Source organism: Excalfactoria chinensis, chromosome 5 (assembly GCF_039878825.1).
Source record: "Excalfactoria chinensis isolate bCotChi1 chromosome 5, bCotChi1.hap2, whole genome shotgun sequence".
In the NCBI taxonomy this organism is placed as follows: Eukaryota; Metazoa; Chordata; class Aves; order Galliformes; family Phasianidae; genus Excalfactoria; species Excalfactoria chinensis.
The window spans coordinates 20,259,555-20,531,855 of record NC_092829.1 but is presented as its reverse complement, the minus strand read 5'-3'; the positions used below and the strand labels follow the sequence as shown (position 1 = coordinate 20,531,855).

Genomic DNA, 272,301 nt, shown 5'->3' with positions numbered 1-272,301 from the left:
AGGCAGCAAAGCACTGCTGGCAAGCAGCTGCCTTCATGCCTTCTTGCCATGTTCTTTTGCAGCAAGATACCTGTAGGACTGTGGATGTAGCATATTGGTCTCTTAGCTGCTTCTGGCTGGTTTCCTAAGGTGACAAAGCCTACATCATCGTGCTGTTTATCACGGGGTCCCTCTGACTACTTCTGAAGACGCTGAACAGTTTCGATCAAATTTGAGAGAAGATTAGAGATTTCCAGGATTGCTGTATTCCTACAAGTTTTATGGTGCTCTTCAGGTGGGAGGAGAATGAGGCTCAAATCAGCACCTTGCCACAGTAGAGGCACTGCTGATGTGGAGCCAATATGTACAGGGTGTGTGTGGTGGTACAACAGCCAGCATGTATACATCAGGGCTAGCCAGAGCATGAGATAGAAAGAAGTGTGAAGGGAAAGCCTGGATTAATGCAATGCCAGAAGGCAAAGATACAAATGTGAAATATGGCCCATCAGCTGTTTTATTCTGCTCCGAGATCCTTACCCATACCAGGTTGTGCCTCTTAATTCTTCAAAGAATTCTACATGGTCTGGTCACGAGCAGAGGCTTGGGTATTCCTTCATGTTTTAAGTGTGAGACTTGCTTGGTTGGATGCATCCTAAGCTTCTCTTTAGCAGGACCAGAAGCTTGTAAACAGTGCCTCTATCCAGATGAGCTTCAGGGGATTTAGGTGCAGCCCACAGATGTCTGTCAGGTTTCCAGGGTGGCACAGCTTCTTTTCTGGGGACATTCTCACTACCTGGCCTATATATGCTGCACCTCCCACATGTATGAGATGACAAAGGCTAAGGAGATGCCACCTTACAGGTGAAGTTGCAGTGAAGTGTTTCTTAGGTACTCCCATGGTTCATGGGACCACAGCCATATATTTTCTTGGCACAAACAGCCCCATCCTGAAACAGGAATCATGTTTTTTTGCCTTGTGGTATGTCTTGCCACATTACTTTGGATGGGTTTTAGCTTTGTTTTGCAAGACGATCTCCTTCTGTACAACTGATGCCAGGAGATCCTCATGATAAACTGCGTGCCCCAGGCAGCCCTACTTCATCTCTGCTACACTGCAGTGCTTCCCTTCTTCTGGGTCATCCTCATGCTCTGTGGCTCTGAGGTCACCTCTGGCACGCTTCTTCCACTTGGTTTGAATTGGGAGCACACAGCCTCTTGTCTCTGAGTAGGGGTGCAGCCAGCTCCCTCTGGTTGCTGTGCTCCTGCTTCTACAGGGTTATATGAGGAAATCTGAAACTTTCTTGCCAGAGGCTGGGGAGCAGATTCGGTCTCCGACAGACCTGGAACAACGAACAGCTCGGAGAAGGTGTGCTTTCAGGACACGTGCCAGCATTGAACCAGCACCAAGAAACTGCGGCAGGTTTACAGAAATGCCACAGGCAAAACGAGAGCTCTGGTAATTCACAGGCTCCCTGGGTTTGACAGGCAATCATCCAGCCTCACCTCTTGTATAAGACTGGACCCTTCATTTCGTGTAGTTACCCCTGTCCCACACCCAATAATATGTGCTTGCCAGCAGTGCTTTTGGGAGGTTAGCCAGACTTGGTACAGAACTGAACTGAGGCGGGGAATCTGCCACTTCCACTGGTTGAACAGCCCCACTCTAAAAAAAAAAGTGTTTTATTTCTAATCAGAAATTGCCTGGTTATGGCATCCGGCTGTGGTCACCATTCTTCCTTTCTACAGGAGATGAAAAGCTTTCTGAGTGCCCTGTGTTTACACCATGGGATTACAGCGGTACAAAGGCATTTTTTTTCCATCTGGGAGGCTGAGCAGGTTGAGCTTACTGTGGGGCAGGTGGGGCAGCTGTCAGCCATTGGAGCCTCTTGCCACTCCTTTCCCCAGGGCTCAGCATCCCTTGTAAAGCAAGGAAGTGGTGCTTTTCCTGAAGCTGTATATTGGCATCAAGTAGATCCCACTGATCTGCCTACCATGTCCCTCTCTGAGTGTCTGTTGTATGGATTTGGGCTGGATTTTAGACTGTGTTCCTGAAGGGGGGTGCTTGGAGCCACTGTGTATGGTGCTGGGTTCGCACCAAGTTAGAGAAGGACAGAATCAGCTGTAAAAGAAAATCTTATTCTGGGGTACAAGTGCTTTAAGGGGCCAGAAGTAATTAATCTCTGCAAGGAAATAGGCTTTATCATCTACCTAGAGGCTGAGAGAGAGAAGAGAAAGTGCTCTAGAAGAGAAGGAAAAGGTCTTTGTAATGTCACTGTCACTACCAATATAAATCTCCGAGGAAAGAGGGAAAACATTAGCAGCAGAAAGCTTCCAGAGCGAAGGCAGATCTCCTCCTGACTGAGGGCTGCCAGCTCTGGACCTTGATGGTTAGTTAGCTTTGGTGAACCTCGTAACCACTGGCACATGGTTGTCTTTCTCATCAGTGGCTGCTCCATAAGCAGGCCAAGTGGCGATATCCTAACGGGAATGTAGTTGAGCCGTCGGATCAAATTCTGGATTTGAAGCAAACCAGTTCTGTTTTGGAGCAACTAAGCTGTCCGGTGGGCTGGAAAAAGCTCTGAGAAGCCTTGACCAAGTTTGCTAGAGACTGAAGCAGCAGAGAGAGTTTCCATCCAAAAAGGATCCAGGCAACATCTCCTTACAGTAAACAGAAGAAAGCTCTGCAGTTCTGTGATCCTTAAGCATAAAGGGGAGTGGAAGAGGCTGTTGGGAACAGGCTGAGAGCCCTGGGAGGTTTCATACTGACATAGTACATCTGTAGGGGAGCGCAGCAGCGGTGGAAACGCACAGGGGGACCGTCTCACGTTCAGAGCGTGTGCTGTCTGCATCTCCAGGGGTTCCTCTCACCTTCCTGGACATGACTGCAGGGGAGGAAGCAGGTTATATCCTTTGGCATTATTAGCAGCAAATCTGACATCTGGGCCGGTCAGTGGAACGACCCAGGCATTCGGTTTGTTTATTTTTCTCCTGCCTTTGGCACTTTAGCTCCTTCCAGAAGAAGGCCTGAATGCATTGCTAACACACCACTCAGGGTAAGCGCTAAACGAAACTCCCACTATTTTGAGGAACTGAGCTCAGGCATTTTTTAAATAATTGCTGCTTCATTGTGATTCTTGGACAAATTGAAACTAAAACTTCTTCCCCTCTGCGTCGTTTTTGCCTGTTGTGTTGATAGGCTGCTCTGTGGTTGCAAATCTCCAACGCTTCGAAGTACCCTCATTCTGTTCTCATTTGGCCTAACTTGACACTGGAGTAATTTCACTAACATCAATGGCGATACTTCCTCTTCATGTTGGCACAGAGCTGGCTTGGCTGAGAGGAACCGTGCATAGAGAAGAACTTCTCTTCCCTGCTGTATCCAGCAATAGCTGCACAAAGAGGTGGACTTGTTAGGGTGCATAACAGAGCTACATGATTGCTGGGACCAGAGAGTGGCTGTCCCTTCTCCAGTGCATAAATGGCTTCTCCAAGAGCACACTCTCAACTGGGGACCATAGATTTCCTCAGTATGTGGCCTACAGCACTAGGGAAACTGACCTTCCAAGACAGCTGCTCTTCTCCATTTTCCCACTCTCCACTTCCAAATGCCCTCTTTGGCATCCCGGTGCCTAGCATCATAAGCCACTTGCTCTCTTGTCCTTAAAAGCAATGGGGCTCAGAGTGTTGGACTCTTTGAAGAAGCTAGGGTCTATTTTTAGCTGAGCTCCCTTGGAGAACTGTTGGGTAGGTGCAGGTGCAGTGTTGGAGGATGAGTCTGGAGCTTATGGCTGCTGAGATCTGAGCAGAGCTCGGGTGAGTCTGGGAGGTTCGCTGTTCCCCTGGGGGTGTTGCAGGGAGGGGGCTGGAGTGGGTGTAGCTGGCGATATGTACAGGCAGCCAAAACCTGGTGTTGTAATGTCTGAGACGGTCTGAGTTTGGAAAAAGCCCCGATGATATCACCCTGCAGAACTGTTAACGGCAGAGCGCAGGAAAGGAAACATTCACAACTCCTTTCCAAATCTGCAAAGGAGAGGAATTAATACTCCTTCTTCCCATACGCACCAGTCTGCTTGGACATGGCCTTCATTCATGACCAGGCATCAGAAAATACAGTTATTTCTCTTTTTTCTCCTCGCTGCTGTGACCTTCCTGCCACATGTAGCAGTGCTGAGGGCAGAGTGTGAGAGCTCATCTGTACCAGCTCCCTGCAGGGACACTGACCTCTGCAGCCCATGCTGCCATTTTGCTTAGTCCACTTCCAGAAGAGGTAAACAAGCCACTGTGCTTCCATTGTTATCTCAGAGTATCCACAAATCAATTTAAGTTCTGCAGGAGCCCTCCCATGCTCTTTTCTTGGCTCTCTTTGCAGCTCGCCGTGTCCCCTCACTGTCCTACACCACCACTAGCACTGTCTGAGCCAGGTACAAGTCCTGAACTAAAGATCTCCCCTCCATGTTTCAGCTGTGGCCAGCACAGCGCAGCCCTCCTGCTTAGGAAAGCATCTCTGGAGGGGGTGGGAGTGAGACCAGGCAGAGAATGCTTAGCTGATTTCAAATCTGCTTTTTAGTGTGGTCCACCCACTGTCACAGTATCCTTGGGAGGATGGGAAGGAGGAGCTCAGAACTGGAGCCAGTTCATGTGGATTGAGTGAGCAATATCCTGCACTGCACGAGGAGTGTGAAGTATGATGTCAACCAGTGACTGAGTGCACTAGGCAATTAACTTTGTGATTTTTCTCCAACCAAGATGTGGAGAACAAATGTGAAACATTTCCCTCTAGACTTCCATGCAGCATGACTTTCAGATTGACAGGGCTGCTGTGTCATACTGAGAACAAGTGAATGCAGGGCCTGTTGAGCTGCTTTGACAGGGAGAGTGTTCTCTTTTAGCCAGCTGCTCACTGCCAATGCACAGCCTTGCTTTCCCTCTTCTCCAGCACTCAGTAGTATGGGCTGGTCTTCCTCCACCATCTGTGATGGATGAGATCAGTATGCAGCTCCCACCCTCCTGCTCACACTAGAGCCAACTTCATGGGCAATTTGAGGAAGGGATAAAGCAGATAACAATATTTGTCTGTGGCTTTCATACAACTTAAAGTCCTGGGCTCAGGCTTGGTTGCAGTCTGGCTGAAAAAGGGCTGTGATTTATGCATGTGAGCATCAGCTTGGTAGCAAATGTGATGCTACCCATAGAGAACCAGAAAGATAAAGGCTGGAACTGACTTCAAGTATCTATCGATGCTTTTTTTTCTTTCTTTCTTTCTTTCCTTTATTTTTTTGAGTGAACCACAGAGGACAGCAGTGGGGAGCAAGCAAGACAGGGAGCCTGCGCTGTGTTATGGCTGCAGGCTAGGCTGGTGTTTTCCCTCTCCTGTGAGGAGAGAGAGAGTCTTTCTCCCAACAGTTCACCAAATATTGTAACCTGAACTGGGGGTAGTTGGAGCTGTTGACAGAGTGGGGAGATAGACTGAGCATAATGCTAACCGGTTTAGCCAAAAGATGACTAAGGTGGGGAAAGGATTGTTGACTCCAAACATCTGTGAGGAGATGGGAATTGCATTAACAAAGGAGAAAATTTAGATGGGAAAGTACTTCCTAGAAGTGAACTGTGCCTCCCCAGGGAGGGGGCGGGGGTCCTGTATCTAGCAGGATGGGAATAGCAGTAAGTAACAACAAATCTGATTGCTTGCCGTTTACTGATAACAAATAATGTAAAATAAGTCTTGATAAAGAGCCAGATAGCAACCTGATAAGAACCAAATGCAGAAGCCAGGGGCATAAGCAGGGTGGGACCTTGGGAGTTCTGATGCTGGCAGCGTGTGTCTGAGAGTTCTTGCCTTACTTGAGCCATGAAGTTCTGTATTTAATCTTTTCTTCACTCAGTACTTTGAATCAGAAGTAAGTTCAATTCCTGGGCTCCTTCTCTGAGATTTTTTAATTGAATGAGGAGTGTGGTACAGCAACCATCAATTTGCGCTTTATTTGCTGGCAGTGAAATCCCAGAGATGACCACACGGCTTTCTGTCACTCCTCTGCTGTTTGAAGAGAAAGATCTCCTAGCAAAGAAAGCAGAAAAGCAGATTTATGACTGCGGGGGGTTTTCTGTGATACAAGACAGGGGCTGGAGTAGGGATTGAGTGGACAACCAATCCAGGAGTACATGGAAGCAATTCCTCTGAGACGTGCCCAAGCACCTAGATAGATACCCTGTAGTGCTAAAGGGTGCCCTGAATACAGGGCAAGCAGAGCTGTGGGTGAGAGAAGGAACTGCATCTGTGGGCCCAAGTGAACCCCAACATCCAAACTGGAGAAGAGGTAAGGTTCCTCTGTGGTAACTAACAGCGTCCTACTGATGTGCCATTCAAAAAAAGGGGGGTGAGGCCAGCACTCTTCAGTATTTTGGGGCTTTAGCTCAGCTAGTGATGATTCTTTTATTTAGTTTGCTAACACTGGAGCAAGGTAGCAGCATTTTGTCCCCTTTGCAATCCTGAAGCCTTGGTTTTATTTAGCATGGGCGTTAGTGCCAGCTCCAGAGGGTTAAAATGTGAAGGGGGAACACCCTTTGCTTGTGCCCTTGACCAGCTGGTCTGTTGATGATTATCTCCTAGGCGGCAATCATAAGATATGAGGGAAAACGTGACTGAGAGGGTGCTGGGAGAACTGAGGCAGTACTGTCCGTCACCTGCCTCAGCAGTGAAATAGGAAGTGGGTGACTCAGGGCCTAGGGACACAGCAGGGGCAGGAGGGAGGTGACAGCTGCCTGGCAGGACTCAGTCTGAGACTGGTTGGATGCTGCCCATGGGATTCAGCCTCTGTCACCCAAGAAGCTTTGTGGGGGAGAGGTATTCCCAGCCTTGCCTTGCAGGAATCCCACCTCATGGAAAGGTCAGGCTGTTGAGCACTTGATCATGAAGAAGTATAATTGACAAACATGGAGAAAACAGGCGAGGAAAGGGGCTGGTGGTTGAAATTGCTGTTTATCGTGGAGGAGGTCATTGGAGTGCAGCCACAGCTGCATAAGATGTCTCTCTTAAGCTAAGGGAAGTAAGTGCAAAATGAAAATAGACAGTAAGAAGCAGGCACTTTAACAGCCGGATGGGCCAGATCATTCAGGTTGGATTTAAGGAAAGATTTCTTCTTGGAAAGAGCAGTAATGTGTTGGAACAGGCTGCCCAGGGAGGTGGTGGTGTCACTGTGCCTGGAGGTGTTCGAGAAATGTGTGGATGTGGCACTGAAGGACACGGTTAGTGGGCATGGTGGTGATGGGTTGATGGTTGGACTAAATGATCTCAAAGCTTTTTTCCAACCTTCATGATTCTATGATTGTCCACAATGAGCCCGACCGAGGTTGCATCAATTTCAGAGATACTTATCTCCCCTAATCATGCTGGGTAACAATCACCCTCTAGCCACTGCTTGATCCTGGCCCAGCTTGGAGGCCAGGTGCTGAAATGTCCAAAGAAGGAATGGAGATTCCCATGGGGCTGTTGCTGGGAATGATCTGAAGTGCACATTTCCTCTTGTCCCTGCCTAAAGCAGACCTGCTCTGGGTGCCATGATCATGGGCGGCAGAGGAATTAACTGCAGCTGAGGACACATCTGCAGTTTAGTGTAGATAGGTTCTTTCCACAGAGGCTCAATTTCTGCATGATCTAATCTGGGTTTGCTGATTCTCTGTGCTGTGAGTCACAGTGTGCATGGTCCTTTGGTCACTGCTGCAGGGCTTCGCAGTGTCTTTTTGCTCTTCCTAGGGAGAACAGCTCTGACTTGGGTGCCATGTGCTCTTTGACACTTCTTCTTTTATGCACGATAAGATCATCACAATCTGCAGCAACAGTAGGTTGTCATCCTAAGACTTTTGGAACAGCAAGCAATATGTTAAGCTAGCTGGGATCCACACTGGTCCAAAATGATGCCTGTATGAAGAATTTCCCCAAATGAGCCATTGGCTGCTCCCAGGAATTAAAAACCTTGGAGAGAATCAGTCCCTGGTGTGAGGCAGCCTGTCTGGTCAAGGGAAAGCTCTGCAGAGCTGGAAAGGGGAAAAAAATCTCAGTATGAAAATAAAGCAGAAACTGGCCATTCATGGGAAGGCAACCTCTGGCTTCCTCAACAGCCCGCCCAGCACCCATGGGAAAACTTTTGCCATAGGTAAGGCCGGCCTCTCAGCCTAAGGGCTTTCTACCCTACCCTGTACCTAATGGGCTGACTGAACCCTGAGCTTTTGCAGATTCCCAAGCTGCAAGCATTGGGCCACGGGTACCAGATTAGCTCTTTTTATTTCCTTTCATTTAGCGGGATCCTGCAGAGCTGGGCAGCTGCCAGTCAGTCTGTCAAGACACAAACTATTTTGGGAATTTTTATGATGGAACAATATTTTTTCGGTAAACAAACGGAAAGCTGTTAAACAGGGACCTTCACCTCGCAGCTCCCGGTTCAGCTCCCTCATTGCTGCGATGCCACAGTGCCTGTACTGTCCACTCTGCACAGCTCCCTTCACGGCTCCTGCAGGGGCAAAACAAATAGCAGCTTTTTCCCCCCCTTTTCATGAACTCCTCAACAAAATAAAAAAAAATAAAAAAAAAAAAAAAAAAAAAAAAAGAAAGAGAGAGAAAAAAAAGAGTCATTCTGGTTTATTCAGCAGAAGCATTTTCTTGGTAGGCTTAACCCCTCACACACCTGAGGGCAAGCTTCGTGTTGGCTTGACAGTGGTGCTGAGGCTCTGCTGTGTTATCTGGCTGTGCAGCATCTAACCACATCTCAGGCTGGATTTCCTTGGGATTGCTGGGGTACGAATCCAGCCAGCAGTGACACGGGGCTGATGATGCTCAAAAGGAAGACTTCCTTCTTCACAACGCCTGTCAGTGGGAAGCCCTGATGGAGTTACAGAGTGCAGAGGAAGGTGCTTGTGCAGAACTAAGCAGTGGAAGGAAGGATGGATACCTGTCCCACTCTAAAATGGAGGTACAACTTCTCTTCAGAAAAGCCCATGAGGGGCCCATTTGTCCTTTTGCTACCACAAGCGAAAACTGGTTTTGTGATTCCTGCCCAGGGAGGTGGTGGAGTCTCCTTCTCTGGAGATATTCAAGACCCGCCTGGACACCTACCTGTGCGATGTGGTGTAGGGAATCTGCTTTGGCAGGGGGGTTGGGCTCGATGATCTCTGGAGGTCCCTTCCAACCCCCACAATTCTGTGATTCTGTGATTTCTCATGTTTTCACATCAGTGAAGAGTCTAGTTTTACATGGAGCACATCTGCCCCAGAGTTCAGGAGAATCAATTGGTGCCAATCAGCTGGAACAAGCTGAGACATTTGCATGTACTAGTCTGCTCCACGCACACTTTGTCAACGTCACAAAGGCGTCTTGTGGTTTTCTCCAGTTCCTGGAATGTCCAGTCCAGCTTGTACAACAGCTCTGGCTCACAGGCCTTCCTGGCAGCCCACTAACCGCAGAGCATGCTGAACACAGGAGGGTCTCGAGGGATGCCACTCTGCTCCTCTCGTCTGCCCCTTGTTCCACTGTCAGACTCATCGGGGAGTTGTAGGTTACCCCACTGAAACCTCACACAGTGGGATCTTTGTTTGCTCTATCCTGATTCTGCCTTGAGGTCTCTCCTGTAACTTATTAACTGTTCTCACTCCAAGGCTCTGCTGCTAATGACTTTCAGAGAATCCTTCAGCACGGTCCCACCTTCTCCTTGGGTAGCTGTCTTCCTTTTTACACAGCAAGCCCTGCACTTCCCTCTCTTATCTCCCAGTTTCTTGTTTATACAAAGTCAGCTCCGGAGCCTTTGCACCTCACCCTTCTCCCTCACATTCTGACGCTACTAGGATCTCCCATGCCCATCCATATGTGTGTCCTTCTTCCCACTAACAGGTTTTGAATGCTAGTCCTCTCACCCCACTGTTCCTTCTCTCAGTGCTGTCTGCACAGTGCCGTTCCTTGGCTCTGTGTTCCGAGGCCTGCTCTGCTGTGTAGGAACAGAACTCATCCCCACCATGGGCACAGCACTCCAGCTGAGTCCCAGGAGTGCTGGAAGGGCATGGGGTGAACTTCTCAGGAACTGCTGCTGTGCCACCGTGTGAGAGATGCACACCCATGCTCAGCTCCCCTGGTACTTAGAGCATTCCTGTTCTGCAGATGGAGCTACATGGACCAGTTTACTCAACTTTTTTGGATACCATGTCTGCATTTTTAAACAGACACCTAAGCTCTCCAAATCCATGCAGCTATTATTTCTTGTGATTGCAGCTTCTACTATCTACTAATGGAGTCCCACTCCTACTTCCTCTTCCTATTTTGTCTTCCCTGACTTTACCCACTCACTTCTCCCTCTCTTTATTGCACCCCACATCTTAGTTCCACGCAATGAACTCATGCATGTTTTACTGGCCCACTTGGTTCCCAGCAAATAGTCCCACTCTATTCTTTATCTTTCTCCCAAACTGATTGCGCTCCTCTGCAGGACATTCCCTCTGTAGCACTCAGTGGCTTACATAAATTAGTGTCTCTTGTGCCTATCGCTTGCTCCTGTTTCTCCTGCTCAGCTTCATTCCTCTCCTGAAGAGGGATTCTCTTTCTGTTGTAATTTTATGCCTCCAGCTTTGATCCAGCTTGGTATCCTCCAGGTCCAGCTGCGCTTTATCTTCTGTAAGAGCTCCAGAAGCATGGCCACGATGGATGATTGTACAGTAGGTCATGCTGACGTGAATTTTTCTGCCTTGCTTAGTGCCTCTCTGGGCCTTAGTCTTAGCTTTCCAGCTCTGTTTTTTCCCTGACAGGCCCTCAGGGCCAGCTTTATGATCCTCTCTTTGAGTGTGAGTGTTTACCTCATGCAGGCACAACAGAACACGTTTTTTGCCCTTGTAGATGCCTTGTAAATGGGAGGAGCGGGGAAAAGGTCTTGAATAGATAGACAGTGGCAAAATGTTGCCCTGACCTGGAGCATGGGGGCCCACCTTGTCTTTACTCTGCCCTGCTTCTGGGGAAAACGTTCTTTCAGCTTCCAACCTGCAGGCAGCTCCTGGACCTCGGTTGTTTGTGACACTGCCATTTGTTGCCTTGGAAATAAGTGCTGTTTTATCCCAAACAGAGCCCACAGATTCACAGCGCAATCCAGAGAGAGGAGCAGCTGGTTTCTCCCATCTCTGTCTTCTTTCCCATTATCCTGCCCCGTTACATGACAGGAACCTATGATTCAGTGTTGTGTTCGTGTCCCAGCTCTATCTACCAGCATAAGTTGGGGAGCCATATTTCTGCTGGATATGGCGTGCCTTTGGGTTTAGCATCATCATTCTGGCTTCTCGTAAATGGAACTTGACTAAAAGCCTAATACAAACAACTTTTCTTGCTGACTTCAGTGGTGACCACAAGTGATAGGCGGAAGGATTTGACACCCGTGTTTTCAGTTTCCTGGGACTTCCTAGTATTGTTTCTTATGCTCTCAGCCCCCTGCAGGCTCATTTTGCTATTCTGTATGTTGCACTTTGGACACTCCTGTGCTCTCTGCAGATCTGCACTCACCTTCCTTACCTGCAGCTCTCCAGAGGTTTGGCTGCAGTTTGGCTGCGGCTGTGTGAGGACACTGGGTGGAGGATGAGTCTTCATGAAAAGTCTTTTTCTGGAAGCAGTTTTCAGAAGAGAAGTTGGTACTGGGCTACAGTGGGATCGTGACTCTAACAAGAACTTGTGGAACCAAAGAGACGTGGGTGCTCTAGAGAGCTGAGAAGCCCACAGGATCTGAAATGATCCAGGGAGTGAATATCTCCAAATCTAAGATCAATCACTTTGCAGACAGTTCACTTTTCGTTCTTCGTCTTTATTCGTTGTGATTCAGTTTGATTTGTTTGAATTCTGTTCTAAGGTTTATGTCTTATCCTTTATCCGCTTTGCTGCCTGGGTGCTGTTTTTCATTGCCAGAGCAAACAGGAATGGGTAAATTTAGGCTGGAGATTAACAAAATGTTTCTTCCTTTCTTAGCAGTATGCTCTTTGAGCAGCTTTCTAGTGGGAACAGTGAGAGCAAAATCCAAATTGGTTTCAAGACTGAGCTTGGTTTGTTTATGATAGGGATTATATAAGTGATGGCATTAGAGCTTGTGGCTGAGTTCAGCGATCTTTCAGTTCTGCCTTCCTGGGGGCCAGCAAGGTTTAAAAATCAATTGAAGATGGGGAGATTGTTTTCAAGTGCAGTACTGGGGTCAGGGGTAGAGGGAAACGGGACTGTGAGGTAGGGTCATCAGGAGGAGAAAGGAAAAGGGCTGCCTCTCCTGTCCTTGCTGTATTGAGCTCGTTTGTTTATCACCAATTTTATCCTTTCTGCAGTGAGTAACTGACTGAGGCTCCTTGTGCTGCACCATTAATCTGTGGCTTTCCATTAACAGGCAGGTGCTTGTACCCGGGGGACCACCGTGCTGACTGCCAGCGATTCCTGGCATTGGGTACTACGGGAGTTAAGCAGCCAGGCTGGAGTGTGCAAACAAACAGTCAGGCCTGTGCTAACAGCCCTGCTTTGTGCTGGTGGGAAGCACAGGCTCCAACTTCTTCCGATTTCTCACCTGTCCAGACTGGTACAGAGAGAAAATGCCTCTTGGAACTGCACAGAAAACCACACCTATTTACAGTGGATTCCCCAGGGCCCTCCTGTGGGGTATTAACCCTTTAGCCTCAGGTCCAGAGCCTCCAAACTCTTCCTTTGGCAAAGCAAATCTCCCTGCTGTCCCTGGGGAAGGCGGCCCTCCTCTGCTGCAGACACATCCAGTGCCCCTCCGCTCCCTGCAGCAAGGCACTGCTTTTCTTCCCTCCTTATCTGCGCACTTCTCTCTGTCCTTCGGGTAGCTGTGTGTGGGGCTCTGTCGGTGGGCGCCAGGCTTTCCAAAGCAGCTTCCTCCCCCAGAACACAGAACTTCTCTGCAGTGTTTGGGTTGGAGCTGTGATCACCCTCTGTGTTGTTCTCAGACCCCACCGCGTTTCCCTGAGATACCGGCTCATCCCTCCCCCTCGAAATCCCCTCGCTCTTCTTCCTGCTCTCTCTGTTTGCTTTCCCTCTTTTCCCTGGTTTCTGAGTTCTCTCGGAAGGAATCCCGTGCTCCGGCCTCCTTGGGCTGCAGTGTTGTGTTGTTGTTTTTCCTTTCGTCGCTATGGGCAGGGATTTCAGATACGAGCCAAGGAGAGGAGGGAAGAAGGGAGGCAAAGGAGGAAGGAGGGAGCGTGGGGGGAGGGACAGAGAAAGTCAGGAAAGTGAGAAAGTGAAGTATGCAGGGAGCGGGTAAAAAAGCCACGGTGAAGGAATGAAGTGGGGAAGGAGGAGAGAGAGAGTTGTGGAAGGGAAAGCGTTGGGGTAAATATAAAGGAGAGCTTTTCCACTGTCGCTTTAATTAATAACACCACCGTAGCAGACAGCAGTCTCCAGAGGAAGACAGGGAACCTAACCGTCTGCTTAGGGTGCAAGGTCGGAGAAATTATGCAAGGCAAAGAGGTTCCCTTCAGACAATGAGCATCCAACCCCAGAGCAGTCAGTCTGGAAAGATGGCAGCAGGGAACATGGGAGGTGAAAACTTGGTGGGTAAGGAGATAATGAAAAGCACCAAAACATACTAAAACTGATAGGACCTTCTTTAAATGTGATGGAAGTAGGAAGCCGGGAGAGGGCTGACAGATTGCCTGAGAATATGGAGGAAAGTAGGGCAGCTAAGGAAGGTAAGGTGCTGCAAAGAATCCAAATAGTTCCTAAACCAAAAACCAAGATAACTCCCTACCAGTGCAGCTCTGGGTACAGATGAGGCACCCTTAGGCCATGGAAGTTATTAAAGGAAACGTGGATGTGTCAGAGAACAGCATTCCCCTGATCAGGCAGCAGCGCGTCAGGAACAGTGGCTGACAGAGACCAGCAGCTGTGTGCAAAAATAGAGGAGGGCAGAGCTGCAGCGAGCTGCAGATACACGTCTTATTTCAGTCCCAGGTACATTGCTGGAATGACCATTCAGGCTCTGCACGTCCCCTCTGCACACCCACCTGCTCAGCTGCATAGCAGAGAGATCTGCAGCTCGCTTTCCTCTGCAAAGAGAATCGTGCTCCTGGAGCTGCTAGGAGTTATGCAGTGCTTCCTGCTGTAGGATCTGTGGCAAAGTATGGGACTGAAACAAGTTGTGAGTGGGCTATTCCAAAGCCGTTTCTTGTTGAGGGAGCTGTGCTGGCACCACCAAAACGTGATGAGGAAGTGGAGACCAAAGGCCCCAAAGGCTCCAAGTGGTTCGTGTCTGGGAACCGTGCAGGAGTGGTTTTATAGCAGGATGAGAGCTGACCCAGATGGTATTGTATTGCCACTCAGTGAGCCTGGGATGCACCTTTATTGGGAATACTCTGTGTGCTTCTCATCACCCCTGCTGGGAAAAACAGGGGAGATAAAGGCAAACGCATCCTATATACTTTAAAGTCTAAGCCAGTGCCTAACCAACAAAGATAAGAAGGAAATTCCTCTCTGATAACTTATCCCACAGCTGTCCAACATAAAGACTACTTAGCCAAAAGGCTTCAGCACTGTCGGGGACAAGCTCATAGGTGGCAGTTGCCAGACCTGGTATCTGCTCAGTGCTCTATATAGGTAAGCAGCCGGAGATCAGTCAGCCCAGTCTGCAGCCCAGACCCAGCTGCTTTCCCCCACACTTCCCTGCTCTGACAACACTCCATCCTCTCCTACAGCCCGTGAAGTTTGTCCTTTTCTCCCCATGCACAGTGACTGGAAGTTACTTAAAAAGATATACATAAAATCAGCTAGAAATTAGGTAGGGTTAGATGATGGGAACAGCTAAACTAGAGCTGAGGCCAGTGGGGATGGTGCAGCGTGCAGGCAGAGGTGGCTGAAGGGCAGTGGCTGCCTAACTCAGGTCACTGCCACCCTCCACTGTGGCATTTGTCCTGTTTGTGCTGTAGGTGGGTGCTGTTCCCCAGCTGAAAGGAGTGTGAAGGCTGAAACTTGGTTGTGTCCTTCAGTGGATGGTTCCCCCACTGCCCATCAGGTTTGCGTATGATCCCCGAGCTGGAGGCAAAGGAAAGGATTGGGAACAAGGGGCGCAGAGCTACGAGGATGTGGGGGATTTAGGTCAGTGGGTGACGTGAGGAACTCTGTTCCTTCTCCAATGTTACATGCTAACTGGGGGAGCAAGGAGCCAGCCTTAGGCATGGGATCAGGCAGAGCTCCTGCACAGCTCTCCCAAGGGCTGAGAGCAGCTCTCTTGCAGTGAAACCCCTGAGCTTGTACAGCTCTGTTTTGCCATAGAGTTCGCTGTGTCCCTGATAACTTCTTGATCCCCTTGTAGCGCTGCTGGGCTGTGTTCCCACATCCTGGAGCCTTCACCTTCCACACATTTTATCTGGGACAAAACCATGCGGATTGTCCCTTTGCTCTGAGGAGGCCATCCTGCAGGCAGAGGGTACTGACAGCTTTTTGCACTCTGTGCCATGGACCCTTTCCCCAGCTCTCGTGGCTCCCTTGCAGGTGCTGCTGTTCCCATGTGCTTCATTTATCTCTGTGGCAGTGGTGGAGCTGAGCAGCCCCAGCCGGGCGGCTATGCTTGCACAGAGCTCCATATCCCTCAGCAAGCACTCTGCTTGTCTGGGGCTCTTCTGTTCACTTTTACCCACTGAAACCGCAAATTCTCAATGAATTCCTATGCCCAAATGAAACTATATCTGGAAAGCAAACATATTTTGTGTTTACATGAGGCAAAACCCATAAGCGGCAGTGAGAGCAAGGAGAATTCCCGTGTGAGATGAGAGCTGGACCTTCTGCTCCCTGCAGTGCCCTGAAGGCAGCTGTGCATGGAGTGCTGGGGAGTTCTGTCTGTCAGCCATGCCACAGTCCTTCCATCTTGAGGTGCTACCAAATCTGTCCTATCTGATGCAGGGAGAGGAAGGAATACATATGGGAAAACACTGCAGCCTGCATTGCTCCCTGATTTGAGGTGTCCAAATCGGTGAAACACTGGAGTTGTGTGCAGAGGTGTATATAGAAAGTGTTCTGCCTTTCCCAAAGCAGAAACTGATGGTATGAGGAAAGCGGGAATGAAGACACGGGTACTGTCTCCTGCACAGATGGGTTACTGTCTCCTGCAGTAGGACAGCACGGCCGAGGATGTCCTGTGCTGAGCAGTTCTGTCCCCTGCTCAGTCCCAACTGCGCTGCCCAGTCTGCCGTTCCCGGGGCACAGATGGAGGGACTGGGATGTGCTGATGGATGGGGAACTATCAGTGATGGGCAGCGTGACCGTGCCCAGAAACGAACTCTGTGGGAACTGAATGGGAGCGATGATCGATGAGCCTGGAGCAGGAAGATGGAGCTGCTCCGGGAGAGCATCGATGCGGGTGCATTCAGTTCCTGCAGCGGGTCCGCACGGCTCTGTGTTAGCCGTGCTTCCCCAGCAGCCTGGCAGGTGCAGGTGAGAGAGGGCCAGCGGTGAGAGAAAGAGGAAGGAAGCGATTGGCATCCATGCAAATCAGTTATCGGGAAGGCCCCGGTCCCACGGCTGCTGCCCCGTCCCCACCTGACATCCGCCTGCAGCGCCGGCGGCCCCCGGGATGTGCCGGTGCCGGGGGCCCGAAGCAGCGGGGCCGGGGAGCCGTGCGCCCTTCTGCTTCTTCCCGGCTCGCCTCCATCCCGGCGGAGGCGCGGGGCGGTCGGCTGGGCGCAGAGCAGCACGCGCCGGGCCGGGGCACAGCGCGGGGCTGGGGGCAGCGGTGCGGCGGGGCCGGGGGTGCCGGTACCGCCGGCTGGTCCCACCCTTGCGCGCCGCTCCCCGCCCCGCGGCCCCGCTCCCCCGCCCGCCCTCCCTGACGTGTGGCGCTGGCAGCCCAGCCGGTTCCGCATTCCCGACCCCTCCCCGCAGCCCGGGGCCGCTATATAACCGGGGCTGATGCAACCCACCCCGCCGCCCGCCACAGCCTGCGGGAGGCGCGCACCGGGGCGGCGGGGGGCGGCGGCGGGACGAGGCGCCCCGGCTGCGGCGGCCGGCACCGGGACCGACACCGGCGGCGGGCGGGGCCCGGGGGTCGGGGCAGCGCCGGGCGGCGGCGGGGCTGAGCCTGCAGCCCGCGCCCGTCCCCTGCGGCCGGGCCCCTCGGGCACCCCGGCGGCCCGTTCCCCGTGCACGGTGGGTGCGGGCGCGGCGCGGGCGGAGGGGCACCGGGCGGGCCGGGGTGGCGGCGGGGGGCGGCGGAGCCCGGGGGCGGCCCGCGGTGGAGGCACGGCCGCGGCTGGGCCGGCGGCGCTGCGGGGATCCACCCTCCCCCCGGGTGCGGGTCGGAGCGGAGCCGCCGCCCCCCTCCCCCGTCAGCCCGGCCGGGTCGTGCGTGGGGACCGGCTTCGGGGAAGGAGCAGAGCTCCCGCGGGGGCGGCGAGGAGCAGCACCCGGGGGCGGTGGGCGCCGGTCCGCGCTGCGCTCCACCTGCCGCAGGTGGGGGTCTGCGCTCCCCCGGTGCCGTGCGGACAGCGCGTCCGTCTCGGGCCCGGGGATGGAGTGGGGCCCTGCGCGCCCCTGCGCTCGGTGCCGTCTGCTGTAGTGCTCAGGCGTGGAGTTGAATGGAAGTCGCTTTCTTTCGCTCCAGGAGGCATTTCTCTTTTTCCATACTGAGGAAATAGGTTTGAGAGCAAATCGGGGAAAAGGAGAAATACCAAGAGAGCAAGAGCCCCATTATGTTTCCATTTTCCTTTAATGAAGGCCCTGTGGAGGTGTATTTGAAAACACAGGGTCTCCTATGCCTTCAAGGAGGGTGAGAACACAGTGCTGGCTGCTTGCAGGGCCATATGCAGCGTATGGTGGCCAATGAAATGGGGCCTGGCTCGTTCTGTTGCTTGTCTTGGCAGCCAGCTTCATGGCTTGTGTTACCAGCCCTGGAACACAACCACTGCCAAACCGTGTGTGTGTGTGTGTGTGTGTTTGGACTCGGAGCTCAGCAGAAACAAATGCTCTAGCAGCTCAGACAGATTTTTTTAGCTAGTTTTGAGGCGACTTGTGTGAAGAACTCTATGTGGAAGCCATTGCCGGAGCTGCAGTGCGATCTGGCTGGTTAGTGCTTTAGGGGGACACCTGGGAGTGCTGGTTGTTGGAGTTCACATCCTCAGTATGACTCTCGGTGATTCAAAAATGAGGAAAGCTGTCTGTGTGGGGGTGAGTGTGTGCGTGGGAGCTGCTGTCCAAGCCATCCCTGTGTCAGGCAGTGGCTGGCTGTCAGTTCCTTGGGTCCCTGGGATTTAATGAGGTCAGCCGGGAGCTAACTGCAGGTTGATGTTCTGCTCCTCACCGTGGATGCTTCTCCCTCCTTTGTACAGCTGAGCATGACCTCCCCTACAGGATGCAGCAGTCCCTGCGCTGTGCTCCTGTCTGTGGTGGAGCAGACCTTCCCTCCTGCTGCCTGTGCCCTCCATTGCTGCATTGTGCCCTGTTTCGCTGTTCTGAGTGGTGCTGAGCATCTGCTGTGTGCTTTTTCACTATGGTGACATTTGCTGCTTCAGCTGTGTGGCCTGGGCCAGGTATTTGGCAGCATGCAGCACTGTGAGTGTGTGAAGCTCTTAGAAGCTCTTCTCCCTAAGGAGGCTGTGCACCAGGGCAGGGAAAGCTGTGGTTTGTAGCAAGTGTCCCGAAGTGTGAGCCCAGTGTGGGACAGGCACTGCAGGCCTGGTGCTGTCTGTCTGGGCTGCTTGCATGGATTGCTGTGTTGCACTAACTGCCCAGAAACCAGCCCAGTACTGCAGGCTGTTTGTTGTGCAGTGGGAGCTGCAGATCTGTGTGATCCTCTCACTGAGCAGGGCTACTGCATCTAGCTGTAGCTGAGTGACCAGCATACAGCTGGCCATGTCAGCATTCAGAACATAGCTTTTTGGAGTTTGTAGCCCTCCTTGTCCCCTGAGGTTGGAGCTCTGTGCATGAGGAGAGTCGTCTCTTCTGGAAGATTCCAATCCTGCCCATATGCGGCTGTGGAATGCCTTGGGGGTTGTCAACACATCTGCTGTTCACCTCTGTCTGAGCTGCAGCCTGGCTCAGGTCAGTGTGTTCCCTCATCCCTAATTCCATTTCAACTGCTCTAAGCAGGAACAGGACCGCTTTTACCCTCCTGCTCTGTACTGCCCACCAGTGTGCAGTGTGCTGCTGTGAATGTTGGCCACAAATGTATGCTTCAAAGACAGATAATTAATTGCAGTAGCTGCAAGGAGCCTTGCTGCCATAGGTGCTGTGCAACCCCCTGCTGCTACAGGTTGCTCCAAGTCAATCACTGCATTGCAGTGGTGGGGGTATAGCATCCTGCTAATCCATAGCTTTTTACTGCCCTGAGAAGGGATGAAGTAAAGTGCTGGGAAAGGAGAAGATTGACTGATTTCTCCACTCATAATGGGAATAAGTCACTGCATCAGACAGGTGTGGGACCCGGTGGTGCGATGCAGCTGGGGGGGCTGCAGCGTGGCAGGAGGCTGTGTGTACCAGGCTGCCCCTGGGCATGGTGCAAGGAGATGGGTGCCCCCCTGATGGAGGAGAGCAGGGAGGCAGCAAGGTCTGTGCTGCTGTCAGAAAGCTCTTCACAGCCTTCTGACTGGGAATGACTCGGGTGTTCACACTGCCATCTCAGTGCAGCTCTGTGTTCAGAGCTGAGCCAGGCCATTCCCACTCAAGAAATGGGTTTAGAATTCCGCCTCCTGAGGATCTGCCCTTCAAAGCTCCTTCCTCTCCTTAGCATTGAGGCCCTGCAGTCTGCTTGCAGCAGCTCAGTAGTTTTGGATGAGGTGTTATGCAGTAGGGTGTTCACAGACCCTGCAGTACTCTGACTGCTCCGCAGGGTTAGCCACGGGAGGGAACAGTGGGCTGGGCAGCTGGAGGTGTCTGAAAGGGGCATAAGTGCTGCTTTGGCCTTGCATACCCAGGGCTGGGTTGCAGGAGCTGTCTGTCACTTGGAGATGGAAGTGAAGCATGGTGTCACGGCGTTGCAGTGCCTGGCTCACAGAAGTGGCGTGCTGAGCTGGTAAGCCATACTGTTGCCGTGCCTCAAACTGGTGCTCAGGAAAGGGGGAAATTCTTTGGATGCTGTGTAACACTCATTAATCCTGTAGCCTTGCTAGAGAGGGGGCAGGCACAGTTCAACCCAATGGGTGTCTGTGCAGTGCTTTTGGGACACTGCAAGTGTTGGGTACCTCTGCATTGCTGGGTTCAGCAGATGAGTGAATAAATGCACAGTGATGGTTAAGGCCATGTTTGCAAGCAGTAGTACATGGGCAGCTGAGAGGACAGGTTATAAAGAAAGGGCTTTGCTGCTGTTGTTTTGATGGCTGGCGAACAACCTTGATACTGATCACTGTGGCCTTTGACACTGGAAGTTATTGCTCTTAAAAAGTACAGACGAGGAGAAGCCAGGCAGTGCTGTACCACAGGTCACCCCACAGCCTACGTCAAACCAGGCATGCTGTGCAGATCCCAGTCCCCAAGGGAAGGGAGCACTTTGCATTCTAGACAACAGAAGAAAAAAGTGGCTGCATACTCCTGGCACTGGGAATGTGAGATAGTGGTTTTCTGCTTTCGGCTCCGTGGTGTTTCACGCTGGGTGCTGAACCTTGAAGTGAAAGTGTTTCTGGGCTCCAGTGACCCTCAGCCCCCTTCAGCCTCCCCTGCCAGATGTGCCTAGATGAGAAGAAGCAAGTGAGCATGCTTCAGAGCAAGCGATAGCACATTGCTCTGCCTTTGTTTAGAAAGTTGCATTCTTGAGGCATGAGAAGTTGGGCATGTCAGGAAAGGGCTTTCATATAAATCATCCTCCTGCCAATGAGAAGGAACTGGAAGGATGCAACGTACATACAGACCGAGCAAACTTTATGGCCTGGAGCAGAAATGGTAAAAACTGACACTGAAGCCATAATACATTCTGCAGGCCAAATGTTGCTTCTCATGGATGGCAGTATTGCCTTGGATCTCCAGAGCACAGTTCTTGCCTGTTGGCCATGAGCAGGTGAAGGGATGATTGCTTTGACGTAGATGCTCCAAGGCTGTACGTACAAGCAGTAATAGTATGGGAAGTGCTGATGTACTGATGAAGAGATCAAAGATGCTTGTGTGGTGGCTGGCAGACTTTGGCAGGTCTCCTGTGCATGGCAGCTGCTGGGCAGTGGCAGACACCCAGGTGGAGCCTGGCTAGAAGCAGTGGGCAGGCAGCGGGGAGGGCTGGCAGGGCAGGCTTGGCCTTATCGCTGAGCTTTTTGCTGTGGGCAGGAGAGGAACCATGCTGGTATTTGCCGAGGGCAAATGCCCAGGTTGGCAGTGTTATGTGCTGGACTGGGCATAGGAAGGGTTCCTGGTACAACCACTGCAGATGTCAGAGTGCAGTACAGCTTGTGTTGGAAGAAACTGTGACTTATAGCCAGCATCTTAACAAGAGGCTGAAAATCAGATTGTAAATAGCTCCCACCGTTACTGAGGAAGCTGTCAGCGCTGATAAGACAGCAATAGCAATCAAAATTGAAGCGTGGCTGTCAGGACCTGCTTTGTGATGTTGTGGTCCTTTCTGCACAATGACGCAACAGTCACAGTGGGTTTGTAAAAGAGCAAACAGCACACTTGGGTGAGTGAGGGTGCATAGAGTGGACCTGGGGAACAGTGGGTACAAATAAAGGCTGCTTCTGTACAGGGAAATGAATGTATGACTTTTGCACAGGTGGCCATTCCTGTGCCAGGTTTAGTCTGTGGGTAAGAATAGCACTGAGGAGGTGGCAGAGGAGCACGAATGTAGGCCAGCACACGGAGTACAGCCCTTGGGGAACTGGGTTTGCGTGGATTGTGCCTACGCTCATCAGGTTTATGCTGTAACTGCTGTGCTAATATCAGCTCCTTTAAAAAAAAGCAACATCAAAAAATTATTATTATTATTTTTACCTTCAGAGTTACTAAAGAAAAAAAAAAAGCAGCAAAGTCAGCATAGAGGAAAAAGAACACAAAACCCTCAAGTAAATGCAGACTTGAAAAGAACAGGAGTGGATGCAGGGACAGTGTCACTGAAGTGCTGAGCAAAGGTGTGGGACAGCAGCAGCTCAGTGAAGCGCCTTCCCAGGAGGCAGCTGGTCCCAGGAAAGGCCAGACTCGGTCTATAGGAGGAATACAGGGAGCTCTGTGTGCTGCCTTGAGCAACGTGCTGAATCGGCTGGTGTCAAACTGCTGACCAGAAAGGCATGGCCGGGGAGAAAGGACAGAACCATGCATCACTGATGTTGAAAGATGCAGCAAGAAAGGTGAGGAAAGGAAACTGTACTGCTGTCAGCTTTTTAGAGAGATGAGTGCAGCTGAAATAACTGAACCTACCAATAGAGTGTGGGTCTGAGATTAGAGAGAGCGATTCCAAAGCAGAGATGCAGAAATGACTGTGATAATTAAGAGCATTCACAGACAATTTGGCCAAAGGTCAGACCCTGTTACCACACTTGCTGTGACACGGAGCATAGGAGCAGAGCTGAAGTAGTACAAGCTGAATGTTGAGCCATGGAATCATGTGCTGCCCAGATCTGTGCTGTAAGATTAGTTGCTGAAGCGAGCACTGAATGACACAAGCTGCTCATCATTAGGCTGGAATTCTAAGAAAGCCTTCTCTGCCTCATTATTGACTGTGGAGCATCTTGAGATGTTATGGCACAATAAAAAATAGCACTGGTGCAGAACGTGCAACTCCAGTGAATGTGAACTTGAGCAGCTGGCATCATGCGGATAGCAGTGTCAGATGTAAGACTACACGCATTCTCTTTCCCCTTGCTTCTCTGCTGTGGGCTTTATCATGTGCAAGTGCATAGCTGATGCAATGCAGGAATTATGTGGTTCAGCAGTGGGACACCAGCAAGCTTGGTGTCACTGATGGCACAACTTCTCTCTCGTGTGAGGACACGCTGAAGGGTTGCTTGGTATGGAGAATAACGTTGGTGTCAACAATAATTCATGAGAAGAACAGATCTAGTAAGAATCCCAGCTAAAGCACAGTGTTAAAAAGTGGAGGAATACAGAAGTGAGTTGGTTCTTGTTCCTTAGAAATAACAAACACTGCAAGGAAATATCCAGAGAGGAATTATAGACTGGCAGTGTACCAGCTGTGTTCCTCACGTTCAGCAAAGTCTGGGGATTGAAAAACTACAGCTTGAGGGTCAAACTCAGATCCTGAACTGTTCTTTCTGCTCTAACTTGGGAATGGGGTAGAAATATGCTGGAGCTATAGGCAGGCTTGTCAGCATCTTCCAGAGCAATGCCTCAGTTACCAAGTGTTAAATAAAATGATGTACTTTAGCGTTCTTAACATGATTGAAGTATAACTCCTTACCTCCAGTGTTACCCAGAAAAGGTAAACATATCTGAGACTTGGTGTATGGGAGATTGGTAATCACAGCCTGAATCTCTGGTTAACCAGCTGAGGCAAGTGTGGGGTCAGCTGTGGGAGCACAGGTGAGAGTAATGTAGCTGTGCACCCAGAAGGGTGGAGCTCAACTCCATCCCCTCTGAGACCTCATTTAAGGGCTGACCACCACTGAGGCAGCATCTTTTGGAGATTGCTCTCCAGTGAGGACTGCCCCAGCTTCTCTGCCTAAGGCACCACCACTGGTGAGTTTCCCTTTGCTTATTCCTTCTGTACATTTGTTACCGTCTTTGCTACCATCTGTATGTTAACAACCAATGCACTTGGGTTGGAATAAAGTAGTTGATGGAGAGAATCCCTTCAGTCAGCAGTGAGTGGCAGTGCCTGGGTTTGGGAGCATCAAGGGCTGGGCTGGTTTAGTTCTCGCTGCCCCCTGCTCTGCAGAGAGATGGCATCTCTCCCCATTCCTGTATTCTGTGGTTGCAGCCCTGCTGGGAATGATTTACATTCCTCTCCGAGGTCTAACTTGACTCTTGGCACTTCTCAGCATGCTCCTGAGCTTCCTGACTCTTAAGCAGAATCTCACTTGGAGGAGTCATTTTCTTCTTTCTCACTTAGTTCTCAGCTCATTCTGATACGCAGGTTTGTGTTCTTCCAGGTGGCTACTAGTGCTTTGGTTTGAACAACTTCAGGCTTGCTTTATACAGATGTGCATGTTTTGCCAATGCAGTAACTGGGTCTGGGATAAGTTTTTAGTGTCAGGTAGGTACTGGGCCAGCTCCTTCGCTCAGACTGTCTCAAGGCACGTTAAGATACCAGATCAGAGGCTGAGGGAAAATATGGTGGGTGAGATAAAGTGAAATATTTTCCACAATCATTATCCAACCCATAAGTTATAGGCACAATGGATTCTGTGTAGCAGAGGACCTACACAGTCCAGTCCAGCATGTAGGTGTAGTTGGCTGTGTGTTGTGATGCAAAGCAATGAATTAAATCCGGTCCCCCAAGACCAGATTGAATTTAAGCATCCAGCTCTGGACTCAAGCCAGGTCTCAGCCTGAAACATATGAAAAGGCAGACCAAGGCCTCAGATTAATGTGAGCTAGAGCAGCTCATGCAGTATTTACAGGAGGCGAGCTTTGAAATTCATATACTTCTGCCACTGATTTCTTTTGGATTTGTTGTGCCCAAACTGTTCAAGTCGGGGATGGATGAGAGGGACAGATGACAGAGGTTTAGGCACATATCTCCTTGCCTTTGGTTGCCTGGCACACAGCCTAGTGCAGGATGATGCCTTCATTCTGGATGCCTTTAGCTACACATGGGCCTGAAAGGCAGGCAGGGAGGTGGCTGCAGCTTGTAGCACTGTGAGCAGTTGTGTCCTGCACTGTGCAATGCAGCCACTGCAAACGTGGAATTGCAGCTGTCTGATTGAGAGGCTGTTGCAGAAGAATGAATGCTTTGGATTGTTTTAGGGCACTGCAATCTCAGTGAGCTGACATGTGGGTCTTTTCTGAGGTCAAGTGTCACAACCAGGTATTTTCTCTTTTGCTTTTATGACCAGATGGGCAGGAATCTTTTTCTCAGGTGGTATCGCTTTCCTCCAGAAGTTACTCATCTCCTGTCTCTCCCACCTGCTCCTTGTCAGGCTGACATGTCCCTGTGCAGATGACTTCCCCAGCCCATCATTCTCCTGCATACCAGCACTGCCCTTTCTCATTGCTCCTGAAGGATGACCAGGGCAGCAGAGGGCTTGCTTCCCACTCACTGCATGCCACTGCTTCTGTATGGTAACCACGTTGCTGCATTTGCTTACTACGCTGATTATCAAGTCCCGTTGATTCTCACTGCTGCCTGTTGAGCACACTTTTCAAGACAGCTTGCACTGACACCTGGATCTCCTTGGTGGCAGGTTAGAACATATGACAGCTCACAGCACATAGCAGAGGCACTCTCTGATGTAAATCCCTTCCTCTGTCACACCAGGATGGCTTGTATGGCACCCATGCTAGGAGCTGTGAAGCTTTCATTTGCTTCTGTACTCTGGACTAACCTGTACAATTGGCTTTCCTTCCCATTCATTCCTCATCTCCTGTTCCTTGACATTAACAAACACATCAAATAAACTCCTGGGCAGGAAGATGTGCCAGTGCCAAGAAATCTGTAACATCTCTGTTTCTGGTGATTAATACTTCTGCTTGTTCCTGCTGACCCTGCTCTAGCAGGGGTTAGACTAGGTGACCCCAGAGGCCCCTTCTTCCTCAGCTGTTCTGTGCTCAGTGATCCATCACTCATGTCTCACATGCAGCTTTGCAAGGGATTGTGGCCTGGTGGCAGTACAGATCTGTCACCCAGAATGGCCAGTGTGGAGCAGCTGTGGTAGCTAGCCTGACACAGTGTGTGCCTGCTTAACACAGCTGTGGTGCCTGGACCAAACATCTGCATTGCCCCTTGCCTGCTCTCCTAGTGGCTGAAAGCAGATGTTTCAGAAAGAGCTAGTTGAGTGCGCGCTACTCTGTGACTTAATGCATCTCCTGACTCTGGCAGTCTGTGCTGTCAGAGCTTCCTTCACTTTCCATAGATGCTTGTTGAATCCTGTGTTGTGGCTGGCCCCAAGTGGTGGCTCTGTGGGTCTTAGTTCCACTTGTTAGCCAGTTCCTCTGTCTTCACAGCTCGTTGGGAGCTGAGTCTGCAATCCCTCTGTTTCCTGGTGCAGGCAGGATAATGTTGCTGCCCCAAGGCTCCCCGTGTGTGTTGGGATCGGTTTGGCTGGACAGAGCAGCACAGGAACACATTGATGTGTGGTTGTGTTGAGGGCTTGGGAGAAGAATGCTTGCTGAGTGGACAGAAGTGACTCTGCATGTTGTAAGTGGGTCACTTGAGAGTGTCCCACGCCTGTTACGCAAGCAGAGATGTACTTATGCTGTAGCTGACAGCCACCTGCTCCCTTTGCTTTTTGGCTGGTACTGCAGCTCCAGCTCTGCAGGCTTCTCATTTTAGGTCTAATTTTATTTCTTCATCTCTTAGCAGTCATTCTTCACATTTCCTGGTAACCCGCTTTCTTCTGCCTATAAATGACTTGCCAAAGCTTGTCCCAGTCCTATTCTCACCCAAGCTGTACGTTTTTTATTTTCTGATAGAAGAAGCTTTTTGCACGTTGCTCCATTTCCCCTCCCTTCCAGCCTTTGTTTCCTTGTGTTTGTGCTGGGAGATGTTTGCTCAGTAGCAGGCTTTTCTCTCAGCAGCTTTTCATTGTTCTGTCCTTGATCGCAGTGTGCCGTGCCCCTAGTCAGCAGGCTCAGCCTGTCCAAGGCACACTGCGGTCCTCATAGTGCCATTTGCTTCTTGTCTACTACCTGCTCATTCACCAGCACTCAGTAAAGGACAAACCACAATCTTCTCTAGAGAAAGTTTTGGCAAAACCAATAGTCTGTGAGGCCACATCACTGTTTATCCTGTAAGTCACTGCAGCCAGCTCATGTTTCTCTGGTGCTTTGCCTTGCAGGCCTCTTCTCTTAATCTTGCAGGTCAGTCAGGTTCTGCTCACTCCTTGCCTTAGTTATCCCCAGGGAAGAGTAGCTACTTCCCATATGGATAAGAATCACAGAAAGGCTTGGGTTGGAAGGAGACTTGAAGTCCCCCTGAGCCTTAACCTGTGCCATGTGTGGGGCTGCCCCCCACCAGCTCAGGCTGCCCAGGGCCCCATCCAGCCTGGCCTTCAGCACCTCCAGGAGTGGGGCACCCACAGCTCCTCTGGGCACCCTGCACCAGAGCCTCACTGCCCTTTGAGTGAAAAAAATTCTCCTCAACATTTAACCTAAATCTCCCCTCTTCTAGTTTAAAGCCATTCCTCCTTATCCTATTGCTATCAGACCATGTAAAAAGTTGGTCTTCCTTCTGCTTTTAAGCTCCCTGTTCTTCTCCAGGCTGAATAAGTGCAGATCCCTGAACCTTTCCTCACAAGGGAGGTGCTCCAGCCTTCTGAGCATTCTCATGGCCTCCTCTGGACCACTCCAACAGGTCCACCTCTTTCTTGTGCAGGGGCCCCAGACCTGGATGCAGTATTCCAAATGGGGCCTCACGAGGGCAGAACAGAGGGGGACAATCATCCTCTTAGCCCTGCTGCCACCCCTCTGTTGATGGAATTCTGTGCCATGCTGTGAGCCAGCGGTAACGGGCCATGTCCTGCTCTCTCTCCAGCCTGCGGAGCTGCTGCCCCTGCTATGATGCCCGGGCAGATTCCCGACCCGTCCCTGACGGCCGGTGCACTGCCAGGGCTCGGCCCCTTGACAGGACTGCCTGGCACCACCCTGACAGCCGAGGAGCTGAAATACGCCGACATCCGCAACATTGGGGCCATGATCTCACCACTCCACTTCCTGGAGGTGAAGCTCGGGAAGAGACCCCAGCCTGTGAAAAGCGAGGTGAGTCCAAAGGCTCCTATCAGAAGGCTTGTGTGGTGCTTTCCTCCCATCTCTGCTGGACGTGAGCCCTTGGTGCTGCACAGCATTTTCCTTGTGTTCTTGGCTCGTGTTTTAGGTGGCTCCTTGATCCTCACTGCTGTTGAGTGTTTGCATCTCCCACTGCCTACAAACAGAAATCCCTCGGTTTGAGGCCCCAGTTTGCTACTCCTTTTGCAGCTTTTGATCTGCAATAGCTAGAGAAGCTCTGCAGCTGGCTGGGAACGTGCTAGCACTGGAAAATGATGTGGTCAGGATGCAGCTGCAGGTCTGATACCTATAGTAAAGCAGCACTTGTAGTAAAGCTCTGCCAGCATGGATGTTGTGCACCAAACAGTGAGTGCAATATTCACATGGCTGTATGTTCTGTGAAACAGAGGAAGTCTTTAGGCTGTGTGCTGCCCTCCCAGGGCACAGCTCCTTTCCTCTGGGGCACCTCAGACCTGGCCCCGCAGCAGCTGCTTGCTCTCAGTGCCTGTGGGGGTAGGTATGCAGTCCCACCAGCTCTGCCTAACAGGAGCAGGGTAGCTCTGCCCCACTGTAAGCACTTAATGTGCTCTAAGCTGCTTGCTCAGACACTGTGTGGAGGAAAGACAAGGCAAAATCCACTGACAGCCCCTGGACTGCCACCTTTCCCTGCAGCCTTCTCCTCCCCTACATGGCCTGTGGAGCCAAGGAATTGAGAATGGCGAATGGAGTGTCCCTGGCATGGGCTTTGCAGCAATAAGCCTGGAAGAGCTCAAGCAGTGGCTGCTTATTCCATGAGTAGCCAAGAAGCAACCCACGCATAGTTTTGCAATGAAGCCTGCAGCTGCTTTCCTATTGCAGGGAGTGGGAGCCCAAGTAGCCTGGGCACCAGCATGCCCTGCTCTGTGCAGGAAGGACAAGCAGAAGCTCCATCATCTTTCCTTGTGCTTCTAACTGAGCTGAGTACTAGAACCGGGGTCACATCACCATTTTGAGCTGAAACAGAGGTAGAAAAGAAGAAGGCTGCTTTCTTGAAGTCACAGGACTGGACCTGTGGGCAACAAAAAGGGGAGCCAAGAGCTGAAGTTCTGCTATCTGAATGGAGCTCACCTCCTTGTAGGCCCTAAGGGACATGGCCCTTTGCTGTGCTTTGTGAGGTAATGGGTAAGCTGAAGGGGACAGAGGGGTCAGCAGACCGCTATTGAACAGAGCAACTGGGTATGGAGACACGATAAGCATTTCCAGGGAGACAGTAAGGGCTGCACTGTTACTGTTCCCCCAGGGCATGGAGTTAGGGCCTTCCTGGTCATTTCTTCAGTGCTAGCACTGGCCTTTGGGGCATCAGTGCAGATCTCTCCCTGGTTTTCCCAAGTGTAGTGCACAATACCCCATGCACTGCTGTGGCAGTGGAGTGATTGCAGCCTGATGCTGTGGGAAATCTGTGGTTTGTGCTGACTTTGCATGTTATTTTTCTCTGTCTAACATTGCAGATTTGAGATAATGTTTGGGAAGTAAGTTACAGCAGATGCAAAAGCTGTTAGTGCTATAAAACTTGGGCATTATCTTCTAAACATTAGACATGCAGCTTACTTAGTTCTGCCCAGGCAGTGTTTCATCCCATCCTTTCATGTCATGTTGAGATATTCTGATTAGTGGGAGTAGGACTACAGGAATGTTAGCAGCTTGTCTGGATTGGATGATGGCCCTGGCAGCCTTCATTTCCTGCAGGCACCACCAGTGTGTCTTTGTCTGGGACACTTTGGTGGCCCTCACTTTCACCACCACTTTGTGGCCTCTTTACTGGAGATCTACAGCTCCATTTGAGGTCCCTAAGCCCAAAAGTGAGCAATCAGGCTGCTCAAATGGTGTGTGCTGTGAAAGGCTCCTCTGGGAGATACCTTCTAATCACACTCACCTGGGGAGCGCTAAAGCAAGGAGGAGGCTGCCTTGTCAAACAGGAGTTGCCCTTAAAGAACATGCAAATAGGCTGTGGACGTGATTGTAAAATAAATGTTTCTACTGCTATATCTGAAGAGAGTATGCTGTGGGATGTCAATTGTTAGGAACAAGGCAGTGCAGTCTGAAATCTCAAATTTCAGAGTCCCAGGCCAAATGTGCGTGATTATTGTTTGTAGGTCTTAATGACAAGTGGGTCTTTTCTCCTGTATCTGTGTCCCAAAGCACCACGGGATGCGGAATTTGCAGGACTTTTTGGCACTCCGAGTTTTCTTGAAGGAGCTGATTTGAGTCCTTAAGTGTAAGCATGCCATAGGCCACTTTCGCAGGCTTTTTAGTAAAAATCCATCATTCTTTTGATTATGGGTTTTCAACTCATAGGGTTTATTAGTGTGGTCTGTGTGGCTTGAATCAGATAACACTGAGCAACTGAGTTGTGGCAGGCAGTGCTGCTTTGTCCTGCTTCCTTAGCAGGGATACAGCACCTTCCCTATCTTGCTGTAGTGGCTCGGTGACTTGGCCAGCACTGAGGATGCAGCACTGGAAGTGCAATGAAAGTGGGCAACAAACAGGCTCAGCTGGGAAGCTCTTCCAGGTGTCCCTGCATCCTGCCTATAACTGTGTTTGATGCTTTGAGTACTCAGAATGGTACCTCTAGATGTCTATATGTGACAAGCTATGCTGTTCTGGCAGCAACGTGCTCGATTCCTGGTGAGGATGGGGTCTTTTCCAACCTTGGTGATTCTATGTTGCTGGTGGGAGTAGTATCAGGGCTGCTAGAGGCTCCCAGCCTCCTTCCATTCTCCCTCCTTGATGATCTGACCTGGACTTCTGCATCTCATTGCAGCTTGATGAGGAAGAGGAAAGGAGGAAAAGGCGCCGGGAGAAAAACAAAGTGGCAGCAGCGCGATGTCGTAACAAGAAGAAGGAGAGGACGGAGTTCCTGCAGCGGGTGGGTGCCTTGACCTGGCGGTGGGCTTTGGGCGGAGGGCTCTGATATCTCCCTGTATCTGTGCTGGAGCAAGAGCACCGTGTGAGCGTGGCACAGGACGGGCTGGATGCCCGCTGGCCCCCTGCCCGAATTCCAGGAGGTTTCCTCATTCAGAGGCCAGGTGCCCTCTGGTGGTGGCCTCGAGACAAAAGCCACTTCTAGCGCCTTGCTGTTCGGTAAGGCCTGGCGGGATACAGGCAGATGGCACGGCTGTATCATTTCACAAGGGCAGGTCCTTGCAGACAGAGAGGAGAACCTTTTAACGTTTGAAAATGCAGGTTCGTTTCCCAACATCCTCCCAGCATGTGGAAAGCAGCCAGGCACGGGACTGCTGTAGTGCAGCAGAGCCCTGTCTGAGGATATAGCTGTATTTCCTTAACCTGACACAAGTAATGGACTGGATAGGAGCTGCCTGAAGAAGCTTGATGTCTTGGCATGTCTTCAGGCTGCTCCTTTGCCACAAGGGCCAAGTAGGAGTGGTCTGTTGGCCAAGTATTTCTCTTTGCACCTTGTCCTCGTGGAGCAGTCACATGTGATTGTGTTTCTGCCATGTTAGGAGTCTGAGCGCCTGGAGCTCATGAACGCTGAACTGAAGGCCCAGATAGAAGAGCTGAAACAAGAGAGGCAGCAGCTGATCCTGATGCTGAACCGGCACCGTCCCACCTGCATCGTACGGACAGACAGCGTCAAGACGCCCGAGAGTGAAGCCAACCCGCTGCTGGAGCAGCTGGAGAAGAAGTGAAGGTGTGGCACTGGAGGAGGAGACCGGTGTGGGGTCTTCCAGGGTCTCTAATGTATGTACCGTATGAAGAACTGTGCACCGAGGCCTGGTGCATCCAGGACCCAGCGGGCTTCCTTGGGAACTATGGACCAAAAACATTTGGGGACAGAGAATATTGGGAATCTGTCAACCGTCTTACTCCGTGGCTGAACCCGGGAGCAGGGCTGGTGGCGTGGGTGAGGGCAACCTCCGTGTGATACCTCATCACGGCCCTTCAGCCTGTTTGTTCAGTTTGAGGCCCTGGGGACCCACGGCGCACAGAGAAGGAGGAGGCGGGAGAAGCCCTCCCACTCGGCCCTCTTCCCCACAGCCCTCAGCGTGCCCATGGGGCGCAGGGACCGTGGCCTGCCGGAGCCATCCCCACAGGCTGCCGCCGCTCCCGGCGCACACCCGGCACGGAACCCAGCCGCAGAACCGCAGACACTTGACGCGCCCCGTTTGGTGGCAGGCCCGTCGGGGCCCGGTGGCGCAGGCGCCCCCCACAAGCACACTCTCAGTATAATGTTTACAGCCCAGCTGTCCGTGTCGGCCGTGCTTTTGAATGCACATTTTTACACTTTTTTTTAAAAGATATTTTTTACAAAGTTTTTATACAGCGATCTCTATATGGATTTATATAATCACTAGATGTGATCCCATAGAAATGTATGTTACGATGGTCTGTTTGTTACAAACGCATATGCCGCAGTTATCTCCATTGCGTTACCTGTCTGGCAGTGGGCTCCTTCTTCCCAGCCCAGCAGCCCTCCGCAGTGCTGCCGCTGCCACCTCCATCCATGTATGTCCTTCATAATACTCAGTTCTGTATCTCCCAGTAAATGTTACCTTTATGTACTTCGCGCTCCTGTGCTCTGTCTGGGTCAGGCCGTGGTGGGCTCTGGATGGAGCTCAGCCCCAGGACGGCAGCCATGGGGTTTCTGACTGTGCCGGCCTTGTGGGAGGCTGATCCCAGAGCTGTTTTGTTGTTAGCTGTATTGACAGCAGTCATCTGGGGAAGCCAGGAACATCACAGGTGGGTCTGGCAGCTGTTAGTCGAGCAGTAGCTCAGTGCTGTACCTTAACGGGCAGGCAGGAGGGAGATGTGGGAGGTGATCTCATCCTTGCCTCTTCCTGGGTTCAGCACGAGTGCCGCAGCTTGAGCCCCTTTAGGGAAGACAAAGAGGAAGAGGAGCTGTTGCAGCATCGGAGTGGTGGTGATCCCTTCATGGAAGGAGGCAGAACACGGGACCTGCTGGATCCCAGCTTTCTGAGAAGGCTGAACCCTGCCAGTGCCGAGCATGGGGATGTGCAGGATAGAAGGTAATCAGCAAGGTGGCACTCCGGTGCTAGGATAAAAAGGCTCACTGGGACTGCAGGAATTGGTATCCTCAGGTGTACAACCAGTACCTGTCACTTTATAGGTGTGTTTCTGAATCTTAGTAACAAAGGCAGTGGGAAGGCACCTTGCTGTGGGCAGGGCAGGCTTCATCTCTTGTGTGGAACACCACCAAGCGGTGGCGTCCTGCATGGTGCCTCAGAGGAGCAACAGTGAACCCTATCTTCTCCCAGTTGCTTTACCAGTGTGGATGAGGAGTCTTTGATGCAAACTGTGAGCTCTGGTACAGGTGCACATTCCAGTCAGTAATGCTGAAGTACTGTTGGGGAGAGGATAAGTTTGTTCTGAATGTGGTAAGAGCACAGGAGGTGGCCTTTTCTGAGCATAAATTCTTCTCTGGTGCACATTTATTTCTCTGCAGTCTCCTTTTCCACCTCCAACAATGTCTGATATTAGTCCCTTCCCTGTTTCTCCCTGGATTTCCCCTCCCTTCCTATAACTGCTGTCTCTGGGACCTCCCAGAATGCTGTCAGCTGCCTTATTTGGTGTAAGGTATGTTGGATCTGGTACAGGCAGTTTTTGCCACAGGAGGATTTGCTGGCTGAGGTGTGCTTAGAAGGACGTGCAAGGCAGAGATCTGGAACAAAGCTGGTGAAGAAAGGCAGTGTGTGGCCTGGCTCCCACCACAGCTGGATGGCTCTGCTCTGTGCTTTGTTCTGCCCTGCAGCAGTGGCTGAGGCCTGACCCTATTCTTGCAATGAGCCAATGTTGGCACTTCTAAGGAATGCGATGGCTCTCACTGAGCTGTTCTGAAAGAGGCTGCAGAGCATTTTCTATGCCTGCTTCTCTCTTCAGGACTTTATTTTCCCCTGCAGAGCATTAAAGGTAATGAATTTCCAGGCTCCTCCATGTATCAGTTTCCTCTTTCCTGGTGAGAGCAAGCTGCTTGTGGGACATCAGATGGCCCAACCACAGCCATTGCACTCTTCTTGCTCACCTGGACACCCTGCATGCTCATCCTTATGTTCAGGGGCCGTGTGACTCCCACACACCGTCAGCCTGGGCACTGCTGTGAGTGCAGGTGATGGATGGCCCTTCTCTGGCCAACAGCCACGCTGCACTGAAACTTCCTGCTAAGAAAACAGCTGGCTTGAAAGAGGAATATAAGACTTTCTTGAAACCAAGCACGCTGGCAGCAGACAGCAAAGGCAGCAGCAGCAGAGTGGTGGATCTGTGCTGGTTTAACGTGCAGCGCCTCCTCCCAAGGCTCAGGCAGAAGCATTCTGAGCCCCAGCAGTGCCAAGACAGGATGTGCCTGTTTCCTGCATGTCTTCAGAACAGCCTTTTGCTGCGCTCTGGTCAGTGCCAAGGAGATTACCCCTCTGTTTAGGGCATTGTTTTTCCAGGGCACTTGGTTGGACTGCAGCCCAGTGGGGTGTTACAGTGCGATCTCTTGGGCATGTGCAGAAGCAGGAGCGTGTTTCAGGCGTGAGCCCACCACACCTGTAGTGTTACATCTGAGTACTGCCCTCATTCAGCTTCCAGTGCTGGGCCAGGCTGCTCCTTGCTCTGAGCCAGTGTGGAGCTCCTAAACCGAAAGCACAGCGGTGGTGTCATCCTTCCATCGGAGTCCCACGTGAAGGCTGATGATGGGAGAGTTCACTTTAAAAAGATGAGGCTGCTTCCCAAAGGTCAGCCGGACCCGCCGGTGGTAACCCCGAGCCCGGTGCTGCCAAGGGCCGCCAGCAGGAGGGGCTGCGCGGCCGTGAGAGACCAGAGACCCGTGGGGGACCCACGGGCTTCTGTCTGTTTCAGTCCCTGGGGAGCGCCTCATTGAGCCGTTACTTTTCTCGGGGTGACTCCATGACGCTGCGGTGAGTGGTGTCAGCTAACCTTTGCCAATGAGCCGCTCTTGTTTCCTTTTGAGCTGAGACCGGCAGGTATTCACTTATCTTTGTCTTTATTGGTTCTTCTGCTCATCTGGCTGGAAAACAACCCCTAGAAATCCCCAGCCTTGGTATTTACCAAGAGACACGGAAACTGGTTCACGTGGTGCTGGCTGAACGATGGCAGTGCAGCCCACAGCTGAAGCGGGGCCACCAGCATGGCACGGCTGCAAAGAGCCAGAGAACCCACCCGCTGCTTCCTCCAGCCTGGGGACAGCACCTGGAAGCAAGGCTACGGGCCCAGCGCTGCAAGAAGCAGACAGTGTGTGCTCGTTGCTGCTTCCAAAGCCCCGTGTGGCTCGAAGCAAGAGCAGAGTTTGGGTATGTGTGACAGCGAGGTTTCGCTGCCGCCTGTCACGTCTCAGATGAAGCTTCAGGAACAGGATCCTTTGCCAGTAACCACCACCTTGAGCTGATGTTATCTGGTTTCTGCAGAATGAACTTGCTGAGCTGTCATCTGTATCGCTGTTGGGGGAAGTCCTGACTCCTGACGCTGCAGTTCCTGTGGCGGCTCCGCCGGTGCCCCGATTCCAACAGCACCGCCGGCTGAGGAGGATCTGCTGGAAACCCACGGCAGCAAGGCTGGGTCTGCCGGGAGGGGGTGGGCGGTGAGGCTTTGTGCCCGCCCCGGTGCTGGTGGGGCCTCCAGGCAGGCCGGCGTGCTCCTTCTGGTCTCTGCTGGCAGCGCGCAGTGCAGTGCTGCTGGGTGCCGGAGCCTTGCGAGCTGGCCAGGGCAGTGTGCTGGAGTGGGGATGTGGGCATCAGCAGGTGCCTCTCAGCGAGTGGCTGCTGGGATCTGCCACACAGGCACACCCTGTAGGTGCCAGGAAGAGTCACTGCTGCACCTCTGTAGGTATCTGCTAGAGGAGGCGTCTCTCCTTTTTGGTGGAGATCTTCCCCCTTAGCAATGTGACCTGATGTGCTTGTCGCTTCCAGGCTGCAGGTGTTGGCTGTGTAGCAAGCTGCGGTACCAGCGAGGTGTTGGCTGGGCCTCTCACAGCAGGGCAGCTGAAATAAGACCTCCTGCAGCCACTCTGCTGCCAGTCGATGCCATCACGTCGCTGGCTGATGTGCTCAAGGTTTGAGGAGCAGCACAGAGTGCAGATTGCCCTGCTGGATCTCACTGCCTGAAGAGCCAAGTGCATGGGCATCTCCCTGCCTGATGGCCGCCACATGCCAGGGCTGCCGCACCTCGGTGTTGCTCCTCACCATATTCCAGAGCATGACCAAGCACTGTCTGCCAACCACGCAGCATGATGAGGGTGCAAATGGGTTCAAAGCCATGCTCAAACTGGGGGTGCCCACCTGGTGTATCCAGCCTCTGTACAGCAGTGGGGAAAGAGGGAAGGAGCCTAGGGAATGGGGATGGGAGAGCATGTCCATCCTATTGCAATAGGCTGTGGGGCATCTTGCCTTGTGTTTTGCATCACTTCTATTTGCCCTGCTGTGAAAATGGGAGACATCCAGAGATGGGCACCGGCCTCAATCCGTGGCACTGGAAAATTTCCCTGTGTGAAGATTAAAAGTCCCAGTAGTTTAGAGTGGAAACTAATGAAATGCTGCATGATAGAGATATGTAGAGCAATGCCTGGCTTAGAGATAAGTGTGTTCCTCTGCTCACCCCCTCACAAGATGTTCAAAGAAATGGAAAGACAACTCATTTCGAACTGGTAAACTGACACACTTTTCAGAGAGCAGCTAATTGCTTTGTGCAGGTGGACAAGGTGCCTGCTGGCATCGCAGAGCATTGAAGATAAGGTACTCATGAAAGTGGGGATGCCCAAAATCAGGTCCAAGAGTTTGGATTTAAAAAAGAAAATAGGAAATTGCACAGCTCTTGGACACGTGCTTTGGGATTCAGGGGAAGATCTACAGTGGGAGCTGCCAGCAGCAGCAGGATCTCCTCACACTGGGGCTGAGGCTGTGGCCCCTCTTCCTTGTCTCACCTCCCAGGCACTGCATGAGACGCTGAGAAATGAGGAGGAAAGGGAGAAACGGTGAAGAAAAAAGGGAGAAAATGAAGAAGCTGCTGTTGGGATGGGAGTGTGCTTGGAACAGTCCTGCTGTTCAGCCATTCCCTGCTGAGAAGGGCATCTTGGAGCCTGCTAGCTGCAAGAACATGTCCCAGACATACTGTGCCCTGTCCTTGGGATGGCTGGATGGTGAGTCTGATGAACATCTCTCTCTGAAAGGAGTCATGCTTTAATTTAGGAGATGAGTGATGTGTTTGTGCCTGTGCCCCATATCCCAGGGCATGGCAGCAGTGCCCAGGGAGGATCAGATCCTGTCAAGCTGCAGTCAACCCTAGGAGCAAAACTGTTGCTGCTCAGTTGGACCCACTGTGACATCAGCATGGGCCTGAGGTGTGTGGGGCTGCACAGCCATGGTCTGGAAATACATAAAGGAAGCTGGGGCTGCAGCCCCCTGCAAGCACCGGTAACCTGCCCTGGGTGGATCAGCCACTCTGGTTAAACGGGTCGCTGCCCTTCCTCTTCGGGCCTTCCCCACCATTGCTGAATGATACTGCCATTGAGGTGAGTCAAACCGTCAGACAGCAGCTGTGCTCCTGCACACACTGTGTCCATGCACTTGGATAGGTCAGATGGTGGGCTCTGTCTTGTCAGTGGAAGAAGCCCTGATCTACCGGTGATGGGTGGAGAAGTGGCCCTCTGGAGCCCCAGGCACGTGCTCTTCCAGTTGGCTGGGTGGTCAGGTCTGCTCCTGGTGAGAAAGGGACTGGGTGCTATGAAGAAAGCAACTGGTGTCAGGGGAGAAATAACTGCAAGCATCAGCTAGAGAGGAGCTCTGCAGAGGAGGACCTGGATGTCCTGGTGGACAAGAGGTTGGCCATGAACCAGCATGTGCCCTTGTGACCAAGAAAGCCAATGGTATCTCAGGGTGCATTAAAAAGAGCGTGGCCAAGCAGGTCAAGGGAGATGATCCTCCCCCCCTACTCTGCCCTGGTGAGGCCACATTCAGATGGCTGTGTCTAGTTCTGGGCTCCCCAGTACAAAAAGGACAGGGATCTCCTAGAAGCTGTTGCACAGAGGACCATAAAGATGATAAATGGCCTAGAGCATCTCCCATATGAGGAAGGGCTGAGAGACCTGGGTCTGTTCGACCTAGAGAAGAGGGAACAGAGAGGGGATCGGATCTAAAGCATGGGAGGCAATTGAGTGAGGCCGGATTCATTTCAGTGGTGTGGTGACTGGACAAGGAGCAAAACCAGAACGTAGGAAGTTCCATACAAACATGAGGGAGAATTTATTTACAGTAAGGGTGACAGAGGACTGGCACAGGTTGCCCATAGAGGCTGTGGAGTGAGTGTCCTATGGAGATATTCAAGACTCATCTAGATGCCTACCTGTGCAACTTGGTGTAGGGAACCTGCTTTGGCAGGGGATTGGCCTCGATGATCTCTAGAGGTCCCTTCCAACTCCTGCAATTCTGAGATTCTCAGTACAACACCAGGTTTTGTAATCTGATGACCTAGAGAGGCATGTAAGCACACACCTGAGTGCTGTGCTTGCTCATGAGGTGCTAAGTCCTGTAGCTGATCCCTTCAGCAACCTGCTGTGAGCACACTATTTGTGCCCTGAGACTGAAGCTCTGGGGTGTGCTGGAGGCCAGACCCTGCTGGGACAGCCTGTCCTGGAGAGCAAACATGTGGAGATTAGTTTCTGTAGCTTGCTTCTTGTGATGCATAGACAGGGGCACACAGCGAGCACACCAAAGACATTAAAAAAAATTCATAGAAGTGGTAAAGTCAGGTACAGAAGAACTATATGCTGCCAGAAATGGCTTTGCCTGGGCAACTGAGTGGTAGTCTCATACATGTGATCACCTCTGCTTTTTACCCTAGATGACCACACCTAGGTGATCAGCCAGGCTGGACCGCTGCTGGAGAGGACCGAGAGCTGGCCTACTGGGCTGCCTGCTTTCTTACCAGGGCTGGCACTTCTACCAGGCAAGGAAATGAGGGACTGCAGAAAGAAAGGAGGTTTCCTGAGCAGACCTTTGGTGCCTTCTGAGAGAGCTCAATCTGCCCCCAAAACAACCTGGTGAGCTGCATAAGTAAGTCCTTCCCAGGAGCAGCCATGTGTTCCTCATTTGTCAGGTCTGCTTTGTGGAAGATCTAAAAGGTTGCAGCTGCAGCTACAGACATCAGGAGCTGGGATCTGGTTAAATGAACTACTACTACATTGAGCCAGAAACATTGAAAATTCAGCTCAAATAGTGGCTAAAATGTCCAAAAATTAATGAGTGCTTATGAGCTAAATCCCTCTTTATCTCTCATTTTGCAATTGTAAAACAGGAATAGTGCTACCCCTTCATGTGGAAAGGTGGATGAGGAAACAGTTTCCTTAACAGTCCCGGAGCACTCATCTGGGAGTGCTGAAGAGATTAGCACTAGGAGAAGCCTGTGAAGAAATGAAAAAGCAGGACATCGAAGTGGGATCAGACCACATGGATAAAGGTAAGGCAGCAATGCCAGGGAAGGAACCTCCGTGAGTGCTGCAAGTGTAAAGCCCAGCCCAGAACAGTACACTGCACATGGACGCAAATGCAGTGTGCATAAGGGAGATAATTCTGAGTTTTCTGCTCTTTTGGGTGCTTGATTTTACAGCTCTTGTTGTTTATAACTCATTTGGGATGTATGTGTCTCCTGTAGATGGTGAGGTTATGCTCATTGTGGATTGAAAGCGCTTGTGGGATGGGTGATGGGTGGAAAATATGAGGTGGGATAGAGCCCTCGCTCCCCTGCTGTACCCTGGCTCTCCAGCTCCCCCTTACCTTAATGCAGGTGATATAATCCTAGGATAAAGACAAGCTGTCCTGTGCAGACAGGACTAGCCTGTGCTGCTGGGGTGTTGTGCTGCAGAAACTTGCCAGGTAGTGTGAGGCCTTCATTCACCACCACCACCACTCACTCATCATCAGCACTGAATCCCACACAAGAGTCTTTGAACTCGAATGGGGAATGATATGCAAATTGTTGTGATTGTATTGTGAGAAAGCGTTTGCATAAAATGTTACATGTGGAACAGAAGCAACCCCCACGGTTTGCAGGAGGCTGAAGTTGATAACTTCTCTACGCTGCCTTTTTAAATAGCACTATTCACTGAGTGCTCATGCAAAGAAGATGAGTGAGAGGGATGTGGGGGGTTTATGGAGAAGCTGCAGTGGTCTCCAGAGAAAGCAGTGTGTATGGACAGGTGTGGGGGCCGGCTGCAGTTAAAGCCTAGCAAATGCACAGTGTGCTCTCTTAGTAGTTACTCTGTAAACAAGTCACCCTATTTAAGCCCTGGGAGCATCTCTCTCCAACCTGTCCTACAGAAGCAGGATGAAACCCAGATCATTTGTGACAAAGGTTTGTCCCTCACCGCTTCATGTGAAGGGGACAGCGTTGCCTTCCTAACCTTGACCTCTTTTCAGCCTCTGACTTGAATCTCTCTTACTGCCATTTAAGCCCAGTGCCGGCTGCACAGAAAACAGCTGACCACTCTTTCCATTACAGCATATCAAAGACTGCTCCTTCCTCCCCCGCCCTCTGCTCGCCCCCAGGAGTTCTCTTTTCTAAGCCAAGTGGACCCATCATCTTCTCTCCTTCCTCTTCACACAGGATTTTGGTGTGTTCACCCCATGGATTATTTTCTTCTGGGCTTTTCCACACCTCGGGAGGGGCAGCCATCCCCTTGCCTCCCTCACTCACCTGCTGTTTGCCTGCTTGCACAGCTCTGTGCCAACGCTTCACTTTGAGATGGCTCTGTAACCCTCAGATTTTTCCCTGCCCTTCTGCTGCCTATCTGGTTATTCCCCGCTTCTTCTCTATGCACCTCACGTTGCCTTACATTTGCATTTGTTCTTGCTGAGTTGCACCTTGTTGCTCGCAGACCATTTCTCTGGTAGTTGAGGTCATGCAAACCCCCAGCCTCCTGTCCCTGCCACCTCTCTGCTCTCACATTGCCCGCATGATGCCGATAATGGGACTGCCCTCAGCAGGGCCCACCCCTGTTCAGCAGGGACTGAAGCAGAACCAGAGGGCTCCATCTTTCCCCTATGCTCCTCTAAGAAATATCCCTGCTCTGTAAGTCCGCTGGTATGGCAGTGACCTAACGCTTGTTGCAAGCTCATCCAGTGCTGCTGATAGTGATTTTGCAGCTGCTGTGATTTATGTCAAGAAGCTTGAATGATTCCAGAGTGAAAATCAGGGGATGCTATTCACAATGTGCGTTTAAGTCACCGATATGAGGCATGGCTCCTAGATAGGCTGCCAGCTGGGATTTCTCTATCAGCCCTGGGCTGCTAAGAAGAGCCCAGCTAAGGTGTAGCTCCAGGCTTTCCATTTGAGGATCAAATGAGTTACTGTAGAAATGATTGCCCAACTTGTTCCTGAATTCCCAGCTTTCAGAACTGCATTCTGCCAACTACTTGCCCTTGGCTGAATCACTTCTCAGCTGCTGGGCTTGCTGGCTGCCATAGGAGGGCAACTGGCTGTTTGCCCAAGCATGAGGCAAGTGAGGAAGGAGCTCTCTGCATCCTGCCTTGGGCAACAGCAACTTATAGAAGTTGCTCGTAAGGAAGGCTTGAAGGAACTACTGATGTGGTGGATGGAAGCCCAGGTAATCCATGAAATGTGCTTAATGCCAGAGGAGTGTGGGTTTGCTCTGGATAGCGGGAATTCAACAGTATGCTTCCTCCAAAAGAAGCACTGTGCGGGGTTGCAGTGTTCAGAGGAAGTGTAGTGAGGCAGTGAGTGAAGTGATGGTTCATTGCTTTGGCTGCCAGCAGCAGCTTGGCAGCACTAAATCTGCCCCTCTTTTCACCAGCACCTTGTGGGTGCCCCGTTGCTGGGGCTCTGAGAAGCTCTGGGTGTTGGGAGAGGTGGCACAAGGAGCAGGCTCTTGCTGAGCAAGCAAACCCTTGCGCTCACAGGTAGGGACTGCGCACCCCCACTTGGAGAGAAGGCTGAGGGGAGGCCACATGGCAGCCTGCAGCTCCTCGCAGGGAGCTCTGCTCTCTGGTGGCAGCCACAGGGCCCAAGGGAACGCCATGGAGCTGTGTCAGGGGAGGGTCAGGTGGGGGGTTAAGAAAAGGTCCTTCACCAGAGGGAGGTGGGCATGGTACAGGTTGCCCAGGGCACTGGGCACGGACCCGAGCTGCTGGAGCTTAAGGGGCATTTGTCCTGTTTCAAGCACCCACTCGCCATGCCTGGCACAGGGCACTCGTGGGTTTGAGGCTGTGAAAGCACAGGCGGCTGGGGCTGGGGTACGGCACTGCACTGCACTGGGCTTTGATATTCCTGTGCAGAAAGCAGAAGGAATTGAAACACCAGTAAGCGGGAACTACGAACCGCTGCTTTCCACAGCAGTGCGTTACCGTGGGTGGGCTCATGCTTCGCTCTCTATCTGCCCCACTCAGCACGTGTGCGCACACAGTCGCTCTGAGGATGTGTGTGCGCTTCTGTCTGTGATGGACACCCTCTGGCACCCAGCCCCGCTCATCCTTCTGGCTCTGATGCTGTGAGCTGTTTGGGAAGGAAATGGTCTTGCTTTTCTCCCTGCTCCCACACCATCGTCTGCAGAGCTGCAGGTGGGGCAAATTGAAGCACAGCAGCTGTGGGGCCATGCCCGAAGCAGAGTGCTCTCACAGGGCAAATAGCAAGGAAACAAGCCCAGTATACTGTGATGTTCCCATCTCCACATCTTCTGATGCTGGCTATGGTGAGAGAGGACAAGAAGGGAGCAGGCAGGGAGCCAGGACCTGTGCACAACAGCTGCGTGTACCCAAGGTGGACAAGCTGTGGCATGGAATGATAATAAGGTCTCGGCTGTAGCTCCTGGGTCTATAGGACCCCCCCGCTTCCTCTAACAACTCCAAATGTTCTTCCATCTCAGCTCTTTGTTTTCATCTGGGCCTGGCTCATCCCACACACGTGAGCCGTAGTGCCAGCAAGCAGCATCTAGGTGACACCGGCTGAGGATGAAGATCTCCACTGATACTTGTGCAGGCAGTGCTGGGGGTGGAAGGACAGGAGAGTGGGCTGTAGGGTTGAGGGAGGCTGCCCTGGAACTTCCCAGCAGGGTTGGGGTGATGGAGGGCACCAGCTCTGGACCTCCTCCTGCCCTCATAAGGCTATGGGTGCGCGGCTCCTCCTGCCCTGGAGTTTCTGGGGCTCCCGACATCACCTCCTCCGCACTGCCCTCCTTTGAGGGTCCTGGTTTCACAGCCAGGGCTGGGGCTTTTCTTCCCTTTACATCTCTGCTGTTTGTCTCGGAGAAAACCCATCTTGCTGTTTTTCTACTGCTTGAAGGTGTTTTTCGGGGTTTTTTCAGGCTATTTTGAAGCTCGTTTTTCCCAGATGTGCCTTTTTTTTTTTTTTTTTCTTTTTTTTTTCTTCTTCTGTAACTTTTCTTCTTCGTCTTAAAGTTTCCGGCCACGTGACTTTCAGCTTACATCCCCTAGGTTCTGAGAAACCACAGGAGGCTGAGACCTAAAGGAAGGTGCAGAGCTCGGAGCAGAGAGGCAGAGGAAGCAGCAGAGCACGGGGCTGGAGGGCAGCGTGCATCTGGGCTGGGGAGTGCTAGAGCCCGGTGAGCACCCCAGGGCAGAGGAGGAATCAAGGGTGAAAGACGGAAGCCAGGCACACCGCAGGTGCAAAGGAAGCCAAGAAGATCCTGGGAGCCAGACACAGGAGCCATGCCCCACAGCTCCGACAGCAGTGACTCCAGCATCTCCAGCCAGTCTCCCCCTCCTAGCAAGCAGGTAAAGGGGGACCCTTCCCTGTCTCTCCCCAGCTCTCCTTCAGGTTGATAGGTGGCTCTGAGCAGCCAGGATGAAGCCTGGCATCTCTTGCTGCTGCCTGTAAGACATGCTGTGGTGGGGCTTTCTAGGAACTGCTTTGGAGAGAGTGGGATGTGGGGCTGAGCTGGGAGCAGTGCCCACTGACCGGGGTATAGGGGAGAGGAAGCCCAGAGAGCTGGAGCTGTGCTGAGGACAAGGGGGGACCCCTGGGCATGGCGAGCCCCATGCTAACTGCCACACAGGAGGATGTCTGCAGAGTCCAGTGTGACTGAGAGGATGCTCAGTGGGACCTGCCTGCTTCCTACTATCCTGCAGAGCACTCAGGGCCCTGGGGATACCCTGCTGCTTTGGGTCTGCTCTTCTCTCATTCATTCTCCAGGGGTTTTCATCTCAGTGATGCTTGACTGAGGGAATTTTTGTTATTTCACAGAGTGTGTTAATGGTAGGTCTTTGGCTGGCAAAAACTAACACAAGCCCAAGTTATTTCCATCACCTTCATTAGAGCTACCATTTGCCACCTGCCTGGTGCTGATAGCACCAGCACCTACCCAAGAGTCTAATCAGAAATCTCTGGGTTGATTAGAGCTGGTGATTTCAGGCTTTCAGCCAGGAATGAGCAAGCATCCGGGTGGAGAAGAGGATGAAGCACAGAGACTGTTAAGGGACTGGGCTTGGTGCAGTACCTGGGATCTACCACGTATGAAGTTGGTAGGGTAATGAAGGCAAGGACAAAACGGTTAAGTTCAAAGAAGAGAAAAGATCTTGGGCGGGGTGGAGGGGGGAGAGGATGTGGACAGACTGATGGGCTGGGAAGATAACTTTTGTGGCTGAGTTTCATAGTCCTGTGGGGGAGCAGCAGTGAGAATGCTAGAGTCCACAAAAGAGGCAGCACCATATGAAAACAGAAGATGAAAGAACCTGTATGACAGTTTTAACTGTCAGAAGGCAGCAGAAGGACCAGATCTGAGCAGAGAAGGGCTGCTGCACAAAGCTCTTGACCTGGCACTGCAAGACTGAGGTCCCCTCTGCCAAGGGGCTCAGGAGCACCACAGGCAGCACTGTGGATGTTGCTGCCAAGGGACTGCAGAAAGGAGCAAACACAGGGATGGGAGAGCTGGAGTGAAGGAGATTTGGGGATAAGGATAAAAGTCAGAGTCCGCCTAGTTAAGCATGTGGTGTCATAGTGAGGTGCACCATGCTATAAGGGTCTGCAACATTCCAAGGCTGATGGAGAAGGGTGGTGGGGCTTCGGACCTACGGGGATGGAAGGAGAAAGCACAGGATGCATCTCTGGAAAGACAAATTAGCCAAGGAGCTGGAATAATGGAGTGCCATATCTCTCCATAGGGGTGGAGAAGGGAAAGGTTTCCTGAGCAAGGAACTCAAATTGTCTCTCTTCTGGAGAGGTCCTTGCCCATGTTCCTCAAGCCATATCCTCGGCCGGTGTCTTGGTGAAGCAGTCATCTCCCAGCTGTACCAGGATGGTCAGGGGATCAGATCTGCCTCTCCTGGCATCTGAGATGTCAAATGCATCACGTGTCCCTGAGGCAGAACTTTACTTTTGTGCTGAGGAGGATTTGTTCCATGGCCTGTGTTTCAAGGCTGTTACCTGCTGTGTCCCATTTCCCATCTCCAGCCCAGCAGAAGCAGGGTGCAGGATGGTTGCTGTAGTCATTTTCATGCCTCATGTTTCCCTAGGACTCTTCTGATGACATGAGGAAAGTTCAGAGGAGGGAGAAGAACCGCATTGCTGCCCAGAAGAGTCGCCTGCGGCAGACCCAGAAAGCAGATACACTGCACTTGGTGAGCACATCCAGCCTTCTCCATTCCCTGCACTGTTCACACTGGGGACAGCATGCTCACTCCTGGGGGACTTGGAGCAGAGGTACTTTGTTGACCTGGGACTGGAAAAGCGGAGCCAAGGCAGGGTGTTGGAGGCAGTGCTAAGAGCATGGGCAGCTTTCCTCTACCTAGATGCCCAGGGACACTCTTCCTTCAGCAGGTCCAGAGTGAAATCCTCTGGTTCATCTACCAGATATTGCAGGGTTCCTCTCTAGGCTCAATCAAGATGACTCATTCTGTGTCACTGGCACCATGTCTGCCTTTCCCATGGGGTCTTTGCTGCCAGGATTCATGCCTGGCAGATCCTGTTGTCACTACCCATCAGAAAGGGGGTGACGGCCACCAAGGCCTTTAGTTTAGCATGCAGTTCAATATCGATAACAAGATTTTATCTCTCAGTTTGGCACAACCAGTTTCCTCCCTTATCTTCTTCTGAATGCCTGAGCCAGGAGCTCTTTGAAAGCACGGCTTCATTAGGGTTGGTGATCCCAGGTTTGTGCTTCGTGTTGTTACTTGCTTGGTGATGCAACAGTGTACAAGGAAGCTTTTCTAACATGCTGCATAATGCAGATGAAAAGCTATTAACCATTTTCCAATATTTTAAGACATTCCTATGGCAGGGCATGCATACCTTCTTACATCTGTACACCATACGGTACCTGGAGGCATTTCCTCTCACACATCGTGGCTTTTCCCTGCCTTGGTTTCACCCCTGTTGTCCCATTCTTACCCTGTGGCACCACAGGCATTCTGCATCTCTTCCCAGCGTGGTGAATCAGGAACATACATTTCAGGAGGCACGGCCACTTCTCGCTGTGTGCATTTGGCCAGGAGCATGTGATCAGTGTTGGAACACAGGGGCAAGCTCCTTTGCATTTTGCATTGATAGATGCAGTCCTGTGTGTTTTGGGCTGCTGGTGAACAGTGTGCAGAGTGTGTAGCTTGCAGCGTGCAGAGCCATCTCTGTCCCTGAAGTATGCTGTCCCTTTGAAGTGTGACAGTCAAGTTCACGTTCAAAACAACATCCTTTGATTTTAGCAGTCTTCATATTTCCCCAAATCCCCATTTTTGGATGAATTGAGATGTTGTTCCTGAGCCTTACCTCTCACACTGTGTTCTCAGCCCATGCTTGCAGCTGGTTTTGCAGCAGAGATCTCACTCTTTCCTATGTAGTGCATGATCCTGGTAGAAGTGCCATGGCCCCAGGCTGCCTGCATTTGTTAGTCCTGCCAGAAGCAATGGCTCTGGGAGCTGCATCTTCAAGGGGTGGAGACAGTTGCTTTCTTGGGCCTGCTTTTCTGTCCTAGGCAATTCTGGAGATGCACAGGGGCTTTCACCTGCCCTCAGGAAAATCATGACTTGCACCAGGAAATGAGTTGCTCTTATGGCAGACAACAAACAACTTTCTTAGCAGATAAATGTTCAGATGGCATCAGTAACACAGGCTCATTCCTCCCCCATGAGCTGGGATCTGGGACAGCTGCAGAAGCACTTGGAGGCAAGTAGAGGGTGGATGGTGAATTTTTGCTAATGCTTTTCCAGTTCATCCCTACTCCCCTCTGTCTGTGGTGCGCTCTGCACGAGGAATGGTGCCTCTGCACAGTTCTGCCCAGAAAAGTTGGGGTTAAGGTGCTTTCAAGGAGCCAGCAGCTCCACCTGCCCTCAGGCATCCTAGCTGGTGTTGAGGGGAACACGTCACAGTGAGGTTGGAGCTCCTGGCCACAAGGTGATTTCTGTCAGCTCGCGGCCTGACGTCAGTGACAAAACGTTCTGTCACGTCCCAGAGACGATGCCCATTTCGTGCCGTTAGTGCTGTGTGCTGAGAGCACAGTGCCTCCAGCAGCCTCCAGCAGCCAGCAGGGTGGTGGAGGTCTGTCAGGTTCACTTCGCCGGGGATCTGGTGCAGCTCTCCGAGGTCTGCTGAGTTCCCGGAGCTCTCCCTGCTTCCTTCCGTCTTGCTGCTGGGATGCACCGCTTGGAGCTGCCCACCTCTCACTAGCAAAGGGCATGCTTTGCTCCGGATCACTAAGGCAAGGCCGAGCATAGCCCCTTTGTTGTTATTCTCATTAATATCAGTAATAATTCATCTCTGAGGCCCGGGTTTCTCTTTTCTTCTGACTCAAGCGTCTCCCCCCTCCTCCCCGCCGTGCCGCTGGTTTCCCCGGCTGCTAGCAGGAAGCAGTGAGTCTTTTCTTTCCAGGGCAATGACAGGTTTCCTGTGGCAGGTGGTTTTCTGGTTAAAGACGGCGGTTATTCGGCGCACCCTCCCCCCGGCCGCACGGCCCGGGAAGCGGCCAGCAGCGTGCATGTGCGTGAGAGGGAGCGAGAAAGCCTGGGCGGGCGCACTTCTCGTAAGCCCGGGCCGCCAGCATCGCACCCGCACCCAGCCTGCTGCAGGGGGTGTTGCCCTGCTGCGGCTCCGTGCTGAATTTGCCGGAAACGTGTTGTTCTGGAAGGTGCTGGGCTGAGAGGCGCGAGCAGCAGACCCCAGCCCTGCTCCTGGCCAGCACCTCCTGGAAGGGGCTGGGAGGTGGCACTGAGGGACGTGGCTTAGTGGGCATGGTGGGAGCGGTTTGAGGGTTGGTCTAGTTATCTTACTGCTCTTCTCCGACCTTTTGTGATTCTATGATCAGAAGGAGTCCCGAGGCGTGATGCTGCACCGTGCCCTAATGCAGGGCAGCTCCCACAGCTCCAATTGTAATCGCACCCCGCTCCCCGCCCCCTTCCCCATTCGCACCTGCAGCTGAGGAAGCCCCCGTGGTTTTGTTTCCCCAGGAGAGCGAAGACCTGGAGAGGCAGAACGCAGCCCTGCGCCGGGAGATCAAGCAGTTGACAGAGGAGATGAAGCACTTCACCTCAGTGCTGAGCTCCCACGAACCGCTCTGCTCCATCCTGGCATCGCCTCCACCGCCGCCCCCGGAGGTGCTTTACGCTGCGCACTCCTTCCACCAGCCCCACATCAGCTCCCCACGCTTCCAGCACTGAGCCCGCTGGGGCAGCCGAGAGCCAACTCGTGAGGCTCACTGTTCCATCTGGAGAGGGGCAGACGGACAGGTGCCCCTTCTCAAAGTGCGTACTCTGAGTGACTTTGTCTAAGACTTGTTCCCTGTGCAGAAACGGCAGAGCCACCAGCAGGCATCTTCAGGCAGTTTCCAGCTTGGATCCTGGAAAAAGAGGAGGAATTAGCAAAAGAGCATCAGTTGTTCCCTGGTTCTCGCCTGGGGACGTTGCAGGCTGCCCCTGTGCCGGTGGCTGGCTGCAGCATGCAGCATCAGGAGCTCCAGGCACAGGAATGAGAGCAGGGGTAGAGGGGGAGGTTGGGGGCACAGAGTACCAGGGTGAAACTGGTTTATTTTTGTAAAATAAAGAATGAAAATGCTTTGTGCTTTGTCTTTCAAAACAGGGTCAGCCACTCTGAAGGTCCTGCATGACACGGAGAAGCTGGAGTGGCAGTGGGGGAAAACTCACCTCCTTCATATCATTGCTAGAGCAGTGATCTGTGGGGACAGGGTCTGGGGGGGAGATGGGCTGTTCCCTGCCGTAGGGCTGGATCTGGTTTATGCTATCAGACATGCTCTGTGGAGCAGCACAGTCCCGCTGGGGATGAGAAGTGGAGGCACTGGTGGTGGTACAGGCAGTCTCTGCACCACAGGTTCTTCAGCCTGGTTATCAGCACAAGCACAAAGCTAAAGTCCACCTGCCAGTGCAGGTCCTGATGCTAATACTGGCTCACAACTGTTGCCCTCCCTGAGAAACACCAGCTGCTATTTTTTTCAGCACAGGATATCTCAAGCAGTGTTACTGATGTAAGCTTCACGTCATCCCTTTATACCATGGCCAGAGCTGCTGCTCCTAGCATAGGCCTTGCCTGGAGCTACCCAGGCTGCATTTCACAGGTATTTGGTTTTTTAGACCATGCAGCAACAACCTGAGCTCTTTCAGGAGCTTGGGTTTGCAAGACTCAGTTTCTGCTCCTCCAACATCTGTGGGTTTGGCCTTGGGCTTTTCACTCGCTGTTGCTTAGGGCTCTGATACCCTTGTGCTCACTGGGTTATGCCAGGTCAGGGGATGGAGAATGCAATAGTCTCAGCAAAGTTTGCACTAACTTACAGCAGTATCACCACCAATAATGGGAAACTGCCATTTGTCCCAGCTGCACTCATGTGTGCCATAAGCTATGAAGGCAATATTTTTGTTGCAGAGCTGTCAAGGATCTTGCAGCCTGGGTGGGGTTCTGTGAGATGCCCACAGCATTGCTAGACTACTGGTAACGTCTCTGATTTACTACTGCGACTCAGAATGAAAATAAGTGGTAAGTGCTGAGACTGGGAGATGGGTATGCAACAACATCCTCTCAGGAACATAAACAGTAGTCCTGGCAGCACCAGTCAGGGTGCCCTGCCTCTACAGGGTTGCACGCTGGATGCCCTTCAAGCAATGCTGCGCTCACCCAGCATTGGCCCAACACCAGACATGGGCACTAAGGGAAGCATCTCCCAATCTGACTTGTCTTTGCCCCAATCCCACCCACAAAAACCTGATCACAGAGGATGCTTTTCAAGGCTTGAGTAGGTTTTGACCTCTCCATTGTTTTGGGTGTCTAAGATGCTGAATTTCTTTTTTATGAGGAATGGTTCCCTGGGAGACAGATATCTGCACCCAAACATCATCTCTTCTCAGGTCCACCAGCCCTTCAGCCAGCTTCTGAGCAGTGTGTGAGCAGAGCACTGCTGCTCTTGGCACACAGGCAGACACGGGACTGGCTGGGCCTGGTGCTACCTGGCCAACCTGTGTCCGTGTCAGTGCCCTTCTACTGCACAAAGCAGTTCTTTGCTGAAGAGCTCTTCCAAATCAGCAGTGAGGGCTGCAGTGAGACACTTGAGTGGAGGAGTTCCAGGCAGGAAGGTTGCTCTTCCTTGCAAAGAATGAGGAAATGCTGTGATTGTGCTGGCCTCTGCTGGGCAAAGGCCGAGCTCTGCTGGCTCTGAAACCTTTCTGATTAGCTCTGATATTGCACAGCTGACTCCAGGTTCAGGAAGGATCCTTCCCAGAAGAGCATCTCTAGAGATGCTGGGGCTCTGCTGTGGGCAGCTCCTGGGCACGGCCAGCAGAAAGTTTGATGTGTCAGGACTGAGGGTGGTGAGGGAAGGGGGAAGGTGGCACCAGGTGGCAGCTGCTACGGATGATGCTCTTCTAGCCCTAGTGACAGCTGTCTCCAAATAGATGTCTTTGCAGCATGGCAGCAGGGAGGTTATGAGGTAAATGCTGTGTGGTCAGAGGTGGAGAGGGGAGCAAGGGGACAAGAGGGTCATGCTGTCCTTTACGTCCTTCACTGATCTTAGCACCTCCTATGGATCAAGGCATTCAGGCAACACTGCAGAAGGGCAGCAAGTGTCAGACTATAGAGAGTGCAGTAATTTCCTTCATTTACATCCCCTCAAAAAGCACAGACTCAGCACTGTACTAGCACTTGGTCTCAGCATTTCAGGGCTGCTTCTGTGGTTAGACAAATAAAAACACGACACCCGGTGCTGATGTAAGCTACATGTATCTCACAGATGGGAAGCCCAAGGCAATCTTTTATGCCTGGCATTCCTTTCCTGCTCCATCTTCCTCAACTCGGCTGCAGGTTCCCAACAAGTAGGTGCTGAGGTGAAGAGGAACAGAGCCAGCCCAAGGCTGGTGCATCCATCCTGCTGCACCAGACTGCTCTGTTCCCATCTGTCGTCACTGCGATGTCCTCCCTCAGAACTGATTATCTTGGGGCAGGAGGCGTAATACCCAAGACCCCTTTGCAAGGAGTCAGAAGTGAAGGAGGGGCTTATGCTTTCAGACCAAGGACAGGCTCAGCATCTGCGTTGCCCACTTTACAGTGACTCCAGAGTATTTATAAGCTCCTTTTGCAAAGCCTCTCTCCAAAGTACTGGTGCTGCCAGCCTGCATCAGCAGGAGAAACATCTCCTGCATATTGAACCCGCAACAGCCCATGGAAGGAATGAGTATATTTTCCAAAGCAGCACTTGTCACACAGGGGTGCAGAATGGATGCTAATATTTCAGTACCCAGAGGTCAAAGAAGATCAGGAATCACTGCTGAGAGACAAAGTATTTTTATGAATCAAGAACTGTGGAGAAGAGAAAAAGCAAAGTGTAGAGTGAAATGGTGAGACTTTTTCCTGGAAAACAGGACAGTGCTGGCATGCCCCATGTCCCTGCTCTGCTGTGGTGTTGCCAATTCATTTATTAATGCTTTAGAGGTGATCTGAGCACATTCATAGACCTAACCTAGCACTCTTAAGACCCAGCCAAGTTTCCTCTCCCCGCAACAGTGATGGTGTGGGACCCTGGTTCCTTGTCCTTTCTTTTTTGCTGAAGTGGAGGAAGAAGAAGAGCTGGAGCATGCCAGAGTTTGGCACTGGGCTGTGCGTGTTTCCAGCACTCTTCAAACCTCATCTAACTAATGCCAGTTGTAAGCATTAGGAGATGAAAATCTTTTTTTCTGTCATTGGTATGACTCACTGCAACGAGGCAGGAGGATATTGAGTAAGAAGGGCTTCTATACTTTGAGTATTTGATATTTGGGGTTAATCTGTGACCCTGATCTGGACTGGGGATGTAAATCTAGACTGTGGCTGAGTTTTGAGTCTTGCTGTCTTTTGTTTCTTCTATTCTGCACAGGCTGAAGTGATGCTCAGGCTGCACGGGCATGCCTGGTGCACAGCAGAGGAGACAAGCAGTGGCTCCAGTGACAGAGCCACAGAGGCTCTGCCTGGCTGTCCTCAAAACTACATCTGTCCCCGCAGCCTTTGCAAACAAAGGCTGAGAGTTGGCCTTAGAAGCCAAAGCAGTGCAGCATGGTAACTACAGCTCTTGGATTAGAGCTGGTTCTCATCCAGACAGATCAGAAAGTGGGCAGAGCAAGCTGATAGCTGTTGCAGAAGGCTGTGCAGAGGTACCATAACGCCCTGTGTCCCAAGGTGTGGGCTAAGCAGCAGTCAGCACATCTGAGGAACCAGGGCTCTCTGAGGGTTGAAGTTATTCCCTGAACAGCTTTGATCATTCTGAGCTCTGCGTTCTTCTCTGAATGAGATACTGGATTGTACAGCCAAGACATTGTGCTTTGTGTAGAGGAAAATGTTGCAGTTTTGCATGCTGCAGGGCCTGCACGCTGCAGTTGTGTAAATATAGCTATCCATCGCCGTGTCCCCAGATCTTTACACATGAAATCTAACAGGAAAGATTCATAAAGCTTTAGGGAATCAAAATAATGAACGGCATTTGTAAACTGCGCCCTGGGCCCTGCTTTCTGGAGGCTGCTGGGATGCAGGCAGCTGCCGGTGCCAGCAGAGGGCTCTCAGCCTGCCCTGCTCCATCGGGGAACAAGGATGCCTTTGTCCCGCACGGCCACCCCGGCATCCCGCTGAGCATCCCGGGCTGCCAGCTGTCCTGTGCCGCAGCGCTGGGACGCCATGGCGCGTGTGAGCGTTGCCGCTTGCTGATACAAGACTACCGCTGAAGCACTGCGCGTGGAACCCAGCACAAAACGATGCCCCACTGTGTGCTGTTCTGGAAGGGATTGCTGCAACATACTGCTGAATCCATACTGCTCTGTCTGCAGTTACCAGGCTGAAATGCCTTATGACATATCCCTTAGCCACTGCCATCAGCCCAAACTGATGTGCCACCCAGCTTTCTCTCTTTCCTTTCTTCTGAGAAGTTTAATGCCTAACTTACCTGTAGCAGCCTCCAGCAACAGTGATCTTGTCATCTTCCTTTCTGTGAAAGGCAGTGTGAGATAGGCTGGGAGATCTTCTGATATCGTTTCTAGACGGTAACCCCATCAGTCAGAGTGCAATAAGGCCACCTGAGAACTGTGCTAATCCAACCTTTTAAGTGCAGTGATAAGATTTAAGAGGCATAAATTATTGCTGGGAGTTTAAGAAAAAGAGACTCCTACATGAATGTGCTTGCTTCCTGTTTAAAAGGAGCCTGAGTTTCTTCTGAACTCTCTACAGGATCTTCCTGTCTGGGAGGTCCAGTGGATCTTGGGGGTTGGAACTAGATAATATTTAAGGTCCCTTCCAACCTAAGCCATTCTATGGTTCTGTCCCTAAGCACTCACTTTGCCCCTCGCAAGCCTTCACCTTTCAGCCACCTCTTCCCTGGGCCTCTGATTCAATGCAGAAGGGAAAAGACATCAAGGAATTAGTCTTCAGAAGGATTGTCACTCCCACCACTGTCCCTAGTTACATTTATTGAGAAAAATAAACTTGTTCCAAAGCATATTCCTTGGTCCTTACAGAGTATAAGCTCCACATACTCACTGGTCAGCAAGGCAGAGTATATTCTAAGCATGTCAGGAGTTCTTTTCTTGAGGTCAGTAGAGAACCCAGAGATGCCAGGCTCTATCCAATGGCCTGCATTGTTACCTTTAATTTGGGACCTGACTGCCTTTGGCTTAGTGTCTTCCAACCTTCACAGATATTTTTGGCTACAGAATATTGCAACCTCTCTTAATACTTGTGTCAGCTTCCCTATGGAGGAGATTTCCCTCTAAATCCATTTCCCTTTCAAATCCTCTTCAAGGGGTTGTCCTGAAATATAAATAATTTTTCATGGCTAAGAAGTTTTTACATAAAGATGCTATGATTAGGGAAATCCAAAGGCAGCTGCTGTGCTGCTTCAAGAAGAAAAGGAGGTTTATCTGAGTAGAAACAGATGCGACAGTGAAGAGGGGAAGAAATGCAAAGCACAGGAGTTTTATTTTTGTCCAGAAATTGGCTAATGATATAAAGGGGTGATTGAAGAGTTCACAGAACCAGAAACAAAACCAAGCAGCCCCGACAACAGAGGAGTTCTGGGAAGTGTGGGCCTGTACTGGTGAGAAATATGGACTAAATCATCTGTGGGGGATTCAGGGCTGCCTGGCTTGACAGACCCCACTATCCAGGCTCCGAGTGCTGTCTTCATTCTTCTGCCTTCAGCTATTATTTTCATTACAGTCTGTGTTTCAGTCATTCTTGATTTACTGTTTGCCTCTTGTGATGGGACAAAGACAGTGCTTTGCTGTGAGTAAGAGGCTCCCTGGTTGGCAAGCTCTGCTCTGAACATTCTGTTGGTGATGGATTGGTGAAACTGAGGAATTCAGGGAGAAAATCAGGAGCTGAAAGGGAACTAGAAGGGAACAGGAGATGACAGACTGTTTCTGATGGTGCTTTGGAATAGGGTTGGCAGGAGGAAGAGGACCAAAGTTATTTCTTATTCCCTTCAGATATCTACAGATTTTTCTGCGTGTGCCCTTTTTCTTCCTTAGCCATGTGAAGGAATATGCCTGTCCTCAGTGTGTTCCTAATATGTGCCAATGTCTCAACTCATTTCTCTCATTACACTCCTTCCACCTTTTCCCTCTCATTTCTATGACCCAAGCCTGAAAACAATGTTCAGCCCCAGATGGTCACTGATTTCCTCCTTTCTGCTGCCAAGAGCTTTTTGTCTGCAGCAGATTTCCATATGGAACATAATCCATTATTCTGGATTTATTCTGGTTTACATATGAAACATGTAACACAGTCATGGGCAGCTAAAGCTGCAGTCCTAAAGTTGTATGACCTAAATAAAGAAAAGTAGGTGACATTTACATTAGTCTTGAGTAACACAAAAATCATGTCTCACCATCTGCGGATTTTGCTCCTCCCCCTGCTTCTGGGGTTATTAACAAATGACGCTCCTCTGGGCAAACCCAGCATGTCGTGATAGAAACTGCCCATTTATTTCTGTTCTTGCTCTTTTTTTCTTCCCCACCACTCTTTAACTGATATAAGCCATTACCCCTGGGTAACTTTGATTCCTTTATAGTATTATCAGGAATCTTGTAGAGACTGGATGAACATACAAGTTAATTTTCTGTAGTATTTTACTGTTATATTCTAAGAGTTCTCAGACTAAGGAGCTATTGGGCCACAACGTTCCTCTTTTCCATTTCACCTCTGTGCTCTCTGCATCACCATAGCTCATTGCACTCCTGACAAATTTATGTTGTACACATTTACAGGAACAAATTTATCTGTCCTTTCTTTTGTCTTAGTTCAGAGCTTGGTGTGACTTTGGAAGTTTAACCTCACAGTAAATGGATCTAAACGCTTGAGTGATCCACAAAGTAAATACAAAGCCAAAGAAACATCACCTTCTCACCTATGACCTAAGCCTTTGTTTCAGGGATAGTGTCCTAAAGACATCGCTCACCTGTTTTCAAGTGAACTTGGAGCTGCTTGTTTAACGCTGGAGAGTTGAACACTAGCACACGACCAAGTTCACGCTTGTAAAGCTTATGCTGAGTAACGTTCATATGATTCAGATAACGCAGTGTTAACTAAATGAACTATAGATCGTAAGTGATCTGTGGGCAGCAATCTGCCAGAGTGACATGTTGATGAAGTAACTGGGAAACAGGTCTGACTCACCGAGCGCCTGGTGAAGATGAAAACAAACACCACTTCGGGCTGTTTTGCTTCAGTCCGATTGGCATGTTTCAATTCTGACCTCACTGCGTGTTTTCATCTCATAGCGTGCCACCTCATGAAGACACGCAGAAAGCCACCCCACGTGTAAAATAAAAGGGCTTCATTCCCCAAGTGCCCTACGAGAAGTGACTGAAGGAACTGGGGCTGTTTAGTCTGGGGAAGAGGAGTCTGAGTGGAGACATTATTGCTGTCTTCTAATATCTGAAAGGTGATTGCAGCAAGTGTGGGGCTGGTCTCTTCTCACTGGTGACAGGTGACAGGACAAAGAGAAATGGCCTCAAGTTGCACCAGAGAAGGTTTAGGTTGGATATCAAGAAAAACTTCTTTACAGAACGGGTTGTTAATCGCTGGAAGAGGCTTCACAGGGAGGTGGTTGAGTCACCATCCCTGAATGTGTTCAAGAACCGTTTGGATGTGGTGCTCAGGGACATGATTTAGCAGAGGGTTGTTAGGGTAGTATGGTCAGTTTGTGGTCGGATTTTTCCAACCTGAGCAATTCTATTATTCTGCGATTCTACCCCATTCACAATTCCTGGTTATCTGTCTCCGGCACCAGGCACTAAGGCACGCCCCACGGTCTCCTTCCCCGCCCACAGAAGTTTATCACACCACAGCTCTCGGCTCAGCCCTCGAGGTCTTCGCCTCGCACGGGCGCCTGAACTTTCGGACGGGGTCTGCCAGCACAGACGGCAGCGCTGAGCTGTCACGCACGCTCGTCCCGCTGGGGCTGCTTGCCGTTGGGACACGGCCGGGAAAGGCGTCCCGCACGGCCGCCGCCGACGCGCCACCAGCACCCGGCGGCCCCGGCCTCCACGCCGCTTCCACTTGCCCAGGGCCGCCCCGCGGAGGGGCGGTGCGCAGGGCGGTGGAGGGGAGGGCCGCGCCGGGCCGGGCCGGGCCGAGGGGCGTTGGCAGCCAGTCAGCGCGGCGGGGCGGCCGGGCGGGGTTTCCCGGCCAGGTGCTCGGCCGCTGGGCCGAGGGTGCTGGCGGCGCTGGCGGGGAGGGTGAGCGGGGCCGGCATGGTGCGGCCGGAGGGCGGCGGGGCGCCGAAGCTCTGCGGGGACGGGCGTGGGGCGGAGGTTGCCGCCGAGGTGCGGGTGTCCCGGCGGCGCTGGGCCGTGCTGCTGCTCTTCAGCAGCTACTCCTTGTGCAACGCCTTCCAGTGGATCGAGTACGGCAGCATCAGCAACGTCTTCGTGCGCTTCTACGGCGTGAGCGGCTTTGCCATCGACTGGCTGTCCATGAGCTACATGCTCGCCTACATCCCGCTGCTCTTCCCCGTGGCCTGGCTGCTGGACAAGAAGGGGCTGCGCCTCATTGCCCTGCTGGGCTCGGCGCTCAACGCGCTGGGCGCCTGGCTGAAGCTGGGCAGCCTGCGGCCGCACCTCTTTGCCGTCACCGTGCTGGGGCAGGTGGTCTGCTCCGTGGCGCAGGTCTTCATCCTGGGCATGCCTTCGCGCGTCGCCTCTGTCTGGTTCAGCTCCCGCGAGGTGTCCGTCGCCTGCTCCATCGCTGTCTTCGGGAACCAGGTAACTGGTGGCTGCCACCTGGAGGGGACGGGAGGTCACTTGTCTGGCCGCAGAGACCTGGGGGTGCTAAGGGGAGGGGATATGCAGGGCCTCTTCCTCCTGGAGAGAGGGGCCAGGTAAGAGCCATCCGCGTGAGGGGAGGGCTCCGGACAGGCCTCATTGCGGCCTTCTAGTGCTTGGAGGGAGCTTATAAGCAGAAGTGGAACTGACTTTTTACACTGACAGATAGTGATTGGATAAGGAGTAATGGCTTTAAACTGAGATAGGAGATTAGGTTAGATGTTGGGGTGAAATTTTTTACTCAGAAGGCAGTAGGCCCTGGCATGGGCTGCCCAGAGAAGCTGTGGTGCCCCATCCCGGGAGGTGCCGAAGGCCTGGTTGGATGGGACCCCGGGCAGCCTGAGTTGGTGGGAGGCAGCCCTGCCCACAGCACAGGTTGGGACTGAGTGGGCTTTGAGGTCCCTCCAGCCCAAGCCTTTCTGTGGTTTTATAAACTGTGGTTGTGTTGGGATTTGGTGCAGCAGCATCCCTCTCCTGCTGGCTGCTAGATGAGATGAAGGAGGTGAGCTGAATTTATAGCTGGGCCCTGAGGAAAAGGTGTCTGACAAACTTTCCTGATTCTTAAAAATGAGACGTAGAGTTTCCACAAACAGTTGCTTTGAGGCGAAGCAAACTTTCCTCCAGGTCAGGAGAACGTAAGGTCCCCCAGCTCTCCTCTATGAAGATGGATCAGGGAGGTCAATGAGCCGCTCTGGCTCAGGCTGTACCACATTTTTCTCAACGTCAGCTGACGCTCAGAGGAGGTAATTTGTTCACAGTTTTGAAAGGATTAGTGAAATGACATGCTGACCCTTGCACTGGAACACCCACTGATCCCTGTTGCATGAGGCAGATGAGCTGATATTGATGTAGTGTGGCACCAGGGAAGTGGCTCCAGCTCTGTCGTGTTGACACAAGGGAGAGGGAAGAACAGTCTGGCATTTAATGCCATGGCCGGACCTGTTCCCCTAACTTCAAAATGCAGCACTCCTCTCTGTGTGACTGCCTTCAGCTGACAGGCTCAAGCTGTGGGTGGGCACCACTCTGATTGGACCTGCTCTCCCCGTTCAGGTGGTTTCTAAAGCATGGTTCTTCCTTCTGCCTGCCGAATTATCAGCCAGACTTGAAGTCTTGTTTCCATACAGACAGATAATGCTGTGGCAAAGAGTGAGTGTTGGGGGGTGACAGTTGAGGAGCTGCAGTTTGTGCAGCAGCATTAGGCAGACTGGCTTACAGCTTTAGGAAAGAGAAAGCACGCTTTCTCTGAGTGGATCTAAGCTTTTCTGTTCACTCTTATCGCAGTCTTGTGGGCTCCTTTTTATGTGTTTTAATAAATCTTTGGAGTTGAAGGCATCTATTTTGGCATGAATGCTGCTGATTTAGGAGTAAATAAGTAACCGAACATTTTACTGTCAGACTTTTATTCAGGTGGAATTACTCAACAATGTGCACAAGAAATCCAAACAACGCGGCAGTCAGCCTGTGCTAAATGTGTATGCAGAGTCCACATCATCCTAAAAGCAGCATGTTGGTCTGGTGGTTGTGAAAAGCAAACTTTGGCTGGACGCTTTGGTCCTCTTCTGGGGGTTAACCTGACATCAGTGAGACCACAGGCCAGTAATTAGCTCTTGCTTGATAAACCCAGGCTTTCCTTTTAGAGAATCAGGGGAACAGGAACTGGCAATGACTAAAGGCAAGGCATACTCCATAGGGAACACCTATTCATTTTGTTCTCTCAGATCAAAGATCCAGTGTATGAAAAGTAGCTATTTCGTTAGGTGGTGATGTTGGACGGGGGAAGAACTAGAAGCTTTCTTTTTCCTTAATCTGCAGTTTGTGTGTGTTTTAGGGAGTGCCAGTGAAGAGCATAATATGGTGGGTTTGTAATTGCAGTATAGCAGATGATTCCCTGCGCTCTTCTGAGATGGTAGTGTTTGCAGCATGCTGGAGCAGCAGGCTTTGCCCCTTCCCTTAAAATACTTGCTTTGCTGTCTTTTGGGCATGAGGAGGCATGGTGCTGTGGCATGATGGCACTAATCCCCACCACAGTGAGGATGTTTAAGCAATGAGTTTAATTCCTGTGTCTTTTTAAGGTGTACCAGCTGGAGCCAGCTGGGCAGGTACTGGAATTCCTCAGCTCTTTGTGATGATTCGCATGGCATGCGTTGGACCACTGTGCTGTGCTTGCTTGGGCCTGTTGGCTGTAGGAGCGCCTCTCATTGTCCTGTCTCCCTGATGAGCAATGGGCATCAGCAGCACATAGAAACATTTCTATTGCTCTGCTACCAGTGCTGATACTTTTTAATTGAAATAAATCATCTTCCTGGCTCTTGCTGTTCTGCCTAAGGGAAGCAAACAGCTGTTGGACTTGGGGTAAGGGCTGGATGATCTTTCTGCTGTAATTTTGACTCTTCATTTTTTTTTTAGCAGGGAAGAAAGAAACCTGTTTCATATTCATCCTCTGCCTGTGGGAATAATGATGCAGCAGCATCTTCAGGTGGGGTCTGACCTTATACAGTTGCCACTGGGATTCCTCTGTGGCTTAAGTGATTTAGGACTTCCATAAAGAAAATGTCTTGAGGCAGAATTTGTAGATGCTACATGTGGACTGCTTCTCTGGGTGGGTCATTCACAGCTTCTCAGTCTTGAAAGCACCTTTGCCATGTTTACCAGGAAAGAAATGCACTGCAACCAAACAACAGCAGATAAGAGACTAGCATTCTCTTATCTCTTGTCTAGCAGTGATGAGGTGAGGCCTTTTCATTTGCACAAAATGCCTGATAAGCCATGAATGAAATTCAAGGAGTTGCTCTTTCTTGGCAGGTCCTTTCCTCTTGTTTTGAAACCAGAGGAAGAATCTTCAGGGGTTGGGCTGCAGTGGGCTTTTGGGAATAATCAGGTCTGCAACATCTGAATAGCCATTGCTTTTTTGGTCTGGGATCTGCAGTGCCTTGTGTGCTGAGTGTGTCCTGCTGTTTGCCTCACTGCTAACCCTGTTCTGTACTGTTTGCCCTTCAGGTAAGGCAGCATCTGAAATTCCAGGAAGTGTGAGAATGAAGCATGTCCAGTGGGATTCCTTTCTTCAGGCAGACTTCTAGATCTCTTTGATTCTTCCCTGCCTTCTGGGGAGCTTCCCATTTTTTCAGATGAGGTCTGATTCCTGTTAGAAATAGAAACAGGTGGTGATCTAGCTCACATCTCTCTATAGTCTGGCCCCGCATTTTCTGGGATTTTTAGCTATTAACATAGAGAAATTTTACTGAGGAGCTGGTAGCAGCAGCAATTAGAGGTGGCATTTTCCAGCCCTGGCTCCTTTTGCCTCTTGCAAGGATGACAGGGTGCGTCAGGGCACTCGGATCACAAGGAGTGCTGTGTGGCCAGCTCTCTGAGAGCCTGGCCGTGGCTCTGTGTGGGAGGGTGTGCTGACCGAGTAGTGGCGTGGCTTTCCCAGGAATGCTTAAGCTTCTATAAATGAGCACTGGAATCTGAAATGAACTTTTCCTACTCATTTAACCTGGTGCTCCCTTCCCAGCCAGGCACCAAAAGCAGCTCTCTCTTTTCTCTCACAGAAGCAGATGGCTTTTAGGTTTTGCTCTGAGGAGGTTGCATGGGAGTTGAATGAATGACAGCAGTGTTTCTGCTGGGAGAGGCTGCCCTATGGCACCCTTAGCACTTGCCTTGCAGGATCCTCAGAGATGTCTCTGTTATGTGACTGTAACATGTCCTTGACCCATGTATTATATTCTGATGGAGAATTCCAGCAGCTGCTGAGGTGGCTATTGGAGCTGAAACCCCTCTTCTCCTTTACTGTTTCTTATCTGCTGCTGTTTTGCTGCATTGCATTTTTTCCCCCAGTAAACTGGGCGAAGGTGCATTCGGGGCTGAGAAGCCTGAGGAACTTGTCCAGAAGCAGCTGTTCTCATGATCCGGTGTTGCATCATGTCGAACAGTGTGAGATGGTGCCACGGAAGAAGTATGATGAGGAAGGGAATTTACTTTCAGAAGAGCTTTGGTTGTGCAAGTGCAAAGTGAAGAAATACATTATCTCGTATCAGTGGAAGTGTATATTTAAAAAAAAAAAAAAGGCTGAGCCTTATCTTATCTCTTCATGAGACATGGATTACAGTTTTTCCTCTCACTGTGAGTCCTTTCTGCTTCTTAAAACACTGTAAAAATGGTAACTAAGCTGTGCTACGTTTATACACTGACTTCCTCGCTCTTTGGATTTTAAAAGGCCCTTAGGGATTTTAGTCAGTGGTATGGAAGAAGCATATCTGGATAGCAAGGCAAATAAAAATATACAGTAGGAACTAGCAGCTTCTGCTTTCCACAGCTCTTTGGCTGTGTGTCTTCAGTTGAAGGCACCTACAGTTGAAACAGTAGGAAATGCTTCACTGTGGAGCTGTGAGACACAGACAAGAGTGGCATAAGGGGCTGTGGTGCCCAGGGCTTTGGAATACGTGTGTGCCTCCTCCACAGCACTCCCAGGGCGAGCGGTTCAGGTCTGATGCGTTTCATTGCCTTGGCAGAACTGAGAGGCACTGGAATGGGTTCGGTGTGTACTGAGAGTAGGTTCAAAGTCCCCCACTCCCATATGTACTAGAGTGCAGCATGAAAAGGAGAGCCCTGCTGAAGGGAGCAGATGTTGCTGCACTTGGCTTGTGTGTTTGATCTGCAAGCTTTTTGGAGAACAGAGTTTACATGGTAAGCTGTGGTGGCTGTCTGAAATACAGAGGTTTCCAGAATAGCACTTGCAGCACACAGGCTTGTCTGAAGACTTTTCACAAAGGAACTTTGCTTCCATCTTGGTGATGTTGTTGGATCAATTCTATTCATTCAGGTGGAAAATCACACAGCATTTGTTTTAAGGTCTTCTATCTGAAACCACTTGTAGTAAAATCAATACATCTAAAAAGCACTTGTGCTGTTGTGTCTGGAGAGGAACATCTTGAAAATCTGAGGCTCTCTGTGCTTAGAAGGTATCTGTTAGAAAACAAGTAAATTGCTGAGAGCTGCAGGACTGACTCGTTAAAACAATTCAAATACCAGCTGCTTCTTTCAAAGCATGATGGGCCTTCCAGTTTTCTAGAGGGTTCCTCATCTCCGTGTTCTGTAGTTGTTATGGATGTTGAGGATTAGTAGTGCTGTTCATTGTAGGTGAATGGCTCCAGACCGGTGCTGCCTCTCCCAGTGGTTATACAGCTGTTTCCTGCTCTGCTGTTTGCTGGAGGCTGCATTAGGAATTGCGCAGTGCGATGGCTGGGGGTGGCCTGGGGTATGAATGGGGTTTTGTGACTCCCAGAGGACTCTTGTGTGGGTAGTTTGGCGTGGGGCTGCTAGGAGGTAAGTCCTTTGCATAGGTTTTATTCTTGCTTTAGAACACTGAATTTGGTAGGAATTAATGAGTATCCTTCCAAGAGAGTCCTACAGCCAGCATTTAGACTCCTGTTTCCTCGTTCTCTGAGAAAGGTGCATGAGAACACAGGAGCACCTGGCTAGGGCAGGCAGCCCTCCCAACTCCAAAGTCTCCATTTAGAAACTGGCAGAGATCGAGTTGAAATCACAGCCTCTGCCAAGCTGTTGTATTGGCTTTTATATGCATGCAGGCTTCATTTTTTCAGTTGTTACAATTCTGACACTTGGACTGAACTGACAGCCTGCTGTCCTTGGGGTTCCCTGGGACTCCTGCCCACGCAGGGCCTTTTAAAAATTCACCTCGTGTTTGCCTTCCCACATTCCAGATCATGTATTTGGTAACAGACTAGTTAACAGTTTGGTACACTGTGTGCAAGTGATGTGACTTTTCTGTTGTTCTGTTCTTTCAAACTCTTGAATGAATCCTTTCTGGTCCCGACACATTGTAGAACAAATTAATTACAGTAAATTGATTAAAATCTTCCGTGATAAAACTGTATTTGCCACATGAAGAGATTCTTTTGAGATGGAAACACCCCGTAAAGAGCACATAGTGAATGCTGATGCAAGAGTTCATTTAATTCTGCCTCTGTCTCGAATATTGTCCTTCCATGGTGATCATCTTTTGGCCTCGCAGCCTTTCTGGCAGCCTTCCTGACTGTGCTGCGTTTGAAGAGTTTTGACTCGGTTTGTCAGGCTGCTCCTCAGCCCTTTTTTGGTCTAATTATGGTTTTACTTTAGTTTGGTCCAGCTTGCTGCCTCCTTTTTTCATTCTTGGAGAAATGAAGTTCAGCTTTTGAGGGGTGTGCTGATGTATTATTTTTTTCCCTTCTTTGCTTTTTAACTGTGATTGCTTTTATCCCGTTATAAAATTTTGGATGATATTCCCTACACCTACACTGAGCCCCCAGATGCAGTTTGTGCAGCCTTAATACAAGCAAGCAGTAAGTTTCTCTGGATTTTCCTTTCTGTTTCCTTTTAACGAGCTTCTTTCCTTTTAGGTAGATCCCTCCTGTGACTTAAATATTGCCATAGTGATCTGAAGGGATTTTTTTGCTGCTGTTTGTATTTGTTTTATTCCTACTGAATTTGAGTGCAGTGCAGAACTATTCACTAATATTGGTTGTGGGGTGTGCTGCCTTAGGCCTAAACAAGGAGTTGTGCTGCATCTTATGGGTTCTCCTGAGAAAAAGGTATTTGTGGGATCTGAAAATACAGTCCTTCGCATCAACCCTGTCATAACCCTTAGCATTTAAGGCTTCAGCAGGCTGCTAGTATACAAACAGCTAAACTTAAACTAGACATCCTGTTGACCACTGTGATATATTTACACCATCTTACTAGCTATTTGCTGTCTGCTTTATCATCTGTTCTTAATTACAATTGAATCTTGAATATGATGTCACTGTTGGCACTGCACCTTGACAAAATTCAGGTAGGAAATACATTCTTTCTACTTTATCAACTCTTCTTTATCATCTCTTAGAGAATAACTGATCTGAACAGCACGCTCTGCTGTTGTTGACTTTCTGGGTGTTCTGCTTAAGAATTATCCTGAAGCCTTCTGAAGAGCCAGCAGCCTGGTTTCTGCAAGGAGATTCTAGGAGGTCATGATGTGGTTGTGCATTTCAGGTGTGGGGATGCTCTCATGTTGCAAATCTAGCAATGTGCTGAAAACAAAATCCCTCCTTCTGAAAGCTGAACTGTGTGCTGTGTAATACTTACCATGTTGTGGGAAGCTTGCCTCTGTTGCTAAAAGTGATATGAATATGCAGGGTTTGTGAGAATCCCTCAGGGTGTCAAAGGGGCCCCATCATCATGGGTTTGGTAATGTCAGTGACCCTGAGATATAAAATGTGTTTCCTGTTGCTATGCTGGGATTTTCTTTCCATCTACCACCTAATTTTTCTCAGGACTAATAAACTCTCAATGGAGAAAGTGTTACCTTTTTTTTGGAAGAGAAGGAGGGAGGATGAACATCCTTTTGTGTTTGGTGCTTCTGAGAAGACAGCAGCGGCATCTGAGAGAGCTGTGTTAGTCCTGTTGGAGTGTTAATGGCCATAGGACTCTCAGAAAAGGATTTCTGAACAATTTGCAAAATGGATTCTCAGTATCCTTTTCAGATAGGAAAAGCTGGACAGAAGAGGGAGTCTGGAATGTGGTCCCAGAGAAACCTTCCTATTTTTTGTGTGTGTTCTGCTGCAGTACAGCAGCTCATGTAACAGCATGGGATTGCAGAGAGTGAGCTCAGGAGCAGCTAGCATAGGAGTCCAGCCTCATTCTTCCAGGAATGAAGGGGTGATGGGGCAAAGGAGCAGTTTCCGGGAAGCAGTTTATAGACCTCATTCAAAGGGTGGAGGGGTCCACGTGGAACCCTGTGAATAAGGGCTAGGAGGATCCCAGCCTTAGATGGAAAGGAACAATGTTGAGTCTCGTCCTTGAAACCTGAACTTCTAGGTGTGCTGAGAAGCCGTACTGGAGCCTGATGTGGCTGTGTCCTGGCTGAGCAGCAGGACTACACTCTGGCCAAAATGAATGCGCTGCAGAGTTGAACAGGCTTCTGCCCTGTAAGCGCCTCTTGGTTTGGTGTCCATCTTCACTGTGCTTCATCATGCTTATTGAACCTCTGAGTGCTCTCATTCCCCAAAGTGGCCTGGTCTGGCATGGGACATCCATAACCACTTGATGACTCTTCCCAAAAAGTCCTGTGATGTCCTGAGAGTGAACGAGTGAACTCAGCACAGGTTTCTGCTGCTGATCCAGATGTGTGCTATCATGGTATCCCAGGGAGGACACTTTGACACAGGAGGAGTTTGGCTAGATACAGTTTAAAGTTCCTTGTCTGTAAGTTAAACATGCTCTCTGAGTCTAGCAGACAGCTGCCAGCCACTAGCAGTGTCCTTGCCTTGAAGATCCACCAGCTGGGTGGAATAGAAGGGTTTGTGAAGAGCTTGCTACACAGCTCTAACTGACTTTTGTTACAACCAGCAGATGTAGCACCTGGAGTGTATTTGTTCTGTGATCTTTATCCTGGCCAGTGAGTGGGTCTTCTAAAACAAGTCTCTTGTGCTTCAGTGTGGAGGTATGTTTGCAAAAGCATGCAGGTGAGAGGAGTTCTTGCTAGAAGGCAAGCCAGGAGGTGTTTGAGCTTGTCAGAGACACAGAGCTCCTGAATTGTTCTGCTTTGTGTTCTGCCATGATTGTATGTGGTTAGTGGGCAGCAGAGTGCTTGATCTTCTTTGTCCTTGCTTTCTTTGCCTGTGGAGTAAGGCTGCTGACACTAATACGCCCTTTCCAGGGACTATGAAAGTACTGAGCACTGAATCTTTCTGTTGTGCAGCGCTCCTGTTCTGCTGCATAATCATGGGGCAGCTGGTCTTGATTTTGCTAATGGGTTCATATCTATCTGATGTTTCCATAATGAAATGGTACATGCAATGGGCTTAATTTGAATACATCCTTATCTTCATGTTTTGCATACTCCTGTCGCCTTTCAGCATGAGAATGAGGGCAGTGGCTCTTAGGCTGATGACATAGCGTGAGTAACCAGCGTGGGGGGGATTTTTAAAATCTTTCCAGTCTGTCTCAGTTCAGTTAGCACTGTACCAGCACTGTGAGTGCTTTTCCAATGCCCAGCAAAGGGTCCAGCCTGCAAAAGAGACTGGAATGCTATGTTTGAAACAGAGATGAGAATGGATGCGTGGCCATCTCTTTCTTGGGTGCCTTCTCAGTCTTTCCATCTATTTGAAGCTCTTTTGTGAGTCTTGCTACTGCTCACAAATGTAGACTCAAACCAGGAAAAAATAAATTAGGGTGTTGCTAAACAGAAAATTGCTTTTGCCCTGTACAGGGCTGAATGGGCAGAACGTCTCTGAGAGCAAACAAGAGTTGAGCTGATCTGTGGCTCTTTTTTCTGATGTCTGAGAGGGCTTCAAGTGCTGAAAGGGGCAGAGGAGCAGGTAAATACACTCCTTGGGAACCAAGCACAAGTGAAAAGTGAAATACTGGAGAGGGAACAAAAAGTGGCTTTGTTAGGCCTCCTCTTTAGAGTACTCAGAAATGTGATAAGTGCTCTTCGACTTCAGCCTTTATGAAATGCATGCTCCCAAGCATCAAAGCAGTTGTTTGTCTCCTTTCTCCTTTGAGGGGTGGCACTGAAGGCCTGTGACATTTAGTCCTGCCTGTCAACATGGCAAAGCCTGTGCTGCTATGGCTCCTTATTGCTTCCTGGAGGAACATCTACCCAGCAAAGAGCCCAAATGTCCTCATAGAAGCTTGTGCTGTCACTGCAGGAGCTCCTCAGCTGGACATGTGGGGCTCTTGGCACAGCGGAGGACAGACCTGCAGGGATTTCTTCGTGCTGCCCTTTGGGGCCAAGCATTTTAGCTGAGGTAGTTGCCAAACCCCATTGCACAACTTCAGCACGTGGGGAGTGTTGGTAGCACGTATCCTTTGCTTTCAGCTTTGATTTTTTTCTAGGTTCTCTTGGTGCAGTAGGAAGGCTGTGAGAGGTATTAGGGTGAGCCTTGTCTTGGGAGGGTGCTCACTCAGAAATAACCTTACGAAATGGCTAAGACAGATTGATACCTTGCTCATCAAGAATGGGAAGGATTTGACATTACATTAGCCCTTCTTTGTCAGGAATGAGGAAAAATAGGTTCAACTCACTGACCCAGCAAAGAACTGGGGTATTTTTTGGAAGTGTCATTTTCTACCATTTTTAATGAACTGAGTTAGATATTACCAAGTGACTGGGTTAGCACCAGAATAGATGCAAGATAAGGAGTGGAATGTATTCATGCACAGGAGCATGTGTGGAGGAGCACATGTGTGGAGGGAGAACAAGAACTCCACTTTGTTGGAAGCAAGTATTAATTCTGTTAAATTGTATTATAAAACATTGTCTTGAGCATCATCATGGTTTTGAATTTGGGGGGGTGGGTGGGACTCTCATAGCCTAGTTGCTGTGGGCAGCTGGTTTAGCTTTCAGTTATTAGATGGTAAAGGAGATTTTCACTTTGGAGGTGAAGCTAGAATAGGCCCAGTTGAGCTCTTACCAGGTAAGGGAGGATTGCATTTCTCATGAGCTCTGAGCTAGTGGCAGGATTGTGGTTCCATGTCACCTCTGTGTCCCCTCTCTCTCCTGTTCAGCTCGGCATTGCTTTAGGCTTTCTGATCCCTCCAGTGCTCGTTCCCAATGTGGAAGATGTGGAGAAGCTGGCTTACCACATAAGCATCATGTTCTTCATGACAGCAGGCGTAGCAACAGCCCTCTTCATCCTGGTTGTCATAGGTAAGGAGGCGGGAAGCATATGCATGACTCCAAGTGGAGCTGAGGTCAGCCTGTCTGTGTGAGTGGAGCTCATCTGGCTATGTCCCTGCACACAGCTGTGTCATGTAATACTAGATCTTGCTGCTTCAAACCCTAAATGAATGGCACTTGTAGAAGGGGGGGGGGGGGGGGGGAGGGTTGTGAGTGAGCCTACCAAATTGTTCATTTCATCTTTTGACTGCCTGTGTTACAGAACCCTGGCACAAATAAGCCCTTTAAACACCAGTCATAGAAATATTTCAGTGTTTGCAGTCTTGCATACAAGCAGGATGCTGAGCCTTGGGTCATGTCTTGGAGCTGATTATATCTTAAGGATAGGAAGAAGGAGGTAGGCTATGTGGCAAGAACATGCTGATCCCAGGAAGAAAAAAAAGGATTACCAACTGGGAGCTGAGGAAAGAAAGCACTAAGGGTAGTAACAGGTCACTAGAGGTGCAGTCCCCCCTGTTAAAGGTCTGTCTTCAGTTTCACACGCTAGCATGACAGTGGTGTGTTATGCTCACTGGAGAGCAGAGCTTGCCTGCTAAATATTTAAATAATGATTTCTTAAGAGAATCCTCTTTCCAGCTTGTTTATGTAGCCTAGTAGCTGAGTCAGGTGTAGACTTTTAATGGTTTTGGGGTAGGGAGTAGACAAGGTACCAGAATAGCTGTCGCCTCTAGTACAGCAATGTATAACCTATGGCGGGGATCCCTGAGCACTACTTTAATGTTAGTTAGAGACAGCTTGTCCAGACTGAGAGGTGCCAAGCTTGACCTAAAATCTAGTATGGGCTGCCTAAGCACTGAGCACTTCGGGGCACCAGACCTTTGTCAGATGGCTTTTCTTGTTTCTCTTTTGCATTTGTATGTCCACACAACACTTCAGCAGCTGTCTCTCCACCTTCCTGCAGACCACGTTATTAGTCCTGCCAACTCTTCTGTTTCTGCCAAACAGTGCCTATACAACTTGCTCATTGAAGGGTGTTTCCCCTGTGACAGGAGTTGTTGCAGAGACACTCTCTTCTCCTGTTCCTGGATAAGTTTGTGCACAGAGAATCAAAGCTGAAGGATGCTAATGTGTTTTATACACTTAATTTTACTAGCCCCTGTGCTGTCACTTGAGCAGTTCTCACCTCATGTGTGCCCGTGCTCCCTAGTGGTACTGGTGCAAACAGGTCTATTTTGTGTCTGGTTTCAGTCTTCAAAGAGAAGCCCCCATACCCTCCGAGCCGAGCTCAGGCCCTGATCCAGTCACGACCAACAGAGGAATATTCCTACGTGCAATCGATCCTCCGCCTGCTTCGCAATACCAACTTTGTGCTGCTTATGGTCACTTACGGTAAGGTCTGGCTATTCGGTGCTGCTAGACATGCTTAGCTTCTCTCTCTCTGTGCTGAGCCAGGGCTGTAACTGGGCTGAGCAGGGTTAGGGGAATGTAAGGATAGCTGTGCTGCTGCATACCAGGGGTCCCTCTCGCACCACAGACTGACCAGCAGTGGTTGCAAGCAAGTGCCCAGGGAAGAATAAAAGCAGGGAAAGCATGCACTGGACCATCCGACCTCACTTTTCTCTCAGCTTGTGACTGCTTTCTGTTCAGGGGATTTTCTTATCAAGTTATGGGTTTTGTGTGTGTTTTTTTTGTTTTTTTTTTCCCTAGTTCATTAGTAACTTGGACTAATCTAAGTGTTTACTTAAGAAACATGGAGCTGCGTTTGAGTGCAAGTTATTTTCCAAGGAAAGTATATGATTGCCAGGCTTTCCAGCGGAGGTGATGTGGAGCATGTAGGTGTGCAGATTGCTCCAGCTTTTTTGGCAGTTCCTATAAAGCAAATAGAAGGAAGGATTGAAGACTATGTTCTTTTGCCATCTGTTCTTACACACTGAATTTGCTATTTCTCTTCAGCAGTCCTGCTGTATTTCTCCGAGGGCAATGTGGTGTGTTGAATCTGTTCCTGATGTTGTTATCCTATCCAGAAGTGTTTTTCTCTTTAGTGGTGACAGGGAAGGTTGCTGCAGCCTGCGCCTGGCTGTATGATAGAGTTATGAGCTCCAGACCACAGAGAGGTCTGTCCCCTCTTCCTACCTGCTTGCGGTGGAAGCTTTACAGGAGGAAAGATAACTAACTAGTGCTTGAACTTCTGTGGTTCAGTGTTCAGCTGTAGACTTTGTGGGTGACACCTCCAATTGGAAAGAGTAACATGGTGGCTTTGTTCTTGCTGAGGGGTGCTAATGGTCTTTGGAGCAGTTGAAATCTCTGTCTTCTCAGAGCAACAGTTCTCTAGAAACACTCATTAGACCACTGTTTTCATCTAGTATTTGGTGTCCTCTATGAAAGTGGAGGTTGAGAAAACCATCAAGAAACAGACTGAGGGAAGCTGGCTAAGAGCTGGATTGTGTCATTTGCTTGGTTTGCATGTGTGTTTCAGGAAAAAGAAAGGGGAAGGCATTAGTTTTAATAGGCGTGAACAAGCCGTAGATGAGAGAGGCAGGCTCTCAGTACGAAGAGCATATTTAGTATCTGATCTCCCTGGGATAATTCCTTCCTGGCAGCCACAAATGATGTGGAGTGTTCAGTGCCTCATAATCCCGCCTTTCTTCCTGCGGGTCTGTGTATTTATTCTACTCCTCCCTGTGTCGGCCTCATGTCAGTCTCCAACTAGACTTTAAGGCTGCTGGCAGTGAAGATAATGTGACTGTTACTCAGAGAAGGAACTAAGCAGTGAAACTTTCTTTTTTTTTTTTAACTTGTCTGGCTTTAAAAATGGGGACAGTTTTTCCTACTCAAGTCAGAAGTTATGCTGGCCAAGATTTAAGACATCTGCAGCCACATGAGCACAACTGAGTCATCCTCCCTAGCTAACACATATCTGCAGCCTCTCCTAGCTCTTGTATTAGCATAGTGTGAGATGGGAGAGAGCAGGAAATGGCCTGCTGCTTCATCTCCTGTGGCTTTAGAAAGAATGTGGGTCTTCATGGGATGCTGGGTCAGAACAGGCCTGCAGATCTCTGAGATAAAATGATATTACCAGCAGCTGCCAGCTGCATTCATTGTGGTAAGACTTGCAGTGGTGGAAACATCGGTGGCAGCTGTTTATCAGGGAAACCTTCAGGCTGCCTTTTCCCAAAGACTGTTGGTGTTGCCTCAGTAAAGCTGAGTCATGACATGGAGTGGGCATGAAGAAGCTCTTGAGTTTCTTGGATTGGACTCTGCGCTGGAACTGCACATTGCTACAGACAGGCAGTAGCCAGGAAAAGGGTGGGAAAGCTTAGGAAGGGGGTGTTAAGTGGGAATGATGAGACAGCTCTGAAAAATCAGCATTTGGAAAGGGACAGCGATGAGAAGGCAGGATAATGAGGTCTGCATAAGGAATCATTGTTCTGGATGATGATGAAGGTGAAAAGGAAGACCAGTAGTCTGGCTTGTGGGAAATACACTGCTTAGTTACAGGAGAATTGAGATATAGTCAGAGGCTTCGTAAGAGCTCCTTTTGGAACCCTAGGTAATAAACTTCTCCTTTCTGTCCTTTGTAAAATATGGGAGACACCATGAGGTCTCAAAAATGTTCTTATACCTTATACAGTACATTACAAGCAAACCATAGTAACATAAGTAATGGATCAGGTGAGGCCGGACCTTCAGATGTGTTTATCCTGCTTATCCCAGCTATTGGTTCTGGTTTCCTCATCAGCAAAGGCAGTCGGGTGCCATTAGAAACATCTCTTGTTTGTTTTACACACACTCAAACAGCTGGCTATAATTTGTGGAGAAACTTCACCGAGCAACTGTGACATGTAAAATGCCTACATTTTTGCCAGCCTTCACAAGTGCAAATTGGACGCATTGTCTTGATTCTCAGAGTATTTTATCTGACTCTGGTGACAAGTGCTGTTGCCAACTCAGCGTCTCTTTCTACCCAGTTTAGGGTTAGACACCCTTCTTTTTCTTAGAAATCCCATGCATCACAGAGCCTCTATGGAGCTGGCATGCTGATGGCATTAGCTACCAGAGCTTGGCTGTCCCCATCAGGCTGCTGTCCTTGTGGCTAAGTGAGAAGTATTAGATACATAAATGACCGGCCTATGTTTGTGTCCAACTTTGAGATGGGTAGAGGAACTGCTCTGATCTGCCACACTCCCATGACCTGGCACTGCAGTTTGTGGTGTCCCCTAGTAAGCTGGGTGCTCCAGAGGTGGAGGTGGGATGAACCCAGATTAGATTCTTGTGTCACAGTCAGGTGTTGCAAGAGCCAGCTTCCAAGGCTCCAGGAGTTTCCAGCCTTTCTAGGTAACTCTTGAAAAAGGTTGGTTGGTTTTTTTCTTGTGTAAAGAGCAAGTTGCTCAGCTTATTTGCCTCTCCAGCCACTTCCTGATACATGCATTTGGAACAGGAACTGCTGCCACAGGCAGTCAGCTTATGGGATCACTTGCATGAGATTATTCATCTGTTCTGCCCCATGGAGCTGTGAAGTTATACTTAAAGTTGTTGAGGATGGTGTGTGAACAGGGTGAGATCTTCCCTCCAGCTGTTAATCTTGTGGCTTCTTTGGTTGCTTCCTGAGCTGTGTATGGCAGTGGGCTGGGTCTGGGATTGCCCAAGGCTTTGGAAGCAGGGAAGTGGGAGTTTGACTTCAGGGTGTCGTCAAAGCTCTGCTTGCTAGACTGTACTTCTGTACCATTTATTTCTATCTTTCTGCTTTTAGCTGAGGCTGAAAGAGGAAAAACAGGAAGTGGGAACTTGACATGTATCTGGACTGTCAGAATTTCTGGCATCTGAACCAGAATTTTAAAATCCCATGCCACTCTATGGAGCCTGTAGATTTGTGAGCCTCAGTGGTGAAATCTCTGTCCCCATCCTTCCCCCTACCAAGTTCACTGAAGCCTTGAAGAGAAACTAACTGCAAATGTAAATGACTTTCTGAGAAGAAAGTTGAGCTGACTGTTACAGACATCATCCACCTGGGGAAGGTTTCTCAGTATCACCCAAGGTGAGAGTGTAGCCGTTGTGGTACTGCTACTCCTGCACCCATGTGGATATGCTCGTCTACTAGAAAAAAATAATAAAAAAAATAAAATAATAAAAAAAAAAACAACACAAAACCACTCTTGTTTTCCATGCCCTTCAGGAAGGCGTTCAACTCAATCAGAGTTGCATGTGTACTGCAGCCTGGTGTCTGAATAAGGCTTGACCAGTATCACCCTCAACAGTTTCCATTCTCACCTTGGGTGATACTGAGAAACCTTCACCAGGTGGCTGGTGCCTCTAACAGTTAATCTAACTTCCCTTTCTGAAAGACAATTACTTTCACAGTTGTTTTTTAATTTTCAGGCTTCAGTGGTGTCTTGTGAAAATGCAAGACACCTCATGCAGATGCACGCATCAGGTGCCTTGGGGAAGTGCTGTCTGTGCTTGCCATTAGGTCTGTTCCTTCATGCCTTCTGGTATTTCTTGGCTTGGACAGGCTGTCCTTTACAGTCAGCTGGGAGAGAGCTGCCAGGTGGTTCTTTGGGAAGGAAACCTTGCTAATCAGTGGCACTGGTGTTAATTGAATCTCAGGCACTGAGACTCACCTGATGCTGTGGCAGATACTTTGCCATTTCTTTGAGAAAACTCAGCTCCGCTGTTGAAGATGCCTCTGTCTTTGAGGGAAGGGTTGAGACCCTATGAAGGGCTTGCATGACCTTTCAGTACTAGAAATATGCACGGTTTTTCTTCTAGCTCTTCAGGTAAGAGCCATCCTGACACTGCAGGGTGCTTCCTACTGCATGCTGAGATTCAGTTGTCCTTGGTCATCATTTCTGCCAGTAACCGACCTGTCCAGCTGTAGTATCTCCTGATACTATGCAGTCTGGCTGTAGACTGCTGTCATAATGATCTTGATGCATTTCTACACAGCAGAATAACAGCAGACTGAATATGCTGCATTTTTATTCTCCTCTCAGGTCTGAATGCAGGTTGCTTCTACTCCCTGTCCACTCTGCTGAACCGCATGGTGATCTATCACTACCCAGTAAGTGCATCCAGTCCTCATGACCTTCTGATGCTTCTGATCCATTATTAGCTGCCAAAGGAGAGCCTGTGAGAGGTACAGTGCTTCTGGCCTAGGTTGAAGTGCTTCTGCAGCCTGCAGCACTTCTGGCTGGCTCTGGCCTGCATTGTCTGGCAGTCTAGACACCATCGCTTCTTTTTGTTCTTTACAACACTCTGTGAAAAATGGGAGCTCTGAAAAAGAGAACTCCTTCATACACGATATAAGTGCATGCATATATATAAGTGAAGAAAGTATAAGCACTTTCTTCTGAGATTCTCCTAGCAGTTGTCTCTGCCCTGCTCCTGACAGTGATTTCTGCTGGCGCATCTGCATCTGGAGGCTGCGTATGCTCCAGATGCTGAGCTGCTGTGAAGTTTACTGCTGGGACAGAGTGCCAAAGAGAGCTTGTCCATGCTGCCTTATAGTGGGTCCCAAGATTTCCTGGTTGATGTGGCCCAAATCCTGATGCCAGATATCAAGCATTGCTAAGTTTATGCTGACTTCTCTGAGGGTGCCTGTTCATGTTGTCCAGTGTGCTCATATTTTCCCTGGGCTGGCCCAGTGAGAAGTGCTTGTACCCAAAAGAGTTCTTGCAAACACTGCTTTTCATTAGCTTGTTAACAGGAGGAGTCATGTATGGGACACTAACTTTGTTGTCTCTTCACGTCTGGGTCCTCCACACCTCACTTCTTGTTGGCTATGACTTGGCTCCTGTGTTTTTTGTCTTACCACAGAAGGAGGAGGTGAATGCTGGCAGGATTGGACTCACCATTGTACTGTCAGGCATGGCTGGTGCTCTGATCTCTGGCCTCTGGTTGGACAGAACCAAAACCTACAAGTAAGTCTCTTGCCTCTTTGCTGCTAGTGACTGTTTTCTTCTTCCACTCTGTGTAGGGAGCAACTCTGTGCAGTTGCAGCTTGGTAGTTGAGACTGAATCATTGGAAAAGGTTTGCAGGGAAAAAAAAACATACTTATTGGGAATCCAGATAGTCTGAAATGAAATTTGGGGCATCGTGTTAGTCTTTGATGGACCCATATGAGGTCTAGTGCTTGTGCTCCCTAAGAAAACATGGGGGAGAGAAGAAATAAGACAGCTTGGCTGCATTCTTTGCCAGGGATGAGAGAGCTCTTGGCACAGGCAGAATCATGACTGTACCAGACCATTTCTCTGCCCTTACAAATCAGCTTCTGTGCATCTTTGTCCTGTTTAATGAAAGGCACATTTAATCCAGTGCCCAGAGGCATTGTATGAGTGCATGTTACTGTATTCAGGGCAGAAGCAAGGGAAGAGGTGATGAGGTTGTGGGTGGGTGGTTCTGGATTTACTGCTTGGTGAGCTGAGACAGCAGATCTGGGAAGAGTACCATGCCCATTTTCAAGGAGATAGTGAAGGGTTTCTGGGTGTCCCGCAGCTCCCAATCCTCAGGAACTCAGATCTTGCTGACAGACTTTTCTTTATAGGGTGTCTCAGGGAATGGAGAGCACCTTTCTTTTTTATGTGGGGATCCATGTAATCAGTTTCCAATTTGTCTTCTGATTTTGAGAACTGTACTATAACTTGTCTGAGCAGCTCAAGAAGGGTGGGGTTTTTCTGGTGATATGCAGGTGATGAGTTGAAGACAACTTTAGAGGTATTTTCCTTGCAGCAGCTTTTCACCTTGGGGTATACTGCCACCTTTAAACTGCTTGGTATCTTGTGGGCTGCTTAGAGAATCTGGCAAGCTGAGGGGTTCCAGCTTCTAAAGTGGCCTCTGGCCCTAGTAATCAAGTGTGGGTTCAGAAATGCGGAGGAACTTGGCTTCTTTGACAAGAATGAATGGAACATGAGGACTCCTGGGGGCGTGATAGGGGACAGGAGCAAATGACTAATAGAGAGACCAGTAGGTCTCTTGTAATTTCTAGATCACGTATCATTGAGTTTACTTCTCATTTGGCAGTCCTAGGAAATGGAAACATGGCTGTTGCGAACTGCAGTAGCTAAATGTGCAGTCTAACTTGTCTTTTTTCCAGACTGGTGTTAGTGGTAAGGTAGCCTCAATTGGCACTGCTTGTGTGGATGGTCTTCCTGACTCTCTGAATGGAGCTCAGTAGTAGCATGAGGGCTGAAGAACTTTGTGGTTCACCAGGCAGAGCTGGAACTCATAGTTTGGTAGCGTAGAAGGAAAATAAAATCCTGGATACGTTGAAGGGACCACACAGGTGGGCAGAGCAGCCTGAGAGTGCTTTGCCACCCATAGAACTTATCCAATGGGCTCCTAAGAATATCTGGGAATAGATTTAACCTTAAGTGAAGAAAAACTGCTAAGAATTTGCTCTCTGTTGCAGCCTACTAAGTGGGATTTCTGTGGAACTAGCTTTTTTATTTTATTTTATTTTTTTCTTTTCTGAATGCTACAGAATCTTTTTTTAGACTCATTTAAAAGTCTATTTAAAAAGCTGTCAAGATGCCAGATGTTCTAGGCAGGTACCCTCCCCCTTCTCTGCGCTGCTCTGATAGTGTCAGGGATGAAATGGTAAGCACATGAAAATCATGAAGGAAAGATGTCAAGTCCTTTTTTTTAGTCAGCTCGGAGAGAGAGAGAGGGAGAGAAAAGCAAGTGAATGAGATCCAGCTGTGATTGAGAGGAACAGGAGGAGATTAGTAACGGGAAGAGATTAGTAACACGAGGAACTATAGAACACTTTTGGGGATGTTTGATCATCACTGTCCCACTGTTCCTTCAAGGGGTGAGGCTGTGCAAAGTCAGGCTTTCTCCATCTGTTGTGCTCAGGCACCAAATGGCCTTGCATTCTTGCTTTTATTTGGCAGGCAAGTCCCTGAAGCAGCACCATCACCGTTCTTAGTTTTGGAATTAACAGGCATAGATTTGACCCAAACAAATGTGCAAGTGAACTGTCCCAGAGCTCAGGCTGCCTTTGGGATGGCTGATTGAGAGCTGAGCACCTCTTGAAAAGTTCTGAAAGGTTTTGACTCGGAGTTAAATGGAACTTCCTATGCATCTTTCAGGTTCCTGGCTGGAAGGAGAGATGGGGTTGTGACACCTGGTGACTGCCTGTTAGCTTTGGCAATTGTTAGGGGAGCCTGGCTTAGAGTCGGAGGCCTTGGGTCAGTGCTTTTCTTCAGCTGAACTTAGTTTTTAAAAGCAATGTTCACATGGCCTTCAGTCTAACAGTTCCAGACAGTGCTCTCTACTGTCACGTTTGTTTCAGAAATAGCCATCTCTCTCCACTGACCAGGTAGAGGACCTAAGTGATATTTTAAACTTGGGTTGCAGAGCAGGCCTGAAGTATGTGGGAAGGAGGGAAGACTCTGATTGTAGAGAATTGGACATTTGAGTTTCCAATGAAAAAAATTGGCCAGCCTGTTCTGGTCTGCCCTTTGGGCTTGCTGCTGTAACCCTTTTCCAGGCTAGTCCTGGTGGGATGCCTAATGGACATGCCTTCACTATATCCTGCCCAGTTGTCCTAAGGTTATGTAGCAGGACATGCAACTTTGAGCACATACTCACTGCACTGGGCATCCTTTCCAGTCTGTACCTGTCCCAGTTGAGGATAACTTCCAGTCCCTGTAGGGATGTTGTGTGAACAGCTCACAGTGTCCTGGTATTTTTCACAAATGCCCTCTGTGAGTCAGTTTCTTCATGTTTTTATCCTTCCCATAAGATATTTATGGCAGTGATAAGAAGCTTATCAAGCAAAACAAGACATTCTTCCATGCCCCTGTGCCCCTAGAGTCATAGAGCATTGTCCTTGTCTTCTGACTAGCAAATGTGCTGACAAAAGGCCACTTCATGAGAAACACCCTGCCTTGGTATCTTTTCCCAGGGGTTCCTTTGTTTCCCTATGGCCCAGTATCTGCCTGCATCTTGGCTAAGCCCTTTGCTGGTATGCAAAATTTTGGGCCTTGCTTAGCACTCAGTCTCCTTTTTTGTCATCCGTGATATACTCAGGGGAGCTGAGTCTTGTTGAAGTCTTGTTTAACAGAAGCCTACCTGTATGCTTGAGGCTGTTTCCTGCAGCAGGAGTGGCATTCAGAGCTGTCTATTGGGGATCGTGGCAAGTAGGGATGAACTCAGTATGCACACCTAGGGCATTTCTTGGTGTGTGACTTCCACTGTCTTGAAGCCTGCAGTCTTGTTCTTTCCCAGGTGACTGTCAGTTCATTTTGTACTGCTGGAGCCTAGTGACTGAGGGGTACAGAGTAATGAAGAAAGCTTGTTTGTGTGAGCTTGCTAATGTATCCATGGCAAGATTGAAAAGTTTTCTCCATTTACCACCTCCCCCCCGCCTCCAAAAGTCTGCAGTTCTAGTGGAAAACATAACTTGCTTTAAACTGCAAGAGATGCTGCATCTCTGAGCCAGCCTAGTTTTTAGTGGAGGACTGTGTATTCTGGGAACTTCCTTCTTGCATCTTGACACAGCATCAATATGAAACAAGGTTCTGACCACATCTGGTCACTAACTCATTCATCTTCTTTGCCTGGAGTTGAGGGGTGAAGTGCAAATATGGGCAACTGTCAAGAAATAGTGAATCAGTTATAAACTGCTTCAAAAATGCTTGAACCATAAGCCTGGGAAACTAACATCAGACCTCCGCACTGAGACCAAAACTGGTTGGGGGTGCAGAAAACAATTTTCCCAATGTGCCAGCTGCCCCTTCTAGCAGAGATGAAGCTTCTGAGCATCACAGATGTAACCTGGAGGCTTATGATGATGGGCATGTATTTTGGCATCAATTTGTGTGAAGTTTGTAGATTCTTGTTTATAGAAGCTCCATCTAATTCAGACCTGGTCTGCACAGCCAGGGAGCTGTAATTCTATCCTTGAGCCTATTTCTTATTCAGCTTACATTTCACCTCTCCAAATGTAGAAGCTAGTTCAGACACAAAAGTGGCATCATTACAGTGCCCTGGAAAACAAATACATGTGAAATAACATCCTTGGTTTTCCCTATATTCTCAATGAGGGTCTGTCCTCCAGAATGGATTATTTCAGAGTGTGGAGTGTGTGAGAGCTGTGCAGCTTTTTTCTTTAACGTGTGCTTCAAAATATACCAAGATCTATGGGTGAAGAGGATAATTTGATTATATTAAACCCTGACTGTGCTTTTCCTTGCAGACAGACAACACTAGTGGTCTATATCATGTCTCTGGTGGGGATGATAGTCTACACTTTCACTCTGAACCTAGGCCACCTCTGGGTGGTCTTTGTGACTGCAGGTGTTCTGGGGTAAGTTCATGTACAGGCTACCTTTCTCCATACTTGAACTGCTAGGAGATGAGGAGGGAGGCAGAAGTCATGGCCCAGAAGGGAATGGAGAGAGCCACAGCCTGCTTGTGGCTCCCACATGGGATAAGGATGAAAGGAAAATGCATGTAGGCCTGTCTGGCTGATGAACTGTCCTGGGGGGTGATGCCCTTCTGTGTTGCTTTTGGGAGATGCTGCTTTTACTACCTCGTTCTTTGCAGCTCCCTGCTGGCTTGGCTCTGTGACCGAAGCTGTGAGCAAAAGTATTTGTGGGTAGGAGGGAGACCTATGCCATGAAGAGGGAGTTGGACAGCTGCGTGGGCTGTGGCAAATATAGGGGAAATATCTCGTGCAGTAAGTCCAGCATCCCAGCTGGAATCTGTGCCACGCTGTGCCTCTTCAGTCTTCTTCCTAGCAGTCACTGAGTTTTCTTTTCTGTGTGTTTCTTTACAGATTTTTCATGACAGGATACCTTCCCCTGGGCTTTGAGTTTGCTGCAGAGTTGACATACCCAGAATCAGAAGGAACATCATCAGGGCTCCTTAATGTCTCAGCACAGGTTGGTGTTGTTTTCCTTTTTCTTGCTTTTTTATGGGCAGAGATATCAAACTGTAGTTCCCAGAGATGGGCTTTCAGCCTTAAGGAGTCATCTTCCCATCAATTGAAAGGAGGTATTCCTGGATGCGTTCATAACCAGACTTGAGCCTAGCAAGGGCAACAGCTTGTCTGGCCTGTGCGCTCTGATACTTTGATAAAGCTGGGAAGCTGTTCAGGCTGCTTTGTAACAGTACAGCTTGACCTTGTGTTTGTTTGTAGATCTTTGGCATTGCCTTCACCATCAGCCAACGGCAGATCATTGATCACTTTGGGACAAAGGAAGGGAACCTCTTTCTTTGTTCCTTCCTGTTCCTGGGGTCCATTATGACAGGTAACTAAATTTCTTGGTGTTCTGCTGCAACTCTTCCCCTTGGGCTTGGCATGTAAATTGAAGGGCTTTGGGGGGTGGTGCTACATTCAGGGAAGGGCAGAACCCACACCACAGCCCCATAGCAATGTCACAGCACTTTTTGAAGCAGCTGGTTTGTGTTACAAAATGATCCAAGGCTCCTTGCCTTGGTTGCTTTTTGGGGTCTCAAAGATGTACCTTCTGAAAAAGGAGGGACAGAGACTCCTTATTGCACCATATAGAAGTGCTGTATTCCTCGATCAGGACAGTGGTTTTTCTTGCCCACCATTATGCATTCCCTTGGGGCCTCTTTGACTCTGAGATAAATTGATTTGGGATCTGCATGGTAATTAAACTGCTTTCACACTTTTCTTCCTCTCTTTGTTGAAGCATTCATTAGGGCTGATCTCCGAAGACAGCAGGCGAATGTGGAAAATGAACATACAGTGAGTAAACCCCCCTTCAGTCTTTGCTGTGCACCTGCTATTGGCTCAGAACAAACTTCAGCCTCTCTCCCTCCTGGGAATGGAACTGGACCCTTTCTGAGTTACGACTGTAGCTGTGATTCTATCGTCCCACCACTTGCCAGCCTGTGGGGAAGCTCCTTGTTGGCATGTTCAGACAGATGGCTGTAATCTCAGTTTTGCCAGCTGCTGGGAGCCTGGCTCACTTCTAATGTTCTGCAGGCTCTTTAGGCTCTGGTCTTCTGGGAGTCTGCAGAGCTTTACATGTGGTGTTCTTGGCTATAGACAGCTGTGGGACAGAGTTGTGCTGGCTTCTTTCCTTTAACCATACCTTTGCCTTGTTTAGAGCTGAGTAACTATTCTTCCAGCTCCATAGGGGGGTGGGTTGTTCCTCTTTGTCACTATCTTAAGCTGCAAAGTGGAGTTCTTTGCTCAGGATAGGAGGAAAGTGAGTGGCAAAACCCAAATAAGGACTTGAGCGTTGTAGATCTTTACACTTTGTGTGGTGCTGTAGGCAAGGCTTCTAGGTTGTGTCAAAAGGCAGGGTAGCAGGTTCCCGTGGTGTAGTGTTGCAATCACAGCAGCTGTTTGCATGTGGGAGAGTGCCTCCAGTGTATGAACTGTACTGATACTCTCAGAAGTTCTCCCTGTGGGGAAGGGGAGGAGATTGGTGGCTTCTTGGGGTGCTTCTCCTTAATGCTCTGGGCTCCCCTTCTAGGATGTTAGCAGACATGTCCATTCAGCATTCATGAAGCCATCAGCAACCATGACTAGCAAAGTGAATAAGCTCAGTTCTCTGCTGGCTAAGTCAGGTTTTTTCAGGTGATGCTGTCTCTTTCCAGTTAATCTAGCTAGTCCAATCTGGAGAGAGACCAAGAGGTCCAAGAAGCAGCCCTACTCCAACCAACTGCTCAGGAAGGTGGATTTTCAATTACAAAATATGTGTCTTTTGTTTGTTTTGTTGTTACAGAACTATCTGAGCATAAATTCAGAAAGCAGGACAAGCAGGGGGAGTTGATGCTGCTGTGGGCAGTTGTCGCACATAAAGTTCTAGAGTAGAATGGGAAAAAAAAAAAAGGGTGTAAATTTACTTAGTTTGGGTAAATTTGTCATAACTGAAGAACGGTTCTTGCTTTTTTTCTGCTCTGGGGCTGACAGCTTTGGCTGATTGTAGGAGTGGTGAGCATCAGGGTCTATGTGACTAAGCTAGAAGACTGCTGATCTCCTGGAATCCTGGCATGAGTGGAGTTAATGGGGAAAGACTTAGTTTAGCTGAGCTACGGTAACAAGCAGTCTGTTTTATACACACCAAACTGCTTGTATCCCATGATTAGCAGTGATGAAACAAGATAAAACTTAAGGCAAGCCATCCTTTCTCTTCAAGCCCTTTGGCAGCAAGGTTGTCGTGAGAGGTGCTGGTGACACAGTTAATTCATAGCATGTTTGTAGAAGATCCAGAAAATATCAAGGTTGTGTCACCCAGTGGTAGTAAGGCCCTTCCCCTTTTTGTCAGGTACTTCTCTTGCCAGATGAATTGTACTCCTTTGGTATTTTTTGTGTAAATCTAAAACAAAGTTATAAGAGTTTGCTGCTGGTGAGGAGGTGTTGAGACCAGACCGGAAGTAGTACAGGTCACTTCTGTAATCCTAAAAGCTTCCAAAACTGATTGCAGCAAGAACCAGAGGGATGCATGTGAGGTAGTAGGTCTCATCAGTCAAAAACTGCAATAACAGCATGTTGCCTTGAGGACTCGTGCTTTGTGGTAGTCATGATAGACACCTCTTCCACCTCCACTACAAATTGCTGAGCATATCCAGGTTATTCCTCAGGCTTAACAACCAGCCCTGATTGCCTGACCTACTGAAGTGAGGCTGAAGCTGGTATTTCGCATTGTTATGGATCCCTCAACCAGGTGGGCAGATCCACTGTGTGCTGCCTTTTTGGAGAGTTCTGATGGTGTCAGTACACTGGAGCTTTGCCATATGGCATGGCTTACTTACCTGTGCTTTGGTCTTTGTACTGGTTTTCTTCTTACCTGTTCCTCATTTTTTGTGGGTTTTTTTTCCCCTCCCCTTCCCTACTTGCCTCCATGTATTCTGGGATCTGACTTGTGGCTGTTGTTACAGAGACTTCAAGGCAGCAATCAGATCACGGCTTATGGACTGTAGCTTGTAACCCTAATCCCATCAATTCCCATTCCTGTTCACTAGCTCATATACAAAGGTAGGAGAATCACACTAATTTGCTTGTCTGAACGCTCACGGGTGGCACAGGCACCAAGCCAATGACACTTCTGGGACAAGAGCAAGCACAGAGTGCTGAGAGCTGCCCTTCCTGGGCAGAGGTTTGAGAGGAAAGATAAGACAGCTTTCCAGAATAGTGAACACCCACCAAGCTTGTGTTGGATGAGGTGTACAAGGAGGTGCAGTGTTGTAAAGCCTAGTATTGGAGCAGACAGAGAACTGAATTGAACAGTAAGTTACTGGGGAGAGGAAATGGTGTTTGGAGGCCCTTCTCAGATGTTACTTTTACCATCCAGATTCTTGGCTGGAAGTGGTACCAGGAGCTCTGTAGAAGAGTTGGCTTTCATCACAGTCAATAACAAAGTCATTGGTTTGGTGCCTTTTGGTACATAAACACCTGAAAATTATAAAGCTCTGCACTTGTCTGTCTGTGAATCTTAGTGGCACTTGGCATTTGCTCAGCTGTTGCTTTGGGTGTGGTGCTTTATTACTCACTGTTCTCTGCTTTGCGTGCTGGCTGGCTGCTCTGCCAGGTTAACTGGGCTACCCCGTGCTTCTCATCAAATGTGTGTACCATCTTGTGGCCATGATCATAGAATCACAAGGTTGGAAAGGACCTACAGGATCATCTAGTCCAACCATCCTCCCTTTACCATACCTACAGAAAAACCACTAAACCAGATCTCCTAGCTCCCTATCCAGACACCTCTTGAACACTGCCAGGGATGGAGACTCCACCACCTCCCTGGGCAGCTATTCCAGTGCCTGACCACTCTCTGAGAGAAAAAGTTCCTTCTTATGTCCAGCCTAAACCTCATGATCTATGGTACTGATAGACAGAAGCCACAAGAATCTCTTGGAGAAAACCAACTCAGACCCGCTAAGATTAGGCATGAGCTACAGGGTGTGTGAAGCTGCCACACTTTGATGCAAGCATGAGGAGTAGTTGCACGCACTGGGCAAGATTTGCCTCTGGGCTGGGCACTTCTAAAGCTGTCCCCACGTCTGGCTTTTTTAGCTGGCATACATCTATTTGCTTGGGATGGAGTAGCTGAGAAGCTGTAGCTGCCTGAGCTGGGCAAGCCTGTTCTAGTATACTGGTAGTTATTTTGATGGCTAAAGCTTATGCTATTGCCTTCATTGGTAATGGTCCTGTCTTGGTACAACTACCAGTGTTACTGCTCACATCCCAGCTGCAAAACAGGCATTGTGAGGCTCAGGCATGCTGTGTTATAGCTATTGCGAGGAGAGACACGTTCAGAGTCAGATGTGAGCTTCCAAAGGATGCAGAGTTGTGGACCTGTGCACCCTGTCTGCTGAAATGCTGTACTATTAGTTGTATGGTCCTGTTGATGGCTGTGTGTTTTCTCTGGTATTTACCCAAGAGAGGTGAAGTCTCCTGGTGGAGGAGGATGGTTTACTTACTGTTCTGTGTGGGACCTGACATCCAGTATTGGGTCTAGCAAGGTTTGAATCTTCCTGGTCTGAAAATAGAAATGATTGGGTGGAGAACTGTCACAGCTTCTAACTGGGTGTTCAGCTTTGGTGCAGCGTAGGCCTGTGAAACAGCCTGATTTCCCAGTGTATACAGAAAAGTATGCATGCTAATTCTCACACAGGAAGATCTTCAAGTTATATCTTCTGGTGATTAAATTGAAAGTCTAAGATCTGGCTGAACAGCTGATTTTGTCAGGGAGAAGAGGCATGCATAATGCCACAGCATCGGTGAAAAGAGTCAGTATTGTTATCAGCCTTCACTGTCTGCCCAGGAGCCACAGCTTCCAGGCAGCCACCTGTCAGAGCTTTTGGTGACTGTCCACTCTGCAGGACCTGCCTCGTGCTCACAAGCACTTTGTCTTCTGTCAGTGCTTTCTTCTGCTTAAGGTTATAGTTAAACAGATGTTGCAGTTGAATTTGTAGTGGATCTAAATGGCACTGTGAACACTGTTCTCTATTGAGAAATCTGTAATGTGGTTCCAGCAGTCCTCCCATTTGTGTCAGTTCCTAGAACATCAGCAGGGTTAGCTTTCTGTAGCTCAGGACACTTGAATCAATTGCCCACAGAGAGACTCATTATCATGTAAAATGGGCTACATTTACTGTAAGTGTATCTGAGGCCATTCCAACATTCTGCCTTGAGGTTTCCCAGTAGTGTCAGTTGGGTCCATATTATTGTCATGCTTATGCTGCGTATCTGTGGTTTCCAGCACCTATGCAAACTGTCCATCATTGTTTCTTTACATTATGCAATAAGCATCTTTGCTGATTTTTGTAATTGTTTTGAGCCAGAAGTGCCTTTCTACAAGAGAGCTCTTAAGCAACACTTCTTTGGAAATACTTCTAAGGTTACTTTTTAAGAAATAAGCTATCCTACCTTTTTGCTTGTGCAGGATCTCAAGTTGGCAGGACTGTCTTTTTCTGCAGACTGGGCCTTGCTAGCTCACTTTGAATATAGCAAATTGGATTGAAGTGTGTTCAGGATACTTCACACTGATTTCATATAGTAGGAGATATTTTTGTGTTTTTGCATATGTGCTTCAAGAACCTATTCTTGATAGCAGACTGTAGGTGGAAAAGTGATTTCTGGCTTTGTCCTGGTTTTTGAATTGCAATGAAATTGAAAACTTTTGTTTGAAGCATTACTGTACCTGCAGGGCTGAGCACTGCTGAGCGTAGGTGATTTTGAGCAGGTCAGTGGCCATCCTAGACACGCGGCCATTATAAGGGATTTGCTTAAAACAGGGCTTAAGTTCTGCTGTGTTCTCAAACCATGTCCTGGATAGGTCAGGGCTCAGCACCATGAATTGATGGTTGTGCATTTGCCCAGTATGAAGATGGGTCTGATGAATCTCAGTGGAACACCCAAAACCATGTTGCCTTTTCATCCCAATGACAGTGCAGTTTAGAGGCTGGTCAGGACAGCAGGGAAAGCATTCTACTCCTGTAGCATACTCGAGTCCCTTGCGAGCAGGAGCATGCTCCAGCTCTAGTGAAATACTGCAAGTTAAAAAACAAACAACAAAAAAGTAAAAAGATGGGATTTTGCATAATAGACACAGTGTGTGCGCCCTCTCCTGTCACTTAGACTTCCCTGCACCTTCTCTGTGTTTACTGTATGGCAAGCAGCCTTCTCCTCCCAAAGCCATGGGTAGGCCGGCTGCATGGACTTTTCCAGTGCTGTGTCTCCCACTTCTGAGAGCAGTCTTCCTGTTCCAAGGCATGGAGCCGGGTGGCCTGGCTGAAATCCTAAACCATCACCTCTGTAGCTCACCACAGAAGTGGTGCTGAGTCCCCAAAGGTGCTTAGGGAGCCTGCTCGGAGCTGCCAGCGTGCTTCTATGACTCATGGCTTTTCTCAAGCCTAAATGCAGCTTTCCCATTGCTCCTACCTTTGGCACTGCTTCCTGCAACCCCTCCTGCTGATGGGAAGTTCTTTGTGCTTCCTGGCTATTGCCTCCAGGCATGTCTTTGAAGCTCTTCTGCTCTCACTCTGCTTTCAGATATTGCTGCTGACCTCTCCAAAACCTTTTCAGCTGCTGTTTGTGTAAGAAGCTACTTGGAGTGAAACTGTTTTGTAACTCTTGCTTCCATGCTGCCTGGGCTTATCTCAAACAGCACTGGGGATGTAAACCTATTTGTGCACCTCTGACTCCTGCCTCAGGTCTCAGTCTTGCTCCACAGTGAGTCCAGGCTGTACAAGACCCATGTTTACCCTTACTGGTCTGCATGCTGTCTTCTAAATCAGTGATAGTTGGGGTTTCTCAATGTAAGCAGCCAGAACAAGGAGAGTTTTCTGAAGCCTGCTGGGGGACCTGGGAATGTAAGGTCTAATCATAACAGCCTTCAAAGATGCAGCGAGAGGGGCTGATCCAGCCCTACCCAGGGAGGCTGAATTGCAATTGCAGAAGTTCAGCTGTTTTATGCAGCCCCAGGTTGTGTTAATTTGGCAGCAAGCTGTGTTGCCTTTGCTTTTCCTCTATGAACTGACGGTACAGCTGTTACAGCTGCCTCTATTTCAAGGGAAGACACTATAGGAGAGTTCAGGTAATCAGGCTAATTCTGTCAGAGGATTTAGGCCACAAAAAAAACCCAAACAAACACAAAAGCTTTGCCTTTTATTTCTTGTGGCACTCTAGGGTACAAGTAATGAATATTGAAGGAGGTCTTATCTGTACCATGCTGTGGAATTATCCCAGCCATAAGTCCAAGCTGGGGATGGGGAAGAAGGGTGGCAGAGTGTCAGCATGGAGTGGGGTGAGGAGGGAATGAAAAGTCCTGAAGGTGTGCAGCACCAGCAGCCTGTCTGGGAGATGAAGAAGCTGTCAGACACGCCAGAGAAAAGTCAGGAATGGAGCTAGTTGGTGTGCTGAGCCTTCTGCTGTAGGATACAGTGTGCACAGGGTGCAACTTCTCTGGGGCTCCCACAGATACTGCCCTTCCCCATGGCATGAAGGGAGACTTCCCATTTCTTCCCTTGCCCAGAGAACTGGCCGTGCAATTTTGAGGTCCATCTCGTATCAGTGTAGCATCATCTGAGAATTCCAGTGAGCAGCTTCAGAGAAGTGGGATCATTGCTTTGCATCACTGCTCACAGTGTCCTTGTCTGGGCACTGGAATGTTCTGGAGGAGCGAGCCAGGTGTGCTCCTGGGTTGAGCTGTCAGAGTGTGGTAGCGGGGATTCTTTAGATTTCAGATTTTTAGGTTTAAGTCAGGTCAGGTAGGGCTTTGAGCCACTTGATTTAGTGAAAGGCGTCCCTGCCCATGGCAAGATGATCTTTAAAAGTCACACCCAAGCCAACATCCAAGCCAACCTATTATATGGTTCTGTGATTTGTGCACACCAGTGGGGAGCTGTGAATGAGCCAGCCTCTGGCCTGCTGGTCTCTAGAGCCAAAGTGTGGCCACCCAGGATTCTAACCATGTCCTCTTTTCTCTCTGACTTGCAGAAAGTGATGCCAGAAGCCTGCTCTGTTCCCATAGTCCTTGAGGAGTCAAAGCTGTGAAAAAGAGGGGTTGCAGAGCTGGGAGATGAGGGACAACCCCCCCCACCCTCTTTCTCACCTTTGCTACCTACACCATCCTGTTACATGTGGATTCTGGCAGGGGGGCAGCTGGGAACTGCTTGTAGAGCATGACAGAGTGAAACAAGAAGGGAGTCGCTCCCTTCAGTTCTACCTCTGCACCTTGCTGTTTTGGAGACTGCTGAGCGAGAGAAAAAGTTGGGAAAAGTCACTGCTCCCCTTCACCCCATGTGTGCTTGGAAGAAAAGGACACCTTCTCAGAAAAGCCCCAGTTCCAGGCAAGTCCTGAGCAGGTGAGGGTGGCACCTTGCATGTGGTCAGTGCCTCCCTCCCAGGGAAGCAATGACACAGAATGCCAGTGCTGGACCGTGCTTACTGTGATGAGCCCTGGGAGAGCTGTGACGTGGCTCCCAGGAAAAGGGATTGCACTGAGTGCCTGTATGTCCTCCATGTTGCACAGGTGATGGTAGGGGCTTCAGCACAACACAAACCTAAGAGTGCAAAGCAGTGCAACTGCTGTGGCCAGTGCCACAGTAATTTTTTATATGTGGCTGTAGCTAAAGATGCACCTTGAATTCACTTGGGTTGCTCTAACATTCCTGTATACTAGGAATAATTGAGAGAGACCAGTAGATCTCTAGTCTACTAGAGGCAAGGGTTAGTGCTGTGGCTACAACCTGAGTACAGATCAGCACTGGGTTAGCAGCAGGAGTGACTCAAAGCACAAGCTCTCAAGGCTGAGGATGCTATCTTCCTCCTTAGTGATGAAGTGCCTTTTGCAACTTCTAACGCTGCACAAAAGCCTTTGTGGAATATCAGATGACCCGTCAGGGCAATGTTGCCCTGCATTGCAATGGTAAGGTGTTTTCAGATGATTTGCTCTAGCACGGAGGCTTTCACTTTGCCATAGAAGCCTTCTTTACACTCAGTTCTGTCTCATATGCTAGTGTTTATCTCCCAGTCACAAATGTAGACCCTCAGAACCCTTCTCCTTCCTTTCCAGCATCCATCCCTTGGTGGAGACATCAAGTGTCCTTATACCAATATCACACAGTTATACACACACCCTACTGGAAAAATGCAGACTGGATGAAAATATGTTAAATTCCCTTTTTTTTTTTGATAGTTTGGGATTGAGGATGTGGGTCTAAAATGGCTTTTTAATATAATTTTTATATGAAATAAAAGCTTTGCAAGTGTACAAAGATGATGTTTTTATATTATAGGACTGAAACTGTCTCAGTGTGGTCTTTTAACAGCCTGAAGTGCAGAACAGAAAAATGGTTTCTCTGCCCGCTGCTACTGTTACATTGTTTTCTTCCTTTTACTTTTCCCCCCTTCTTCCTCGCAGGGATAGGCTTCTCCCCTTAGCACCTCCTGCTGCTTCCTTCCTACCTTTTGTGCACCGCCCATCTGCCCTGGATGTTCTTTCATCTAGCTCTGAGCAACCTGTTCCCATTTGCTCACTGTTACAGTTAGAGCTCATTGCAAAGGAAGCTCAATCCTTGCTCCTGATACACGCAGTTTGTTGCCACTAGAATGCTGCAGCAGTGAGAGCTGCAACAGCTCTCCTTGGGTGTGTGCGATGTGTTCCGCCAGACCTGGAGCTCTGGTGGAAGGGACTCAGTGAACGACACGTGTGCTGTGAAACAGGATAACGTCCTACAACATACAGTAAAAAGCACTTGTTCCAAAGTTGAAGAGCATTTACCTGCTGTTGTATAGCACTAATACAGACATCGCATCCGTCAGTTTTCTGTCATTTATTAGAAATGGCCCCTGCAGAACACACACATGCAAGTTACACAGTTGGACCACAGCAGCACACATTTCTCTTTCCCATCTGAAGTGTTCAATGTATCCTGGGCAGCTCTGCACCTCCTCCCCACAGGTGCACCAGGGGCAGACCTTAGCACTTCCATGGGTATGCCTGAGGTGCTCCCTGCCCTCCTGCAGGGAGGCTGTCACCAAGCAAGCTTGAACAGACTCCTGCGGGGGCTCATCTTTGATACCAGACAGCTGAAATGCTGCCTGGACAAGATAAAACAGTAATGAAGGATGATTGACAGAGTCCAACATCAATCTGCCACTGGGACTGGCATCCTGGAGAAGCTCAGAGCTTTAGTGGAAGTCTGGCAGTGAGAACAGGAGATGATGCTGACCTCTACAGTGCGCTCAGCCTCAGTTTTTCTTCTTATTTTCTGACAATGCTTCTACCTCTAGGTACTGTAGCCCGATCAGCATCCCCAGGATAGAGAAACCTGTGACGGAGATAAAGCATGAGTTGTATTAAGAAAGGCTGCACAGATGGGACGTTCTGAACACCCCCTCCTTGCCCCACAGATAGTTCTGAGGGAGCTGAGAGCTCCGTGAGAGGTTGGGGGTAGGAGGCAGGATGCAAGGCTCTGCTTACTTGCTACCATGAGGGGTGCCATGACTCCAATCGTCAAGGCCGCAGTGTGGTAAATGAAGACTTCAGAGAGGAAGTGAACAAGGGCCATGAAGAAGGTGAAGAGCGTGATGTAGTAGAGGCTGTTGGAGCAGAAAGAAGCAGGTCAGCACACTTGCGGCACCAGCATAGTGGGCAGCAAAGCCACGAGCTGCCTGCTCTTATCCTCGCTGTGGAGCACGGAGGGCAGTCGGTCCCTGGTGCAGGGAGGTACTAAAGGTCGCCGGGCTACGGCCGCGTTCAGTGGTGCGCTGTCACTGGCATGATCCGCCTGGAGACGAGCGAAGGGGCAGAGCGAGGGCAGGGCGCTGCCGGTATAGGAAACAGGTGGGCACGCTAAACAGCGAGAGCTGCCTGCGCCGAGGAACGGGTCGACAAAACGGGACTGAATAAGGTGCGCCGCCCGGCACGCCTTCCCACCGTCGCTCCTCCATCCCCTCTGAGCTGCACCTGCGGGAAGGGAGCGGGTCCGAGGGCAACGCGGAGTCCCGACAAGCAACGACGTTACCGCCGTTACCGCCGGAGCCGCAGCACGGAGCGGACCGTCGGCCGCCCGCCCGCCTCGCAGCGCCGACACGCCGCGGGTCAGCGGTACCGCGCTGCGGGGCCGGGGAGGCGCGGACGGCGGCGGGATCCTCCGGCCCCGCACGGCTCTGCCCAGAGACGCCCCGAGCTCGGCGCCCAGCGCTCCCCAGCCCGCGCCCGGCGCCGCCCACGTACGTTTGGTTGCGGATGTCGATGGCGCACAGGCAGCGGATCACCGAGGACAGCAGCGTCCAGATGCCGAACGTCCGCGCCTGCAGCCCGTTCACTGCGCACGGAGGGAAAAACACGGTGAGGAGCGCTCCCGCCGCCGGGGAAGGGCTCCCGTCGGCTGCGGGCCGAGCCCTTACCGAGACCGGGGCTGCCGGTGTAGAGCTTCTCCGAGAGGAAGCTGTGGTCGCGGAAGCTCTGCAGCGTGTTCCCGGCGGCGATGACGGACACCATGACGAGCCAGCTGCGCAACACGTTCAGGAACCGGCTCATCCTGCCGCCGCCCCGCACCGCGATCCCGCACCGGGGCCGCGACCCGCGCCGCCCTCCTGCGCTCCCATTGGCTGCGGGCGAGCCGCTCCATACGCGCGCCACGCGGCCGGCAGGGCCGCCTCCGCCAATCGAAGGCCGCGCCGCCGGGGTCCCGATCCCGCCCCCGCGCCGCCGATCGCTCGGGGAGGCGGAAGCGCCGCGCGTGCGCTCTGGAACGGGAGGGACCGCCCCGGAGGCGCACGCGCAGTGAGGGCGGGGCCGGGCGCCGCCGGTTGTTGTAGTAACGGGGAAGCGGCGGGAGTGGCCACCGGGTCGGGCCGCGTCCATGGGGCTATGAGGGAGCGGGTACGGTGCGACGGGAGCCGGTCCCGCGGCGCGAGGGCTGGAGCGGCGGCTCTCGGGGCGCCTCTTCTGAGGCCGCGGGGTAGGCCGGGGCCCGACCGCCCCGACGGGCGTGGCCGCCCCGGGGGCCGCTCCCAACCCGGAGGGCCGTTGGAGCGTGGGGAAGGAAGGCGTGCGGGCAGCGGGGCGCGCCGCTGGGCAGCGCGGGGTGAGGCTGTGTGGTGGGGGGCGCGGGCAGTGCTGCCCGGCTGGAGCTGTGCTGCCCTCGGCTCTCCACGGCCGGCCCGGCTGCGCGCTCAGGGTGTTAATTGCTGTTGCAGGTAACAGCTGCTGTCAGATCCCTCGGGTCTGCAGGAGGGATCTCTGAGGCCGCCGAGCCGGCTGCATGAGAGCGCCCGGAGGAAATGCCGGCGGGCATGGCTCGGGGGCTGGAGGAAAGCGGCTCGTCCTCGGAGGAGGAGGAGGAGGAGGAAGATCCTGGAGACGGGCTGCAGTAAGTGCGGAATAAAATCCTTCTTAGCTCTTGCTGCGTTCCTTCCCCGGGTCTTCCCTGTGGAGGAGCTCGTTGTTTCCAGTCACGTCCACAAGCTGTGGGCAGGCAGCATTATGTTTGGAGTCTAAAAGCACTACGTTCATCAGAGCTGGGCATGCAGCTGTGCCTCGGCTGCTCTAAGCGTTCTGATTTCTTTGGTCTCTTTCTGTCACGTTCCTGAACTGGGACCTTCCTTGGTGATACACGATGGGAATTCATGTCCTTCTTTGTTTGCTTAGTTTTAATTCCCTGAAGAGAAGGGAGATGTGCTTCACAGCGGACTGGAGCACCACGTTATGTGCTGTTGTCAAAAAGCATCTTGTGAGAGCTGTAATATTTGTACCTGCTTTAGTACGTCTTGTTGGTTTTCCTCTCAGTGCTTTTTGTGACCCGGTGTCCAGCTGCAGACAGCAGCGCCTTAGTGCCCTTGTAGAGAAATACCACTTTGTACTGAGTAGTTGGCTTGGACTTGCCAGACCCTCATGGATGAAAAGCTCAAGATCTGCCTTTGGCTGGAACATGTCTGCACAAAGTGACCAAGTGTCACTCTGGGAATGAATGACTGTCACCTGGAGGATTGCCTGAGCCCTGGTAGCCTTACTGCAAATCCCCAGGGCAGGCTTAACATAAAGTCGCCTTCTGCTGCCTCAGCTCATTTCCCACTTACATAAGGCTCTGTCCTGCAGTGTGAGTTTTGGAACCTTCCTGGGTCCCTTCCAGTCAGAACAGCTAACTGCACTCCTTCGGTTATTTCTGAAGGCAGCAGAAGCAGGTGGTGGGGCTGTAAACTTGATTTGTCAGGGGGTAACTTGGTTAAGAGGATCAAGGTTACGCTGAAGAGGACTTATTTGTCACAGCATCAGAAGGCTGTCCTTTATCTCTGTTCCTGTGTTGTAAGTGAAGGATGTGTTTTGTCTTCTGTAGTGTCTCCAAACCTTTGGTGCCGATAACCTTACACGTTCAAATGCCAAATGCATTTGTCTAGCTTTGTGCCAATCTTTCAGTTCCTTTTTGTTATCTGTGTAGATAGATGTAGATATGTCCCCAGCCCCGCTGTTTCTGTTGTCTGTTAACTTTTTCATGGCTCTGTTGCCATGAACAGGGAGCAATAAGAAGCTTTATTTGCTTCAGCAGGTTGACAGGTTTGCTTTCTGTCATCTTAGGTTTTTATATAATAGCTTTTAACTTTTAGTGTGCGTGTCCTTAATGAGGACATGAGAGTTTCCAACATGGACTTGATGTTTTGGGCAGAATAGCTAGCTGTGTTGGAACCTGTAGCAGCCATCGCTGTTGAATTCTGAGCTTACATCTCACTGCATTTGGCAGGAATCTAAAAAGGAGGGACAGACAGATTTGTGGATGGTGTTGAGCCAAATCTTTTCCAGTCTGTCCAACTCTGCGTGAGTGCCCTCTTGCTCATCTCAGATTACAAGCAGGAACTATGCACAAGTTTGCAGATATTCTTAAATCGGAGACTGGAATTGGCATTGTAAGGTTTGACTGCGTGGATATCAGTAATTATAGTCTATCCTGAACTGTAGATCTTGTTCTCAGGCTATAATTCAAGAGGACACGTTGCTGTGAGAGTCTGTAGAGTTTCTTCCAAATCATACTCGATAAAAATCAATATAAATTGTGCAAAGTGCCTATTTAAAATGGCAAGAGCTCCCTACGAACGGGGTGGTTTAGAAGATTCATTTTATAGCTGAGTACACCAGAGTGCTTAGCGTGTGCTTGTCTGCGTGTCCTGCCTGTGGGCTAGCTGGGCAAGCGTGGGCAAGTATGGAGCACTGCTGCATCACACCACCGTGTGTGTGTGAGGTTCAGCATCTGCTGGTGCTAACTATCTCACTGTTCTAGGGATCATCCATGCATCAGGTGGACTGGTGGCGGCTGCAGGCGGATCCCCATCTTCGTGTTTCATGCTGATGCCATTCTGACAAACGACAGCTACCTCCGCCTAATTGGAGGTGGGTGCAGCAATTTGGCAGCTTTTGGCCTGCAGGTGTGAAGCAGAAATCTCTTACCTGGATGTTCCCTTCTCTCTGTAGGGAAGAGGGCATGCTAGGATGGAACTTATAATCTTATTGTCTCTGAGCACTGAAGCATTCAGAAATGCTTGGCCAGTTGGCGCATGTTTATTGTATATTTAGATTGTGTCTTTGCCCTTCTGATGAGTCTGGAGGTGTTTTGAGATGGGACTGTCTGGTTGCAAGTCAGATTTGAAGGTTGTGCTGCTTATGACCATAAGATAAACTGACTGATTTGTTGCCGAGAACTTAAAATCAATCCTCCCGGTGAGTTTTAGGAGAGTTTCATCAGGAAATGGAGTCCCCATTCCCACTAATTACCACCTACCATGACAATAAAATTAGTAAACTTTAATAGCAAGTCTGTGCCTCAGAACCTGGCAAGTTTCAGTAAGGCCATAAGTCTGTGATTGCTGCTGTAGCAGTTCTGCCGTCAGGAGACCAAACCTGTCTAGTGTCAAATAAGGGAAAGCTTCTATATAAGGCAAAGTTGTTATAAAGAGTCGTTCCAGATTGCGAGAGTTAGTACTGATGGGTGTGTGCAGCTGGGAACTCATTCTAGATGTGCTGAGTTGGGGAAAAGCTAAAAATCCTCCCAGGTTTTTTGATGCTGACACCTCTTTCTTCCCTTGCTTTTCCCTTTCTTTGATAATTGGTGCACTCATTTCTCATGTCCTGGCCAAGCAAAAGTGCTCCTGGCACTGGGGTGGAGGTGACTTGTGTGTAGAAACTCCTGATCTCCTGATCCTTTTGATGTGTTACAGACATGCTTAGTGGTGGCAGAAGCTGAAGGTGAATGTAACTGGTATTCCAACTGAAGCGTGGTATCTTTCTGCTTTTCCTCAGGCCGTGGATGATTTTTTTTGCAATTGAACAAGTTTACTGTAAAGAGTTGTTTAAAAAAGGAAAGGAAAAAAACCCACAAAGCAACAGCAAAGAACCCCTCACCCCAACACATAGATCTGTGCACTTGCTAGCATGGGTTTCATTTTGGTACAACAGGGTTCAGTGACGTGGCGGTGTTATACCTGAGGATAGGTGTAAATTACTTCAATGCCATCATTAGAGTTAAAGCCTCAAGAGATATACAGGCATTTCCCCCACTCTTTGTCTGTTATATGCAGCTACTGTGTGGGTGCTTTGCTGTACATTAAGTGCAGCTGCACTGAGTCCTCTGGTGAACTTCTTTATTGTTCAGTAGCGTAGGTAATTTCAGTTAATTTTTCCTAGGTGCAGACTCTAACATTGTGCCTTTTTCCCTGTTAAGAGCGTTATCACTTGTCCTATAAGATTGTACGAACAGACAGCCGCCTGGTCCGAAGCATATTGACTGCACATGGGTTCCATGAGGTGAGTGCTGAGCTGGAGCGTATGTGAATGTATATATTCTTTTCTATGTGAAGTTAGAACCAGGAGGTTCCTTGTGAAGCCTCTCCATTACAGTTTTTTTTTCCTTTCTACCCCTGCCCTCTGTGTCCTGTCAATCAGATAGGAAATATATTGTGAGGTCTGCAAAACTGGGGGGGATATCAAGGTTGCGTGTTACTCTTCTTCCTTTAGAGCACTGCCTCCTACCTTTAGGAAGATGTGGAGAGTTTTGCCTCTCAGCCTTTACAAGCTGACAGAGACGTTCTTGTAGTGTTTTGCATTTCTCTTCTAGCACCTGCTTTGCTCCAGACAGTGTCCTGTTTGCAGCTTATGACAATTTGAGAGAAGCGTTTGGGTGGGTGGTAGGTTTGCCTTATTCAGAAGAAACGTTGGGGAATTTGATCTCCCAAGTTTCCTGGAGAAATGTGAGGTGCTTTATAAATTGGATTTAGACATTCTATAAAAAGAACAGAATTATAAGCCTGTTTAAAAAAAGAAAACCCACAAGCACAACTATGTTTATTTTCTAGTATCCCTGTGTAGTAGCTTAGGACAAGAATCTGGCTAATACCTAATACTATAGGTGGGTAGAGGGAGTTGTCTTAAACTGGAACTGCTCCAGTCCCACAAATGCAAGGGCACAGTCTGTCGGACAAACAGTGGTGCTTCTCACTATTTTCACTGCTTTTATCTGTGGGTTTCTTGTGTTGCTCTTTTTTAGGTGCACCCAAATAGCAGCGATTATAATCTCATGTGGACAGGATCACACTTGAAGCCCTACTTGCTGCGTTCCCTTACAGATATTCAGAAAGTTAATCATTTCCCCAGGTAAGATCTTGGTATCAAATTTTGTTGAAGGTTTTTGTCATGGGTTGTAGGAATGCAAGCATAGCTTTTTTTTTTCTTTTTGTTTTTAAAAAGGAAAAAGGTATTTCTCAGACTTTAAAGTCCCAGCAGACTGAACTTGTGCTACACACTGTTTTCGTTCTAAACGTTCAGAGAATCTGAGGGAGATATGTGAGTTTTAAGTGCTTGTCCATAGCCCAAATACTGATTTATTCCCCTCTCCTCTCTATTTGATGAGAAAAGTAAAGTGTTTGGGGACTTGGAGTTCTTAGTTATAGTTACATGCCACCAATTTACAAACAAGTTTACAAACACCATTATAACTATTTGCTCCAGTCCCTCTCAAGCATAGCGAGTGGCACTACAGATAAGAATGGTTATTAATATGTCCATAGGGTAGAGAAAGTAAAACAGAAGAGTAGCTGCAGATTAAGGCGGACTCCTCTGACAGGACTGCAGATGCTTTAGTAATAGGTTGTTGCAGTGTGTCTGGGGTCTTTTTGTTTGTTTCTTGTTTTGTCATTATTTTTTTTTATGCTGGGAGAAAAAATAACAAATCTCTTGTTCTGGATCTTCAGGTCGTATGAACTGACACGAAAGGACAGACTTTACAAGAACGTCAGTCGTATGCAGCTTTCCCATGGATTCAAGACGTTCCATATCTTACCTCAGACCTTTATCCTCCCAGCAGAGTACCAGGAATTCTGTAGTAAGTTAAGAATTGCTAATACCCAGGCCTAAAGCAAAGTAACTGGTTGGGGGGAACGGTATTACTCTTAAGTATTCTAGTTTGTTGATCACTTCAGTGGTTGATGAAACAGGAAAGACAGTTGAAAAAGTCAGATGATTTCTTTGTATTGATTTTACTCTGCTGCTTGTTCCGTGCTTGTGTAAATTCTCAAAAAGCTGTTTGAGGATTAGGGGCTCCAGAATTGAGCTTTCTTAGTTCAGTGTTGATGGTTGGCTTCATTGTATTCCTGACTAGTGTCTGGGAGTACAGAAGTGAAACGACAAGATGAGTTACAGGGCAGAGAAAAGAATTGTCAGAGCAGGTAGAGTGTTGGTAATAATTGCAGTGATTCCTAAGGAGTAAAAATCAAAACGTAGATTGATCTCCTCCTGGAGTTCTTGAAGTCACATGTTGTAGGCAACATTCTTACTCCTCTGTAAGTAAGCAAAATGGAAGGTGTTTCAGACTTGTGCTGTTTGTTTTCTTCTAACCAGGTACCTATTCTAAGGACAGAGGCCCGTGGATAGTGAAGCCTGTGGCCTCTTCCAGAGGTCGAGGTGTCTACCTGATAAACAATGTAAGTACTTATAAAATGATTACTTTTCATAGATTCATTCATCCATAGAATGACCTGGGTTGAAAAGGATCTCAAAGATCATCTAGTTTCAACCTCCCTGCTATGTGCCGGGTTGCCAACCACCAGACCAGGCTGCCCAGAGCCACATCCAGCCTGACCTTGAATGCCTCCAGGGATGGGGCATCCACAGCCTCCTTGGGCAACCTGTTCCAGTGCGTCACCACTACTTTTCAGCAACACTGTCTACAAAACTATGTCAGCTTCCATGTGAGGAACACAGAAACAGCTAAGCAGACAATGGCCATGCTCTGGATTTTGACAGTGCATTGGTGTGCAGTTTAACAGACCAGAGCAGCTGGCATGGCTTGTTCTGGCCTATATTATGTAATCAAAAGCAAGCTATTTCTTTGTACTCTGCTTACCTTGCAACCTTGTATAGTGCTTTTGAGTCTTGGCTTACTAGGTGTGAGTTCATATTTCCTGAGACAGTATGGGAAACTGTAATGCATCATACTTTCTTTTGTGTCTGACAGTAGGCTGACTTTAGGAAGATTCCCAGAACTCTCTTTTGTTATTTGCCTTTTGCAACCTAAACAGTTCTCAAACAGTGTCCTCTTTTCAACCCTGGAAAAGACCAGCTAAAATGAAGCCATATGTGTCTCAGTAGGATGTGTATCAGTCTTAAGAGTTTTGTTACATAAATGCCAGCGTGCCTTAATTGAGGTGTAAAGGGGATTATTCTTTGAATTCATAATGTTGGTCATAGTGTTATGTTGTCTTTTTGGGACTTTGCAGGGGTTAGGTTGCCATTGGTAACAAATATATCTGGGTAGGATCCAGAATACACAAGGATATTCCAATAAATTTTCTCAGCAGCAAAACTGACTGGTGAGTTATTTTGTTTTCACTCACTCAAACCCCTTTAGCCTCCCCTGCATGGAAGGGGTCATGCTGCTTCATCCATTCTCTACCTGGATCCTTTCCCATAAAATAAAGGAACAATTTGCCAAGTGTATGAAGTAAGTATTTCCAGAGCTGCACTCAGCTTTTTCTTTGCTTGAAAGAGAAGAATGAGCTCAGGCTTTTATGGCAGTTGGCCATAAATTGGGAAAAAGACCCTTCTGGGACCAGTCTCCCTTTGTGTAAATCTGTTCCAGAAACATTTCAGTTAGCTTAGCCCAGAGGCTTCATTTTCCTTCAGTGTGATTCCATTAAGGGAGTGTCTTCTAGAATCTTATCACAGTGGCTTGTTTTCTAAAACAAACAAAACTCTCAGTTTCTCTAGTCCATAGTAAACAGGCTGTCATTTTAGTGATGTGCTGAGGGAACTTGAGTTTGTTCCCTTGTGTTATATAGAGTGCGTATATATGCCTGTTTCCTGCTCCTTACACCAGTAAAGCTTTATACTTGTAAAACTGAATAAAGCCAGGGTGATGGGGCTCTCTCTTGGAAACTGTTTTGTAAGAAATTGTTACCACAAGTAGGAAAAAATCTGGTTACAAGGAGATAAAGCTTTGCTCTGTGCAAGTCTTTCAACAGGTCCCATGTCTTTGTGATGTGTATTTGTTGTACATAGAGCTTTCTGTTCTAACCTACAAGGGTAGCTTCTTTGTCATGCTGTAGCCTCTGCTGTGGATTGACCCTCAGTAGAAGGTATCTACTCGTGCAGTCAAAAGGGTTGGATAGTAGCCATAAAGATCACAAGCTGAGGAGTCATTTTCTTCACCTGTGACTCTTTCACTAGCAGTTGTAACATATTCTTTCCATTACCTTCTGAGTAAATCCCTCCTCTTTGTGTCTGGTTAAGCACTTAGGAAACAGACAACAACAGCCATTTCTCATTTTCTTTCTCTTGCCTATTTTATGTTATTTTGCCATGTGGCTGTTAAACCTGTAGTTCACTCTAAGGAGTACCTAACTGGAAGATTCTGGGGTCTTTTTAATGTAATCATTCTCAGGCTTCTGGGTAGGATTTAATTACCTAAAGTGTTTTGTGACTGACAAAACATGACAGTTTTTTATGTTGTTTTGGGAGGGGAGGTGTTTATGGTCACATTACTCCCACCCTCTGACATAACTGTTGATACAGAGTGGTTTTAGGATGTGAAAGCTGGGAAGATGGTAAGTTTGGTTTTGTAATCTTGTTACTTGTTGAGCCTCCTGGTTTTCTCACCCCTGAATTCTTTGTTCATTTGTAGCCAAATCAGATTGTACTGGAAGACAACATCCTGGTTTCTCGTTACATCAGCAACCCCCTGCTCATAGATGGTGAGTATGCTTAGGAATTGCTCTTGCTTTCATGCACTCTTTTCTTGTTCCTGGGAACTGAAGAGCTCTGCAACCTTTGCAGGAATTCAGTTGATTGAGTCGTCTATCTTACACTAGTGGCAGGAAAAAAAGTGGAAAATTTCTTGAAATTGGGAAGCTTTTCAGTTAGGAAGGCTTCAAACATCATATGCCAGCAGCGGGTGATGGTTTATTCCTCCTACTGCTCTTAGATTCTCTTGTATTTTCTCAACTGGTTGTAATATGTGAAAGGTATTTGCAGTCACTGACTTCTGACAACTTCATTTCAGATTTCAAATTTGATGTGCGCCTCTATGTTCTGGTTACATCCTACGATCCGCTTGTCATCTATCTCTATGAGGAAGGATTGGCCAGGTAGGGGAAGTTTTTTATTTCCTTAGTGCGTGTGCACTCTGTGATCAATACACATCTTGGCTTGCCTCTGTAATTCTTTGCTAGCAGCAAGTAAGAGTAGTGCTACTTTTGGCATTCTGCATATACTTTTTAAAGTAGATTCTACTTTATTGCACTTTGTCTAGTGAGTTTTCTCTGTACAGATTAGAAGGTCTTCAGCGAGGGATTTTATTACACGAAGAAGTAATAAAGCAGGTTTTCAACTTTAGATGGTGGAATGGCCACACACCATTACTCAAGTGTTGATTCTATTGAATCCATTTTGTACGCTTAGTGCCCCTTCTTCATCCTCTTGGTACAGGAGCAAACAAGGTGAAGAGAAACCTTTTCAGTTTCCATATAATGATAAATTAAAAGATGTTTAGAAACCTATTGATCTTTGCAGTCTTAATACCTTCATACCATTTATACCATTAATACCTTAATACCATTTTAAACTTTGTCAGCACTTGTAGTTTCTGTACAATCAAGTATGTTAACTGTGCTAATTTACTGTCCTTTCCCTGGTAGATGTCAACTTTCTTTTGCACTTAAGAAAGATACTTAAGATTCTCAGGAGGGAGGTTTATCTGCCAGAAACACCTGATTCTCTTTCATCCCAAAAGGAAACTTGATGTGGGCTGCTCTGTATGTCCTGCAGGTGGCACTAGTGGCCTTCAATTTTAGTGATCTGGATTTTTCCCATCCTCTGAATTTCCAGATTCTTAGTGGGAGGTGAAGATCTCTGTGCTACTGGATTTTGGCTTCCTGTTTAGCAACTTGGCCTACCATTTCACACTGTGGTGTTCAGAGCTGGGAGAGACTCCTTTATTGCCTCATGTGGTTTAATGCTTTAAAGCAAAGCTGGGACAAAATTTCTGTGAGGTGGGGGGGAAATGCCTTAACCTTTGGGAGAGGAACCTGGTTGCTACTTCTTACTCAGGAAAGAAAACAGTGCTTGAGAGCGAGAGCAATATGTAGCAGAGGACAGGGAGGTAACAGGCCTGGAATAAAAGGCATCATTAAAGGAATCTGAGGGGCAATCCACCAACAGAACTAAGCAATCTGTTTTAGGGACCTATGCCAGCAAACTATGGTCTTTGCTTTCTGAAAGCATAGCTAGTCTCTGAAGTGTAGTTGGAATGGCATTTTCTGGGTTGCTCTTCTGAAATGCTCTTCTCTCCCCCCCCCCCCCCCCCCCTTCTTTTAGCTTGTCTGAGAGGTAATATTTCCCTCCAGGCTTTGTGTATTTCTAATATGAGAGGAATCTAACTACTTCAGGAACCTAAGTACTGACTACTAATGGAACCTCTGCTAGAAAAAGAAGTGCTGTCAGAAGTCATGAGGTGCATGATCTTATTCCAAAGGGACAGATTTGATATTTAACTAGATACTTCCCTAGGCTTGGTTCCTCTTGGCATAGCTACACTTTCCAAGATATGATCTAGACAGGAACATGAGGAGAGGACATGCTGAGGAGAAGTAAGGGGTTATGGATTCAGCCTGGATGCCTGTATTTAACTTTCCATGTGAAAGAGTGAAGAGAAAATTTCCTCTGAAGGAGATATGAAGGCTATATACTCAGAGATATATAGTAAAGCTTTCAGGCCTTGCTGGTCGATTTGTGCTTGAGATACTGAACAACAGTTTGATTTGCTGTGATTTAAGTTCTCTTATTCAAGGCAGTTTTTTGGCAGTTGTTGACTGTAGAGCTTTTTGTCCTTTGTCCCGTAAAAGCATATTGCAAATGCCCATGTTTAGTAAGGTTCCTTTTGTAGCTACTTACCTACTTTCTCCCTCACAGAATAAAGTGTGTTTGGTACTTAGATAATCATCAGATATTGGACTTAAAGAGACTCACTAAGAAAGGTAGTGTGAATGGATTCTGTTTCAGTTTTTCATTACAATGTAACCCTCTTGATCTTATTGTAACCTAAATTGATCATCTGTGATGGGCAGCCTGAAGACTGCATTTGCACTGAAGCTATAGATTTGAGTTGACCAGCTGAAGCTTGTATTCTAGAATGAATGGTAAGCTTAGACCAGGTTTGCCCAAGTGTATAACTTGATCATCTGATCTTATGTTAAAAACCTAGGTTGTTTTGTCTGAATACTAAAATATGTGATAAAATATATTTATTGATGTACCTTCTAAATCCTAGTATGCATAGGAAGTGAAGCGTTAATAAACTAGAGTTTAAATAAACTAGAGTCTTAATTACAGGCTGACCTCAGAAAATGCTTTTTAAGATGACTCACCATAGCCAAGGAATAGTTATGTGGGCATTAGCAGGTGGAAGTCCCAAGGCTGTTCTTATGGCAGCTGTTGGAATGGTGGATTGTGCGGTTTTTGTGGAGGGGCATACTTCAAAGATGAGAATAGCAACCCTATTGTGCTTGAAGTACATCTGAAGAGTTCCCTCCAACAGTACAGGCTGCTCCTTGCCCATGTTACCAGCTGGGGGAGGGATGCTTCTCAGTCTCCCATGTGATTTTTCCTCTCTTTCTAGGTATTTCCATGTGAGATGGGAAGGAGTCTGGTCCTGTCTTGCTTGGTGCCTGCTGAAAGTGGCACACGGTAGTGGTAGGAGTTCATAGGATACTTCTCTATAGCCTCTGTCTTGCCTAATCTGCAAGATTTGGGTGGCCACACTTCAGAGCCTGAGTGGCTTGAAGGGCATTAGTCCAGTGGGAATTTGTTAGTCAGATTTACGCTGAAATTGAAAAATAGATTGGGAAGGAAAAAAAAAAAAGCAACACTGAGCTGGAAACCCTTCTTGCAAAGGCCCCCAAGGAGCAGCAGCTGGGAGAGGAAACTTTCCAGGGTGATTTGAGATAGAGTGGCAGCTGGGCTTCCCAGTGCTGCCATGGGCTGCCTTCCTGCTGCCTGAGCTCCCACCACCCCATGACAGAACCCCTCCTTTGGTAGCCTGGCTTCCTAATTAGTGCTGGCTCCGCTGGGATATTTACCTTTTCTCTGCTGGATTCCTGTGGTTTCCAAGGAATTCAGGTGTCTGCTACGAGCCAAGAAATTCACATTACCTCACAGGCTGTGCTGAGACCAGAGTGTGCTGCTGCAGCCTGGTCCCCTCTTGCAGTAACTCCTGTCAGGCCTCTGCTTCTGAAGGAATGTGTTTTGTTTCTGTGCGGGCACCTGGGAGCTGTGTTTCATCAGGCATCTCCTCCGGGCATTGGGCCAGTGAGTAGTGCATCCAGACAGGGGGATTTCTACTGCTTCCTTCCTTCTGTTAATAGAAGCAGGGCTTGAATGACCAAAGGGAAGGACAGATCCATCTGCAAGTAGTTGATATGATTTTCTTAATAAAAATGTACTATATATACAAACACCTGTTACCTCATTTTAAACTCTGTTGTTTACCTTAAATTTGCTTTTGTAAAATTCAATAGTTGGGCCTAAGGCTGCTACTGTTTGTAATACAGTGGGTTGAAAAAACCTGCTAAGGGCAGTGCATGTGTTGGAATTCACTAATTTGTTCTGAAGATATTTTTAAAAGCATGGGAAAAAACCCCTCAAAAAGCCCCAAGTCTTTTCCTTTCCCTGCCATTTCTGGTGAGTTTGCTCCTGGATTTTGTTCTTTAACATAGAACTGCTTGCATCATTTTATCTGTCTTGGTTGGGGAAACTCCTTTTGTTTTATTTATTTATTTTTATATATCTTTTGCAAGGTTTGCTGTCTATTCCTGCTGTCTTCCTAACTGATGTATCAGGTAGATGCTGGTAAATAAATAATATTGATGAGAGATTGTGATGTTCTCTATAGGTTCTCATTTTTTTTCTGACCTGTGCTGCAAAGGAGCAGACTTTTGGGTAGCGTTCTAGAACCCAGACCTTGGTACTCTTTAAAATGGAAGTATTTGTACTTCTCTTCTACCAGTTCTTGTCCACTGAACAATTACTTCAGGGATGCTTGGTTCTCTTGGTCCTGACCTCAGCAGTGGTTTCTTGAAAACCATAAAGAGAATGGTGCAACCAGTGGTATAAACAAACTTCTACGTGGCCTATTCCCTAAACAAAATGGCAGCCAGCACACTAACAGGGAAGCTAGAATCTATTTACTGGAGGGCAAGAAGGGGGAAGGGAAGGAAAATAAATTGAGAAAGTGACTCCAAGTATAAAATGTGAGGAGCGTGCTTATAGGAACGCTGTAGTGGTTATTTCCAGGACATTTAGGCAAGAGCCCTGTGTGTAGTCATGGAAAAGACTGTTGTAATGTGTGCTTTTTCTGTAGCACTTGTTTGAGAGTAAAAGGATTAAGTATTCTTTCCTTTCTCTCACTCCAGGGTCTTTTCTCTTCTCCTCCTCCTTTCCCAGGCTCTGGCTAGATGTCTCAAGCATTCCAGAGCTGCCAAGTTTTATGCAAACCCATGCAACTACTTCTGTAAATATTTAATGATCCAGTTTACGTATTTGCAAATCGACTTGCATCTGACGAACTTCACCTTGTGGTCAGTTCACTTCCCAAAGTAGTACTGGGAATAAGGGCAATGTGCAACCCCTCAGGTAGTTTCCTGCCCGAATGAGTGGTATTTGAATGGCAGGCTGCTTATATGAGGGCAGTGTAAGGATGTGAGTTGGGGCAAATAAAACTTTGGGGTGGTGTGGTCAATTTGGGAATTTCTGGAGGTAAGTGCAGGTTCTGTGGTGTATTTTTTAGGCTCCTAGGTCAAGAGGCAGAAGTTGTGTATGTCACTTGTGGAGCAGGTGGGCTGCTGAAGGTGATCTTACAAGGTGGGGAGAGAGGACAGTCGTGGCTCAATATCTTAATACTAAAGGTGATTTTTGACAAGGGAAGTGTGTTGCATGACAGGGAGGCAAAGGGCTGAGATACCTCTGGATGATTTAGTGTTAATCTGGTGACTGAAGATTTTCCTGGGTTCCTCTGAAGGAGTTAGTAAGGGCGCTTCTCCCTTTTTATGTTTGTTCCTGCTGGTTAGACCAGCTGCTGCCACAACTGCCATCCTGCCACTGCTTACTTTTCATTACTCTTTCCCTTTCTATGATCCAGTGGAAAATACAGCCAGAGGGACGGCAGGTGCGTTCTGTTGAAGGTGAGCACTGTATAGTTGCAGGTAAAGGTAACTAGTTTTTGCCTTTGACTTGAGGTGGCACGTGCCTTTGTGACTTGCTGTTGAGATGCAAGGAGGTGTGTTCTGTCAGAACTGTTGAACATGTGAGCGCTGCTTTTCTATTCTAGATTTTATATTCAGAAATAAAGGGCATCTGCTCTGCCTTGAGGAAACAGAAGGTGCAGTGGAAGGAGTGAAGGCTGCAAGAGCTGTTCGTAGTCTGACTGCTGCTGCTTCTGACCAGGAGGCTGGATTGCTGGCAGCAATTTGAGTGGAAACTGAAGAGCACGCAGTCAACCTCAGTTTAACCTTTCTTGTTTCCAGCTGCAGTCCTTGGGAAGAAACTCCCTCAGAATGGTTCTGTCTAGAAGCTTTTGGAATCTAATCTGTTGTATATCGTGCTAGGAGGTGTCCTTAATTTTGTTAACTTATCCCTTCAGGTTTTTAAAAAAGGCAAGATTCATCAGAAGGGGAGAGTCTGAGAGAATGGTAGCATAGTAAGGCTGGAGAAACAGGCTGTTGAAAGTGATTCTCTCACTTGCAGTGAGCAGTGAATACAAACAGTTACATCTGTGAGCAATAGTATGTGTGTGATGTCATATTGGGCTTATGTGGCAAAGTTTTGGTAGCAGCGTGCTGCAGGGGTGGCCTCTGTGAGCAGAATCCAGCAGCTGCTCCGTGTCAGTTCAGAGCCAGCTCCAGAAGGGACCCTCTGCGAGCCAGAGCTTAGCCATGAGCGGTGCTGGTTGTTCCTCTGAGAGCAGATTTAAGAAAGGGGGGGAAAAAATGCTACACAAGAGCAGCTGGGAGAAAGTGGTATGGTGGAGCTGAGCTACCGCTCAGTGTGAGAGCACTGCCATGCATAGCACAGAGGTGACCCAGGCTAGTGCTGTGGGAGGGAACAGTTCCTCCTGCTTCCTCTGTTTCCATCCCCCACCAACAGCCATTGTCAAATGAAAACCTGTGCTTAAGAAGCTGTGTTGTAAAGAAAACAAACCTGAGTGCAAACCAAAGCAGAGCAGATATCCTTTTGATGGTGCATGCAGAAGAGCAGAAATTCCTTTTCTGACCTCCTCTATAAGATTTCATGTTCTTAGCAGAAGGAACTTACATTTTACATGAGATATTAAGAATAGCACATCTGCTTGCTCTGCACTGAAGTTACAAAGAGTGTTGTCTAATTAACAGTGGAAAATTCACCTGTTACTGGACAGGAAAATTCTTTTTAAGAGTTCAGAGCAGTGTGAATTTAGCACTTGAACCACTCAGGACACAAGTTCACCTACCAGCAATACAGAACAGTGAGTGTGTTGGCTTTCTTTAACACAAAGCATTTCGCATAGTTCCTGGCTTGGACAGGATCAGTACAACGGGGGAAAAGTGAGTTGCAGCAGAGCAAGAAGGGGGTGGTAGTAGTGAGAACAAGATGGCATCTTTGAAGATTTTTCACTTGATAAAATAGCCTCCTTTGGCTGAAGATGTGCCTCCCTGTGTGGATACACTGGCCTGTAATTTCAGAGTATTCTTGGATTCCTGGCTGATTGCAGACTCCCACATAGCAGCATCTACCAGTAATACTTTGGCTAGGAAACAGTCCTATCCTGGCTTCAGTTATTTGTGCCTTCATCACTGTTTGGCTGGATTATAGCAATATGAGATACCTAGGCATGAAGCCTTTAGTGCTTAGGAAAATAGCTTGTACAGAATGTTGCAGCATGTGCTTGTGGTAAATCGTATTACAGAGAAAATATCAGACTTGGCCTTTGCTTTCTGTGACACTTTTCCATATAGTTTTTAAATTGTTTATAGGATCTTGGCCCTTATCTTTCAGTTGATAAATGTTCTATGTTTTGGATCAATAAAGGATTACTGGCACTTTTTAATGACATGAGCAGAAGCTTGATCATCCTCTAAAAGATTGGAAGACTTAATAAACATTTATTCTAATCTCGGGAGGTTTTGCAAGAAGATTGCACAAGCACTGATTTTTTCCTACTTTCCAGTCTTACAGGCCTGTTCCTCTGACCTTACCTTTATCTAAAAATCTCTAATTTTTTGTTGAAGCAAGACATTCTGTAGCATACAAGTTCTCTTTCCTGGAGGGACCAAGCACGGCAGGCGAATAGCTTTGTTGCTGCTTTGGAAGAAAAGCGTAGTGATGTGTTATATAAAAAGCTGTGGAACTGTAAAGTGCTGAAGGTAATTATAACTAGGGACTGTTATGCTCTGCCACTCCAAGCGAGTGCTGACCTCTTGTAAGAGGTTTGGGCTATTGCCAGTATTATACTTATGTACAGTGCAATACAAGTACACTGGAATCTCTTCTGAATCATCAGTTCCTATGGAAACATAAATCCTCTGGTAACATCTTTCTTAGGGAACACTACTCAGAGCAACCAATGAATCAGGATGGTCTCTGTAGAAGGAAGCTAATACAAGCCTTTGAAGGTTAACAAAGTGCTGTTTAGAAGTATCATGTCTGCTAGGGATTGATATTATCATGTTTCTGATCATGAGCATCATTGACAGCAGTGACAACAACAGAAGTGCATTAAAACTAACTGTGCACTGCTTGAAAGTAGCGAAGGAGCCCTGACTTTTTTGACATAGCTTGCTGCCTATGCTGTATCTTCCTGGCTAAAAGTATGTTACCAACAGGTGCTTTCAGTATACTGCTAAAAAATGATTGTTAAGGTGAAGATGACGAAGTCTTGATGAAGAATCAAATGCATGACAGGATTGTTAGTGTTTTCAAAGCAGAATAGCTAAGTGCAGGAAACTTACAGTTAAACTGAAAAGAAATGCTAATATTTTAAGCTGTGGAAATTTGTGGAAAGGGAATCCAAGCTTCCAAGCTACTTTCTGTTGCCAGCTGCTCTAACTTGATGTATAGTTAAAGCTGAGAGAAAAATGGTGAAAGATTATGATGGTGTTTTTGTTTTAAACTTGCCACTTGGTTGCTTCACGAAGGTGGTTTTTTTTTCTGCTCCCACTTGTGTAGTAAGTTAACTTGATGTGTGTCTTTATGAATTTGCTTGTATTGATCCTGGAGAGGAGAGAGATTTCTCAAAATGTTCATCAAATGAGGGCATTAGTGGCTTCAGCTTCACTGAGAAGTGAGGTTTTTGGCAGCTCTTTCTAAAGAAAAGATCATTGTGCAACTTGTTGGATATTCTTGTGTAGTTCAGCTTCTTCTAAACTGTGGAAAACAATAAAGGGAAGATAAAGAGAGATGGCAATTAATAAAGTGAGAGGAGTTGGCTTTTTTTTTTCTTTCTGTCAAGTTCATTATATACCCGTGTTCTCCAGATTCCCTTCCCTTTGTCCCTCTGTTTTTTTGATCACTGCCTCTCATTTCCAGCTTTGAGGATTCGTTAAAAATACACTGTTCCTCTCTTGGAAATGACTTGGTCTTCTGGCTTGGTGCTTTCTTTCACTCTTGCTACTCTTCTTAGGATAGCATATGTTTTACTTCCACTTTACCTTATCTTCTTCCCCTTTATCTCTTCTGAGACGTTAACATCTTGAACTATTGTAGTATAGGAGAACAGCTGGAATGAAGAAGATGAAGGTGTGGAGTTTTTGTTGTTGTTTTGGAGTGGCTTTTTTTAATATAATTTCTTTTGGTCAGCTGTGAATTTGGGTTTGTTGATTGTTTTTTCTTCTTTCTGATAGTTCTGCCAGTCAGATGGCCTGGCTTCTTCTCTTGAGCTTTTGTTTAAAGTATTTTGTCCAAAATCTGAGGCTGAAAGTGTATTGCAAAAAAGGAATGAATGGCAGAGAGGATAAGAAAGTTATTTTGTTACACTTGATGGCAGGTCCATGTGGTTCTAGAATTTTACAAACGTGGCCACAAATGGTATTGTTCACTGCTTGATGTTTGTTTTATTTCAAGTTAATCAGTGGCTGTTCGTAAAGTGAAGACACTACTCTGTTCTGCCTGTGCATCCGAACAACCTCCTTTATCATACCCAGAAGAGAGTGTGTGTCTGTATCTGATTGAAAGTTAATTGGTATTGTTTTACATTTGCTCAAGTGTTCTGTCAGTTAGATCTGTGAACTCATCTGACTTGCCTGTGGCTGCACGATTTGTGAAGTGAATCAAGGAGAATGGCTGGAACATGCTCATGAGCAGGCACTGAGCTTTTAGGTGCGGTGTGTCCTTCGACCGACAAAGGCTGATCATGCAACTACATGTTTAGAATGTGGCTTCTGTACAAAATGCAATTTTAAATGCTTTAAACTGGCATAGCTGGCAGGAGAAACAGTCCTGCACTCTTCCCGGCTGCTGTTCACATCTTCCTGTTGACCTTTTCCTGATAGAGGAATGTGATCAGTTCCCTTGTGTCTGCACAGTGTGAGCTATCACAAACAGGTAGCATGGGCAGCTGTGCTAGAAATCAGTTGTGGGAAGCTCCCTTCCTTCCCCGAGATGCATCTATTGTTTCAACATTCATTCAACCTCTTCCTAAAGAAGCATGCTTTTGATAAGATTGAGTGCAACTTTGTGCCTTACTCCTCTACACGTTGGATGCTTGTGCTGTCCCTTGTGTTCTGTTACCCCAAGCATGCATGGTGAACTGATCTGATTTGCTAACAGCTCGGTGCAAAAAGGCTGTTTTTAGGCAACATGCTGTGAAGTGGCAGATACTCTTCACTCTTTTATCAGTGTGGATAAAGTGAAGCTGAGTAGCTGGGCAAAGAGAATATGGCTACTGAAAAAGAATTCTTACTGACTTCACCTGTGGTTATGCTCTACTGTTCACTCTGCTTCTTCACTCCCAGAACAAAAGCTATATATATACATATATATTTAAGCATCTCTCCAACTAGAACCTGTGCTTTTCAGTTGGATCTGTTCTTTGGTTCATTTCAGTGCAAACATCTATGATGACAAGATATGGTTAAGAGGACGTTGATGGATTACTTGGTTGCAGTACAGATAATTAATGCCTTTTAATTAGAAAGTCACCACTGATGTCAATATTAAAAAACAGGCTGATTAAATTGTGGTATTACTGGCCGTAACAGGGTTCAGACTAATGAACTGGATGAGATAGCAGTGACTTCTGTGATTCTGTGACTTGCTCCTGATTGCAGTCCATTTGTCCTTTCCTCCTGCGCAAGTCAGATGACATCTTTGGGATATGGAAGGGTTGAGTCAACAACCTGGAGCAGATGCTGTGTTGTTGGGCAAATTGATCTGACCTGCAGATTCTGTCCCTCCTTTCCTTGTTCATTCTTGAGAAAGAGGATTGAGAGTTGTAGGATTTATGGTCAGCAGTGATAGGAAAGGCTGACTGCAGGAATAGATTTCTAAGGCATCTCTGGAGTACAGAAGAATTCAACTGTGTTTGTAAGAGACTTCAGGGAATATCATCTGTGATGTGCACGCGTAGCATACCTGCTATATGTGTGCATGCGTTTCCCAGGACTGATGGATGTTACATGTGAACATCCCAATGTGAAATTGAAGGGGCTGTGGCACTGTCTAAAGTTAAGTGGCCTGTCTAGCCAGAATCAAAGCAGCCAAGTAAAAAATGTGCCTAGCATGTGTACTGTTAGGTCTGGAAAACTCCCAGGAGAATAAATGGAGCTCCCTGCTTTAAGACACTGAAAAATAGATGAAATGTGTCTGACTGTGGTCCTTAGCAGTATTTTATTTTATTTTGGTCAGGAGAGGTTGCCTTTAATGAAGTCGTGTTGCTTACATCCTCTCCCTAGATGTTGGAGTCAAACGGTCCATGTAATAGATTGTATTTAGCAAGCATATAACTCATTCCAGAAACACTTTAAATCTTGACCCCTCTTTTCAGGTTTGCAACTGTGAGGTATGACCAGGCATCTAAGAACATTAAAAACCAATTCATGCATCTGACCAACTACAGTGTCAACAAGAAGAGTGGAGATTATGTCAGGTACTTGGCTGAAAAATGGAACTTGATTTCTAGAAGCTGGGTCGGCTTACCTTAGTTGGTCTAAGGTTGATACCAGTCCTCGGTTATGCCACTGGTGTAAACTTTCCTTGTTTATTTTAGCTGTGATGATCCTGAAGTGGAAGATTATGGAAATAAGTGGAGCATGAGCGCAATGCTGAGGTACTTAAAACAAGAGGGGAGAGACACTGCAGGTCAGTAGAGACTGTGTTGTTTTATTCCTTCATTAGATCTTAATCATCCCACTAGTGCGAATCGTAAGAAGTCAGGGAAGAGCCATAATGAATCCCATTTAGCATCAGAGCAGGGTGGAGGGAAGCCTTGTTCCTTACAGCTTTCTCACTAGAGCTGCACACTTATTCTCTATCCCTAGAGATGAGTCCTATCCCCAGAGGTAAGGCTTGTCCCCTTCCCTATTGCAAATAGTATTCTGAGCTTTTCACGGGGTGCGTTTCTTAATATTTTTTACCTACATTTCCCGTTTCTTAAGGTCATTCCATCCCTTCTAAAAGCTTCCCTCCCTCTACTGCTCCCATGGCCTGTTCAGTCTGATGAGTGACCAACCTCTGGAGAGCTGTGCCAGTTTGAATGACTCTTGGATGTGGTGTCATCTTTCCATGGCTCAGGTTTTTGCTGAGTGTTTTCATTTCAGTCTGTGTTTCATACAAAGTTGCTCCCTCTTCCACACCTTTGCCAGGTCTGCTGGGAGTAAATGCAAATGCAGAGCAGAATCCAGGTATATTCTTTAAGGGATGAATTACCTGTGATACTGCGCCATCAGTTACCCTACTGATAGCAGCTGTGCCCATCTGCAACCGATGCTGCAACTGTTGGATGCTGTAGGAAGGGGCTTGAATCTGGCTTTCAGATGGAAGTAGACCTTTTCCCCATCATGCGTATGCGTGGCTGTCCAGTTACTTACACCATACATTTTCAGTCGGCTCTGTAGATGCAGTTATTAATACTGATAAGTCCTGTTCCAATGCCCTCTCCATGTATAAGACGTGCTCTTAAGTAAACTGCTGAGCAATGTGAGCAGGCTTCTCTGTAACTGCTTGTCACAAAACTACTTGCACCTTTCTCTGATGTATCTGGTTCTGGTCATAGGAAGGCAGAACTCTGGCTGGAAAGTGCAGTTCTGCCTGGGCTGGCAAGTTCTTTGTGCTCTGGGATGTTTATGTGCACTTACATTCCCATGCTTTGTTGCGTCCACTTTGGCTTCCTGTGAAAGAGGAGCTGACATCTGAATTCGCTTGCATGCTTATTCAGGTCCCTGCATGTCATCAGCTAAACAGAAAAAACAGTAATTGTATGCCTAAATCAAACTCTTTAGTCAAGTGATTGGTACTGGATGTTTTTTGGGAAAGGGATTTCCAAATGTTTGCGTGGGTTTGCTGGAGGTTTTGATGTGTTTGTTTGTGTTCCCTTTCAGAGATAAGATAGGTTATGCTATCTTCCTTACGGTTTTTCAGACTAGGACTCTAAAGTTTGCTCCTTTTCCCCCTCCTCTCACTTCTGTTGTTTGTCCTTGAAAACAGAAACTGTGTTCTTAGTATTGCATGATTCATCCCAAACTGAGTGTAGGATCCAGGTCTGTATCTAATGTGTGTCGTTTCCTGCCTTTTGCTCCCTGTCTCAACACTGCTTCTTAATTCCGAGCCCTGTTTGTGGGCTTATACAGGAGCCAGGGAGAGAGCTTTGTAACTGAAGCTGCAGGTTGTAGATCAGCGGGACTGGGAGCTGTCCCTGCTTGTATCATTTTGAAGAAATTTGTGAGTCACAGTCTGGGAACAGCTGCTTTAGAGGAAGGTGCAATATCATGGAACATGTGTTACATGAATGTTCACGACAAAAAAAACATTTTGTACATTAGTGGCTGTGGTTTGAAGGCTTACCTTGCTAACACACTCTTGTTTAATCCTTCCTAATGCCCTGAGAGAGCAATGATCAGACTCCAGCTGACTTGTGCTGATGTTCTTGCCACACGTTTCTGCTTACTTGCATTGTACTTATACTCTTGTATCATACTCACTTGTGACCATTTTTGCAGTAGGTTATGTATGCATGCATACGTTACTGCTTGCATGGATTTCCAAACATTGCTTTGTCATTCATAAGCTCTCATGCGCTTTGATTCACAAAGGTATCTGTCCATATGTATATATACTCATGTTTTTTTAGATATGGTGTGTTGCTTCACAGTCTACTTTTTTTTCCCTTTCTTCCCTCTGTTTAGCACTGATGGCCAGTGTGGAAGACCTGATTATCAAGACTGTAGTTTCTGCTGAGCTGGCCATTGCTACAGCTTGTAAAACTTTTCTTTCACATCGTGGCAGCTGCTTTGGTAAGGAACTGGGGACATCTGTGTTGGTTGGTTTTTGAGTGTTATTTGAAACTTGCATCTTTCCAGTGCTATAGGGAAGCTTACGTTTCCTATTACAAGGAAGCCTGATTCTGTTTTTCAGCTCACTATAGGCCTCTGGGGCCAGAGGTTCTTGAATAACAATTGCCGTTGTGCCAGTATCGTTTGTGAAAGTCTTGTACTAGAAAAGAGGATGATGAAAAGCAATTTGAAGGGCAACTGGAGAAGTGATGGAAGTTGAAATAACTGCCCCATTAGGCCTTGCAAAGGATGGCTACGGATAATTAAATATCCCGTCAGAGTACTTAATACTTTCTGTTGGGCTAGTTGGCTCGATATAGTTCTGATTTATAGTCCTGCCGGGGTCTGATGGCTAAGGAGGAGATGTGTAATGCAGTTCCTGAAATAACAGTGGTGGTAATGTGCTTCTGGGCTTGTACTTGTGTGAGTGTTCCGCAGGGCGGCGTTGAAGCCTATTTCTGGCAGTAGCTGGATGCAGAACTATGTGCTGGCAAAAGGCTTTGAGAACTCGCTGGCAGCAGATGCTGGGAAAGGGTCCAGAAAGCAGCGGCTGGTACCACAGTGTGCCTTCTCCTGCTTTCCAGTGGCTGCTTCCCAACCTTCCCTGAAGAGGCCTCCTCCTGCTCTTAGCTGCCCTCTGCTCATGCACACACAAGGGAGCAGTCTTGGGGCGGGGGAGAAGAGTCTAGAATGCTTCAGTTTCTGTGTTTAGGTGTTGGGCCTTATGTTTAAACCAGCTGTGACAGGTAATTCCATTTGTGTGGTCTTTGCATTGCACTTGGATATTTACTGTTGTATAGCTTTCTACCCTCTAATATAAACATTGTCATCTTTGGATTCTTAGGGGTGATGAGAATCCAAGAAGGATACATGGCTGATATATCAGTGACGTGCTAAATTACCTCTGTCCTTAGCTTCCCCAGAGTAGCTCTTATGCCTTTGTTCAAAGTTGGAGAGCTCTAGCATACGTAGGGACTTGAGTGAGGTGGTCTTTTTAGGGAAGTAATAGATTAGCTGCTCTCCAGAAACTTCAACAGCTGGATTAAAAAACAAAACACAAATAACAAAAAGCTCTCCTAACTACCGCTTTTTTTTTAATTTTCCTTTTTTTTTTTTTCCTTCCTATCTTCCTCTCTGTTGCATCTCTAGATTCCAGCAAGCTGTGTATGTGGAAATTCATGTTCCTCGTGTACTTTCTGCAGGGCCTGGCTCTGAGGTTATCCCACTTCCTGTTGCCTCCCCAGGGCTGCACTAACCACACTCTCAGATGCTCCCCCACAAATAAACTGTTTTGTTCCATTTGTTTCAGTGTAAACATAAATTTAGAGCTTCCCAGGAAAGAGAGCTTAAGTAGGAGCCACGCTGCTTCCCTGGGGAGCCTGAGGCATTTCCAGAGCTCTACACTTTCTGCCACCTTCCCTTGCAATTAAGTGGTGGTCCTTGTCCCAAGGATTTGAGCCTTGTCATGCTGTATGGCTTTTTCTTCATCCCCATGTCACTTAGTTTGTGCCATTTTTGACTGTGTTGAAAAACAAACAAACAAAAAACCAAAAAAAGGCAGTTTTTCTAGCTGGAAATGTTCAGAATGGCTGAATTAGTAGCTGTTAACATGAGGAAGAAAACTGGGAATGAAGATTTCAAGTTAGCATGCAGAGGGTCCCAGGAGCCTTTTCTTTCCTTCTGGGCTGCAAACAATGAAACTGCATGTGTGTCCTGAGAGAGATCGGTCATTTAAAGAGTACCTCACCCTCATGAAACATGTATCTGAAGTTCAGGTAGGCCTTCTTTCCAAAAACTGTAGAATAACATGAGTAACTTGATGTGTATTTTGTTCCAGTACCTGTAATGATGTTGTAGGAGGTAGGACTCCAGCACAATTACCACCTTCCTTAATAAAAATGTTGTATCATAAGTACTTAATTTGCTTAGATTAGGCTTCCCACTTCATTTCTGTAATGATTTAGTTCTCCTGCTGTGGTGCTTCATTCCTGCAAAAAACTTTTAATGTAATATACTTGTCTTTTAGATTTAAGGGAAGAGACTCCACTCATGGCTTCTTCATGTTCTAAAACAAGACTGGTGAGACAGTCTGTATGGTTCCAGCTACCCATGCTTGCCTAGAAAGTGTGAGTGGTAGGTCAGAATGATTCTTTTTCTAATGTCGAGTGGCGTGCTGCTGGATATTTGTGGAAAGACTGTAGTGAGTTTCCCTTTATCTATGCAACGAGGGCTGTTTACTGCACTCTACCAATAATTGGTTCTCAAAGGACTATGGATGCTCAGTAGTTTTGTTCCTCTGAGTTGTATCATAAAGTTGTGAAGTACCACATGGCTTCTTTGCAGCCTTCTTCGTGTACTGGTGATAACAATGTGAACTCAGGACTCTTTTTTACTTGTTTATTTATTTTTATTTAAAATTAAGCTGAAAGGAAAAGATCTTAATCAGTTGAGTTATTGGTTACTGGTGGAGCCTTCTGCAAGTAAAAATTGAATTTAGCGCTAACTTTGAAAGACATGATATATCAGCGTGAACAGGAGGTGCAATGGGAATATGTGTGCTCAAGCAGATTATAGACTGCTTCATTCTCTTCTGGGGTAAACACTTATGGGTGGACTAGAAAAGACTTTGTGATCTTTGTGAGCTCTTAGTTTTCCTAGCAGCAGCAATTAATCTGTTTGGGAGAGTGCTAACAAATTTTAGTATTGAATGGTTCTGGCCATTTGAAGAATTTTGAAGGATATGAAAATCTGAGATTATTAAGGAATTTTTGTGCACTCTTGCTTGACATTAGTACTGGAAAGTCCCTGCTTGGAAGCTTAGGTCAGACTTAAGTATACCGCATGCATATGTTTTCATCCTTGAAACTGGATTAAGATATGACAAAGTGAAAGCAGAACAACTATTCCCCACACGTATTCTTTTTCTGCAAAGCTTAATCCGTTCTACTTTTATCTCCTTGCTGCCAGTCTTTGCTGTAAAGTCAGCATGTAAAGATGTTGTTTTGAATCTGAAGAAGTTTGTCTTCATCATCTTCTGGCTCCTAATGATAGGTCTCCTAATGATTATAATGTACTAAGGTAGTTTTTGTGGTATATGCGTATCTTCAAATTTGACTGAAACAATCAGCTTGCAACTAAACAGTAAGAAACATTTGAGTGGTATGTCTTCTAGTGATAGCTCTGTAGGAGCTAGTTTCTGTCTCTGCACTGTTCTCCTTACTCGTCACTTTGTAGCTCTAGGTGGTCTCTAATGGATTGATGACTTAGAATCCAGAGCTCAGCTGAAAGTCAGAATCCTGCCCTTCAGTAGGAGGGTCTTTGCAGATGTGCTCATTTAAAATGAGACAAAATGTCTTTATTGCAAAAGCAGAAGAGTTGCATGCTCTGCAACTTTTTTCAGTGTGTGTGTGTGTGTGTGTGTGTGTGTGTGTGTGTGTGTGTGTGTGTGTGTGTCATTTCTTAACCTCAGGTTGCCTCCATTAAATTGCAGAAAACCTCCTCTGCAATAAGGCTGCTGCTCTTTCCCTAGTGAATGAGCTGAGAACAAGGATCAGAATTACAGCAATCTTCTAGCAGTTGAGCTTATTCTATGTAAAATCATGAAAACACTGTTTGCACTGCAAGCTTTTACTTGTGATTTAGTTGCTAGACTTAACAAAGAATAGCAGATTCTTTGGGAATATTTTCTAAAAGGGAGCACCTGTGCAGTCTTTGGCAGGACTGTAAGCCAAACTTTGACTAACATGGTAGTTTACTAGAACCAAAAGCTTGAGATAATGTATCAAGCCTTCCTTTTATTCTTTAAATAATGACATTCATTAAAAACTAAGAAGTAAATATTTATCTCTGACTGAGCTGTTTGCTCTTAGACTTCAGACTAAAGCTAGCACTTCTCTTGGGAGGACTGGGAGGCTGTGGTAGCAGTGACTTCTCTTAATGGGAATGGGAGGATAGAGGCTGTTCCTGCTGAATCCTGGCAATAGCCAGTACCTCTTGTTATAATTTTACTCTAGCAAACTGAAAGGATGAAACATTTTTGTGGATCATAGTAGTGAGGAAAGGGGGGTGAGAGAAGGCTCTGTGGAAGTTTGGTATCTTAGTTTCTTCCCTCTTAATAACAACAGTGGTGCAAGATGGGTTGTTGTAAACCTACTGTTACTTTAGCCAGATGCAGCTGTAGCTCTTTCGGCCTTTTTCTTCACTCTCTACAGAAGGAACTGTCAGTCTCGCTGAAACTGGTAATTTCGGTGGGTTTACTTCTGGCCTTTGCTATGTTAATGTGATTCTACATTATTTATTTATTTATTTTGAGCTTGCTTACATGTAGTGTTGAGTTTCATAGTGGGAGGGCACTACTTCTAGGTAGTGCATTTTCCATATGTGAAAGAATGCCAAGGAGACGTTACTGTAATTGGGAATGCAGGTAATTAATCTTCTGTTTGTGCTAGAGTATCTCAGCCAGACCTGAGAACTCTTTGTGCTATGCCCAGTATGGGGACCTGATACATTTGTCAGAATACGGGTGATAATTTGCTATTGATGCCCTAAAGTAGGAAACACATCTGTCTAGGCGCTGCAGGTATGGCTTAGACTTCAGCCATTGTGGAGTGGCTGTGGAGTCTTAACTAGGAGACTCTAAGCCATTGCATGTGACATTAGATAATGTTTAGCAGTGAAATTAAGTCAATGGTGTTGCCCTGAAGAGCCTACTGTCCTGATAAACAAGGCACTCACAAGGGAATGGAATACCAGCAGCAGGACTGGCCAAGGTCAAGAGGTATCCTATATGTATTTGTAATGGTAGGCTGAGAGAATGAGTAATTAGGATTTACTGGGGTGGGAAAAAAAAGGGGATTGAAAAGCAAGTGATTTGGAAGGGAGAAAAGTGTGAATGACAAAGACAGAGGAAACTAGATTACTAGCAAGGGTCCTTTGAGGGACGGGGGAGGGAATGGCCAGTAGTGAAAGAACTGTAAGTTAGTCAAAACAAAAAGCTTTGCTTCCTAACTGGGGCTGAGAGGTTGCCGGCCAGCAGCTGCCGTAGGCCCACTCATTGCTTCCTCTGTCATGGGCATGAACTGCCTGTCCACTGGAGCTTACTGTGCAGTAGTAGTAACAGGTCTTCACTAAACCTGGGATTGTCTTTTGAAATAATGTATTAAAATTACTAGAGGTTTCTTTTGGACAATATGCTTAGTTAATGTTTACTCCCATAATCCCAACCTCCTGCTTTTTCCTACAGTGCAGCCTTCCTAGTCTGGGGAACAAGAGAGCCAAATGTAGATTCAGCCTCATTTCTTTGGAATGAACCAACTCCTTCACTCCGCTGTTTTGCTTTCTACTCACCCTCTGGCTTTGGTGTCTAGAAGTGCGAGCAGGCAACACTCTCAAATCCTACTGCCATTTCTTCCCTTTTTAATTCCCTCCCTGCAGCTCTTTATCTTCCAATCATAAGCTAGTTGAGCTCTCATACAGATCTCCACTTAGGAAGGGCTTGTCAGGCAGTCCAGCTCCCTGGAGCGTCAGACAGGCGACAAAAGGCCAGGAGCAGAATTTAAGGGAAGCAGCATGGCAAATAAATTCCTCAGCTTCCACTTCAGGCACTAGGGAACCAGCTGATTCCATGGAAATCCTTCTTCTCTGCCAATATACCCTGTAATGTGGTGTTCTGAAAAAACGTGCATCAGTTGCACTCAGGGTCATTAAGTTTATTTCTTAATGCTAGAAGAGAGTATTGCGTTAATGCCAATTTCTGATTTACAGTTGTCTTCGTGTGGTGTCCTTGCAACTCAATCCAAACTAGAGAGATTTTGTGTATAGAACAAAACAGTGAAATCTGCCTTGAGAAGGGAAGCTGACTTTGTTATGACCTTCACAGAGCAGAACACATCCAGCAGATGTAATACGTTATGAAGGAGAGGGATGTCTTATAAGCTAATATTTCTACAGTGATTTACTATAAGGTACCCACCTTATACCCACCTGTCAAAGAGATAAAGAGCTGTGGGAGGCAGTCCATGTTAGTGGAGCTGCAGAGAACACCCTCTTGTACTTGTGAGGGTACTGCAGAGAAACATACAGGAAGAACTGGAAAGATGCTGATGCTCGAAAGATCAAATTTTCTGTAGCTGATGGGGAAAAATGAATGTGGAGGTGAAAAGTTTTGTTGTTTCTGGGATCCAGTGAAAAAAGCAGAGTTTATTACTGTGCCTTGCGTCAACTGTGTGTGAAAACAAATTCTGCATGAAGTGAAGTTTGTGGATGGCAGAGAGTTCATTTTTCTATGTAACGTTTTCCTAGACTCATTTTCTGCTTCTCTCTTTTCCTTACAAAGTATATTTAATTTGAATTCTGAGCAGGTGAAACTTCCTACTTTTGAAATGTTGCTTATTCAACCTTAGAGAATTAGCTGGGTTTTACATAAATGTAGATAGAAATGACCTGATGTAAACTAATGCTGAATTTTTCTAGATGTTTAAAAATGCTATAATGTAAATTCACAATACTTGCTATGTTTTCAGAGCTGTATGGCTTTGATGTCCTCATTGATGATACTCTCAAGCCCTGGCTGCTGGAAGTGAACCTGTCCCCGTCACTGGCCTGGTAAGTGATTTCCAGGTTGAGGCTAGGACTGTTGCTGAAGGTGGTCAGCTTTGCAACTTGTCCTAGGACAGCATGATTTCATGAGGTCTGTTGTATTTGTTCCACTGGTATCAGCTGATAGAACAGTTATTTGCCTTTCTCTTTTCAGAAATAAACTCACTGCAGCAAAAGGTTTTGAAAGAACCCAGTTGGGATTCCATTTTCTTTTTAATTCTTTCTCCTCTACAGTCCATCATCATTGTTAACACTTCATAATCTCCCATCATAGAAAAAAAACAAAAAACCTTAAAGTTCTCTAGACTATTGTGTGGCTTTTCATTCTGTTTGGTCAAGTTGCTAATTTAAGATTTTGGAGTCAAAGCAGAGTTCAGCCATTATGAGACTTGTGTATGCAGGTGAATTCCTGTATGCAAATGCAGAGTTTATGCATTATGAGACTGTATATGCAGATGTATTCTTGGGTTTGCATTCTTGGTCTAGTATTCTTTTGCTGAAATCCATGGCATGAGTACAGTCTTGGCCCTACTCTGACCTTTGTAGTCTAATGAAGCTTCCAGAGTACCCGTGTAGTTTATAGGTGCTACTGTATTTAATTTCCAGGCTTGCTGGCCTGTGCTCATATGTACACAGTGAATTATTCTTACAGCTTTAACTCATGTGTGCATCCTTTGCCTTGCTTTATGATTGCCAGCCTTTTTGTCCCAGCTGTTACTATCTCTCACTGTGCTAGAAGAAGTGGTTGATTTTTCTGCTCCCCAAGAACTCTTTGTTTGTCTGATCTGAATTTTATTCATTGATGTCTATTGGAAAAATTATGGATACTTATCACTCGTCTCCTATTTGATCATATCTTTTGCCTTCGCTAGTTGTTTTTTTCCATGCATTAGAGCTAAGCTGTCTGATTTCATGATCTTACATGGAAAAGGCAGGGTTTTTTGTTTGTTTTTCTTTTGAGAATTCTGACAGAAACATTTATTCCATGAAATGCAGCATAAACAGAGCTAAAATAAGGTTGGACATTTCTGCATTGGAAGACAAAAGCTGTGCGAAGTTTAAAAAATCAATGGATGTAGTGTTTATAAACAGAAATAGATGAATCTGTTGCTGTTTGGTGCTTACCTAACATGTGTGAGCCCCCTAGATTTCCTTGCCTGTTGATTATGTCTGTGTTAAGGACCTAAGGCGAAGAAATTTTATCGCAGTGGATCTTGTCTACTGATGTATTTCTCTGACTGAATACCAGATAAATAATTCTGCTTGTTCTCTGTTGCATGGGGGGTAGCGATGCACCTTTGGACCTCAAGATCAAAGCAAGCATGCTTTCAGATATGTTCACCCTTGTAGGTGAGTGTGACAAAGAGTTTCTTGAATCTTTCCCTCATCTAAAAAAATGATAAAAAGTATGTCAATGAGCTGCACGTTAAAAAGTATGTTAGGTTATTAGATGACTGTAATGGAGGAAAATCCTACTTAAGGAGAGCAGCTCCATTTAGTGTCAGGAAGTTATATGTGTACATTTCAGCTTTAGCATGTAAATAATCTGGTTGTTTGTGTTTAGGTGATGTTAAGAGTTTATACTTGGATATTTTAAGACACTGCTCTTTTTGTCCTAAGCAATTGGCTTTTGCTTAGTGCTCAGAATCAGTATATGTGTACTTTGAGGTTGAATGTATGAGTTCTGTTTATACTCTGTAGAAATGGAGCCAAGACTATGAACGCTGCATGACTTTTTAGTACACTGCACCTTTAGGCATTTATAGCACATCTTGGTTCAGTTGCTTAAGCAACCTACCTGTATTGCTAAAAGTGATAGAATTGTCACCAAGCAGACTGCTCAGCGGTTTGAGGGAGGGGAGCCTGTGTGTGATATTCAGCAGCCGAACTCACTGATTTAAGTAGGTGCTTTTGGAGTGAGTTTTGTTTTTTTTCCCCAGAAATCCAGTGGGCAGTGTGATGTGCAAAGATTGGAATTATGCAATGCTAGGCATAAAAAAAGAAAAAGGCATCCTTTTTGATCTTTAAGCAGTGACAAGAAGCTTATGTCCAACACAGCGGAGTGCAAGGTTTTGCACTTGGGCTGGAGGAATCTGAGGCATCTATACAGACTGGAAGGAGCAGTCCTTGAGAGTAGCCCTATAGAAAAGGACCATCCTGATGGATGAAAAACATAACATGAGCCAGCAGTGTGCTCTTGCAGCTCAGAGAGCAAATGGTATCCTGGGCTCTATCAGAAGAGGAGTGGCCGGCAGCGCTGGGGGGTGACTGTCCCTCTATACTCTGCCCTTGTGAGGCCCCATCTGGAGTATGGTGTACAGACCTGGAGCCCCCAATACAAGGAAGATGGATGGAGAGTTGTTGGAGAGGGTCCAGAGGAGGGCCACTAAGATGATCAGAGGGCTGAAGCACCTCCCCTACGAAGACAGGCTGAGGAAGCTGGGTTTGTTCAGCTTGGGGAAGAGAAGGCTGCGGGTTGATGTAATTGCAGCCTTTCAGTATGTAAAGAAAGCCTATGAATATGAGGGGAATCAACTCTTTGAAAGGGTAGGTAACAGCAAGAAAAGGGGAAGTGGTTTTAAGTTGAAGGAGGGAAGATTTGGATTGGATATCAAGGGTAAGTTCTTTACTGTGAGTGTGTGTAAAGTGCTGCCCAGAGAGGTTGTGGATGCCTCATCCCTGGAGGTGTTCAAGGCCAGGTTAGATGGTGTCCTGGGCAGCCTGGTGTAGTATTAAATGTGGAGGCTGGTGGCCCTGCCTATGGTGGGGGGCTGGAGATTCATGATCCTTGAGGTCCCTTCCAACCCAGGTCATTTTGTGATTCTGTGTATGTACAGAGTGAGATTATTAGCGGGAATGCTAGGTTTGTGTTTCAGAGCTTACCAGTCTATAAGCTCTCACTGGTATCCTGATCCCCACAGGCTTTGTATGTCAAGATCCAGGCCAGCGATCAAGCCGGACTGTTTATCATTCATCTGAATCTGTTAGGAGAAATCCATACCAGAAGCTACAGGTAAGTGACTTCAACGTGCCAGAGCTGCGGAAGGTAGCAGTAAAGTAATTGTCATTGAGTTTGGCTCAAAGGTGAGAAATTGAGGATAGAGACTATTGGGGAGCATAGCAAAAGGACAATGGATAGTAGTTTTACTGTAAAAGAGGGTAGATTCAGGTTAGACATTAGGACAAAATTCTTCATGATGAGGGTGATGAGGCATTGACATGGGCTGCCCAGAGAAGCTGTGGATGCCCCATCCCTGGAGGTCAGGCTGGATGAGGCTCTGGGCAACACGATCTAGTGGAAGATATCCCTACTCCTAGGAGGGGTGTTGGAATTTGGTAATGTTTTAGGTGCCCTCCAGCTCACACAATTTCAGTAGATGGGGCTATCTGGATTTCTGGTAGAACTGCAGAAAAGCCTCAGGGTGCAGCTGAGCTATGGCTGTGTAGCCATTTTCATTTTACTGTGAGCAACAGGCTTCCAGAATCCAGGAGCTTTATGAATGTCTTCTAAGGCCTCCTTTTCTTTCCTTTGGATCCTTGGACTGAGGCCTCAGGTGGCTTTCTGTGATTGTCTATTGCCTTACCATAGGAGCAAGAAGAATCTAAGCTCCTATGACGATAGCTTTCGTTCAGTCATACTGCTGCCATCGAACAGGTCTTGATTGTAGACCTGTTGATAAATGAATCCTTAAGTACTACTGGGTGCTTTTTGACATTCTGATAATGTTTTTGCATATGTACCAGGATGTTAAATAACATCTTGTTTCTCCACAGAAATTGGAATAATGTGAGGATATGAAAGTGAAATAGCTTCTGGAATGTCAGGATTTTTACTGGTTTTTTCCATGTCCGTTAACAGCTCTGCTTGGCAGCATCTGTTTCTTCTCAATAAATAGCTAATAAATATTTTCCTCTAGGTAACTCTTATCTTACAAAAATACGAATTTTTATCTTGAGAGTTGGATTCATCCATTTGAAGAGGGGTTTTTTTTGTGTGTATGAACTTTTGAAAATTACACATGTCCTGATGCGTTGTGAATGACTGCTGAGCATGTCTGAGTTAGGAGTAGTGCTGTATTCTGGAACAGGGTCAGGATGTTTTTGTGATGGACGTGAGCATGATCTGAAACAAAGTGATAGAAGCTGCTAGCTATTTCTCTGGACTTCAGTTATATTTGTTTGCTTTAGGGCACTCACTGCACCTCTGCAACTCAGGCAGGGATGATAATGTTTTGAACAATACGTGGTTTTATTTTTGCCCTTTGTGTGTTTTTGCAGCGTCCTGTGTCTGCACAGTCCCAACCAACAAACACCAGACTGGTAAGTGCTGGACTTGATTCATCTTTCTTCACCAATGTAAAGAATGCTGTTTCAGACGTTACCTTGTACAGTAGTCTTGGCACCCTCCATGCAATCCATATGGACGAATCAGTGTTAGCTTATAGTTCTGGGCACCTGGCTGTGTGGTGACTTGGTAGGCATTGTTTTGCTGCTGGGCTTCATGGGCTAGCACGGTAGTGATGATTCGTTCTAATTTTCTGTGATTTCCCAGCAGGAGGAAAGGTAGCACAGATGGAATTGTCTTGAGATCCAAATTTGTTCCATGGGCTGCCATTTTAGGTCATTCAATGTAAGTTTAGCTGAGACTATGAGAAAAGATAAGACTGGTAGAAAAAAGTCTGACTGAGTAATGAGGTTTCACAGAGAATAGGAAAGATCCTTATGCCAACTGCTGTCAGTGATTAGTATAATGAGAAGCACAATGTGGGAACCAGAGATGCTTGTAGAATTTGGAGATTAAATTAAAGTGGGTGGATTTATCTGTACTTTTGAAGATAAACAGTGGGTCAAAAGCAAGAATTTCATGTAGTTGGAGGCATTTCTGTGTTACAGCAGAGTCCTGCATTAAAGGAGGAAGAGGAAGTTACTGAAGCAAAGTTATAGAGTTGTTCTTTTTGTTTAGAGGAGAGTTTAGGAAGAGATGGCCTTAAGTGGGAAGGATATTAGTCTAGAGCATCAGACATGTTTGTGTACTGACATTTTTATTTCTTCTACAAATGCTTTTGTTACCTACCCCTCTCATCCAGACCGTCTCATTCTCTCTTGTTTTACGTAGTCAGTTTCCATTAGGATTAACAATGTATTTCAGGAAAAAATGGCAATGTCAATTTTCTTTGAAATTTTCTCTGCCAGTCACTGCAGAGTATAACCCATTCTAATGCAATGCTTGTTGCTGTTGTGGTTGTTTCATCTCTGAATTCTGTACAGCCATTTGCAACTTATAATGAAGAGAGACTGGTCCTTGCAAATAAAAATGGTGTTGCTGTGTGTTTTAAGTTCCAGCTGAGGAGTATGGATTATTCCACTGAGCTTTTCCCAGTTAAGATTCCCTCATGTTTTTCACTTCTTTCTAAAATAAGAAAACTCTCCAGTACATTTTGTTTGGTGTACTGCTAAGAGATAGTTTGGACTTTATGTAAAGGGCATGAGACTTTCTGAGCTAAACTTGTAGGTTGTTTTTTTACATCCCCAGAAGCATTTCATCTGAAATGGATTAAAGACAAGCTTAGAATGTACTCGAGAATGTGTTTAAAGATTTCAGTCATGCTGGAATTTTAAGATTGTATAAGGGCTGCTCTGAAAGTAATGCCTCCTGTTTTATGACATTGGCCCAGAACATCAGAAGCAGATATTGGTGGTATGGCAGTAGAGGTTGAACCTGAGTGACAGGTGGCAGCAGAGGAGCAGTCTGACAAAGTGGTGCCTGGTGTGGAAGTGCGGATGAAGCAAAGATGTGGACCTGAGTTCTTCCCCAAGGAAAAAAATGACACCCATTGACATTTATCGATGCTTGTTGAAGATTTATAGGGACAGAACAGTGGGTGTGAGCACAGTGGGGAGGAGGTGGGTGGTGCATTTCAGCAGTGGCAGCAGTGACAGTGGGTAACCTCTGCTGGTGTAGATGTTTACAAGAGTGGCAAGTAGGCTTCTGTTCATTGCTGGTTTAAAAAAACGTGTATCTATCTAGTGGCTGTGGCTGTGTTGAAAAATAGTGTTTTGTAGCTAAGAATCTGCTCTACCGAATGGAGTTCTTGTATATTTTGTATCTGTGGTTTCCAGAGAAGTAAGAAAGAAGCCTTACTTTCAGAGAACCCTGCATATAACCCTACTAATCTGGAGATGTTTTGAATTCCTGTTCTTTGTTCTAATCCATCACAACTGCTCGTCAGATTGATTTACCTTGGAAATTATTTATTTTTTGCAGTTCTTCTCATTGTTTTTCTTTCAATTGCATATATTTTGTATTTACATATGCATAAAAGTGAGCCTGGTTTTCCAGCAACTTTATCTCATTGGTGAGTTGCAATTGTGTTGCTATGCTAGGAATACAGAACAGGGATAGAGAATCACATTCCTAATACCACTGATGTGTGAACCTCAGTGTTTTTTGGGGAACTATGAATGTAAACTCTGGCTTTATTATCCTTTGCTTGTGGATCTTTCTGGGCTCAGTGGCTGAGAGTGTGAATCCTGACTTTGGTGCTTTTAGGTATGTCTCATGCTTTCCCCGAATTGGCAGTGAGCTTTGAATTATCCAGCTCTGCTGAACACTAGGAATATGAATACTCACACATGGTGCCCACTAGGGTGTAGATTCTTTAAGGAGTGGACTGTAGGAGCTTGAGTTTTGGCCATAGTTCTGTAGCTTGTAGCTTCTGATGGAAATTGAGTCATAGGGTTTGAATGTAACTTCAAAAATTAAGGAATTTGTGTGAGGAAGGGAAAGATTTGTATTTGCACTGTGTCTCTGCAGCGTACCCGTCCTCTTTCTGCCAGTGATGCTGAAATGAAAAGCTTGATGTCCTCAGGGAGGGAAAAAGCAACAGGAAGGCAAGGAAGCTCTGTGCTGGGCCTCTCCATGGAAGAGGTAAGTAGGCTATTAAATATCTTTTGTTTACTTTGGCTTTCACACCACGTGTGGGATAACTTGCTTAGCAAAGAGCAAGTAGACACGTATGAAAAGCATGACAGAAGTACAATTCTTTTTTTGAAACAGAACTGCTGGGTTTTACTGTTGGGGTCACTCCTTGCCCTCAACTGTGCCAAGCAGACATGGTATACTCCTTTGGAATTTAAACACAAGATAAAATTGCCTAGGGATGTATGTCATACATACCCAGCTCACCCCAAGGGCTGCAGTTGATATCATTTTATGCTCTGAAGTCAAGGGATTTTTCTGGGGTTCTTTATCCATTGCTTCTATTTTGCTAGCTATATATTTTTGTTTTTTATTATTTATTCCAAGATAAAAGTTCTTCGTCGAGTGAAAGATGAGAATGAACGAAGAGGAGGTTTCATCCGCATATTCCCTACCCCATTAACATGGGACCTTTATGGGTAAGTCTCAAAATCCATTAGGATGGCTCAGTGTTACACCAGTGCTTTCTGTTGAGGAATATTCTGTGTTATGTACATGTAGTTTAATGTGGTCACCTATCAGGAGCGTTCTGAGGGTTTTGGTAGAATTGCTGTTTGTAATTGCTACTTTCTCTAATTGCACTTCACAGAAGGCTGTTAAACATTGTTTCACAGTTACTGATACCGCTTTTCTGTCAGAATAAAAATGTCTTCTCTTTAAGTAACTTATTGCTGCTGTCTGCTTTTGCATCCTACAGCTGCTTGTCCTGTGTACCTGTGTACTTTCTCATTGGGCCATAGACTATATAGGAGTGAGTGATACTACGCTATGCTTTTTTTTTTCCTTTCCAGTGTACAATGCTTCTTCATGTCTCTTGTCTCATTGGGAACTCCAGCTAAGGATTGATAGCTCTCATTTCTTCTTTTCTGTTGTGGTACAACATGTTTTCTCAATCAACTTGTTCTGGGGTGTTTTTTATAGATTACTTTTTTTTTCTGTGTACCATCTTTTAGTATGGTGAACTCTACCTTGAGATATCCTGTATTTTGTCTTTCTAGATCCTTCTTAGAGTACAAGACATCAATGAACTACATGCTGGCTACACGTCTGTTTCAGGACAGGTAGAATGATTTGGGGTTTGGGAGGGAGACAAAGGACATGAACAGCATGAAAAGTACTGATTGTTCACTTATCCAGTATAATAAACATCAGTCTGTGATTTATGAAGGGTAGTAATAGTTGTACATCTCTTTTCTAGTGTGCTGGTTATTGTGGAGATTTCTCTTATTCTTACGTGTCTCAGTTCTAAATCCAAGGGTAAAAAGGACCAATGCTTGAAAGGCTTGGGAGTAGGAAAGAGATGAGTCCAGGCATGTAAAGCCTCTAAGCACGTATGTTTCTTCATGAAGAGATTATAGGTGGTCCTTGTTTACCTTTTGTTTCAAATTTAAACTCATATCAGAACTTTTCCTCATACGAACACTGAAAATTTACTGCAGAGGTTTAGTATCCCTCTCAACATACGCAAGCACGATTTGATGCCTCTTTCCCTGGGTTGCTGTTTGATTCATGCTGCTAGTTGAACTTCACTTGAGAGCTCTGTGCACTTTCATTGTGTGTTTAGCATTCATCCTCTACTGCTGTTTTTCTTATGAGTTCTGCAGTAAAGTTACTACAGAAGAAAGGTAAGGCTGCGCTGTAAAATACTTTGCTGTGTAAAATCAGAGATGTTTCTAGAGATGTGTGGTAAGTAATGACATCTCCCATTTGAGTTAGAAAGATGTAAGCATTATTTTTAGAACATCTGCTCACAATTCTTCTTTTAGAATGTTTTATCCTGCTTTAGGATAGGATTAAGAAGAAATTCTATGAATTTGGTCTTTTCATTTTATATATAAAAGATTTTGGAGGCTTTTTAATAGAGTTGCTGATCAAGAACAAAAGGTGATATTTGCTCTTGTTCCCTTTTTAGTGACAAGATGAAAGGAGACTTCATCACTGGAAGATCTGGGTAAATACTTCTGAAATAATTTGAATTTTTAGAGTTTACTCTGAATTTAGATTGCCATAGCTTTGCTTTCTAAGTCCTGGATCAACACCTACCCCAAACCAATCAAGATACGAAAGAATTGTGTTGCTCCCACCTCTCATAACCAATTTCATTAAGTAAATGTGTTGGGGAAGCAGTGTCCCAACATCAGGAGAGCTCATGTTTTTGTTGCACTGGACCTTAAGATTGCTCCTCTTAAGCTTATTACTCTGGCACTTCGGCTGTAATGTTGAACACAGCACGTGAGCTCTCTTAGAAGATTCCATAGTATGTGAGAACTTCATATACCCATATATTTACTTTGCTAGTTCCACTAGATAAATGGAGCAATGAAAATTTTCTGTGGTTATTCACGCATTATAAAGAGCATTTTGCTGGGTCTTTCTGCGCTAGTAGAAAGTTAGCATGTTTGTTTTCTTCCAAGGAATCTGACTGAGATCCTTCTTCTTTGCTGAGTTTGTAGGAAGATTGTCAATGTTCACCTAGATTGTTAGTTAAAATTCTTGTCTCTGATGTAACAATGAAGAAGAAGCTGTCTATGTAAAAGGTTTTGCAGACAGGGTTCATGTCCTTGTGCTCTCTTCGAACTCCCCTCCACTGTTTTGTACTGTTCAATTCAGTTTTCCTTACTAATTGTGCCTTGAGCTGCTCTATAGTAGAGAGATGCTGCTGAGCTGTGAAAGTGTGACAGTAGATAAATGAGTCTGGGCCTTTTGAGGGCTGATGTTCTGTGAACTACTTGAAAGATTTGCTATGAACTTTTGTAAGCTTTAAATGGAGCAAATCTGGACTGATAGTAATTGTTTTTGCCCTGTGTCAAGAAAACTGTTTCTTGAAGAAATTTGATCTGCCAAATTTCTTTGTACCATCAGAGAGAGAATTATAAAGAGCCTTTAAGTATGTCTCCCTGTTATACCTTCCAGAGAAGATCTTAATGGGAAGCTGGATATGAGTCTGGAAGCTGTAGATTCTCATTCTCTCTTTTATGAGAGAAAGCTCATTTCTCTGGAGTTACGGAAGCGCCGGCGATGTCGGACCAGAGCTAGAGCAGCACAAACAAGGTCATCAGGTATGCACAGCTAGAATGTTAGATGAATGTTAAGTCCTAAGAAAACACAAGTTTTTTTATTTGGAATCTGTGTGAATGGGGTTGGTTGCTCTAGCTATTGTAGCACTTAAGGGGATTGGGATTCAGGAGTTGACATTTTTATTTTGTGAATTATTAATTTTCACTTTATTACTCCTCTGGGCTTCCTGCCTTCCTGGTGTCAAGAAAAGGGTCAGGGTCATGAAATTGATCAGAGGGGTTTAACAGATCTCCTATGAAGAGAGGCTGATAGAGTTGCAGTTGTTCAGTCTACAGAAGAGAAGGCTCCAAGGAGATCTTATAGGGCCTTTCAAATTACTAAGGGGACCTAAAAGAAAGATGAGGAGAGGCCCTTAACCATGATGTGTTGTGATAATGATTTTAATGATTTTAAACTAAGAGAGGGTAGGTTTAGATTAAATATAATGATAAAATTCTATACCACTATGGTGGTTAGAAATTGGAACAGGTTGCTCAGAGGTTGTGGATGCCCCCTCCAAGGAAGTGTTGGAGGTCAGGTTGGTTGGAACTTCAAGCAACTTGATTTAGTTGTAGGCATCCCTGTCAAGTTGGAATTTTGGAGCTAGATGACCTTTAAAGGTCCCTTTCAACTCCAACTGTCTTATAATTCTAAGAATTGTGTTCCCACTAGTCATGTCTCTATGTATCTGGCTAAACATAACCAGTATTTTCTTGAACATGAGCTTGTAGTTGCAATTTATGCTATGTGTGTGTCTCCATAGTCTTCCAGCTGTCCAGAGAAGAGGAAAACTTGGGACCTTTCAGGCTAGATTTGCAACACTTGAACTGCCTCTAAGCACTTGGAAAGGGAAAAATGCTTTTTATTCAAGCCAATGTGACAAAGACTTAAAAGGAATCAGAGGGGAATGATCTTCATAAATGACTGTTCCTTGAGCCTTTATCTAACTCTTTCTAGTAGCTACCTGATACACACAGCCTCTCCCATGGCAGTCAGTTACATGATGACTTATGGAGCTATATTAAAATATGTGATCTTTACTGGCACATGTGAAGTTAAGATTTTTTTTAGCTTTGGTTATTGTGATACACAAAAATCCAGAAAGTGAACGTACATGTGAACTCAAGGCTTGCCAAAGAGTCAGGATGGAGCATAGGAAACTACCTATTTCTCATTTTGTGAAGGTTAGATCTTTAGCTGTTTGATATGTAAATGGGGAAGCCAGAAGGAATAATAAAGGGCAGCAACAGTTATCACGCTGTTTTAAAATGATGTTTTCTCCTTCTGGTGGAAGAATTCAGGAATAAACCTAAGCATATTTATAGTAGGGCAGTCCCCACAGCTTGATCACAGAATAGATTATTTCTTCTCTACAGAGACGTCACAGCCAACAAAGCTGGCCCTCACAGACACAGAAGGTGAAGAGGAAGAAGAGGCAGCAGATGAAGATGAGGATCAAGATAGAACTCTTGGCTCTCTTTCGAACAGCCAGTTGAAAAGCAAGCCGAAGCTCTCTGACCTGGTGAAAACTGTTAGTAAGGAGAGGCTGGCAGAAAAACTTGACAAGAAAACAGGAAATGGAGGAGAGCCATTTCCTGAAAAGACAGATGCAAAGTCTCAGTTTAACTTGCTGCAGATTCTTAAAAAAAATGGAAATCTAAGGTGAGAAATGTCTGTATATTGCTTTGAGTTGGACTGTCAGCTAATATAAACATATTGAAAATATAATTGACTTACATGCTCCACTATGGATGGGAGTGAGGAGGTCAGAGGAGAGTGTGGTTAAAGAGCCTGGATTTTTGTCTGTGAGCTGTCCTAGTTGACACAGAAGGTAGATGGTTGCAAAGATTGATGGTTTATCTAAATGTCTGAACTGTAGTTTTCATTTCAGTTTAATCTGATCATCTAAGTTATTCTTTTAGTTAACTTGGGCTTCTAAAATGCTTTTGTCTTAATACCAGATGTTTGCTATCAAATCCTAAAACGTGTCTTTTCATTCTCTGCACTTCGATAGAAATTGCAGTTTTTGTATGTTAAGCTATTCAAGAAAGGTTGGGAAAGTACACCTCAGTGCTACCTCTCCATAAAAATATAGTTTTCTCTTTGTTGCGCTTATATTTTGGATGATGATTTTCTTTTATCCCTAACAGCAGTCTCTGATGCTCAGAGTCTGCACCTCCTGAGAGCAAGACAAAAGGTCATTTGAGAGCAATAAGTCACTGACACATCTTATTGCCTGCTGCTGGGCATGACTGTGGAGCAGATTGTTCAGACGAATGACTCAGCTGCTTGAAAAAGAGCGGTGGTACTGGAGGAAATTGTGTAGAAAAATAACAGTCTGGGTCCTACTAGATGTTCAGAGGAGCTGATCTTTCCCTTAAATTCAGTTGATAAAAGTGACTGTTTGCAGATGGTTAAGAAGAACAAGGAGTGCTCATACATGTTGAAGATGGAAAACCCTCCTACACAGATATAAGAAATATTGTTTTGTGTGAAAAGTGTCCAAAGGTAGAGGAGGAAAAATGTTGCTTTTATCTGCCTTCTTAGATTAATTTCTGAGAGGATTTATGAATTATCAAATGGATTTGGGAATTGTTTTGAGGTTTTCCTCCAGCAAGAACATTTGCTGTTATGACAGAAGATTCTGAAATGTTTTTGAGGATGGGTATAGCAATAATGTCATCTACCTATATATAGAGCTGACTTCTGCTGAGAATGTCAGCTCTGTCTGCTGTTCCTGGCAAGATCTTGCTCAGCACCCAGTGATGTTGGGATTTCCCCCCTGCAGAAATGTGTAAGGCTTGTAGTGACCTCATGTTCCTGGACTGTGCTGGGCTTGGCCCCATCTGATCTGTCACTGATGAAAGCTGTGCTGTGGGGTCAACAGGCCGGGGAGTTAAGTAATAACATTTTCATCCAAAAGAAACTAGGCCTGTTCATCCAAAAGAAACCAGCCCATAGGATAGTGCTAGAGAAAGAGAAAGCAGATCAAAATTGTCCGTGAATGAAGCTAGGCTGCAAAGTAATAGAAGTTTCCTGATTATTGACACAGGGAGATCTGGAATACCATTTCAGTGAAGTAGTGATTTGAAAAACCTCATGATTGTGAGATGATCATTTTTTCTTTTTTTTTTAAGATGAAATGTGATAATTTTTTAGAAAAGATTGACATTGCCTGTGATAGGAAGGGAATCAGTCACTGACACTGAAGCCCATCTGCCTCTGTGTTTTTACGAAATGAAAGGAGAAACTGTGCTTGGCAATGCAAGTGACAGTTTATGGTGACACTGGAGGAAACTACAATGAAGAATAGACTGAGGGAAGAGGATGTTGGATGAGAGGGGTTAGGCCAAGATGACACTGAGCAGAAATAAGTAAAGTTTTCAGCAATTTCTCTTGCAACAGATACATATGCTAAAGCGACCGCTATTGTGAAGGAATAATAATCAATGTGTCCCTCCTTGTCTCACCCTGGTCTTCTCCTCAATTCATGCTCACAGCTTCCCAACATGCTCAGCCAGCTGCACAGCAGATTTTGCTGATGTTTGTTCTTTCTTCAGTGGTGCCTTGCTCAATGAAATCTGGCCTTTGTCCTTGGACCAGCAGGGGATAAGCTTACTTTCATTGATTTTAATTCTGTCATTTCCAATGGGAATTGCATGGCCTTTGTTAGAACTCTGGCAGTGATGCTAAGCTCTTTAATTTATGGTCTGTTGTGTTCAAAATGCTTGTGAAGGTGAAGGTCCAGGAGGGCCTTGAACTGGGTTTAAAAATACAGTTTTACTGATGTTTGTGATATTGACTTTTGGAAGTGAGTTGCTATGGCTGTGAGAAGGCAATGAGAGCACTCAATTTTTTGAAGTGCTCTTAGAAATTAGAGGGCATGTTCTATCTCTTGAATCTGTGGAACTGTGTGCCCTGCCTTGGTGAACCAAAGGTCTCCTTGGAAATACTGGTGGGGTGATGTGATTCTGTTTCCCTTAAGTGTCAATGTTTTTGCACCTGCAAGGTTCTTGCTGAATATACTCCCCTGTAATTCTTTCCATTACTACTCTGAGATTGTGATTCTCTTGGTCCACAGCAAAGTGCAGGCTCGTAGGACTTTCTCTGCCTATCTACAGCATGTTCAGCTGCGATTGATGAAGGATGCTGGTGACCAGTTCCAGAATGCTGCCTGGGTTGCAAAAGAGGATCAGCAAATGGTAAGAAGCTTTGTGTTAGCTTAGACTAGCCCAACTTGAATCTTTCCTGAGAGATTTCCAGTTCCAATCCTTGGAAGAACTGAGGTCCAAAAGTACCTTGTGACCAGCAAGGCAAGAGAATTGAGCCTGCCCCTCTGCTCTGGGCTGGTAAGGCCTCACCTGGAGTACTGCATCCAGGTGTGGAATCCTCAGTACACACAAGACATAAACATGTTGGAGTACATTCAGAGAAGGGCCGTAAAAATGATCCATGGAATGGAACACCTCTCCTATGAGGACAGGCTGAGAGAGCTGGGGCTGTTCAGGCTGAAGAAGACTCTGAAGTGACCTGAGGGTGGCCTGTCAGTGTTTAAAGGGGAGCAACAGGGAAGTAGGGGCAGACTCTATAGCAGTGTTTGTGGTGATAGAACAGGAAGAGTAAACTTAGGTTAGATATGGGGAAAAGATATTTTTCAGTGAGGATGGTGAGGCACTGGAATGGGTTACCTAGTGATGTGATTGATGTCCCATCCCTGGAGATTTTCAAGGCAAGGCTGGATCAGGCCCTAGACAACCTGATCTACCTGTATGTTTCCCTGTTCATTGCAGGAGAGTTGGACTAGATGGTCTTTAAATGTCCCTTCCAACTCTAAGGATTCTGTGAGTTTAAGATTATACTTGCTTATCTTTGTCTAGTTGTCAGTTCTATATTTTAACATACAGACAAGATAGGAATGCTGGCTGACACCTGAGCAATGTCAGAGTAGACTCTAGATGACTAAAGCATGGTTGACATTTGAGCTGCCCAGATCTTTCCCTGCTTCTTCAGTGGATCTCTCAGCTCTGACCCTAACTGCTTTAGAACTCCTCTAAGATTCCTTAAGATTACTTAGCAATATCTAAATTATGCTACTCTTGTATTACAAAAAGAACCCTAAAAGCATCCACTCAAGTAGAGCAGGTACCCTGTTAAGCTTTTTCACTTCTGTACTGTTGTACTCTTTGCAGCCATCTGTACTTAGCAGTGTTTTATGTATTCAGGATAGCAAAGAAAGAGACACTGAGAAAAGAAAGTTACTATGTAGCATAGGTGTTTTGGGGGGATGTTTTTAGTTTGTTTTGTTCTTCTTTTGAAACCATGTGATATGTTTCTCTAGGCAGTGTGTTAAAGTTCTGTGTTTAATGTATATGCATTTTAAATATTGCAACAAGCTTGGATTCCCTCATAATACCTCCCTAAAAGAACACTGTACAGCAGGTTCTTTAGCTTTCTGCAAACATGTCCTTGCTGAATGTGTGTTTCAGGGGAAGAGCTGGTACAGTTCAGTACCTTCTTCTCCACAGTCTAGGATTTGTAGGGCTGTATTAAAAATGCACATTACAAAATGACCCTGTCCTGAGAAAATGCACTGACAACTGACAGACCGTACCATTAGTCTTTGCTAGTCAGGAGCAACTATGGTACCTCTGTTCCCTTTTCCCCTTTCTTTCAGTTGATCCATTGTTAACTCTATCTTTTGTGCTTGCAGGAGCTTGTGGTACACTTTCTGAAGCGAGCTGCCAGCAATCTTCAGCAGTCCTTGAGGATGCTGCTTCCCAGCCGTCATTTAGGACTAAATGATCGTCGTCGTATCCTGGCTCACCAGTTGGGAGAGTTCATAACCTGTTATAACAAGGTGATGAATTGATTCTTCTTCTGGTAGCTTATTCTACTCAGTAGAGGGCTAAGGTACTTAGTTTACTTCAGTGCCTTCAGGCTTTGTTGCTTTTGTGCCACTACAGTGGATCTTGTTGTTATATTCTAGGCCAAAACCAGAGCAGGATATCCAGTGCATCTAGACTCCATCAGTTCTAACAAGCACTATCTGCTGTTGTAATTATAGGTCAGGAGATAGGTATGAGATGCCCATTGATATATACCTACCAGTTTATTAATGACTTCAGAAACTGAGGAACCCTTGGAATTGCTTTTTTTTAAATTGTATATGTATTTTACATCTAACTTGTGTAAGAAATTGTCACTAGCACAGTTGATTTGATTTCTGTTGTTTTCCTGTACTGTATCTTTTGTTGGCTACTGTCGTAGTTAAGACAAAAGGTCATCTGAAGGGCTCTGTTCTGTAACTTACACAGTCTTGTTTGCAGTTGTGCATCAAGTAATGGTAGTTTGCCTATCCAAATGCTCAGATCGACAACAGCATCACTATGTAATGTGTGCAGTCCAGTTATCATGTGCATAAAAGAAAAAACACAGTGAAATAATTTAACTGGTAGTTCACTTTTTCTTTGGCTTGTCTTTGATTTTAATGCTTTGTAAGGCCTCTTCCCATTTATCCTTGTTTCTATTATGCTTCTATAGAGAAAAAGAGTTTTTATACAGTACAGTATGTGAAATGTATTTTAGTATTCATTTCGTATGCTGAGGGAATGCTAACCATCTCTAATATAGAACTCTACATGCTCAGTGACAAGGGGAAGCCCAAATTTAACTAATTATCTCCTCTTTAGATTTAGAATGTGCTCTTCTTAGCACAGTGATTTCATGGTAATTTTGTTTTGTAAATACAACTTTCTCCCTGTTTCCCTTGTCCCCTGGCATTTCTTCAGTGTTGGAACAGGGGTAGTTTGAATTTTGATCTCAGAGGGTGCTGTGCACACAGGCTTTCAAGCTCCTTCTTGTTAGTAGAGGATGTTCACATGCAGTACCTTATCAGAACTGACATCTGGTGACTTGATCTGTCAAAGCAAGGTTGGTGTTAAACAAATCTGTTCCAGGGAGTGTCTTGCATGCCTAATGCTCAGTGAATTACTGTGCTAAGAGAACCACAATATGCTCGGGTGGTTCTGTGGTGGCTGAAAAACACAACTGCTTTGGGTATAATTTCCACTCAAATTGTATTCAAACATTAGGATTTTCCTCCAACTCCCAAGTAAATTTGCAAAAAAACCCCACTGTGTAACTGAAAATAAATCAATATGTAAACATATTTTCCTAGTTAAAACAAGTGTAAACAGATCACTAGAGGTTTTAGAGCATAGACACTTAAGCTTTTGTGAGACTGCCAGGCTACAAGGCTTTTGATGTGCAATTCCAGCATACAGACTTCTTTCACTGACTTGTAACTTCAGATTTATCAGGGGACTCTTACCAGCTATTGTGCATCTTCTGTGATTGCACAGAAGAAAAAAAACACCATCTCCAGCAAACTAAATAACAGACTGTGTATTGCTGATACTTCTACTTACGTAGTGGAGAGGAGAGGCATACGCCAGAAAAGCTTTTTCTCCCTCTCTTCAATTATCTTTCATGTTACTTACCCTTTTGTCCTAGGAGAACTTGGAGTGGCAGTAGGAAATGGAGGTGAAGTCTGGTCAAATAAAGTTTATATGTTGATAGTGGAATTTCAGACAGGTCTGTAGGGTTTTGTTTGTTTTGAATTAACAAAAGTGTTTGTATCAATACAAGTTCTAATGTCAGTAACTACTTGTGTAAAGTATAAACATCATTTATAACTGATAACTTTCTCACAAACAAGGGTTTGTCATGTTTTATTACAGCATATTCTAGTGTATAAGCATGTATTTGCCACAGGCTGTACTGTTCTACTTTCTTTGCTTTTGCTAATGCAGATTATTATGTGTATTTAAGACCTCACCAATTTTCTGCAGGAGGGAATAATTTAACTCTAGGAGAACTCTTAGTTTACAGTACGAAATATGGGTGCTCTCTGCAACATTCTCGATTGAGTTTCTGCAATATAATTTTATGTTTCTGTCATTTCTGCCTTCCTGAGTATTTTCCTTATGGGACAGATGTTCAAATAAAAGCTATTATGGAAAAACTGTGACAGAAATTGTAGAAGGGTGACCTAATATCTGCAAAGAATTATGTATTTTCCCTTCATACCCTCTCATGTCCTAACATGAAGCAGGAGCATTTGTTTAAGCTTTCACGTCATTTCAGCAAGTCAATTCTAAAAAGCTATGTCAAGTAGATAAATGAGATTAGTGTACATAAGCATGCTGTCTCTGGGGCTCTCTGTGCTGCATGTAGAGCCAAATTATAAATGTATTTAACTTTAGAGCTGCTATTTTTTTCTTAGATCTCAAAGAATTACATTTTGTCTTCTCTGCATGGCAGCTATGCCACAGAACAGAATAACTTCATAGAGAGACTAATGCTGCTTATTCACAGGAAACAGAACAGATGATTCAGAAGCGATCAAAAAAGAAACAGGAAGAAGAAGAGGAGGGAGTGAATCCTGAAGGCTTTCAGAACTTTATTACCAGAGCAAGGTAGGAGCAGATTTTATTCCATTTGGTAGATGATCTCCCAGCCCAGAAGATGATGGGACAGTGTCTCTAAGCTACCTTTACTGACCTTAGTGCCTGCTCCTGCTTATGCTGGGGGGACAGAACTTTGATGTCTCTTCTCACTTCCAACAAGCAAATACTTGTAGAGTCAGCATCTGGCATGTAGAAAAGGATATACAATAAGTGTTTTCACTATTGAACCCCAAAGGGACAGCAGTGGTTGCTCTGATCTCAGTAAATTCCAACCTGATGCTGATGATCATTGTGGTCTCTTCTCCTGTAACACTAGAAGTCCTTTGGAAGGAGAATGAAACTAGAGCTGCTTCTCAGGTGGCCTTGAATTGCTGTGGTTGGACAACTGTCTGAATCTCAAGTTTCTACTCTTATAAACCAACTTACATGCTTTCTACCTCTCTTTGGGAACTTTCCAGGTTGATACTGTCTGAGAAGAGGAAGGAAGGGAGTTAGACAGTCTTCACCCTAGCCTTTTGGCTTGCTAAGGCAGTTTAGTGCAAGCAGTTACTTTAATGAGAGAAAATGCAGTTTTTTCCTGTGTACATTCAGAACTTGATCTGACTGATATAGAAGAGTCTGCTGGAAAATGTATTTTGAAAATAGATATAAATTCTTCATGGCCCGTAGTGCTGTGTAGAAAAACAATGGCATTATAGCCCCTCTGACTGTGGACTGGTCTGAAATTGTTCAGTGACCCAGAATTACTTCCTTAAGCCTCTGATTCTTGAGCACAAAATTTGATTCCTTTCAGCTTATTTTTGTTAACTTGTATGTTATATGCTTATATTGGCAGGGACTTCTGTTACTTTCTGGACAGGTAGATCTGCCTCTTTAATGCACTTCAGTTTTCTCTGATAAAGTTGCCAGTTGCTGGTTCCATCATTTTTACAGTTTCAGTAATGACATTATTTTTTTCTTTCCCTCTCCTTAGAGAACGTTTTTAGTAACTGATCTGAAGTGATACATAGGTCTTCTCAGGTAAATTCAGGAGTCACAATCTCTGAGAGCTGGAGCACCTCTCTTACAAAGACAGGCTGAGGGAACTCTGCCTTCCAGATGAATATTGTTCTAGAACAGAATGAGAGTTGAGATGTGACTACTATCTATCATAGCTATCTACTCCTGTCACCAGAAAAGCAGGTTATGTAGGCCTGCAATATGTTCTTGGTTCTGACATCTTTGGTCTCAAAAATGGCTGTTGCTTCCAAGGACATTTTCCTCTTTGCCAAAAATGTTAAAAGAGATGACTGTTTAGGGCAGAGCTACATACTCTTCTGTTTTCGTGTTACTGGCTGTCATGCCATTGTGGCCTGATGCACAGTCAAGGCTGGGGCTGGAGTTCTTTGCTGGACCATCTTCCCAAGTGATCAAGAACAGTCTCTAGTGATGGTTTAGGAAGCATCAGGTATGTTTGAGATCTCTGATAGCTGGGACTGTGTTGATTTTATGCTTGAAGCTCATATCAGCAAAGTGTTCATCTACAGACAAGAAAAGGGAACAGTTCTTCAATGAGTGTTTGTTCTGCAGCACAGTGGGTGCAGTGCTGGAGATGATAGATAGTAAATGTTACTATTGCAATTGAAGTTGTCCCATTCACTCTAACTTTGATATTTACATGAGTGTATTGTGTTTAGTTATACACATGCTGCAACCATTGCTTGTAAACATCCTCAGAATAAGAAAGTAACCTTTGCAAGTTTGTGAGATTCACAGAAATACCGTGACTGTTCTGCTTGTTTGTCTTGCAGTTTTGGCTAACTAACAGGCTGTTCCCTCCTCTTTCCTTCTCCCCTCACCCCCCTTTGCACTGAAGCTAATGATGTCCTTAAAACAGGCTGAGATGAGTTCTCTCATGAACATATGATAGCTGCTTGTCCTAAAGAGCACCTGAGAAAGATTTACTAATTTAGTTAAGAATTGAATATTTCCTATTGAGCTAATCTTCCTCAGCATGTTTGGAGTATTTATTATTTATTCTATGAATGTTCCTGGGTTCCTTGAATTTTCTGCTGCATAGAAGAATGGCATTTTAGTGGGAAACTCTGATGGTGGGAACATGCCTCTGGTTTAACTGAGGCATGTTCCTTTCCTTCCGCTCTTACACTGCAAAACAACTCCTGTGGCCTCACCTTTTCCCACTTTCCTCTTCATTGTCCTTATTCCTTGATTGTTACATAAAGAGACAAAAGTTTTGAGTCTTCATTTAGGTCTTTTCTTCTTATTGTAGTGTGAGAGAACTGGAGGAAGTGCTAACATTTTACACACAAAAAAATAAGTCAGCAAGTGTCTTCTTAGGAACAAACTCCAGGACCGCAAAACCCAGGAACACCAGTAACCAGTCAGAAAATCAGCCTCAGGGGGGTAAGTGTTGCAGGCAGTTTCAAGATTATATTACCCAGGCTAACACAATTTCACTTGAGTCTGTAGAATGAAGAGAAAAGACCATCCAGAATGTTATTTAAGTTTCTGGAGGTTGTGTTTCTTTCTTTTCTTTTTTTTTTTTTCTCGTCAGTGATTCCATAATGTGAAGACTAGAGCAAGTGCATTCTTAACTTCTCTCAGTGAAGTGGTGTGACATGGGACTAGCCCTTATAAGGAGCTCTAGACACAATGACTTGTGACTGATACCAGAATGTAGAAGTTTGAAGATACTGAAATTACAAATGTGAAATCCTGTGATCAGAATAGGAGATGAGAGTAACTAAGACCAGTTCAGTTGTGCTGCCTACAGTGATCATTCTGAATGGAGGTGGAGTCTTCACGTTTGAGTCTAATTAAGCATTCCGTGGAAGGAAATGCAGAAGCAGCTGCGCACATCTAGTCATCCTTGTTGCTGTATTTGACAGCACAATTATGATCAACATTGTTTCATGGTCTGCAATATTAGTGGGAAAGTCCATTATAACAAGGTTTTAATTCTGCAGTCCTGTTCTGTCTTCTAACTCCTAATTCCTGATTGTTACAGACCAGCCTGAAGTGATGAAAAAAATAAAAGGCGATCAACCCAGAAGTTCAGTTGCAGATCTGCCTGCAGATGGAAGAGTAAGAGGCTGTAAAGCCAAAGAAGTGAAATCAACCTGTAAGTGAACTGACTTCACTCATCATCAAAATAAGTAACGAATGCGTATGCTGTTTTTAATACAGATTTAAACAAATTTTAGAATCTGTGGGTACAAACTGAAGTACCGGAATGCTCAGTTTTGGGGAAGATTCTGCATCTTTTTCTTTTAAATCCAAGAGGTACTGTAGGGCGAGTAGTATAAGGGAGTTAGCTGCTCTTCTGTGGGGAGATATGACAAGCTTTGAAAGAAGATGTTTGTTGTGTAGAGCTGCCTCAATTTTTTTTAGTTATCAATGAAGTCACTTTGTCTTCAGCATGTCTATGAACAGAGGTTTCTCAAGTTTGTTGTTACTATCTGAAGGACCTCAAAAGCAGCTTCTCTCACGTAGTGTATTCACCGTCTTTTTGTAGTTCCAGAAAGATCCGCCTTCTCTTTAAATGCTGAAGTGAAATTACCTCGGTGCTGTCCTCCTAGTGCTGCTTCCTCTGCTTCTGGTGCCACGTTCCGGAGAAGTACCAGCTCCCACTTACCATCTCAGCATGCAGTCTCTGAAAATCCACAGGTGCCTGGTCACTGTTCGTTGCCGACTCCTCCCAGCAGTCTGAGGCTAATTCATTCCTCATCTTCCTTACCTTCCTCCCAGAGCCAGAGCACAGCCACTGTCTGCTCTTCTGTCTTCACAAACCCAGTGTCTAGTGAGGCTTCTAGCCTTGCAGGGTTACATCGTTGTTCTGGCAGCTACACCCTTGGCCCACTCTCGTCTCTCCAGAGAGCTGCTCAGATCTACAGCCAAAGATTGTCCCGATCAACCTCTGCAAAAGCAGGTGTGTGTTCTCTGTTCCATAAGGACTGACTGATGCAGTATAAAGATTCTGTAATCTGTGTTCTGGAATAGGTGGGAATTTTGCATTTCTAGAATTGAGTCTTATTCAAATGGCACTAAATTTCTCATGGAGGAATGCGTGAAGCAGCCCTTGTTTGTCAAAAGTGCCCTTTTACTGAGAAGGTGAATAGGGAATTGAACTTGGTTTGGAAAAGCTGGTGGATAAAGTATTATGTATTTTTTTTCCTGTTTGTATTACTATTGTTTTTTTTTTGTTTGTTTGTTTATCTTTAGTCATTTCAGTGTAGTTTCATTTAGCAGAAGTCCTTCCTCAGTCTGCGTACAGTTCTTTTTCTTTCCAAGAGAAGTCTCTTAGTCAAGCTTCATAGCTGTTGAATGCTTAAAGGTGTGTCAAGATCTCTAAAAATACAAGATCTAAGTGGATTCAGACACTTCTCATTTCCTGTTTTGGGACAGAACATAGTTAAGCGGTATAACTTTAGACTGTTAGGATGCTGAAAGGTAGAAGAAACTACAGATTTATGGATGCAGATGATAATCAGTTCAGAGTTTTAGGAACCATACACAAGCGAACAGCCATGGTCCTGGTGATGTGCTTTCCTTTGAAATGGCACTACATATTTGCTTTGAGTTCTGCATCAGCACTTTTTCACTAGGGCTGCTGTATTCATAGTGACAAACTTTCTAGCATTAAGATAAATCTGACTTCCCAGTTTCATAGGTTATTTAAAGGAATCCATTCGGTTTGAAGGAAAATCATTATAGATTTAATGTGTAACAGCTAGCCAAAATTCTCTGGCACTGTGTGCTCTTAATTTCATTATATTGAAGAGAATGTGAATTTGGCATTGATTAAAGCACATATAGGGGAAACCTATACAGAATAGAAGGTTGTATTCTCCATAGAACCTGCAGGAAGTGTCATACCCACTTTTGCATCTGTGTAATCAGCAGATTGAGAGAGTCAGACATACTATTAGAGTGGATCCAGAGGAAGGCCACAAAAATTATCAGAGTCAAACTGCTTTCCTCTGAAGGAGGACTCTGAGAGTTGGGGCTGTTCAGCTTAAAGGTCTCTAAAGAGACCACATAGTAGCCTTCCAGTACGTAATGGGGGCCTGCAAGAAAGATGGGGATAAATTCTTTACCAGGAATGGATTTAAAGTAAATAGGATAGGTTTAGATTAAATATAAGGAAGAAATTCTTTACTGTGAAGGTGGTTAGGAACTGGAACAGATTGTTTAAAGAGACTACAGACATAATCTTCCTGGAAGCATTCAATAAATAGACCTTGAACAACCTGATCTAGTGGAAGGCATCTGCCATGATGGCAGTTTGGAGCAAGATGATGTTTAAGGTCCCTACCAACTCAGACCATTCTGTGATTCTGTGATACTGCTCACCAAGTATCACTGAATATTTTATTGATTTTTTTTTTTTTTCTTTGGTAGGTTTGCGCCATTGCAGTCCAAGTGGGCAGCGTGTGAGCTCTGTCATGGTGAACAAAGGTACAGAAGATGCTCCTTCCCTGGGCAAACGTTACAGCCCCAGCATGGTAGCAGCAGAACTGCAGCAGCTGGCAGAAAAACAAGCAGCTTGTCAGTATTCTCCACCAAGCCACATCAGCCTCCTTACGCAGCAGGTATGTAAGTGGTAAAGCTAGAATCTCTGTGACAGATTTCTGTGTTGGCACTGAGCTGGGCTGAGTTGTGTTGGAAAAAGTATATTTTAAGAATTGATTTGTCATATTGTTATTTTGAAGTGCTTATAGTGACCAGAATTTAGATTTTCTGTGAAATTACAAGAACATTGCTAAAGTATCTTTATAGAAGAAAGGGAAATTGAGCAGAGGATTAGAAAATCTTGAAATCATAGAATCCTTAGAGTTGGAAGGGACATTTAAAGATCATCTAGTTCAACTCTCTTGCAGTGAACAGGGACATGCACAGGTAGATCAGGTTGTCTAGGGCTTGATCCAGCCTTGCCTTGAAAACCTCCAGGGATGGGACATCAACTACATTTCTGGACAACCACTTGCCACCCTCACTGTAAAGGACCTTCTCTTTTGGTGATGGCAACTATATTGTTGTTTTCTAGCTCAGTAGTTTCCAGCTCCTCCTGTTTGTTTCCCAAGCTGAGTGCATTGATGTAGAGACATGAAAACCTGGACCTTGCATACCTGGTTTGGAAGTACGTGGCTGGTATGAAAGGGACTCAATATTTAGATTTAATTATTGTTAATGGCAAGATTAGGACTGTTGGTTGAGGGATGTGGTGGAGGGTAGTGGAAGAGAGAGACTATTGAAAATATTACTGCTACTGTGGGCTGCTTATTTTTCACAGGCAAGAACTTCTACATGCATGTTGAATGGCTTTGACTGTGCTTTGGTTGTCTGGGTTGTACCCAGCTGTGTCTTCTGGGTGGGTGTGCTCTAATGCAATACCTCCTTCCAAGAGCAGCTGGGAAGTTTGTTTTCCATTCTGCTTCTTGTAAGAATTGCTTCTACTATCCAAGTCCTAGTCTGTGTCTCTGGGGTTCTCAAGAATACAGCAGCAGCAGTTGTGCTTGGAATGATGTCGCCATCATCAGACTTCAGAGTCCACTTTCGGCTCTCTAATCCCTACTGTTCCTCCCTGTTTCCCACTCATGCCCACAGCACCTGCTTCACGTTTCTCTCTCAACACGTATAGTGACAAAGTTTATATGGAAAGGTTGCGGTGGTGGTGAAGTGGATATGGAGGACAAAAACATAACAAACGTTCTTTTCAGTAATAAAGGCTGTACATGTTTTCTGTAAATTAAAGCAGCAGGTCTAGCTCCAGAACCAGATGATCATGCATTCAAATAAAGAAAAAAATAAAGAAAAAATGAAGATGGTTTGTTTAGGGAAGAGATAGATATGCAGGAGTTACAGAAGGCAGTGGATAGCAAGGTAAATAATGACGACTTGTGTTTCTAATAATAGGATAAGAGGGATATTCAGTTTGCTAGGAAGACACCAGAGTAACGACTGATAAAAGGGAGTAGTTACTATCACACACAATGTGCCTATCTTCTGAAACAGGGTGCTATTAAGGTCAAATGCTAAACAGGATTCAGAGCTATATTGTAGATTTATGTGGACAATATGATCTGGAATATTTTCCTTAGAATAATGGATGCTTTTCAGATGACAAATTACTAGGTTTTAACATACAGAAGTAATGAGCTTTCCTTATCAAGTAGATGTTTCAGCTAACTGAAATGGAAATTAAAGTGTCTTCTCTCCTCTGAAATGCATCAGGCAGGATAGCAGTTTTGCTGGGCCATTGCTCTGGGTGAGCTTTCTGTCTGTAATGTGATGAGGAAAGCGTGCTGTGCTTCTGTAACCATATTTATGACCTTCTCCTGACCGCGTTGTTTTACTGTAGTCACGCTACGTACTTCCTTTATGATAGCAGGGTTTCTGAGACACTTGTGAGGAAATCATTATCTGAACTTGGGGATTTTCCTGATTATGCACTGCAGATGATGGATAATTATTTTTACAAGATGCCGATGTCTTCTTGTTGTGGTATTGTTTTGTGGTTGTTTTTTAAGAGATAGGCTACTGGTTAGGCTGCGGTTGGACTTGATGATCTTCAAGGTCTTTTCCAACCTGAGTAATTCTATGATTCTATGATTCTTTGTCAGTATGTGCTGCGTAGTGCTTCAGCTGCAGTGTTGTCAGTCTGTCAATTCCTCTTTTTCAGACTGTCCTGAAAACTCGCTTGCTTGGTTTGCCTCGTGCCAAACATGAGCTGGGATCATTCCTACTGGAGTACTGTTGGAGAATAACAGCAGATACATTGATGGCGAATTTGGGAAATTGAACCCTTTCTATTTTATTAGGGGCTGAATTGCCTTTATCTTCTTTTCTAATTTAAGATTTTTATTGGCTCCTTCACTATTTCAGGAGAGATGAACTAAGATTTTTTTTTTGGTCTCTACCTATTAGTTATTGGCTTTCCCTGATGGATGGAGGCTGTGACCAAAATAATCTAGGCTTATTTTTCCTCTGCTATGTTCCCTGCCAGGCATGAATTCTAAAGCCTGTTCTTAAGGTGTGTTTAGCATAAACTATTTCCATGTGCTTGCACTGCAGGACCTTCTGGGGGAGAAAGTTAAAATGCACAGCATATGTATAGATCCAGAGCCAGGTGACTGGATCCTGGATTTTTATGTGCTTTCCTTTGTGAATAGCAGGCTACTTCTCTCTGAAATATGCTGCAAGGTAAAAAGAGGGTTTTATCCTGTAGTGCTGGATATGTGTGAGGTCCCTATCACAGACTGGTGGCAGGGGCTGTGGTTGATATCTACCAGGCTGTAGTTCTTTGTAGCTATTAATGCTCATGTACAGAAGAATGCGTTGAATTGGCCAATTTTACCAGATAGGGAGAGAAGGAGGGGAAGCCTTGTGGGAGCTCTGCCCTTCTCTGTGAGGGAGGGTGTGAGATTTCAGGACTCAGCTATCATTAGGAATAGCTCCAATTCTTTTAGCCAGAGAGTTCAATCATAGGGATAACATCAGACCACCCAGGCAAGGGCCAGACTGAGCTGTCTCCATCTCAGTTATGCAAGCAGTCTGTGCCCAAGATCCAGCAGCCAGCGTTCCTGCAATCAGCTGACGGGTCCATTGGAGGATGGAGTGCTGTCCTCATTCTACATTTTTCACTTGGACAGAAAACGGAAACTGGGAAGAAAAAGAAGAGTTTACTAAATGTTAGGACAGTGGAGAGGAAGTGAGGAATAAATGGAATAGGCAGTTTACAGCGCCTCAGAGTGACTTTGTGGAAATCTTGTGCCACAAGAATCTGAAAATGAAGAGCTTCAGCTAAACAGTTACTGCAAAACCTTGTTACCCGTCTCATCTGCATAGCTGGTCTACATTGTCCTGGCTACAAAATGAACTGCCAGTGAGGCAAAATGCTGTACAGGTCCCAGTGGTTATCAGCTGCTTTGGTTCTGGGCCTGAGCAGTGCACTGTGGGGGCAACAAAAAGGCCAGCAAATATTTTCAAAACTGTAGGGATATTTTCCTTGCTGAATGTTTTTGGTGTGGTGGTGTTTTTTTTTCTCCACTCTCAGCGTTAGTCCCCTGATTTGACTCAGATTACTTTATCTGAGCCTTAATCTGATTTGTCTTCCTTACATAACCATTTAGTTGACTTTTACTGTTTCTGCTGAGAGTGAAGGGGAAACATAGAGGAAAGAGACAGTCTATAACCAGGAAGAGGAGCAAGAGGCCAAGAGATGAAGCCTGAGGTCTATCTTTTTTTCTACAAAGCTGTTTGTACTGCTGAAAAGCCCCTTAAGGGCCCCATCTTTTCCTCATCCTCAGGCTGTTGACACAAGAATTAAAGTGACTTCTAATACTACTGACTTGTAGATTCAGCAATGATACAAGTGAAATCAGCAGAGGCTGTATGAAGCAAAAATGTAAGTGTGGCTTCTGCAGTGCTGGAATTGAACCCTTCTGCTCTGGGTTGCCAAAGGGAATAGGAGCAGAGGCTTTAGTTACCAGTGCAGCAACATTTGCAGATCTATTGAGTCACTAAATGGGCCAGGTTGAGCAGCTAGTACTTACTAGTGTTATGGGAAGGAATATACCTTGATGAGCAAATGTGCATTATCAAAATCACTACCACTGGGAAGCCTGGAGGCAGTGTCTAAATGAAAGCCTGACTTTTTCAGGAGAAGGAAGAATGGAGTTCAGCCATCCACAGCAGCAATATGAACATAGGGTTTTTTTTTTCATTGTTAAATGGATGCATACGCTGGAGACTCTACAAAGGAATTTGCAAGTTTGTCAGGTTTCCCAGGAATGTCTCTGGCAGGTCTTTGTCTGGAACATTTTCTGGAGACTGGAAGGCTTCTGCTCTGTATGCATATGTATATCCTGTAAGCTGGTAAGCTCAGCAAGCAGAGAAGGAATGTCACAGGCCCTTGGCCAGATCAGCCTTGGTACACGCACAGATTTCACACTTTGCTGCCTTTTAGCCCCAGTTCTTCCCCTCTGACTGGTTGCCCCTACAAGTTCAGATCTGAGCAGAAAATGAAGCTATTTTAGTGAATGGGGTGTGGTCAGCAAGCTGACCTGGGTCACAAGAAAGCGGCCCTACAAAAACATTAGTACTGCGTGATTTCTCCAAAGAATTTGTAGTAGGTGTATTTTATGTCAACTGCTCAGACAGCAAAAGTATCTGTGTTTGAGATTGGTTTGGAGTCTCTGTTGATATTTCAGAAAAGAATCAACTTCCCATATTGAAATTTTCTGTTGGATTTCAGCCTCTCAGTGCAGTAAGGAAGATGAACTGTAAGGCAGATGGAGAGTTTCCAGTAGTACTGGAAGACCTGGGTGCTCTGTTAGATTAAGTCATATGGGCCTAGGCTAGATCACAGATGTGTGTGGGATCCCTGTGGTGAAGCCAAGAAAATGCAACGTGAAAACTGGGTAGGGGACAAATTAATGAAGACTATTTATATTATTATAGTACGTCAGCCATAATGCAACAAAGATCTACATCTTTTTTTTTTAATATGGTATGTTGTTAACTCCTACCTCTGTTCCTGGGATGTGAATATTTCAGTGATCTCAAAGGCTTTGGGGAATATGTGCCTAAGGAATGGTTGGCAGGTGAGAATGCATTGCCTAGGTGAGCCAGATAGTGAAAGAAGAAATATTTGTTTTACAGAGTATTTGGATATGAAGATTGCATTGATGGATGAAAAGTAATAAGTAATAAAATAGGAAATTAGGGATTGACTCAAGTAGAGGGTGGGTCTTGAAGTCAAACTGAGCATACAGAGTAAAGCAGATCAAGAGACAAAGGAGAAGATCTCACAAATTGTTAGACATTTTACACATTCTTTAACTTTCTAATGGCACGCTTCCTTCTTTGAGCTTATTACGTAGTGTTGCTTTATCCTGTCTGAGGCAACCAAACTTAAAGATTCTGGTCTGTTCATAAGTCCAATGCTCTTCTAACTGACATATGTCTTAACCTTAATCCATGTCTAGTCTTTCTTTAAAATAAAGGATTTTTTTTTTTTTCAACGATCTGTTAAACCAATCAAACTTGAAACTTAATGGTAGTGTATATTTTGCCCCAAATTCTGTGGTGTTACGTCTCTTCTAGTTTCAGATTATAAACTTTTCATCATATTGAAGGTTTTTCTGGAGGAAACTATAAAGTCTATGATGACTGCATCCTTTTGGCCTGTCTCTAGTCTTGATCTGTTTTGACCCCCTGGATTCCTTTTCCTTCTCAACAATCAGAATGACCCAAATAGAAGAGATGTGTGAAATAGAGAAGATGTGAGTGTGGCTTTAAGTAAAAGAAATGGTCTTATAGTCTGTAGATCTTTTGTCCTCAACGCATCATTTATAGGCAACAGGATATGACTGCCTCTGGCAGAAAGATACTGAAACTGCCAACTGGGGAGAGTGAAGTTGGCATCTTTGTACTGTGTTGTTTGCTCAGTGCTGTAACGCTGTGATAGTGAAACTCAGGATCCGCTGTTCAGTCTGTTTATAGTGAAAATTTCAGCCACATTGTCACACTTCCAGAAGAGGCATAATAACAGTTTCAAGCAATGATGTGTCCTGGTTCACCCTGGTTGACTCCTGCAAACTGATAAGAAAAAACACTTGACCTTTTGGGAGTCTTTTCCTGAGTCCTTGAAAGCTGATCTGTAGCACTTCGTTGTTTGTTCATTTATTACTATTATTATTAACATTTGCTACTTAAAAAAAAAGCAGAATATCTGCTTCTTTGGCCTATTTGAAACAAGATCAAAGTGAGAATAAAGCATTTTATGTAAGGAAAGATTAAGTACTCTAATATGACAGTGAGAAGCTGTTGAAAAAATAGTGTAATGTAGATCAAGAATGTGAAAGTTCCTCTTTAGTCTCTTGCTTATGATTCCTAAAAGGTTATTTGTCAACAGAATGCTGGTTTTCATTCTTCCTTCTTTTATTTGGAGGTATCATTGCATGTGTGGGACAGCCAGGAGATCTGTCCCAGCCACCTCTACCTAGACTTTAGCAAAGCCTTTTACACTGTCACCCACTCTGTCATGCTTGGGACACTGGCAGCCTATGGCCTGGACAGGTACACTCTTTGCTGGGTAAAGAATTGGCTGAGGGGCCAGGACCAGATTTTGGTGGTGAGTGGAATTAAATCCACCCAGTGACTAGTCATGACTGGTGTATTCCAGGGGGTTGGTACTGGGACCCGTTCTGTTTAATGTCTTTATTGATGATCTGTATGAGGGGATTGAGTGCATGCTCAGGAGGTTTGCAGATGACACCAAGTTAGGGGGAAGTGTCGATCTACCTGAGGGGTAGGAAGGTCCTACAGATTAAGCAAGACCAGAGACATCTGGATTTTTTAAGCTTATGCATCTCTATGGTCAAGAAAGCAAATGTATTGCTTACCTTCAAACTTGTTATTAAAAACTAAGAAGACTAACTTTCTTCGTGTAGATCCATATGAAGTAACATCTTTTCTTTTGAGCCACATTAGTCCTTTTATTAGATTTTTTTTTTCTTCTACTCCTATTTTTGAAGCTATGAGCTATTCTTTGCAGAACTTTCAGTATCTGCTTTTGTCCAGGTACTGTGCAGTATCTTTTTTTAAGCGAAAGAATTTATTTGTTGCTAAGTATTTGCCCCTGTATTAAGGATACTGTTGCATCAGGTGTACAGGAGGGTTAATAACTGGAAAATGAAGCCACTCTGCTGTGCACAGATGTGTTGGAGTTCCCTCAGCAACCTACCAAAGCAACATTGTAGCAAGCTAATTACAGCAGCTGAAATGTCTCAGCACATGGCGCAGTAATAAGAAGTAACACCCATCTGGGTGGGCTGGCTGCAGCCAGACCTTATTATCATGCTGGTGTTCTCTCCCTCATTTTGAATCCCTTGCCTGTCTTTAATCCTGCTGTAATTTAAACACCTGTCTCTCTGGAATGTGTGAAACATCCCTTCTACCTACAGGAAACTATTTGCTCACCTGCTTTGCTTAGAAAGACAGCTTTCAAAAAAAATATATTGGTTGTAATATTACGAGAGGAAAGCATATCACATTAATAGAGCAGGGATGAGCTGGTAACTCAATGTGTCTTGCTATCAGAATGATGTTGAGAAAAGTTTCGATAAAGTCATTGTAATTTCATGCGTCTGTACAAACAAAGTTGTGACTGCTGTTGCTGACAAGCTAAGAATTGTATATATACTATTTGTTTCAAATACAATGTTGGCCTCTGTCTGCCTCATTACTATTCTTGGTTGTTTTTTGTTGGTTTTTTTTTCAGATCATAAAAACTTGGTGGCTACAAACTGTCATTGTTACGTATTTGTATGGTGTCTGGCACTATAAGATCTAGGATGGATTTGATATTTTCTATTGTTGCAATGAAAAGGCTCTAAATAATAAAGGCTACAGAAGGCTTAGATTTAAGGGTGAAGTAGAGGGGTCAAAGTGACTTCTAATGCTCTTTTCCACATGAAGTGAGTAGTGCTGCTCATTTCTGAGCTTGCCCAGTGTGCTCCACTGTAAGGCCTGGAAACTGTGACTTAGTGGATGAGAAGAATTATGCACAGACCAAAGGGAGAATGAGATAGGACAGAACTGGGAAGGAGTATGGTAAAAGGAGAGAACTGGCAGAAGAACAGTGTGTTATTACAATAAATCTGTCCAGAACTTAAAGTAGGTGTTTTCTGAATTCAGGAAGTGGCTAAATGCCTTATAGTACTAAACTACTGAAAGGGTGACAACATCCTGTGCAGCCAATTGCCATGTTAGCTTATGTTCTAGAGTTCAATCAGAGCATGTGGATTGTGCGGTTCTGCATAAGACTGTTGTAGGTGTGAGTGCAGCATCATGCAATGTAGCTTGTATATATTTGTTTTAATTAGAGCAATTCCATGCAAATACTGGTAAAAGAGCATTGTTACACAATAGCAAAATTGGGAACTTGCAAGCTATGCTTATGCATTTACAGGAAGTTAAGTTGCACTTAGGTAACTTACCTTTGAGATCTGGAGCAGATGCAGGACTATTTTTTCACTTCTTCTTTCCAGTTGTCCTGTGTGTCATTGGTTACACACCTTTTAGTTGCCCCAGAGATGAACAGGGTAATACAAACAAGTTGCCTTTACCATATGACCCATGATTTTTGCCTGATTCTTGTCCTTTTCCTCCTTCGTGCTTTTACTTACCTTAGTACATACTCTATCCAGTATGCTTAGTGCCATCTTTTGCTCATTTTTTTTGGTTTAAAATGATGTCTTTTTCATTGCCTCTGCAGCTAACAAGCTTGAACTTAGCAAGTGGAGCTGTGAGCAAGGGGAATGCAGCCGTGCCGCCAAGCTACCGATCAGCACTCAACAGAAAAGGGCCACTGTGTTCTGTTCAGTCAGACACTCTTACAGATGACAGAAGATGCATCTCTTCATCAGTCAGGTAAGTTAAAACTGATGCCCCATGTTTTTGAAGGAGGTTTTGTGGTACTCAGATAATTTGTCTGATCTCTTGCTCAGAAGATTTGGCCTAAGGTCCAAGTACTAGTTCTTTTCAGCACTACCCTGGGAATTAGGCCCATGAAAACTGATCTGTGTTTCTGGTACCAGCGGTTTCATGGTGGCATGAGTAAATAGATGAACACTTGGAAAGGGAGGGAAAAGGGAAAAATCAGTTTCTATAATTCTTTCTAATCTTGATAAGCTTGGCTTCTTTGGTGTCAAGATACGCAGAATGCAAACCTTTACCTGATACTGCAGAAATCTTCACCAAGGCTTCATCTTCATGCTTTTTTTCTTTGAATATCAAGTTTCTATTGTTTAAATATAGAGCAGTACCTTGTAGTGTTTTATTAAGTTTCCTTTTCAGATGGCTTCCTTCTGCTCTTTATTAATTTTGGACATTGGAATTTGTTTTTGTGGCTGATACGCTCGTGAGACTCAGAATTGTGATTCTGCAGGGAAAAAAAAGTTGTTCTTCCCATGTTTGGAAGAGCAGCACTCTGTACCCTAAAGATTCTAAATCTTGGAAGTTAAGAGCAAGGCGAGCCTACTGCAGAAGGGTAGGCTGAAAACAGGCTCAGAACTGCTTGAGACATCTGATTTCTTCATTTGCTAGTGCTTTTTTGTCCTTTAAAATTCAGTAACAAGGCAGGACTTTCACAACATGCATTTAGGACTAGAAAACAATGTACAGGAGAAAATATTAATTCATCTAATTGATACCTGAATGTTACATGTCCCTGAATGAGACATGGAGGAAGGTAAGAAAGGCAGATATGCAGTACAAAAAGCATATGACCTGGGTGGTCATCTTTTCCCAAATGGGTTCTTCAATGGAAGGAATGGAATGGGATTTGGAAAGCTCAAGAAAAATTTTTCTTATTTCGTCAGTCACTGCTTTTCATCCTGCTTAAAGAAGAGGAATGTGAGAAATGAATTCCTGGCCTGTTTCTGTTCCAGCACAACATTTGCCTGGGGTTTGCAGTTATTAAGAGAGGTGGTGATTCTGCTCTTGGAGACCAGCCAGGGTAGCTATTACCTAATCCAAATAAAGAACCTATCCAACAGGTGTAAGCTGCCTTCCCCTCCTACACAGTTTGAGGGAGCAGCAGAGTGCAGGCTGTCATAGAACTTCTGTTTACTTCTCAATTCTACTTGCATCTCTCTGTGGATTCAGACATAGCTGGAAAAGAATTACAGTCATAATTTATGAATCTCTGCAGAAGGCATAGTAGTAACCACCTTTCTCCAAAGTCATTTCTATTGTATGTTATTACCTACCAATGTGACAACCTGGCTTTTAATGTCTAGAGCTCCACTCTGCACTGTGCCTCATCTAGCATTGCATGTGTAGCTTAATGCCTATAGAAATTGTTCTGTTTCATACAAGGATCCAAAAGTTCTTCAGAAGTGTCTGGCCACAGCTGGTATAAGATTCTGTCATCAAACTTCTTATGAAACATTTGGTCTTTCAGTACTTGAGTCATCCTTATTATTCTCAAACCAAGAGACAGAAAGACACCATAAGACCCTTTGCTGAATGATTTTTTTTTCATGGCTGCTTGCCTAAAATGGCCAGAATACTGGAAATTAAAGTTGTACATAAAAATGGGGAACAAATATTTTGAGACATTGATGGATTACTTGGGCTGCAAACTTTCTTTTAATGAACAAATTCCAAAAGGACTATCAAGGTCATGGTATATTGAAATAGCTATCTTGTATTTCATATTACTTATTTGCTACTTGGTCTGTTACACTGGAGCTCAGCAGTTCACAGAGGGTCACCTAATGAGTGTCAGCCTGTGCTCAGTACTGGATGACTATGTGAAGAAAAGCTTCCTGTTTTCTTCCATTGAGGGTTCTTGTCTAGCAGTTGTAGAATTTAGCAAGGATGGAAATGTTTTGTCAATGGGTCTCTTATCTGGCTTGCGTTTGGCTCCAGTTCAAACATCTGCCTCTGAAACTCAGTCACTACAGTTTTTGCAGAGCCATCTTGCTGCTTCTGAGTTTTACTTGAAAATTTTATTGTGACACTCGTGAGCTATGAGATTCAGGCTCTTATGAATACATTTTTCTCCTCAGTAATTCCTGCTCACCCTGCTGATTTTTCTCAATTTCTCTGAGCATTAGTTCTCCATTTTTTTTATTTTTTATTTTTGGGTTGAATGTTGCCTGTATAGAAGAGTTGCCAAATTAATAGTCAGCTTGCCAAAAGACAAAGGCAATCTTGAGTTGTTCTCTGTCTCAGTATTCTGAGCAACTCAGGATATGTTAAAATGTTATTTTATAAATCTATAGCACTGTCCTTTTTTTTTTAAAGTTACTTCTTCCCATAAGCTTTGTCTCTGTTCCCAGTCAGACTGAGATGAAGAAAGTATAAGAGGTGCAATGTTCCAAGTTGCATAGGAGTTCACTTTTGATGTCTGTAACATGGCTATCAGAGGCCCTTTGCCATGTTTGCTGCAGCCTGGCCTATATTATCCTCTATAGCTCTTTGCATCTCTGCCAAACCTGTTCCCTCCTTCTTTAACCATAGTCCTGAAGGTCTTATTCCAGTCTGTCTCAGCTTTTCTCTCTGTCAGGAAGGAATGTTACTTATTCACATTCTGTTTTAGCCATGTGAACACTTTAGTTATGCACTTTATAAGGAAAGTATTTAAGATCGCTGCATGTGATTTTATCATAATGTTAATAATGTAACCTAAGAGCAACAAAAATGAAAGTGATTTCTTATTATCCACTGGAACTGGTTTCCTGACGTTGAATTTAAGACCTTACTAGAAATGTGGCAATAGTCAGCTCCCGAAGTTCTTAGTTGCACAATAAAGGTAGAAAATAGTGTTTAAGAGAACAAAATTTATTGTTCAGAACCTAAACTAATTTCTGAGTAGTGTTGGCAAATAGTTGCATGATCACTAATAATAGGGGTGGTAGGCTTTCCTAGGAGCTTCTGGCACTGGAATCTGCACTGCTATCTCACTTGTTTTTGAAACTGTTCTCAAAGTGTTGTCTGGGCTTTGCAGATCACTTAATCTCCAAGACCTGGGCTAATGAGAGAGAATCTTTCTAATTAGTACAGATTTCTGTGTTTTCCGTGGGCAGCTTGGATTCAGCCATCCTTGCACAGGTTCATCTTTTAGAACTCGTACAGGCAGTGTGTTGGCAAGCATTCAGCAGTGATACGTGGTCAGTATTTTTCCAGACCTTTGTTTCATTAGCTCCTTGGTCTCTCAGGACAGCTTTCTCAAAACTAAAGACACAACCAACCTAGCTCTGCATATTTTTTCCTTGTATCTTTTGACGTATTTATCTAACTTGGTTGAGGGAGTCAGGCAAGCAAGCTTCTCTGTCATCAGTCAGAAGCTAAGATGGCAGTCCAAATTATACCAGACAGTTTAGATTCTGACTGCTATTAAATTCAGAAACAAAGGATTCTGTTCTTCTCATTGTTTAACATACCCAAAATACTTCTTGGCTCATTTCTTAGCCAAGGTGCTCAGGCTCATCAAGAAATGATGTTCTGTTGGCAAGCTCTCTAATCTGGGTTAAATGTTGAAAACAATGTTTTTCAATTTTCTTATCTAGGGGTTTCTGTGTTTAAGTTGTTCTGTCATTCTTAGTGGTAGGAACAGCTTAGGGCATTGTGGGTTGTATGCATATACCTGCGATGTGCCCAGGTTCCAATACAGGTTATTCTTTTTGTAGTTCTGTTTTATTTCTTGCCTGGAAGTCTTGAATGGGTTGAGAAACTAGAAGATTCCACCCAGATATCTGGCATCCTAGGCTTTCAGGAACCCCAAACTGTCTAGCTCAGGTCTAAAAGTTCTATAAGTATCTGATATGTAGTGAATCTAAAGTATTCTAGAAGGATTAGATATGTTGCATATCCACAGTATACTTAGAGCATTCACATAAGTGCTTATGGGTTGCGCTGCATGTATTTTACTCCTCATGTGCAAATCAACATTACGGGCATGGTAAATCCAGTACTTCTTAAAATCACATCTTCATGTGCCTCTTCTAATAGCAGAGATGTACTTATTTGTGTCCTGAATGTTTTAGACAAAAATAATGGTGTATTTGGCTTTGCACACTTCACCACACAAACTAGGACCCCAAGTGCTACATCCCCAGACAGCCTTTCATACTGCATATGCAATCTCTGAAAGCAGAAGCCTCGTGTTAATCGCCTGGCCTTTGTTATCCTTAGATGGATAGTGGATTCCCTACCTAGGACCTACTTCTGCTTCATGGTTGGTTCATTACTACTAGAGCTGTACATAATACAGTTTCAGAACTTCTGCTCTGATCATACTGAGTATATTTTCCTTGGGCTTGTGAGGATATGGAAGAGTCTCTGAGACTCCTCAGGAGTTTGCTCTCTGCTGATGTAAGTGGCTGCTCCATTTCCACTGAAACTTTGAATCTTGCCAGAAAGCCTCCAGGCAACTATCACAAGCTAATTGTTGTTCAGCAGTCTTGATTCCGTGTGTCAAAGGGACAGTTTATTACATTTGATGTAGCGGTGAGAGTAACCTCGCTGCTTTCTCAGTTTTCATTTAAATTTTTCAAGATAGAGAAGGAAAACATGAAATCTAACAAGGACCTGACTAGATGGGATGTCAAGAGCTATGAAGAGAGCTGTGCTAGAACAAAAGGCTTAATAATGAGCAAGGTGGTTCTCAGAATGCTAGAAGGTGAGAAGTTAGTGAGACTGTCATCATTTTGAAAGACTTGTGGTTTAGGAGGGCTTAGCATGGCAGGCACAGGATGGCTGTTGTAGTTATGTGCCCTGGAAAATAACTCACTACGTATGGGCTTGTAGCTAGAGGCAGAGTTGAGAGATTAATACAAATCTTGGCAGCTAATGCTAATTTTTTATAAGAATAGATCTGTTTCTCTCTGTTGCATGATATGTATTGCCTTGTAGTTCTGCATCTCAAGGGTAAGTGGTAACTTTCCTGTCTTCCAAATTGCATGTTTCAAGCTCCCTGCAGTCTTTGGACAGGTAGAGACTGTCCATCCTCTGTCCTGTGCTCCACTTGCCAAGTGGCTGGAGCCTGTTTGTTTGCATAGCAGCTGGGCGCAGGCTGACTTTGAAGAGACTGTACTGCACTGATGCCTCTGGAGGAAATTAAGAGAGAAAGCAGCAGACACTGACAGCCACAACAGACCTTCAGTTTCAGGAAACACTGCAGTGACCTTAACACCTCCCTAGCTAAGCAGCACAGAAGTGCCAGAGCAGCAGCAGCGGAACACAAACAAGACCAGTCCTGTGCCAGCAGTGCCTTCTCTGTTCCTTTCTTCTCATACTGTTTGTCCCTTCTCTTTTCTCTCTGTGAGGAAATGTCTGATTATGAGCTCAGTCTGTCTGCACTATACCGCTTTTCTGCGGGCTTCATGCTTATATGGTCTTTTTCTTTCCTTTCTGGAGTAAAGAGGTCCCTTGTAATACCTAACAACAGCAGAGTGCTGTCCTTGATGAGGAGCGGAGGTCCTCATAATGAGGCAAATCTCACACAGGTCATTCTGATGCCGATTCCCTTCAGTTGTTAAACCGCTGGGAGGGCCTCCAGCTCATAGTGCCCTTTTATCAGGCTGCTTGCAGAGATGAGTGCTGTGTTTGGGAAGGCTTGTATAGAAAAGTCCCTTTTTAGTAAGAGGGGCTATTGGCATCAGAACATACGCAAGGCTGATTCCTGTTGCCTGGATTTTCTTCCTGTGGCAGGCCTCTCTTATATGCCGAAATTAATTCAATTTCATTATTTTGGTGGGAGAGTGAGAATGAGCGTAGTGATATATTATTCTGTGACCCCATCTGGATGCCCTGGGCAGCTCTGTCACACTGTATTCACTTATGGCCCTTGAGAAACAGTAGTTCTGGGAGCCCTTATTCTGGGGGTTGATGTAGCATTACAATATTCAGAAGAAATTAGAGGAGGGAGGGTGAAAAACAGAAATTCTGCATGGGTAGCTGTACGTTCTTTCAGCTCTCTTTGTCTCTAGCTTGTACACATTCTTTTTTCATTCCCACATATTAGTGCATGGAGCAACCTTCCCTCGTCCTGGTAACCTCTAACCTTTGTCTTTAAGCATTTCCCAGGGTCTCTGGTGACAACTTGTTAACTTTGGAGGCGAACTGTCTGACTACACCTTCAGAAATACACACCTTGCCTTGTATTACTTCTTATGTATTTTGGTCACGCTGAAGAAATGTGTGATGGCAGGTTCAATTACTTTTATCCTGCTTGGAAATTGCCCTGAGCCTCAGCACCGCAGGCTGGCACTGCCTCGAAGGATCCCTGCTTCCCACAGCCAGGTCTTGGCTCTGTCTGCTTGGAGCCTCTGGGAGAGGAAAGGCGGAAAGCTCGTGACTTGCCCAGACAGTTTGAGGCCTGGCCCTGCAGCCTCGGCTCCCCAGACACTGTTGAGTCGACTTGGCTGGCAGCCGCTGAGCTGTTACTTTTCCAAGGTAATAAGTGAGATTAATCGCAGGACCCTTTCCAGAGGCGAAGGGGGTTTGGGTTGAGTGCGGGGAGAGTGCAGGAGCCAGTGCTGGGTCTGGGAGCTGGAGGTGAGAGCTGAGGCCTTGGATCAAGGCAGAGCTGGGCATAAGAGCTGGGCATAAGACTGGTGCACAGCTTGCAGCTGCAGTCTGGGGGAATCCTTAGGCTGGTTCCATCTGAGTGAAGAGCACAGCATCTGTGTTACCTCCGAGGGTCCGCTGAGCTTGGGCAACTGTGCTTTTTGCAAGTAGTCCTAGTAACGTGAGAGGACAGGTTTCTCTCCCAGCACCTGGCTCTGACTTGCATGACTTCCTTTCAGAGAAGGTATGAAGATCTTTCCCATTATCCCCACCAAGCAGCCTGTGTTGGTAGGTGCAGGGCAGTAACAGGGTTTTCATACCTTCCCTAAAGATAATACAGCATCATAGTTGTTGATTCTTTCTTTTCAGCTGCCTTCCCTTACTGACCTTTCTCCAATGTAAACATAGGATTTGCCATCCTGGATCAGGCTGCTAATCTTTATACTTCACCTGTCTTGTCTTTTGGAGTAACTACCACTAATATCTTCAGTGAAAGTGCAGAACTTTTTGATTGGCATCAAATAAATTTCCTGTCTCTGGGGAAAGCTTGCCTTTGCCCTCCAACTGCTAACAGCTGACTTGTAGTTCTCACCATGTTTTCTGTTCTTCATAGGTAGTCTAGCTGTGGGTGTTGTCATTAATCATATTTTACTGTCTGGAAAGGTTGTAGTCTCATTCGTGAGCTGTAGCAGTGAGTTCCACAAGTGAATTTTGTATTATGCAGAAGTTTCCCTTTTTTAATTGTTTTCAAATTTGCCAGTAGTCTCTGTCCCCTTAATATGTCAAGGCAGACAGAAGTCCTTGCTTTATTTTCTGCACTATTTGTTCTGTATGTTTCTACCGTCTCCTTCCTTACTTGTCTTTCCGGAACTAAACAGACCCATTCTTTTTCAAGTTCTGAGTGGAAGTCTTCCAGCCCTCAAGTAATGGGCTGGCTGTCTTTATTCAGATGACAGGACTTGAAAGCAGTACATCAAGTAGGAGTGAAATGCTGATTTTATGCGATGTTGTCATTTTTAACTTATTGTCTAACTCATAACTTGCATATGCTTATACCTTGCTGGCTTCTGACCATGCTAAACATTGAGTTTTCATTAATATATGGTTGTTTTTCTTTGACTGTTTTAGTTAATGCAACACTGAGCAACAGGTATAGGCAGTTCATGCTGGTACACTTCTTTAATTCCTCACCAATGAACTCTCTTCTGGCTTTTTGCTCTTATTAATAGATTGTGTTGGCTGTGACAAAGGCTACATTCGGTTCTTGGTTCTAACAAGCATTTAATTTAGTATAGACCTAGCTTAAATCTTCTAGGATCTTGTCTCATACCCTCTCTCCCCCCGCCATCCCTAATCTTAGATCTTTGGAATATTCTGTAGAGGTTCTATGTGTTTTATATTGTAAAGCAATCTGCAGATCTCTTTCTTTTTCTCAGTATTTAGTTAAATCTCCCATTCACCATTTTAAAAATTGCTTTGCAGAGTGGTGAGCAGAGGGTTAACGTGGCCATTGCTCTCACTTGAGTAGTTTTTGGTGGGGAGATCAACTGCTGCTTTCAGCTTTCTAGGAAGGAGGATACCCCAGCAGCCTGGTGCTCTGCAGGAGCTGCTCTGCCTAAAACAGCCTTTCTCTCTAGAGGAGTTCTGAAAGGGTTACAAAGGAGCCTTGGCTGTTTCCTTGAGCTATTTGGAAAGGACAGGCCTCAGACAGTTTGGCAGGAACCTGGGGCCCTGTTTTTTCCAGCCCAACCCTTCCTTCTGCACGGAGCTGTCAGGGAATCCCACGAATGTCTGGTTTCTCCCCTTTCCTGATTTTTTAACAATATTTTTATCCATTCCTGGCTCATTCCCACGCAGGGACCTCAAGTTTTGTCCATTGCTTGGCTTTGTGGGTAGTGAGATGGAAATGAAAGCTGAGCTTTATTTCACAGTTGTGCGGCTAAGAAGGGCACTGGGAAGCTTCCCAGGAGAGTGTTCTTTTTGGCGCTGATGTTAAGGCAGGTCCATCTGACTTAAGAACAGAGGGATTGAATGGGCCCATCTTTGAACTGTGCTGCTCCTGTGGGTCACAGTGAGGCACCTGAAGCCTCAGAGTGACTTGCTCTGTATCCGCCCTGCTGGACGCACAGCAAACTGCTGCTTTGTAACAATGGAAAGTCCCTTTTAAGCTATTCTTGTAATGGACAAGACAGTTTAGCAACCTTTCCTTCATTTGCCCTGTGCTTTCCAGGGCTGTCCCGAAGCTGAACTCATAGTGAATATTTTGGGAGATTTGAGTTTGCACTGTACCCTCTGGTGTAAAAGAAATGGATTTGTGTAGAGAGAAAGAACAGATGTCTTAGTACTAGAAAGTCTGGTTACTGCTAAGAGCAAAGACATTGAAAGGTGTCTCTGTGTTGGAGACACCATGTTCTGCAGCTGAGAAAGCAAGATAATCCTAACTCAATTTCTCTTTCTCAGTAAGCCTGTCAGATGCTGGGAGCAGTGCATGATCAGAGATCTGTATGGAAAGCCTTTCCAGAAGGCAGCCCTCCTGTGGGAAGGTCCCTGGACAACTCCCTGAATTCAGTAACCAAAGAGACTGAAATCAAGCTCAGATAAATCAAGGGTTTCAGTGACCAAGTAAGAATGCCAAAGCAGAAGGTAGCAAAAGAGGCCAAAGGCTTTTCCTTCTTCCCGTTAGGCTTCGTTTAGGGGATACCTTCCCTTGTACAGTGAAGTTTCCACCACCAGTATGTGTTCACATTTTCCATCCAAGTCAAAGTCATGCTTTGGCTTGACTTGTTCAGGATGAACACCATGCTTTTTGGTGTGTTGTCCTGTGATATAACAGGAATTAGCTTCAGGAGTGGAGAGAAACCCCTTTCCTGTCCCTGAAAGTTTTAAGTCAGCCTTTCCTATGAAGGTTCTACTTTGTTACCTAATTTTCCCTTCCTTTCAGAATGGGGAGGTTTTGTAGCTGACACAGGAGTTGGTGAATTCTGTGTTGTTGGCTCTGTGACAGCCTGTTATTCTCAAGGGCTTCTCTGGGCTGCAGGTATCAATCAGCAGCTGTTTGTGAGCTGTGCAGGGCTCCAACATTTAACAAAAAAGCACCTCTTCTGTAAAAGGAGGAGGTTGAAAAAAAGCATTAGAAAGTTGGAAAGTATTTCAACTTCCATGTGTATGTGGTGACGGCTTTGTTTGAAGATCCTCCTTGCTAGCTCTTAGGTTTTTGAAGTGTGCATACGTTGTGTGATCTGAAGTGGAGAGGGCAACCAGAACTCCCCTGTTGAATGCCAGGCCTTTTTGTTTAGCGTATAGCGTGATTGAGTAGCATTGGTGATCTGGTGGTGTTTTCTTACTCTTTACCTAATGCTGTATACTGCCAGCCAGGGAGCAGTTTAGCAGTTTGGCCAAAATACTCTAGATAAGAGGACTTGATTGATAAGAAGACAGAATGCATTTCAGTGAATCAGAAGGGCTGGACATTGTGCTGTCCAGAACCAGAGCTGGTTACAAATGTTTTTAAGTGTTCTGGCAAAGGTGGGCTCTACAGCAGTAGGCTAAATTAAGTCTTGTATGGAAGTACTGATGTATCCAGGATCCTTCATCATGAGTAGTTGTTCTGAGAGGTTCATTCTGCAATGATAGTTGAAGATGAATATCCTCCTTAAAAATAAGTAAATAAAACAACCAACAGCTAATGTTTAAAGTTACCGGTTTTCAGACGCTCTCCCATTGCGCTCATTGAGCTTTCATTAGCATTTCTCATCCAATTATTGTCCTTACTGTCCACAAGCAAACCAGGTTGGGAGAGGCCAAAGCAACCTGACTGATCCAAGTCTACTGAAAACCAGCCCTGGAACAACAGCCTTTAGTAAAAGGAGTCTCAAAGTGAGAGAGCCTTATCAAAGATGCTGTTTATGTTTCTAGCTACTGGTATCTATGTTGTTACATGGCTTCTATGCCTGAATTTTATATTGTTATCTGGCTTAGTAAATGTCTTCCATGGCCTCTTCTATCTGTTGTATGTCATGTGGGACCTAACTAAAAAGTTAGTCTAAGAAGATTATATAGAAGAAACTTCAAGTCTGGAGGTCCAAGGACCATCTGTTTCTTTCTTTCTTTCTTTTGTTTATAGTGAGAGTGCTGATGACCAGAGAGTTGTTGTTTCCTTTTCAATATACTTTGTATTAGTCAGAAGGTCAGGTTAGACATCCATGTTGGTCCTTTGTGGTATTAATAAGTATCTAGGATTTATGTCTTCTGACACAAACAATAACTCTGATTTTCAAGTAAGGACTTAACAGTACTCATTAAAGACAAGATACTGCTTGCTGTTTTATGACATCTAATTCCCATTATGTTTCCCTTAAAACCTGAAATTGTGGTGTTACAAAAAGCTTGAAGTAATTTCTTTGCTAGAAAGTGTGTTTTTATTGAACATATTTCTGGACTCAGCTCCACTAACAGATACTTGGATTAAAGATTCTTTAGCAGACTCATGATGCTTAAGTTTTTGGTTTTTCCATAAATACCTTCAGCTGGCTGATACTTAAAGCAGCACTTAAAGGCTGTCCAACTTAAGCAATCGGCACGACAAAGAGAACACAGCTCAGTCATTGGGAAGAAGTCAAATGGGGAAAATAGTGAGTGCAGGCTCTTGAAGCTCTCCAAGAACCCCCGAAACATTTCTTCAGGGACTTTGTTCTTAAGGTAGGTGCACTGAAAAACGCATCTCTCTATTAGAAAAAAACTGCATTTGGTAACTCCAAAATGTTCTCCAAGAGAGTGAGACTTTTGTCCTACTGACAGTGGTACCCGTAGGCTTCTGTTTTCATAATGTCTTACCAAAATATCAAGGAAGTTAGAGCTGATTCTCTGTGAGGCCTCGTTTGAGTAGTTGGGCTGATTTGGTATATTTCGGGACATTTGAATTCCATCCATTTTTAGATGTTTAAAAAATATTTTGTCATTCTGTTCAGGATTTTGGTTTTGCATAAACTGTTTTTTTTTTTCTCTGAAGGTCTGAGTCACCTCGTTTCTGTGTGAAATTCCACTTCCCTGCTGATTATGCTAGTGTGATTTGAACCATTTAGTTATGGAGTTGGAACTATTTATTTCAACCCAAACCATTCTATGAAAAATGAATGTATGAAACATGAAAGTGAAGTAACGTTATGCACAGATTTCTACATCATTATGTGTCATATGGCACAAAATTATTAATGTAGTGCAGCAATTTTCTTTACAGATGTTTTCTAAACAGAATAAATTCCTTATAAGTGTATTATGATCTCTTAAGGCATTGCAGAACCTGAAGATGAGACTATAAATATTGTTATCTTTAAAGTTGTGATGTGTTTGTAGGTAGCAAAACCACGTAACGCTTACTCTTGTGATTTAGGTCCAACTTTCATCTGATGTCCATTATTCCCCTTTGTGCAATGGAGAGGTTGCTTACTGTCTTCTTGTTTGGACATTCGACAGTTGTCATGGACCTCTCCTGGTGTGCCTTATCTATGCTAGGAAGGGACTCTTGAAAGGACATTATTCCACTAAGTGGCTGGGATATTTTAGTCTGTCCTTATAAGGGTTTAGCATCTGCAGCTGCATCTTTGATGTGTTCGTGCTTAGCATTGCATGCAATCACATGGTGAAATTCCTGAAGTACTGATTCCATGGTTCCCATCTGTGTTCCCAAGTCTGGGAGCTTCTGACTAATTATAAAGTTTTCTCTGTATACTGTAGGAAACAATTCCATTTTGGCTCCAGAAGAAGGGATTGGGTTGGACTGAAATATAGGATTGCATAACTTTTTTTCAACTTTAACCACAAATTCCTATGAAAGCTATTGCGTTTCTCTGTAGATACCTGCTTTTAGCTTTTGGTTTCCACTGTCATTTAAAATATTCAGCGCTCATATACAGTCCAGAAGCAATTGAAAGGCTTACCCCAAATCAGGCATCAAGGAAGCTGAGCAAAGTTGCATCTGCAAGAGAACAGCACCATCCTCTTCTATCTTTCTCAAACCCCTGAGGGGAAAGCGTGGTCACTGTGTTCAGTTGGGATGACCAGCAGAGCTAGCACAAACGTATCCTACACTCTTTTGACTATACTGAAGGAGGATGCATCACAAATAGGTGTGCCTGTTCAAACGGACTGAATCTAAAATGTTCTACTTTGGGATGCTGCAAATTAAACACGAACTTATCCTTCAACCCCGAGCCTGTGCTAGATGCAAAGGCAGAGTTTTCATGTATAAGAATTCAAGCTCTTGGTCATCTAAAGAAGTTTTTGTGCGAATTGAGCATCTTAGCAGCCTGGGTCTAACAGAGAGGGATCTTTCAACAAATCCTAAGTCTGGGAACAGCCTTTTAGATCATGCCAGTTCTTTGTGCTGTACAGTAACTATCTGAGCATCCTTTTACTCTCTTTTAATGACAGATTTTGTCTGTCATCAGATTTAGTAGTTTCCTGGGGAAAAATATTGTTGACCTAGGTAAGCCTAAGCTTTTTCTTGTTCTTTCAGTGGTATAATCACAAATTCCCTATTCACTGTGCATAGCTGTGGTCCATCAGCTGGCCTGCTTGGTCAGCATGTGCACTGCTGCCAGCTAAGGAAAGAGGGAGGCAACTGAGTGTTTTGGGGCTCTCCCACAATTTTCCGCTCCAGCACCTGCTTTGGAAATGGCTAAAGAACTGCCAAACATGCTGAAGTGGTTAAGTGTACCAGCTCCTAAAGAAGCTAAAGGGGAGGAGTGGTTCTTGCCTGATGGGTTTTCAAAGAGAGCTGAGACTTTGAAGTTTTGTTTTAGCAGCTGCCAGGTATGCTGCCTCAGCTCGTGCTGCACTTCTGCCCCCAGCCTTCATACGTTACATTCTTCTTTACACGTGCCAGAATGGAGAAAATGGGGAATAAAATTAATTAAGCCAAGAGTGTGGATATTAGCAATAGAGTTGCTTTATTGTACCCTTTGGGTTAGAGTGCTTCATGCCACATATCAGCAAAGCACCTTGCGTTTGCTTTGGCCCATTAGAGTAACAAATTTATTCACTTCAGTTTTCTTTGCTCATCAAATTACTGCTTTTTTGTTTTAATTGTTTCAGCCAAAATCAGGACAATGATTCCTCCCAAAGTAATTGTAATAATTTGAATACAGTTTTGTTCTGTAGTGGCTACGTGCAGTAGGCAGAAATTTATGTCTGTGATGCCCCAGAGCTCCTTTCTCAAAATGATGAGACTGGATCATCTTTCCAGTAAGGAAAGCAAAACCCAGAGAAATGTGGGGGGCTAAATATTCCCGTCAAAGCAGGAATGGGCACCATTCAGTGCAGTAGCTGCTGGAGGTAGTTAGCTAGGAGCTTCCCCTTTGCTTGCCCAATTCTTTCTGCCAGAAAGGAGGCGTCTTATTTCAGTTTATTTACAGTGAATATTGAACTCCTTTATGATGATGTGAACTCCTCTGTGAATTTTCCTGTGGAAACACTGGGTTACTGGTGATCCTATAGTCTGTTCTTGAGTTCTATTCTTTTCTGCAGATGAAGAGGTAGGTAGATCCCAGTAGGAGATGGGAATTTATGGAAAAGCACTGGGAATGGAGTTGGGATTTTATTCTGTACAGCTTAAAACAAAAAAGGAACGATAGGGAGGCCAGAATTGTCATAAACTGGAATAGTCTTTTCTGGCAAGGGAATGTGCTTCTGTGGTATTAATCACTGGAGGACAAAGTGCCAAAAATGGAGAGATTCTTGCTCTGCAGTACTTGAATAGCTTGCTTTTTCAGGTGAGGCTTTATAAAAGTAGAGGCTTTTCAACTCATTTATTGCAGATCTTTATAGTCCAGTTCTGGTATGTTGATACTAGTTTCTGGTGGTAATAGTGGTGGACAGATGCATGGAAGCTTTGGTGGGAGAGATGCAGTGATTTTTGTTGTTGTTCCAATATTGGCTATAGGTTTCATACAAATGCTTTCTCTTTCAGCATTAGGAGTAGATAGCGCGTCACTCAAGTGAAAGTGATATTCTGTTAATATATTTTCTTTAAGGTTGCACTTTGTCTGTCACCAAAATGTGTCAAGGTTTTTTGAAAGATACCTTGCAAGTTTTTAAGGTATTTTTCTCTACTAAAAAGTGTGTTTTGTTATGTTTTGTGCAAGTAGGGTGTTAGGAGGATTCTTAGAAGGAGCTCTACAGACTTGGAGAACTTCTGTCAGTTTTAGCTTGAGAAGAACATGAGTAGGAATTTGTTTTGTCTTGGTTAAAATATGCACTTCCAGGAAACTTCCATTACCTCTAAGGATATTGGATGAAAAATAGTACAGTATTATATGTACAAGTACAGTATTATATGTGAATTAGACTTGCAGGGATTCCAGAAAAGCTTAGCACCACAACCCTGGGATTGCTCTGGTACCAATGTGTTCTGCTGTTCTTGCGATGGCTTAAAGTTTGTGTTTTGGCGTTTATATGTAGTATATATCTGTAGACTCTGTATTGGTGATCTTTTTTTCAGAATTAAGCAATGTGTGATAAGCTAGCCATGTCTATGCAATGTATATAGTCATTAGGTCAAGTTCTGCACTAGTAATAACCCATAGTATTACTGTGTCTTTGATTCTGGCTTTGAACATATTTCACCACCACTCCCCAGCTACATTTTAAGTCTATAACAACATGATTACAAAAAAAAACCTGTGTGCTAACACAGTTGCCACATCCTACTTTCTCTCCACCCTACTGTTTGAGGAGCCCCAGCAGGTGAATTTGTCTTTGTACGGAAGGTGAGGGCAAATAAATACATACTCTCTTAACTCTCTGACCTTTTGGAGGTCACTCAAATGCAGTCTGTTTGTTACCATACCTTGTTACTTTACATTCATCTGAAGGATGAGAAGACCAGAAAACTTCATAAGTAATCAGAATTATAACATGGAGGAAAATGGTAGTGATGCTTCTTGGGTGGGCATGTAAGGTCCATCAGGCTTAGGGGACTGTGTATGTCTGTCTTTTTAGTGGGCAGCCCCTTTAGCTTCATTACAGTGAAGTTGGAGCTAGATTGATACATTTTTAGGTTTTTAAGGAAAGAAGGATCTTTTGCAAACTTTTTCTTTGCTGATGTATCAATGCTTGGGGAGTTATCCAAAACCAGGAGACTGTTAACTACAAGCTTAGAGCATCACAGCAAGGACCCGGAGGAGTGACCTTTAGTTCATGTTTTGCATTTTTTCTTACTTGTTTGTGTTTCAGCAGACAGATGTTATACAACTCTAGCTGTGTTGCTCACTGGTAGCACCAGATGTGCTTTCCTGTTGCCACTGCAGTACTCTCATTTCACCAAACCATTCCTCCTAATATTGCTGTTACCCAGGTAGGCCTTGGATGATGACAGCTCCTGGTTAGTTGAAGTTGCACATCTTTAAACTTGAAGTGCAGAGCAGATTCAGGCCTTCCTTCTAGGTACGCAAATTCTGAATGTAGAAGCGTTGCTTCTCATGTGAAGTTCTCTTATCTGGCCATGATTTTTAAGGCCTTGAGGTTTATAGGCATGATGTCAGGAACTCAATACTTCAGCCTGCTTTGTCCCCCATAAACAGACTTTCTAAGCCATCAAAATTTATAAAGGCTTCTCTAAAAGACACTGATCAGAGGGTCATCATTTATTGCAACAAGATGATAAGTGTACTGGATGTCTAGCAAGTCTGATTGCTTTCATGAACTTCAGAGCAAATTTTGTAGAATTTGGAGGCATATGCTGTTGCTTAGTTTTGTCTTCTTAGAATTTAGATGACAGATCTCCTGAAGTTGGGAGAATGTGACATCTCTACTCCATATGACACAACTCAAAAATCAATTGGGCCTCAAGAGGTATGAAACTTGGATAGCACAATTCGGGAGGAACCCTTGAAGCCTTGTGGTGTAATGCTGTCTTGTCCTGCATCTTTTGGGAGGCTGACAGAGACAGGGTCATTTAGCTCTGCAGGGTATTTATAGTCTTGAGCAGGAGCAGAGCACTTCGAGTGCTCTCTCACATCTGAATCCTAATCCTACCAAACTCAATAGTCTGTTTTTTGTTTGTTTATTCTTCTCAAGCACTCTAGATTTCACCAGTGTAGCTCAATTCTAAGTTTTCATTTGTCTCTTGAGACTTAAATGAGAGGCGTGAGCTGCTCCCTTCATTCCCCATTCTGTTATTCCAGTGGGATCTTGCAGCTGCTGCTTGGGCACATCTAGCGAGGAGCGCAGCACTCTGGGAAAGCCTACGCAGGAGGAAACTTAATGGAAAAATATTAAGGAGAAAAAAATGTGTTTGATGGACTTTTAATATAAAAGAGGGGAAAAAGAAGAAAAGGGGGGGAGGGGGACGTTTATTCACTGTAATAGGAACCAAATGTTGGCTGGTAGAGCAGCTGCACTCTCACTCTTTCCCTATAAACTGTGAGCGGCTTTTCAAAGAAGGCATTACAGGGTGCAGGGCTGAACTACTGGTCCTGATTTAACCCTTGCGCTTCTAGAGAGTGGTAGGGAGTGTGCGTTTCCAGGAGAGTGGCAGAATAACATCTTCAGTCACAGACCCAGCCTAAGCATGTTCTAGACAGATAGTGGTGCCTATTGTGTTTTCATCCTCTTGTGATACTGTTGCCATCCGCTAGAAAAACATATCATCAGGAATAAGTGGAGCTCATCAGTCTTTTCATTTTCAATAGGGTTATGTGCCATCTGTACAAGTCACATTTTGTGTCAGTCCACTTGATCCATGCTAGTATTTTATAGTGGAGCTTCTGTAGTGAGGAATACCTTTCCCATCTGAAAGTGGCACAGCAATGCATCTAAATTCATGGTGCTCTGAATTCACCGGATAGGATAAAAGGGCAATTGTAAGGTGGCAGTTAGGTAACCCTTTACTCAAGTCTGAATGACTTATCCCAGACAAAGCAGAGCATAGTAGTGGTGAGGGGAAATTACTCAGAATCCATCTCTTCTGTTCAAATTTCATATCTAATTAGTGCTTTAAAATCTGGGGGATGTGATGTGAGAGAAGGCAGTTCAGGCAAGTCAGAAATGTAGACAGGTAATCTTTCCCAAGGCTTCCTCATGATGGAAGAATGATACCAAGCTTCTGTGTTAACCTCCCTGTATAAATATCTTGTTATTAAATGTTTTTGCTAGCTTGCTTGCATTTGCAAATATGGAACTATGTGCAGGAAACATGAGGCCACCACCACCCCTTACTCCGTGTGGTTCACCCCTTTGTTTGCACTCACTGAGGCTGGGTGAACTTGTTAATCTGTATCACATGGTGGAGATATGCTCAGTTACCTTTTCTGCTTCTCCAGTGACCTGATAAAGCACAGCAGCATGGTGGTACTGAACTTTGCAGCCATCTGGCTGTTAATTTTCTTCTTGATTTAGTCTTTCTAATAGTGAATTTAAAAGCTGCTGTGTGTAAAGAGAAGGAAAACAACACTGTTTTTTAACAGCCCATTATTTCCCGGATCTGAGAGACTGCAGCCAAGGATGCTATGAAGGCCCCAACAGAAAAATGGCTCCATTGAAGAGTAAATACTTAATTTCATTTATGAAGACTGGCAAGTTTAGTGCTCCTGTAAGTAAGAGGTTTATATGCCAGCTAAATTTTGGAATAGCTGAGGTAGATTAGTCCTACCTCCAGAGATTTATTAGTACTCCATTACTTCAACTTGTTCTTCCTCTGCTAGTCTGCCACAAAACTGTTTGATGTACCTCATTTCCAGCCTGCTAAATCACGGTATTGCCTGTATATGAAGAGTTAAGGCCTAAAATGCACTTAATTCCTAATCTGCAGCAGAATTTAGCAGCCACACATTGTCTTTCTTATAAGAAAATCTATCTTTATTCTGAAACTCAAGGTCAGGGGAAAAGCAGGAATTGTTTATAGATGCCAGGGAGCAGGAAATAAAGTATATTATATTATGCAGCAGCATATGTCAGAAAAGGAGAGAGCCCAGGAACTTGGATAGAACTTGTTAGAATATAACAAAGGAGCAGGCAGACAAGGTACATTTCCACTATAGCTATTGTGCACTTGCATGCAGAATGCATTCAGATTTGAGCACCCTTCTAGCACCAAATACTGATAAAAGTACAGAAAGTGTATAGAAAAGCAGTATACAAACAAAGGTCTGAAAGACTAAAGTCTGGTGAGGCTGACTAAGCTTGAAGAAGGTGTAGGTCTAGTAGTGAAGGTTTAGACCTGAAATAAGAAGAGTATGCAGAGAACCTAAATTTAGTGAGTGGTGTTAGGGAAAGCTCAAGACACTGAGTGTGTATCTGCCTGTGTTGTGCAGTATGACACCAAATCCCTGGGATATGTGCATTACAAGGACATAGTTGGATGCTTTTGTATGCATCTTTGTTTTTAAATAAAATTTTTGTAACAATAACAACTCTCTCAGTGTAAAGGAGGAACCGTGGGAAAAGCAGAGGGGGACTCCTGACACTTGCTAAAAATTACACACATAAAAATGTTCTGGGTTGTTTAAATTGTGCCTCTGTTAGCTCTTACAGGTAACCTGTGAAAGAATCTGGAAATTGTTGCTAATTCCACAGAACCTCTCCTGTTCTTCCCCTAAACCTACTTTTGGCGTGCACTTGGTACATCTGCTGTCTTGAGGCATGCAGATGCTGATAACTTGCTTACCTGCTCTGTAGGTAGAGGCAGGTGAGGCTGCTGAGAAAGTGAGGAGCAGAAGAGCTAAGGCTGAACCTATTACAAGTTCCCTGCATCTGTGCCTCATCACTAAGAGAGGGTTTGATTGGTGCTCTGGGACAGAAGCTTTCCGACATCTCTGTAACACCTTCACTGTGGGAGATTGTATGTGTCACTTTGAACTGGATTTGAACCCAAAATACCATTCCACGTTTACTGTGCCGATGCAGCCTTGATAGGTTGCTTAATAACTTTGAAAGCTTTTCCATGGCTACCCTTGCAGAGCCTGAAAGCAGATGGCAGACTAGGTGATGGCATCCTCCTTTTACACAGGCCTCCTGCTTCCTGCTCCTCTGTCTGGCTGTACCTTTGCCAGGGAAGTTCTGCTTTGTTCTCCCTGCTGATATTTTTTGGAAAGATGCCTTTCTTTACTTCTGTAGTATGGCTGCTTTGTGTTGTAGGGGGTCTGCGTGTTCCAGCAGTCAGATCTGCAGGCAATGTTAAAACAGAAGTTCTTGCTGACTAAGCTGGATCAAAGCGGCTCTTTCCTAGAGACTCCTGATAACAGCAGAGGACAGGAGCAGAGCAAACCATTCTGAAAAGCTTGATGTTCTGTTTCTTCATTCTTAATTTACTGCTTTTGAATCTGAGGGGAGGGAAAGAGGAAGAAGAGACAAAGAAAGGCCTTGAGGCGAGCAGCACTGTGAGAGGCCTGACTGCCCTGCGCCTCAGCCAGGCCCCCAGCATCCTGGGCTTTGTCCCACTGTGTTTATCATTGCTCCATAGCCAGCCCCAATCTAGGGCCTATTGTTAGGGATGGAAGAAACACATAGCATGCCAAAGAAAGTGTTCAGTGTTTTTCTGAGTGGCTGCGCATAAGTCAGCAGGATGCTGGGAGCTGCCACGCTAGATGGAGTCATTAGTTACCAGGCCAACTACTTTTCTAGCAGCTGGTGCCCACCAGGACTTTGTACTGAAAGCTTCCTGGACCTGTCATACCACCTGAATGCCCTGTAGGCAAGAAACTACTGCCTGAGATTGTCTTACATTCCTTGGCAAGGTGGGAGCTCTGATTTATGAATGCTCTAAGTTCCCTTCTTGCCAGAGTGGGCCCTGGCCCCTCCTTAGCTCCAGCCTTAAATAGAAAGGGATATAAAACATTATTGTTAGCTTGTTACCTAGTCTGAAAGGAGAATTCTTTACTCAGTTTTGTAGACCTCCAGCTATACCAACTCCTGCTGTCATCCTATTGCTTCTTACAAACTAAGTAGAGTTAAACATAAAGCGTTATTTTTCAGGATTGCTGAAGCTCCATTTGCACAAGTAATTTGCGCATAGTTTGCATTACCTTTCAGTGAGATGTAGGCACTTTTCAAATGATTCAAAATTCCTGCTTACTAAATGATGTATGGGAAACACCAGCATGCTGCATGAATTAGTATTGTTGCCTGCTACACAGGCGTCAGTATCAAGCAAGTGCCCAGCTGTGCCATTGGAAGAAGGCTTCAGCTGAAATTCAGATGAAAGCATGAAATGTGTAAATACGTATGAAAGCATAAATGAAGTTGTTCTTTCAGTAAGAACTTTATGTATGTTAGATAGTAACAGAATAACTACAAGATTCTCTGGCTAGCTTTCAGTGGACTTGATTATAGCTCCATTCCTTGGCATTCCCTATTAATCCATTTGATATGGGGACAGAAGTCAGCATCCTCCTTTTCTGTAGAAGCTCATAACTGCATTCCTTTCTTACAGCAGCTACATTTAACAAAGCTTTTTTTCCCTCTTTTTTTTTCCTGTTGTTGGTGAACAAATGTATTAACATTTTGTATTTTATTAACATGTAGAGCTGCAGTATATCTGCATTAGCTTCTAGCACAGGTGAAGGTAATTGATTATGAAAGTGTTGCTTATATCAGAAGAGACCTAATGATTTTTGAATATCATCCTCATGGGGAACCAAAGCAGGAAAGAGAATTTAGGAACGGCAAACCTGAAGGTTAGTACATTGTATTCTAGCACTTTTAGGCTGGGTTATGATCATAAAAGCAGAGAGATATATTGAAATTTCTCTGGAAAGCAAACTTGCATCTTTTGTGAGGCAAGAAGTTTGCAGCAGAGAGTCTTACACTGTCAGGGCAAAGGAAGAGGGAATTCTGGCTCAGGCCTTATAAAAACTGCAGTTCAAAGAAAGGAACACAGTGGGTTTCTTGCCAAAAATACTGAGTAGCCCTAAGAGCTGCTGGAAGGACAAAATCTTGCTTACAAAGGATGGGCTATAATGCCAAGGCTGTGATTTCCTGTACATAGTAAAGGTCTGAATCCTGGCCAGGTCTCTAGACTAAGCAATCCATAAATAATCCTGAGCAAGCAGTGAGAAGATTGCTCACAACCAGCCTGGCTGACAGAATGAAACTCAATCTCCTCTGGTGGCACAGGTGGGAATTTCTGTTTCCCATTCGCATGTATGTATATCCATGTATGTATCTGTATATGAAAGCAAATCACAGAATTGCAGGGATTGGAAGGGACCTCTGGAGATCATAAATTCCAACCTCTGTGCTGAAGCACATTCCCTACAGCAGGTCGCATGGGAGCCATCCAGACAGGTACTGAATATCTTCATAGAAGGAGACTCCACAACCTTTCTGGCAAACTGTTCCAGTGTTCTGTCACCCTCGCTGCAAAGTTCTTCCACATACTTGTGTGGTGCTTCCTACATTCTGTTTTTAGGCCGTTGCTCCTTGTCTTATCATTAGACACTTGTCATTAGACACTGCTGAAGAGAGTCTGGCCTCACCCAATTGCCTCCTGCATTTTAGATATTCATGAACGTTGACCAAATCCCCTCTCAGTCTTCTTTTCTCCAGACTGAACAGACCCATTGATGTGAATGGGTATATCCCATTGGGGCCCATGGATTTGTGTACTTTGCTTTTGACTGGACAGGTGTTGACCATATCTTGCTCAACCCAAGGGAAGTCTTCCATTCTCCAGACTCTTTCTCTTACCTCCAAGGTCTGATAGGGTCTGAGATTCCCAGTGGGCAGTCTTTATATTAAAGACAGAAGCAACTATGTGTTTGAGGAGTCATTAATGTACAAGCAATAATTTCAACTGAAAACAAGCAGGCCTGTGAGTACTGACTCTTAACAAACCCTCATTTCCACTGGGGGTACTAGTGTTGTTGTTGTTTTTGTTTTTAATTTGTTTAAAAGGTGTGAGTTGTGAAAAAGCTTTCCCTTCAGCCAGGTTGTTTTTATAGAGTTTTTCTACCATGCGAACTCTGTAGTACCTATTAAGCTGTGAGATCCTCTACAGATTTTTTACAGCCTTCATTAATGTGCTGAATGTGTTGCTGAATTCCTTAAACAGAAAAGCTAATTTCAGGAGGGCACAAAGGTGTTATCTTGCTTTGTTAAGTCATCTGACAAGAGGCTGAGAATAGGAAATGTACCATGATGCATTCCTCTGAACATGGCAAACAGAGCTGGAGCATGTTGCTGGCAGCAGCATCTTGAGTCTCAGACTCCAAGCCAGTTCTCCTGTACTAAAGGAAGTTTGGCTTTAGATGTAATATCAGCAACCTGGTAATATGTTATATGGGGACTTTCTCAAAGTGCTGATAAACTTCCCCTCTATGAAACTGATCTAAAGACTTGCAAATGTGCACATTTTCTTTTATCAAATATTTAATGCTTTAAGTTATGAATTTATATTGATTTCTGTCTATAAAGAAGAAAAACCTATGGCAGCTGACAAGCATGTTCAATCCAGAAGGATTTTGCAGGCCATGAGAATGAAATCTTTCAGCAAAGTATATAAAAAAAAAATAAGTGAGCACTGTGCTGCATCATGTGATGAGAAGGAATACATGTATTGGAACTGGAGGGGTTTGCATACAACCATCTGCAGTGCAAGAAAATCTTAGCCAGTTTTGTGGGATTGGTTTGGCTTTTCTAACTGAGTTCTTCCTAAAGGTTTTGTAGTATAGTTTCAAGAGTGTCCTCCTGGGCAGTTTAATCTAAACTTACCTGGGTAATATTACATCCTTAAAAAGTTATTTCAGGCTATAGATCATGTATTGGTTAAAACAGGGGGGAAAAAGAAACCCCGAAGATTAAAACAAGTTAGAGAACAAATGAAAGTTTTTGATGGTCCATTCAAGTGAGCAAACGTTGGATGAAGGCTGCAGTCTCAGTGCATTTTTAAAGACAGGACCATCAGACTTCAGAGTCTGTCTTCCCATAACAGTTAATCCTTTGCTAGGTATCTCAAAACAGAAGAAATGCGGATGAAGGTAATGATACTGAAGTTCTGCTGGTTTAGTGGCTCTCACTGTACTACAAACTGCAGTCACTATGTGTCATGTCTGTGGCACAGGGCCAGTTTGGCTATCAGCAGGTCCAGCTTCAATGGAGTTTTCATTTATATCAATTTTATCTCCTTCATTTCATCTTGACTTTCATGTTTTAGAGCGAATCACTCAATCTTTTGTTTCCTAGGCATTATTTATGATCAAAGGATTGAATTTATGGATTGCAGGTCCTGAGGTGGTACAAGTGGAATTGGAACAGATACTAGTTTCTAGAACGAATAGTGGAACTTGACTGAGTTGTCTTAACTTCAGACTGTTAACCACAACAGATTTTGTTTCAAGACCTTTGATGCAAAAACAAAACTGGTTGCAGTATCTCAGACCAAAAGGACTGTGTAGCTCAGTGTCCTGCTCAGGCAGCAGCTTATGGAAAACAATGGTGGAAGAGCATTAGGTGATGTTATGTGATGATGGTAATTCCCCAGTATTCTCTGGGACTCAGTGATTTCCTGGCCAGGAGGTATTATCTTTGTATACACACAGTTCTAGTGGCTCTTGCTTACATTAGTTTGTATAATTTTTGAACTCTGTAAATTTTTGGTATCCCTAGCTTCCTGTAGTAAGAAGGCATCCACAGTTTAATTATGTGTGAAGAGAAAAAGTGCCTCATTTTATTTGTTTCAGCCTGCTCATCTGATGGCTACATATTTTTTTTCCATCATCTTACAGTACGAGAAGTAGTTGTTCTCCATTTTTCTTCTCCTTGAACCTCATGAATTTAAATATACTTTTCCTACTTCCTTTCAGTGGTCTCTTTTTCCACAATGAAGAGCCCTTATTTATGTAGTCATTCAATATATGTTGTTCTGTACCTTTGATAGTCTTCTTTGGTGATGTGATGTTTATTTTGCATTTCTCAATGATTTTCAGTTTTTCAGCTGCAAACTTTTCTTTTTAAAAAAGAAATTCACGCTTTTCCTGGATCATTTCTAAGTAAGTGCTTTGAACAGCAGAGACCGTATTACAGATTCATGTGGAAATTGTCCTTTTACTCTGTCTCTTGTTTCATGTGCTTTTAACTAGTTATTAGATCCACAAGAGATATCCCCATGGGATCATGCTGGCTTACTTTCTTCAGGAACATTTTTTCAAATGAGGGATTACCGGTGTGAAAATGTTACTCAAAGGAAACTGACAAGATGTTATTTCAAAACAGGGGTACTGAAGATCATGATCTCTTAGTAGTACTGATGAGTAATTAATCAAACTGCTTACAGAGCCCTAATGTGTCTTCCAAGGAGCTCCTGAATGCTCACCTTTGTGTCTTCTGCAGTTGGTGTTTGTTTCGGGGGCTGATCTGCAGTAACCCCCAGCTATCTCCCAAAGGGCACATCCCCAGCTCAGCACAGTCCTTTGTGCTTTTCAGCTAAGTGCTTTTCCCTGACTTTACTGGAAGAGACTGCAGCTGCTTCTTCACACAAGGGAAAACGTCCAGGGAGCTTTAACATCTGGATTGATGAGGGAGTCAGTATCTATGCGGTGAAAAGAGCAGTTTTTATTCTTGGGGTGAGAGTTGAGTCCAGATGGCAACAACCTGCTGTTAACCCAGTTGGTAAGCCTGTAAGATTGGAGAGAAGGCAGCTGGGGATTGTTTCAAAGTTTCTTCGTGCTGGTTTTTGTGCCATCCCGTGCCCAATAGGGGACAGTGCTGGGAGATCAGTGGTGCAGTGCCTATGGATCTGTAGCTGAACCGTTGCAGACAGAACTGCAGTAACAGAGAACAGTGGCCCCATTACTGACCAAGGAGAGGTTGGAAGAATACATGCATCCTGAACATAATCACTGCAGAGGTTACCCTGTACTCATCTTGTTTGAGGACAGAAACAGAAAGGGGAAAGTATCTGAGATTCTTTTACAGGACCACAAGTAAAAAAGAGTATCTAGGAGTCTCAGAAGTCAAGGAAAAGAGGAAAAAACTAGGCGTTGTAGGAGAGGAAACCGAGGAAAGCTGACAAAACTAAGAAAATATTTATTTTAATTTTATAATAACATTTTCAGATATTGGATGATGTTAGAGAACTGTTATTTTATAAACCAATAAAGAGAGATGATTCCTGCTCCATAAAAAGAGGACGGAAGAAGAATGGCAGGTTCAGAAGAGGGGAGCTAATCTCCCAAGAGATCTAACCTCAGAGTCAGATTGAAACCTCCACAGCTTGTCTTTCAAGGCCTGAGTACTCTCTGCAGCATTACAGTTTTCCAGGCACCAGTGAAAGAAAAAGATTGATAGTTCTGTTGTTGCTGAGGAACTGAGTATGGACAGATACCCATTAGAGTACTTGTTATCAATTTGCTTTGAAAGATGCACATTAGGCAGTTTTTGAGAGAGTACATAGGAGTGGTAGTTTCTTCTGATTTTTTTTTTGAAGTGTTATTCTAACATTTTAAGGGACTGCTGTGATAATGAAGGCTATACGGGAAGCTGTGACACGTGCAGAGAAGCTAGGTTGTAAGTTTTGATGATATTATGAAACTACAGTTGGCACTTTTGCCAAAACTGTAACCTACATTCTGACTTATGGCATTATATGTAAAAGACAACGAGTATCTTCTACATCCCTGTTAGTTATGGCATACATGGGAAACACAAGGAAAGTTTGCCCTGGGAACCAAAAGGAAACATTTGAAAAGAGCGGCTGCGAGAAACATGACAGAGATCAGCCAAAGCCTGGGAAGCTCAGGCATTGGGGCTTGAAGGTTTTATTAGGCAGTGTCAGGATACAATGGGCTGTGTGGCATCCTCTCTTATGATCACAGAGTGTGTGAGTTGCTGGGCCATCATAGCCCCTTCAGGACAACTTGTGGCCCTGTCAGTCTGCCACCTGTTCTCTGCAAAGCCCCTCAGCCTTCTGCATAAGTGCACTGGTACTGCCTTCTCACCACAGCTTACAAACTTCAAAGCAAGCTGGTGAGTTTCTGTCAGTACTTATCAAGTTGCAGACCACAGCTGAACTTCCACCATATAAGCCTGGGTTGTAAGAATTGCCTCTTTGCCAGAGGCCTTTTTTCTGGGTAAGGATTGCATTACTTACATGATGAAAGAAGTGAACCCATCTTCAGTCCCCTTACATCTTTTGGATTGTAATTGTGTGGAGTCAGTGTATGCCACAGTTGCAATCTCATCCTACTAGTCATTTGTTCTCTCTGTGGGCAGTATTTTGCATGCCTTTATTCTACCCTCACTGCAGCATGCATGTACTTGGTGTGAGCCTTGTGTTAGTGTACTGACAATATCTACAAATGCAAATAAATACTTATCTCATTAATGATATAAATCTTTAGTTCTTTTCCTGTTGGCAAAACTGCATCCTCTTATTGCTGAACAGCCACAGCTCCAGTTTTGAGCTTCTTTTCTCTTTTGTCTTCCTTTGTTCATCTCAAACGTGATGTTACAGCTGTTAAATTTGTCCTGCCCTAGAATTCAAGGAACTCCTTAACAAGGCAGCAATTGGCACGTGGCTCCTGTAGCAGGTATCGTGCTTGTTGGAGCAACTTAGAACAAATTTGCAGCTAAGTGTTAGGGAGCTCTTAGGAAGCAATGGTGCCTTGTAAGCAAGAGTCTGTATTGACAAATAAGCAGAAAGGTGATGACTTTTCTCTTCTCAGGGCTCCAGAGAGTGATCGTTTTGCCTGGGAGAAGGAGATGGAGAATAGTGTCTACAGCAAAGTGACACGGAGTCCACTGGCACACCCCAACTATCAGCTGAATTTAGCTGTGCAGCAACTTCAGCAGCAAAAGCTTCACTCACGACAGCTATTGGAGCAAAGCCAAGCCCGACACCAGGTAACTAAGAAAGCTCCTGTCTCAGACCTAACAGTGCTGACCAAGTCTTAGCTAAGTAGGAATAACCTCAAACCAATACACATGGCACAACTTCCAGTGTGTTACAACAATAGAATGAATATTGCCTGCAATGATTTTATTAAAATGTTGATGCTGCAGTTCCTTCGGCCTTTTCCACCACATTGGCATCCTCCTCCATTTGGCTGTTGGCATGTTCTTGCTTTCTTTTCTGCATAAGTTCAGAGCGTTACCTTACATTGCCTCAGACAGCCTTAAAATTGTCTATAGTCTCCACAGCTCTTTGTCACTTAATCTTGTTACTGAATTGCACAGTTCTGCTTTTACTTGTGTTGCCCATGGGCAATATTTCAAGCTGGGTCTCTCCTATTTTGGTGTTTCCAAATCTGGGGTATTGAAATTGTGTTTGGCAACTGTATGTTCTGTGACAAGCAGATCAGGGCTTTATCTTGACTAAATTCTTCTCCTCCTGGATATCTTCTAAGATATAACTACTGGAAAAGTAGCATGCTAGCAAACTTAAAAAATTAGGAGAATCTAAATAAATAAATGAACCCACTAATTTCTTTAAGATGTTACAGGGTGCAGCAGGCACGGCCACTGACCCTGATGCCACGTGCAATGTTTTTCTGCAACCCTGAAAATCTTCTCAAAGTCTCCCATTCATTTTAATTATTACAGTATTTAAGATTTCCTTTCACCATTTTGCACTGAGACACCTGACAGATATATGACTCCTCTGTTACAATTGCAAGAAGAAAAAATGGGCCGAATGTCCAAGAGCTAGAGGAAATAGAAAAATGGATTTATATTATTGATGCTCTGGGTGATTCCTAGATGCTAAGGGTGGGCCACTGTGACTGGAACAGCTTTTCCGTCCTGTCTGGGGAATCTTCCAAGATTACAATAGCTTACTGCTGCGCTCATTACCCTTTTTTGTTATTATGGGGAGGGAGGTGTGTTTTTTTTAACTCCAGATGGTGTCTGAAAATATTCCTTGCTAATAGAAGTGTTTGGGTGAACAAATCTCCACTCAAAAGAGACTGTTCAATTAGAAGGGAGAAATTTGCTGGACAGTCTGGTAGGACTGGACTCCAACAAAACCACGAACGGAGCTAACATGGAGGTCTGAACACCCACTCTCCCTCCTATGAAGCATATGAGTCACTGGTCAGTCTTTGAGAATATCTTCTAGGCAAAATGCCCCCATCCTTTTCTGACAGCATCTTGAAGGAGAGTTCCTTCACCCTTTGCTCCTTACACTCCTTCTCTCATAGCCCTTACATAGCCACGTGGTTTCTGTCCCCAAATTTCCCCACCCACAGACTTCTTGCTGCCCCTCTAAGCAGGAAGCAGGAGGTCTTCCTTTCATCCACATCCAAGGGGCTCTTGGTGGGTAGCAGTGGCTGCTCATGAGCTTGGGAAAGGACTATAAACAGGCTTGTGCTTGTGAGGAGGCCAGAGCTGGCCATGGGGCCTGGCTGAGCCCTCTTCTAATTGCTGACATTGAGCTGATGTTATTTTTGGCCTCTGGCAGTGCCATTACTCAGGAGTTTCTGTTAAAGTGATTCTTTGTTAAACTTCTTCTCACCCCCACAAGATCCCCCTTGCTGCTCTCCCTCCCTTCTCTCTCTGAGCCAAGCAGGTTCAGAGTTGCAGTACTCGGGCCATTGCTATGCCACAGGGCTCAGGCTGCTCTGAAATTGCCATTAATGAAGAAAGGGATTTGCTGAACATGGGGGCTGTCAGACTTTCTGTAGTGAAAACCATATCTTAATAGCACGACTGTCTTTTGGACACTTGCCCTCAGAATAAACTTTGCATGGAGTCAGCCAGACCTCCCCTTCCAGTCACAGTTGTGTGGAACCTCTGATGCCTCTCCCAGTCATTGTACTATTTCAATCTTCATTTTACCTGACTGTCTTCTCTAGTTTGCTGTTATCGATCTCTTTCTTCTTAGACTTCAGTTCTTTGACTTGACCATCCAGGAACTGCCTTTTCTGTTATTTGCACACTCCCTACCTTATATCTCCTTCCTTGGTGTCCATCCCACTTATGTCTGCTGCCCATCAGAAGCACAGTTTCAACACATATTCTGCTTAGTGTCACCTAAGCTTGCCTAACTCGCAATGCCAACTCTCTCTGCAGTATACCTTCTCATGTAGCGAAGCCCTGCCCTGTGCTTTGTTTTGTGTGCTACATTCAAGTTTGTCAGCTCCCCTCTCCCTTCTATTCTCATAGCCTTATCTTTGCTTTCATGATAAAGTATCCTTGTATGGGTGGTGTTGACCAGTCTTGTAGTAAAATCATGTCAACAGAATATGAAAGGCATTTCTAGTTTTCTTAATCAGAGTGGCAACTGCAGATACAGGAAAAGCTATAAGGTAAGTCTCTTATTCTGAGCTCTGCGTAGCTTAAGACCCTTAAATTCAGTGCTGCTCTTTGCATCTCCTTGTTTGTTGTCATCTTTTCTCATACTTTCCCCATAATGCCTTTTTCTGATATAGTATCATGTTCTTTGTCACTCCCTCTTCCTGTGCAGCTTGGCGTGGATGCTGGAATGGAGAAAGCTTATTAGTATTCTACAAGATACCATAATTGGGAGTGTTCAGAGTTTGGAGTCAATCGGACTTTTACAGGAAGCCCCCAGCAGGGTAGGAAGGATGATATTTTTCAGTCACAGCACTATCTGATTAGTCTGGGCACAATCAGCAGTTGGTACTGTGATCTGAGAAAATATGTTGGACAGGATTCCCCCAGATTCTATATGTATTTAGAAACTGTCACTGCTTCTCCTAATGTTTAAAGTGCTACAAGTGATAAAAAGGGGTAGGAAGGTCTTTTTGGAGACTCAATGCCACTCTCAGAGGCTGGTTATGAGGGGAAGGAATGATAAAGAAGAAAACAAGTACTTAATCTCACTCCTTTCCAAGAATGGAAAAACATAGGATGCGGGTCTGTGGGCTCCACAATTTTGGATTTACCCTTTTTAGTGGTGCCTGAAATCTTCCTGAATTATCTTAATTAAAATTAAAGTGCTGCTCTGGAGCTTGGGTGACCATTGTTTTAGCCTTGTCTGCTGTCAGGCAGTCATTGGATGATTTATAGAAAGTGATTTCCACCATTTACGGTCAGTTTCTCTGATTTACACTGACCAACTCTATGTAATGCTTTGCAGCTGTGAAAGTTTACCTCCATTAACAAAACAAGTGTGTCCCCGATAGGGGAAGGTCTTTTACTTGAAAGACTGTCATGGAAAATGTGTGTGGGACCTCTCCAAGTCATACATTTCACGTGATTGTTGAAGTTCCTGTTGGAAGGCAGGCCAGCTGTTTGTCAGTAGCTGAAGCATATTTATCAAGGCGCCTTGGGTATGGCATGACCATACAACATGATTAGTTGCCCATTTTTCCTTCTGTCTGTGACAAATAAGCTAGTTTAGTTGTACGTAAATGGATAGCATGTGAACAAATGACAGAAGCACCATGATTAATAATGCAGGCAAATGCTTCTGCTTGTGCGTTAATGAGTTCGATATGTTGGAGATGAGCTGGTTGTGTTGGAAAGCATAGAAGTTCTTAGCCAATTGTTTGCGTAATAGGAATACTCCCCACTGCCATGCTGTGGATGCATCTGATCCTGAGAGCTTTTTGCGTATTTCTTTGTGGTAGCACCCATTCTTGGTTGAGTGTTTTCCAGACACTTCAGAATGATGATTTCTCCTCCAAGCATTTTGTAACTATCAGGGCAGAAAATACTGTGTAGAAGGAGGAAAAAAAATTTCCCACTTGTATGTGGAAGTTAATTCTCGCTCTGCAGTGTGGTAGAAATAGGTCTTCAATGGCAGAGAAGGTGTTTTATTCTTTGGATAAAAAGAAAAGCACCACACTGATTGAATGGCAATCTGACAAAGAAATGGATAAAGCTCTGCAGTGGCGGGGACCAGGAGCAGAGACAATACAAAGCCAGAGGGAAAAAAAAAATAGAAGGGATGGAGTTGGAAAATGAAGACAAGAAGCTTAAATCTGATATCAATAAAAACAAGGAACGAGAATTATGAAATTAAACCAAAAGACAAGAAAACCAGGTTTACAGCAGTATTTTTAATGTTTAAAGGAGTCCTCATGTGACATGTTAATGACCTAAATGTTAGTATCTCTGTTGCAGTTGGCAAGGCACTTAGTATACCATCATTGTTTATTCTCTAATTGTTTCCTGTACTGGAAAGTTGCCATTAGCTGTTAGGGAGGTTCCTCCTTCTCTATGTGGCTATGTTCAGTCTGCTTAGCCTAGCATCTACTGAGTTCAGATTTTTATGCCAAACATCTCATATGGGGGAAAAAAAGCTAAATTAAAATAAGGAAAGTTCAGTCATATTTACGAATCATCCTGCTTATATATATATAAAAAAAAGTCATCTTAAACAGGACATAAACAAGATGTTAATGAGTTGCGTGGTCAGTTATGATCACATTTTCAATCAGAAATGTAAGTAGATTTTATGCAATAAAACGTTGGGCTAATTTCATCGTATAAATAAGTCTCGCCTTTTGATCATTTGAAGATGGTAGTTCTCAGAATTTCTATCACACCAAGCTCAGCAAACATCTTTCCTTTTAGCATATCTCACTCTTTTCTGAATTCCCTACAGTTTATTTGCTGGTTGGGTTTTTGGTTTTGTTCGTTTGTTAGTTGGTTTTATTTTTTAACTAAATCCTTGTTATAATTTATTCCTTCTGAACATCTCAGTTTCCAGCATTAATGATTAGGAACTGCCTGCACAGCTGCACAGATCTTTGTGCAGTACATGCGTGTGTACGTTTGTCAGTTCTCACACACTGCTGAGACTCTCATTGCTTTCAGGCTTGCTGAATCAATTTAAACCAAATTACCACGGTATAGAAGTCTCAAAGCTATGTTTTATACAAATGTCATGAAAGTAAAGTGCTATGAATCTGAGATGGGTACTCAGCTACTGTTCTCATTAAGGCAAAGCTGCAGCTTTGGGCTGCTCCTAATTATGCAGCAGAAAATCCACACAAGAATGCCTCAAACCTATGAATGAAAGCATCATTTGGCACATGCTTTATATTAGAAACTGTAAGATTCAACCCCAAGACAGATTCACAGGAAATGAGCTTCATTAGCTCCTCTGGTTGCAGAATGAGCATGTTTTTGCTTGCAACATTTGTTCCGTTACTGTGTGCTAGGAATGGGTGTTAGATACAGGGATAGTAAGTGCCAGGAACATTCTTTCTGTTTTTGAAGTTCATTAATATCTGTTTGTCTTCAAAGTATTGCAGTACCTCCCTGCTTTCAGTCATGAGCAGCCCTAATTCAGTTGCTACAGGCTTTTACTCATAGGTGTGCATTGTTAATGCTGACAAGCTGTTCCTGTTGAGATTCCCTGATGTAAAGGTTATCCAATACAAAAAGAGACACTTTGTCTATGGTGCACATGTGTAGGTGAGGATGCAAGGGAAGGTGTGACCAAATGAGGCAAACAGGGGATTGAGAGTTAGGATCTTCTCTGAGATCACAGCCTTACTTTTCATGTTACTTCTGTCAGTGGCTTGGGGAAAAACACTTTCTGTGTGTGCAAGATAGGGTAAATGCTGTCCTTTTCTACATCATTTTGAAGCTTCCTGCTTCAGGACTGCTTCTGGCAGGGTTTCTTAAGGCTTCTGCTCTCCATAAGCTCTGAGCATTCAGGATCCTGAGTGCTGAGGCATATCTCCCACTTTTTGAGCATCTCTGTGCAGTCAGGCTCTGTTCTCCTCAGCTGCCCATTTTTATTTGCACAGTAGCTTCTCCTGGTTTCCTGTTCTGACCCCACAGAGTTCACAGCAGGGCAGAGTGCTTTGTAGCTGAATCCAGAAGCCATGGTCTGTGTCAGCTTCCATCTTTGCCTGGAAGGCAGCCAGAATCTCAGCACAGCATGGAGACAAAGGCTATTTTGGAATTCCATTATCCCCAAGAAAACATCCATGATCTTTCCATAAGCAGGTCTCAGCCCAGCTTTTGCTGATCTGATTTCATTAGAGCATCCATTTTTGCTGTTTTCTTGAGACACAGGCCTCCCTACACATTATTGTTAATATAGGGAAGGGGTTAAGACTGTATGCTTTGCAGGCACCAGGATCATAATGATTTTAAAAACAAGAAAGAAAAAATCAAACCTCCAGGCATAAGACATGCATAAAATATCAAGCAAGGAACAGCGAAGTGGGATCCCTGAGTAAGAAGGGGGTGCAGTGACTTGGGGGTCTCTATCCCAGATCTGTAATACAGGAGACTCTAAGATGCAACATACTGAACCATGTTTCATTATGGTTTGTTTTATCAAGAGGGTGTGGGGTGTGACTGCTATTTTCCAGACTTCTGCACTTACACCAGCTACTTATTTGTAAAGCTGAAAGCTGTGATCAAGGTAGAGCTCCAGGGGAGGGAGAGGTTAAGGATTGAGAGCTCAAGAGGATCTTGTCAGTGAACTTTCATTAGGAAACAGGCCTGTTTTGGCTCCTGCACTTCCTTTTCTCCCTAGAGCTCAGCCTGTCAGAAACGCCTTCCCACACACCACTGCCTTGCCATTTACCAGAGAACTGCGGGGGAGAGGGGCTTTTCCTGTCTGTGCGCTGAGACTCAGCCAGCCCTCAGACTGTGGTTTTCTCTGGAGCCCACTCTCTGTGGCTTTGTGTGTTTTTCACCAGAGAAGGAACTATGGACAAATGCAGTGAAGAGCACTGCTGCCAAGGTCATGCTGAGGTGACAGGCAATTGCTCAGCCATCCCCTTCATCTCCTATCGCTGACGTCTAGCTGCCAAGCTACGTGGCTAGGCTATTGCCTCTTTGCCCTGGGAAACTAGGAAACTTCAAGGAAAGTAAAGGCAGAAATCCCAGCAATTACTCCCTTCTAAAAAGAGCTGAGCAGTTTGCAGAGCTCTCATAGGGTTCCATTTCCCATTCCCTGCTATGCCAGTCTATTGCTCACAACATGTAGATTCTTTTGTTCTCTATGTCAAATCTTCACATACTTACTCTCCCACTTGCTTTAGGAATAGCAATATCCTCAGTTCCCTGGTATTCCTGGGGATTTCCATTTTTTTAGTTGCTGACCTTAAGTCTCCCTTTTCAGAGAATGTACCTTAGAGCTTTCCAATTGCTTGAAGCACCTGCAGGGTTGGGGTGAAGAACTGATATCTCAACATCTTCCTCCTAGCCATTTTTTTTTCCTCCTCCCTAGAACTTTGTCTTAATCCCAGCTGGCAGACAAAGAACAGTTTACCAGCATAAAGGCAGAAAGTCAGTTAAAGCAATAAGAACTTTATTTATTTGTTTATAGGAGGTCATTGCATGATTAGATTGGAGATGTGACCTCTTGGTATCTTTTTTCCTGTAGAACAGTGTCATTGTGTGGTAGTAATAAGCTTCTCTGCCTTCCTAGATGCTACAGATCAGCTCTCAAAACTACTTCATAGACAGCTGTTCTCCCTGTGCTTGGAACTACTCTTAAAACTTTGAGGTTGCCTTCACTGAGCAGAGATTCTCTCTTAACAAAATGTCACTCTCAGCTATCAGCTGTACTGAGGAGAGGATGACCAATTACTATGATTTTGTTTTGTTTTGCTTTTACCAGGCTCTCTTTGCCAGCTACTCGCAATCCAGCACCAGCCATGTACCTATGTCACCTGGCTCTGGTGCCCACAAGACATCAAGTGCCACTTCTAGTGTCCAGAAGGCAGCCAGTTTGCACAAAGTGATGCCATCCCAGTGTACACCTTCTCAGCTGATTCCAAAGCCTCCAGCAAACCACAGACAGACAGTGGTCAGAAAAACTGCAGCCCAGAGGATTTCCAAGTAAGTTGTACCACTTTCCATCTAGAACAGAAACTTGACTCTGATTCCACTCAGAAGGAATACAGGAGAAGAACCTGTCTACATATGACTCAGACGAAAGTATTTCAGGCTGTTCAAGACAAATCTCAGAATAGCTTGACCTCTGTGAACTGAAGTAAATGTGCACTCTTGTGCACTTTAATGTTTCAGAGTGGCAAGGTAAACTGGACTGTAACATCATACAAACAAGGACATAGGAACTACCAGATTGAATCAGAGAAGTGTCCTGTCCAGGCTGGGAGTCAGTTACTTAAATGCAAGTTGCTAGTGCCATTTTAATTGCCTAGGCCTAGTCTATATAACCTCCAACTGCTGTTCCAGATAGGCAAGTTCTCTGTAGATTTTGTGTTGTATGTGCCAGTCGCGTGCAGGTGTTGCAAATGACTTGTCAGCTGTGTTTAGGCACCTGAGTCACTTTCTCCTTGTTTAATCTTTGATTCGGGTTAAAGTCTGGCGGGTCAGAAGAGGCTGCCAAAAAAAATAAAGTAAAACCACCAGTATCCTTAACAGGCTAACCTGGCCTTAAGCCAAGTTTCCCCGTAAGGTTAGTGTATGATGATTGACTCATGCCGTTCAGCAGAACTATATATTTCATTTAACATGTTTGTGTCTAATGTAGTGATTGTTTTCCTCATTATCTGTAGAAGTGCTCGTCCTTCCTTAACTTTTACTAAGCTTCTAGTTACAGTGTTTGCCATTCTAAGGTTTGTAGTTTGTTGCATATTATCTTTTAAAACAAAATAACACACTCACCATTAAATGTTGTTTGCTGATTTTAAGCTTCCTTCCTTTCCATTTCTTGTTGTATTCTGTATATTAGGAAAGAATGTGAGCAAGGCTTCTGTTTTCCATTTTTCTTATCCTTTACATTTCTTGTTAGCTCCCTTAGCTCTCTCTGTTTATCTTCTCTTGGTCTAATGCAGTTCTATCAATTACATCCTTTGGCAAGTTTTTCCTCAGACGTGTTTCATTCCTGAAGGGCAGAAATTGCATTCATAACTTCCTCTCTTATACTCTATACCCAGAAGAGTTGTAAAGCTTTCAGAGCAGGTTCCTGTGAGGTTTCCTGGTTCTTTGTTTGCTTCCTGGTTTAAAGAGAGGAGGCTTAATAAAAGATTACTGATAAAAGACACTTCATAAAGATGCCGGGGCACTGGCAGCGTGTGGGAAGCTTTTGTATTTCCTGCTTGTGCTCTCACTATCCTAATAACTAGCATAGCAAGCGTATCCCCAAAACTATCTAAAAAGAAAACAAGATGTCAGTAGACTTTGTCAGCTCAGGAAATGCAGATGCAAGCATCGGGTCTGGCAGGTATATGCCGGTGAGCTTGATATCTGAATTCTTTTATGTTGGATAGCTCATGTTAGTACAGGTGACAGGCTGTGTCAGTGGGTTTCTCTGTCGGGCAGCAGAGATGTGTATTTGAAGATGCCGGTGTGCTGTGCTCACTTCTTGGCAGAAGAAATGTTTATCCTTGTGAGATGGAATTGCAGCTCCTTGGACAGACTTTACTTTGCTGCATTTTTGTGGTTTCTGCTCTGTGACAGGCAGGAGTGTGGGAAAACCGGAAAAGGTTCTGCACCAAAAATGCACAGAAGGGGGAAAAAAAGCAAAAGATTCCTTCAGAATTTTAGAAGGCTAATCCAAGTATTGAAGGCTGCAAGGAGCCACTCCGGAAATACTTTTCAAGTTGCCTTTCAGGCTCCAGTGCGAGGCTCAGAACCCATTCTTGTCATTCATGGGACCTTGAAGTAACATTTTTTCACTTACATGGAAAACACCAGTGCCTAGCTGTACTTCCAGCATACTGAGAACTAAGAATTTAAAAGCTGCTGGGTCTCAGTCTAACCCAACTGTTGTTGTCAAGAGCAGACAGAGATGCACTGAAGAGTGGATAGAGACAAGCCTCTGCCTCAAATAAATCTAGAGATAAAAAGTATGTCTTGCATTCTCTAGCCTGTTCTTTATAGTCCCTTGTTATTTTCTGCAGAGTATTCTCGGACAGTGTGCATAGACTGCTTTCTGGTAAATCGAGTGGCAGAAACCCCGCTGTGTTATAGAACACTTTGTATTAATCTAAATAACCCTATTATTTAGAAAGTTTCTCCTGATGTGCAATCTGAATTCTTACTTTATTTCCTCTTGTTGTACCTCATTCCTCTATCCTGAACCACCCTCAACACTTTCCCTTGCAAATACTTTCCATCTTTTGAAGATCCTTCTACTTCTTAGAGTTTCCTAATGTTGTTTAGACTTGTTGAGGTTTTGTTAACCTCAGATAGCAGTTCCACCTGCCAAATCCTTAATTGTCTTGAATTTACTGTATTTTCTTCAGTTCATTAGAGTTCTTGCATTGTGGCACCCAGAATCGTACTTTTCCACTTTGAGACTACCGTATCCTTAGGTTATGTTGTGGCAGATATCCCTCCCTGTAACATCTAATCTAATTTTGGTTTCTTGGCTGCTTCATTTCTCTGAAAGGTCATCTTTGATTTACTGCTCACTTTCACCCCTAATTCTTGTTGGCTGCTTTCCTGACCTCTCCTCACAGAAAAACTCGTTGCTATGTATTATTTCCACAAGATTCACTGAAACTAATCCCATTCTATTGTTAAAGCTCTTGTGTCTCATTTCTTTTTTTTCATAGTTCTCAGTAGGTTGGGCCTTTATTTCTCTGTCTGTCCTTGCACCACCTGGCTTTTGTTTAACATCTTAACAAAGATCTTTTTCAAGTTCTTTGTAGAATTCCTCTAGAGACTGAACTGTGAAGAGAAACTAGAATCAACTTTGTCTCTTTGACCTCTCTATCCTTGTGCACGCGTTATCATTTCTATCCTAGCCAGCACATGTGGCTTCCAGAAGAGGAGGAAAAGAATAAGTAGTTGAAAACACTTCTACAAATAGAGTGAGATGCTAAAGGTGAACATTACTGATTAATTCAGATACAGTCTAATAGCTTGGACGCTTCTCTGCTTAAAACATAAAGGAAAAGAGTAATGAGACAGCCAGACAATTCAGTCTTGTGTTTTCAGATTCTGGTCTCTCCTGTTTTTGCATATAAACAACATATAAAAGTTGTTAGGTTGACTTTAAGATGGACTGCATCCAAAGCAGACTCCTTGTTTAAGCTAAAGGGCTGGAAAACTGGGGCCCACATTAAAGGACTACAGTGACTGGGAGAAATGGTTTAACATGTAACTCCACTTGGAAACATAGGCTCATGAAATGATCTCCCAAGGCTCCATAGTTTTGATTAAATGTACTCAGATTAGAAAGATAGCATTTGAATAGCTGATACAACAGACCCTTCTTTCTTTCCGGAAGTCAGATTGGGTCCTTTCCACTGCTTGTATTGACACTGTTGGCTGCCTGTGAACCATGAAGAAACCTGCTGCTAGCAGAGTGTAAAAATTTGAAACAGAAGTAACATAAATAGTATTTCTAAGCCATGGGATGAAGCAGATGTCCCTGGAAGCAACATTTGCTAAATAGAACCTTCACATTACAGACGACAGCATTCAAAGCAAGAAAATGTATTAGCACAACTGTGAGGACCCAAAGTGAATTAGTACAGATGGTAGACAGAAAATCTTCCTGCTTTTAAGAACAACTAAATTACAATAAATACAGAATCCTAAACTGTCATTCCTATGATAACTTTTCAGAGAGCTGCTCTCAATGGCAGCATCAAGGTCAACAGTTGTACTTGATGATCTTAGAAGTCCTCTCTATCTTTAATTAGATTCTTTGACATTAAAGTAGGGCAAGGCTTGGGTAGCCTGTGAACAGAACTATTAGTTAAATGAAAGATCTTCAGAAAAATGCAGCTGCCAGTGTTAGACTGCTGTACATAAAGAGGGGAAATATCAGATAATAGGAGTATACAGTTCAAGATCAGGGACAGAGCAAGCCCAAGATCGCTGACTTTACCAGTGATAGACTGAAACACAACAACTAGTGGGGGTCTTCATCAGCTTGGCCTAATTTCTTGTACTGAACTCCTCTGTAAATATCATTCCCAACAACTCTTCTCAGGAAGAACAGATATTTCCTTAAGTCCCAACACTGCAGCACATGATCTTGCCTTGCTCTTCTCTTGGCTATTTATTTGCTTTGAACAACGCCAGCAGTAGAAGATTCAAAGTTCTGCACTATTGTAACTAACACAGAAATAGGGTAGAGGTGATAAATTTCTCCAGGGTTCAGGAAATCCACTCCAAAACTGGGTGGAGTCCTGACTAAAGATGAACGCAGCAGCAGCCAGCTGTTCTAAGACAGGCTGGCCAAGCTGGGCAAATGTGCCAAAAGTAGAAGAGTGGCCATAGAGCAAGCACTGTAAAATGTTGTATTTCTGGTTTGTGTCCTGTCCCATGTGTGCTTATTCACAGACATGGGTGAAGTGTCTCAAGTGAGCTAATTGTATTGCATATGCAAGCTGAGTGCTCACCAAAAAACAGGAGGGCATCAGGAGACCAAACATGCATATGTCACTGAGACCACTTCTTTTGCTACCATTGTACTGAGGCATGCTTGTTGTTTTAGCTCCTGAGCATATGGGTTAATCAGTCTGCCTGACCCTTAGACATTTTTGGCAGCAAAAGCAGTGCATCTGAGAGACGTGCCTTGATTTAACACCCTGACACAGCTGGGCTCATCTGCACTGGGCCTGCAGATCTTAGCCCTTGGCTAGCCTCAGATCATACACACAGATACACATGTGGAGATACCTTGGCCAAGAGCAACAGAGGAACAAGCTCCCTGGCTCTGGCTCTTCACATCTGTTGCTGTCGTCTTGTCAAACCTAGGCTTTATTTAATTCAAATTTGTGTCCCCACTGAACCATTAGACACATTCACGATACCCCAGGAATAGGTTGTTGTAACAAAGGTGTTCAAATGTCAGTCAAGAAAATATTTCTTTGCATCTGTGGAACAAAAGCATCCTCCAAATTTGCAGTCCAAGGCTGGGTAGCTTAGAGGTGACTTAGTGCCTAAATGAAGAAAGTCAGTATCATTTTCAAGGAGGGCTTAGTTGTATAAGCAAGAAAAAAGGCTACTGTCAGATATTTAAGTGAAGGGGACAGTGGGGAAAAGACTGGGTTTGTTAGTTTTAAAGAGGAAGAAATGGAGGACAGAAGTTTGCACTGGAGAAGTGGAAGCAAAAATGACACAGATGCTAGAAGCAGGAAAATGAGAAAAGTAATGGCATTTCAACCAACTGGAGGGGAAGAAAATGGAAAAGGATTTACTCAGTTTAAGTAACGAATATGTTCCAGGACTAGAGCTTCTATCAGGACAGCAGAGAGAACTTGAGAGGTGAGCTTAGCATGGTGAGAGATGAAGGCCACAGGTAGATCTGAGAATGAGCTGTATGGAGATGGCAGCTGAAACTGCAAAAACCAAGATGTAGAAAGAAAAGGGGACAGGCAAGTCTGTAGAGGGAAACAGTAAAAATAAAGCAGACTTAAAGGTAGAAGTGTAACTTCCTCATCATTTTTTGTTGTACTTGCTGACATCCTTGATGTTTTCAACTGCTAGTCTTGTATTCTATCTAAAGACAGATTAGCAAGATTTGGCTGTCAGTTGTGCTGCATTAATGAAGTGGACAAGCTAATTGTGAGCACGGAATGTTTATATAAAAAGCACAAAGAACTATCTGAATTCTCTGCCCTTGGATGGACTGTGCATTGTCAGCAGAAAAAAACAACAACAAATGAACATACAGCACAAAACCTAAGTACAGATCCAAAATTCTCTCTAAGAGATAATAAACATACAAACAGGCACCTCATTTGACAACAGCATTTTAAATTACAGCTGATTGAAGTAAGGGGTTGTGCTTTGCACGTCGTATCTGCTTCCCCTTCCCTTCCCTTATAGATTCCAATTTACTTTACTAAAAGGCAACTAAGATAAAATCTAGGAGGCCTTTTCTGGCCATTTAGTTGCCAGAAGCACCTGGATTACTAGCAACTTGCTGACTTTGAAATTTGAAGGCAAAACATTTCAGAAAAAAACTGCAGTAAATGCACATATGTGCCTGAATCTGTTAGTAATCAGGGCATCGCATAAGGACTGGAGCTCACAGTGTTCTTCAGGGGAAGAGCTCTGAATAACCCCTATTTCATGGTGGATATGAATGAGTGAAGGAGAAGCTCTGTGGCAGAGAAACAGCAGAGTACATACTGAAGAGGGTAAGAGAAGAGAGGACAAACCAAGAAGACATGATTTTTAAAAGCATAGTAGATCATTGCAGCTGTACAACTTGAACTGCTTTTATGAGTAGATTTATGTTTTTCTTTAGGTAGGAGAGCTTGATTTTGGTAATGAATGTTTTTAGTAACTAAAGGAAGTGCAGTTGTTCTCCATAGAGTATTGTTTTACTGCAACTCGGATGCTGAGCTAAATGCAGGATTTGCATGAAGTATCTACTTGAGGACTGGCTGTTTACTACTGGAGACTAAATGCATCCTGCAGGTCCTAGTTTCCAACACAAGTGGGAAATCTTGCCCAAATGAGTTGTCTCTACTAAGCAAGATGCAAGAACTCAGACTTTGAATGAAGTTTGTTTTAATGTTACTTAGTCATTTTGCTTCAAATCACTGGTACATGTTACTGGTTGAGTTGTGCTTTTGGTATCATTTACTATCCATCTTCTTTATCCTTTAAAATCAGCATCCAAGGAATGTAGGACAATTAAATACTTCAGGTGCATTGAAGTCTTGTTGGTGGCTTTAGCATTCATCTGTCATCCCCTGCCTTTTTCATATCATATTCAGGATCACCTTCATAGTTTCGTTTTGGTTGTTGTTCAGAACCTTTATTCTTTCTTGGTATATTCCTTCTCACCTCTTTCTAATCGATGTTTTTACTTTTAGGGTGACCTCTGTTGAAAGGCAACTTAACGGATTCCAGAACAGCCTTCGCAGTGCTGCATTGTGTGAACCGGGGTCAAATTCCACAGGTGAGTGCTGAAGACCAGGAAAGGGGAGTAGCCATGCTGGGATGCTTTCATCTTTCTCAAGAGCTGCCAGTTAAAAAACAAAACAAAACAAAAAAACCTTAGAGAAAGGAAGAAACACAGCTGTCTAAGCTGCACATAGTGGTTCCTAGGTAACAGCTTGGCTTCAGATGCATAGAGAATTTATTCCTCCCGGGACTAAAAAGACTAAACAAAAGGGAGCAAAGACTGGGTTTCATAGAATTGAAAGAGGAAGATGCTTAAAAATGTGGCTGGGAAAAGACTTGGCTAAAATGGCCTCACTGCTTTAGGTTTTGGCTCAGAGATGCTCTGTTGTTCAGGCTTGGACTGTAATAAAAGACCAGGACATTCTTTACATTTTTTTTTCAGTCTTGCAGAAGAGTGCCTTAGTTCAGAAAGATGTCACTGAGATTTGTGAATCAGCTGCGTAGTGAAGTCAGTCAGTAGAGGTGAAACCTCCCAAAGAAAGATCACTGAGACCTATAAAATCAAATCTTCGTCCTTCCGTGGGGATTAATTTGTTTAAAGAAGTTTCTCTGCTAATACTAGTTGAGGATCTCAGAAAACGAGGACCCAATGAATTTTTTATTGGTGCAGTCATATTTACTGTATTTACAGTAGACTGTAGTCTTGATGAACCCGTATTAACCGTGGCCTGCAGTAATTTGTGATGATGCTGTAATGGAATATATGGACAAATTATGATCTAGAGTGCTTTGAAAGAATTATGTTTCTGACCTCAGTTTTTACTTCGAAAACCTTGAAAACGTGACTTGAGTATCACTGAAGCAGTCTTGTGTGTGTTTTCATGGGCTGAAATAGAAGTTAGCAGAGAGGTGAATTGCCCAATCCATCTCTTGGATATCTGGCACTGAAACTTAAAGGTGACATGGCCAATATTAATGTCAGTGATTTTATGATCCTCCAGCACAAACATTCAGCTAGTGCACTTATCGTACAATTCCAAACCGCCTCCTACGCTTTACCACCTGCCAAAAAACTTCAGCTATCCTACCACAGATTTTATAGTGTGAACAGCCGTTGTCAATAACAAAGACCCTACAACATATTGGAACGTGAGAGCTTAGAAATGGAATAGAATGAGATTATCAGAATAAATTTTGTCAGCACTGTGGCATATATAGAAATGAGGCAAAAGTTCTCGTTTACTGTATAGCTTGAGTTTTTTGCATAGCATACATAAATTTACAAGTAAATGTGAAGTGTACTTTTCAAGGTATGACTGAGTGGACTTATATGAAGGTATTTGCATGCTGAATTCTGCGCTTTTTAACAATTTTAAGAGCACCCTCATGGTTGCTACCCTGTAATTTTACACGTAGGCCATCAGAACTAGGATCTGATGAGCAAGTCACTCAGATTCCTTGTCCCTAGGAGAGGTTTATAACTCACAGAATAGTGCTACATTTTGCAGTGGTTGAACAAAGTGGAGCAGCATGTTTGTTCTTGGAAACTAGAGGAATGATATTTTCTTCTGCTTTGCACCAAGTCACTGTATGTATCAGAGGCTGCTGTGCCCAGTCTGTGTGTCTCAAAGACTACTCTGGTCCTTCCTGCAGGAACAGCTGTTTCTCTTCTTCACTCTTCATTGATTGCTTGCACTAAGGCCCTGATTTGCCTCATCAACAGCTTATTTTGGGGTTCCTGTTTCACATGTATTTAATATCTTGGATACCACCTAGAAGAATTGAAAGCACAACTCATAAAGCGGATTACAAAATAAGCTGTGAGATTTTAAAGATAGGAGGCTGTGAACAGTTCTGGAGATAAGAGGAATCAAGCAGAACCTCTGTGTAAACACACACAAATATGTTCAAAAAATGTTTGAGAAGCATGAATGGACCTTAACTGAATAGAAGACAGTGGGACAATTAATTGCAGAGTTGGCACAACCTTTTCATACCATTGTATGAAACCTCTTCTGTGAAGAAAACATCCTGGAAGAATGAGGTAGTCAGTTGAATACTATGGTCTACTGTTACCTGCTGCTTATCTGGGCCTTCATCTGACTTTGGCTGTTGTCCTTCTGGCTCTTAGCCCATAATCTTCATCTGCTCCAATAGCCTATCCAAGGAGTAATAGATACTGGGGCTTTGCAGAGAAGCACAAAGGTGTCACAAATGATCTAAACAAAAGTGAAGATGATGCTCAAAATAACAGTGAGTCAGGCAGCATGGAATGTTTTAGCTGGACTGTACAGAGAACAGTTCACTGGTGGTCAGTATTGCAATTGTAGGGGAATAGTACGTAGTGTGCAGTGGGCTCAAGCTCTTGAGTTCAGATTTCTTGAGAAGGTACAAAAGTAAAAGTCAGCAGTTCTGCAAAGCTGCTTAGGACTCTGAAACAAACCACCATTACATCCTCATAGCCTCACTGTAATTTTATGAAGATACTGAAGTTCGTCTTTGAACTGTACTCTGTTGGAGTAATGAGAGAGAAGGCAGAGGTTCTTATGAGTATTCAGTCAGGAAACTTTAAAAATTGAAACCTGCAAGGTATCATTTGGGGTTATCTGTAGTATCCGAACCGGTTCTTACTTAAGTTACTGAAAGCTTTGAGAGAGTTTATTCTATTAAAGGAATAGAAGAAATGTTAAGAGTTACTACATCTGAGTAATAGTCGGAATTCTTCTGACTAGATTTTATGCTGAAAAATCGCTTAATCTGAAGCTAGTAAGGAAACTTCTTGAGCTAGGTGGTATGCAGTTGATTTTACCCAGTGTGATCTCTAGGTCTTTATTTGTGCTTAGTTACAGGGTGTTTCACACTTGCCTGTTAACTTTGTAACCTGGCTCCCACATCTGTATAAATGCCAGCTTCTGAAGGTATGCAGCTCTTTGAAATAGAGTACATCATATCTGTATGAACTTAGAATTGGATCCTGATGAAGGATATGGGGATTGACAAGCTGTTTTGGACCTCATCTAGGTGGAAGGCACACTTTTCTTAAGTTTTCTAGTAATTAAGAAGGAGACCAGTATTTGAATGCCATCCAACTAAGATGAGTGTGCAAGCAGTGTGGTTAGCTGTGAAGTAATGACTGCAACAGCTTGCAACAGTGACAGTAAGGAACGCTTTCACTCACTCTTTTTCATATCGTCCACAATTCCAAGGTTCTATATTTTACAGTACACAGATGAGTAGACTGTGTCTATCTGAAGGTTTTTTTAATACCCTATACTAGTGTATGGCCCTTCATGAGAAAGTCGTGTATGTCTTTTCATTGGAGACAGGAAATTGGAGTTGCTGTTGGAATTGATGTCTGAGCAGTGATGACTGTTGGCTACCCACTGCCTGAATTATCATCATTCTTGTGGACTTTTATATAAGCTTGCAGAAAGAAGAGATTATTTTAGCAGGCATGCAGACGTACAAGGTTCAGAAATTGACTTTTCACCAGGCAAAAGAAAGTCGGTAAAACACAACAGGCGCTTACTCATGCCATGTAGTATAAGGGGTGGCAATGGGATGGGCTGCAACGAGTACTATTGCCACTGTGCATGGCTGGTGTCAGACACCTGGCTATTTGCTGCAGTAGGGTGGAATTCTCAGCTGCCCAGCCTTGTCCAGGCTTCCTCAGCTTCTGCCAGGCTCTTCTGCAGCATAGAGGGGGCAGTAGCTTATTGAGCACCAATGTATTTATTTTTATGTTGATACCACATTCCCAAAAGGAACCTTGGCTACAATTTCAGCTGGTCTCACCACAGTATCCAAATCCTTTGTCAAGAGCAGCTGGGAGAAGTCACTCAGATTTCTGCACAGCACATTGTTGGTACGCCTCCTCCCTCCCACTAATCCTGTAAATTCCAACCTTCATTTGCCACCTTCCTGGTTCTCTCTTGTTGCTGTGACTGACTGCACCAAGTGGTTTTGATTTGGAAAGATGGCCTTAAAATGGACACCTTGAGTAACCTCTACCTTGGACATCTTTGGCTCTCAGGCAAAAATATGTCTTATGACACAAAAGAGCAACTTCTGGTGTCACCTCATAACTTGTCTTAATCCATGAAGAGAGGAACAACAATCTCTTCCATGAATATTCTTTTAGAACTACCTGCCTGGCTGAGAAGCTCTCAGTTGATTACTGAAGGGGATGAGTGGTCTGATACTCCATACCTTGCATCAAGCTTTTCCAGTGATGCCTTTCAGCCTGTGAACAACCTTTGGCAACCGCAGCAGTAATATTCTGCCAGCATCTCTCTATCCAATTTGTGATGCCATCTCTATGCAGAGAAGAGGTTATGGAGAAACACAGTCAATTTGTTGCATCACATTTTGGGAACCAGTTGAGCTTAAGATGAAAGATGAGGTGAATCCTACTATTGTGTTTCCCTTTTTTGGGAGGGCAGAGAATCAGTTACAGTGAAAGATATTTGGTTTCACATTTGTTCTTAGAATTATCTTTCTAAAGCCATTGTTATTCCATGCGCCACAACATCCTGGATCACCTTTCTCTCTCCTGCTGACATCCATGATTCCCTAAAGAAGGTGGATGGGATAGAAGGGAGGAAAAAGTCATTTTTTTTCCTGGCATACTTCTTGAAGTTGTCCCATGTGTCAGTTAATAACAAATAAGCCTGTATTACCAGATGGAGCAAAATGAAAAGAGAGAGAGAAAGGCCTTTTCCTTAAGTTATTTTTTGGTACTCTTTGTAGAAGCAAGGAGCCATGACCTTATGACTAGCAATAGATACATGTTGGTGGGTCTAAAAAAATACCTTTAGAATGATTGTCCACAAATTATGAACAGGGTTTGCCTCTCTTTGAGCTTATCCAGATATCAGAAGACTGTGGAAGGCTTATTAAATCTCAGCAGAGCCTAAAGCTCTGCCAGAAGCAGCATTCTCAGTCATTCTCTGATGATGTTAATGGAGTAATGGCCAACTCAACTATTGTTTCTCAGCTAGAGCTGAGGATCTGTGTTCACTTCTGATGATCAGAATTTACATTTATTGTTTAACTTGTGACAACAGCCTGCCTCCCATACCTTTAGTCAACTTTTTGCCTTTCTTTTATGAAAGAAAGCCTTTTATGAAAGCCTTTTTCCTGTTGCTACTGGTCTCATGCCACAACCTCATGTAAAGGGCATTCCAAGTTTCAGGTACGTTGGGAAAGCAGAAATTAAATGAAGAACAGCCTCTAGAAATTGGCTTCCCTGTTAGAGAACTAGAACTCAGCTGGAATTTCAGGAACCTTCACTTCTGAGGGACTCAAAGAAAACTCCTAAGCAGGATAAGTAATAACTTCAGGCAGCTGAAGCTGAAGCATTTTTGCCTGACTGGAGGCTGAGCTTTTCTTGTTCTCAGTAGTTAGGTGGTGGCAAACTGCCTGCATTTCCTTGCTGTGTTGGAAATGTCATTCAAAATCAGGTGTGCAAAGACTGCAGAGAGGTTATATAATGTCTTGGCTACCGATGTCTCACATCTGGCCCTTTGGCATTAAGCTACCTATAGAGAGGATGACTTTGCCCATCCAAGTTGGATTTTGTTTTAATCTGGCATTACTTTATTGAGGCTAAAAATAGAAGCTAAAATGTGTATGGATAGGATAAAGGGAGTGTCTGAAGTTATGAACTGAAATGTGTGGAAGAGCCAGAGAAGAGAAAGCCACAACAAACCAGAGAGTAAGAAAGTGAATAAGAGAAAGCAGAATGAAAGCTGTCAAGTACAGAAGGGCATCGACAGTCAGAGGGAGGAGTCTTCCCAGTGTCTTCTAAGTAATTTGAGGAAGAGGGACCCTCACGTTGGCTTCCACTACCATGTCTCCACTTGTTATTAAGGCTGCTCACTGCTCTTTTACCGCAGAGAGACTTTGCTCAATTGTATACAGTTGTGTGCGTCCTGTTTGCGTCATTCCCCCCCCAAGTACTTTATCATGCCTGGGAACTGCTGCTTTCCTTCCTTCATCTGCCCATTCCAGCAAGCCAACTTGAAATTGTGCCCAAAAGATGGGGGAGGGAAGGTTGGCCTTCAGTTGTCAGCTGTCCTAGCTTGCTAGTGTCAATCACCTAAGGATATAAATAAAACCTATCTATTTATTGCCTTTCTTAGTTGTACTGTATATTATCAAGAGAATGCAGGGCATCCCACTCGGACTGTAAATTCCCTCTGCTTTAGATGAAAGATCTGAATTTCTAGAGTTATTAGGGTTTTGCAGGAAGAATGTAATGTCCCGCTTTCAGCACCAGATTCAGGAGATAGGGCACGCAAGTCTGTGGCAGAAGTGAGAATTTATGGGCATGATGAAGTAGAACAAACTAATGCTAAATAAAAATGTTAGCACAGGTCCCTGACCTAGTACTGTCAACCAGCTTGGTGCTCTGCTCTATCTCATTCTTGCAACTTGGAAGCAGAGTAGATTATGTGCTGGTGTCTAAAACTGTGTACATCCATGCTGGGAAAATCTATACAGCGCTGTGTTATAGCATGCAAATATCACATTTACAAAACTGTGATTTCCTATTCAGGCACATCCTTAAAGTTGGGATAAACCCCTTTGCCTCTGTATAACTGTACTAAATACTAAAGTGTTATTGTTTTTGAAGTGCAGTCGTGGATGACATGTAAACGTGTGGACAGACATATAGGCAGATACTTCATGTTTCAGTGCCTTGTTAAATACTTGTATGTAGTGTTCACCATAGAGAATCAACACTTCATGTGGGCTGCTGTCAGTAATAATCTGCATTTTTCTGTTCCCTCTACTCAGCCAGAACTGAACAGGATGCAGAGTGCTCGCAAGTAGGTTTGAAATATTAAAACTTTATCAAGTTATATGTGTTAATATTTATGAAATAGTTAACTGAGTTGTAGCAACAGGCCTGAGCTAAGATATGCTTATGGTATGAATGGACATATTTATATTTAGGCATGTAAGCAGCTCTCCCCACGTTGAGTCCTCAAGGTAGCCACACAAGGAGAATCTATATTAGGTGTTTCTAATTTCATTTGTGAGAAAAGGTAAACTGTATTGCGTATTTCTGTATGACAAAGGAGGCTCAAATGCCTCTTCAAGATGGGAAGATGAGGTTGAAGTCATCTGTCTCTTCCATATGCCTTTGTTTTCTTAATATCAGGATATTGCCAAGGGACAGTTTTCTGGACTGGTTTCCTATCTTAATACACATGGTTGACCGTTTTGTTCCTAATTCAGGTTCCAAACTTTCTGTGCAGTGACAGAGCTGGCAATGCTGCTTTCTAAACATCTTTCCAGATCCTCTGTGCTGTGTGATGCTTGGCTCTGGGCTGGGCTTTCAAGGAGAGCGTATTTTTTAAAAGAAAGCAATATTTGTGATGAACTCGGCTCTCAACAAGTGTCGCTCATGTTTAGGAGCAAGCTGATGTGCTAAATACACCAGACAAGCTTTACCAACTGGATTAGCTGTAAAATACAAACTGTCCAAGATAAACGTGGTACATTTCTAAGTGTTTTGGAATTTTCTTTTTAAAGGAATGTCTGAGGATTTTTATGTAAAAGACGTGACAATGACATTGACTTTTTCCCATAAGTAGGAAAATGTAGCCGTACACAGAATTAACAGCTCTCTCCTTAATAATGGGTAGAAGAAAATCATTCCAATCCCCATCATGTTTCTTTTAAATATAAAGTTTTTCATATCCCCTCTATTCTGCATGGAGGTCCTCAGCGTCTTTTGGAGTGCTGGAGTAGGTTGCCATGCAAGCAAATTAGGAAAAGGCGCAGGAAAAGAAAAAGTGTTCTGGTATGGGAGAGGGATTTAGAAATGCTGGAGGAGCAGGTAAAGAGGTGAGTTCCATAGGGAAGTGCAAGGAGGGTATTTTGAGGCTTGAGAGGAACACTAAGAGCACTTTTTCAGACAGTAGCTTATTAATTTAAGTTTGTTATAGTGTTGCGTGATCTGTTTCTGTGGAAAAAGGCGGGTATTATAGATAGGTTCAGATTAGGAAGGATTCAGATTTCTGGTACTAGCTGAGATTTGCAGGGTGACGCAACAATGTTTCAATGAAACAGACTCCTCTGAGTACTGAAAAGCTTGACTTTCTGTTGTTTTTTTGGTTTGTTTTTTCCTGCAGCTTCTGCTTGCAGAGAAGGACTAGCATTGAACACCAGGTGAGGAATCCAGAGTCTTGCTTCCAAGTATGGGGCAAAGGAAAGAAGCAGCAGTGACTTCAGACCACCACGCTCCTATAACACCAGGGGAAGGTGACCAGGAGTCCCTGCTGAGAGGACAACCTACTGAGGAGAGTACCTGAACATCTGTGGAAGCTGGAGATGCAGCTGTAAGCTGATGACTGCCTCTAAGAGCTTCTGCTGCTGAGTCTGGGAATCTCTTCCAACTCTTCCTGATCACTAACTGTGAGATCTTTTTATAACACAGAGTTTCTCCACCTGTCTGTATTGTTTTTCCCAAGGTCCAAGTTTGAATGTAAAGATTCCTCGTTTGTTCAGCCATCTCAGTCTGTCATAGTCTGGTAACAGCAAGTGTTCTTTGCCGTCATCACAGCAGCCAGCAGCAGAGAAAAATATTAGACCATATGAGTAGAGACATCCTTACAGTTGCCATCTTGAATTTTGGCACAGAGCCATGGAAATACTCGGTTTGAATAAAGTAATTTCATTTGTTTGTTTTGATTATAATTTCAGTTATTAATTCACACCCCCAGAATATTTGCTCTTGGATGGGGTTTTAAATCTGTCTTCGTTTCACTGTTGGATGCTTATGTTTGTGTGGTTTATTTTTGTATTTTGATTTCTGTTTGTTTAGGCTATATAAACTTCTTTAATTGGCTGATGGTTTCAGACCCGAGGTTGAACTCTAAGGCCCAGGTGGCTCCTATCAGTTGCAATAGTGGCTTCGTGAAGCACTTCAGTTAGAATTTTCCTAACGTTATGAAAATTAATTTGCTTGTGTTAGAAAACAACATCAGCAGCTGGAAAATGTATTGGAGAGAAGATCCACCCTTGCTTAAAATGAACAGGAAGCAGTTTCAGCTCTGGCTCTCTGCTGATGCCAGGTTAAAGGAAAACTCGCCTGTTTTCATGGTATTTTACAGCCTTTCCCTTGCAAGCAGTATGATTGTGGTTCTCAAAGAGTACAGTATTTCCTATTGTTTGCATCAGGGCCCTCAGAAGTTGCATTTTATGAGTCCATTTGATTTGTTTTCTTATTCCACAGCTCCCCTGTCATTTCTACTCTGTATAATCAGTGTTAAGAGATTATTCTCGTGTGTTGACAAATGAAATAACAATCAATCCAAAAGGCTGATAGAAGCAGTGTCAGAGAGAAGTGTTTTCTCTTGGAAGATTGTTTGTGTTCATGTTCACTCTTGTGCGGCACATACTTCTTGTCATTCAAGACCAGATAAATGGTAAAAAGATGAAATAATTATTTTCATACCCCGTTAGCTTAACTATCTTTTGCTCCAGGCACAAACTCAGAGGAAGGAATGTGCATTTTTCTATTTCTGTTCCATTCATGCATGTGACAGAGATCAGATACTTAATTTATCCAGAATCTTACTTCATTGGCTTATGTTTCAGTTCCTGGGCAGTCATGATTCTGCTTGTTTTCCTTGCTTCTTTCATCTGTGTTCTTCTGCTGCATCATTTGTCCGCTGTTTTTTCCATTATCCTCAGTGACGAGGAGTTCTGCAAATCTTGTGATGCTAATTTCAGACCAAGTCTTTTCTGTACTCTTCGAGTTATACTCAGGGATCTCTGAGATGGATGTTTCTAATGTTCCAATGTGACTTTCATTGTCGATTCATCATTAGTGAAAATCCAGTTGCAGAATTTCTTACTTCAAACTACTGTGCATCCCAAGCTGCTGTGGGCTTCAAGATCTTATGTCTGTCTTCTGATAGCTTACTGTGCCACATTTAGTGTTGACTGGCCTCCAGCTCTGTTTCACAACCATCTAAAGAGCAACTTCTCTACAAGATCTAGCTTCAGTAGATAACTGATTTCCACTCCTCGCTTCCTCCTAGGGAATCCAAGTTATCCTTATTCCACTGGGTATCGCGCAGGACTGATTAGCAGTAGCATATGCATCCTTGTGGAATTCTGCTTTCATCTAGTTTTGTTACCTAGTTTCTTCATTCAGGGGTTACAGCCACCACCGAACCTGTCCTGTTTTGGAAGATAGATACTTTAATACACAGCCGGCCAAGGAAGGGTGATTATCTTCAGAAGAGATCTTTAGCAGAAACAGCATTCTGTAGTTGATAATTCTGGTGAATTTGTGCTGATTTATTATGAAAGCAGATGAATTTTTTGTCAGTTTTTGCCAGTCTCCCACCCACTGATTTTCAGCTAACGTTGTACTCAGTTACAGCCAGCATGTTTTCTCAGCTTCTTTGCACTGCATGTTGAGCATAGCCAATAATTCATCTCTAACTGTGATGACTTAGTAAAAATATAGGAGACACCTTGTCTCCAAGTTTTTGAAATGTCCTGAGAAATGCATGTCGCAGCAGGGCGCCTTCCTTTGGAAGGGACTGGTTTTCTCAGTTTTAGGAGCTGTGAAGTCTTACGTCCTTTATTCTTGACATTTTTTTCTCCTGTTTCCAACAAAGTAAAAATACAGAGATATCGAGACTTGTCCTTTACCTCGAGACAAACTCTTAGATTTTGAACTCCTCTTCTGCCTCTGGATATATTAGTGCGGCTGGAGCATCAAAGGAAATGCCAGCATTACTTTGCTTTGTGCATCTGCTGATCCCAGCTTTGAGTGCTACTGCTGTTACCTGAGGAGCACGTGCAATAATACAGCAGAGAATCAGGAACAGATCCTACAATTCTAGCCTTTTACTTTCTCTACTTCTGTGAAATCTTCAGCCTCGAGTCCTTCCATGTGTTAGTGTGTGCTGGATACTGTGGGCCAAACGTAACATACTTAATTGGTCTCTTTGCTGGTCTGCTATTTTCCACGGCTGTCAAAAACCTCTCAAGAGGTTCGGTTAAGAAATTCAGTAGAGTGGCATAAAACTGTTTTTTTGCCATCTTGGGGTGAATGCATTTTCCAGAAAGTGTTTCCTTGTACAAATCCTTTGGATTTGCAGTAGTTGAACATCAGGGGAGTACAATTATGTGCATACTCCTCAAGCGGAGCTTGCTTTGTCTCTCTCTGCTTTTATGGCATTACCTTCCCTGTGCTCACCAGTGAGTTCCATTGCAAGTGCCCTTGTTTACTGTCAGAAAATTGCCAGTACAAAGCCCACAGTAATCATTCAGCAGCTCCTTCAGTGGTGAGACTGGATAACGTTACCATGGGATCCTCTCCACTCCTACTTGGTTGCATTTGCATCGCTTCTAAGTTAAGGAGTCTGCTTTATGACAGTCTTCCTTGTTTTGAACAGGTGCATGCCAGAGTCCTGAGGGGTGAGGCAATACGAAGTTTATACAGGCATTTTGTGCTGTGTTCAGGTGATGAGCACACTGCAACATTGAGAGAGATGTGAGATTCCTTCCAAGAAACATCTGACTTAAGGTTTGCTTCACTGAACTTCCAAGGACTTTTTTCCTATCATTCCTACGTTTGCTTCTTGCTGTATTCCTGGGCTTACTATTACAACCCGGATGGGTTATTTGGTGCTATTTTTAAATAGTTGGATTTTTGGTTTTTTGGTTGGTTTATTGGCTGTTTCTTTTTGGTTGCAGTAATTGATCCTGTTCACACAGTTTCCTTTCTGGGCACGTTATTCCTGTGGATCTGTCATGTGTTTTTCCAAAAAGAAATTTCTGAGCTTTATTTAAATGTGGGACTTGACCTATTTTTCTTCTTACTAAGAACTAAGTTCTAACTAAGTTCTAACTAGTTCTAGAACTAGTTCTAACTAAGAACTAAGACGTTCTTGCTTATGCTAAACATCAAAAGGAACTTATTTCTACATAATCGGGTCTGCCAGACAGTCCTTGAGATTGGTTATAACAAGAACACAGAACTTAGTGTTCATAGTTTTCTTCAAGTAGAAACTGCTAAACTGGGAAAAAGAGTGAGGAGAAATGTAGGGTAGAAGGTGAAAAGGAAATTATTGTTCCAGTTTTGCATCAAATGAAACTAGCAGCTAACAGATTCAGAGCAAAGCGGGAGAGAACTGCTTGCTCTCTCAGTATGTCACCTACCTGTGGAGCTTCTTGTAGTGTGGAGACAAAAGCAAGTTTGTGGTTTGAAAAGGCGAGTAGAGGAATTCTGAAAAAACAAAAGCTCTATGAACTATTATACCAAAAAACAAGCGGAGCGTTTCTAAGCCTTTTCAAGAGGTTGTCTGGGGGAAGTCTCATGATGGGTTTTTCCAATTCTTAGCTTGTCTGTCAGGTATATGCTGCTGACTGCTTTCCACAAAGAAGAAGAGGGCCGTGGATGGTCTTGTAGTCAGACTTTGTATGAGTGTTTTATTTGGTCAGTTGCAGTACAGCCTACTAAAGCAGGCAAGGCAAAGCTGCCTTTCATGACAATGGCGTGTTCCACCAGAATTCACTGTGTTGTTGGGCTCTCTAAGGAAGGTCTTAATTGCTGACATTTACCGAGACTGCCCACACCTCCACCTGGACAAGCTCTGTATATGCTGCAGAGGCTTTCAGATTGTTCAAGCTTTTACGAGTACATAAGATCCACCTCTGGACCAACGAGTCACTTGTGATTTTAGAGGAAAGTGGGTTGTAGTTTGGAAGTCATCCATAGTACAATATGTGTGAAAGGTTAATCACTTAAATATGGAAAAGAAAGTTACTGTCGCTAACAGAAGCTCTTACATTATCTTGTACATGCATACATTTGCCTCTTGCCATCTTTGTCTCCTAAAGTGCTCGAGTGCAAAGCACCTTCAGGGTGAATGTGCACAACCACAGCACACCTTAAACAGTGACAGTACCTGGGAGCTTTTCTTCTGATGTTAGAACCCAGCTGTCCTTTCCAGAAAATGAATGAAGTTTGCATGCTGCTTCAGAGATGAGTAGTTAAGAAACAGAAGCAGGTCATCTCCAAACTTACTGCATTCTGTGCAGTTTCCCCACAGAGGACAAACTCGCCCTGAACAAAAGGTGGCAAATGAGGCACCATGAGGAGTCTGCTCTGTCTGTTACCTTACCAAAAAAGGATTTTATTGGCCTTCACTGAAAATGAGTTTTCACTGCTGTTTCCAATTTAAAGGAAAGAATCACTGATGACTGTGGACACCCTGGTGTGAAGTCTTTACCAGTGGTATTCAGTGAATCATAATCATTCCCTAGGGAAAACAGGATACTTAACAAGGCCTCTTCTCTAGAAGTCCCTGCCTACAGCGCACACAGTGAACTTGAGAAATCCTACGTTCTTTAAAAAGGGATTGCTTCCTATCTGACCTATTAGCTAAAGGGCTTCAAGAACAAACCTATGCAATTATTAAGAATTTTGGAGAAGTTCAAACTCTGTTATTTTCATCACTCATTTGGGACAGCTACAGGTGGTATCTTCTCTGAAAGGAATTGCAGCATTGCATGTGGCTTTTTGCCTACGTGTTGTGAGTACTACCACGTTAAAATTCATGAGACAGTCTTTGAAAAGTTCCTTTACTACCAAGTCCAAATGCTTGGCTGTCATTGCTCTGTCATTCCACTCATGCTGAAGAAGAAAAATGAGAAGGGATTTTTCCCCGCTATTTCTATTCATTACTACAATGGGTTTCTCTCTGTATTTTTTAAGAGTTTTTGCTTTACTTCTTTTGTTGCCTTCTGAAAATTATGTGCAGCATCAGATATGACCAGTACATCTGTGATGGCTGTGCCGTTCTTCAGTGTAGGCAGATGGACAGCTGTACAGCTACTGGGAGGGCAAATGAGACTGTGGCCACTTCATTAGTGTCTGTTCTTACACTTCCAGTTGCATGATTCTTTCCCCATTTAAATCGGGGATGTCTTCTCTCTGGAAATGGTGTTATTTCCACCATTTCTAATGCTAGAAATTCCATGTGGAACGCATTTTGTCTATGATATCAGCTGAGAATTTTTTTTTCTTGTTCACAGATGTTTGTTTCTTGTTCACTCATGTCTCCATGTGTCTGCTCAAAGTTCCTCTTGAGAAACAGCTACAAAATAAAGGTCGGTGACTCTTCCTGCCAAACCGTGGCTCTGCAAGTGTTCTTAGGTCTTCTAAATGACTTGGGCAAATGCAAGTGACATTGATTAAAATAAAAGACAATACATTTTAATTGATAGAAATAAAGGAAATAGAGGCAGCACATTGTAACTGTTGCAAAGCTGTGCTTGCCTGGGATTTTATTGACCATCTTCTTTATTTTGTTTCTCTCTGTTTATTTTCTGTTCTTCAGATGAGCACAGTAGAGTGCTTGGCATAGTGGTGTCCAAACAGGATCTTCAGATCCTGAAGTATAGTTAGAGATATCTGTAGTAAGTGTCTTTCGAGGGGGAAAATTCAAACTGTGTCAGTCAAAGCAGCTTGTTGCAAGCTGGCCATCTTCCAGAGGCTCTTGTTGCAAGTCAGACTGTCTGCTACTGCTTTCTCCAAAAAGTAAAGTTTCTTACAAATACTTCAAAGCAGCGGAGATCTCCTAAGCATGTGGGCCACAGAGTTTCAGCACTTCAAAGACTACATTCTTGGTTAAAGAAAGGCCCAGAATACGGTCACCAAGACATTCCTCGGTCATTACACTGCATGCATTGCACAAATCTTCAAAGTTTCTCCCATGGCTGTACAACAAATCTTTGCTTTGTCTGCTTCCTAATGGGGATAATAACCTCAAAAGGAAAAATAAATCCTTCCTGAAGAACGTCAGGAAATCTCTGGTCTGATATGATTCAGCTTGCTTCTTGCATCATATAATGCGCATGCACTGGTCATGATGTATTATTATAATGCCTCATGCTAATTTCTGCGTGTGAAGGATGAATGCTTGCATGCAGCTGGTGAAAAATGTCTTGAGTGGTGGCAAACCTGGAAAGAAAGTCATCTTCACTTTCTGCAACACGCAGAACCCCCACCTGTAATTACTTCTTGCACCAGTCTTTGTGGACAGCAATGAGGTATCATCATATCTTCATGAGATATGAAGAACATCACCCTGCAGACAGATCACCACCCCCCTGAAAGGAGAAATAATCGCCTGTCTTAAGAAGCTACTGCTTACTTTAAAGAGTGGTATTCCTTGGTGTAACTCAGCGGTGCCAGCATATACCACAGGGGACAGAGCTTCTGCCTGAAAGCTGTTCAGCATGTCTGCAGGAAGTGGGAAGCCAATAACATGTGGGATTTTTTTGTTACAAACCACAGCTTTAAAATACTCCTATTTTGTACTAGATACAAAGGTCCTTTTCCCTAAGTGTATTTGCCATGAAATCATAGCCCTGGACCAGAAGGGGACCAGCTGATTGCCTTCAGACCACCTCTGCCATCTTCCCTGTGCAGCTTAGTCCTAGGAATGGGTGTTCTAAAAGCAGCTGAGTGACTGATGTCTGTAATCTTTGAAATTGGTCTTTCTTGGAAACACGCTGTGACGTCCAAGGTACTGTGCAATGCTATTTCTGAAACTAGGGGCAAAAGCACAACTATGGGATTTCAAGTGCAATACTGTTTTTCAGGGAAGAGTAAGATTGACAAACATTAATTTGCAGTTTTCATTTGCTGTACTTCTCAGTGATGTGTCTGCATTCATTTCTAAGACAGTTTGATTCCCAACGAGTAGAACTGTCTCTTCTGTTTTGACTTGCTGCATGATGAAGGATCTTGCATTTGTACAGGGTATCAGAAGCCTCTGTTCACGAGAGGACTAAAGACACTGAGCTTAGTTGTGTCTGTCAGTTGCGGAGCCGCATAAAGAATGAAAAAAGGCTTAAATGACTTTCCTAGAAATGAAAGAAAACATCTGTAAAGCAGAGACCTGAAAGCTCAAGTGTTCTTTTACTAAATATCATAGTGCACACGTTATCATTTTTATATAGCTTTTGACCAATATATTCTAATGATTTTGCATTTTAAGTATAAATAAGGCATACTTAAATATTTTAAGTATATAATAAGGCACTCTATCCATATCACTGCTGTTGTTCTAAAACACAACTGATGTAGTTTCTAGGCAGCCTGTACAGCTATCTATTTGTTGTGCTATTGCAAATCAGTTTAGTTTTGCAAATGTGCAGGTACCATACCTTTGAAAACTGAAAACTGCATTTTCTTGATAGATTTTATTGCTTTCCATTCATGCATTAAGAGAAGAAAACTCATTAGTATGTACTTGATGCTTTGTATGCTACTGGAAACGCAAGCAGTGCAAAAGGAGCCCTTCCTCTTCAACGGATGTGGCTCTTTGAGCTGTATCCTGCTCACACTGTGGTGCTCAACCTGTCCCGCATTGTACCTTGGGTCGTATTGAAGGCATCTGCCTCATAAGACATTGTAAGCAATGGATCCTCTTCTGCCATGAGGTGGTGTAGTGGTTTCAGTGACAAAGTGATCTGAGCAGGGAGGTGTCCTTTATTTCTGTCCTGATAAGGACACCCTTGTTATTGGTAAGGAAGGCTTCATAGCAGACTGAACAGTAAGCAAAGGGTTTGTTAACGGGGAGAATGGAAATTGTACAACTATAGCAGAAAGAGATGTGAGACATCACAGGACAAACAGGGCCGTGATGAGGTTGCTGGAGGAGTGAACATGTATGTCTATCTTTTTATCTTCGATTGCTTTTGGATGTGGTCTGTCTTGTTTACCGTGGGTAAACCTGTTGGTTCTGGAAAGGTGAAGCGCCAAGAGGCATACTCCTGTTCATACAGCAGTAACTGAGATGTTTTCCTGCTGTTTTGAAAGTGCTCTGAAACAGCTAGAGAGCGTCCAGCACCAGAGATCAGATCCGAGGCATTTAGTCTGCAAAAAGTGCACGATTTGCTGAAATATCAGTGTATGTTGCTGCACTTACAGAAGCAGCGTCCCTTGCAGAGCGCTACGTTGCACAATAGCCTGAAAAACAAAGTGTTCAAGTTCAGGTCTGGGCCTCTTGCACACTGTGATAGAGGATGCCACAGAGAACTGGGAGTCCACAGGTGGTGATTTGATTGTCTGGGCAGTATCTTCCCGGTGGCAGTGCAGAATAGTGTTTTTTTCATTCTTTCAAACCATTGATCTTTGTTAATGAGAGGGAAAGTGTGGTGGGATTGTTTTCATCAGCTTCTGTTTGTTCCTGGGAATAACAAAAGGGAACTGTTGGGAGCTGTATTCATTGTTGGCAGTGAAGAACTCACTTTTTCATTCCCATTGTCTTTGTCAATTTGCCACCTAGTAACAGAGCAGATGGAAGCTTGGGCCCAGCAGTGGATTCAATTTCTTATTAACCCTGTGTAGGTAGTATAGAGTGTTGCTAAACTATAGCTCAAGCAACACTAAGAAAGCTATTTTAACTGTAAGAAAATGAATTTAGAGCCTGTCTTACAAGCCTAATAAAGACAGATAGGAAACTAAAGTCTGGAGAGAGGAGTAACTGAAGGGAGTGTTTGACTCGGGAAGACGACTGTACCCCTGAGGTTACCTGTATCCTAACCGGTAGAACACCCCGGGAATCCTCTCCCCTGCCTTCCCTTCTATTTTCTCTTCCTTCCAAGCAGTTCAACGTGGCCTGCTCCCTCTGCCGCCCCTCCCTGCCACTGAGCAGCAGCAAACAAGGCCTAGCAAAGCAGGCTCACCTCAAGGGGCCTTCCAGGGTTAATCTGTGGGTGGTTCTGGCACGCTCCAAGTGCCACGTATGACTGTGAAGCTCGTGTTCTTGCTCAGCTCTTTGCAGCTCCCCCTCCTTGTGCTTTTTTTCCTCTTACTAGCGAGAAAGCTCTTCAGCTGGAAAGGCAGCAGAGCCAGCACAGGGCTCACGAGGAACAGTGACCAAAGAACAGACTGTAGCTTTTAAACCAAAACCTCCCCAGGGGCTGCTGCTGCTAAAAGGAGATTAAGAGAGAATTCCTGTGCCAACTGGCATCTGGATTTCCCTCTTTCCCCCTCTCCAGGGCAGCCACTAAATTTCTGGGCTGTCTATCAGCATAGTAGTGCAGTTGCAATGCATTTACCTGCTCCCTCCCTAGGCAGGCGTGTGCGTGGATAGCCGCACAGCAATAAATTAGTGCTGCGGGGCTGATCAGAGCGGTGCTTTTCATCCTTACACCAAGCAGACAGGTCAAGGAGCCCCAGGGAGATGAAAGGGATAAAGCTGAGCATCGGGGAGTGCCTCTCAGAGCACGTGTGCCCCAGCCAAAATGTCATGCAGCCTGGCAGGCTCCCTCTGCCGACCCACCCTTGTTGATCCTGCCAGCTGGTGATGGAGCAGGAGAATTGTTGCTGGGTGTGCAGCTTGTGATTACATGTTACGGCAGCACTGCAGCAAGGTGTATGGAAGCAGCTACCGAAGTGTAGGAGCAGGACCAGGAGCTGCATTCCAAGCTGACCATGCAGAGCCCCGGCCACAAGCAATTAAGTTGTTCCATGTCGTGACATTCAACTGCTGGGGACCAGGAAGTGGGAAGGGACAGGGAGGAATTTCTTTGTGGTCTTTAGGACATTAAGTAGTTGTGGTTGAAGGAGAGGCAGCCTCTGGGTCTCATCTGACATGCAAGCAAGTACTAGAAGTTTGTAATTTTCGGAGTATCTGCGGCCGAAAAAAGCACACTTTACAAAACAGTGTGTTGATTACTTGCCAGGGCCACATCTGTGAGCGTTTTATAAGTGTATGCAACGTTCATGGTAAATGTGAGGAGGCTGGCCTTTGTGTACAAGTCTGTACTGGCAGAACTTAGATATTCCAACGGATGTATGATTTTTGTCAGCTGTGACAACTGCAGTGCCCTGATTATTTCAACAGTGCTCTTGGAAATAGGTTGTGTTTGAGAGGTGCTTTATATAAACCCATCAAAATCAGACGCCAGAGGTGACGCGTCTGTCGGAGGGACATGAGAAGGCCAGGGCACACCCACAGCAGACGCTGTTTGAAGGTACGAAGGAATTTCCATTCTGAGCTCTCTGGCTGACCTAAATTCTGCCCATTTCCTTGAAGAGATACTCAGGAAAAGATTTTAAAGCGACCAAGTATTGCCACAGTAGAAGCAGTTGACAAACAAAAAACCATCCGACCCTGCAACAGCGTCCTTGTGGGAAGAGAAAAAGAAAGAAAAGACCGTCTTCCCCCCCAAATATTTATTTTTTTACAATGTTTTTGAGATTAATATTTTTTTTTTAAAGTCTTGGCAGGTGAGGCTTGGGCCACGTTGAGATCATAAACCACAACAGACAAAAGGTCCTCAGGGTGTTATCAATTCACGAGTGAACGGCTCCAGAATCCAGGTACCCTCAGATAATGCTCTTGCCCTGACCCACAAACCATCTTTCAGCAACTCCAGAAAGGGAAAAGAGCCGAATGGAAACATCAATCCTCCTAAGAATGGACTCAGCACCCTCTCTGCTTGCCTTTGCCCACTCTCAGCAGGCTAAATGGGAGCCTTGCAGTTTGCATTTGGAAACCAATAGCCAGGATCTGCCAACTGAAGTTTCATGTCTGTCAGAAACACAACTATAGATACAGGCCTCCTGGATCACAGTTCTGAGGAACGTAAGTCTGTGTGTCTCTCTGAGCATCTCTTCTCTGAGCAGCTTCTCTTCTTGGTGCATTCTCTTTCTCTAAAGAAACTTCTAGGATCTTCTCCTCCGGGAGGGAAAGCCTTCATAATTCTTCAGGCCAGTGGGGAGGGCAGAGGTCCCAAGGGAGCTACAGCAAGAAGGGGACCACTGCCCCATTTCCAATCCCTCCTTTTAACTGCTCTTTCTCATTCCTTGCCTTCCCAGTTCGACTACCCCAACATTCAAATACACAGCAGTTCCTTTACTGTCCTTCTCTTCTGCATCAACTGTCCAGTCATTTTGGAGCGTGGCCTTTGTGTTGCCAAAGCAGCTCCCAGAGGGAACGCAACACTGGCAACAAGACCGAGAAATGTTCCAGAAGAGATTCCCAAGGGCTGCCAGACCCAAAGCCACAGGGTTTAGCACTCGGCCCTGTGCATGCATAGTCTCTGACCCCCAGTTCCTTTTGTGCTAGCCTTGGAGCAGAATGGGTGCTGACAGTTTCTCTCTAGGCTTTGGGCAGCCCAGGGTGCCTTTCAGCTGCACTTGCAGGATTTCACCACCATATTGGAGAGCTGCTCCACTTTGGGTGTCCTCCCAACATAGTACAAGATCGTCAGTGGCTCCAGGTCCTGTGGGACGCAGCAGGGTGAAGCAGATGCCTCAGGGTTCAGGGTGTTGTACAAGCCCAGCACCTGTGGAAACAAATGTAAATGTGGTGACAAAGTCAGGAATCCATTTAAGTTGGTTGAGAACAGGAAGGTACTGCAAGCAAACAGGTCTCCAGGTATTTGGACTGCGCTCATCAGGGGCATTTCCCTGATGTGACTAATATTCTTATCATGGCCTGCTCCTGCCCAGGCCTGATCCAGAGCCTTTTGCTTTTTAATCGTAGCAATGTAGACTGGCTGATGCCTAAGGGTAGAAGTACAAGTAGTTCACTCCCTTAATCTCTAATTTGGTACAGCGGATTGTACCACTTCTGCTTGTAAGAAGGCAGGGTGTAACCAGCCTGGGGCTGCGTTGTCTTTGGTTCCATTACAGAAACCAGAACAAAGAAAATCAATGCTGCTTATTTCAACCAACATCTCTAGATAGTGCTGGATGGATGCCTGTCCTCTTGAGTAGCCACAGTTCCCTCCCAGCTTTGAACTGTCCGATGCTTTCTTTCTCCACTCCATCCCCCACGTCATTACACTGTAATGCTGGAGCCGGGACAGTGTCCTGTGGGACCCCGTTGGCTTCATTCTCCCAGCTGGCCCCAACCCACAGACAACTGAACGCTCCAGCCATGTAACCACCATGAAAGAGCTGCCATGTGTCTTCCCAGAGCTGGCTGCTCTGCAGTGGTGAGCAACATCTTGAACTGTGGGGATAAGACACGATCCTACCTGCACTACTGTTGGCTCATATAACCTGTCTGGGTTACATTACAGGGTCCAGCACATTGTCTGTTAACTGCTTTACAGACTCTGAAGGTGAGAGGTGCTAAGGAGACATTCAGTTCTGTCATGCAGACCCATCTGATTCCAGTCATTCTGGTAGAAGCCCTGTGGGTTACTGAGCAAAGGCACAGGCTGTACCACATGGGCACCATGTGAACTGGGGCTGCTGCATTCAACAGAGGTAGTGGGTTAAAGAGGCTGGTGAGAAATCTGCTTTTCACCATGTTTTTCCTAGGTGGTGCTGGCAAGCTGTTAGCAGCTGTATTGTTCTGAATATTGCTGGGATCACTCAGCTGACTACCACTTGATTTCCCTTCTTGCTCTGTAAGAGAACATTAGGAACCATATTAAAATCTCACTCGCATTGATTCAGTCCAGTATCTATATGGATGTATCCATCCGTGTCCAACTGATGCACGCTACCTCTCCTAAGCTCTTCATTCACCTGCTCATGCTTCTCACCCAGCATCTGTTCACTCACTCATTCCCTTACATCTACTTCCACCAACAGCAATCTTTTAGCTTCAGCAAGCTAGCATCTCTCCTGTGCTATCATCTCTGCCCAATTAACTGCTCTTTAGCTCAATCTGCTTCTTCCAGAAACATTCGTAATGAAACCTGAAACTAATTTGCACTGAGCTGTTTTCATGCCTGGCTTGCTGCCTTTTCTCTTCTGCGGACAGTAGCTCAGGATTCTCCTCTGGCTTTTCTTGTCTGCTCGTTACTCTTTGTTTTCCTCTCGGTTCTTCTTCCATGGCCATACTTTTCTTATACTTTTTGGTTTTTGTTTTCTTATGTTTTTTGGTTTTTTTTTGCTCTAGACAGTAGCAAAGCTCAGGTGCTATTCTTCCTTAAGACTGCCCAACGTGCTCACGTTAAACAGAAGCGTAAGTTACTTGAAAATATTTGCTTTCTGCCAGTTTTACTTATTAATTTCACTGCCTCATGGGTTCCTCCCTGCCAGGTGGGATTTATACAGCTGGAAAGAACACCGGTACAGAAAAGGAGAGCTTGCTGCATAGCCATGTTCACTTGGATGCAGGCTCCCCTTTCCCTCTGGGCTACAGCTGCCCCCATGGTAGCAGGCAGCAGGTGTGTGCCATAGCTCAGCAGTTCTGTACAACCTGTGAGTAGAAAATTCCTCTGCCGAGTGCAAACTAGAGGAAAAAATAACCATCAGAACCGATGTTTGACCTGAATAATTAACACTGGCCACTACCAAATAAGTACCCTAAGTCCTGCTGTTTTCCCATCTCATACAAGAGACAGCGTCCTCCTCCTCAACATTTGCCTGGAAGCATGGACTCAGTATTGGCTCCATAGGAAGACCGTTTCTCCTGCTGAACTACCCAGACTCTTTCCTGCACTTTCCTTGTAGTTTTTTGCAGGTATTGACCTAAACTTCTGCTACTTTGAAGAGCCCAAATGCCATCAGACTTAGGGAGGTGGTGACAAGGCCACAAGGATAATACGCTGGATGTACCGTGCTGTGAGTGGTGTCTGCACTGCGGAGGTACGGACATGGACCCGAACAGAAGTTTGCAAAGTAGCCTTTAGGCTCGTGGACCCATTTCCAGCCCAAGTCCTGTCGGAAGTCGATGTAAAGAGGACGCACACAGCAGTTCTCCTCCAGGTTCCTGAAACACAGAATGGACATGAAGTCAATCTAAAGAGGGATCTTTTATGTGCTTGCATAAAGCAGCTTCCAGAGCAAAAGAACCAGGACCAGTATTGCCCGGTGGGATGGGGTATTAACCTGCACTGGGTGCAGAGGAGTGGCAGAAGCTGGCAGAAGCTGGCAGGCCAGCAGCCTGGCACTGCATGCACATGCCAGAAACTTGGCCAGAAGTGAGTGCCGGGCCAGGCAGCATCCCCTTCTTGAAGGCTGCAAGGAGCACCAGCTGACCTATGCTGCTCACATGGCCCCTGCAGTAGCATGGTGACCTGCAGCCCCCTCAGCAGGCACTGCCTTGCCCAGTGATGTGAAGTCTCACCACTTTCCCACACCTCAGGCACGGGACCCGGCCACTGGCAGGATTCTCACTTACCGGAAGCAGTAGTTGGTATCCAGGGCCCGCTTCTTTCTCTGGCCTCCCAGTGTTGGGCTCTCCAGGCGATGTGGGGGTAACATCATCAAGATGAGGTGGGGATTATGCAAGTCTTTCTGCTTCTTCAGGCGCCCCAAGTCCCCACGGCCATAGTCATCCTCACTGTCAATGCCTTCAGACAGAAACAGGATGCAACGAGACTTTTCAGTATGCTTAACACCCTCTGCCTTCCCTTGAACCAGGGCAAAAGAGACTCAGGCACCACATGTACTCGCTTTGGGACTTCTTCCCTCCTAGGGAACTCTTTACTCCTGGTGCATCTGACTGCTGCAGGCCTGAAATAGAGGCCTGTGGGCCACCTGTTTTACCATTTGCAAACTGCTGGTGGGGCCATTAATCCATCCCACTTGCTTCTGGCTTCAGTCCCAGGACAAGCAGGAAGATGAATGGCCTAAAGAAGATGTCAGATCATTGGCACACTGCAGAACAGCCTCAGAAATTGAGCCTGTGGGGGCCAGTGGCTGCAGCCCAGGGCTGCAAGCCAGGAGGTTCCTACATTTTAGGCCAGCCAAGCCACTGACTCTCTAGGCCACCTCATGCAGGATGCCTGACTTCCCTGTGTTTCAGTCACCCTAACTGGAAAGCAGAGCCTCTGTGGAAATCTGAGAATCCATCACGCTGAGCTTCCCGGAGAGACTCTGAAATACAAAACTATTCCTTTTGCAGAAATGCACGCAAACCCCACCCAGACTGCACTTCTCTCTCACTTCCAACCTAGGTACGAAGTGGGTGTACTTCTAAGATCAACATGCAAACCCAGCGGCGTGTCTGCTTTAAGACAAATGTTATGAGGGGCAGAATCCTCAAATATGCAAAGGAAGACCTATTTGTTTTTCCAGACACTCCTGGTTTTCCTTCTGGTAGCCTCCCCAAGCCCAGCTCTTCATCACCTTTGAATTTGATCTCCAAGACCTCATGTAAATTCTCCAAGATGTCCCCATTGGGCTGAAAAGTATGGCAAGGGCAGTGTATGCTGATTTCCAGGCCGAGGTTGGACTCTGCAACAAAGGAGAGAACTCTGAGAAACAGTATTCCTCAGCTGGAACAGCTCCCGCTACAGCAAAGCTCCACGGGGCGCACGTGCTGTGCTGCGGCCCCCAAACTAGGGACCAGTCTCACAGTGAAGGATGCTCACTTTGGGAAACAGGAGCTGACTTAGAGAGGAGAATGGGAAGCAAAATCTTGTGGCTTCAATTGTGCCAAAAGCCATGCGTGCTCCTGCTAAAGGGACCTTCCCTGGGCAGGTGAGAAAGGTGCTTCTGGTTCCTTTCTTTTAGGCTATTCAGCATCCAAAAGCACCTGTGAACCCTGAGGAGTTGCACTAGAAAGTAACTATTTTGCCAAGTTGGTCTGTGGTGCGTATCTGTACTGAATCAAATTAGCCACCCTCAGTACCTGTCTATTATCTGGCTTCTGGTTAGTGTCTGGAGGAGAGATCTGAAAGTGAGTGACTTGGATACAGACAAGTAATTTCACTGGAAGCATTTTTCTCAGCAGCTGCAGCCCCCTGTTTTGTTGAACTGCTAGTGGACTCACTCACAGACTTTCCAGAGGCAAGTCTATTTTCGTAGTAACTTCCTGGATCCATCATGCTGTGTGGGCCAGACCCACGGAACATACGGCTCTTGTGAAAGCTCCTTTTCTCTGTCGTGTCATGAATTAAAACATCTGTTTCCCTGGGGCACTGACAAGGTGCCTAGCACCTTTTTTCCTAAGCACCATATCTGATGTCTGTCAGCGTGCGCCTGCCCAGAGCTCACCGCAGTTCCAGCACTGAACTCCAGCCATCAGGACACAGCCGGGATTGCTTCAAAAAGGAGGAGCCTACGGGCTCACAGCTTACCCTTCCAGGGAGCGGCTGCTTGCCAGTGCCTGCATTCCAGTTTTCAGTGGCACCTAGCTTCTATCTGTGAGGCCAACGCAGCGGTGAGTCACGGTGCCTATGCTCCGGCTGTGAATGGGGTCAGTGTTCTTGCAGGGAGCTGCCCCTAACTATCTGTTGGGCTGCCCAGTGGTGGCAGAGGTATGTTCTGTCTAGGTGTGTCGGCCTCTGGTATTTCCTCACCTTTATACCTGCCAAGCTGTAAACAGCTACAGAAATCAAGATCCTTGCTGTTTTTTTCCTAATAGATTTTCTCTGTCCCGTAAGAAAACTAAACCAGAGCAATCCTCATTTTCTATGTGTTACAAGTGACAGATTAGACCACCAGACAGATTCCCCTGGGCTTAGAATCAAAGAACCAAAAGAAATTCCAGCGCCTCTCACTGAGCACAATTCCCTCCTCCACAGAATGAGATCTTATTCTGAGTCAGCCCTCAGAGTTACGCAGCGGGTAATCCAGGACAGAGCTAGGAAAGGAGAAACGTTACACACCGAGGCAGCTCTCTGGGGGAAGGTTTGTTCTCAACCTTAACGGAGCCTCCCCCTATTTAAGAGGTGCTCCTGAGAAGATGCTCCTGACAACACCCACCCACGTTTCTATGGACGCTGTCACACCCAGTCCCGCTGTGACTCCTACCTCTGTGCAGAAGCCACTCTCGCACGGTCTCGGTGACATCAAAGGACAGCCACTCAGGGGAGCCCCGCGTCTGCACATTCCTGCCACTGAGGTAGCGCTGCTTTGCTATGTGCTCATCCGGCCGCAGGATCTGCGATAGAAGGAGCAGTAAAGAGTGAGCCAGTGCTGGGAGCTATGAAGGAACAGCTCTGTGTCCTCCTTACACAGCTTGCTGCACACGGATTTGAAAGGTGAGTCCCAGCACGTGTGACACCGGGAATACCTCGGCACATTAGTGGGATGTGTTTCACAACCAACCTATTTCTCCAGCCTGTATGTCTGGGTCCTGAGCAGCTCACCTCTCCCAATTCATCCTTGTTTCAGGGTGCATGTTCAGAAGCACATTCTGAATATACCATCGTATATATGGTAATAGATCGAATGGGTGATTTTGTTTCTGTATTCACTTGTGCAATGTGGGCCTGAATTTCAGAGTGAAACAGCAGTAGGTAAATGAGCATCATCCAGCCATGGGTCCCTTGTCCAGCAAGTCTCTCCAGTCCTACCCGTGTCCTCCACACTTCAACATCAATCAAAGCAGACCAGGGTGGATCGAGTTTGGAGAACTCACCCCCTGCTCTGACATCCCATTTCCAGACAGACACCAACAGCCTGTACAAAGTGCCCCTTGCTGCAGGACCCTGGTTCATCCCACACTACACTGAGCCTGTGGAGAAGCTTTGGGATTGTCTGTGAGCAATTGTTATCGTCTGTTAGCTGGAGAACTGCTCCGCTTTTTAAAGATGAATTCCAAGTGGACCTTAAGAGCTAACAGCTACAGGGCAATTTTAGCTGCATTGTTACTGCATAGCAGACAGACAGCAGCAGCCTGTGGGAATACACTGCCAGGATGCACCATTAGCTGTGTGATCCAGCACGGCCAGAGACCGCTTCCAAATCTGAACCAGACCTTATCTTGCCAGCGGACACCAAGAGTTCAAACCAAACTCCAGATGAGCACCTGTGCTAAAGGTGCCAGGAACTGTCCCCACAGAGCTGATGAAAGGAACACTGAAAGCAAGCATTTCTTTTCCAGTAAGTCTGTGAAAGTCAGAGAGCTCCACCCATTGGATTAGCACCAACTGTACTGTGCTGCGACAGTCAGAGGAACGACTCTGCCAAGGGACTTAGGCAGAAGGTTCAAGGCTTCTCTGCTGGTGAGAGGATCCTCTTCCAACCCCTTTGAGTATAGGAAAGAGCTGCATAATTCACCGTACTCACAGCAGCTGGGCAGTGTGAGTGGGGAAAAGGACAGCACCACACTGAAACAGGAGAAAAATATGTCTGTATTACTGCTTACGTGCTGAAAGAAGCCTGGAGTGAAGTATGGAATCTCTTTTCCCTCTCACTGTGGCCTTGCACCCACAAGCTGGGGCAGTCACAAGGGAGCCAAGCTGTTCTGGCTGAGGCAGTGAGGAAGGCGAGAGGAATACTCACCTGGAAGAGCTCAATGCGCTGCTCACTGCGCTTGGAGCTCGGGTTGGGCACACGCAGCACCCGGAACTCTGCTCGAAACAGGTTGGTGCTGTTCTTCTCTGCTGAGGACACGTTAAAGCGGAACACATTGGAGGTGACACCTTTTGGGCAAATGCCCAACTCATCTAGGAGAAAAAAAAGAGGGAAAGGCTAAGGATTTCAGGCCAGAAGTGACTGAGAAAGAGCTTCCGGCTAAACATCTCACCACCTTCACGTTTGGTCGTCTGGCTAAAGAGATGGCAGGAGGAATTAACTCTAATTTGCTCTATGTTGGAATGTTTGGAAAATCTTCTCACTACTGACACATTATATTCAATGCTACAAGCCAGAGAATTGGTGGAGATTAATCACAGTATTCTTAATTCTGTCTCTTCCAACTCTACTCAGCAAACGTTGATAATGCTTGTAAGCTTCCTGCATTTGTCAAAGCAACCCCAACCAACACAAGGGGACAACCTCCTTTGCTCCTTGTGGGGCCCATGTCCAATAACTGTGATGGTGTAACTCTGTGCTCATGCTGGAGATGTGAAGCCACACAGAAAGTGATCTTATGGCAGGAGACAATGTCAAGGTCTGTAATGAAAGCCAGAGAATTGTCCACAGTTTGGTGAGGCACTGGAACAGGTTGCCCAGAGATGTGGTGGACGTCCCATCCCTGGAGACAGTCAAGAACAGGCTGGATGGGCCTCTGAGCAACGTGACTGAGCTGCAGGTGTCCCTGCTTACTGCAGGGAGTTGGACTAGATGGCCTTTAAGGGTCCCTTCCATGTCCAATGACTCTGTGGTAGGTATGAGATGCAGAAGACATCTCAGGAGCAGTGACTCTCCAGAGCATACTAAAGGAACTGAGTTTTAAGGTCAGTTCTCCCTCATGACCCGAAGAGGAATTCATAGATAGTATTTGATACAGAGTTCTTTGGGGACAGAGGCTGCTGTGCAGCCTACAGAGATCAGACACATGAGCAGGAAATAGCACAGCAAGGCTCTGCCTGGATGCGTGCCTGCTGAGCAGAAAAATCCACTTCACAAGTGCCCAAAAAGAGGATAAAAATCACAACAGCTCCCCAAGAGAAAGTGAGCATCTCTTCATTGGGACCATTTTGGTCCCATAGAAAAAGCAGTGATTCCTGCTGCTCCTCTCCTGTTTACCTCCCTTGGCCTTCAAGGCTGTGGCATCATTACGGCTTAAAGGCTTCCTGCAGGCAAGGCACAGCAACTCCTGCTCTACACCCACATGCAGATCTGTTTGCAGTCCGGCAGAGCCTCTCGTATGACCTCTGGCTGTTCTCCAAGGCAACACGAGGCTCTCGTGTCAGCTGAGATCTGTGGGTTTGTTGTTGTTGTTTTAATTAAAAACAAAACAATAAAACAATAAAACCACACACACAAAAATGACCTTTTTTTTCTAAACCACAGTTCCAGCCTGTGATAAGCAGGTAGAAGACCTGGCAACCTTGAGATTGTATTCCTGGAGCTGGCCCCTATCTTCAAAACACCGGTTTTGAATGAACCACAGAAATGAGTTCTGTAGATGGGCTGGTGGTGGAACAGTGTCTAAGAACACAGGCTCATCTCCCTTGCCAAATTCTCCTTTGAGCAACAGTGATTCACTTCTGGAGTCATCTTGATGAAGCTCAAGTTCTTCCTCTTGAGCTACACCCAGCTTTAGCAAGCAGGAGCCTGCCAGTTTACAAATGTGTGTTCTTAGGGACCGAAAGTTGTACTCTAATCAGCTAACGACCAGATGCTCACTTTGAAACTTGTTTTGAGGCTTTTTGCCATACCTACTATTGAATGGAACAGCTTTTCCGCCTGTGAACATCTCTGCCTGCTGTTAAAGATGGGGATTTTTGCAGCCCCAGGAGACCAGACCCAGCGCAGCCACAAGCTGGCATACTCAGCCCAACAGCCCTACAGCACAAAGAGCACTGAGCTGTGAGAGGACATCCACCATGGGGACTCCACCGCTCTGACCGGTTTTGTGCCACAGATAAGCACAGAGCAGCAAGCTCTGATCTCATTATGTGCCCGAGGGCATCTTTCTAGATGAAGTCCAATGCTGCAAAGGTTGTGTTAGAGCTACGTGGATATTGTGTTTTAATATCCCCTTAAGCTGTTTTGTAATGCTTGCCCTATTAATAGGGCTGTTAACAGCCTGCCCTTCCACTTCTGAGCCAACTGCTTGTCCGTGAGGGGGTGTCCCACCAATCATCACAAGTACCTCCAGATCAGACCAGTGGCCAGCCTATCCACAGTCCATTTACAACATTGGTACTTTATCTGATAATCTATTTAGAGACTGTAAACCTGGTCCAAACCTGGTCCTACAGCACAGTGCAGATGAGAGACGGAATCATTTACTGTTTGTCAGCTTCTTAAATGTTTTGGCTCAGTGAGGCAGCCATGCTAATAAGAGATGGATGGCTGGTTTCTGTATCCCCTTGCTATCACTGCAATGCCTCCTACCTACTTCTAATGGTGTTCTGGAGATCTTCCTGGTGGGCACAGTAGGGGCTGTCTTTCATTCCCCAAGTCAGCCTCTTTGTGTTGCCTTCATGTCCTGGGAACAAGGCCCCTGTGATGGAGGAGACGGAGCTGTTGTTTCATTCTGACCACTGCAAGGCTGGAGCCTGCTGCTCACAGCCAGATGACCAGAATACAGATCTCAGTCCCAAAAAGATTTCTGCTTTTTGAGCAAAATTCTTAAGAGGTCAGAGGTGTGCACAGCTAAGTGATGCTTTCAGGGAACTCGGTCCATTCCCAGCTCAGGGCACTTTAATTGCACCAGGATCTGGAACTGCCCAGATACCAGCAAAGAACAAAGCCCAGAAGCAATATTCCTGCAAGCTCCTCCAATACGCGACACCCAGTATCTGTAATGAAGCCAAGAGAAGGAAATCTGTGCCACCCGTGTACCTACAGCAGTCTGCCTGGCATGACAGGCTGTATCTTCATGATCAGACCCTGCTATGACTGTGGAGCCCAGCCAGCCACTGAGCTGCTGACGGAACAGATAATGGGACCGGCACTGCCCTGGAGTGGAGGATGGGACACGAGGAGCATGTTCTCTGGGGACTCCCCTCTTGCTATCGCTGCTCTCAGGGAGATGCAGGTTCTCCACGTGCCACCAATCCCACGTGGCCGCTGATCCTGGCAGGCCTCGAAACAGCTGCCTGCTGCCTGCTTGGGGTTTGATGTCAGGGAAGGGCTGCTGGCCAGTATCACCTCACTCCGTGCTACACCACTGCTACCGAAAGGTGCTTAATGTCAAAGCCGTGTAACTCGGGAGGAAAAACAGATCCTTCTGGAACTTTGCAGGCAGCAGGTTTGTAGGGAAAGCACTCTTGGCCCAAAGACCCACCGCTTTAATTGTCTTCTCTCTTATGCTGGCTTGGGAGATGGCAAAGTTTTCTTCTGGAAGGCAAAGCCACTTGCAGGATTGCTGCAGGAGCTTCTCGTACTTGAATCTAACCCCCGTGAGTTTTAGGAGCTCCCTGAAGTGAGTGAGAGCTACTCTCAGAAAACGTTCCTTGTGAATCAGTGTGTCCCAGAGGCACGGCTGGAAGAGGATTCCCTGAATCACCCCGCAGCCCAGACAGGGGACAGAGACCGGCTCCTGGAAGTCCTTCCTTCCTAGAAGGACTGGGCTCTCCCCTGCTGCTATTTTTGCTCCTCAGCTTTCCTCACTGTTAGGCCTTAAGTTTTGGAGAAATAGAAGTTCTCTGAGCCAACAAACTGCTTGACTAATACTCTGGAGCTAGAACACTTCGTGCACGCGTGCACATTTCGAACTCATCTGTATCATCTTCAGTTCCCTCAATGGAGCCTTCCTCCCCTTCCCCCCCAGAGGAGCCTGGCTTTGGCTCCAGCTGCTCTGAGATCACCACCTGGCACAGTGACAGAGCCATGGGAAAGTTGAACATCAGCCACTTCTGAAGACACGGGGCCAAACGCAGCCATGGTGTATGCGATGAAACTCCCTAGGTCTGAAGAAGAGTGCCTCTCAACACCACGGCCTGCCTGCAACTGGCCTCTGTAACACACACTCCCCCCTCTTCTCTGGGCAGAGGGGCTGCCTAGAATGCAGTCTCAGCACAACACGGGCTCACCGCTCAGCACCTTGCTGTGGCACCACAGCACTCATTCATTTCCATAGGCACGGAGAGCTTACCCTGCATGGCGAGCTTACCCTGCATGTGGGTGGCTGAGCCCGCACCAGTTTCCCCGCAGCGATGCCACCCGCTGCACCCTCTCCTGCCCCAAGCTCTTCTCACACCCCATTTCACTGTCCCTCCCCACCGCCTCACAGCTCCTCACACACATCTTCCTCCCTCTTCGCTCTCCTTCACCCAAACCCATCCCTCTGTATGCACAACCCACCACTGTGCTCTCCAGTTTCCTCCTTCAAAGCACACCAGCTCACACCGCATCTGTGTTATTTTGCACAGATGTGTATTTATAGAATTTCACAACACTTTGGTGGGTCAAAAATGTTGAAATACGGGAAAGCTGTGAATACTCTGTGCATTTTCTGTTCCTCGAGTCTGGGTGCCTCCTGAACTGAGAGCTAATCACGTAACCATATGGAGAGCAGTCTGCTAGAGATTAAGGGAAATTTGTTGCATTACCACATCGCAGCTCTGATTCCAGCTCATCATATGTCAAGATTAACATAAACCTGGCAGAGGAGCCGCATTCTGGGGCTGCCCGCACCAAGTCCCAGCTCCACCCCGGGGCTGCCGGCGCCGAAACCGCGTCCCCGGCGCGGCACACCATCACGAGGGGACACCCCGGAGGGCGGTGTGCCCGCACGCCCACCAACATCTTCCCATCCGAAGAGATCCTAAGTGCAGACGGAAGGGGTTGCTAGTGCCTACATCTGCTCCGCATCTGCGATCTACTTGGGGTTCGCGTCTGCTCGCCCTCTGACTTCCCATCTGCATCCGCTCAGCTCCCGCACCTGAATCTGCTTAGCGCCTGCATCTGGCCGCGCTCATGTGTTCTGCACCTGCTCCACATCTGTCCGCCTCCTCAGCGCCCGCGCTCCTCGGGGCGTCCCAGCGCATCCCGGCTCTGCACCTGCTCGGCACCCTCGCCGCCCACGATCCCCCACCGCTACCGGAGCGACACGCTGCACGCAGGCGCCGTCCACCCAGCGCCTCCGCCGTCCCGGAGCCGGGCACGCCGGGCTCCGAAAGGTGCGGGCTCGGGCCGCCCGCTTCTCACCCAGCGCAGCCCCGCTCCCTCCGAACCCCGCACGCCGCTCTCGGCCCCAGAGCCGCGCCACCCCCCCTTCCCGCAGAGCGACGCCGGCGCTCCGGACGCGGGCGCTCGCCGCAGCTCCCCGCTTCCCCCGGCCTCCCCTCCGGGTGCGGCGCGCCGGGCGCTTACTGTGCTCGGGGAGGCCCTGGATCATGTCAAATTTATGGATCTCTTTGGCATAGTACTCGGACTCGGTGTTCTCCTGAGAGCAGCTCTCCTCCTTCTCCTCCTCCATCTCCTCCAGCAGCTCGCGGGTGCTGTTGTAGAGCGCGAGGATCTGGTAGGGCACGTGGGCCGGCCCCACGCTCTCCGGGGGGCTGGTGAGCCGCAGCTTGCTCAGGATCTGCCCCCGGATGGCCTCCACCCGCTTCTTCTTGATGTGCTCGAGGTCCAAGGTGGTGCAGGAGGACAGCGCGAGGCTCACGGTGGCGAAGCTCAGCAGCGAGAGCAGCACCAGCGCCCTTTGCGCGTACATCTTCATGTGCGAGGGGGCGGCGGCGGAGCCCCCGGGGAGAGCCCCCCGTGCGGCGGCGAGCGGCGGGCGCGGGGCCCCGGGCGGTGCTTCGGCGGCGGCCTCCCCAGATCCCGCGGGCTGGGGCTCGGCGCGGAGGCGCATCAACTCACCGCGCCGCGCGCGCGACTCACGACTTCCAGGAAGAGCTGGCAGCGCTCCGCCGGGGGAAGCGGCCGGCGCCGTGCCTCGCCGCGCCGCGCTCCTTCCCCATGCGCCGCCCCGCGCCCCGCGGAGCCGGGAGCGCCCCGCCGCGCCGCCGCGCTCGTCAGCAGCGGGCCGGGCCGCTCCGCCGCCGCGAGGGGAGCGCGGCGCCCGCCCCTCTCGCTGCACCATGCATGGCCCCCGCCGCAGCCCCGCCGCCCTACATCGCCGCGCCGCCCGCGGGCTCCGCCGGCCGAGCGCAGCGCCGCGCCCCGGCCCCGCCTGCACACTGCCCCGCCGCCGCGCTCGCCGCTGAAATTTTATACCTCCCTCCCATGACGTGCCCGGGACGGGGCTGCGCGCGGGGGAGGGAGCTCCAAGCCCGGCCTTCGCCCGCGGCGCCGAGCTGATCGCTTCAGCAGGCGCGCGGCGATCGCCGCCCTCCGCCTCCTCCTTCTCCTCCTCCTCCTCCTCCACCGCCCCCCGCGCGGACGGCGGCGCCGGGCCCCGCGCCCCGGGCTGGGCCCCTCCGACGTGGCCTCCGAGTCCTCCGCGGCGGCGGCGCGCGGGCGCCCCCCTCTGGCGGCGGGCGGACGTGGGAGCGGGCCCTTCGCGGTGGTCCGCCGCTCCGCCCCTTTCCAGCGGCGAGATCGCGTTAAAAGCGGCAAAAATACCCCGAATAGTTTCCCGATGCGGTTTCTTTCCTAGGGAGGGGCCGGGGGGCGGTGGCGCAGGCGGTCCCTGAGGCGGTGGCGGGCGCTCCCGGGTGTCTCGGGGCCCCGCGCTGGCGGCTCGCATTGGGGACGGGGCAGCCGCCTCGTGAGCTCGCGGTCCGGGTAAGGGGTCCGGCGGGCAGGATGCCGGCCCCGGGCGCCCACCCGGCCACGGGTCGGTATCCATGCCCTCGGGGCCCCCGCGGGCTCCTCTCTCGGGGTGCGGCCCGTTGCCCACCCACCATGCCTGTCCGCAGGCTGCGGGCCTTGTGTCCGCTGCCCTCCTTCCGTACCCGGCGTTGCCTGCTGCCGGGCCCTCCTGTCGGAGAGGGTAGGGCAGCTGTCCCTTGCTGTGGCAGCTGTGGGTTGCTGTGCTTCCCTGCGGCAGCGCAATGCCTGCAGTCCCACGTCAGGCCAGGAGCCCAGCAAGCTGCCCTTCAGCACCCCAACTAAGGCAGCCGTTGTTGTCTCTCGTTGAGTGACTGTGGTCTCCCCGCTGCAGCTATGAGCTCACATCTCACTGAGCTCCTTGAACATGCCGAGGTTTGTAAGGGCAGATAGTATCTTCTATTAGAGCAATCGATACAGCAGGAAAAAACAGACAAGCTTTTGGGCACAGACATGCTCTGTGTATGGCTTTTTCCACCTGCATCAGCGGGTCTCTTAAAAAGTTACTGCCTCTGCCTACAAACCTCATTAGTCCTCGGATTATCACAGCCACGGCACTGCTGCTTGAAAACGTAGCCAAGGGGCCGCTCCGGGGGCGGGTGCCGGTGCCGGTTGCTAGGGACGCGGGGCGGGCCGTGTGCCGGAAGCGGCGGCGGTCGGCGGCGGATGGAGGCCGATGGAGGCTGAGCGGGAGCTGGCGGAGGTGCCCCGCCGGCTGGGGGTGAGCGGGCCCGGGGTGCTGCGCGCAGCGTGCCGTGCGGGCGGGGGTCGGTGTTCGCGTTCCCCTCCGGCTTTCCCGCGGCTGTGGCCGCCGTTCTGCGGGTCTACCTGAAGCTGCTTGTGTCGGTAACCGCGCGCCCTTCGCTCCTTTGCGTTTCTCCCTGTGCCACAGGTGCCCAGGATGGGCCGGCGGGCTCGCCAGGATCTCCTTTCTCGTGAGAGTCTCAGCAGGAAGGACTCCTCTTCTGCGTCCACGGGAGAGGTGGGTGTCCCCTCAGGAGAGCCTGGCTGTGTCCCGCACTGAAGCTTGTTAGTGTGTCCCGAGATTCGTTCCCTCGTTACCCTTCGAAGTTCACCCTTAGAGCTGGACCCGCGCGGCTGCCCTGCCCCATCCCTGGTGCTGCCTTCGGTACCACGTGTAGGCTTCACACAGCTGTAAAATGGGGCTCTGGTTCCTCACGGCAACGTATGGAGTAGTAACAAGCAGATTGGGACCTCTTCCTCCTGTCCACATATATCTTACCATACATACATGTAGGGTTTTTGTTTTGTTACCAGTGCGTCACTAGCCGTGATAGCACGGCAGAATGCAGGTAAGCAGATGAGTCTGGGCCTTCTGTCTTAGGAGCAGCTGCTCTGTGTCGTGAGGGAACTCTCACGTTACATTGAGTTGCTTTGTCCCGCTCATCTGTCCCAAAGTATTATTGGGATGTTATTTGTATTATGGATTTGTTTCCTTTGAAGGAGGGAGGGCATTTGTGGAAGGAAAGGCCCATAGTAAGAACAGACCTAAACTCTGTAGAGTTCGTTCTCTTTGTGCCACTGCTTCTCTGCCACCTTAGGAAGAAAACGAGTGCTCTGGTTTCTGGAGTTAAATCACTTTCCTCTGGCAAATCAAACCAGCTCTTTTTTGGCACTGTTGTGTGTACCGGAGAATGAGGAAGAACATTTACAGCAAGAGGAATAATTGATACTTGCCAAGATCTCTCTCATGCAGTTGAGGCTGGGCACCCACCTATGTCTGTTTCATGTGACTAGTTGAAATTATTGCAAAACCACTGCACACCTTGGGTGGGAAGGGAACTTCAAGCCCACCCAGTTCCAATGCATGCTATGTGCAGGGCTGCTCCCCACCAGCTCAAGCTGCCCAGGGCCCCATCCACCCGGCCTTCAGCCCCTCCAGGGATGGAGCACCCACAGCTTCTCTGGGCAGCGGTGCCAGTGTCTCACTGGCCTCTGGGTTGAAAACATTCTTTCTTGTGTCTAAGCTAAACTCTTTTAGTTTAAAACCATTTGCCCTTGTCCTGCCATTATTGGACTGTGTACAAAGTCAGTCTTTCTCCTGCTTATTAAGTTCCTTTTTGGTACAAGAAGGCCGCAGTGAGTTCTCTCTGAAGCTTCCCCCAAAAGATTTCAGCTCCTGCATAGTGAAGAGCTGTATGTACCCTGTGAAGAAGCTCATGAGATAAGAGGTAAAATCCCCTGCTTTACCAGTGAGCCCTATGACTCTCCCTATTGGCAAGAGACCTTAGCAGCAGCTGTGCTTTCTTCCATCTGTCATTGCAGCAGTAGAAAGGCCTGACAGAAGATACTAGGTCTTTGATAATTTAAAAAAACAAAGTAACAATGGGACCAATAGGTAAAGAAAGTCTTAGAAGCCAGCTGAAGAGGCGAGTGGGTGTTAAAATCGGCTTGCTTGCAGGTGAGGGTGGCTCACTCTAATTGTACTCACGCCATGATTGGCTGTCCTTCATTATGGACTGATTCCCTGCCTGGAAAAGGATGGAGAGCTGATAGGGCTATAGCTGATAGATTGTAACTTGCTGTAGTTGTGCTCAGTATTGCTCAGGTCACAGCCATTATAACAGCTGTGGAGAGATCATAAAGGTTCCAATCCTTGGCCGTCTGTGGAGAAGAATAAGGAATGGAATTTTCTAACTGAAGGCAGTGAGTTTTTCAGCAGCAGAAGGTGAGGCCTTCCACACCTTAAGCAGTTCAAATATGTTATTACTGGATCTTAACCACCAGGAAGAAAACTGTGTCAATAGTCTCCCTTTGGATGGTTCTTTCTTTGTGTTAACTGAAAACCTTGGAACTACTGGAGATAAAATGCACTCTAAACTCAGGCTTTTCTTTTGTTCTGGAATTGGAAGCCTTTCATACGTGGCTGTGGTTGATAAGAAAAAGAGCATCTAATAGAACTTATCTTGTGTTTTCCTTTACCCTGGGCTGGCAATCACGTTCTGCTTTTCTGGAAGCTTGGCTTGTCTCTGTGGGGTCAGCTGTTACAGTGGGGGTCTCATTCAGCACACTGGTCATCTTGAAACCTCTTCAAGGAGCACTACTAAGAGAACCTACAAAACAAAAACAACAACAACAAAATGACCCGCCATATATATATATATATACATATATATATGTATGACCATGGTGGAGAAGTTCCCATGTAATTAATTTCAGCCCAGCAGATTTTATTCCTGTTAGTGATTTTGAAGACAGAGGTTTGTCCTAAACCTTTGCTGTACTGATGCTTTTGTGGGAAGTTTTCCATTTGGGATAATGATTCCTTGGAGTCCTTGGTAGTACCTCAGGGTTTTAGGACTGTTTTAAGAGTCATCTTGATTTTCATTAATTTATTTTAATGTTTGTATCAGTCTGCCCAGCCTCCACTCAGCTCAAATCTGTGATGTGAACACTTCACTTATCCTTTTCATTCCGGTCCTTTCTTGATGCTGATAACCACTCTGGATGTGTTTTAAAGTCAGAACAGCTCGCTTGAAGGAAAGCAGAAAGTACTTGTCTGTCCATGTTTCAGCTTTTGGACTTATTACAAGGAAATCACTTTGCGGAGTGAACAACTCATTTAGCATAATTAAAAGGGTCTTCATTTTGAAGCCAATAGGCAAATCTTCTGACTCAGAGTGTAGATCTTATCAGGTTACAACTGATCTTTCGTTGACCTGGACTCTGTCTTCAGAAGGAGACTTCAAAACCCTGGTACATCTCATCAACTGCCTCCTTTTTCAAATGTGTCATGGGAACCTGTTCCCTAGGACATAACTGCAGTCTCTTGTAGCCCACTGTACATCCCCCACGCTCTATAAAGCAGCATGATGTCTTAGTACTTTTTGTATGCCTGTTGTGTATGTGCGTTGTTTGCTTTTCTACAATAAATTCCCGAGCTGTAGTAGTCTCTCTGATTCCTCTGCCCAAATCTGTGTTTGATAGCTTCTGTTCCTCTGTGAAATTATCTGCCATTACCTACAAATTCAGAAACCTCAAGGAGCTCAGTAAGGGTCATAAAGCTGACAGTCTGCCATCTAACATGCAGAGCATTCCTGCCTTTTCAGAAGTACAAGTACCAACAAACAACAGTGCAGCTGTACACTATTTCAAGAGGCAAGAAGGAACATGATTATTTGCTGTAATTGGTGCAGTCAGCATCCTCCTGTAACGATGGCTGTGCGTGTTCCTGGCCTTTAGAGCTCCTTGGCAAATTAGCAGGCACTTCTCGAGCACCCAGGGGAGTATGCTGTAAATGGGAATTCCTAGAGATAAATCTGCTTGCTGCATGCCAGAACTCTGCATTTCAAACACTCATTTTCAGAAGGGTAATATATATCCATTTTCCATTGGGAGACCTTTCCCATCCCCTGGCTCTCTGTGTCACTTTTTACTCATCTTGATGCTGTCGGGTTTCTGCCAAAATGGGACAGACTCAAGCTGGTTGTGTTATTTGTGCAAAGGGAGGAGCAGATGATATAATGAGATCTGCTGAAGTTCTTTGTTCTCGCATTCTACCAGGTCTTCTGGATGCTTGTCTACAGTAAAAGTCAGCTCTTTTTCCTGGATCTGCCATTGCTGTGTCCAACCTCTTGAATGCTGGCATGATGATATTCGCCAAAATAAACTATTCAGCCAGGTTTGGAGCTCTTAAGGAGATTGATTTGGAAAGCTGAGTGGAAAAGCCTTCTGTTTAAATATCTCAGCATTTTTTTCCCTTTTCTGTGTCTCCTCTCAGCAGGGGTGGGCTAGTTGTTGTTCTGTAAGCAATCAGTATGCAAAAATATTTTTTGGTGTTTTTCTGCTTGCACAGTCAGTTTTCTCTTGGGATGCCTATCGTTTCTCCCCGAATTATCCTCTTGTTTCTTGGATTGCGTAGAGATTACTGGGTTCTTAAATTACCTTCTCCTTGCATTTGGTGCCCAACAACTGGTTGTTACTGTGCTTTTTTTTCTGGCAGTGTTTGTCAAAAAGATTCTCAGCCAGTTCACGAGTTTCACAGTGATTAACAGGCTGCTTTATGTAGTTATTCATCTGCCTCATAATTAAGCTGTTCCCTTCTACAGTAGGGTTAACTGAAGTTCATATACTTATGCAATGCTATTGTCAGCAAGAGCTATCTCAAGCTAACTTCTACAGCTACCACTACCAGTGGAGAATCTGACTTTGCTCAGCGTCTCCCAAAAAAGGGGTACAGCCAGCTATGGTAAATAACTCCCAGCATGACAGCTCCAGCATCTTTTTAGTCTGGCACAGTTGCAGAGTCTGGCCATTGAGATCTTTCCTACATGTCTGAATGTAGGAAATGTCCAATGTCTTACATGCCTGAATGCTGTGGTCTTTCTCACACTACAGGAGCTATGTTAGTTCTATTCTTGCTGTTATTGTAGTGTTTTTTGGTGATTTTTTTTGTTTGTTTTTAGTATTCCTTTCAATGATATGATTGCTGTCCACTTTTCATGCCTTTGCAGTCAAACGGGTATGCTCTGTGTTATCAAAGTTTGCATACGCATAAATGACTGTGGATATGACACCTTACAGTAGTCAGATCAACTTTGCACTTTGCTTAAGTGATTAAGGTTGCATAGCATATGCTGCAGGACAGTTCATATCAATCTTTAAGCTATTTTGTTCAGAGTGACATAGCTTTTCCTTTTAACTTCTTTTTCTCCTTTTCCCTCCTTATTCTCCCAGGATGAAGACCCTGAGGAAAAGGTTGACCATGTAAGACTAGAAGCTTTCTAGGTAGACGCTGGCTTCTCTGAAGGGGACTAGTAAGGCTAACCTATTGATGGGCTTGGGCCCATGGTGGGCAGGACTCTACTGCTAGAGAGTAAGACTATGTCATGCCTGAGATGCAGTGCCTCTCCTGCATCTTCTGTTCCTGTTGCTGACAATTTTTTGTCGTATTATCTGGCAGCTACTCTTGTCAGCTCCTACTTCACATACTCAGATCACAGACCTGTGTGTGGCCGCTGAAGAGGCATTCTGTTTTCTTTTAAAAATCAAGACAGCGAGTAGCTGATGGGTCACAGAACCTGACTGAGCCTACATGTGCTGTCCACTGTGTTTAGCTTATTCCCACAACATGAAAACTTGTTTTAAGAGATTATGAAGTCTCACTGGTGCCCCAGAGAAGGCCAGCCAGTAGTAACAGGTTTGTGTGCTTGTATATTTCCTGTCAGTCTTTCCTGGCTTGAGTAGCTCTTTGTATAGGATAGATATTTAAAGCATCCTTTCCCATGTTCTCATTTTTTCTGCTGAAGCACCAGCTCTATAGTAGTGTAGTAGCTTCATTCAAGTTTGGAGCCCAGAAAAGAAAGCTGTATCACCCATCTAATTAATTCTGGCCTCAGCAGGGTTTGGTTATTGTAAGAATTGAGGATTGTTCAGTTTTCTCTTTGTGGTGCTAGGGATGATATTGTAGGAAAGATCCACTAAGTTTATTATACCCACTGGGAGCTGTTGCAGAGGGTCCAGAGGAGGGCCACAAAGATGGTCAGAGGGCTTGAGCACCTCCCCTATGAAGACAGGCTGAGGGAGATGGGCTTGTTCAGCCTGGAGAATAGAAGGCTGCAGGGTGACCTAATTGCAGCCTTTCGGTACCTAAAAGGATCTTACAGGCAGGAGGGGAGTCAACTCTTTGAAAGGGTAGATAACAGCAGGACAATGGGAAATGGTTTTAAGTTGAGGGAGGGAAGACTGAGGCTGGATATCAGGGGGAAGTCCTTTACCAAGACACTGGTGAGATGCTGGAACAGGCTGCCCAGAGAGGTTGTGGATGCCCTATCCAAGGAGGTGTTCAAGGCCAGGTTGGATGGGGCCCTGGACAGCCTGGTCTAGTATTAGATATGAAGGTTGGTGGTCCTGCATGTGGTGGGAGGCAGTTGGAGCTTGATAGTCCTTGAGGTCTCTTCCATTCTGTGATTCTGTTAGTCATTGACAGATGCTTCAGGACTATACCCAGAGCACTTTTCCAAAATTCAGGCAAAGAGACTTCCTGCAAATGGGTATTATTTTGGGAACTACTTACCCAATGGAATTTTTTCATAGTAATTGGCTTAAACTTTCTTATTTATTTATGTATTACCTCAGTGAACCCAGTTCTTACAGTCGCTTAACTGGAACTAATTCTACCTTCCATACAATGCCCTAATTCCTAGCTTCTGAGGAGCTGCTGTACTGAGTGGTGGCTGGTCACATGCTGCAGGCACCTTCTTGCTCCTGGCTGCACAATTTCATTAAAACAACTGAACTGATTTGACTTCCACATGAACAATTGTTATTGCTTCGGGGGTGGTGTGCAGTGGTGCTTGGCAAGGAGATTTTCCTTAGTATGTAGTGATCCCCTCTCTGAAACCACTCCTATCTGGGTAGCTCCTGCACGCTTTATTCAAGCTTATGCTCCTAAGCAGCACAGTCATGCTTGAAAGTATTTTTCCATTTGTAGGTGCCTGTGAAGGGTAACAAAATGGTTAGCTTAGCATTCAGAAATCTGACTGATCAGTAGTCTGCATGTAGCTTTTAATACTTACATGTTTAAAATGCCTGCTTCTATTAATTGTATCATAGCCCCCTTCCAAACCAATTACTAGCAGAACTTTATGTTGTGTGATCCAAAACTGTTTAGTTGCAGTATATTCCTCCCTTAGTCATTGCCTGGCCAAGCTGAAATACTTGGCTCCTTGAATCATGTCCGAAGTTGGCCCCTTTGTCCCTCTGATGGCTCATGTAACCCTTTTCTGAACTCCCTTTGGGCTGTGCTGAGTGTTACAATCTGAACTCTTCCTGGATTGGGTCCCTTTCCTCTCGCTGCTCTGAAGTTTGTGCCTGCCAGAATATCAGCAAACACCCAATTGGTGTCACTGATGTGATCGTACCTGCTGAAGTCCTGCGCTCTGTCCAGCTGCCTGCTCAGAGACTTGTTTTGCATCCCCTGGCAAACCACTCATCTCACATCTGAATTTTTGCCAGTTGAGTCACTCATTTGTCTGTGCCTTCCAAAGCTGCCTGGGACATTAAGCCAAAGGCCGCAAGGCTGATCAATGGTATAAGAAAAGGGTGTATCCTCATATCTTAGTTAATTTGCAGAGGCAGAATAAGGAGGAGTATGAAAGTGGCTGAGAGCCAAGATTTTTGCTGGGTTCTCTTCCTGGCTTTGCCACAGATTTGCTTTAGGGCCTTGGAGATGTCCCTTCTTGAATTTGCTTTAGCCCCTGTTTAAAGGAGGGATAGAAATTCACATAGGAAAATTGTGGGGATTCCCTAAACGCAAATCCATAGAGAGACACCTTGCCCTTACAGCAAAATCGGTATTTTAGCCCATTGTAGGCCCCTACCCTGTGTAATATGCAGATAATGTGAGGTAGGGCTGGGAACTTGTTAAGCTGATAGAAGGTGGCTGGGAACTGTAATGTGTCTGGAACCCTGCTGTCCTGTGGAGTTCTGGCACCTCTCAGAGCCGTGGGAGAGCAGATTCTTCCACCATCCTGGTGCTTTGCCATCGTCAGTTGCAGAGCAGGACTTTTTTCTTCAGGGACCACCAGGGATGGAGGTGTTAGTTTTGATGGAGAAGCAACGTGTTTTACACACAAATTCAGAGTTCAAACCTGCCATCTTCTTTCCAAGCTGGAAGATACTGATTTTATTGCCCTCTTCCTCCTGAAATATCAAGTCACATTTCTTGCTATCAGCTGTTCTGGGTCTGAGAAGGCTCTCAGTCCCTTCTCTTGAAGTGGTTCTGTTTTGCAGAGGGGAACTGGAAGCAATCTTGGGCTGCAAGAAAGGACTTTGTAACTGAAGGCAGTAACATCTGAGCAGAGAGACATCTGTTCTAGGACTAATTAATCCACCTGGGACCTTGTCCTGCAGCTCTGTTTTGGTAGACCTGCCATAGGTAGTCTTGAAGTCCTTTACTGGGGAGAACACCTGATTTTGGACCCCCATGTAGGTGGTTGGTGACATCTGTGCCTCCTAGCCACTCAAAATTTGATGACATGCTTTAAGGCAACAACTGCAAAGAAGAAATGAGGATCTGACCACTCCAGAGGGGCAGCCAAGTCTTTCTGTAGTTCTAGATCCCAGCGCTTTTAAAATGGTTTGAATGGGAAAAAAATGGGCTGTTGCCTTTTAGGTTAAGAAGACATGTCAAGAACAAAAGTTTCCAACAAATGTTTGTTGGAGGAACAGCTATAGAAGTTTTAAGTAGCTGAAATATGAAGCCAGTTGCAGACCTGTGTTGCTGAGTGACCCAGTTTGGTGAGGTTATATCTTTGCAACCTAAAATACAGTGCAGATGACACAGGGACCCCCCCGATGAGAAGCAGCCTGCACCAGCTGCGCAGTGCTGAGCTGTGGCACAGCCTGGTTACCAGAAGTAACTAAAGCTAGACTGTTTACAGAGTGGAGCTGACTCACATGAATCCTACTTGCAGGTGTGTCTGCACCTGTGGTGTAGACATGGCCTTGGGCTTTATGTGATCAGGGCCTTTAATCAGGGCGGTATTTTCCTAACCCAGTTCTTACCCAAGCACAGTGGTTGGCATCCAGTTCCAAACTCATTCCATTGTCTGATCTGGTCTCAGTCTGCCTTGCAGGCGCTCCTATAGTGGTCTTCCCCACATTTCTTGCCCATTGCTTGGAAATGTGAAACTGAGGATCCAGACACTGGTTGCTGTCATCCCTTGCTTACTGGGGGACTTTATGCAAAAACAATGACCCTGTTTCAGGCACTGTCCAACCACTCTAGTCCAGAGAGTTCATGACTTAAGAAGACATGTATAGTTGTAATGCAGCCTCTTAAAACCCTTTTTGGATCTATGACTTGCATGGCATTAAGATCTAGAGAATTCTGGTGAATGACTGGAACAAAAAGTTCATGTTCCGAAGACCCTGCAGTCTTACTGTGTTGTTTTTCCTTCCAGCATCCTGCTCTTCCCTGTGACCTTCAGTTTGTAGAAAAACTCTCACCAGAGGAAAGCTACTTTTTGTGTATGGTTTATTGCCAGGGTTTTGCCTTCTTAGGTGTTTAGTTGGGAGGGGGATGAACTGGCGGTAGGTAACTCTTGAAGTGACTGGCATTTCTGAGAACCTGAGAGGGTTCTCAAAGGCAGAATTTCCTGTAGCTGGTGCACATTTTTAATACCCTCCTATATCTGTGTTTGTTCTGGACTGGGATGAGTACATCCCTGTGTGTCCTAGTCTGTCATCTGTTTGAATTCTTTGCATTATGCTTGTAAACACACTCCACCACCCTCCGAAGCAGCACTGACTTTTTTTTTTACCTGCTTCCTTTTCCCAAGGATTGTGTCTTTTTCTGCAGTGGCCTTCTGGTTACTTGTAGAGTTGCAGGACTCCCAGCCCATTCCCGGGGACCGCTCAGCTGGAAGTTGGCCAGATTCTCCAGGAGGAATCTCAAAAATGCAGCTGAACTTCTGTTCCCTAATTAGGCCAACTTCCCAATGTGAGCCCCAGCACTGTGTGGCCCAGAGCTCCCCGAGTCCTCCTGCTCCTCTCTCTCATGTACCCCAATTCCCTGGCTGGCAGAGCAGCTATTTTCAACTTCCTTGGGTTATCTCGAGCCTTTTGATGACATCTACTCAAATAGCATTTCTAGTCAGCCACATTCCCTAGCTCTTCCAGGGTTGTCCTTCCTGCTTGGCCACCTTGATGTGGGTTATGGGCAAAACCTGAAAATCCCATGGAAAATATTTTTTATTATCAGTTTCTCCTTTCCACACATTTATTTCATGCTTCAAGTGCTCCCAGGCCCATCTGAAGGCAGCGGAGGAACTGTAGGAGAGGTGTAGATTGATGTGAATGTCTGTCAGTATACAGCACAAGGTAAAAGCAAGTGGGTTGAGAGATGTTTACATCTTGGAGGGCTGGAAGGAGCATGGCCTTGTAACTGTGGTTGTGAGAGGTTTCTACTTGGTAACCCTTTGCTTCTAGAATGAGATTGTTGTGCATTGTTTTCATGCAGAGGAGAGCAGTAACTCTTGAGACAAGTTAAGGTGTCACATGCTGCAGTATGACAGATTCCCTAGCAGGTGCACGTGCTCCTTAGCCAGAACTGACTGTTGTTTTAGGGCAGAGGTTCTTGTCAGCTATTTAACAAGATGAGCTGTTCCTTTACTTGCTGTGAGGGATGTCAAAATATTTGAAGCCCCCCAAGAAATGATTTCATCTCAATAGCCTTTTCCTTTATAAAGAGATGTCAGTGACTATGAAGAACAACAGACTGCAGAAGAAATGAGAATGTAGTGTTTTCGGTTAGGCACATAAGATGTTCAGAAGTCCTTGGAGGAGATGCATTACTTCTACAGTCTGTGGACATGATAAAGGAGGCTAGTAGAGATGGGCCACTTCTTGCAAAAATACCAGGCTTGCATACAATTGGGAACAGATCCCTTTTTGATATCATATGTGCTCTGAGATGTGAAAAGACTGTGAATGTTATGTGGCTGCTTAGAAGCAGCAGGGCTGTTTGACTTGCAGCTCCTTAAGGGGCAGCAATCAGAACTAATTAATGAGGGCTGTTTGCAGAGATTGGCTTTCCTGAAGTCAGGGAGCCTCTGGCAACTTGCTGGAGGAATGTAAACTCAGGTCTGGCCATACTCCTTTCTTTCTGTTCCATGGCCATTATTGGATGAAAAGGTGCTTTACATATCGTATAAAAATATCACCATGCTTGTATATGAAGGAGATCACAGATCTCACACATTTTAAGGAGATGTACTGCACGAAAGAAAGGTTGTGTGCCCTCTATTGCGTGCTGTCAATGTCGTTTGAGTCCCTGCTTCCCTGCACAGAGTGCTTGCTGTTTCAGAGGAGTTGTGTTGATGAAGATAAATTAATCCACATTTCCAGATCCTCCTGAGAATCTGAGGGACCCAACATGCCCATCATGTGCCTGTGTCCTGGTAGGTCCCAACACAACATCACTGGATCCTCCAGTTAGTTGCTTCCATGAGGGAAGCTACACCCAGGTAGCTCCTTCCAAGCTGCAGACATGAGCTGACAAGTAGCCTGGAAATTTCTGCCTTAATGAGGAAGCCGGATTAGAATCTTACATCTATCTGATAAGAAAGATCCTGAAGAAGGAGGTAGAATTTCTTCTTTAATGGAAGAGAAATGGGATTCAGGTACGCTGAGCAAGGCCAGTAATTTTCCAAATGGGAGATAAAATCCTGATTATGGTGGTAGTATGAAAGCATTGGTAAGAGTGCCTGGGAAATCCTGCCTTCGGGAAAATGGCACCTAAATGAATTTCTGAGAAAAAATCAAGTAGGAGATACAGAACATGGCAACGTGCCTGAAAAAAGGAGAGTCTGCAGAAACTAAGATAGGGAAAATCTGGAGATAAAGAATTGACAACTCAGGCAGAAAAGCAAGGCATGGTGAGCAAGTGGGTATTAATGGTGTGAAACTGAGCGGCAGCAGTTGAGAGAGAGCACTGTTGTCAGGAGCTGGTGGATTCTGTGTGTTCTGAGCACTAAATCACTTTGGGTGCATAGTTTTGTATAGTGAAACTCTTGCCTTTGATATAGTAGGTAGTACCGACAGGTTCTGATCCTGTTAAAGCCCACAGTCGTTTTCATCAGGAAGACATGTTCAGGAGCGCATTTACTCCTGAATCTTTCATTTCTGCTCTGCTTCCTCTGGCACTGACATTCTTCTCACTTTCTGTGTCAAGCTTGCTTGCAAGCAACTTCTCTACCTGTGACCGTATTACGGCAATGCACAACATTGCATTCTCAATTGTAAATTACATTTTAGAAGTGGGAAAGGTAAGTTTATTTACTTGACAGAAGTGCTTGTGGCGTGTGACCTTATTATGGCACTTTCCAGGCAACTAACAAAGAAAAACTGTTTATTCTCAGCTGACAGGTAACATTGCCTTTCCTGTTGCTAGTGCTCCTGTGGGCAGCTCAAAAAGAATTACCTGATTTATTGCAAGAGGAATAAAAGGGCTGTAGGTGTATGTGAAGTGTTTGTCAGCATCTGCCAGACATTCAGAGCTGCCTGATGTGTATGATCAATGGGAATACATTATAAAACTGGAAAGACATTGGAACCAACCCCCAAAGCGCAGTGGAGTCACATCCTGCGCAAGGACTGGGGCAGCCATTCTCACCGCATGTCAATCTGAAGTACCCACCTTCACTTGTCCTGGAGCTGAAGAAGGCTTTTGGTGATGCAGGAATTAAGTTACCAGTGCACTGGCATGCCTTGGAAATGCTGTGTTTTCCCTCAGCCTTACGCCCAGGTTCTTCAGTTACTTACAGGGTGCAAGGCCTGCTGGCTACCAGGGGGATGGTGCAGGGGAAGGAGGGAGAAGGGCTGTTTGCGTGGGAAGGATCACTGTGGGAGGGAGTTTGTTTTTGAGGTAGGGGTGTGTGTAATGGGAACAGGGATGTTTATGTGGGCACGCACGCCCATATGTGGTGTGTTTTTCCCCATTTTCCTGGGCTTTGGGTGTGTCCAGATCAACTGAATTCAGAATGCTCCTTTTTTGGCACTGTAGCCTCTTCTCTGGTTTGGCATCTTAAGAATCTGGGGAAATCATTGCAAGATCAGAAAACTCCATTCACTTGGGCCCCTGAAGGCTTCACATTCTGTGACATGGTCATTCCAGTCGACTGAGCTCTGTCCCCTGCGGATGAGCCCATATAAGGAGGCTGTTTCCTGCGTTTCACGCTCCCTGCCTGTCCCTCTGCCCTCCTGTGCTCCCTTTGCCGAAGAAAGCTGGTATTTTGGGACTGCGGCTCCTGCCTCATTCCTGCTCCCTGTTTATTTTTGGAGAATGACTATTTTTGCTCCTATCAGGGAGCTATGCAGGGTCGTGCCCCCTCCCTGCAGCAGGCAGTGGCTGCCCCTGGCAGGCTCTCTTCATTTCCCACACTCGCAAACAATGCTTCTGTTTCAAGGAATAAACACAGGAGACCCCTACCATCGGGGGTTGGTTCAGCCCCTTCCTCATCTGTGACAAGAGACAATTTGGCTTTGGCTCAGGTTGGACCCCACCTCATAAGCAAGCTTCCCCTTGTCAGCTCAGAGATCCTCAGGAGTCACCCAGCCCGTTCGCTTTCTTAATAAAAGCTGTGGGAGCTGTATGTCCTCTTTCCCTCTCCCCAGATTAGACTCCTTTGCATTTACCATGTTTTCCCCATTTTTGGACATTATTTTACACAATTATCCTTTTTTATTTCCTTTTCTTTTTTTTTTTTTTTTCTTTTTTTTTTTGATCATTCCTTCACGAGTCTGTGCAATTGGGCACCATCAACTGAAACAGACTGCCCAGGAGGTGGTGGAGTCATATGTGTGGCACTGAGAGACATGGTTAGTGGGCACAATGGTGATGGGCTGATGGTTGTGATGGTTGGCCTGGATGATCTTAGTAGTCTTTTCCAACCTTAATGATTCCATGATAATCAGGAGCTTTATAAGCTATATATAAGTATTCATCCACTGGGTTTACCTTATTTCTATTGCTTTCAGCACTGCATGTTGCTCAGAACACTGAAGCTACCACTGCGTGAGGTGGTTCAGGCAGGGGGCTGGGCCCCAAACTGCAGAAGACATTGGGCAGCTCTCGCATGGTGGGCCTGGTATTTGGAAATTCCTGTTATGAGCCCCAAGCTGAATTCTTGTTTTCTTTTGCCATGCGGCTGATTGCGACACAAGACAAAACAGGGAATGCCTATAAGCTCCAAGTGAAGTTTCCCTTTACCATCCCAGAGGTGGTGATGGCAGGGTTAATCTTGCCTAACTTTACATGTGTTTGGTGTAGTTGTCATCTGACTTCCTATTCTAGCCAATGGAGAAAAGCAGATCTTTCTAGGGAATGATTCCTCATCTAAAATACTGTGTCTAACGTGTGTGCTGAATGACTTGTGTCCTAGCAAACATGCAAAACATGATGCTCCCAATTGGACTGTGAGCAGCAGTAGTGAAGGTGTTCACAGTGAAGCATGCTCTGGAGAGCAGCACATCCTCTGCAGATCAGTGCTGTGCTTTGTCTCTTGAACAAGTTGAAGGCACACAGACCTGCAGCTTGTCAAGATATCGACTAAAGCAGTGTACCTCCTGCTTACGTAGACGTGTATAAAACTGTCTTAAATATTTCTAATTTTATGAATAAGCGGCATTTTAAGCATTATATCTCCATTTGCATGTGTGGAGCTGGTGTAAGAATTGGCTTGATGGGAGCTGGCTGTAAGGTTTCTCTTTTCTTTTACTGAAGGAACCACCACCTAAACCCCCACGCCGGCAAGGAGGCTGGGCAGTCGATCCTGTAGCGGCGCCTACCAAGTGAGTACTCACCTCTTTCATTATTAACATGGGCTTCAGCATGGATTAGCTGAATGTCACTGGTTGGGCTTTGGAATTGCAGGCACTGGAAAAGTTTTTTTCTTGATCTTGCAGTTGGTGTCTCCAATATCCTTGTAATTCCATGGAACCATTTGAGGTATTACTCTTGCTTGGTTCCACTAGCAAATTCTCTGTGTAGATTGACTTGTCTGGGCAGAGAAGTGCGTTTACATCACTGCAGGAGGCAGTGTATTCCTCACCTGGTATAGTCCAGGTGGGATTCCTGGAAGGAGTCAAGACCATAATAAGGATGTTAAATACAGAAGCTGGGGGTGGGATTTGATTGCCCACGTCCTTTCCGGAGAGTGACACATGTCAGTGACCCACTGACAAGTATACAATGAACTGTTCAGGATTTAGGGATTATCCTTGATGGTAAAGATGACATTTGTTAATGTTTATGTGTGTGTGTGCTTGTGGTATAATGAAGATGAATGGAAATGGTCTGAGAGAAGAAATGGAAGGAAAAATTATTCAAATTGTAGAATGCATGTTGAAAAGTCAGATTCTTATGAAGGACACCTTAATGAAAAGGAAATACCCGGATATGGTAATAGGATGGGTATCAGAACTAAGGGACAGTTCAGACCAGAAGGAGATCTCTACCTGTTTGTCAAGCTGTAAAGTTGCCTTGCTGTTACACTTGTTATTCACAGGACTGAAGGGCTTTGCCACTGAGTGCTGTGAGATCGCTGGTATATATCAAGGCCTTTAGTGCGTGTGTCTGGACATGTGCTTTGGAGACACTCTTATATGTTCTTTCCTGGAACTTTGGAATGGGGCAGCACATCTAGAGACCTGTTACACAGTCAGTATTCCCTGGGAGCTGAGAATTCCAGAATGGTCTACATTCTAGAAAACAGTAATTTTCTGGCAAAATTATGGCTTTCTTTGTCTCCAAAGAATATATCAGCCCTTTGTAGAACCAAGCTGAAGTTTATGGAAATGTGATAGCTGAGAACAAGGGTGAATTGTGTTGCTTAAGAAGAATAAATCATGTAATTGGTGGCTATGTGAGGGACTGAGTAGGAGCTAATTCAGTTATTCAGAGCTGAGCCTAATGTGCCCTGAAGGACAGTGCTCAGGTTCCTAATGTAATGGCACTGTGCTGTGTGCTGCGGTAGGATGTTTTCCGTGGTTTAACTTGAGCCTTGTCAGATGGGTTTGGAGCAGTAGTTGTCAGCAGTGCTCCTCCAGCTTCCCAATTGCATGGGTAATGGATGTACCATGTGCTTGTAGTAAACACTCCAGTGAGGTTAGAAGCAGAACAGGAGCTAGAGGGCTGTGGACCTTTTTACCTGTAAGACCCTGTCCAGTGGGACGTAAGATGAAGACATGCCCCTTGCTCATTCATGCCTATAGCATTGTGTCATACTTGATAGCATTCTCTTCCGTTGTATTAGGAGCTTTTATGGAATAATTTTTATGAAGAGAAGCTTTGCTCTGACATTCTTTAGTTGTAGGAGGGAAGAGGCTTTTGTACAGCTCTTCCCCTGTCATTTCTTTCCTTCAGCTGCAGATTCTTCATAGGCTGATCTCTTTTCCTTTCCCTCAGAGAAGCCTGAGATGCTGGCCTGTAAGGCTGTCCTTGTGACATATCCCAGAGTTGAACCTTCATGTGAAAAGTCTGAGTCATCGGCTGATGTCATACCAGTGTTGCTGTAGCTTTCTTGTTTCTGTTTTCTCAGGCTTTATCTCCCCATAGCTTTTCCACCAATTTGACTCTGTTTGGAAGACCATCAAGTCATTGCTCCAATTTCACTGGGGTAGATACAGATACACTAGAGTAACGTGCTTCTTTTAACATATCTGATGCTGCTATGAAGGACTGTTATGCCAGTGTAACTCAGCCTACAGTTGGAAGTATATTATTTCAAGTAATTTTGAGCTGACAGCAATACATTCTGTGATATTTTGCTTATAAAGCGAGGGTGAGCAAAGCGACTGCAGTGAGATTTTCTGTGCTGTGTGAATATATTTTGGGTCAGATGGAAAACTGCAGCCACTTGGGAAAGTTTTGTCTCTGTGCATCGTTCTCTTCCTTATTTGAGGTATAAGCTTTTCGTTCTGTTTCTGACAGATTCAGACAGTTGAAACTGCATACTTATTGCTTTCCCTGCAGGGATATTTCAACTCTTTTTTGCTGTATTTCTAGTTCCAAGTTTTATTTTGAAATGATTACTTGAAATTGTTCTCTGTGTTTCCACTGGGTACACGTTAGAGTAGAATTTCATTTGCAGTGTGTTTTTCCCTCTTTGCTGTTCCCTCCTCAGCCTTTACCCATCCAGCTCTTGTCATACCAAGGTGAACTTCCAAGTATTTTCATCATCTTGCTGATTCCTTCCATTAGACTTGCGTTGTCTCACACTATTGCAAGTTAGGAAGAGGAGGAGAGCCCGTAATGTTTTCCAGTTTGTAATTAGTTTTAAAATTAATTTGCACAGATTGTGTATGAGGGAGAGAAAGTAATTTTGTCACAAGTTCCCAGGGCGTTTACAAGTGTCAGATCTTAAAGTCCCCAAAATGATCAAAATGCTGTCCTTTTTACTTGTTCTTAGAAATAAACAACAACAACACTTTCCTAAAAGTCAAGCACGGAATGATTGCTTTGGACACCCAACACCTCTGTAAAACAGTTGTCATTACTAGGATTCCCATTTTGTTGATATGGGTAATAGCGAGGACTGTAGGTAAGTTTCTGAGCAAACCCTCAGACTTGCCCTCTGCCATCAGCAAATAAATGGTGCAAAGTAACAATACAATAATAATCCTTTTTCTTTTTTTGCTTACTGATGGGACACTCTGCAGCAGTGTGTACTGTGGACTATGCAGAGCAGTTCTCCTTGAGAAGAGGCAGCCTCATTGCTGCCCCAGCAATATTCTAGCCCCAGTGTTACAGGAAAAGGGGACCAGCCAAGAACCAAGGCAGCTGCTTGGAGCCTAGCACCCTGCTGGCATTAAAAAAATAACAGTAATTACAGATGGTTTTATGCTAGAGAAGTGTCGCTCCAACCACTGGATGGAGCTCAAGTGCCATTCTGAAAGCTGTACGATGTCCTTAATAACATCAGTGTTGACATTTGTGTCAAGCAAAGAAAGGTTTTATTGTCAGGTTATCTCATGCTTTGGAAGGAAGAAACACAAAGTGCCTGCCAATGGGAGAAGGAAAAAGAAAGTCATTTTTGCATACTGGTGGGGATTTGACAAAGGAGAGATCCTTCGAAGAGCCATTTAATTCCAGGTTCTGCTGATCTCATCTATCTGACTTTCCTTATATCCTACTTTCCTTATAGAATTTCCTTCATTTTTCTTCCTGTAAGTATGTTTTCTGTTTGTTGGTTTTTTTTTACCCCAGGTGTCTCCTTTCTTCCACACGGATCCTGGCATTTTAGCAACAGGTGCTTCAGCCACAACTGAAATTTCTTTTTTTCTGACTGCTTGGTCATACAGAATTGGAATAATCAGGGCTTATGTAGGTGAATGGCCAGATCTGTTTTGGAACAGATATGCTGGTACAGTGTCCAGAAATGCTTTTCACAGGAAGATAAATATCAAGGCCCTGTTAGAAGGAAGGGGATGCAGTTGGGGTGACCTTTAGAGCAGAATGGCATTGATAACTCAACTTTTGTGTAGACACCATTTAGGGCTCTGGAGGTTGGGCAATGGTGAGATTGTACCCTGGAGCTGGAGGAAAGTTATTTAAGAGATTAAGGTTTTTTATGATTTAAGGTCTCTAGAGCTAACTAAAGTTAAAAACCTCCTGTTTCAAGAAGATGAGCTTAAACTATCCTGTGTTGTATCTATATGAGATGACCCTCAAGAGTGCCTGGTTTATAGAACCTCTGGCCATCCCTGTCTTGCAAGTGGGAGTAGTAAAGCGCTCACAAGTTTCTCTATCTCATGTGGCAGGGAAAAGCTGGTGTCATTGTGTCTGCCCTCTACTCCCAGCCCAGCAATGCTGAGATAAATCTTGGGCTAGCCTTCCATATGACACTGCCATGTTAGGAGCAGAGCCAAGCTCCCGGTGGCGGGAAAAACAGCAGTGTCCCTCTGCATCTTACCGCCCTCTGTGGTTGTCTTCAGTGATGTGAAGAGTATAGGTACAAAGGATCGAGGCTACCAAGTGAGGGGGCACAACTGAGAAGGAGAAGATAGAAAAGGAAGTCTGATTAAGTTTTGTCTTGAAGTGTCTGTTTTTGGGTTTGTCCCTGCATTGATCTGCAAGGGAATGAGGCAAGTAATAGCCCCTTGGGGACCTTCAGGACTTTCCTCTCAATGTCAGCCGTCATTTTCAATCACCCTCTCCCTCCCAGCCATTAATTTTGGCCCAGGATCATGGGGACTTGTCCATCTATCACTCCTAATTGACACTAAATGATCTGTCAGTTTATTGATGAACGGCAGGAGTGGAATTGTCACAATATATTTTACTTTCTAACAACTCCTCCTGACAATTTTACCTTGTCCATCTCACTCTCCTCACATAAATCTCCATTGGCCTCTCATTCCTTCTCTTGGGCTGTTCTGGTGCCAGCCGCCTCCACGCCATCGGCACGCATCAAGGACATCAAGATGGCGGTAAGCTGCAGTGTGCAGACCTGGGGTGGGCTTTTTCTTCTCTTTCTCTCTCACTCTTTTTTTTTTCTCCTTTTTTTTTTTTTTTTTTTTTTTTTTTTTTAATAAGCTGGATGTTCCAGGAATGCTAACAGGCTCTTGTCCTCTTGTCCCTCCATGTCATTGCTGGGGTGAGCTCTCCCTGGTGTTTCTGTTTAGACTCAGTAAAGATAACTGGCAGAAAATTGAAACTCCCTTAAAGACAAAAGAGTCATCTGAGAATCCCTCAGTACCATCGCTGTGATGGGGGATTTTTTCCTTTTAATCCTGTACAGTGTGACTAGCAAGGCTTTCCAGCAAAGGGAAAGTGCTAGACTTATACCCATACCTGTCTTTGCAGTGCCCAGAGGAGCATGGAAAAGAGTTGGGCTTTTTTCTTTATTTTTTTAAGCTATTTTTCTGCTTATTTTTTTCTTTATTAGTGAAGTTTTCTTTGTCTTTTTCCTGAAAGACAGTGGACAATTGAAGAAGCAGAAGGGCTGTAGAGTCTTGCTCCCTTAGGAAATGGAAAATGGAGTCTGCACAACAAAAGCAGGATATTTGACATTTTGGTAGCAGTCCATGTAAGCTGCTGCTGAGGTGGCAAAGTGTGCTCAGGGTGAAGTCCCATATATATATATATATATATATATTTGATTGAAAGCAAAGCGTTTTCCTTCCTTAGTTCTCTGCATCTCCAGGGAATTTACCAGCACCTCCAGGTAAGACCATACTTGCTGTCCCAAATAGTTTGAGCTTAAAGAAGCAAAGCACTCTTGAAGACCACATGCAACTTGGAACTCTTTTGTATCTGTCGAAGCCAAGGCTCAAAACTTGTCTGGCCTATTTAGGTCACCTCTAAATTGACTGTAAAGTGTGGCTTAATGCAGTTTACCTGTGGAAAGAGAACTAAAGTTTGCCCCTATTTTCCCCTATCCCCCCCTTTTCCCATATAACCACTCTACTCTTCTCAGGTTCTTAACCCAAGTTCTTTAGATAGCATTTTTTAAGATGACATGGCTCTTGGATGACAGCACAAGGTGGCACATGTACCTATTTTGTTGAGTTTTTGTGTTGTTGGTGGTTTTTTTTGTAATGTTTTCACTGACACAAGTCAGAAGACTTTGGCCAAGTCCTTCACAATTTGGAGTTTGTTTTCTGTTGTGGGATTTGGGGAAAAAACAAACCAACCCAAAACTCAGCTTCTTTGTCTTTGCATTCTTGTTCCGTTTCCTTTGGTAGTCGGTTTTTCTGTAATCATGAGGATCAGAAATGTGTGTTTCCCTTTAAATGGGAGCTGAAGTGCTCCTGTAACCCCATTTGATGTGAGAGTTGGCCCCGGTGCTCACTGGAGACTGAGGATGTGATCTCTTGGACAGGAGCCCCCGTTCTCAGGGAACAAAGACGTGTGGTGGATACCTCTAGAAGCTGCAGTGCTGTTTTCCCACACAGCAGGAATTTGTGTTGAGTGTTGTTGTTTTTTCTGTTGCTCAGTGGGAGCTCAGAGCAGCTCTGCTGGTCAGCTCTTTACCAGCAACTGGATTGGGGCACCCTGGGAACATCTGTTGTAGGGACGATGCCGTGAGTAGGCTGAGGCTCAGCAACCCTGTGAACTGCATCTGTCTGCTTGTTCTCTTGTGCCAGTTCCTAAAGCCTGCTTGCCAGAGCTTTCTTCCTTTCTTATTTCTGTTAAGCCTGTGTACTAGGACATGAGGAGAAAAACAGTGTTTCTGCTACAGATTGGCTAGTGCCTCATACGCCCATGTCAGATGGAGCTGTTTAGTTTAGTGTCTGTCACATCATAGGATCACAGAAATGCTTGGCTTAGAGGGACCTTAAAGCCCACCCAGTCCCAAACCTCTGCATACACTCCCATGTGCAGGTCTGCCCTCCACCAGCTCAGGCTGCCCAGGGCCCCATCCAGCCTGGCCTTCAGCATCTCCACTGATGGGGCACCCACAGCTTCTGGGCAGCTGTGCCAGTGCATCAAAGAATCATCCGTGGGACCGTTACAGGTTACACAATTGTGTGTCTGCCCAAACCCCGCTGAGGAAATACCAACACGCATCCTTGTGGCCCTTGGCTTAGTGGAGGGCTGTGAGATAGTGCCTTACGACCGAAATAAAGGCTCGCTACAGTCCTGGCTGCTGCCGTTTGGATGGCAAAGTTTAGCTTGATTTTAGGAGCCTTTTCCAGGCTGCTGCAGTCCTGGGAGAGATGGGTAGAAACCTGAACAATTGCTCAGTAGCCCAGGGAAGGTGAAATGGGATAGCTGTCAGGGTGGGTTCGGTAGTGCCTTCCAGTACCACTGTGGTTCTGCTCTGCGGAGCTCTGGTGGGTGTTCTCCACCCACTGTGTGACTGAGACCCACACACGGGGAGCTGGGAGCGCTCACACTGTGTGTCACTGTGGATGTGCGATGAGTTGTGCCTCAGGCTGCTAACAAGCTGCTGCTCGCGGCTCACCGCCCACTCACCGCGGTGATGGGCACGGATAGAATGCTCGAGCAAGAGCGTACGGTGTTTGTTTGGTTTTAATCATAAAGAGAAGTGACGTAGACGTGCCAGGAACAGGCAGGCAGATGAGGCTCTCCCCGGGCAGGCCCCCCTGGCAGCCGCCGTTCCCCTCACACCGGCCTCCCGCAGCCCGTCCTGCGGGGCCGCCGAGGCCCGGCAGAGGGCGGCCGTGGCCCGACGGAGACCTTCGGTCGTCCTCCGCCATCCCGGCGGAGCTCCGCAGCCCCACGGCGGGTGCTGGGGGTGCTCCCTTCCCCGGGGCGAGCTGCGGCCCGGCGGCTGAGGGCGTGAGCGGAGCTGAGAGAGATGCGAGCACGGAGAGATTTCAAGGACGTTTCTCCCCATTCATCCCAGTTATATGCGTTGCTAAAATAGGTTAACGGTGTCTAATTAACCACTACACGTTGTCATGCTGCATAAAGATAGCAGCCTGGCTGTTCTCTGAGCCCTGCTACTTTATCTCCATTTAGATCTCCGTGGTAGTCCATTAAATGAGAAAGAAACAGTTTAAGGGAGATGATGTCTACATTAGAGCTGCCTTTCACCTCTGGGCACGGCTGTAGGCAGCTCCCCGCCAGCCGGGCTGTGCGCTGCGGTGCGGGGCGTTCTGAGATTCAGCCCCCTCTCATCAGCACGAGGCAGGATTCCGGCCGGGCAGGGCTGAGCGACGCCCCAGACCGAGGTCACGTTTATGTCCTGTGCCCCAGCACACAGCTTGGAGAGAAGTCGGTAGTGCATCGCAGAAATTGCGTGGTAGGATGCACTGGGCTCTGCCGGGGGTCTGCTGCTTCATAAGAAGGAATAAGAGAAATGGAAGTATTGTTCTCACAAGAAGTGATGATGGCTGGTGTGTAATACAGCAGACAGTGCGTTTCTGAGCATTGCTCCCAGGACTGTGTTGTTTTATTTGCCCTTAAGTGTTTGTATCTATGCAGCACAAAGATGCACTGGGGGATGTTCAGCATAAATGTTAGGAAGAAATGATTTACCATGAAGGTGGTCAAAGGCTGGAAGAGCGTTCTTAAGGAGGTGGTTGATGCCTGTCAGTGTTGAAGAGACATTTGGATAATGCCCTTAATGTTCTGCTTTAACTCCCCGTTAGCCTTGGATCGGTCAGGCAGTTTGATTTTGAAGGTCCCTTCCATCTGAACCATTCTATAGTTCATGCACAATTACTCATTTTATGGATGCTTGTTGCTACCCTCCCTGGGCTTTGCCTCCTGTTAGAGCAAACAGGAAGCGAGGGCAATGCACTTGTTGCTGATGGTACAAGGAAAGGGTAGGAAATCTGTCTATACTGACTTGACTTTACAGTTTTCTTCCATGTCAGTTTTCACTCATTACTAGGAAGCTGTGCCCTTAGGAATGAGGGAGATGCTGTGTACTTGGGCATGATATTCTTAAGGGATGAAATGTTGGTCTCAGATTGTTGCAATTGGCATTGATAAAGCTGAGCCAGTTCTCAGGAATGGGCACTCCTCTCCACTTTAAGCAGCATGGTAACCTCACAAAGTATGCCTGCAGGGCTTCCAGTAGCTTCTTATAGTACCTGAAGACCAAAGAGACAAGCAAGTAGCTGGTCCTGCAGGCACACTGTTTGCAAGTAGAGCTGAGCCCTTACCCAGCCTTGTGGAATGCGTAGGGTTGGAGGCAGGGCACACTTCAAGGATTGGTTAACAACTTTCTTCACTTATTGCCTGGATGGTTTTTATCCTCAGGAAATGGGCCAAAGCTTGTCCTTTCTCTCTGGGTCACTTTGTTAGGTAGATTCAGGTGATGCATTTGGGCCAAGAAAAAGCAAAAAGCCAGGAAAACAAACTGAAAATATTTTGTGATTTTTTATTTTTATTTTTTTTCCCAGCTTGAAACAAGGAATTAGAAAGTAACGTGTCAGCAAAGTAAATAGAAGGAAGGCTTTGGGTTTGGGACTCTATTTGGAAAGAGAAAGCTGGTTGTTATCTTCTTTGCATGATAACTCGGTCATCAAGGTCACAGAGAGTATAAAGCGTGAAATTCCTTACAGAAGTTTTGTACTATATACCCCAGATAGTTTTCTACCTATGAGCTGGTTTGAAATGACAGTTTCATCGAATGATGCTATTCCAAGTCATATATCAACAAAGCTCTGCCGCACAGGTGACTGAAAACAGATGTCTCACCTAAACAGAACAGCAGTCATTTCTGTCTCCTGCTCTGCTTCCACTGGTATTTAAATGCTCTATATAAATGAGAGTACTGTCGACATAAGAGACTTTCCTCCACTGCCACCTCTGTGCCCTGAGGCACGGGGACTGGGACTGACAGTGGGGCTTCACTACACAGTTCTAACACCCAGACTCTGGCGTTACAGTGAGCAGCACTGCTCTCCCTTCCTGCTTTATTAATTTACTCTCTGCATCACTGTTCTTTTTTCAATGAGGTGCAGTTATTTCGTAACAAAGTAAAGCTATTTGGCAAGCTTGCAGATAGTTTTGGGAGTGCAGAAACTACCTTCTGGAAATGCTTAGGAATCTGAGCATACTTCACAAATTATGAAAGTATTAAGTACAGACAGAAAATTAAACCCAAGGAGTACTGTTACCCCCAGCAAAGCTGTCTGGATTTGGAGTCATCTAGATCATCTAGAACACTCATAATGGATATTTTCTTATTGCCTTCAATTAGTCCATTTGTAACATAACCAGGAAACGTCTGGAAAGCTTTAAGTCTGAGAAAGCAGAATAGTCTTTGCCTCTAGGACTAAATATGACTGTGTTCCCAGGGGGCCACCTGCATGTCTATCAGGAGAGGTAGCTCAGGAAAAAGGAACAGAAATTGCTTACAGGGATAGCAAGGTGTGACCCTCTCCTGGGAAGTATAAACATGTTTCACTCCTGCCTGGAGACAGACAGTGAGCAAGAATGTAAGAAGCGTGAGTGCTGAGGGGGAAAAAAAGGGTTATTTGGGGCTGGACAATTACCAAAAATAATGGGATCATGCTAAGAAGAGGTTAGATATAACCTCGAGGAAATCATCCCACTGTGAGTGCCAGGGGTCTGAAGACAGGCTGTGGGAAGCAGTTCTGTGAAGGCAGAAGGGAGAGAGAGGAAATGGGATAAATCTTGCATCATCTTTTCATCTCTGGTCAGATTCCAAACTGTGCTGTGAGCTGGCAGTGGGCTCTGAGCCATTACTTCCTCCCTCTGTAGTATCTGGGAGTCACAAAGTGTGTTTTGCACTGTCACTGGGGAAAAGGACTTAACTGGACAATTACTCCTCACTGAAAGAACTCTCCTAAATGCACAGCTCCCTTGTACTTCTGCTGGAAGCTCAGGTACAGGTGTTGCTTATGTGGCTGTAGTTCTGACCATAGCAGTGGTATTACTGAACTCTTACCACTTATTGGGTATAACCTTCAGCCTCTTGCAGACCGCAACCTCCAAGGAGAGCAATGGAGACAAGGATCTTTCTTCTACTCAGACACTGTCTGTGTCCTGCTCTTTGCTCTTAGAAGAGTGGACTATTCTCGGGAGGACTCAGTGAGGCCTGTGGCCTCATCAGAGAGAACTGATGAGAAGTCTGCTCATTTCATGGAAGTGCATTGAAAAGTGCAGTGCGAGGCAGTGCAGCAGCTTCTCTCACATCTTGGTGTGTCCTGGGACAGTGCACGTGTCCTGGGACAGAGCCCCGGGTACTCTTGTCATAGTGCTCTGCCTTGAGAGACGGGAGAATATTTATTCCTAATGCATAGAGATGAAACTTCACTCTGCAAAATGGCCAAAGCAATCAGTGAGTGATGAAGTATCTGCTAAAAAGAAACCTGGCATTTAATTAACTTTTCAAAGTGCTGGTTCAGCAACCTCCATGTTTTACATTTTGAATATTGAACAAGCATCCCTAATCGGAACTGAATTACTTCTGGGCTTGCTGGGGTGGAGAGCAAGGGAGCTGCCATTTGCTGGTGCCTCCCCCCCACATTATTATTATGAACTTCTGTTAACTCAGCCGGATCAACCCTGATTTACTGCAGTGACAGTATGCCTGACCTGAACTTGGCCTGCTCAGATGGGGCTCCTAACCCTCAAAGACAACCGCATAATCTTTAAGCACAACCAAGGGCGAGAAGAACCTGTTGATCTCTCAGGGGGAGGTAGACAAATTATACCTTCTTCATTGCTCCTGTGTGTGCCAACGTCTGCACCCAGGTAAGGCAAGCTTTGCCCACAGCTGATGGCAGACAGTATGAAAAAGTGTCCGAGAAACTAAAAAAAAAAACAGGGACTCTGTCTCTTGCTGTATCTGGACCTGATTGTCTTTTGGGACTCAGATGGTTCAGCTTTAACTGGATGCACTCAAAGACTTTTTGATGCCTTGGTTTAGTGGTCACTAAGAACTCTTTATACAGGTGTGATATTAGACCTGGTTGCAGGACCTGTTTTATACATTAAGAGTGATAAAGAGAAATATATGTTTTTTAATAAACCTTTCTAGCCTTTTCTAAGCACAAACCTTTCCTTGTCTTGCAGGTCAGGAAAAAAACATGCAGAAGAAGTAGAAGAGTAAGTTCTCATTGTTGCTAAGACTTCTTTCACAACTTCTACATCTGATTTCATGGAGAACGGGGATGCAACTCTCTAAGCTCCTGGACATGAAGATCTGGAATTTGGGATGGATGCAGGGCCTGGCATGAATTCATGCATTGTGTCCTAGCATGGGTCAGAACTGGTTGCTCTGTAGTTCCCTGGATATGGAGTTGATGGTGGCTGTATCATTCCTTTGTGACAGAAAGAAGTGGAATGTGTCTGCTTTCCCAGCAGACCCGTGCCAGGCTCTGCTGTCTAAGCCTCATGCAATAACCTAAGTGTTTGTCGCAGATTTGAGGCACTGTAGACTTGTGGGGATGAAAGAGATACAGGAAGATGCTTCTTTGGGTTTTCATTTGAAATTCTTTTCTCCTTGTGTTTTGTTGCAGCCATCGTCTCAGGCAGCAGAGCCAGGAGGTATCAAATGAGGGAGGAGGTACGTTTTCACCTACTTGACTGCCAGAATTGCCTTCTTACATGTCTGAGGGTTATCCAGTAAAGTGAGCAGAGGCATCTGTCTGGTAAGAAATGGCTAGAGAGTGAACCACCTTGAGGAGAGAAATAAATGTGGCTGCTGCTTAAGTCTCTCATCTGCTGAATGGAGGGGAGAGAGCAAAGGAGACTGAGAGAAGGATGATTAAATGAGCCTATAGTCTAAGTCTGTCTCTTCATTGACACAGAATAATAAAATGCCTTGAGGAAGAAAGAAAGTGTCATGGGGACACTTCTCTGTGATTACCTCCATAGGGATAATAGCGTACTGGGGAAGAAGAAAGTTAAAAGACTGATAAAAGAGTAAAAGTGGGGATAGAAATCACTGCTGTCCCCTAGTTTAGGTGATAGCAGGTTCTGCTTAAAGCTCCTCTTGTGTTCTGTGATAAAACCCTTGTGCCTATCAGGACAAGTGCCTGCGCAGTTCTCTTAAGGCATCTGTCGTTAGAGAACTCATTATTTAAGAAAAACACTTGCGCTAATGCAAGATCTTAGATCATAAGCTGAACTTAGTCTGGTGGGTTATCCCATCCCATCCTTTTACAGGCTGCTGAGAAATGTACTGTTCTCCTAACTACCACTACTAGTTTCCCGTATGGACTGATTGAGGCAAGAGGAAGCTCAGGAAAAATCCACAGTAGGAAGTCCTAGGCAAACACTAGAAGGCCATACACATAGTATTCATTGAAGCCTCTAGGAGCTACCTCAATTTTCAAGGGCTAAGAATTTTATACAGTGTATAAAAAGTTGCATCTGTAAAATATTGCTAAGCATTAAGAGAATTACTGGAAGTCACAAAGGATGAGACATCAATATGTTTAATGAGACTAATTAGAAGACTTATTTGGGTCTTCCAGACAGATTAAGCACAGCAGCATATGACTGCCTGAAGTGGCACCTTTATAGCATTGGCATCTTCAGAATAGATTTAATTTCCCCCCTGGGATGTTTCTTGGGCTTCTTAAATTTCATGATATATCACTGAGGCTGATAGTCTGTTCTGAATAGCTATTCATCTGTTTGCATATGTGCTGTCCTTCTTGTTGAACCTTGGTCTTGTATTCAGAGTATAATAACTTCCTTTGTTAATCAGGTGTAAAAATGCTTGCCACGTGTTTGCAGCATATGACTTTTAGTGCTCCCACATATTGGGTTATAAATACTGGATAGAATTGAAACAGAACATGGTATGAAGACATGATAAGTTGTAATATGCTTCACTTATTTATTTGTAACTAATCTGTGGTTAGTGGTTAGTTTTGGCTTGTTTGCTAATCAGAATTCAACTTTGGACTATATGCATGTGTTAGAAGAAGGATCCTGCAAACACTACTGCGAGTTCCCACCCAGGCAGTTTATAGTATAATCAGATACCCTGGTTTGTAGATCTAATTCTGATATGAAAAATCTCTGGATGATCAATACATTGCATGCTGGTGGTCCTAGTTCTACAGGGAGATCAAACAGACTAATTCTGGGAGAGCAGTTCTCTGTGTGGACTCAGCAATTGCAATGAGGACAGGTGGTGTATAAACTCCAAAACCTGATTAAAAATGCTTTTGGTAATTAAGCAGAGAGATACATAAGAGCTGCCCAGTGCAGAAGGCATGCTGTGGTTGTGCCTTAAATTGAGTCATATTGGCCTCCCCTACACACGTTGAAGGGCTTGTGTCCTTAACTGTAGCAGAAAAGCCCAGATTCTAACCACACTTAAATCAAGACACTGGTGTATGGATCCCCAAGGATGGGTCATGGTTATTTTTTGCTGCATAATGTGTTAGCTTGTACAACTTAATATGAACAGGCGCGGTTGCCTACTGATTGCTGCTGTCAACCAATACATTTGTATTACCTTCCTTTACCGTATTAGAAAGCTTAGCTGTACCATTCCATTAACATTGCTTGTCCGCTGTCCAACCTTTTTATTAAAAGAATGAAAGACAAAACTATCTGCCCTTAAAAAGATAGCGTATGTGTGCTCAGCTGTAATAGTTTGTATGGCACTAAAGTCCAACTTAGGATTTGGAGTCTGTTGGAGGAAGCACTGAAAAATGATAAGCCCTGGAGGGAAACCATGGTTTGGCATGTGGAGAACGTGGGAGTCTGGGAGAGAAGGACATTTGGTTCTCAGAGAGTGGGAATGCTGTGTGAAGACTGAAGTAACCTGGGATGTTGTAAGGAGATGGACCAGACAAGGACGTCATATGTGGAACCGTATGCAGCTCAAGCTTTCTCATGAATTCATTTTCTTTCACCTGTATTTCTTCTTCATTGAGGCTAGTCCAGGACAAGAGAGCCATTTTAAAAAGGGGCCGGTTTTGAATTATAGGGATCAAAGAAATGTGTTTCTTTAAAACCATCTGTTCCTTTAAAACTCCAAGCTGGAAAGACTGATATGAAAAAGTACAGCATCTCTCCAGCAATAGTTCTGGTGTGCCTGTTTGATGGATGTGGGTGTTTCCTACAGTGCCTTCCTTCTCTGAGCTCAGTGCCCACCCTCCTGTGCAGTCACTGGAACATGTTAGAACACAGTCACAGCAAGTGGATAACGTTCCTTTGTTAGGTTGTTGTGTGTTCAACCGAACTGTGGTGCAGCCCAGCTCCTCTGTACCATGGAAAACTTGCTTTAACAGGATTTAATGCATCACATCTGGAGGAATAATAGACCTTCACAAGCCTCGAAAAAATGGTTAATTCCTAGAGGACAGGCCTAGTTGAGTCACTTTCAGCCAGGGGCAATTGGGGGCTTAATGCCATGTATGTAGCAATCTGGGCAATCTGAGAGAGAGGAGTTTAAGGGTAATTGCTCAATTTTCTGTCCATGTCAACAGGGAAAACGGGCAGCTGAGACTGAGTGCTGTACAGGCAGGAGACTGCAGATGGGAGACGATCAGGAGAATTTAACAAGTGCTTTCTGTAGCAGCCAAGAGCAGTTTCTCCCCAGTACAGACTATTCTTTGTCATGAAGTGGGAGGGAGGCAGGACAACTGAGTGTATGTGGAAGGGCTTTCTCCTCCCTTTGCTCCTTTCTTCAGCAGGATTATAGAGTCTCTGCTTCTGCTTTGCTTGGTTTGGCTTTACTTAGCTTGTGCATGACTTTAATCAGCTTGTGAGTCTCATTCTGACATGCAGCTACGCTTTTCTGTCATCAAACAAGTTTGTTGTCTAATGTTGTGCTCTGTCCACCTGTTCTGCTCTGCTAGGCTGCACACCCCAGATGCTCGTCTCCTCACTGCATGGCTCTTGGGCTTTTCCTCTTAGCACTGGAGCAGGGGTCAGTTAGCTGAGATTGTCATCTGTTTCCCTGCTCTCCTTCCTCTACAGACTGTTTTCCCATCTTCAGAAATATTTTGCCCTTTTCTCTCTTTCTCTTGCGTAGCTCCTAGAACAGGGCTTTTCGTGGAGGATTGGGCTGTGACACATGTGATATTCTGTCTGTGGGAACAACAGCTTATTTTAAAGCAGATAGTGTGGGTGACTGAGAGAGCTGATTGAAATGAAAGCCTGCCTATGCTACGCAGACAACCCCGATGTGACCTGCAGGTGAGGAAAGCTGCCAAGAGACAGTCACTGGATCTGTGCCCTCAAGGCAAAATCCCTTCCTGCCTGCTGGGAAGCCTCCTCGAGGAAGCAGAGCTGATGATGAGACCTCTCTATACAATGTCAAATCTTTAGAAGGACTTCTTACCCTTCTGGCATGTGGCAGCAGCTCCTTTGCATTTGAACAGGACAGGAGTCCAGGCTCTGTGCACAACAGGAGCAGTAGAAAATGTGTTAATGCTCCATCAAATATTAATCTTACTTGCTTGGGAAATAAAAAAAAAGCAAAACAAAACAAAAAATAAGAAATGGAGAAAGTGGGCATATATGCCATCGTCTCTGCATCATCCTGAGAGTGATGTCTGTCTGTCAGGTGGGAGGTGGCCGTCACAGGATATCACAGGATATGGCCATAAAATACCAAACACCTTATGGGCTGCACACAAATATGCACCAGTGTTGAAATTGCTGTGAACAGAGCTGAAAGTAAGAGCACAGTGTGGGTTATTGCTGCCTGCGTTATTCCTGATGAAGTTTGCCATTTGCTTCCTGGAGAGCTGCTGTTCTGACAGAACACAACAAGTGCTGGTGATTTCCGGGGGCTGTGACTGTGAGGAGTGTATGGCATAGAGAGCTTTATCAGCCAAGCACGAGCCGGAAGGGTGAGAGCTGGTGGATGGGAAGCTGGACATGAGCCAGCAATGTGCCCTTGCAGCCCAGAAAGAAACATATCCTGAGCTGCATCAAAAGAAGCTTGGTCCAGGAGGTCAAGGGAGGTGATCCTGCCCCTCTGCTCGGCACTGGTGAGGCCTCACCTGGAGTACTGCATCCAGATGTGGAGTCCTCAGTACAGGATAGACACAGACCTGTGGAGCACATCCAGAAAAGGGCTGCAAAAATGGCACAAGGGATGGAACACCTTTCCTGTGGAGATGGTCTGAAAGAGCTGGGACTGTTTAGCATGGAGAAGAGAAGGCTTCAGAGTAACCTGAGAGCAGCCTTTCAGTATCTAAAGGGGAGCTACAGGAAAGATGGGGATCTTTGGCAGAGTCTGTGGTGACAGAACAAGGGAAATGGTTTCAAGCTTAAAGAGGATAGGTTTAGGTTAGATGTAAGGAAAAAGTCTTATACAGTGAGGGTGGTGAGGCATTGGAACAGGTTGCTCAGAAAGGTGGTAGATGCCCTCTGCCTGGAGACTTCCAAGGCAAGGCTGAATCAGGCCCTGGACAACCCGATTTAATCTAGATGACCTTTAAAGTTCCCTTCCAACACTAAGGATTCTCTGATTCTGTGAATCTACAGTAACTGCCATGGAGATGGCCAGTGAGTCCTTTGAAGGCTTGAGAGCCAGCAGTGGAGTGGTTTGGGAAGAGCTGTATGGGCTAAAAGCATTGAGCATGAGTTGCAGTGGATACAGAGTGAAAAATATGGTGTTTGGGAGCTTGTGTGAGGGACTGAAGAGAGGGGCCTGAGGCAGAGTGACAGTGACTGCTGTGTTTCTTGGATTCTGTGCTATGACTTTGAGCGTGGTTCTGTCAATGCACCGCTGTCCTTCACTTGCTGCTCCCTACTGCAGTGCCCTAAATCTCTGCACAAGGTCAGTGAAGGACAAACTCAGACCAACATCATGGTTTCTCATCTGCTGCTGGTTCAGGCCAGCTTGAACTCCTGCAGTGACTGCTGACATTGTGATCTAGAGCTTCTGCTGTTTGAGGAAGCCATCTTTTGGCAGCCATAGTGGATGGGATAACAGAGAGTATGTCCCAGGGGATACGGCTGAAGACCTGTTTGGAGCGGCTAACTACCCGTCATGGGGCAGTGGACAGTTTAATTGCAAGGGAGTGAGCACAGCTTGTTTGGGGCTGAAAATAAAGGACTGGGTAAGTATCCTCTATCACTTTATTCTGCAGTATGGTGGATACACAGTCATGTTGGTCCCTGTGATTGCTGAGTCCATAACTGTAGTTGACGGACTAGGTTTACCTAAAATACCCTTTAAGAAAAAGCTCTTGAAAGATGATTACAGAATTGAGACACCATCATTTAAAACTGCCTGAGGCAAGCTCCTTTGAAAATTGCAGCAGTGGAGGGACAGAGAGAGAACCACGTAGCCCTTGATTGTAGTGTCGTTCCCTCAGGACCCGTCCCCCCTCCCCCTCGGTTTCTCATCTGATATGAGAGAGAGCAGCAGTAAGATTCCTCATCTGTCTTATGAAAATCCGATTCTGAGTGGCTCTGATCAAACCCGGCTGGCTGTCAGCAGCGGTGGCCTTGTGTGGAGGGAGGGAGGCTTCTGAGGAGTTGCTGGATGTGGAAATGTCATGGGTGCTGCCGATCAAAGAGGCATTTTTTAATAAATATATATATAAAAAATAAAAAAACCTAAGGATTTAGCATAAAAGAAATGTAGTTTGTCTTGTTTTTCCAGCATAACATGAAGAGGATGAAATAGAATCAGATACGCCTGCTCCCAAACATACATCCACAGGAGCATTTGAGAAGCTTCTTTCTCTGGCACACCAACACTCCAGCACAAAATCACTCATCTCCAGTGTTATTGAGGACAGTTTTGTATTTCCGAGTTCACCAAACCCTCCCAGGGAGCCTCATGTTGTCTCATCTGCTGCCCTGCCACCTCCTGAGTTTGTTTCAGCAGGGGAATATTGCAAAGGTGCAAAGAGCAGCCCGTGTAAAGAAAAAACAGGTGTTGGCAGAAAGGAGGGCAGGTGCAGTGCTCTGTCAGGGGCTGTGGGTAAAGGCTAGTGGGTGTGTGGCCACTGTAGATGCTGATAACCTCAGGAATATGTTGGACTCCAGGTCCTGAGCTTGGCCTCCTGTCTCTGCTATCTGCTGCTGGTGAAGAACCTATACATTAAGAGATTCCTTGTCTATAAAGCCTTCAGTATCTGGTCTCACACAGTACAAGCCATAGACTGCCACCTGTTGAAGCCCTGCCTGGAGCTCAGAGACTCATCTGACGTGGCTTTTTGGTGCCCTGGTTGCATTGCTGCAGCTTATCTCTTCTCATGCTTCCCAGGGATCAAAACTGAGGCTTTGTGGCAACAGCAGCCTTGAAAGATTGCAAATGTGGCTGATGCTTGTCCAGCAAACCATTGTGTGAGATGCTATCCAAGGAAGTAGGGTGTGTCAGTGAACCACCCAACCTCCTAGCTAGTCCTCCATCTGGCTAGCGGTATGATCAGAGCTCGGTGGCTGAAGAAAAAATGATTTTGTCTGATGCATCTGTAAAGCAAGGCTGGAGGGTTGTTGCTGAACCTGCTGTGTGACCGCATCCCGTCTAGGTCCTATGAATCCTCTCCCACCAAAGAGTGACTTTTCCCTTCAGCTGCCTAGGTCATGCCATTATGATTCTCTTCACAGACGGATGTTTTGGGATAGGAGAACCTCAGGTTACCTTCTGCTTGGCTCAGCTTTTAAGACTGCCCCAGCAGCTGTAGTACCACCTGCTTTTCACCCTGCTGTTTTCATCTCCCTGCTGGCTGAAAGGTACACTGCTCAGCACCAGCCTCTTGCTAGGGCAATTTCAATCAGGGAAAGGTATCCCTATGAAATTAATGTTTCAACATCCAAAGAAATATTCTTTATCCTCTTCATTTGCCTGCTGCTCTCCTGAGAAAGCTTCCAAAAGCCTTCAAGCTTGTTTGTGTGTTCAGCAGAGACTGAACGTGTCCCTTATTCCTTATGGTTTTTTGAAGTTGTTTTTTTTTTTTTTTTGCCTGTTGCTTTCCACTTTTTTCTTTTTTTAATTCTCCATTTTTCCACTTAGAGAGAAAAATTATTTATTGCATTGAGATGCGCTAATTAAAGCCATTTTCTGGTATTTGGTTACTGAAGTGTTTGATGTCTCTCTGACAAGACCATGAAATGCACAGTGTGTCTACAGGGACAGAATTTGCTGAACACGGTGCTTTGTAAATGAGGGGACACAGTGTCGCAGCAGCTCATGAATATGAAACGCCCATGATGCTACCTCAGTGGACTTGAGAACACAGATGAATCCTGTCATGTGCTAAATGAGACCAATTTCTTTCACTTAACTTCATCTTCAATCAGACCTTCTTCCATTTGCCTGTTTAAAATTCCCCAAACGTGGTGCAGAAGGTAACAGCATTCAGTAAAACAAAGTTTTGCAGCAGCAGAGATATTGTAATTATCTCATTTTTACATTTTATGAGCAAGCAACTTAAACTAAAGTTAGTTTCATTCGTATGCCTGCTTAGTGGCAGGGGACTGCCAGTTCCAGCAGCCACTGCCCTTTTTTGTTCTCTGGATGTGGCAGTGGATGAGAAAAGAGGACAGCTCCATCCCCACTGTAAAAGCGCCCATTCTGAACTGGAACTGGCACTGGAAATAATCACCCAGCTGGTGGAAGTTAATCAGATGAAGCAAGATGGAGATGTTCTTTTGGGTGTCAGGATTTGGGGCGTGAGGCTTAGGTGACTTAAAGCAGCCCAGTGAGAAGTGGCAGCCCCACCCTACTGAACAACTGTAGACTGGACGTAGAATGTGGTTTCTAGGTACATCTCTGATTTATTGCCTGACCTTGAATGAATTCTGTCTGTCCTTAACAAAGCATTGAGTTCTGTGGGACTGGGACCAGATCTCACTGTGATGAGAGCCTGCAGGTGTTGCTACTTAACCAAACATAAGCTCCTAGGAGGGGAAGTGCAACTTGACAACTTGCAGGTGTAGCTGAGCAGTAGGTAGGTGTGCCTCCATCTCCTGCTTGTGGCTTTCTGTGGCTGTCATCAGTAACTTCTTTGCTAAGGGGCAGAAGAGGTGACGATCACTGCATATTCTCTGCCATGAGCACAGAGCCCTGCTTTGAATGTCACTCTGAAAACTGCTATTCCTTGTTTATTGTTCAGCTACCCAGATGTAGCCTTTTCCTTCTGTTTCTTTGTTCTACTGCTCGTGCTTGCATGCTTCTGCCTCATGCTAGCAGTGTCTTGTCATAACTTAAGCTATGGAATTCTTTTAGCGTAAGACCTTGCTCAGACTAGCTATATTAATTATACTCTGGACTTAGATGTTCTGAGACATTCAGTTTGATGGAATATATTATGGCTCCCCTGTTATCCAAAACTTGTACTGGTGTCTCCTACCCTAAACTCTGCGTGGATGCACTCATTTTGGTTTCATTCTTTGATAGTTTGCGCTTGCTTGCTATTATAGGTGGGATGGAGAGGAATCTGTAGTGGTATAATCTGGCATTTGATGCTCACTCAGTATTTTATATCTCTATCATGAGCAGTTTCTGAAACTAGTGTCTTGTTTACAGGCTGAAAAATCCATGAGAAAGGCTTCGCTTCACTTTGTTCCCAGATGTTTTGAGCAATAAAGGGAAGTCTCACCCATTCCTCTTTACTGTCACTGTAGTCTTGCTGTTGGAAATGGCTAAAACCATTTCTATATGAGTGCTGCTCTATGAGACTGGGAGAACATGGTCCTGAGGACATTTCTGTATGTATTAGTGTTATATCAGGGTTGTCTCATTGCAGCTAATGGCAATATTAAAAGTAAAGCATATGCCTATATTCTTGCAACACTGCTGCCCATGTGGTTCTGTTCCCTACGGCAGCCATAGTGCCGTGACTTAGCTGTGCTGCTAGAGCTTGTTGGAAAAAGAAAGATGTACTCTCTAAGAAGAGCAAATAGTGGGCAGGAGCCTGGGCAAGTGGGAGGTTGGCTCCTTGGTGATGAAGGTGAAAAAGGAGACAGTGAACTGTAAGGAGAGAGGAGTTGGAGGGATTGTGGAGAGGTGGCACCGTGGAAATTGGCAGAAGGTAGGAGAAGTTATGAGTGAAACAGGGACCCAAATATTTCAGGCCTGATTTGCCATTGACAGCAACTGGTCTGGGGAGCTAATTATTAGTATTATTATTATTTTTTTAATAGTTTGCAACATTTTTGTTCTGTTTCCTGACAGTCTGTGGCAGTCCTAAGGAGCACTGCCAGTGCCTAGAAATGGACAGCATCATTGGCACTTTGCAGTGAGAACACTCATGCGGTTCCCTTTGCTGGAGGGGCTGGCAGGCACCCCCAGAGCATTTCCACTTCTGTCTGAAGTGTTTTCAAAGTGCCTATAAAAATATTGGAGCCTTTAATTTCTTTTTGAAGGAATTTCTGTGTGATTGCCTTCATGATGGTAATACAGAGTAGAGGCAGCGTTCTGCAAGGAGTTTGGGAATCTCTCTGTGAAATTCAGTGGCAGTGAGATAAAGCCAGTACTGGCAAATCCAGGACTCTTTGGAAACCTGCACAAAAGGAAGGTGCAGCACTAAGTTTATGGTATTCTCTAGTGCAAAAAGAAATAAACAGAAGCAAAAGCCTGGCAGGGTACCTCTGTGCAGTGCTTTGTTCCTCCTGTTGTACAGCCTCCACAGTCTGTTTCCTCCTTGGTCTTTGTTACTTATGTACAGAGACTTTCTCCCACATTGTCACTGAGCAGTTCTCTCCACAGGTCAGTCTCTGTCCACAGTGATGCTGTTACCCTGTGATTGCATTTTATTAGGAGCCTTAACCTTGGCTGGGAGCTCCTGCATAGAAGAGCCAGTGGGACAGCAGGTTCTCCTGGCTCTTGTCCCTACATGCAGAGTGGGGGCAGATATATCCTGAAGGTACAGGAACACACTGGTGAGTCATTTCTTGCCCTCTAAGGGACGTCCTGAGGGCCTGTTGCTGCAGTTTTCCTTTAAATGTCTTTGAGAAGTTTGCTGTAGTCAGAGAGCTGCTTTGCAGGCACCTGTTCCTCAGGCAGCTGGGGAGCTCGAAGGCACAGCTCTGCTGAGATCATCCAAGCTGTCACCTCCGCTGGCCGTGGCCTGGCTCTCGCTGCAGCCGCTGTCCCACTCAGCCCTCCGCCAGGCAGCCAATTAGTGAGAAATCCCACTGTGTGGCCAGCACCGAACGACCGCCACACTGAGGCCCGTGCTGACCTCTGTCCTCCCACAGCTGGGCCAGGGCTGCTCTTGCCCTAGCAGCTGGTAAGCCCCAGGGATGCTGAGGGGATGCTGGGCAGAGAGGGCAGCTGAGAGGCTGCGGAGCTCTGACAGGCGGCCGGACAAGGGGCTCTTCAACAAGACCCTGCCCGGAGCCTTGGCCGCCACAGGTGGGGACATCTCTCCAGCTCCTGAATATTCATCTCAGCCTGGGCTGCAAAGCTAGGCAAAGTCAGGCCCAGCTACCTGCTGTGCTACTGGCAGAGGCAGGAGCAGCCTGCCTGCTCCAGCACTAAAGGGCCAGCTCTGATCCCACCTTGTGCTTGTGAAACTTCTTCCCAGAGCCAACCACTGGCATCTCCACCATCTGAGGACATAGCATCTCTCAGGTTTTTAGCAGGGTGCAGTGTGCTCCCAGTTTCTCCTGCTTTCCTCTACTTTCTTTTTTTTCCTATAAGTACCCTTTGTAGGTGGAGTAACCATAATCACCATGCTGGGAATATCTAGTGACATCTATCGGCCATTCCTGGCTCACTCTGGAAGGACACGAGAACATTTATGACACTACAGCTTAGTGCATCCTCCCTCATCTTAGTGTCAGCTGGACCACCAGCACTTCCTCCTTCAGCCACCCAGAAGGTCACAGTCTCTGCTCAGTCTGCGACCCAGCCAGCAGCTCCTTCAGCATGCAGATTCATTCACGTGGCTTCTGCCATTTTATGCTCCACACCTCATTTCTAGCAGATTCTGGGTGGCTGAGCTGAGCTGAGCAATGAACAACATATCTCATAGGAAAAAAATTCTTACCAGTCTTCAGATGATGGCCAGATTCTTTCAGCTTCAAGGTTGTCTTCAAATGCTGCTTTCTTTTACTACAGATATTCCTGTGATCCCTGACTTAGAGGAAGTCCAGGAGGAAGATCTGGCCATGCAGGTGGCAGCTCCCCCCAGGTAAGAGTGCTCTTGTGGCTCACATTGGCTATGTGAAATGTGCGGTGAAATTAAACTCCCATCTTATCTCATGCCCTGTGGATGTCAGTGGCAGCGCCATTCAGCAGGATTCGATGCTACGCATTGTGACAGTGGGGCTCCAGGCTGAACAGTGCAAACTTGTTTCCTATTACATAGAGACAGCAATTAAAGCATTTTCTCTCCGTATACACAAAATCTACATTAGAGCAACACTTTTGATGTTGAAAAATCAAACTCTGAAAAGTTAGGTGTTGCTTGATTTAAGGTTGCCTGTGTGACAAATGCCTCCAGTACACATGTATTATCACACACACTTTGATTGCACTCTGCTTCGCCCTCCACAGGATATCCTTTTCACTCAAGGGCTTAGTTAATTTGCAAAGCACAATACGATCTGTAGGTGTATCACAGTAGTCCTGCCATTAGCTCATAGGAGACCATTTAGTAGTACTAAGTTTTAAAAACTGAAAGTTTTGGAGTTAATTTTCTTGATAATTTTAAGTCTTCTCTCCTGTTGAATCTATTGTGACGATCACAGAGTGGGATTTCTATTGACCTTTGTTTGGATGATCACAGATGCCTCTCTTGCAAGTATGGAGTAGGTGTTGTAACTAAATAGCTGTTAATAAAAATAAATGACGTGTCATAGCAGTAAATTAAAAAAGATTCTGTCTCTCACTAGAGTTTGTTTTTTTGTTTTCTCTTTTTTATATAATCCCATCTGCTCTTCCTGTATCGATAGTCACTCTGCAATAGAAGACAAATAATTTTCACGGGCATACATAGAAGATAAATGAATACAAATGTTCCCTGTAGTACTGCGTAACATGCAAAGGGAAGTATGGCAGGGCAGTACATTGTCCCCCTGTCCCTGCTCATCTTTGGAGCCTACATTTTAAGAAATTGCATTTGATAGCTGAAATTCAGCTGAGAGATGGAAATTGCAAAGTCTACTACTACTACTGTTCTGTAGTTTGCACTGTGGGACTCGTGAGTGTACTTTGCTTCCCAGATAGGAGTGGCATTTTGGCTGTTACCTGCTGGATTTATCTGTATCTGGGCTGTTTGAATGTTCATTGCCTTCCTGTTTTCTTTCTGGCCCTTGCATGTGGCTTATGGATCTTCTCTCTGGCATGCCAGCTTCTCTGAAGGAGTCCCTGGTTGCTCCATATCCTAATTTTACACATGGGATCAGCCTGGCTCTCAGATTTGTCAGTGCCTCTTAATGTTCTGAATGAGATGTGCTTCTGTTCTTGGACAACCATCTCAATATCCTCATCATCCAATGTGGATACTTGAGGTGGGTGTCCCCACACTACTGTTTAAGCCACTGTTTGTCTCATCTGATGTGCTTCCACACTTAGCGGGTGTCTGTTTTGTCCCTTTCTGTTTGCAGTGTGCAGGTGAATCGGGTGTTGACCTACCATGACTTGGACAAAGATCTTACAAAGTATGCTGCCTTTCAGACTCTGGTAAGTGGATGTTGGTGTGGAGTGACCGGTATAAGTCCCTTGCCTTCCAGTTTTCCATTGTCCTCCACAGTGATACTCAGCTGCATAAAATACATTGCCCTGTCATGCAAGCACCTTCCAGTCTGCCTGCAAATGTTTTCCTTTCTGCAGTATGCCTTTCAGGCTAGTGAGCATCTGGAAATAGTGTGTATACATTGCCTGTTGTTCATGTGAGGAGGTACCTGCTGCTGTCCTAAAGAAGGTGTATGTCATGTATGGGGCAAAATGTTGTGTCTGTATCTCTAGCAACATCCTCTCTGGTGAAATGATGGTGTCTGCTTTCTCTGTGTCTGTAAGACTGTGATTGTGTGTGTTCTTAGGATGGAGAGGTTGACCTGAAGCTTCTCACCAAAGTCTTGGCTCCGGAACATGAACTACGGGAGGTGAGTTAAAAGCTTCTTATGTCTCATACTCGTACTTAGAAAGTAAGCTTTTGTTGGTGGGGTGGAAGAAAGATACTTGAGGAGGAGCCTATGAAGAGGAGCTTGTTTTCAAGCTGGTGGAGGTCTGATTTCCCCAGCAGATTATTTTAAAAGTTTGTAGGTATTTCTGTGTGTGAGATTACAGCATCACTGTGACTGGCTTCCTTCAGTTTGAAAGAGTTAGTGAAGGGCCTAGTGCTGTCACAGATCCCTGCAGAAACTGCTGCTTTGTGTAGTTTTTGGTAGCCACCATGGGCTCCAGATAGTTCTGCAGAGAGCTACAGGGGAACAAAGAAAGCATCTAGGGTTAGGACAGAGGGCTGTTCTAAAGCAGGGCAGAAGAACCTCAGTACAAATGTATAAGCAGTAGCTCAGGACTTGAAATAAAGGATTTCTACATCCCAGAACCGCAGGTGCTTCAGTAAAAGGGTGGAAGATTTTTATGTCTCCTTATGCCCTTCTTGGGAGTACCTAAGGTTAACAGTGTGGGCTTTATTGAATTTGGGAATGTGGTTATTTCTGCCAAAATCTTTAAACTGTAACACGGATTCACAGTCCATTCTCTCTAGGTTTCCTATCCTAGCCAACAAAATCTATTCCTTCCTCTCTGGCAGGGACGTCATTCAGAGACCTCTAGGAGTTATCAGTTAAATTTTCAGCATGTTTGTCTTTTTCCTCTTGATAGGATGATGTCTGCTGGGATTGGGACCATCTCTTCACAGAGGTATCTTCAGAACTAATAACTGAGTGGGACGTGGGACAGTCTGAGAGAGAGGACCAACTCAGTGTACCCTAGATCACTGATACAGCAGATATCTCTCATATACACATTCCCTGTAAATAGTTTAGCGCTTTAATTTTCTATTCACTTGTTTGTATTTGAGAATATATTTCAGACATGAAAATAAATAGAACTTGCTCTGTAGGAAAACTGGCTCGAGAGAAGTTTTGGATATTTTATACTAAGACTCTTCATTCTCAAAAGAGATTAAGAATTAGAAACACAATAAATTATTTACTTATGAACAGTCACTGTCACCTTACTGCAGCACCTTTACAGATAACTGCAATGGTCAGTATCTCTGGAAAGACTGTCTTACACAGTCAGAGTGTGGTTTTCGGTGATGGCTATGAGAGAAGCTTAGGTTGGTGCAGTTTGTTTGCCTAGAACATCAAGGTTATCATCTTCCCAGAACAGGTGCCACAAGTTGTCAGTATGTTTGTGTTACATCTTGTCCATCAGCCTCCTGCCATCCCTTGCTGGTTTAACATTTGCCCTGGGTCATTACCTCTGTATTGCCTCAGAGGAAGCAGTATCACCTACTAA

The 272,301-nt window shown here is 45.7% G+C and overlaps 7 protein-coding genes across 22 annotated transcripts; 5 read left to right on the top strand and 2 right to left on the bottom strand.

Moving 5' to 3' along the window:
• The first annotated feature begins 16,840 nt into the window (after nt 1-16,840).
• On the top strand, nt 16,841-33,754 carry JDP2 (Jun dimerization protein 2). Of its 4 annotated transcripts, none has more exons than XM_072339010.1 (4): nt 16,989-17,125; nt 27,540-27,763; nt 30,570-30,674; nt 31,270-33,746. In XM_072339010.1, the coding sequence occupies exons 2-4, from the start codon at nt 27,563-27,565 to the stop codon at nt 31,453-31,455; spliced, it is 492 nt and encodes a 163-aa protein (XP_072195111.1). In that variant the 5' UTR covers nt 16,989-17,125; nt 27,540-27,562; the 3' UTR covers nt 31,456-33,746. The 4 variants fall into 4 exon arrangements, with proteins under 4 accessions (XP_072195110.1, XP_072195111.1, XP_072195112.1 ...); XM_072339011.1 differs by lacking the exon at nt 16,989-17,125 and adding an exon at nt 23,196-23,584; XM_072339009.1 differs by lacking the exon at nt 27,540-27,763 and having other exon boundaries at nt 16,841-17,125; nt 31,270-33,754.
• A 2,778-nt stretch (nt 33,755-36,532) lies between these two features.
• On the top strand, nt 36,533-48,865 carry BATF (basic leucine zipper ATF-like transcription factor). 5 transcript variants are annotated; one of them, XM_072338483.1, is made up of 6 exons: nt 36,533-37,289; nt 38,618-38,829; nt 39,071-39,232; nt 43,222-43,521; nt 45,259-45,363; nt 48,178-48,700. In XM_072338483.1, the coding sequence occupies exons 4-6, from the start codon at nt 43,456-43,458 to the stop codon at nt 48,385-48,387; spliced, it is 381 nt and encodes a 126-aa protein (XP_072194584.1). In that variant the 5' UTR covers nt 36,533-37,289; nt 38,618-38,829; nt 39,071-39,232; nt 43,222-43,455; the 3' UTR covers nt 48,388-48,700. The 5 variants fall into 5 exon arrangements, 4 of the variants coding, with proteins under 4 accessions (XP_072194584.1, XP_072194583.1, XP_072194582.1 ...); XM_072338482.1 differs by lacking the exon at nt 36,533-37,289 and having other exon boundaries at nt 38,521-38,829; XR_011903768.1 differs by lacking the exons at nt 36,533-37,289; nt 38,618-38,829 and adding an exon at nt 48,806-48,865 and having other exon boundaries at nt 38,877-39,232; nt 48,178-48,471.
• Nucleotides 48,866-56,663: 7,798 nt separating this feature from the next.
• On the top strand, nt 56,664-89,683 carry FLVCR2 (FLVCR choline and putative heme transporter 2). Of its 3 annotated transcripts, none has more exons than XR_011903705.1 (11): nt 56,664-57,450; nt 68,056-68,197; nt 69,416-69,556; nt 74,158-74,225; nt 74,981-75,084; nt 79,366-79,476; nt 79,948-80,053; nt 80,311-80,422; nt 80,831-80,886; nt 88,093-88,460; nt 89,171-89,683. XR_011903705.1 is itself a non-coding variant. In XM_072337826.1 (10 exons), exons 1-10 carry the CDS (start codon nt 56,941-56,943, stop codon nt 88,147-88,149), a joined length of 1,407 nt encoding a protein of 468 aa, XP_072193927.1. In that variant the 5' UTR covers nt 56,664-56,940; the 3' UTR covers nt 88,150-89,683. The 3 variants fall into 3 exon arrangements, 1 of the variants encoding a protein (XP_072193927.1); XR_011903706.1 differs by adding an exon at nt 83,031-83,127 and having other exon boundaries at nt 88,093-89,683; XM_072337826.1 differs by having other exon boundaries at nt 88,093-89,683.
• Nucleotides 89,684-89,915: 232 nt separating this feature from the next.
• ERG28 (ergosterol biosynthesis 28 homolog) lies at nt 89,916-91,784 on the bottom strand. 2 transcript variants are annotated; one of them, XM_072337828.1, is made up of 5 exons: nt 91,510-91,784; nt 91,337-91,427; nt 90,581-90,699; nt 90,330-90,428; nt 89,916-90,198 (listed from the first exon to the last, which is right to left on the bottom strand). In XM_072337828.1, exons 1-4 carry the CDS (start codon nt 91,640-91,642, stop codon nt 90,349-90,351), a joined length of 423 nt encoding a protein of 140 aa, XP_072193929.1. In that variant the 5' UTR covers nt 91,643-91,784; the 3' UTR covers nt 89,916-90,198; nt 90,330-90,348. The 2 variants fall into 2 exon arrangements, with proteins under 2 accessions (XP_072193929.1, XP_072193928.1); XM_072337827.1 differs by having other exon boundaries at nt 89,916-90,428; nt 91,510-91,782.
• A 48-nt stretch (nt 91,785-91,832) lies between these two features.
• On the top strand, nt 91,833-218,557 carry TTLL5 (tubulin tyrosine ligase like 5). Of its 5 annotated transcripts, none has more exons than XR_011903703.1 (35): nt 91,833-91,987; nt 92,305-92,477; nt 94,377-94,486; nt 95,814-95,896; nt 96,636-96,742; nt 97,339-97,469; nt 97,985-98,067; nt 100,266-100,335; nt 100,644-100,728; nt 111,651-111,752; nt 111,873-111,964; nt 114,007-114,114; nt 120,675-120,756; nt 122,039-122,100; nt 123,672-123,763; nt 125,029-125,070; nt 127,565-127,678; nt 128,057-128,148; nt 128,728-128,790; nt 129,642-129,680; nt 130,643-130,788; nt 132,163-132,448; nt 134,868-134,988; nt 136,497-136,643; nt 139,163-139,263; nt 141,524-141,657; nt 142,262-142,375; nt 142,769-143,182; nt 144,655-144,845; nt 153,536-153,690; nt 180,993-181,170; nt 188,825-189,045; nt 195,963-196,048; nt 204,138-204,673; nt 218,054-218,557. XR_011903703.1 is itself a non-coding variant. In XM_072337823.1 (35 exons), the coding sequence occupies exons 2-35, from the start codon at nt 92,389-92,391 to the stop codon at nt 204,176-204,178; spliced, it is 3,900 nt and encodes a 1,299-aa protein (XP_072193924.1). In that variant the 5' UTR covers nt 91,833-91,987; nt 92,305-92,388; the 3' UTR covers nt 204,179-204,696. The 5 variants fall into 5 exon arrangements, 3 of the variants coding, with proteins under 3 accessions (XP_072193924.1, XP_072193922.1, XP_072193923.1); XM_072337823.1 differs by lacking the exon at nt 218,054-218,557 and having other exon boundaries at nt 142,769-142,920; nt 143,002-143,182; nt 204,138-204,696; XM_072337821.1 differs by lacking the exon at nt 218,054-218,557 and having other exon boundaries at nt 204,138-204,696.
• TGFB3 (transforming growth factor beta 3) lies at nt 215,028-229,442 on the bottom strand. The gene is given in 9 exon segments (XM_072337825.1): nt 215,028-216,339; nt 218,573-218,726; nt 219,138-219,309; nt 220,088-220,195; nt 221,717-221,846; nt 223,193-223,356; nt 228,623-229,133; nt 229,136-229,271; nt 229,273-229,442. Coding segments are annotated over 9 exon segments (1,602 nt in total). The 5' UTR covers nt 229,341-229,442; the 3' UTR covers nt 215,028-216,180.
• Nucleotides 229,443-230,617: 1,175 nt separating this feature from the next.
• IFT43 (intraflagellar transport 43) lies at nt 230,618-272,004 on the top strand. Of its 2 annotated transcripts, XM_072338303.1 has the most exons (10): nt 230,618-230,750; nt 230,922-231,011; nt 235,727-235,756; nt 245,277-245,344; nt 257,019-257,051; nt 257,465-257,511; nt 268,948-269,020; nt 270,438-270,513; nt 270,873-270,935; nt 271,660-272,004. In XM_072338303.1, exons 1-10 carry the CDS (start codon nt 230,706-230,708, stop codon nt 271,768-271,770), a joined length of 636 nt encoding a protein of 211 aa, XP_072194404.1. In that variant the 5' UTR covers nt 230,618-230,705; the 3' UTR covers nt 271,771-272,004. The 2 variants fall into 2 exon arrangements, with proteins under 2 accessions (XP_072194404.1, XP_072194405.1); XM_072338304.1 differs by lacking the exon at nt 235,727-235,756 and having other exon boundaries at nt 271,660-271,998.
• The last annotated feature ends 297 nt before the right edge of the window (nt 272,005-272,301 follow it).

Excerpts from the sequence above, each read along its gene's own strand:
- JDP2 (XM_072339009.1), top strand. The coding sequence starts at position 16,889 with ATGCAACCCACCCCGCCGCCCGCCACAGCCTGCGGGAGGCGCGCACCG. Across the intron at positions 17,126-30,569 it reads CGGCCCGTTCCCCGTGCACG|CTTGATGAGGAAGAGGAAAG; the intron begins GTGGGTGCGGGC and ends ATCTCATTGCAG. Across the intron at positions 30,675-31,269 it reads GGACGGAGTTCCTGCAGCGG|GAGTCTGAGCGCCTGGAGCT; the intron begins GTGGGTGCCTTG and ends CTGCCATGTTAG.
- BATF (XM_072338483.1), top strand. The coding sequence starts at position 43,456 with ATGCCCCACAGCTCCGACAGCAGTGACTCCAGCATCTCCAGCCAGTCT. Across the intron at positions 43,522-45,258 it reads CTCCCCCTCCTAGCAAGCAG|GACTCTTCTGATGACATGAG; the intron begins GTAAAGGGGGAC and ends ATGTTTCCCTAG. Across the intron at positions 45,364-48,177 it reads AAGCAGATACACTGCACTTG|GAGAGCGAAGACCTGGAGAG; the intron begins GTGAGCACATCC and ends TTGTTTCCCCAG.
- FLVCR2 (XM_072337826.1), top strand. The coding sequence starts at position 56,941 with ATGGTGCGGCCGGAGGGCGGCGGGGCGCCGAAGCTCTGCGGGGACGGG. Across the intron at positions 57,451-68,055 it reads TCGCTGTCTTCGGGAACCAG|CTCGGCATTGCTTTAGGCTT; the intron begins GTAACTGGTGGC and ends TCTCCTGTTCAG. Across the intron at positions 80,423-80,830 it reads CCTGGGGTCCATTATGACAG|CATTCATTAGGGCTGATCTC; the intron begins GTAACTAAATTT and ends TCTTTGTTGAAG.
- ERG28 (XM_072337828.1), bottom strand. The coding sequence starts at position 91,642 with ATGAGCCGGTTCCTGAACGTGTTGCGCAGCTGGCTCGTCATGGTGTCC. Across the intron at positions 91,428-91,509 it reads CACCGGCAGCCCCGGTCTCG|TGAACGGGCTGCAGGCGCGG; the intron begins GTAAGGGCTCGG and ends CTCCGTGCGCAG. Across the intron at positions 90,700-91,336 it reads ATCGACATCCGCAACCAAAC|CCTCTACTACATCACGCTCT; the intron begins GTACGTGGGCGG and ends CTGCTCCAACAG.
- TTLL5 (XM_072337821.1), top strand. The coding sequence starts at position 92,389 with ATGCCGGCGGGCATGGCTCGGGGGCTGGAGGAAAGCGGCTCGTCCTCG. Across the intron at positions 100,336-100,643 it reads CAACCCCCTGCTCATAGATG|ATTTCAAATTTGATGTGCGC; the intron begins GTGAGTATGCTT and ends ACTTCATTTCAG. Across the intron at positions 128,791-129,641 it reads ACACGTCTGTTTCAGGACAG|TGACAAGATGAAAGGAGACT; the intron begins GTAGAATGATTT and ends TTCCCTTTTTAG.
- IFT43 (XM_072338303.1), top strand. The coding sequence starts at position 230,706 with ATGGAGGCTGAGCGGGAGCTGGCGGAGGTGCCCCGCCGGCTGGGG. Across the intron at positions 230,751-230,921 it reads AGGTGCCCCGCCGGCTGGGG|GTGCCCAGGATGGGCCGGCG; the intron begins GTGAGCGGGCCC and ends CCTGTGCCACAG. Across the intron at positions 231,012-235,726 it reads CTTCTGCGTCCACGGGAGAG|GATGAAGACCCTGAGGAAAA; the intron begins GTGGGTGTCCCC and ends TTATTCTCCCAG.